The following is a 288358-nucleotide window of genomic DNA, read 5'->3' on the forward strand; positions in this document are numbered from 1 at the left end:
GCATTGTTCAGGTAGTGTAGGCAGGATGTGAAAGAAGAGAAAGAGCGACACGCAAGAATGTTTTATTGATTAGGCTTAAATACAATGTCGCCGCCATTATGCAGTGAAGGTGTCGTAAATTACGGTGTTTGGTACAGACTAACGATTTGGCTCGCATCTAGGGCACACATAGTTACACAGAACGCCCCTTCGCACAGCGCGCTTTGCTGAGCAATGTGCCGCAGTCATAATCCAAAGAGTAATGACCAATGCTGGTGGTAAAAATTGTCGAGATACAGCAGTTATGTCACGACAATGTCAGTGAATGGGGTGGTAAATCATTGACGTGTTCTTCATCGTCAAAAATGATGCATTTGCGTTCAACGTAAAAGCTGTAGGAAGTGTAGAGCATTGATTCGCCTGCCTTTTCGGCAAATGTGGCGTTCACGAACAATGTGAAGCCTGCTCTGCGATCAAAGCGGAAAGCAAACGTTCATTTGTGATGCAGTGGCGCTCCCTTCCTTCCACTTTTACCTCCTCCTCCCCCTTACTCCCCGGTCCAACATTCATTGTTTACTACACTATAGGAGGCTATGCTATGCTTTACCTTCTCCCTTCTCCTTTCCTTCTTTCAGCCTTACATCTCTCCGCCTCACCCTGACTTCCCTTTCACCCCTTGGGACACTGTACTACCCCTCCTCTTCTACGCACGGCTATGCTATACTTCACCTTCCCCTTATTCCTTACATCTATCCTCCTCACCATCATTTCTCACTCGCGCCCCCTGCTATATGTTATTTACTACGCTCCCCTTCCTCCTTTCCCTTCCTCTCACCCTCACATCATTCCTCTCACCCACAATTTCCTCCCTCCTTGCTCCACTGTACTACACATGACTATGCTATGCGATACCCTCCCATTTTCCTGCTCCTCGCCTTCACATCACTCGTCCTCATCCTTGCTATACTTTAGTACACATGGCTATGCATTATTTACCCTACCCTTCCTCCTTTCTTTCCTCACCCTCACATCTCTTCTCGCTCATTACTTCCCTTTCCAACCGTGTGCTATAGTATACCATACGCGGTTGTATGTTTTATCCTCCCCGTCGTCCTTTTCTCCTCACTCTTCCATCACTCCTTCTTACGCTCACTTCCCTTTCCCACCCCTCGCTATACTATACTTCACATGGCTATGCTGTGGTTTACCTTCTCCCCTCCTATTTCCCATCCTCCTCATCCTCGCATTACTTACCCTATCATCAGGATCATCGTCAGCCTGACTGCGCCCACTGCAGGGCAAAGTACTCACCCATGTTCCGCCAATCAGCTCGGTCCTGTTCTTGCTGCGGCCACGTTACACCCGCAAACTGCTTAATCTCATCTGCTCATCTAACTTTCTGTCTCACCCTGGCGCGTTTACCTTCGCGCGTTTACGCCGCATGCAACGAACTCGCGAGAGCAGCACTGATCGGGCATCTTCTTATGTGTGCATTCCGTATGTTCGCAGTGTGTCAGAAGCAGTGCGTAGGGCCTTGAGGCCTTTGGGTGTGCGAACTGTGTTCAAACCCACACGAACACTCGCAAATGTGTGTCCAAAACCTAAGGACCGCACCCCTCCGGACGAACAAAGCGAGTGGTGTACAAGGTCAACTTCATGGACTGTGATGCCAGTTACTTCGGTGAGACGGGGCGACGACGTCGTACTCGCCTCAAGGAGCACGCAAGGGACGTTGCAAAAGCCACACATCCTACACGTGCCAACACAGAATTGGTTGACCACTGTCTGACAAAAGGAAATGTTTTCCATTTTGACAATTTGACGACACTGGCACAGGAAGAACGATGGGGCCCAAGAAAACTTGTAGAATCGTGTTTCATTCGTCGTAATCAATTTGCATGCAATCGTAATCGTGGCCCCCTGCCGGATGTTTACGACAAGATATAAGTGAGATGTATTCTTTCATCGGATGTCATTTGGGTACTGACGATGCGACCCACATAGGTGGCGAAACGTCGATGTTTTGTTATTTTTTTGTAGTTGAGTAAAGCCAGCGATCAAAAACGTTGAGTCGTGAAATCCAGTCTGTTGCTCTTTATAAGACCACCGGTGGCCACAGCAGGTTATACGCTCCTTCACCTGAGAATCATCCCTCCTCCTCCCAACTCCACCTAAAGGAACTTCGTGAAGAGCGGGAAAATCCTCGAGTGACGTGTCGCCAGTGGGCTTGCGTTTGGTACGCGTTAGTTCACTATCGTGTCCATTTTCACAGTAATCGAAGTCTGTGAATGCTAATCTGCCAGCAAGGCCAGCGTCAACTCCATGGCTATTTGGCGCTGCCCGTCTACCTTTCAAAACACTGGCGTCATTGCAAGTTGTTCCACAAGAAGAGAGTCGTCTGCAACTGCGTTCACAACTCACATTACACGGTAAAAAAAGGCCTCCTCCAACTGTTTCCTTTAGGAGGTTGTACTGCGGAAATGCGGGCGAAACAATTATTGTCCTATTCTCGGTTAGTTCACCTTTATTGTCCTAGTCTCAGTTGGTGCGCCTTTGCTGTGACAAGGAACGCAGTAACTTGTCACATATGCTATCATCGGTAAAACGACCTATAGCTTTGTTATTGCTCGGGCAGTAAAGACGACATTACAGCCGGCTTGCTGCACGCTTGCTCTTTCCTGAAACTCCTCCCAGTTGTAGTAGACGTCAGTGGGGTTTGCAGTGGACATGCCCTCACCCAGCTTTCAGAAACACTGGTTGATAAGCGCTCCTAGCGGCCAATGCTCGAAGCTCCCCCGCTTTCAATGGGACAGAGTCATTTTTCGGCGGTAAAAAATAGCGGAGGCGCAACTTCCAAAAGTCCGTAGAAAGGCACATTCTAGGAGCTGTACCGCACCTCACATATGCAGCACTGCTAACATCGGGGCTTCACATATTGTTCCCACAACCAGCATAGCTTAAACAATGTGAACCTATGGAAGCTACCGAAATGACGCCTTGTTTTTCATGGCAAAAATGGGCCGCCTGAAAGAAACTGGACAGAAACCTGCTAATCGCCCGGAGGTGTGAGTAGTACGAAGACATAGATTTAATTTGAGCCTGCCATTTTGTTTCGGCCTAAAGAAAAACACGTTCCAAAGCAACGTTTTCTACAACGCAGTCGCGTGTTGGAGCGTATTATTTTGGTAATACCCATCGGTATCGCAGCGCGGACGGCGTGCGCCGTGACCGAACTGGTTACAGCGGCCGTTCCGGCAATTCGTGCATATTTCTAGCGGCCCGATTTGGAATCCGCAGAAGGGTCTTGTAATTTGTGTGCTTTTTCCTTTGTTTTTTACAGCATCGCTGACATTAGCCGCGGTGGTACAGTGGTTACGGTGTCAAAACATACGGGTTTATACCCGGCCGCGTATCTAGAATTTTCGAAGGAGGCGACAATGCTACAGGCCCGTGTACTTAGATTTAGGTGCACGTTAAAGAACCCCAGGTGGTCAAAATTTCTGGAGCCCTCCACTAGGGCGTGCCTCATAATCATATCGTGGTTTTGGAGTAATGATTACTAGTGCTGTATCGCTGAAGATTTAGGTGGTTGCTTTTCGCTAGAGCGTTGCAAACAAAATCTTTGCTGCAGTCTCGGTCTCGCTTCTGGAAATAGAGCAAGTACACTTCTCACGTTTCATTATTTCTCAACACGCAACGCATTACTTATTGAACGAAGGAAGGGGAACCACGGGGCACCATTTTACATAACTGCAAGCCAACTGAAGACAACTGAAGCCAACACAAAATGAAACCAAGGAAAGCATGAGGGAAATCATTTATATTATATTGAAGCGTTTCACATAAGCACTATACTATTAAATACAGACGCAGAAACGTAACCAGCAAGATTAGAACCAGCACAAACATTGTAGTGCCGAATCGTGGTCTTTCATTAAGAGCAGCGTTCTCTGCTTCTGCAAGTAGTGTCGGTCTTATTCATTACATTTACTTCCGAGCCCTCCCCAAAAGAGCCATCCTGGCGCATTGCAGGCAGAACACCACTGCAAAATAGTGCTTTACCCACTGTGCAGGCTTTAGCAGGTCCAATAATCTCATGCCCTCGGCGTTGTCGATCAGAAGAAGGCTCGAGCGGCTTGACGGCGTAGATCAAGTATGAAGCTTGCTAGACCACACGGTACGGGCCGTGCTACTTCGAAAGCAGTTTCGTTGACCGACCGAGGCTAGCTGAAGGAATTTGGAGCCACACAAGTCACTCATGGGCGTACCACACTAATTGTCTTTAAGACAGCTCGATGATGTCTTTGGCGCTGCTGACATGCAGGGGTGTGAGATAGAGCAATCTGGCGACCCTCTTCAGCGTGTTTAGCAGCCTGGGAAAATGTCATTGTTTCACTCACATAAGCGTGGCAAGGAAGTATTGCGGATAACGTGCATGAGGCTCGTGTTCATACAGCAGGGAGTAACGAGAGAATGCAGTGGTGTCTGCACAGTAGTATTATGGCGTACGTCACAGAGGGAAGGCCATGGTCCCAGTCTAAGTAATGGGAAGTGACGTACATTGCCAGCATATCACCCGATGTTCGATTAAATCCTTCTGTTAAATCATTCGTTTTATGATTGTTAGTCGTGGTGGTCTGGTTAAAGACGTTGCATTCCTCTAGAATCACTTGCCGACCTCCTACAAAAATTCACGTCTTTCATTCGATAAGCGTTTCACGAAGAGCGCCGCGCTGTAGAATGACGTGGTGTGAAATGACAGGCAACGTCACTGGTTGATGCTGATGGCAATGGTGAAGTCTCTGCTAAGCGTGTGAGGTGATCGATGGCAACAAATATCTATCGGTTGGTAGCAGGAGTGGTGGCAAGGGGACCATAAAAATCAACGCTGACGCAGTCCAATGGCCGGGGAGGTCAAGGTAGCGGTTGTTACGCGACGAGGAAATGGCAAGAGGGATTCTTGCGGTGCTGCGTGAAGCAGATGACGACTCGGTACATTCTGCGATGACAGTAGCGGAGCCGGAAGCAATTGCGAGTCTTCAACACTTCGGCATGTGCGCACTGTGAGTCAGCGTGGAAGGTGACGCATATGTCTGAAAGTCAATGGCGCGGAAAAAGAACCGTTTGCGTCCATCAGAGATGTAGTTGCGATGGTGGAGAACCTGTCGCGAAGACTGAAATGGTGTGCTTGACAGCCTATTTCTCGAGGGACGGTAGGTGAGGTTGGCTCACGCAATCGAAAGAGAAAAAGGTTTATTGAGACAGAAAAGCTGAGAGGTTGGCCTGAGTCAATCTTCTGGCCTGCTACTCAGCGTTAGGAAAGGGGAGGGGGTGGGAGGAGAGAGAACGTGTTGATGATGATGACAATGAAGGTGGCGATGAAGCAAAACCTTTGAATGTTCAGAAACTATTTACAGTCTCTTGTCGAGTCCTGTCTTCCGCAGGAACTTGTTCAGCGCTTTCAGAATGTCGCGCTGATGACGAGGTGGTGATCCCAACAGAACGTTTTCTTAAACTTGTGGTGGTGTTCACGACGAGTGAACACCACCCTTAGTCACAATCTGTGTAGTAGGATTGTGCTGCACCTTTTCATGGTTGGCGGTATTCTAACGTGTATGTCTGGATCGAGTTCGCGAAGGCGGCGGTGACGATGACTTGGTGAAAAGCAATATGCTGCAGTATTTTCACGGAGGAGTGTATATACAACGGTGTTTGTATCCGGTCGTGAAAATGGAATAATTTAGCGTTATCGTAAGCCATCTTTGCCTCCGCATCGGCTTGCTCGTTTCCATCGGCTTGCTCGTTTCCATTGGCTTGCCCTGGAATCCACTGATGCCTTATACGATGGCCAGTTTTCAGGGCTATATCGTGTGATTCCGCTACTTCCAGAGCAAGAAGATAATATGGCCCTCGTTATTACTTGAGGCGCTGTTTTGAAATAACAAAATATAGTCCAGTTGCGAGGAGTGTGCTTCGATATATAATGAATTACCTCGCGGATGGCCGCAATCTCTGCCGCCCTTGATGTTGTTCGGCGGTCTAGACGGAATCGTTCGCTGGTCTTCAAACTTGGTATGACGAACGCCGCTGTTGAAGCAGTGGATGACACAGAACCGTCTGTAAACGCTTGTATAGAAGCGGCATATTCTGTCGATACGTACGATAACGGTAATTGTTTTAGGCCACATGTGGGTATACGCGATTTTTTACGCCATCCGGGAATGGATGAGCGCACCTCAGGTCATGATGAGGTCAATGCTGGTACTTCTACAAGGTTCGCAACATAAGTCTGCAAGGTTCACGCAATAAGTTCATAAGGGAAGCAATGCAAGGCTCCTTGGGTCGCTGCAGAAGCATGTTGGTGACGGCGAACGGGAACGCGTAGTAGAAGGACGAGAGGGACGTAGCCAGAATTTTAGATGCGAAGCATCTTATAGCGGAGTTCAAACCGGGGGTGGTGGTGTGCGGCGTGACCACCCTTATTGCGCATGCGCACACCCTCTCGGCACACCTCCTCTCCACTTCTCTTCTCCACTCTTCCTCTCCACTTCCCCTCTCCACTTCCCCTCTCCGATTTCCCCTCTCCTCTCCCCTCCCCATCTCCCCTTTTTCCTCCCCCTCTCCAATTACCCTATTCCCTCCCCCTCTCCAATTCTCCTCTCCCCTCCCCCACTCCACTCTCATCCTCTGAAACGCGGGCTAGACATGCCGAAATTCTCTCCTGCGCAACGCCGCGATGAGCGCCAGCGCATACGCGTCCCCTGTCCCTCTCTCTCCTCTCCTGCGCTGCCCCCTTCTCGCGCGCCTGTCGACCGCGTTCCCCGCTCGCCCTGTGAGAATTAACGGCCAGGCTAGAGGGAAGACAAGACGCGCGTAGCGTTCCTCTTCGCGTTCCACGACGCGAGGTCGGTAGCATGCCCAACGAACGCCAACGCAACGCGATCGTGCAAGTTCTCCGGCTTCGCATCGCCTCATAGTCCCCTTTAGCGGGAAATGGTGTAATTTTTTTTGGCGGGGGGTAGCCGTACTTTAGGTATGTTAGTGCGTGCGTTTGTAATGTGCGTCAATATATTCACATGCAAAACTCAAAATTTTGGGGGAGGGGACTCAACCCCCCTCCCATGGGTACGCTAGTGATGGACACAGAACCAGATAGAAGAGACGAGCGAGACAGAGCGTCTGCATGCGAATGGTTGCATCCAGAGCGGCAACGACGCGAATGTCGTACTCCTGCATGTAGCCGGGGTGCTCAGCCAGAGAGCTGACTGGATGGATCTTTCAAAGAGAAGAGCGAACAAAACGCATTGTGGTCTGTAACCCCATCGAACTGGTGACCATAAAGGCAAGAATGGACATTCCCTATGGTTCATGTGATTGCCAGGCATTTCTTTTCTGTAGCGGGATAGTTGGCTTCGGCTTTGGTAAGCGCACGGCTGGCATAAGCGAAGACTTACTCGTCAAATCCGCGTCTACACTCGGCAAGCACAGCGCCGAGGACGTCACCGGTATAGGGTCCTTGTGAATTTCATTTGAAGCGGCTCTCAGCTTCTCTGTCACAATAAACCTCTCTCTCTCACACACACACACACAGTCATTTGGGGCTAGCGGATCGAATTGCCGCGCGATTGGAGGCGGAGTATTAATGCGTAGGATTTTGCTGAATGTATCGCCACAAGCTGGCGACGGCGCTCAAAAGTCGCGTCTGCTGCGGAGGTCAGTGAAAGCCGCTATAGTTTAGGCGAAGCTGAGAATGAAACAACAAAAATAAAAGCAGAGGCAAAGAAAGGTGCAAATGTATTTCATTGTCAGTTTAGGAAACGCAGAAACGGCACGAAGTTTCGTGGGATCCGGAAGGACGCCATTACGGGAGAAGAGAGGGCCCAGTATAAGCACCTTTCATGCGCCAAAGCAACACTTCTTTAAGTTTAGCAGTAGGCCAGTAGAGCTGAGGCGACTGACAAGAGCTCCGAGGTGTTGTAGATGAGTCCCAAAGTTGTCTGAAAAGATCACAGCACCATCCACATAGCAGAGATGCGTCTGCCACTTGAAGCCGCGAAGGATGTTGTCGGTCATGCGTTCAAGTCTGACAAGCGCGTTGCACAGCCGAAATTACGTCACCATGAATTGATATAATCCATCGGGTCTAACGAAAGCTGATTTGGAGTGGTCAAGTTTGCCATTGGGAGTGCCAATAGCCGGCCCGCAGGTCTAACGAAAAGAAAAATTGTGCTCCTTGCCGGTAGTCTAGGGCGCCGTCTATACGAGGCAAGGGACAGATTTCCTTCCCTGTGATCCTGTTCAGCAAGCCGTAGTCAACGCAGAACCTCGCTAATTTAGCCGTCATTTTTTTTTACAGTACGAACGGTGAGGCCCATCGGCTCTACGAGGTCTGTATGACGCCGCGTTGAACCATTTCAACTTGTTGCGCGCTGTTGCGATGCACTGCTGCTGAAACACGATATGCGCTTTGAGCGTGGAGATTAGTGTCGGACCAATACATTGCGTTCCAATTAATTTCGTGCTTAAGTGCATAAAACGATTATTCTGCTCAGAAAGTAAATGGAACGCCAGCGCATTTCTCCGTAAAGTTCGGGACTTATTATCTCGAAACTACTGTCAATCCGAGAATTCGTGAGAAGTGGATCCACCTAGCCCCTAAAATTTGCAATATCGAAGAAGAATCGACATTTGGGCAAGTTGGATTGCATTAAACATGATGAGTGGTTTTCAGCGCAAACGACGAAACACAGAGAAGAAGGAGGAACACGAACACCAGCGCTGTCGCACAGCTAACTTTATTAGCAACGAAACCACGCAATTTTTTAAAGCACTACCTATCCCACGGGGGCACGCGTCGATGACGCCAGACCAAAGATACAGTACGAAATCAAAGGTGTAACTGTAAACATAATGTATCACGAGGCAAAACAGTTCAAGAAGGCAATCTGTCTGTCATGCAAGGTGATAGACGGTACACTTAAACACATAGGGCCTTTTTTGAAGATATGAAACGCCTCCATAATCTCCCTGGTGGCCTGGTCCGCATGCGCGAAGATACATACGGTGTGTTGAAACGTCGGTGTGCATGCATGTTCTGTGGAATGTTTAGCCAAATGAGAATACGGATTGCCTACTAGTGAGCGCTTATGTTCCATTAGTCTAATATTCAGGGAACGGCCCGTTTGGCCTATATATACGTCACCACATGAGAATGGGATTTGGTAAACAACGCCCACTCTGCATGGGAATACCGGAGATAAGTGTTTCACCAGCGCCTCCTCTATTTTTCTGTGCCTGGGCGAAGGAGCGGAGCGCAATGGGAACCGACCGTCGGCGTTGGTGCGATCTTTAGCCGCCGGGCGCCGCCACCGTAGTAGACCCGCCGACGCGTCGTTGCTCGCGGAAACGAATGCCGCGGCTGCATTCGAAGCTGCTATATGGTTCAATTTTCGGCTGTATTCGCGTTGTTTAAGTATAATTAAAACTTGTAAACTGGAATCATGAAGGACTAGTCGTTCTGGGCAACTAGCCCATTTCGAAAGCATGTGTCTTTCGCGGCTATTTGATCGAAACGCTCGCGCGTCGTCTGCTAGCCCGATACTAAAGAGCGTATGCCAATGATGCGCAGAAAATTGTTTTGTCACCGTTGCGTTCGTTTGACTGAGAGTCGGTTTTTAACTGTCTGAAAGTAGATTTTCGAAAGCAGCATTTGCTAAGAGCTAATACTGAAAGCTTGGGCGCTTAAAGTTTCCCGATGCGTGCTACCTTCTACTGGTGTAGCACACTATGCGCAAGCCTGGAGTTCATGCACTAAATAGCATGGAATGTCACTAGACTGCTTCCGGGGATATACGTGATCTCCCGTTCCCTTCGTAAAGCTTTTGAGAATTGCATTTGTTGCCACCGGGAGAAAGCAATAGCTGGTGCCAGAAAAAAGAGGAACTATGCCAAGTTATTCCACCATTTCTGAGCTTAAACCAGTTAAATCGTGGTGGTACGAAAAACAAACAAAAACAGCTACATATGCCGCGCGCTTCCTGCAACACTGACCGATGTGTGTGAACAGACGTTGTCGTTCAAGTATAAAATCGTAGCGCCGACTCTCAACTTGAGCCAATGTGAAAGGCGTGAAAAATGGCGCGGCCTGTTGTCAGTTGCTTGAGCTCGTCTTTGTATTTGTCGACGGATTGTTGTAGCCTCAGTATCTGGCTCCTCAGGTATCTCGGAGGGAGGCAGGGAATGTTGAATACATTGACTTAAAGAAAAGAAGAAGATGGCTTTTGGCTTTCAGTCGTCTTAGATGAATGTATAAGGGACCCTGTGAGATTTTTTTCTTTAACAATAAAGGGAAATAAAAAAAGATAATCGTGAATTCTTTCAGTTCCATTTGCAGAGAGGAACAAACCAGTATGACATACTAAGGCATTGGGGCGGTTGCAATAGCCTGAAATAGAAAATAAAACGCGAATACTATCAAACTCGAGTGCAAGTATCGAACCGGCAGCACGGCCTGACAGACTGCCTGCGGAATACGTACAGCGGGAATGGAAAGAGACGCGTACATGCGGCATCTGCATCCTTTGCTGTTTCGCATTTATTTTCAAGTGGTTATAGCCTGGATGATTGATGAATAGACGACGTCATCCACGACACACTAAAAGACCATCTAGCACCTTTTTATTGCCACCACGGTTAGAGGGTGATGAAAACAGCGCGCCGCTATGTTCGCGTTTCTTTCCATCCCCCTGTACCTGTGAAAGCTTGCAAGAAGCATAAATGCAATTGAACTCGGATGCAAACACGAATTCGTGAGCTTTATGATACGCGCGGCCATTCAGCGCCAGCTTCCCGTAGTCTACTTGCACAGCGCCACCACGCGACAGCGGCGAGCGGACGCGGAGCGCGCGCTCGACGGCCCGAGGAGAGCGTTCGCCCAGGCACTGAAAAATAGAGGAGGCGCTGGTTTCACCTTGCACGTTTTTTAGATGTGAAGCATCTTATAGTGGAGTTCAATCCCGTGGTGGTGGTGTGCGGCGTGACCACCCTTACTGCGCATGCGCAATCCTTCTCCACTTCCCCTCTCCACTCCCCATCTCCCCTATCCCTCTCCACATCACCTCTCCCCTTCCCTTTCCCCTCTCCTTCCCCCTTCTTCACTTTCCCTCTCCACTCCTCCCCTTTCCCCTCTCTCCTTCCCTCCCCCTCTCCCCTTTCCCCCTCAGCACTCCACCTTTGAAACGCGGGCTCTACATGCCGAAACACTGCTTCGCATCGCCTCATGGTCCCCTTTAGCGGGAGATGGTGTGATTTTTTTTATTATTTGAACCTGTTTTTTTTTCAAGCAAATTCCGATCATTGATTCAACAAATGTTCTTCATTTTGTTCGGGGCTGATAGGAGAACTTTAACGTTGAAACATCCTGCAACGTTTTTTAGACCATGTGACAGTCTGTGAGCCTAAGGTATTACTACACATTTACATTTGTTCGTTGGCGCTAGATTTATTTGTATGGTGCAATATCGGTCATTAGGCGATATCCTAAAAACTGAATTGGTGAACGTGTGATGACTTGGTGAATTGCGGTGAATCGGTGAATTAGTCGATTAGCATTTCAATTTCTTCCGCGAGAAACTTCCGCCACTTCGGGTAGACCAGCTGATGAACTAGAATTGTATTATATGCCACAGGCAGGCTTCAAAAACTTTTGAAAGTTTGCCTGAAATACCTTTTATATCCGTAATATTACTGCTGCACACGTATATCCGACTCCCATCTGAAATGCCAACACTCAACCTCGCAAGTTTGTTGCAGCGGGGTGGAGACGTAAGCAAGCCTCGTGCTCGCGCAGCAAAAGAGTTCTGTTTGTAAATGTATTATAATTGGGAAGGTTAAGACAAATGCATTTGTTTGGCACGTGCTACTTCACAGCGATACGTTAGACGCTAATCATGGCTTAAGAAGTTGAAATACCTCCAGCCACAAATTCTTGGAGGAAACCCGACGTTTCCTCCAAGAATTGGTGCTGCCCGCGCGACAGCGCGGGCAGCACCTGTTCGTGCGGCGCGGGCGCTATAGCATGCGCTCTACGCGACCATCAACGGTGCGTCGATGCCTCCGGGATAGTGAGCGCGAATCTTGGAGGTCTTTAGGAGCCTTCGCGTTTAAGTTACAGATGACGTTGACGTCGCGCTTTTTTTTTCCCCGAAGCGTTGACGCGTGCTCCTGTGCTAGAGGCAGCAGCGGCCTTGTACTGTGTTAACACGTGCCTGCCACATCGATGCAAGCCATGTCCCCGCAATCAGACGCTCTATGAAACAAGTCTGAGACTTGGGCTGCGGGTCCGTCATGAAGTCCTATTAAAGGTGGACGAAGACCCCAAGGGACGAAGCGGACGGTCTTGGCGAATGAGCTTGGCCTCTATCTATCGTGTGCAAAGCGCTTCTTAAATCACTTTCTCCGCAGTACTCTGGTGTCATGCAGAAAAGCGTAGTAAGATTAGGAAGGGGCTACTATAGGACACGGGGCACAACACATCTGGTTCATTGAGTACGCACGCGCGCAAGCACCGTATATTAACGAGTAGAAGAATGATCGTTGACGTCTACAAACTTTACTGGAAATCATTCCGAGCAGTTCATGACTTCGCTGCGGCCCTGAGAAACACTGAATAAAAACGTATGCCAACTTTCTTTTGTCGCATACTAATTTTCCATATTTTCTGGTGACACGAATTTCGGATGATACGAATATTTTTGGTAACCCCGCGAGATTCGTATCACCGAGGTTTTACTGTATCTATCTATCTATCTATCTATCTATCTATCTATCTATCTATCTATCTATCTATCTATCTATCTATCTATCTATCTATCTATCTATCTATCTATCTATCTATCTATCTATCTATCTGTCTGTCTGTCTGTCTGTCTGTCTGTCTGTCTGTCTGTCTGTCTGTCTGTCTGTCTGTCTGTCTGTCTGTCTGTCTGTCTGTTTATCTATCCGCATAAGTCTGGGTGTTCTCATGGTCACAACCTTATACCAAGTTTGGCATGGGACGACGTGAGTGTATGAAGAATCGCGGGATTGAATCTCGGCCGCATTTTCGGCGGAGGCGAAAAACCTTGAGGCCCGTGTACTTACATTTCGGTGCACGTAAATGAACCGCAGGTGGTGGAAATTTGCGCAGCCCTTCACTACGGCGTCACCCATAATCATACCGTTGTTTTGGGACGGAGCCCCAGCAATTGGTATAGTGTATGATGAAAATGACTTACAGGTCATGATGTAAAGATTCGGCAGTCAGCTGCCGGAGTTATGAAACCAGGTACCATTCCTCAAGATCATTTCCCAATTCCCGTTAGGCAATGTTCTGAGCTAAAGTAAGCATTAAGACCCTTCATATAAGGCCAAGAATATAAATGGAGAAAGCATAAAAGTGGGGCTAAAAATGAATATGCTGAAGGAAAAGTGAATGCTCAATAGCCAGGCGAAAAAAATGAGTTCACGATGGAAACAAGCAACTGGAGTCGGTAAAAGCATAGGCGTATCTTAGTCAGTTACTAACAGAAGAGCCCACTCCTCTCCGAAGAATGACGACGGCACGGACTCCCAAAAAATGGATGGACTCCCAAAGAACGATAGGTAGTCTCCCGCTGTCCTTAAACTAATGGTACACAATCACTGCATAATACCACTTTTAACATAAAGAAACGCACTCGAGGAAGGCAGCGAGTTAGGTGGAGTGACAATATGAAAAACTTGAAAAGGAACAGCACGCAAAGACGAACGAATGAAAGGGACAAAGCATTCATCTCCAGAAGCGATCTCACCGGTAGGCACCAATAATCACCCCTTCTGTTTCCGATCTTTTTATTTGCCACCCACCAAACATGGTAGCCAACAAAATGTTTTCCTGCTCGACAACCGGACCTTCCCTTTTTCTTTCGTTCTCTCCCTTGGAGTGACGGGCATCAGTCGTGTATAACCGGCGTAGCTTAATTACAGGTGACGGCAATAGCTTAATCAAGTTTTGTAAAAATATTAGGGGGGTTCTGGCAACTTAAGCCCTCGTTCGCTCTGGTAATTTTTTGACTAAATGGAACGCTAAGGAATATGCTTGTTCTGCGGCACAAATTAAGTCGCAGTTACAGATATGTTCTAGGCAATTTACTGCATAAATGCATGCTGTTATGGTGAAGCTTACTTTCTGATCGACAGTACCTACAACATCACCATTTTTATACACTGTATGCGCACTCTATGTCGTCATCACCACGGTATAATGTGCCCTTTGCAATCCCATCGGGTTTCATACTCTTTCGTAAAAATGCTGTTTCGAAATTAATCGCAAGAGCATCGATTTTCGGGCGAGTTGGTCTTGTATAGCAGAACACTAAAGCGCGCACAAAACAAGGCACAGGGGTATTGTGTTGGCATCACCTCCATCTGTCCTTGTTCGTGCACGCTTAAGTTTTCTGCTATGCTCTACGGGGTGCGAAATACATCATCTCTGTAATTAACGTGGAATCTTAAGCCCGACTGACCGCCTGATATGCTACTCCGGTGCCAGTTGATAAATAGGTCATTCCACGCCAACTGTCCCAGCCTTAGCGCTCGACCATCTGCGATTTCAATGAAAAAAATATCGAGAACTATCTATCCAAAGCCAAAAGCCTTCGGCCAAAAATTTTTTGGCAAAAGAAATTTGCAGTGCCGCAAACCCTATGTGAAGTTTTTCGAAGAAGCTAGAAACTATGGGTCGAAAAATGCGTTTTCAAAAAATCTCTTCTTCATATATTGGGCTAGGACAAATGTTTCCTTACATAACGATCGTAGGCTTCTCACTTAAGTTTCACGAACGTTTACGCTTTCAAGTAGAACTTTTTGCTGGGCTAGTTGGTGCATGTTTAACGAAAGGAATCAGGCGCAAAAGAGACGAACACAAGAAGTGACATGGACGAACGCCTAGCGACATTACTAGCGATATTAGTTGTCTACTGACTCAGAAAGCTGTATCAAATTACTTTTTGTTTTAAGGAAGAAAAAAATTTTTGAAGTTGTGTTCTGCCGATGTCTATTTTTGCTTGTGTTTTCTCCTCGCAGAAACGCGTCCAGAGATTAGTACAACCTACATGGGCGCGAGGTTCGCCACGGAACAGCTAGACAACATAATAATCTCTGCCCGTTCCTATTTTAATGCATTACTAGTGAGTATTGGCCTGAGTCAACGAGAAGTGCGAACCCCGCTAGAGTGACTTTAACCACATGCAGCTGTCCATTGAAGGAACCACATGCAGATGTCCATGCGCTATTTAGCATACTTTTACTAGGACCACCTCAATGTTAAATTTACGACTAAACATGTGCGAAAATTAACTTTATTGCAACTTTGTCGCCAGCTCTGCACACCATTTCACGCCATATACGTCTCAAACTATTTGTGGGCTACAATAAAACTTCTTGGCAATCAGTTAAAATATTACATTTCACGGAATGTCACCTTTCTATGAAACAATCCCCAATATGGGTCATATTGTCAATATTTAGGGCCGCATGAAAAACCTGCGAAAGCGTAAACGTTCGTGAAACTTAAGTGAGAAGCCTACCATTGTTATGTAGGGAAACATTTGTCCTAGCCTAATATATGAAGAAGAGAATTTTTGAAAACCCATTTTCCGAGCCATAGTTTCGAGCTTTCCGAGAAACTTCACATAGGGTATGCGACACTGAAAATTTTTTTTTGCCAGAAATATCTTGGCGGAAGGCTTCTGGCTTTGGAGAGATAGTCCTCGTTTTTTTTTTCATTCAAATCGCAGATGGTCGAGCACCAAGGCTGGGACAGTTGGCGTGGAATGACCCAAATATCACATACAGAGTGATCGCACAAATAAAAGAACAAAACAAGTGGAGCTCGCACTAACAAGTATAGCCGCCTTCTGTGCAGCCACAGAAGCGTGAATATATGTACACCGCGCCAGAAGCACGTTGATGTGACAAGCCAAGTAACCTATTACTCACCATTGCGAAATTCGACGATTAATTCTACGCCAACCCCTTCACGATCTGCCGTCGGCTGAGTCTTTTGACACGGTAAAAAAATAGAATGAGGAAATAAATCAACACCTGGATGCATTTTCAATATCTCCGGTAAAACCGGGCAGCGTGTTTTTTCAACCGTAAAAGGAGTATTTGCCGAAGGATCAGAGGATGAGTAGCCACTTTAACATTACGGGTCGGCGGTCTTATCTTTATCGCCGTTAACACGAACGGCAGCTGAACAAGTGTAGTCGTGGATGTGTTATATGCTGAATTTTTTTTTTTGCTTTTCTTTCTTGCCGTGACACAACTCTCTGCTTCGCGTGAAATTCAGAAAGATAAAGGCCACGGCACTTGATGGAAGTAACCCGAACTAAACGCTGTAGTCCGCGAAGGCTGAATCTGAACCTGTGGCAGTGTGCTGTGCAGGCGGAGCTTGTTTTGGCTTTCTTACATCTGCTTGACACATACGCGTATACGTCGTAATGGAACCCTGTAAGGCGCTTGTACCTCCCAAAACGATCTCCACGAAGGTTTGTCTGGAATTACCGAGGAGAGCAAAAGAGATGTCGAGCTCACCAAGACAGTGCCTCGCTGACTCCACGACTGCGTGGGTTGTCTGGTGAAGAGTACCGTGGGTGTTGTCAATTAGTCTGCGACCGTTGGTATTTACTTCCTCCCATGCATACAGCCAGTCCAGAAAGTCGTAGAGGAAGACAGCACCCACAATCATAGTCGTAGTACCTTAACAAAGCCGTAGTATCCACCACAATGGGGCGCACAGCGGTTCTCTGTCGCCGGCAGTCTGGTGAGGGACGAACGCTAGGTGGCGCAGAGCATACTCGCACGTTTCTTTGGCTCCGTACTTTTTTCACTAATTGCACCAATTCATTGAGTCGCACCCTAAATAAAATGTATCGACTGGATCCATGAAGTTGTGTGGACCACCGAGAATCCAAATTTCGAGGAAGTGGGCCATTTTTTCCGAATTTATAGGACCTTTTTTTGACCCGTTAGGAGCGCCCGCCGCTGTGCTGGACGTCGACTTCGGCCTCGGCCGGGGGAGCGGTAGGCCTAGCCCGAGCTTCGGTGAAGCCGCCAGCGAAATTGCAACTATCGGTGATTACGCCAGCGCGCATTGACTTAAAATTACTACCGCTATGCGTGTATAGGTGGACGGCATAGAAATTATGCCGAACCAGTACACGAGATCGCAAGGCTGAAAAACTGCCGACGAGAGAGTCAGGCACAAAGGCGGTGGCAAGCCAGGTCTAAAGCCTGTACTTCGAACCAGCCAAAATGGCGCCAAGGCCACAGCTGACGTAAACAGCCGGAGCAACAACGTCGGCGACGGCGCTACTGGCAGCTGCCGTGGGAAGGACTGACAAACGCGGCACGGCGCACGAATTACCTACGACGCCCCCCCCCCCCCCCCCCACGGCGCGGTGAAGGGCGTCGTAAGGGGCATCCCGCTCGAGCATACGGCCCAGCAGATTCAGCAGAAAGCTGTACGCGAACATAACCCAACAGCCCTACAGGCAAACCGAATAGGTAAGAGCCGATTGGTCGTCATAGCTTTCGAAGGACAGAAAGTACCCAATTACGTGAGATACGGCAACGTGATAGTGGGGTGACGTTGCACAGAAAACAAATCGACGTATGCTATGCGCGTGGAAGGGTGGGCCACAGAATGCACGTGTGCCTAGATCCGTCGAACAAGATCTGCCGAGGATGTGGAATCTCCAATCCCGCCGAAGACCACGCCTGTGTCCCGAAGCATGACCTGTGCGAAGGCAACCACCTGAGCCTGCAAGGCCCGCTTCAAGACGCCCTACGTTGTCCGCCGGTGACGCTGGGAACGGCACCAAGCGGAGGAAGAAGACGCCGGGAGAAGGCACCGATAAAAGAGAGCACTTGCAGGCGGACACCGCTATACCGCCTAGAAACAACGGGGTCGGTCACAAATACCGGTCCACAGCAGCAACAACACAGGCGGTGAAAGCGGCCGCCAGAGTCGATCCCGATCTAAGTCACGATCCGGAGGCGGCAACAGTGGCGGCAACCACCGCTGGGAGACGCGAATACCCAGGTAGCACACATGGTCTAGAAAACGTTCTTTCTAGAAATAAATGGGAAAAAAACAGATTCTAAACCAATTTCGACGTTATAAAAACGTCGCAGAAAATCCGTATTATATCCGTTTTTGATAACGTCTAGAAAACGCATTTCTTAAGACCATTTTGGCCTGGAACGTATATTTCAAGACGTTTCCTCGATTCTAAACCAATTTCGACGTTTTAAAAACGTCATAGAAAATCTGTATTAAATCCGTTTTTGATGTCTAGTAAACGCATTTTTAAGACCATTTTGGTCTGGAACGTATGTTTCAAGAAGTGTGTTCGATTCTATACCAATTTCGACGTTTTAAAAACGTCTTTTTTGTGACGTCTAGAAGACGCACTTTATAAGACGTTTCCGCGCCCAGCAGCGGATCGCGCACCACTTGGCCCATGCATGCATGGCCATGCATGAACCACCGCGAAGTGAAATTTGAACTCGAGCCTGCGCACGCCATCTCTCATTGCGATAAAGAAAGTAACGCGCAAAAGAAGAAAGGCGTGTGGTGTATACATTGCATCAGCAATAATGAAGACTTCAAGGTTCGTTAACCAGCAAACTTTACGCCATTTACTGAAACTTACTCGCAGCGATAACCGTCTAACTTCCTCATGATGGCCTTAGCCCTAACTGTATCTATCCGCGCCGCTGTTGCTTCTGCAATGTCAGTTAAGCTCGCCGATATCGCATGGGCGGTGCAGCTCAACGGTCATGCACTCGTTTGCTATATTTCGTGCATGTGTCGAGATTCATGGAGGCTATCAACGCAGCTGTGAAGAAACTATATTTCGCTGCGTGTTAAACTTGTGGACCCGAATGCGACTTGTGGAGCGACTGTTACACTGACTGACGGTTAGAGTCCCGTAAGATTCTCTGCGGAAAAATTCACTCATCCGCTTGCGCGCGGGACGCTCTCGCAACATCCTTTCTTCTATGCTCGAGGGACGGGCGTGGTGCCTTTGATGTGCGATTAGTTTTCTGTGGATTTGCGGATACTGTAAACCACGGGCTTCTGTCATTTTTGAAGGTAAGATCGTTTTTATTGCATTTGCGCTCAGTATTTGAGAACTATGACAAATGAAAAAGCGTGTTCCGTTGCATCACGGGCTGCATGTCCGACATATTTCAGCAGTACGTGATTGCGGAATTTATTCAGCGTACATGATAAAGCTGTCGAAACGTGAATGCAGGTCATGGTTTCCGTTCATGTTCGAACGAACATGAGCGAAAACCGTCTTTATATTTGTTAACCCAATTTCAGTACAATGACTATGTTTTTTTTCTTGGCCGCTTGATGAGGTAGTTTCAAGATATACATTAGCTTAAGCTACTTGTGCCGCGTAAGAAGCAGTTTTAAAATGGGGTACTAAAGATAGCGTTCGTTGGGCGCATATCATATATCCGCTACTTAACGTGAGTACGCAAGAGGATGGCGTACGACGCATACGCAGTAGCCAGCTGTACAATGGGATACGCAAAGATAGCGCTTGTTGCCTACGTAGCGGATAACGCATGCGCAATGGCGATGAACGCTAACGCAAAGCTTTGCGCACCCAATTTTAAAACTGCATTGATGGAAGTTATGGCATGTGTCATCTGCTTTATTGTGTCCCTGAAGTTTTTGGATGAGAGAATCTTTGCAGCGACAGCGTACTCGTTCATGGTTTCTTCCTTAGTATTATCTGCATGTAACGAGAGGCTTGGCACGCTTTTCTGTTAGTTGCGAATTTCTGAGTGCATGAGAGCCAATGACGTGTTTCGCGGGGAGGAGTTCGGCATTTTCTCTCAGTGATGTGAATTCTCAGTGCTGCCTTGACTATCGTGATGCGATTTATCTCTCCCTTACTTTGTTAACCTCCTACGTTCTCGGTAAATCCGGCAGCTCTTAGCAGAACCAAAAGGTTCTTTTGCGCGTCTCTTGCGCCTGGTCAAATATATCAGGCTCGCTCTCTGTCGCCGTACGGTGTTATCGAGTTTTCAACTTTCACACCATCCTATTTTAGGTATAACAGCAAATAATGAAACAACCTTTCCTCCTATTTATTGCAGGTGGTCCTTGTCCTAGATGCTTACAAAGTCTACACCAGATGAATTATTACTTTCTTCCTTTTGATGGGCCGGCTGACAGGTCTCAGTATGAAAAAAGATGGATGTCAAGAGATTGACATTTCTCTATTTTCCCTGGGAACTTTAAAAAATCACAGCATATCCACGGAGTGAATGATGATGAGTGGGCGAAGCTGCGGAGGTTCATCGGTAAACCGTGAATCTTCCGTGAATTCTGCCCAGTACATCATCACCGACGTGAGATCGGGCGCGTTTATACTAAAGGTTCGATGAGTTATGACGACTTGCAGCTCACTTTAATTTTACATGTACGCTGTGAATTTTCATTGTTTAGAAAACCATTGCTTTAAAAAAATCTGGCGTCTTTCGTTAAGCAGCTGGCGTCTTTTCGTTTTGCTTTAGAAACATCTGGCGTTCTTTCGTTCTGCTTTTACAAAACATCTGGCGTCTTTCGTTGGTTTATTTCATCAATCAACGGCGTTTTGAACAAAATTTTTATTGTTTAATCACGCACAGGAGAAATCTCACCAGGCACTACCTTGGAGGTAAGCAATGGCTGATAATGGGAATGAGAGACAGAAGAAGTCGGCTTTTAGCTAACACTTACACTTCTACTTCTACTAACGTTTCCTACTGAAACATGCCAATGGCTGCTAATGGGGAATGAGAGACAGAAGAATTCGGCTTTTAGTTAACGCGCACGCTGCGAATTTTTTATTGTTCAACAACGCACAGGAAAAATCTCCCACCGGCACCACCTTGGAGGTCAAAGCCTAAGACTTGTTACGGACTACGACTACTACTACTACTGCTACTACGACGACGACGACTACGAGGGACGAACGGGTGCCGCCTTCAGGAGCTTCGCCCCTTAAAAACAAAAGGTCAGAGTTTGTAAAGTAGTTAACTTTTTTGGAGCCTTTGTGTTTGTCGGCATCTTCAAGAAACCACAGTAGGGCTATTGTGCTAAAATATCTTCGACGTGGAATGCTGCCCAATGCTGCTAATGGCACAAAAATGTTCGTGTGTATGCCATTTTTAGTGTTCTTAGCAGACTTCCGTAAGTGCCTAGTGATTTCCATCAAGTACCTGTTATGAAGCCATGTGTTCAGACTTATTTGCCGCACATTGTGATATTTTGACACTGAGCAATGTGATGTACGAAGTGCAATACCGTGACCTGCCTCTGACAGTCATGAGTTTATAGCTGTGTGCTTATTGAGTAGAAAATGGCGAAGTGTCGCAATTTCTTTCGCTTATGTGTCTTATGGTTATATTTGTTCTTTTAGCCTGACATTTTTTATTGTTGGCCATCATAAAAGAAGGTTGGTTTTTTATCAGGCTAGTATTTTCATATTCCTAAATTTTATTTATTCATTTTAGTAAGTAGCCCATTCATTGTAATTTCTGTGTTCGTTTCCATAAGTTTTCTGTTCATACATTTTGTTTTCGCGCTACAGTTGGTTTAGTTGTACTTTTTGTTATATGTTGCTGTAATTTAGTGTTCATGTTTTCTGCTAGCGATGGCACATTTAAAGTTAACTGTGTGCTCCCTAGGAATGTCAGACCATAATTCCTGTGATAAGTTTTGTACGCTGCATTTCGAAGCCTGAAACCGCTACTTTAGTGGGCGCAGTTGGAAACATGAATGCTGCATCCACAAATATTTTCAGCTAACGTCTGAAATGGTGCCTTTTGTTCCGAACGTCTAGTCTTACTTCTGTAATGTTAATGCCAGAGTTCTTTACCAACATTTTTTCGGTGAGAAATTTCCAAGAGAGGCGTATGTTGTAAGAAAGTTTCTAACTAAAAGTTCTATTTTGTGAGCAATACACTTCAGCCACAGTAATTTGGCAGGCAATTTTCGTACTTTTTTATTACGTATTCTTCGCTGGGTGGGCCAAATACAGTATTTTGCAGTTTTGTTTTTGTATTAGTGATTTCAACACATTGGAGTAGATTTCTACTAACTGTCGTCTTACGTAGCGCTACTGAACGACTATTTTGAAACGAAGGGAGTCACACACCGGATACTTGAAGCATGCCTCCTTTCCTGCTTAGAATGCTGTGTCGGAGCAAGATGGCGATGTTGGTTTACGTTCATCTTTGGAAAGTTAGGTTGAAGCACACTGAAAAAAAACGTGGACAGTTGTAGTGGACAGGAGTAAGCGCTGTGCTGTTTCCTTCGACTATCCACGTCTTTTATTTGCGTTGCTGTGTTGGCTGTGGCTCTGTGTAGCGTCTTCTAACTCATTCACCTATCGGATTCGGAGGGCAGACTAATCAATGTGCGACAGCTGAAACTGTGTAGAGACTATTGATCATCATTTGTGCCGCTGTCCGCAATTTCAAACACATCGCCGGACTCTCCTGGGTGCCAATGTACCTTCAGGAGACTTGATGGTCGGCCTTTTACTGAAGGAAACATCTTGGGAGCCTGTCTTAATAGCACATCAGCCCAAAAAACCACGCGAGCCCTCCTGCAGTACTTCAAGGCAAGAAAATTGAGTGACCGCCTGTGATACGCTCCTCGTGTGTGTGTTGTGAAATGTGTCTCTATTTTTACTCCCTCATTCACCTCCCATGAGTAGGGTAGAAAACTGGACGCTAGTCAACCTCCCTGCCTATCTTCTATCTCTTCTCTCTTTCTCTCCTTCCTACAAGAAAAAAGGTCAGCGGAAGATGAAGCGTTGAGGAAACGTTTCATCATGGACGCTTTCATCATCAGGGCCCTGACGGAAACTAATCCCCTTGTCGAGACGTTGGCTTCAGCGACATTGCTTTTTTGACATTTTTTCTTCACTTCATCCTTGCGTTTCATTCAGTAAAGCTAATTTAGACGACGCTTACTTATTGCAGAATGCTTGTGCCTGATCCTAAATTTTGTCATACTGCATTGTTAGCTGTTGTACAACAATTTTGGTAATGATGAATCGTGCAACATAAAGTGTTCTTGAAGATTGGATACTATATAGCTGGATTTTAATTACCGCGACATTTTGCGCTCTCTTGCCGCTTCTAAATAATGTTATCTAGTCGCATGTATATCTCATTTCGTGGTTTTTACGTTTCTATGCTGTACAGGAATCGTTGCTGTTTTACATATTTATGACAGGACCGCTTTTGTCTGTGAATTTACTGAGCTCTCACTCTGTAATGGTAATTACAGAATTAAGTAACTGTAATTACTATAACAGGGAGGGCTTCCTAAAAACGTGCACTATTATAATTGCATGCATAAAAACAAAACAGCTAAAAGAAAAGATATCCCTCATGACATCTTAAAAACGTTTAGAAAACGTCTTTTGAAAGACATTGCAGTGAGATATTTTAACCCGTTTTGTAAAATGGGATTTTTTGTGACGTTTTTAAAACGTTTTCTAGATGGTCCTAAAAACGTTTTCTAGATCGCCTTTTCTAGAACACAACATGTCACGGCACAGGGTGTGTGCGAGCACACGCTGGTCGACATTCATGCAAGAGAAATTGGCAGCTCGGGCAACCTATTTGTAATGAGCGCGTACTGCCGGCCGTCTCAACGGCACTATGTATTTGACCGCATCGTGAGGCAGGCGAAAGGGTTGGCGGAGACCAGGCCGCTCCTGATCCTCGGAGGCTTTAACGCCCCTCACACAACGTGGGGCTATACGTTCCTGCCCAAGAGAAGAAAATCATTGGCCAAAGCAAGGGAGGATCACGAGATGGCCCTCCTGAGCGAGCCGGACGCAACCACCAGAAGAGCCAACAGTGCCGCGAGGGACACCACACCAGACCTGTCGTGGTTATCTGGTACGCTAGACGTCACCTGGAGAAATGAAGTGGACCTGGAGTCTTTCCACAGCGTGATTTGCATCACGATACGAGGCTCCCGATATCGGGTCGTGCTGGGGACTGCGATGATCACAGAATGGGACAAGATGAAAAAGTTTATGCAAGAACAAGAAGAGGCGTCCGAGGAAGATTTGGAACAAGCTGAAAAAAAAACAGACCTACACCAAATGGGCGAGGGACCAGAAGAAGGCCCTCCAAAAGTTCACACAAGAAATCGCAACTGACACCGTACGTGGATGCCAGACTGGCCCACGGTACTCGTTAACGCGGCGGTGGAAGCGTCAGAGACACAACAGAAAGCTGGCCAAGCGCATAGCAATCTTAACATAACAGATAACAGATCGCCGCATAACAGATCGCCGAACACGCGGCCAAGCAATGCAGGGAAGGGGCTGAGACCTTCGATGGCCTGCAGGGCAAGGTCTCGGCGCGGAAGACGTGGTTTCTCTTGAGGCATCTTATCGACCCGCTGAGTAACGAAACTGCGACTAATCGAAACCTTAACCAAAGGATTGAGCACGTGCAAGGGAGACGGCCGCAGGCACCTGGAAGACCTGAAGGCGATGTACCTAAAGACAGAAAAGGGCCATTACCCGGTGCCCGAGAGCTACAATGGACCGGACAACGATGAGCTGGACCGGCTGTTTACCATGACGGAACTGTGGACAGCGACAGACGAAAGAAACAAGAGAAGTGCACCCGGCCGGGACGTCATAACATACAAACTACTCGGTAACATGAGCGGTGCAGCGGCCCGCGGCCTCCTAGAGCACATCAACGAAGCCTCGAAGAGCTCGCGTATGCCGAAGGAATGGAAGGAAGACGACGTCCGCTTCATTCCAAAGCCCGGCAAGGCCCTCACAATAGACAACATGCGGCCCATATCTTAACGGTCACTGTTCAAACATCACTTACATACGATTCGCTTGTTATAAATATACTCATCACTTATATACAATTGTGTTGGTTCATAAGGCCAACTTATCCGCTGTGTGAAAGCAACTAATCTGTTTCGTTTTCCACATTTAAATCTTTGCAAAGGCAACGGGATGCTGCACGTATCGGTGTCACTTCCCGCTATTGCGTAAGCACACTATGCCGGCCTTCAATGGACAGCTGCATGTGGTTAAATTTACTCTAGCGGGGTTCGCATTTCTTGTTGAGTCAGGCCAATACTCGGTAGTAAAGTATTCAAGTAGCACGGGAAAAGATGATTATGTTTTCTAGCTGTTTTGTGGCCAACCTCGCTCCCACATAAGTAGTACTTACCGCTCGACGCGTTCCTGCGAAGGCAGGAACAGACACCGGGAGAACACAACTTCAAAAATATTTTTCTTGCTTAAAAGAAACAGCAATTCAATAAAACTTTCTCAGCCAGTAGGCAACTAATGTTGCTAGTAAATGCGTCATTTAGCATAACTTCACTAGGATCACCTCAATGTTAAATTTACGACTAATCATGTGCGAAATGATCTTTTTTGCAACTTTGTCGCTTGCTGCACACACCATTTCATGTCATATACGTCTCAAACTATTTTTGAGTTACAGTAAAACTTTCTGGTGATCAGTTAATGCAAAATATTACATTGCACTGAATGTCGCCTTTCTATGAAAACATCTGCAATGTGAACCATATTGTCCATATTTAAGGCCGCATGAAAAACCCACGAAAGCGTAAACCTTCGTGAAACTTATTTTTAGTGAGAAGCCTACGAGCGTTATGTAGGGAAGTATTTGTCCTGGCCTGATTTATGATGAAGAGATTTTTTGAAAACGAATCTTACAAGCCATAGTTTCGAGTTTTCCGAAAAACTTCACATGCGCTTTGCGGCACTGAAACATTTTTTTCGCCAAAAATATTTTGGCGGAAGACTTCTGGCTTTGGATAGATAGTCCTCGATTTTATCATTCAAATCGCAGATGGTCGAGCGCCAAGACTGGGACAGTTGGCGTTGAATGACCCCTCTACATCATACTTTAGTGTACATAGGCCCCTCGTCGCCGCAATACCGGACGGATCTGATGACAACTCTTGTTCTGCTAGTGGTACTGACTGAACACATTGATGGTGCCCAGGTTAACGAATTGTGAACAACGCGCTCCACTCATGGACGCGCATCCCTGACACGTGTGTGCGTTAACCACCTGAACACCGAACTGAACTGAATACTGAAAAACATTTCAGCCTACAACTGCTGGTGCTGGTAGTGCCCACGTTAGTCGTAGCGTCGTTACGCAACCATGAGAACCACTTCTACACCCTTCCGTCGTTTCTAGATAGGCCAGTGCGTATAAAATTTGTAAATATATTTACTGAGTACTACATCCGTCCGCCTGATGCTAACTGGCTATATACATGACAACAAGTGGCTGATGTGGTGATGCTGATACTAAAAGAGCGACATAGAAAACTTCCCTATAGATGCTTCGCATATCATTGATTCCCACGGTATGTTGTATCTGCCAGTTTTTTGCTGTCGCGACAGAGAGAAACAAACAATTGTTGGTGAATTGCTTTATTTCAACGCACAATAACCGTAATCATAAGTTCCAAATGAAGACATTCCTTTATAAGCCAGGTTATTTAATTGTATATTTTATTTATTTATTTACAAATACTGCAGGCCCTACTCGGGCCCAAGCAGGAGTGGGAACAGCATTAACATAAACAATAACAACAATACTGATTACAACAGTCGCTAAATTACCGGTAAAGCAAACGCCAACTACAATCAACATATGCTTCGCAATTCCAAACACACAACATTATAACAGTGATAAAACATGCACATACAACAATTCAACACATGAGGTAAATTCTCTATACATAAAAAAATGAACGTGGGAGTCCACTGCCAACATAGCTGTTCAGCATAACATAGCTTTACATGTCAAACGAAAGGTTATTTAAAAACTGAACAAACGATTCTGTTGTATTAGCGTTAACTACTTCTTCGGGTAATTTATTCCATAGTGATATTGCATGCGGAAAAAGGGAATGCTGGTGTATTTTAAGATTACTAAATGGCTGTTTAACGGTTTTGTTGTGGTTTGTACGACCCGACCGCATGGGGGGCTCAGTTAAGTAACTTTCACGAGGAATTTTATAGTGACCGTGGTACAGCTGATATAAAAATGTCATACATTTCTGCGATGAGCTAGTTTTTTCAATTTTGCCCTGTCGCGAAGAACGGACACGCTTGAAAAACGCGAGTATGTGGTGTATATAAACCTCAAGGCCAGATTTTGCACTCTTTCTAATTTCCCGATTAAGTACTTTTGATGCGGGCTCCATATCAGATCCGCATATTCTAATTTCGGTCTGACGAGAGTCTTGTATGCAGTTAATTTTACGGTTGATGACGTACGACGCAATTTTCGTTTCAAAAATGCGAGCTTTTTTAGCGCGTTGCTGCACACATTTTCTATATGTGTTTGCCAAGTTAAACTGTTTGTAATTGTAACACCTAAATACTTTACTTGATTGGTTTTTTTAATGTAAGCAGTATTAATAGTATAAGAAAATTCCAAGGGTTCTTTTTTGTTGCTAAATGTAATACACGCAGTCTTCGAAGTATTAAGCTTCAATCCCCATGTTTCACACCATACGCTAATTGAGTGCAACGTATCATTGAGTCGAACTTGGTCGGAATGGTCAGTCACATTAGCATATACCACACAATCGTCGGCAAACAGTCGGATCTTCACAGGCGAATGAACAGATAAATAAATGTCATTTATATAAACTAAGAACATTAAGGGGCCGAGTACCGAGCCTTGTGGCACTCCCGAGTGTACATCCAGTGTATCGGAAACACAATCATTGACCGCAACATACTGTTTCCTTGAGGACAAATAACATGCTATCCAACGAATGATATTGGGTTCAATGCTTATAGAATGCAGTTTGGTTACTAAATCAGCATGCGGAACAACATCAAACGCTTTGGAAAAGTCCAAAAATACTGCATCAATTTGACCCCTCATATTTACTACACTTAGAAAATCATCCGTTATCTCAGCCAACTGTGTTATAGTGGATAAACCAGCCCTAAAGCCATGTTGATTTGCATGAAGTAAATTATTATCCTCCAGATGTGTCATAATCGCTTTAAATAAAATATGTTCTAGCAGTTTACAAGCTGTGGATGTTAAAGAAACTGGTCTGTAATTATTTAATTCTAAAGGGGACCCAGACTTGTGAATCGGAACTATTCTTGCAGAGCGCCAGTCATCAGGTATCACACAGGATTCTAACGACTTTTTGTAAATTATATATAAGTACTCTGCTACCCAGATTGCATACCTGTTGAGAAAAACATTCGATATGTTGTCCGGACCTGGTGATTTTTTAATGTCTAAATTACGCAAGAGATTAAAAATGCCGTTCTTGCTTAAATTTACTTCGGACATCGAAGTACGAAGCATGTAAGGTTGTAAGTGTGCATGCGATGCTTTCAAAGTAAAAACAGATTGGAAGAACGCGTTGAATTCATTTGCAATAGTAAAAGGATCGTCAATGGTTATGCCAGACGTTCTGATCTCTGTGATGCCACTCTTATCTTTAGATAAATATCGCCAGAATTTTCTTGGTTGCTCCGACATGAAAGAAGTCAAGGTGCAAGAAAAGAACTGGTCTCTTGCGGCACGCACTTTATCCTGAAAAGTGCGTACTAGGCTTGGAAGTACCTCCCTATCGCCACGTTTTCGAACTCGTTTTATTTTGCGTTTCATATGTATAAGGTTACGATCCATCCACGGGTACTCTCTGTTGATACGCTTTTTTTTTAAAGGAACGTACGTGTTTTCACAATGAATGACAATGTCTTTAAACTTTGACCACAGCTCATTAACATCATTTAACTCAATAAAGGAAGGGAATAAGGATTCCATGTAACCAATGACCCCCTCATCATCCGCATGCGTATAGTCCCTCACTAATGTGTCGGAAGGTTTAACATAGGACCGTAAACTAGTAATAGGACACTCTAGCACAATTAACTGATGATCGGATATGCCATCCCTAACACTGACGGAGCAATCTGGAAGCGAGCCACTTGCAAACACAAGATCAAGTAAAGAAGAACTGGAAATTCTTGTAGCATCGGAAACCAACTGGGTTAAGGAAAACGTAAATGCCGTTTGTAGTAAGGATTCAGCACTTTTGACATCTTTGCCGTCATGAGAAAGGTTGCACCAGTTAATGCCGGGAAGGTTGAAGTCACCTGTTACAAGAATGTTCGAGCGCGAATTCGTATTTTGCAGCAAATAATCATATAATGCATCTAAGTATTCCGGAGGGGCATTTGGAGGACGATAGACACCTCCCAGTAATATAGTTTTACCAAAAAACTTTAGCTTGCACCATATGCTTTCGTGATCACTGATGTCATTTAAGCGAGTGAATTTAACGTTATTTTTAATTGCGATTGCAACTCCGCCACCCCTTGATCCTCTGTCTCTACGTATGAGCGTGTACGATGGAGGCACTATTTCTGAATTTTGAACATCTGAATGCAGCCAGGTTTCAGTGATCACTACGACATGCGGTTGATAAGTCAAAATTATATCTTCAAGGCTCTGTAACTTATTCAGTACACTGCGAGCATTTAGCGAAACAAGCCGGAGCGTCTTGACGGATTCTCGTCATTTTTTATCGCGTTTGCGTGTGTTCGTACGTGTGGAACGATAAGAGGATTGTTCGGGTTGAGAAGGCGCAGTGGACAACGCCACTCTGCAATTGCGCATTGCATCCCATATGTACAGCTTGCCATCTACTCTGAGTTTATCAAAACGAAGAGAAACCTTAGAGCCATTGCTTCTTTCCTCAGCGGCGGAGCGCCATAACTTTGATCGAATGTCCCGAACTTTTTTTGAAAAATCTTCCGATATGGCTATCTCTGTGCCCTTTAATTTGAAGCAGGCTGACATAACCTTAGTTTTGTCTATGTAGTTGAAAAATCTCAAAATAATAGGACGATGTCGCTGTTCGTGTTTTGGTCCTATACGGTGTATACGCTCTATAGAGTTTATTTCAACACCTAGAATTTTTCTGAAAATTTCTTCGTTAACTTTCCGCTCCAGTTCTTTTGAGTCCTCCCCTTGATCTTCCTTTACTCCATAAACTACAACGTTATTGCGACGACTTCTATTTTCGAGGTCATCTACCTTCTCGGCTAGCTCGAGAACTAGTTGGTTCGTGCTACTGCAAGCTTCATCCATTTTCTCCAACTTTTGCTCACACTTTTCAATTCGGCACAGTTCTTTTTCTATATTGGTAATCCTGGTTTGAATATTTTCGACTGCTGTTTCTACCTGTTTTAAATTAGTAGTCAGTGAAGCCAGAGTCTTATTTGTCTTTGTTTGCTCTTTCAAAATTTTCTGAAGCAACTGACTGCTTAACTGTGTCTCAGACTCTGAGTCAGAAGAGGGACCAGGATTCAACTCTGTCACCGGACGTTAATAGTAGTAGCCTAATCACATGCAGACAGTCACACAATAGACCGAGCAAACACTGTGGGCTTGGCAACACCGTCAATGTGACCGAATCATCTCTAATAGAAGAAATTTGATACTTGTCACCAACCTGGACAAAAAGAATCGGGATCAGCATCCGTCTGCAACCGGTGTCACCAAGCCCACTGAAAGAATCTTGCAAGGGGCTCCCGTATTTATGCTTGAAATGGCCGCTATCCGATGATGTCACCGTGCTGATACGCTGGTACGTTTGATCCACTGTGGGGCGTAGTTTCTTGAAGAATCCATGGCGGTGGTATGATGGCCAAGTCAGTCGGCGCATGCTCGTCTGAGGTCCGCTCGAATGTGGGATGAGTTGATCCCACGGCGAAATGCGCCCGCCAGGCGATCTGGACAAAAAGAATCGGGATCAGCATCCGTCTGCAACCGGTGTCACCAAGCCCACTGAAAGAATCTTGCAAGGGGCTCCCGTATTTATGCTTGAAATGGCCGCTATCCGATGATGTCACCGTGCTGATACGCTGGTACGTTTGATCCACGTGGGGCGTAGTTTCTTGAAGAATCCATGGCGGTGGTATGATGGCCAAGTCAGTCGGCGCATGCTCGTCTGATGTCCGCTCGAATGTGGGATGAGTTGATCCCACGGCGAAATGCGCCCGCCAGGCGATCTGGACAAAAAGAATCGGGATCAGCATCCGTCTGCAAACGGTGTCACCAAGCCCACTGAAAGAATCTTGCAAGGGGCTCCCGTATTTATGCTTGAAATGGCCGCTATCCGATGATGTCACCGTGCTGATACGCTGGTACGTTTGATCCACGTGGGGCGTAGTTTCTTGAAGAATCCATGGCGGTGGTATGATGGCCAAGTCAGTCGGCGCATGCTCGTCTGAGGTCCGCTCGAATGACATAAAAAAAGAGCAAGGACACGAGGGTGCACGAGTAAGCCTTCCGCTATTCACACAGTGTTTCAGGGAGTTTCTCATTAGGCTAGATTTTTCGCGAGCCTTAGTAATGCAGATCACAAGAAATGCAATTTTTAATACAAAACATACTATTTTTCTTAAAGATCAATTACTACAACTACCTAACGCTGAACTGCACGGTTTGAGCTTAAATCTGGGTAGTGGAACATCTGACAACATACAAAAAATCAAACGTGCACCGATTCCCTACCTGTAATAGACATTCATTTTTTACGTGCTTACAAGTGAAAATACAGTTCAACCAATCTCAAATGTAGGCGTATTCCAGGCAAAAAATATTTTGCCGTTCCTACTTCACCTCAAGAAATCGCTGCTTATTCTATACGTCAGCAGAAAAGGCAACATTAAATCTGAAGCAACATTATTCCATATTTCTGAGTGATCGCATTTTTTGAAACGTGAGTGCAATGGGTATCTGTGTACGTCGGAATTATTGCAGTATGTTCAATTTCTACCGTAATAATCACCAGTTTTAAAAATAAAATAACCGCATTTAGCCGGAACGAACGAAGCTTAGGCATAATCCATATAATACTCATCGTTTCCATGCTGGCTGAAGCGTCATGCGTTGCAGCTCCTATAGGCAGTAGCGCCAGATTTCCCTCTACTGTGTTATTAAGAAAACCTGTTTACCTAAAGCAGGCCTGGAGTGAGAGTTATGATGGAGCTACGTGTAATGCAGTGTATTGGTATTTTTGTACTATTTCTTGTAGAACCGCGCGTGCAGGCCTTTTATATGTTGTTTTATCTACAGCCGCAATCTCTAATAGCACGAAGGCTGTCGGTTTGTGTGTCTATTCTTCTTTATTGTACGGTTCGGTAAAAAAAAATTATGGAGTCCCAACATGACAAGTTCTCATCTCTATTGTTTATTATTATCATTATTGTATGTTGAGTGCGTTGGCAGTGGAACGTGGAATGCACTTCGGTGTCCGTACATATAAACCGAAGCTAGGCGTGGACACCACGTTGCCCTGTGTGATCACAGGAACGCGTCACACGAAATTGCAAAACTTACTTTAGAATCAGCTATAAGTAGAACCAAAATAATGTCTCTATTTGTGTTGCCAGCTTTTACAGGATATGTTCACGTAAAATTAGAAAAATCATGTGGCCATCTTGCTGATTATCGTTTTCTGTTATTCTTTTCCAGAAAACATAGTCAAGATGCCTAACAGTACCTTCACAGCGATTGACTACGCAGTCCTTATTGGGTCTCTGATGGTACCAGTTAGCATTGGAACGTACTATGCCTGGCTCGACCGCAAAAGGACAACAAACAGAGAGTTTCTGATTGCAAGCCGGCAAATGGGATGGTTTCCGGTCTCGCTTTCGATGGTGGCCAGTTTTCTATCGGCCACATCAATGCTTGGCCTGCCGTCTGAAGTGTTTGTCCGCGGCTCAGTTTTGTGGATCGGTTCCATATGTGCCTGCATTGCGATAGTGGTGGCGGCCTTCGTCTTTCTCCCTGTGTATTACAACATGGACCTCACCAGCATTAATGAGGTAAGCATGAGCACCTAGGTGAGATAAATGTGCCTTAATACATTAGATATAGTTGCACGTAAAAATACGAGCGCAGTGTTACACTATTTTACAATAAAAAAAAGTGGACAGCTCCACTCTATGTGAATGCTGGGGAACTGTAATGCACGCCCTGTCCCTGTGTTTCTCTTTTCGCAGCATTTTCTCGCGCCCGCAGCTCGGGATCGGCTCGATACCGGGTTCCCTTGTGCTCCTCTGGCTGTAACCTTGGGATTTTTCTTTCGTTGCTGCCATTTGGCTGCTATGTCCTGTTTTCCAAAAAAACATGGTTGATCCCTCCGTCATAGGAATCGGAATAACACGAAAGTAAAACGTTTAACTTGGATGCACCCACTTGGACGCTTGGTGGTACATCTCCATGCCGGCGACTAACGTTCACGTTCAATGATTAAAGAAACCCTTGTGGTAGCTGTAGTAGTTAGCGGTGAAAGCGTAATCAGAGAACAAGTTGTGATAGCCAGAAGAGCGTCGCATATTGGACGCAGAACTTGGTCGCCATCCTGCGGCATGTCAAAATGTGAATGAACACCACGGCAGCACTAGAGGGAAACGCAAAGCGCGTCGTGCCGCCCCGGTAGCCCGGCCGCGATTTTTCTCGGAGCGAGCGCGTAGGCGGGGAACGCGGTATTACAGCCAGGTGAGGCGGGCGCGCGTCGCAGAGCTATTTTTGGTTTGATTAGCGTGATGCTATGAGCGAGGCCAACGCTTTTGCGACGCTAGCGTTAAGGTCGCCACCTCGCGGTGTGTTAAGGCGCTTTTATTGAAAACTCGTCGAATGAGACGAACATTTAACGCGTTGCAGGTACTAATCGCTGAAGCCACAGTAATGATGAATTACATTACTTTGCCGCTCCCAGAGGGGAACACCACCCCGCCGACCGGGAGAGTGCTAGATATGTGCCGACCGTGGCGCAGTGGATAGCGCACCCGGCCCCTGTTGTTGCGGACCGAGCGGTCGTGGGTTCGATGCCCGTTGACGGAACCTTTTTTTCTTTGCCATCTGATCGCGTACAATTTTTCGACGTCATTTCCGTGACTGATTTCCGTGACGGAAATACGTCACTGAAGTCTTGGTGGACCCCGGCATAGAACACTTTCGTGTTAAAATGATGTTGAGAAATCGACGTAGTCGTTCCTCATCTGCTGGCTTAGCCCTGACGGCGGGATCCGATCTTCGTCGGTGCTGCCGTTCTCGGGCAAGCGGCTGCTGTCGTTCTCTGTAAGCCTCCTCAGCGGTGTCCCCAGGGGGAAAGACTCTCCGCCAGCCCGCGCCTTCCTACTGGCGGCTGCGTGGGAACACTTTCAGTAGCGAATCATATGTTGGAAATTAGCCGCTGTGTCCATGTCGTTCATCTGCCCTCTGTCTTGTTTAGCTGCGTTAATATAATGAAATATATTGCGAACATGCCCATATTTACGCTCTGTCACGAAATTTAAGCAAAGGTAATGTACATTAAAGCGACGTCCCAGTCATGGTGATCGTCGGAATTGTACATGTCAAGCGTTCCGGTTAGCGTTCGGTTGGTGGATAGTATGTGGTAGCTATTTCTGTTGGGTAGAACAGGACCGGAGCACATCATCGACAATCTTTAACAGACGACCATGATCCGTTAGTAACTGCGAGGGGTAATGTGGTGCAGGATGACGTCGTGGGGTAAGAGGTCGGAGATATCTGTAGCACAGCTGATCGGTATCGGTTCGCGCGATGGCATATCTTGTTGCATATTCTGCTGCCATGGAAATCCACTTCTTTCATTGGGTGAAAATAGGTAAACGGCCAAGGACGTCGAGGCCCACACGGAAGAATGGCTCTGTAGGGACGTTGATCGGCTGAAGCAAACCACCAGGAGACAAGGCAGGCGTATTCCGGCGCTGAGACAAATCACAAAAAAACGACATAACGGCGCACAGAGTGATAAGGACCGGACCACTAAATGTGGCGCCCCTCCCGTTCGTGATTCCAAGTTGTGCCCATGTGTCCAGCGGTAGCAGCGCCGTGAACTTCCTGGAACACGGCCACTCCGAGACGCTTGGAACGCTGCGCCGGTATCAAATTCCATCACCAAGAGTGAACGTCAGGAGAGAAAGATCGGTGGGTGCGTAGCTTAGGCGGTCCATAAGGTTTTGATTAACAGGTTCCTGTCGGTGTTCGTCGCCGGTATGAATAAAAATATTATTATTATCTGTAAATCTACGTCCTAAGACCACGATATGATTATGAGGGACGCCGTAGTGGAGGGCTACGGAAATTTCGACCACCTGGGGTTCATCATCATCATCATCATCATCATCAGCCTGTCTACGCCCACTGCAGGGCAAAGGCCTCTCCCATGTTCCGCCAATCAACCCGGTCCTGTGCTTTCTGCTGCCACGTTATACCTACAAACTTCTTAATCTGATCTACCCACCTAATTTTCTGTCTCCCCCTCACGCGTTTGCCATCTCTTGGAATCTAGTCAGTTACCCTTAATGACCACCGGTTATGCTGCCGACGTGCTACGTGCCCGGCCCATTACCATTTCTTCTTCTTGATTTCAACTATGATATCATTAACCCCCGTTTGTTCCCTGACCCACTCTGCTCTCTTCCTGTCTCTTAAGGTTACACCTATCATTTTCCTTTCCATCGCTCGCTGCGTCGTCCTCAGTTTAAGTTGAACCCTCTTTGTAAGTCTCCAGGTTTCTGCTCCGTAGGTAAGTACCGGTAAGATGCAGCTGTTATATACCTTCCTCTTGAGAGATAGTGGTAGACTACCATTCATGATTTGATAATGCTTGCCGAATGAGCCCCATCCCATCCTTATTCTTCTAGTTATTTCACTCTCATGGTTCGGCTCCGCGGTTACTACCTGTCCTAAGTAGACGTACTCCTTTACAACTTCCAGTGTCTCGCCACCTATCGCAAAGCGCTGTTCTCTGCCAAGATTGTTCCACATTACTTTAGTTTTATGCATATTCATTTTCAGACCTACTCTTCCACTTTCCGTATCCAGTTCAGTAATCATGAGGTGTAATTCGTCTCCCGCGTTACTCATCAATGCAATGTCATCAGCGAATCGCAGGTTGCTGAGATACTCTCCATTACCTCTTATCCCTAATTCTTCCCAATCTAGGGCCCTGAAAACCTCTTGTAAACACTAAGAATCTCTGCTGGGTCCGGACAGGCCGCCATTGGAATCTCAACTTGGCTACGTATAACGCTAGAACTTTATCCAGTGAGGCGAGTCTAGCTGTACTATTCGAGGAATTGGAGGGTGTTAAATGGGATGTAATAGGGCTCAGTGAGGTTAGGAGGCCACATGAGGCTTATACAGTGCTGAGAACGGACACGTTCTATGCTATCGTGGCTTAGCTGACAGAAGAGAACTAGGGGTGGACTTCCCTATTCATAAAAATATAGCTGGCAATATAGAGGAATACTACAGCATTAATGAGAGCGTGATATGCATCGTAATTAGGTTTAATAAGAGGTACAAGATGAAGGTGGTACAGGCCTACGTGCCTACATCCAGCCATGATGATCAACTGGTTGAACGCTTTTACGAAGACGTAGAATCAGCAATGAGTAAGGTAAAGACACAGTATACTGTACTGATGGGCGACTTTAATGCAAAGGTAGACAAGAAGCAGGCTGGAGATCATGCAGTTGGGGAATATGGCATCGGCTCTAGAAATGCCAGAGGGGAGTTACTAGTAGAGTTCGCAGAACGCAATAATTTACGGATCTTGAATACCTTCTACAGAAAACGGACTACTCGTAAGTGGACGTGGAGGAGTCCTAATGGCGAAACTAAAAATGAAATAGACTTCATAATGTGCGACCACCCGGGCATTGTACAGGATGTGGAAGTACTTAACAAGATCCGATGCAGTGACCATAGAATGGTAAGATCTAGAATTCAACTAGACGTTAGGAAGGAACGGCAGAAACTGATACGCAAGAAGCCGATTAATGAACTAGCTCTGCGAGGGAAAGTACAGGAGTTCAGAGTTTCACTTCAGAATAGGTACGCGGCTTTAACCGAGGAAACCGACCTTAGCGTTGATGCAATGAATGATAATCTGACTAGTATCATTAAGGAGTGTGCAGTGGATGTCGGGGGACAGGACACTGGTAAGCTATCCCAAGAGACGAAAAACCTCATTAAGAAACGCCAAGCTATGAAAGCCTCAAATGCAACAGACAAAATAGAGCTGGCGGAGCTTTCGAAGTTAATCAATAGGCGTAAAGTAGCCGACACAAGAAAGTATAATATGGAGAGAATTGAGCATGCTCTAAAGAACGGAAGAAGCCTCAAAGCTACGAAGACAAAACTGTGCATAGGCATAAATCAGATGTATGCATTAAGGGACAAGGAAGGCAAGGTCACAACCAATATGGATAGAATAGTTGAGGTAGCGGGAGAGTTCTACAGAGATCTGTACAGCAGCCGAGACAGTCAGGATGATGACGTAAGAAGCAGTAATATCCCAGAGGAATCTGACATCCCACCAGTATTGAGAGGAGAAGTAAAGAAAGCCCTAAAGGGAATGCAAAGAGGCAAAGCCGCTGGTGAGGATCAGGTAACATCAGATCTGTTGAAAGACGGTGGAGAGATTATGTTAGAAAAACTGGCCACCCTGAATACGAAGTGTCTTTCGACGGGGAGGATACCAGAATCTTGGAAGAATGCCAGATCATCTTGATCCATAAGAAAGGGGACGTCAAGGACCTGAAAAATTACAGGCCCATCAGCTTACTGTCCGTTGTCCACAAGCTATTTACGAAAGTAACTGCTAACAGATTTAATACGACATTAGAGTTCAATCAACCAAGGGACCAGGCAGGATTTCGTACAGGCTTCTCAACAATAGACCATATTCATACTATCAATCAGGTGATAGATAAATGCGCGGAATACAACCAACCCCTATACATAGCCTTCATATATTACGAGAAGGCATTTGATTCGGTGGAGACCTCAGCAGTCATGCAGGCACTGCGGAATCAGGGCATCGACGAAGCCTATATAAACATAATTGAAGAAATCTACACCGCATCCACAGCCACTATAGTCCTCCACAAAGAGAGCGACAGAATCCCAATAAAGAAGGGCGTACGGCAGGGAGACACGATCTCTCCAGTGCTATTCACCGCGGGTTTAGAAGAGGTTTTCAGGGGTTCTTCAACGTACACCTAAATCTAAACACACGGGCCTCAAACATTTTCGCCTCCATCGAAAATGCAGCAGCCGCAGCCGGGAATCGATCCCGCGACCTTCGGGTCAGCAGTCGAGCGCCATAACCACTAGACCACCGTGGCAGGGGCCGATATGAAGAAAGCTGGATAGGGATAGAATATACATGTCCACGTGAGTATCGATGTCATCTGGTTGATCGACCGGATTGCGAGAAAGGCAGTCAGCGTCGTTGTGCAGGCACCCAGATATGTGCACTATGAAGAAATACTCTTGCAGACGCAATGCCCCACGTGCCAGCCGTCTAGTTGGCTCCTTTAAAGAGAGTCAGCAGAATGCGTGGTGATCAGTTACGACGCGGAAGGAGTGACCGAACAAGCACGGTATAAATTTCGCGACCGCTCAAAGGAGCGCAAGGTAGTCTTTCGAGCGAAGGGTGAAGGCGGCTGGCGTAGGCGGTGACACGTGCGTGACCTTGTTGATGCTGAGCGTGGACAGCGCCGACGTCATGAACACTCGCGTCAGTGCGTACACAAGTCGGCACAGAAAGGTCCAAATTCGAGAGAATTCGTGAAGTCGCAAGCCGCTTAAGAAGGGTGGAGAATGATTGCTCTTGCTGGGGTCCCTAGGAGAAAAAGATAATCTTCAGAAGGTCGTGAGAGAACGAGCGATGTTGGCAAATTTTTAACACGAAAGCGTGTTATGCCTGGGTCCACCAAGACTTTCATGACGTATTTCCGTCACGGAAGTACGTCAGTAAAAGAACACCATGAGATGGCAAAGAGAATAAAACTATAAGCAAAAGTTCCATTGACGGTAGTCGAACCCATGACATCTCGGTCCACGACGACGGCTGCGGGCGTTTAGCCCACTGAGCTACCGCCAAACACATAACGGATGCTACATGAACGCGCCTTTTATCTTTCACCCTTTCCTCTCACAGTGCTCTTGGATGGATGGATGGGTGGATGGATGGATGGATGGATGGATGCTATGAGTAGAATGACCTAGAACAGGGGGAGTGTCCAAAGCGCCGGCTCCCGCGTGGGCCTTTTGCGGTGAACTCCCGCGCCGCGCCGCTGCTGCGCCGGACCCGTGGGCTTTCCGCGCTCGGGAAGCGCGTGGAAAGCGAGGGGCGTCTGCTACGCGCTGTAGTTTCTTGCGCCGCGTTTCCACACAGGGCACTTGAAGTCTACTTAACTTTTATAATGCGGTGCGGAATGGAGCTTATTCATCTTTAAGCGTTGTGTTAGTGCTGGGGCGACAACAGAATGCAAAAAATCATTTGTCAAGTGGCATTAGCGTGGCCTAGTTCCGGTCACAGAGTTCGAGAACGTTGGTGCGTGCGTAAAAATGCGCAAAACGGACACGCACAAGCAAAGAACGAAAAAAAAACTTGTTCGCACGAGTAATCCGGCAATGGCATCACGCATGCAAAAATTAGGAGTACTTAAAAAAAGTAAATTACACGCGCAGTCAGCTGAAATACGCGCAGTGACCGCTTCACACTACGAGCTTTTACAGCGAAAGCTGTTATGAGATCATTTCACCGGCCGTTTTTGGTGCCGTAGTTGTCCGCCGCCGCCGCCGCCGCCGGTGTCCGTAACCAGTATCGCTCGAAATAAGAAAAAAAACGAAATAAGAAAAAAATTCCTGGATGGAACGAGGTTCGAACCTGGGCCCTCTGCGTGGGAGCCCAGTATTCAACCTCTGAGCCATGCCGGTGGTTGAGACTGCTCTGCAAAAAGGTCCTATACAGGCTTCATGTCGGGAAGGAACCACATTAGCATATGCAATATAGCGTGGTAGAAGAGTAAAATAAGCACCAAGCGTCGCACAACGCGAATTCTGTAACCAGGCGTCACACAATGCGAATTGCGCAACGAGTAGGTTGTTGAATGCTGCCAACCCATTACAAACGACTCTGCCATATTTCTTCATCGTCATCAGGCACAGCATCAACAAAGTGCGCATAATGCCTTACATGCGTTTAGCAGGTACGAACGCTCTCCGTAGAATGACGAAAAATTGCACAGTGCCTGCTGCCGTACTTCTCAAAAATTACAATGAGTTATAGCGTAGTGGGTTCCTCGCAAATGCACTTGTATTGGTTGCCAAGGAAGCCCATGAGCGCATGATCCATTACATCGGGGTCTCAGTAAACTTCTTCGCCACCCCCCCCCCCCCGTCTCTCTCCCACGTCAACGTATGTTATACAGCATGGCGGGAGAGGGAAATAGCGACCGGGCATCGCCCAATGCAAATTACATAACAGGTGGGCCGTTTAGAGATTCCAACCCATTACAAAGGGCTGAGCCATAATTCTTCATCGTCATCAGTCGTCGCGTCAACAAAGTGCACATAATGCCTTACAGACGTGTAGCTGGTGCCTCGCTTCTCCGCAGAATGACGAATAATGGCTTAGTAGGTGATTCCCAACTTCACAAAAATTGTGATTTATGGCGTAGTGGGTACCTTCCTAGTGTACTTGTATTGTGGCCCCAAGAGAGCTTAACGGGCTTTAGAAACGCCGCTCTTCCAGCTTTCGCTGTGACTGTGCTGCGGTTTCAGCGCAGGCCTGGCGTTTTTTTACTCATGGTCGCCAGTTGTTTGCTAGCCATCTGCACACCGCTTTATTCTACAATTCATTAGCTTCTACTAGAACTTTATTACGGGCAGAGCACACCGGGAAGACGCAAAGGAAACAAAAAAAGAGTATAGAGACGGCCATATGACCGCAACGCCGTTGGCTTGCTTCTGAGGTAGCGTAAAACAAGGCTCATGAACTGTGCGCAAACATTTGAAAAGAAAAGCAATGCCAGGTAAACTAACCTTATTCTACAGGTTTATGCATAAAAGGCGTAATATAGAAAATGTTTTACAAATATTCAGGTATCATGAAATAAAGTTACAAATACTCCCATTCTTGCTGTACGAGTTAAATAGCTGGCTGAACGAAAATGCGGCAAGAAATTGAGAAAGAGAAGTGTAATATCTCAATCAATTCAGAATATTGTTCAAATGCAGAGATCCCTTATGTACCTAGCCTGAACAAATGCAACATGCGACAATATATATATATATATATATATATATATATATATATATATATATATATAGACAGGCATATAATATCGACTAGATATTTCAGAGCCAGCTGTGCTCACTCATGCGTCGGTCTTACAATTTCTATCTACAGGAATCGCTGAACGTCTCTATGAAACGTCGCATTGCTTCAAGCCTTCACCATACGAGATAAAAACAGTTTCAAACAACTCATTCTCAACTTCAGATATGTTCATGGTTCTCGGCGGTTAGCGTTCGCCCAGTTCAGAGACTTTCCAAAAAGATGTGGACGAGTAGTTACATAAAATACAATTGTTTCCGAGGCAATTGAGTGCGCGTCAACAGGGCACCCGACTGCAGTTTCCCGCTTTTTCCTGATGACCTCAATATAGCGTACACCACAATTTCGGGCTGAAGCTCCGTAGTCCTTAAACAGCGTGTCTGGTCATCTCTTGAATAAATATAAAGAGATGACCAGACGGGTAAAGCAAGCATTTTGTCCCGCAGACGCGTGTAATCAGCTGCTCTGAGCTAGGGATGGTCGATAAAAATTTTTAACCGATTAATCGTTGATCATTAATCGATTTAGCCTTTAATCGATTAATTGTTTTAGGTGGAATGTTTTAATCGATTAATCGATTAATCGACATTGTTTATGGGTGCTTTAAATCCGATATCTCCTTGTTTGAGAGGCATCGTTCGTGTTTGATATGGACCCAAATGTCTTTATCAGACGCGCTGACGATCGAAAATTCCTACTTTCTAAAGTGTCGACGACGGGCCCCTTGTGTCCAGTGTGCGAAAATTCCCACTTTCGCGCACTGGACAGAAGGGGCCCGTCGTCGTTGGTTGATGTCGCGGATTCAAGAATCTGTGGCCATCATCCCTGGACTATTCGGCAGCAGGTCGTATTTTCTCGAAGCCTACCTACTCGAGCTCATCGAAACCGGAGGCGCGTTCGGGGACCACACTGGTTGGAAAGTCGCAGCTGAAACATGCAGTGTGGTGGAGGGTGAGGAAATCCCGAGAAATGTAAAAGAGAGACGAGGAGGAATTAAATAAGACGCTCGCTCTCGTAAGCACGGCATCTTTTCTCGGTTTGTCGGTTAGATATTGTGGAAGCCCTACATAATACTATAATTGCGGACTGACGCGATCTTTCTCTTGAGGTCACCCATGCAGAGATTACACAGAAACATACTGGCCTCAAACAGACCATCGGTACAGGTAACTGCGGGAAATAGAGTGACATGAGTTTTTGCCTCCCAGCTAGAATAAACAGCAGCTGCTCCAGTATACTCCGCAGGTTTCATCTGATCGTTGCCTTAAACCGGCGCCACTCGCACCTTTTCAATCGTGCGTACTGCCTGAATTGTGAGCGCTATCTAGTGTATCAGACATTACAACATAAATTTCGCGACTGTCCTTCTTTCCTGTCACAGCAGAAGACGGGGACCTCCAGATGAGAGCTGTATTTCTCCCTAAATATCTGACCATACAGTATTACTAAATGCTACAAGGTCACTTCTTCAGTAGTAATGCACTGGATGCTAGACGTTCGGTAAACCGCCGCGTAAAGTTTAGGATTACATAAAGGGTCTATAAGACCCTTTTCACAATTCGCGAGTGCGTATGCCTGTGCTACATTTTTTCCCAACTAATGGCAGCAACTTTCGTCCTTCAAGTGGAGACGAGGTTGCACGTGCTGTCTATTATGCGTGTTCGTGTCAAGAGAGCCGAGTCTACATTTTCTGCGTCCCAGCGCAAGCCAACCCCGCTTGAACACTGTTTGAAGAAGTGACTAGCTGCCATTAATTGGGCTAACTGCATCGCAGGAAAGCTAGCTGAACAATTATGAAAATGGTATATACCCTATAAGACGGACAGTTGGGCTAGTTGGTATACAGCATAATAAAAGATGGTTACTAGCGTCCTTGTCCTCTTTACGCTAGCAAACATGTCTTATGTATATACGGATTACCTAATCCTCTCCCCATCATCGTATTTCATCACTCTTTCCCCCCGGTGCAGAGTAGCGGGCAGGGGCGTACTGTAGATCAGGCCACCCTCTCTGCCTTATATATTTCCTCTCTCTCTTTCATTGGTAAACAATATTTTATTTGCTAAAGAGTAAAACAGAACGGCACTAAGAACCAGTCAGGAAATAAGCAGCGCATATTACAATGCCACACTTACACAAGAAATGAGTAAAATCTGAGGGTTGAATAAAATACAAAGAAAGTTGCTATTGACACTACAGGCGACGAAAACTACTCGTTTATCAGATGTAAGGAGAGATGCGTTTATGCGGCAACACGGTAAAACAGCGCGGCAAAAAACACGAGCAAAATAAGCAACAAGACGATGCGCTGACACGTATGAAATTTACAAAAAAGAGTAAACTTCTATGTTGAAAGTTGGCGAATCGCCGTGCTGCTTACTTTCTCAACAGTCCCTTTTTGTTTTGTTTCATGGGGTTGCTGCTCCGAACCACATGCTTTTTTCTACTGAGAGAAGAAATATGAGTTGCCCGAGATGCTCGGGCGACAACCGACACCTCATTTGGGTCGCCACACATCCAGCATGCGAAAAAAGGCGCGGTGCGGTCTGCGCCAAACGTTGCTAACAGTCCTTGTGGGTGAAGCCCGAATACATCAAAACAAAGCAGTAAACACGCATGGCAGCAATATCGCTAGTAATATTAACGGTGGTACTACCAGTGGTACTACCGATTGCACTACCGATAGTTTGTCGACAATAGTACTACCGATTGCGCTACCGATAGTTTGTCGACAATAGTATTATCGATTGTTTGTTTACGTTATCGACAGTTTAAAAGAAACTATCGATGCTATCGATAGTCCATTTACCGATAGTTTTGCATCACTGATACTCAGGCGACGCTCAACTAGCTTAAGGGAGAGGAGGTGAAGGCAGTAGCAGCAGTAGACTGTGGGCCAGAGAGAAGCGGGCAAGTTAATTTCTGCCGCGATGGGGTGGAGGCGCCTCCTGCCCGGGCTTGAAGCATTGGGGAGTGCTTGGAGTTGGACGCCGTACGCGACGGAGATCAGGGCGAATTCATATCTTTCTCTATGGGGTATGGCCGCCGCCAGCTCCGGGCTCGTTCTGCTAGCGCAGAAATATGCGCTGTAGTTAAAGAAAGCAGTGAAAGAGAGGCGATGTGCACGGCATCTGCATCTCAGGATAGCGCGCCTCGCAGTCATGCGCTCCGGCCAAGGGGCGAGGTTGGGGGCGGGAGTTGGGGTTGCCGTAATCGATTATACGAATAGTTTTAATCGATTAATTCGATTAATCGAAAGGCGGAAATCGATGACGATTAATCGATTAATTGTGGACCTTTAGCCGATTAATCGATTAATCGTTCATCGATTTTACCATCCCTACTCTGAGCTGAGAATCAAGATTGTTTTCGGGCGATCGCTCGTAACATGAAGTGAGGCATACACGATATTGCACTGTTATCGTTTCATTTACTTTGATTTGTCTTGTTTTTTTAAGGCTAAAGCCTTAGATGACTGATAAAACACAAAAAGTGACCGTCGGCGTCCAGCGTCGCCAACACGAGTGATGCACAAAATCATCACGCGATGACGTCACAATGACGTCACAGAGCAACAAAACTTCTGACGTCACTATGACGTCATTCAACGTGACGTCATATGATGACGTCATCACATGACATGGTCGCTTTGCATTGCCTCCGTGATTGGTGGCCGATCACGGAGGCAATGTAAAAGCAGGCGAGGTGCAGAAAGCTTGCAATGCCTTCGATCCTGTGGGAACTCCGAAACCACGTTATGTGCAGAAAGCTTTGTGAGAGGGGCGGAGGAGGATCAATGCATCGACGGACGAAAATGAAGAAGATGGTTTTCGCTTTCGAGTCGTGTCAGGCGAATTGCATGAGGGACCGTGTCTTTTTTTTTTCATGTAATTTTTTCGCATACATTTTACCTATGCGGTCAGTTCTTCAAAATGTATGGGTAAGTCTTACATGTTGGCATCGATATCGGTGACCACCACGTTTTTTATCACCTGAAGGAAAGAAATCGTCAGACCACACATCGTCAGAATTATTTCTGGCTAAAGAAAGCGGGTTTGCGCGCCACACACCATATTATTATTGTTAGTCGTTACGCAAGTGGCAAGCATATGTCAAGTTAGTGATGCCATGACTTATCGGTTGTGTTAGGCATACATACATTCGTGCCCCTCCGTGCCAATATTTGTGTACACTCTAAGAAAAAATCGAGTATTTGGGGAGTTTTTCTGCCACAAAACAATAATCGTCATCCGGCTTGTTCGCGTTTCCTTTCTTGAAAACCCGGCTCTCGTCACCATCCTATCAAGAATGCTGTGTCCCGCTGATAACGCGCGCGCCGTTCGTGACCGAGAAATGCCGCGACCGCGGTGATAACGCGAGGAAAGCACGCGAGCTGGATGACGATTATTGTTGTGTGGCATAAATACTCCGCGAATAATCGATTTTTCATTAGAGTGTATACCAAGTAAACGAGACGTGAGCTACGCAAGTAATTTTTTACTTTTGGTACCGCGGCCACGCCGACTGACACATTCGGCTTTGCATTAAATGGCTTGAAAGAGCAGAGCGCGGGAGGCAGCCTTGTAAAACATATTGAATGCTCAAAATAAAAGATAGGATATGAAGGGCCCAAACGCGTTAGCATGAGCTAGTTACTACGTGCATATCTGCTACGTTCTCGTGGTTATCTCCAGTTTATTCTCTCATGCAGCGAGTTTACGTTGGTCATTCCACACGAAAGTAGGCTAAGCGCCTTCTCTCACGATGAGGTGCGCGCACGATGCGTTCCTCAAACAGCCGCGGAAGTGTGAGCCAATGCGGTGAAAAACCAGCTGAAAGGATATATACAAAATCCCCAAAACGCGCATCAAGGCACCCTACAAAATCCCCGTTTCACAACACACAAACGCGTTCTCTGTGTAATGAGTCGCTACAGTATTATGTTGCAATGACGCAGTATTAAATATTGCCCAAATTTCCGCAATTTTAGCTAATAGCGGCCAAAATATCAGGCGCGTAGCAGACGCTCGCCGCTTTGACGCGGCTTCCGCCGCGGAGAAAGCCCACGGGTCCGGCACGGCAGCGCCGCGGCGCGGAAGTTCACCGCAAAAGGCCCTCGCTCCTCCCATGTATTTGCGCGGCGCTTTGGACACTCCCCCTATTCTAGGTCACTCTACTATGAGCGTCCCCTATTTAACGTGGCGGTGATATCTGTGCCACCAGGCTCGAAAAAAATACGAAATAAAACCCGCCGTTGGTACGACCGTCCCATTCGGCGCGTTGACAATAAAAGTTTATTTTGTCAACGCCTTAACACACCGTGAGATCGCGACTTTAGCCCAAGCCTCGCTCATAGCATCCGTCCATATCGAAAAAAAGCTCTCCGACTTTCGCCTGGCTGCCGCGTCGCGTTCCCCGCTCACCCTTTGAGAAATAACGGCCAGGCTAGATGAAAGACACGAAGCGCCTAGCGTTTGTCTTCGCATTCGACGGCGCTTTGAAGGAGTGCATATCGAGTGTCACGGATCTCCGACAACAGTCGGCCAGAAAGAGTGGACGAGGCGAGAGCGTTAAACACGCCCATTTTTAATTACACATGAAAGAAAACACACCTTAACCCAAAAACCACTGCAAACATATAAAGCATACCGGCGCTAAGCACAGCTATCATACAGACAACAAACAAGTTATAGAAGTCGCTAAACCATATGAAGCATTCGTCGCTTAACTCACAGCGTTCTGTGCCGATGCGAGATGAGTCGAGGCGTTGCGTTAGTCACTGGAGTCAACGTCGACGTACAAGTCGGTGACCAAGGCGTTCCCTGTTGTGGAACGCGAGCTGGCGTTGTTGTTGAGGCTGCAAGGCCTCATTCATTGACCTGTGCGTCGCAGGTACTTGAGGCTGGCCAGCGTTTCCCGGGAACAGGACCTGGCTCAGGCGAGGTCTACGGAGCGGTGCCGCAGGACGAAGCGCTCGGAACACAAGCCGATGACGCTCCCTGGCCGCTGCGAGTGTTCGTGACGGCCGTCCAGTCCCTAGGACGTGTCCTTGAACCGCCGTAGACTACGGTGCGATGCCATAGAGCGATGGAGCACGAGACTACGGTGCGATGCCGTAGAACAAAAGAGGGCCGGAGCGCCCGGAACAAAAGCCGGCGACGCTGCCCGCCTCACGCGCTCACCTTTGAACACCCTGGGCCCCCCTGCCCACGTCATCTTCCTCTTTTATATGTTCGACGTCGTTTTTTTCTTCTTCTGGCCTTGATGCCCTGCTTCACGTCTTCCTCTTCTTTTCTCCATATTTTCGCTCTACCTCTGAATTTTGACAATGGCCCCCTTCTTCAAGAGTTTTCTCCAGAAGAAAACTGCTCAAAATTTCCAGTGTCTTCAGACGAGTCACAATCCGAACTTTGTACTATCAGTCTCAAGCTGACCCTTAAGCCCCATCACACTCGTCCTCCAGTGCCGTCACTGTCTTGAATGTACTCAGAGCACCTCACTGATCACCATCAACACTCGCAGAACGCTCAGCACAACACAGTTTCAGGAACACTACACAAGGCACTTCATGTACTCACATTTGAAATTGTTGCACATGACTGCTTAACACACTTTGGACTTTCACCGTTAAACTGCTTGCTCTATGCACTACGCATTTTGGTTAATCACAATCTCTTTTCTAGCGCATGACAAGTACCAAATTCCAAATTCGTTTTCTTCTCCTCACGCTGTGCGCCTTTCGCGACTTTCTTCCGCGTCTCTTTACTGTGCATCTTTGCGAACGCTGAATGCAAACGCTGCCTTTATTCCTGCTCCTAACGATCATGGAACGCCTCATCCACACAACTCTTCTATGGTGCTTCCTGACTACGTATCCACGGCTGAGCTTTTCATAACTCTCTTAGCATCCGGGTATCTGCGATCGATTTTCGGGGCGGTTTTCATTGTACTTCGCTTTACCCGAGCAACACCGTGAGTTTCAGCCCAGTCAATGAATCTGCCACTCTCCGGTATCACCTTGCCTTGCGTATGCCGTGTGCTTCTTCCTTCAAGCCGCGTACTTTTCAGCAATGTGAAGCTCTCCATTGCTGCGACGCCTGGCAAAACTGCGATCGTTTGCTCAGGTCGCTCATCAACACTAACGGCGTTCCACTCACTAACAACTTCATTGCTGTGCCTATATGCTGTAGTTGAATTGACTTCTTTGTTATTGGTAACTACTAGTCCCTTTTCTTTAGTACAGCTCCCATGGTCGCTCGACATTCCTTCTACCGAATCACAGCTCTGAACATCAGGCTCTCCAAATTCCCGCAGGAAATCTACCCTTGGAATCCCTATGTCTGGTCTATCGTCTGTGGCCGTTGCCAACCTCACTTTGTGCTCCCAACCTTCACCTAAGACTGGCCGCTCACACCGATGCAAGTATGCCTCCAGGTCATCTGGTCTGTCATCGAAATGAGCCATGAATTTTCTGGCATAGACTCGCGTCGATCTTGGAGGTTCTATCTCTGCTATGGAGCCCCTATCATATGTGCTCCTATCACTACCTCGCTCTAAAGTCCGCTGTTTCCGCAGAATTAACTCCTTCTCGCGCTCAATCCTCCTGATTTCGCATTCCTCCTCTTCGCGCCACTCCTCGCGCCTCTCCTCTCGTGCCTGCGCTCGCTCATCTCTCAGCCTGTTTTCTTCGCGATCATGGAGGCTTATCGCTTCTTCACCCGACAACCCAAGCTTTACTGCTAACTCTAAAATCTTCGTCAAGCCCATCCTCCCTGCCGAACAGAAATCCATGAGATCCACAACAAAAAATAAGAAAAAGAATCCTGGCAGGCTCGCCACTTATTTTTGTCATGGATCTCCGGACAACAGTCGGACAGAAGGAATGGACAAGGCGAGAGCGTTAAACACGCCTATTTTTAATTACACACGAAAGAAAACACACCTTAACCGAAAAACCACTGCAAACATATAAAACATACCGGCGCTAAGCACAGATATCATACAGACAACAAACAAGTTATAGAAGTCACTAAACCGTATGAAGCGTTCGTCGCTTAACTCACAGCCTTCTGTGCCGATGCGAGATGAGTCGAGGCGTTGCGTTGGTCACTGGAGTCGACGTCAACGTACATGTCGGTGACGAAGGCGTTCCCTGTTGTGGAACGCGAGCTGGCGTTGTCGTTAAGGCTGGAAGGCATAGGGTTCATTGACCTGTGCGTCCCAGGTACTTGAGGCTGGCCAGCGTTTCCCGGGAATAGGACCTGGCTCAGGCGAGGTCTACGGAGCGGTGCCGCAGGACGAAGCGCTCGGAACACAAGCCGATGACGCTCCCTGGCCGCTGCGAGTGTTCGTGACGGCCGTCCAGTCCCTAGGACGTGTCCATGGACCGCCGTAGACTACGGTGCGATGCCGTAGAGCGATGGAACACGAGACTACGGTGCGTTGCCGTAGAACAAAAGGGGGCCGGAGCGCCCGTAACGAAAGCCGGCGACGCCTGTGCCCGCCTCACACGCTCACCTGCGAACACCCGGGGCCCCCCTGCCCACGTCATCTTCCTCTTTTATATGTTCGATGTCGTTTTTTTCATCTTCTGGCTTTGATGCCCTGCTTGACGTCTTCCTCTTCTTTTCTCCATACTTTCACTCTACCTCTGGATAATGACAGTGTTTATTATTGTGCTTGTTGATGCCATCTGCGCGGCATTCACCATTTGCGGTGTCCACGTATATGTTACGAACTTCATCTACCGCAAGGGTTAAATCATGATCATGGGCGTTAGTCGTCGGTACGGAGATGTGCCACTAGGCGTCAACGTGACTGCGATGCGTCCACATCAAGCGGTAGGCTATATCTGCCAAACAACAGTGGACATTGTACAAGCTCTCATATACCAATGCACTATAAACAATAACCTACTTCTGTAACGACAGGTTTCACTTTCGTGTTATACCTATGCCTATGATGAAGGAATCAGCCTTCTTTTTTTTTTAATAGCGGAGCTGTTTAGGCTTGCCGTTGCGCCAGATAGTGCGAACGGAAACCATCGTCATCATGAAGCGGCAACGAGCTCGTTTAGCCCTCTTCGTAATCTTCTGCTTCGCTCCCATAACACGCGCGTCGATTTGCCCGATGTCGAATGCAACCTTGATGGGCGAGTTTGTTACGTGAATAAAAATCATGTAATATCGAGTTAAAACAAGTCGCGGGTCCGAAAGCACCTGACGTCACGTAAGACCTAGTCAAGTGACTAAAGATCACGTAACATCACGTACTATTAGTCACGTGAGTAAAATCATGTAACATCGCGTAAAATCAGTCACGTCACTAAATACCACGCCACATCACGTACAACTAATCAAGTGACTAAAAATCACGTAACATCTAATCAGTTGACTAAAATCACGCGACCTCTAGTCACATGACTGAAATCGGGAAACATCACGTAACATGTAGCCACATGACTAAAACTGACGTAACATTACGTAACAACTAGTCAGATGGCTAAATGAATCTAACATCCTGTAACAATTAGTGACGTGACTGAAATAAGGTAACATCACGTAACAGTTAGTCAGGTGACAAGTTCCCGCCAAAACAACGTGTGAGCTAGTCACGTGAGATCACGTAAGATCTAGTCACGTGACTAAAACGACGTAACGATTAGACAAGTCATTAAAAATCGCGTAACATCATGCAACAAGCAGACACCTGACTAAAATCGCGCGACATGTTCCCGTCAAAAAGCGTGTAACAGCTAGTCACATGAATGAAATTGCGACATCGCGTAAACGTAGTCACGTGAGTTGTTCGCACCAAGATCACGAAACAGTTTGTCACGTGACATGCTCCCGCCAACACTACGTACGTAACACGTGCGTAGTATGCGTGACCGACCGAAACCTGAAACGAATAGCCAAGCCTAGCCATACGTAGTACGACTAGCAAAAACTTAGCATCTCCAGCAAAAGCTTGTCATTACTAGGAAAAACACCAGGTCCGCTGCTGGTCCCACCCTTGCGCCACCAGTCCAAGCTGCGCATTTTTTCTTACAATTAAACGAAGATAGGAGTATACGAGTATAAATCATGCAATACTTGACTGTTTGTGGGAATTTTGTGATAACATGCCGGGCTGCGTCACGGCCCTCTGGGATGTTCTGAAAGACACTATTCATTATTGCATTGAAAAGTTGGTCCCTTCCAAATATGTTCGCACTAGGAAACAACCCGTGGATGACAACAGAAATCATTTCTTTACACCGTAGGCTAAAGCGAGCCAAAAAACATAAAACGCCGTTAGTGCGATATCTCAATCAAAACTCAGTCTTGCTTCCAAACTCTCCGACGCAAAAATTAGGCATTTCACTCATTCATTAACTGAATTTTTTACAATAAGCCCTGAAAATTCTGGCGATATTTAGAACAAACGGATGCTACGCCCAGTGAAATAAATGTTGATGGGTCTAGCGTAAATGATGCGTCGATTGTCGCTGATCAGTTTCACAGATACTTCTGCTCCATATTTTTTGCTCCCCAGCATGAATCACCACATTAAAGCCTTCTTCCAGTAATGTCTTCGGAGTTCATAACTTATTTAGGTGTATTTTCTTTGATGCTTAACCTGACAACTAAATCTTCAGCTGGTCCAGATTTTCCTAAGACATTCTTGCGTAGGTATGTCAAACCCGTTGTGCACATTTGAACAAACGTTTTTCGCCTCTCCTTCGAAAATTCTTTCATTCCTGATGAATGGTGCACGGCACGTGTAGTACCTGTATTTAAGAAAAGGGATCGTCTAAACATTGCAAACAACAGGCCTATTTCCTTAACGTGTACGTCATGTAAGCTATTGCAACACATAGTCACACATCAGCACATTTTTTGAAGAAAACAGCCTGCTGTTGCCATTACAGCACGAATTTAGAAAAAAGGTGGTCAACCACAACGCAACTAGTCACAACAATTCATGAGTTCACGTCGCCGCTTGATACGGGGAATCAAATTGATGCTACTTTTTAGATTTCAGTAAAGCCTTCGATCTTGTCACGCACAGCAAACTCATTTCTATATTAGATATTCTAGGCCTACCTGTTAACCTAATTGACATAAATTCGTTCTTACCTTCACAATCGCAAGCAGTATGTTAAAGTAAATGACTGCATGTCTGGTATTCCACCAGTATTCTACCAGAATCGACGCCCGCCGGTAACGCGAGCGCCGTGCCTTCTTGTGCCACTCCCAAGCGCCGTCTTTATTTTCTTCTCTTGAGGTTGCGCGTTCTGCGGTTTTGTTCGCCGCCCAAAGGAAGTGGCTTGCGTTCTTTGGGTCCCCAATTCTAAAAATCTCTAGTGTTTCGCCGGAGTTAGGATGTGCGCCTTCGATTTGTACATTGACATACAGGGCGTGGTCGACCGTGCTCGCGCAACTATCTCTTGAAGGGGAGTTTTGTACGTCTTGTGCTTTTACAGCAAAGTTTGCGTTGAAGCTATATACCACACGAAGGTCACTTTACTCGCTGCAGCGGGCACATTAAGGAAAGGAGTGATCTGCTACCTAGAAGAGTCGAAGTAGGGGTGAGTTGAAGTAAGAACAGCGACAGTTCCCGCTCGTCCTATGTATACCCGTGCGTTTTTTTCGTGTCTCCTTCTTTGTGTTTGAGCAGCGCGCTGCAAGTTTCGAGCTGTGACAGTTGTTAGTTCGCACTGGCCTTGTGTGTTTTCTTTTCCAGCGTCCTTAGTGCTTGAGCAGCGCGCAGCAAGCTTCTAGCTCCTTGCCCTTCTTCCTGCGACATTCTAATTTCTTGCTATCGCATTCATTGCATCGCCCTTCAGGCGAAACTGTGACTTTTTTATCTACAGGCCGGCTTTTTGCCACGCGACCGTTCTCTTCAGAGATAAAAGTCTTCCACCATAATACACAGACATGTAAATAAAAAGTAGGTAAATTTACTAAAATACTTTTAAAAACACCACGTGCGTATCTTCGTAATTCTAATCAAATATCAATAAATATTTTTGCTTAGATCAGTGATCATCAGTGCAAGGAGCAATGAAAAGACTGTTGTGTCGTCATAATATTTTCAATCATCGAAAATAACACCGATCAACGCAGGTGTACCAGTGAACATGGGCGCAACTACGAAAAAAACAGGATGGGGTGAAAGCGAGGTATGGCTGCCCAATAAGCCCCACACTTACCATGTTCTTCAAGGGGTGTGCAGATTCCCGATTATTGCTAATAGGGCTTTAGTGTCATCTGTCCCTTCTGATCATGTTTTCGCCTTATTGCCTGTTTCTGCGGCTGTTAGTAACAACCTTTGTAAGGTTCTGAAGAACCGTCTGCGATTATGGGGATTTTTCATTCGCAACACAAATGTAGGTTTCAAAGGAAATGATTACACGAGTGGGTCTCGGAGTGTGACGACTACGCTTTGGCATGCACAAGTTGCACGCAGCGCAATAAGTAAATTCTCATCCACCTCTGTAGGCTTTTAAACCAGGTAATTGATGAAGAGCATGGAGTTTCGTATAAGTAGCATCACTTATACTAAAAGAGTGCACAAACAAAGAAAACAAAGTTAGCTTTAACGATTGCTGTAGGATCAAAGTTGATTTTGTTCCTTCTGCAGTACTTGGAGAGAAGGTTCAGCTCCACTGCTGTCAGAAACCTGGCATCAGCTTTATTTATTATTCAAACGGTGAGTTTGCGTGACAATTTTATTCCGCCGTTATCTGACATCCTGATAGTTTCCACGCTCTTGTTCTCAGTATTTTAAGTTAGAAGAAATTCTTAGCGAACCATAGGCACTTCGACGTCTCTATCTATCTATCTATCCATCTATCCATCTATCCATCCATCCATCCATCCATCCATCCATCCATCCATCCATCCATCCATCCATCCATCTATCTATCTATCTATCTATCTATCTATCTATCTATCTATCTATCTATCTATCTATCTATCTATCTATCTATCTATCTATCTATCTATCTATCTATCTATCTATCTATCTATCTACGTCTGGGCACTCTCGTGGTCGTCTTAGCTTGGTATATATACAACAATTGGCATAGGATAGCACGAATGTCTGGCTGACACGAATCACAGCTCAAGACAGAACTGGCGTGGCTTGCCTGCCGCGTACGTAATGAAACCCTTTCCACTAGTCACGTGTGGCACATACCTGCGTAACATGGCCCTTTGTATACGGGTATGCGCCACAGGTGATTCACAGTCTTTATCAAATCAGGAACTGCGAGAATAGACGTTGTAAATATTAACGCGATAACGTCACCGAGCCCGTGTTGCAGAAAATCCGGTGGCGGCGTCGACGGCTGTCTATGAGCGAAAACATCTTCATGGAAGCAAAGAATAACAATTACGGCTTCAGGCGGAATTAGACCCAGACATTATGCACAGTAGGAAAGTATTCTACCACAAAGCAATACCAGTGCTTCAAACTGCGTATGAAAAAAAACCATGACCATCATCATCATCATCATCGCCAGCCTTACTACGCCCGCGGCATGGCAAAGGCCTCTCCCATGTTCCGCCAACCAACCCGATCCTATGCTTGCCGCTGCCACGTTATACCTGCAAACCTCTTAATCTCATCTGCCCACCTAACTTTCTGTTTCCCCTTAGCGTGTTTGCCTTCTCTTGGAATCCAGTCTGTTACTCATAATTGCCATTACCAGCGGCAGGCCGTCACCGGGGGGGGGAGAGGCTAGGGGCCCGGGCATCCCCCCCCCAATTTTGAAGTAGGTGTTTTTACCAAAAATAAATAATAAAAATACCTGTTTTTCTCAAATAGTCAAGGTTTTCAGGAAGTGCCCCTCCCGCCCCACCCGAAAAAAAATCCTCGCTACGGCCCTGGCCAGCGGTCAGCTTGCCTATGAGCTACGGGCCCTACTCTTGCCCATTTTGTCTTCTTGATTTCGACTGAGATGCCCTTAACCCCCATTTGTTCCCTGCCCACTCTGCTCTCGTCTTGTCCCTTAAGGTTACACCTATCATTTTCCTTTCCATTGCTCGCTGCGTGGTCCTTAGTTTAAGTTGAACCCTCTTTTTAAGCCTCCAGGTTTCTCCTCCGTAGTTGTGTACCGGTAAGATGCAGCTGTTATATAATGTAAGGTGGCTATTTTGAGAAGTTGGTAAATTTTAATCTTAACACAGCGCGCGCACACACACAGAAGAATAAGGAAAGAACCGGTGACACGAGCGCTGTTCCTATGTGGCATCTAAAAAGCTAATCTCCTTTTCTATAAGGTTAATTGAGGCCTGGCTCGTGTAGTCGGTGCTTTCCTTATTCTTCTGTGTTCGTGTGTGTGCGCTGTTTTAAGATGCTATTATATACCTTCACCTACGTCACACACACACTTCTTTACTGAAACACGCAAGACAACCTAGAGCCCTACGATGTGTATACATACAAATATATATATATATATATATATATATATATATATATATATAGATTATGAAGAGTCTGTCTTCGGTTGCCGTAAAATAATTAGGAAAAAGGTATACGCTTCTAAAAAACTGTTTATTTGTCGACGTTTCGATCGGAGACCGATCTTCATCAGGGTGAAAGTTACCAGGCTTCGATGCGCTTTTATATCATCGTTCTCCGAGCCGAGAGAGAGAGAAAAAGGTTAAGAAAAAGTACTTTTTCTTAACCTTTTTCTCTCTCTCTCGGCTCGGAGAACGATGATATAAAAGCGCATCGAAGCCTGCTAAATTTCATCCTGATGAAGATCGGTCTTCGATCGAAACGTCGACAAATAAACAGTTTTTTAGAAGCCTACACCTTTATCCAATATATATATATATATATATATATATATATATATATATATATATATTATCAAGCAGAAACAACCTTCGAAGACAATACACCCACAACAGATATCTCCCAGGATACACTTCAAAAGAAAAGTTCAATTAACGTGGAATGTCCTAGGGTGATGCGCTCACATTCGTTCACGTCCTCCTCACGTCCCGGGTCTGCAGCACAGCAGGCTGACGGTCGACCGTCTCAGCAGATTGAGGGGACGTAGCGGCGCGGCTAGTTGAACAGCGGGTGAGCGGCGGTGGACCACGCGTTCAGGCAGGCAGGCCGGAACCAGCCAGCGCAGGAAACAGGCAGGTACAGCGCAGGACTCGGACACCTTGGTCACCAGCGTCCGCAGGAGCGCGACCCGTCTGGAGGCTGCCCAGCGGTTGTCCCAGGTAGCCCTCACGAACGTGGCCTCTCGAACGCTGTCCTTCCGTGGCCACTACTGCCAGCTCTCGGCTTCCTCCTTTTCTTTCTTCGCCGCCACCACCACGCGCTCTATTTTTGTCCGCAACGTGTCGCATTCCTCGCTGCTGTCCTCGTCTTCTTCACTATTTCACCACACTACCCCTCACTCAAGAAAGTTGTTTCACTTGAAACAACTTTGCGCTGTAGGCATTCCTTCTGGTCGACGTTTCAGTCCAGCCACGCTATGCGCACCCGAACCAATCTTTTCACGACTAGTACCTTCCGAGTCAGAAACACCGCTGTGTTGTTCGCAGTGGTTGTTTTCTTTCGGTGTTTGGTCAGGCCGTGAAAGAGAACACGAAGTCTCGTTGCGGTCCTTCGTATCTTTGGGAAAGCTTTTCGGATTCTTCCCGTTCCAACCGCTCGCTGTCTTGCTTCCCGTAGACCTAGACAAGCAGTCTGATGGCTTGTGTCCTCGCTTGTTGCATATGAAGCAGTGGGGCTTTCCCTGAGAGCCTGATGGCTCTTTGGCTGGTGTCCCACTCTTCGTATACGCAGTTCCATCTTTACCGCTCGCCAGGTGAGTCAGGCCTTGAGCTTCGAGGTACTGATCGGCTGTTTCGGCCAAACTGTCCAAGTCTTTGCAACCTCGCTCTTTCAGAAATATACGAGCTTCTGGTGACATTGAAGTAAGAATTGCCCCGGGACAATCCGGTTTCGCAAGGCGCCATATGTTCTTTCGGTTTTCGCCATCTCTTGCCAGTGGTCGAAATACCCCAGTAATCTGCCGGCAAATTGACGTCCTGTTTCGCCATTTTCCGGTTTGGCCTCTCGGAACTTGACTCGGTAGCCCTCCTGTGTATACCGGAATCTCTGAAGCAAAGTCGACTTAAGCTTCACAACATCAGTCGCATCTTCAGCGGACATGCCCCGACTACCGACAGAGCTTCCCCCGTTAAGCACAAGCTCAAGGAGAGGCCCCACTTGTCACTCGGCCATCCCTGGTTAGTGGCCACTCGCTCAAACCTTTGAATGTACGCATCGAGCTCGTCACGGGCTTCATTGAACGCCGGAATGAGCTTGTGCGGGCTTCGAAACCCCTGAGTGCTTGCGTCACGATCAGTTGGTTCGGCGAGGACTGCTTGACCAGCTTGTTGTAATTCCTGCACGCGCAGCTGAAGCTCAAGCAGCTGGCGTTCCCCAGCTTGCTGCTGTAACTCTCGTTCATGATCTTCTTTAGCTGCCTCACGCTTTAGCGCGTACTCCTCGCTTTCTCTATCGCGTTCCTTCTCTATCCACTGCTGGAGTGCCTTGCCTGTCAGTCCCAACTCTTTACCTACACCTATCAGTCTTTCGGCATCCATCTTTCAACCACCGCACGTGAACAAAGTGAGGCTCTCAAAAGATGTTAAGAGAACTTAGTCCTGTCTCGCGGACGCCAGAAATGTACAGAGTAAGGTGCGGACCTGTCACTTTGATTCATGTACGGTGTGGTGAAGGAAGGAGCCGTGCACGATAAGGCTGGTAAACAACATATATTATCAAGCAGAAACAACTTTCGAAGACAATACACCCACAACAGATATCTCCCAGGATACACTTCAAAAGAAAAGTTCAATTAACGTGGAATGTCCTAGGGTGATGCGCTCACATTCGTTCACGTCCTCCTCACGTCCCGGGTCTGCAGCACAGCAGGCCGACGGTCGACCGTCTCAGCAGATTGACGGGACGTAGCGGCGCGGCTAGTTGAACAGCGGGTGAGCGGCGGTGGGCCACGCGTTCAGGCAGGCAGGCCGGAACCAGCCAGCGCAGGAAACAGGCAGGTACAGGGCAGGACTCAGACACCTTGGTCACCAGCGCCCGCAGGAGCGCGACCCGTCAGGAGGCTGCCCAGCGGTTGTCCCAGGTAGCCCTCACGAACGTGGCCTCTCGAACGCTGTCCTTCCGTGGCCACTACTGCCAGCTCCCGGCTTCCTCCTTTTCTTTCTTCGCCGCCACCACCACGCGCTCTATTTTTGTCCGAAACGTGTCGAATTCCTCGCTCCTGTCCTCGTCTTCTTCACTATTTCACCACAACATTGTTTCCAAAGAACATTTCATCCACACTGCATCTCCACAAAAATACCATTTTCAAAACACGCCAGACAACAAAACAAGAGACAAAAACAACACTGACCTCGTGCAAAGAGATCAGTCAAATTGAACGGGTGCTTCAAGCTGATTGGTTTCAAAGAGCTACGGAGGTGATCGAAACTACGAGTGTAGGCTATAAAAACTTACAGGAAACCGCTTTGCCATCGTGCAAATAAATCGGCTTCTGATAATAATGCAAGGTTGCCTACAGTAGTACTTTATCAAAAATTCAAGCATTGTTATAGTTCAAGCTCTGTTTCTCAGCACGTGTGACCCGCTGACGACCGCTGCTTATGATACGCACATTATCGCACCGTAGCGTGCACTTCGTTGCCGTAAAATTGGCGGCTCTCATCTAAGGTGAATGCCGACGTTACGTTGGATCGTGAGCTACACTTTATACGCCAGTGTACTCGTCATGCCCGGCAAGTGCCAGGTATGCGCATACCTATACTAAATTTAGACAAATGCATTGATCCACCTCCTTACGTTTGACTCAAAGGGGGAAAAAATACGGCATTACCTGGTACTCGTTGGCTGCTTCGCGTGAAAGTTATTCCCACGTTGTATCAGATCTGCTGGACTTTTTTTCTCATTGCGCACTACAGTTTTTATGCCAACCGGCGGCGGTGGACAACTACACCATCAAACTACGCTGTTGTTATGATTCCATAACGCACTTGCCATTTACTAGACGCGCTGGAATAGGCAAACAAACAAAAATTAACAGTTGCAAAATGTACACATGCAAACTTATCGAAGAAAGGAACATAAGGACAACATGAAAGTAACATCGACTAGAGAAATTTGTTCGGATCTAACCTCAACGCATTTTATGTATGGTGTTTATACTATATAAAACGACCAAAATTAAAATTATGCAAGAAAGCTGTCAATAAAATAAGTTGTTGCTAACAGAGGTAACGAAAGTCAAATAAAACAAGCGTTCGCTGAGAACTGTCTGCTTTTTCACATTACAGCTGCTGTACATGGGCATTGTGCTTTATGGTCCATCACTCGCTCTCGGTTCCGGTAAGTCTACGTGCTCCTATTCTCGACATAATACTATGACTGCACCCAGCAATGTGCAACTGGAGAAAGATAGCAAAGGAGGCGTGTGCTGTATCACTGCGAAACCGTAGGAGGCGTTTGGACGAAAACCGGCAAAATGCAGCCAGAGTCTTCCGCATATGTCGGTCTTACATGCAGGGTGGGCGTTGGTGGCTACGTTGCACCAAATCCGCTACTGCGAGATCCCGTCTGGCGACGAAAATTTCAGGTTTGCTCCATGGCTACTTCCTGGCTACTTTAACTTTGATTGTGTTGTATTTAGTGGATAATTTTCCAAATTTTTGCAGTCAATATACACTACTTTCAAGCGTATCTGTCGTGTCAGCCAATGCGCGCGCATCTCGTCTCCCCGCCACCAGGCTGGTGCGCATCCAGTCATCCCAACACAGCGTACCTTCAAAGACGTAGTGATGAAGTTGCATGCATGCTGGCAAACGCGTGGCTGGCACGCTACTCGCGCTGCCCGCCATCTATTAGGACGATGCGCACCAATTTTTAATGTTGAGGCTCAACGCGTGTTGCCGTGCGCACTTAACAAAAACGGAACATCCGCAGTAGAAACCTCACACTTTCCCTCATGCATCCGCCTCAGTCGACTCGAAGGCGAAAGCCATCTTCTTCTTTTTCTTCTAAGTCGATTTATTGAACCTTCCGCACCCGCCTTTGACCAAGCAGTGGTGTCATGCGATGATGTGAGCATGTGACGCCACAGTTACATCATGATGACATCCAAAATTTTGACGATCTGCAGTGTCATAATGACGTCATATATGATGTCATCACGTGATGATTTTTTCCACCACTCGTGCTGACGCCGCCAACGGGGCACGCCGACGCGGGAGGCGGTTCGATGTGGCATCTATAATGGCACGCTCACGCTAGCGTCACGGCGGCTCGCCGTTTGCCGTGTGCTGTTCTCAGGCTGCCGTGCGTAAGGGCTTCGTTCGCTCACGTCTGCCGTTCTTTGTCGTTCGGGGAAAAGTCCGAGACCAATTTTCGCGCTGTTCTCCGGCTGCCGGAAGGCGACATGGCCAATCAGCGGCGGAGGAGTTAGTGCTTTGCGCGTCGTCTGCCGCGGGACGCTTCGAGCTGCTTGCTTCTTGCTCCGCGGTTTTGACGCTAGAAGTACGGATGTCGTCCGTGCATGTCGTTGCCAGGCATGGCTCCAGCAGTCAATAGAGCGTTTTAGTCTGCCCAGTATTAAAAAAAGCGTAGCGTAAAACCGGATGACGTATCCCCAGCTGGCGCCAGGTCAAGTGGCACCAGCTATGGATGATTAGAAAGAACTAACAAACGCGTAATTTATGTCCTCCGAAATTTCGGAAGCCCTCATCTCGACTCGCTAAGCCTACAGCATCGAATATTTGACTATGGCTCTCGAAAACGGTGCTGAATCGCGACAAATACATTGCTGTCAAAGCTTAAGGACATGAATCCAGGGCTTAAAGTCAGGGGGGGGCAGGAGGGGGGGGGGGCGGTCCTCTCTCCGTGTTTAAAGGAAGCCCCCCACCCTTGCCAGGTCAGCTCTAGCTCTGCAGTACCCATTTGATAAGCGCTGGAGCTTACTTTCTTACTAGTAGTAATGTGTGCTGGGGAATTACACCTCCCCAATTTTCCCAATAATGATTTAATCACGATTATTCGGTTGACGCGGCGTCCGCAAAACACAAAAAACACGTATTGCCGTAGAGCTGAATACGGTTCCCCAAGACACTGCACACCCCAGGTTACCACCCTGTTCGAATAAGCCCTCACCTGAGCATGGACCTACCTCATCTTGAATCAGTGAAGGTTGACCTTGGTCTCAGTACGTTACTAGTCAATTTTCATTCCATTAGTTGTGCATTACGAGCCTGGTATAATGTCAAAGACACATGCATTTCGCCTACATTTTATGCAAGTAGGTGCGTAAGATATATAGTGTTGTCGTGCCTGGAGAGAGAGCGAGAGAGAGACTCTTTATTGGAAAAACAGAGATTTTTGCCGGCGTCAGTATATAACCGCTGGCATGCTACTCCGTGTAGGGATGGGGAAGGGGATTGACAGACTAAAGAATATCTCAATGCAGTGAGTCAACTAATGTATGTTCTGCGTTGCAGCTAGTTATCTGCTTTCTGCTCATATAGGTATGAGTGTCGGCATTTTTTAAAGCGATGAGCACTAGCGAGAGACTATATTAAATACACAGTGATTAAATACCAAAAAAATTATGCACTAACACTAGGGGCACCTCCGTATAACAGGCAGCCATATTAAATCCTGTGGCACAATTTTGTTCATTAAAGTTCATTACACACGTACTAATGTGATAAGGAAGTGTGCTATGTTTCAATGAAAAATATTTATTAGGAAAAAGTTATGACTGTTTGCGTACGGAAAAATGCCCAAAATATAAGTTCTGAGAAAATCCACAAAAAAGAATTCAAAGAGGTGCAGCGCTTACACAAGGTGATCAGGAGCGCTAAAATCCTCGATCTTTGGAGCGAATTCCATTTTGGACCTTGCTCTCGTCTGCCTTTGCTCGAGCGGCACCTCGCATTTTTTTTTAGCTCGCTCTGCAGCATCAGTGTGTGATGGGATGCTTTGGCGATGCGGTGCCAATCATGTGTGAGGGAACCTTTTGCAGTTTAGAGGCCAGGCTCGATATGCTAACTTGCTTCGAAATATGAAATATGCTTCTGTTGTCATTATTGAAATGACACACAGTGTCATACAAAGCATATTTGATTATTGACAGGCACATAATGTGTCCTTGAGCTTAAAGTACTGATGTACGACGGTGCGCGTCCACCTGGTGAGAAGTTTAACTATTTTGTAGGGGTGTGCGAATATTCGAAAGTTTCGAATATTCGTCGAATATTACATTCGAAATATTTGTATTAGATTCGAAAATCGTGGATTCGAAAAGTTTCGAATAGTCAATAACTTCGAATATTTCGAAAAATTTGAATATGCGATTCGATTATCATGCATAAAATAACTCGTCTTCCACATTTCTGCTGCGTTCGTATAGCTAAAAACGTTGCCGAGAGGAGCGATAAACATCGTAAGTACACGGAGGCACGATATCTGCCTACGACGAGCGCCCCAATACGTATGATTTATTGCTGGTGCATCTCCGACGTGCAGCTCTGTTGGCGATCATGTAACCGTACATTTTCAATATTATGCGGCCGTAACGTGCCGCACTACCACTCGTTCACTATGCGGGACCACTTACGAAGAAAGACAGTGACCCACGTGACTGGTGACGGACTGTAGGCACCTTCAGATACCCCAGTCTGGCAAAGCTTTGCCCCAGGTACCTCCCTATGCCAGCCACTTCTGTTCCAAGCGAGCGTGCCTTTTCAGTGGCAGGGGGGGGGGGTGTCTCTGTTAGAAGGGAGCGCCTGCTGCCTGATAATGAGGAGCAACTCATATTTCTTCATGATAACATCTAGTCATTACTTTCATTGTGCCGTGATATTTGCTTGTGTTGTGATGTGCATTGTGCTAGCCTGGACATTGTGTTCTGGAGATAGCAGTGTATGTTATGTTGCCAGTCAGGCTGTTAATGTTTTTTTTTTTCAAATAGCTACATATGAAATAAAATATTGTTACTGTGGAGGTATTTTTTCTTTGACATTCGATATTCGATTCGCTATTCGAAGGTGGATATTCGTATTCGATTCGTATTCGAAAAATTTGATATTCGCACACCCCTACTATTTTGATCAAAAATGATGTGGTGACAATGCCATTAGAGCATTATTACATGTTTGCACTTGATATACGATTGTTAAATAACCAACAAATCATTACGTATCAAGCTAATCTTATGATGCGCACAAAATTGGCACTTTCACTTTCTGTTTCTTCGATGACAGGCAGACTATAACATTTTTGCTTGTGTTTTCTGAAAGAAACTGCGTAATGAGAAACTTTATGCAGCAAAATGAACGGCGATAAATGTTACATCTAACATAACCAAAAACGAAGGAATGAAGTTTTGAGAAAAAAATTAGTTTTTTTCTACTTGGCGTCATACCTTAAACCTTTACATCCCAAGTTATTTTTAAACATCGTATCCCACATGCTAATTTTTTAGTGCTGGACTGCATCGCCACATTTAATAAATGCCGTAAATACGCTAGGAATACTAAAGTTATTTGTATAACCTTCATAAGCGTTTGTTCAGTTCTAGAAACAGTTGACTCCTTCACTTCACTGTCATCCTCCCAGACAAAACATATGTGGCCTGTGAGAATGGCGACTACACACACACACACACACACACACACACACGCACATACACGCACGCACGCACACTCATATATATATATATATATATATATATATATATATATATATATATATATATATTAGAGGCAGGGGAGTGAAATCAGTTGGATATTGCTGGTAGTCACCTCGCGCACTACATAATTATTTTGGTTTTGTAATTAATTAGTTTGGCAATTAGGATTATTTAATAAAATTGCTAATTATTGACTTTAGGCAAGAAACGGGATGTGCAATGTGTCAGAGTGTCTTCACAAACATCCCTTGCATTATTAGCAATAAAGGAAGACTCACGTGCACCACTTTCCAAGCTGCAAAGAAGTTCCTCGAAATACAAAAAAAGAACATACATATATTGTTAAGGTGTTTATTGGACAGCACTTAGCGACATTTCGCAATGGTGACAATGAAGGCAAAAGCATGGGCTCTAAGCGTGAGCGGCATCATTTCAGGAGAAGCCAGAGAGGACGACCCACTAGAAGCCTCTGGAGAGTTCATAATTGATTTTTAAGGCGCAAAGCAGGACATACACAAGAAAGGACACGGGACGGAGCGCCCGTCCCGTGTCCTTTCTTGTGTATGTCCTGCTTTGCGCCTTAAAAATCAATTATGAACGTATACCAACTTGCCCAACAAAAAGTTCTCTTCTGGAGAGCGCAACCCATTAAACATTGCCAAGGCTTCGCCACAATTACCATGAATACGAAAAGGGCGCCGTCCGGTGGCCTAACAGCTCGTCACTATGAGAGGGTCATAGTAGGCCTTGAGGCGCTCCACGTTGACTATGTCGCGCCCTCGACGGCGCATATCCGAAGAAGCTTCAATGGGCTCGATCAGGTAGGTGACCGGGGATGTTCGTTCGACGACACGGTAGGGGCCTTCTTATTTCCGAAGCAGTTTTGTAGGGAGGCCAGTGGCAGTGGTAGGAACCGAGAGCCATACGAGCGCTCCCGGGAGAAATGTGGGCTCAGAAATGGTGGTGTCACATCGAATGCTCTTCCGTCGCTCTTGTTCATGCATTGTAAAGGTCTGGGCAAGCTCGCGACACTCTTCAGCAAGTCTGGCTGTGGTAGAAATAGGCGCACACTCAGATGTATTCGGCTTGCATGGAAGTATCGTGTTGATGGTGTGCGACGGATGCCTTCCGTACAATAGGAATAGTGAAAAACCAGTAGTGCTCAGAGGCGCGGTATTGTATGGGTAGGTAACGAAGAGCAGAATGGCGTCCCAATTTGTGTGATCGCCCGCGACGTACATTGAGAGCATGTCGCCGAGCGTGCGGTTAAAGCGTTCGGTTAGGCCATTCATCTGCGGGTGGTAAGCAGTTTTGCGGTGAACAGCATGGTACTCTTTGAGAATGGCTTCGATGACTTCCGACAAGAAGACACGGCCTCGATCGCTGAGAAGCTCCTGGGGTGGACCGTGACGCGGTATGAATTGGTGTGGCAGGAAGGAGGCAACATCGCACGCTGTAGCCGTTTAGAAGGCGGCGGTTTCGGCGTATCGCGTGAGATGGTCGACAGCGACGATGGCCCAGCGGTTACCAGCCGACGCCAGAGGAAGTGCCACATACAAGTCGATGCCCACGCACCCAAATGGACGGTTAGGGCACGGTAATGGTTATAGACCTGCTGGCGACACGTGCGTTGCAGGCGTTCGCAATCAAGGCACGAGCGAACGAACCTCTGCACGTAACGGAACATCTCTCGCCAGAAGTACCGTTGTCGAATGCGGTGCAAAAAATTGGATACCCCAGAGTGCGCACAATGCGGATCAGAGTGGAATAACTCGCATATTTCAGAAGGCAGACTGCAGGGTATCACTAGTAACCACTGGCGGCCGTCGGCGTTGTAACTCCGTCGGTGCAGTAGGTCGTCACGAAAGGCGAAATGGTGGGCTTGACGACGCAACGCGCGAGTAGATGGTGTTGCCGACGGAACAGTGAGCAAGTCGATCAGGGAGGCGATCCATTTATCCTTGCGTTGTTCGGTAGCGATGGTGTGAACGTCGATGGAAGAAATGGCAATGAAAGTTACTGAGCAGAGGGCGTTGTCGTCAGGCAAACGAGCGGGAAACGGCGTAGGCGTTAGCATGCTGGCGTCCGTTGCTGTACAGCACGCGGATGTCGTAGTCTTGGAGGCGAAGTGGCAGGCGGGCAAGACGGCCTGAGGGATCCTTCAATGACGACAACCAGCATAGTGCATGATGGTCGGTGACGCCATCAACTGGGCGACCATACAAGTAAGTCGAAACTTCGCAAGAGCCCAGATGATCGCCAGGCACTCTTTTTCTTGACGGTGTAATTGGTCTCGGCTCTATTAAGCGTACGACTTGCATATGCGACGACATATTCGGGGAACCCTGGTTTGCGCTGCGCAAGGACATCGCCGAGACCTACAGCGCTGGCGTCCGTGTGTACCTCTGTTGGGACCGTAGGTTCGTAGTGTTGTAGTATGGGAGGAGACGTCAACAAACAACGGAGCTTTGTGAACGCGTCGTTGCACTCATGAATTTAGGGGCCCGTTACTTCCAAGCAGCTTCGTGAACGGCGATATGATGGTGGCAAAGTTCCGTATGAATCGTTGAAAGTACGAACACAGGCCTACGAAACTACGCAGTTCTTTCACGGACGTAGGTTTGGGAAATTCGGCCACGGCCCCAAGCTTGGTTGGATCGGGAAGGATTCCGTCGTTGGACACGACGTAGCCGAGGATTGTCAGCTGCCGTGCTGCAAATCGGCACTTCTTCAGAATGAGTTGAAGGCCGGCGTTGCTCAAACACGTCAAAACATGCCGCAGATGTTGGAGATGCGTGGAGAAGTCCGGAGCGAAAACGACAACGTCGTCCAGGTAACACAAGCACGTGTGCTGTCTCAAGTTGCGCAGAACGGTGTCTATCATGCGCTCGAAGGTCGCGGGCGCATTACACAGACCAAACGGCATGACGTTGAACTCGTAGAAGCCGTCGGGCGTGCCAAAGGCTGTCTTCGGTCGAACGTGATCAGCCATCGGTACTTGCCAGTACCCCGAGCGCAAATCAAGAGATGAAAAGAATTCTGCTCCCTGTAGGCTGTCAATCGCGTCGTCGATTCGTGGCAGCGGATAAAAATCCTTGCGAGTGATCTTGTTGAGCCGTGGGCAGTCCGTACAGAACCGCACAGAGCAGTCCTTCTTCGCAACGAGAACGACAGGAGACGCCCATGTCCGAGGGCCGAATACCATAGCGTCGAAGCATATCGTCGACTTGCTGAATAATTACTCGACGTTCTGCGGGAGATACGCGATATGGACGATGCCGCAGTGGTGGTGGTTGGGCGCCAGTGTCGATGCGATACGTAACAGCGGAGGTGCGGCCAAGAGAAGTTTGTCCGACATCGAAAGAAGAACAAAATTCTTCCGATAGGCACAGAAGCTGAGAACGCTGGACCGATGTGGGGTTGTCAGCAATGGAGGAACCGAACACATCAGCAGGTGACCAATCGCTCGTGGAAACAGCACTGAGCGTATGGGAACTGGGACAGTGCGTGTGATTTGGTGCGTCGATAATTGTGCGTCTTCGAAGTGTGCCGAGACATTCCCCTCGCAGCAACGTAATAATGTACGGGGATGGGTTGGTAACAAAAGTAGCGGTGCTGCCCTGAGTGACTGCCACGGTCGTGAAAGGTACCAGCAAGCCTTTCCTAGTGCAAATGCGGTCGGATGGCGAAATGAGTGCAGTGATGTCGGAGAGACTAGCACAGTCGACTGACACAGCCGTCGACGAGTTTGGAGGCACTCTTGTGTCATCTTTGACGAAGATCTTGCTCGATACCAATGAACTACCTGCTGGCGTCAAATCTGAGAACGGGGAGAGTTTGATTTCGGCTGGTGCGCGATGAATTACGGCGTCGTAACGGGAGAGAAAATCCCATCCTAGGATGACGTCATGGGAGCATGCAGCAATTAGGATGAACTCGACATCGTTGAGAACGTCCTGAATAACGACGCCAGCTGTGCATATTGCCGTAGGATGAATACTCTGGGAGCTAGCTGTGCGGAGGGACATCCCAGAAAGTGGCGTCGTCACTTTTTGTGGCAATCGGCTGAATTTTTTGCCTATAACGGATACGGCGGCTCCACTGTCGACAAGGGCAGGTGCGCAAACACCGTCCACAAACACGTCTATCAGGTTCGATGGGCTTCGCTGAGGGCTTTCGCAGTTCAATAGCGTCGCAGCGCTTGCCTCGCGGACTGCGACGACTAGTTTTCCTGGTCGGGTGCGACCGGACGTGGCCGCATCGGCGACAGTGAATGACGTCGTGGGGACTGAGAGCGCCGAGTAGATGGAGCTTGGCGTAACGTCGGTGACAGCCGACGTTACGCCAAGCCGTTCGAAAATATGCCGTTCGACTGGCTAGCGGCGGGCGACGCCGCTGGAGGCGGCTGCACGCGATTGCAGTAACGTGCCACGTGGCCGGCGTAAGCGCATGCGAAGCATATGCGGCGGTTGTCAGATGTGCGCCATCGGTTCGCTGCAGCAGGGCCCGCCCATTACGCAGGAAGTGATTGACGGAGTGGCAACTGACATCAGGGCATGGTGAGCTGCAGTCGTGGCCTACGCATGACATCGGCGTAAGTAGCCGGCACACCCGCTTCGAAGGACTGAGGTCTCGCGGCGGCTTCGGGGTAACTGTGTGGGGCAGCTGGAGGGATGACTGGGGACGGCTTTGCTATCACATGGGCGTAACTCAGCGGTGCAGGAGCCGGATGGTGCTGGGGTACTCAGGCATGACCTCCGCGATTTCCTGATCAATCTCTCGACGGAGGGGATGGAGAAGAGTGGTTCACGGCTGTGGAACGTACTGCGGGTGAGCAAAGTCCAACAGAGACACCTGGCGCGCAATTTCCTCGCGCACGAACGACTTCACTTCTGCGAGCAACGCGGAGTCGTCAGAAATGGTCGACAAGCCAGCGAGCTCGGCGCCGCGTGATGGAGAGCGACGGGTCATCGACCGCTGCTGGCGCAGCTCCTCATAGTTTTGGCAGAGCGTTATGACCTCTGCCACAGTGTAGGGGTTTTTGGCGAGGAGCATCGTGAAGGCATCGTCGTCGATGTCTTCTATAATGTACCTGATCTTGTCAGATTCAGACATGGTGGCGTCGGCTTTCTTACACAGATCGAGGATATCATCTGTGTAGCTGGTGAAGGATTCACCGGCCTGCTGAGCTCATTCGCGTAAACGCTGTTCGGCCTGCAGCTTACGAACGGCAGGTTGGCTAAACACGTTCATAACGGCGGTCTTGAAGTCGAACCACGTCGCAAAATCTGAGGCGTGGCTGTTGTACCACAGGCCTGCCACACTCGCGATGTAGAAAACCAAGTTATTGAATTTCCCTGCGTCGTCCTATTCACTGGGGACACTCACGCGTTTATAAATCACGAGCCAGTCCTCCACATCGGTCCCATCTGCTCAAGTGAAGATAGGGAGGTCGCCAATACCAAGGACACCGGGACATCAGGTCGGTGCAGGCGGAAGCGTCTGCTGGGCGGCGTCTTGAGGCATGGTAGATGGCAGGGTACGGGATCGAAGCGCCAGGGGCATCGAATGAGGACCGAAGTTGTGACGGCACAGCACTATCCACCAATTTGTTAAGGTGTTTATTGGACAGCACTCAGCGGCAATTTGCAGTGGCGACAGTCAAGGCAAAAGCACGGTCTCCGAGCGCGAGCGGCGTTCAGAAGAGGACGACCCACTAGTAGCCTCTGCACAGCGCAGCCCATTAAACAGTACAAGGCTTCGCCACAACAATATATATATATATATATATATATATATATATATATTATATATATATATATATATATATATATATATATATATTATATATATATATATATATATATATATATATATATATATATATATATATTATATATATATTATATATATATATATATATATATATATATATATATATATTGTGGCATCTTTTACGACCCGAGGGGCCGGCCGTCACACTCCGACGAAGGCCGGTCCCGCGGGACAAATTTTCCTACGTGCTTGACTTTTTTCAAACTATATATATATATATATATATATATATATATATATATATATATATATATATATATATATATATATATATATATATATATATATATATATATATATATATATAGATAGATAGATAAATGAGCCGGCAGGTCCCCCCTTCAATGAAGAGACACTTTGAGGCTTGCATGAATATATCAGTTCGGAGCTTACACGCTACAGAGCGCACGGTGGCTACTTGATAGATTCGAGGTGGACGACAACTGCTTTTGGCAGTGCGGCCATGTTTTTTGGAGGCGCAAATACCTCGCCGGCGAAGCTTGCCGTGCACGTTGGACAGCTCCCGCACGGGCGCCGACGACCGACGTTCTACGGCAGCGCGCCGTTGTGGCAGAGTTGCCGCTAGCGTGAGCGGGCCAGCTAGCGTGAGGGAGCTAGCAGCCAGCTAGCGTGAGCGGCTAGCCTAATGGCCCGCTCACGCTAGCTGGCCCGCTCGCGCTCGCGTCGTCAGTTCTTCCTTCTTCTTTTGTACTTGCGCGTGTGCGCTGTTTTATGATGATGCTGCGTGAAGTCACCAGAATTAGTACAGTAGCCTGACGTCAAGCTAGCGTTGATGTCAGTAGGTGTGCCAGGGTAAGATTGGCTTTACGACCAAAATAAAATATCTTATCAGCATTTCCTGAGCTTCACACTTGCTGAGAGCTGTCTCTGTATACAGGAGATTTGTATGGAACTCACCTTCGAAAAATGGTGTCAGTATACCCCTTTAAGGTTGTGTGAAACAAAGAAACGAGCCCTCAAAAATTCAGTTCATTCATTCATAGCGAGGGTCTTGTTCCGGCAGAGTTCGTGCCTTAAGGTAGTGTGCGAGGGCTTATTGGTTAGCTGTCCACGCATTAAAGGTTCGCGTGCTACGTGGCGTCATCTGGCAAAAAGAAATAGTGTTCCGCACTCGCCGTCATGGCTAAGAGCGGTGATGACTAACACTACTAGGGTTTGCATGCGCATAAGTACCCCGCAAAGTAGACGAGGAAACGACCGCCGGTGTAGCTGAGTTGGTAAGAGCATCGGACGTGTTATCCGAGGGCCACGGACTCGGTCCCTGCCAGCGGCGAGCTCTCTTTTCGTCCACATTACTTTCTTCACATCTATATCACAATTGTTAAAATACACTAAAAACAGTAAAATTAACGTTCCCTATAACTTGGTTGGCTTCATTATCTGCTAGTTTTCATTAAGGTTGTGTAAACCAAGGAACGAGCCTTCCAAAGTTCAAGTTCCCTTCATTTATTCAAAGATTCTAAGCGTTACATATTCTCTGCGTGTAGTAACTTCTAGAAATACGTACACACTTGAAGCAACTGCTTGTCCTAGTCATCACCATTCGAGTTTGCTTACGAGGTGGATCGACGTGTAGTACCTGTGTGCACATCGTGGGCTGACCAAGCACATCGACAACACTGGCGCTTAAAGGGGAAGTTATGGTGCGACGTAACGTCAGCCCTCACGTTAGATTACATACATCAGTATTATCGAAATTAAGTGCGCTTTGTGGTGAAATCACGTGAATATCATGCGTAACTTTCTGTAATGTATTCCTCCGGAGTCCAGTGATGTTTCAATATAGCTTGCTGAATCATAATAATAAAATTTAATGTTTATCAGACTGCTATAAAAGCGGAGCCAGCACCGGAACCACAGACATTATTCTAATATGACGCCAGTATCGTAGGAGTACATATGTAGTGCTTATTGCTTTTTTTTTAATCCCAGCACCACAACCACAATCGACGTTGCACCGACATTACGCCTGCATAGACAGCTTTTACAAACCAGTTTATAGTCCTGGCGTGGCTCTGTGGTAGAATACCTGACTGCCACGCACAATGCTTCGGTTCGATTCCTGCTGTGATCCGTATTTTTACTCTTTCCATTCGTCGGGTCAACGCTGCAAATGTCGGTTTCTCTTAACGCTCTCGCAATTAAATTGCCAATATCTGTTCTCGGCGTTGCTGGGTAGATATAAACTGTGAATCACCTGTGGTGCATACCCGTACACCGTGGCCCGTGGTAAACGGGTATGTGCCACACGTGTCTGGAGGAAAGGGTTTGACGACGTACGCGACAGGATTTTCACGTTCTTCATGTCATGACCCGACAGTCATATTTGTCAAATCCTCTTACCCTCCCATGCCAATTTTGGTCGGCACCAATTTATGGAGACAATCATGAGCGCGCCCAGACGTAGGCGGCTAGATAGATAGATAGATAGATAGATAGATAGATAGATAGATAGATAGATAGATAGATAGATAGATAGATAGATAGATAGATAGATAGATGGAAACGTTCAAAGCTTCGAAGGCTCGCAATAAATCCCTCGCATTTCAAACAAGGCACGACCACGTAAGTCAGTAGAGTGGCAGACTTTCAGAAACATTGAGTTGAGATAGTGGAGAAGTGATATCATCGTATTTAACTGAAAAAAAAGAAAAAAAAGCGCCCAACTCATCCCGTAAAACGCAGCTTTGACGCTCACTCTGATACCCTCAGGCATTCGAACTACCAAATAAAGGCAGCCCGAGGACACCGCTGAAGATTCCACTATACCGCAGAGGCTGTACTGCAGACGGGGGAGAGGGAGGAACAAATTTGAATTCGGAAACAATTTCGCATTGTTTCCGAATTCAATTCAAAGCGCAAAGATAATGAAAATGATAAACTTACCTTAACATGCGGCACGTGTCGGTGGCTAATGGAATCAGCATAACTAGTTAAAGGTTACTGCATATCAAGATGGCCAGGACCATCACTGCAGTTTAGCAGAAAAAAAATTGCCAAGGGGTCTAGCACGCAAGGCGAAGCGTCCCTTTCTCCTGAGAAAATGTTACGAAACTAGTCGTAGCTGCCAGCCAGCGTAACGGCCTCTCCACAGTAACATACTGGAGGCCCATAGTTGTCGAAGTAGCTACTGCACAGCTGCGTTCATAGTCTCCAAGAATCACGGCAATCGCAAAACACTAAGCCGCCTGAATAAAACTATCGACAGTTACATCCTTTTATATTTCTGACACAGTGCTCCAGCAAGCACAGGTGATTAGGTCTATGCGTTTCTATTGGTGGAACAGAGTCACGTGATGGCGTTTGAGCTACCTCGACAAAAACAAGCGCGCGAACGTCTACGCGTTGCAGACCTCTTGTTTTCTCGGTGCCTTTTTTTTATGCGAAGCAGCTATTTGGGTAGCCTGTGTAACGCTGTCCCTCCGTCCGCACAAACGCGAGGCGACGCGCTTCCCTCGGCGCAGCTGTTGGAGCGGTGCCAAGTAGGTCACGCCGCAGCTGGGCGTTGACGTCACGCTCCCCTCGCACGCTTCCGTCGCAGGTGCGCGCGTACGTCACTCTCTCCCTCACCTACCGGAGCGCCCGCAGCTGCCGGCTCTAACGCCCGCTCGCCTCCCGTGTCTGCGTTTCAAACAAACGTTTACACCAGTAAACGCTACACCGAGTTTCGCTTCAAACGAACCTTCCAGCGCTCATCGCGGCACCCGCGTTAGCGCCGTTAAACCCGTGACGCCACCGGTGCGCAACGCTCTTGCTTCGCATCCCATGAGGGTTCCCTCCGGGGAGATGGTCCCATTTTTTTTTCTTTTAGGGGCGAAGCTCCTTAGGGTGTGGGTCTGTCCATCCTTTGTAGTAGTAGTTTGTAGCCACCTGGCCCGATCGGCAACGGGCGAGCGCCGATCGGTCCCCCCTCTCTCGCCTCGCGACGCCGACGTTTCGCGCTCGCTGCGTTGCAGATGGGTGCTCTAGTCCCCCCCCCCCCTCTCTCGCCTCGCGAGGCCGACGCAGGCAGCGTCTGCTAGCGAGTTTCTTGATTGAAAAAAAATTACACCATCTCCCGCTAAAGGGGACCATGAGGCGATGCGAAGCCGGAGCACTTGCACGATCGCGTTCCGTTGGCGTTCGTTGGGCATGCTACCGACCTCGCGTCGTGGAACGCGAAGAGAGACGCTACGCGCGTCGTATCTTCCATCTAGCCTGGCCGTTAATTCTCACAGGGCGAGCGGGGAACGCGGTCGACAGGCGGGCGAGAGGGGGGCAGCGTAGGAGAGGAGAGAGAGGGGGAGGGCACGCTCATGCGCTCGAGCTCATCGCGGCGTTGCGCAGGAGAGAATTTCGGCATGTCTAGCCCGCGTTTCAGAGGAAGAGTGGAAAGGGGGGAGAGGGGTATGGGAGAGGGAGAGTGGAGTGGGGATGTGGAGAGGGAAAGGGTGAGTGGAGAGGGGAAGGGGAGAGGGGTAGATGACCTGGGGCATGGTGATGGGGAGTGGAGAGGAGGTGTGTGGAGAGGGTATGCGCATGCGCAGTAAGGGTGGTCACGCTGCACACCACCACCACCACCACCGCGGATTGAGCTCCGCCTTAAGATACTTCGCATCTAAAACCGACTGCTCGCGCTGCACAACCGTTCACTGACCACCCCGTATATATAGGCACTGGATTTTGACCTCCAAGGTAGTGCCTGTGTGAGATTTCTCCTGTGCGTGATTAAACAATAAAAATTCACAGCGTACATGTAAACTTAAAGTGAGCTGCAAATGGCCATGACTTTCATCGACCCTTTAGTATAAACGCGCCCGATCTCACGGAGTTGATGATGTACTGGGCAGAATTCACGGAAGATTCACATATGGCGCGTGTCATTGGTGGAAGGCAATCGTTCGATTTAGTGCGGCGACGCACGCTAGGGGGACTGTTGTACCTAATAAAATCCGCTCGCTGTTGGCGCGCTTTCACTTCCGCTCGGAGTATTCACGGTTTACCAATGATTCCCTCCGGAGATTTGTCCCACTCATCGTCATTCACCCCGTGGATATGCTGTGAATTTTTAGTTGGGTCGGTGCCATGGCACTTGCTCGTAGCCAACTGTACAGTGCTGCGTGCTTCAATGCGCGCAGCGTCTTTCGCTCAAATTCTAATGCCGCTGTATAGTCGTTATCGAAGTTTGTCCTGCATCGTGCTTCGTTGCAGTCTCAAAAATGCAAGGATGGGGTTGCTTTGCGTCTCGTGGCTTTCACACTACAGCGATTTTGAAGATCTCGTGAATGTAAGCTTGACACACATACGATGAAATTCAAAAAACGGCAAGAAGTGGAAGATGGAACCTTGCGATTAAAAAGTCCGTAAACAGGGGGTGGGTGCTCGAGCCGTCGTTTCGACAAGTGGACTTGTCTTCTTCAAGGCTGGAGCTGATTTCCTTTGCTATCGTGTGTATATGCTTCGTGCCCTCTCCACCACGACTGCCGGAGTGGGGGTGGGGGAGGGGGGAAGAGGCCGCCGTGACGAACGGTGTGAGTCATAAGGAAGGGAGAAAAAGAAAAAAAAAGAAAAGAAAAGCAACAAAAAGCGGGGGGGGGGGTGTTCAGGGGAGGGTGCACGTTTCGCTGAATAATTGTCAGTGGAAGCACGTGGCATTTTAGCAATAGTAGGTTGGAAATTCCTAGAAGTGCTTAACTCTCATTGGTTTTCATTGAGTATGTACCATACCGAATAGATGCAAGAGCCCCCTAAGAAACGTTAATACCTGCTGGCTGGAGTGTACTGAACTTGTGAATAAGGTATGACTCTGTGTATTTCTGTCTCTTGGGGACCGGAAGTTTGACTGAAGTATGTAAAGTTTGAGATCGTCGAAGTTGTGACCTGCTACATTAAAATGCTGTGCCACTGCTTTGGGTAATTTTTCGCCGAGTCCGCGCGATGCCCGTTTAATAAACATGAACAGGTTGTCCCGTTTCGCCAATGTACTGTCTTTGACAATATGAACATTCGATCATGTAGATAACATTTGACATGATAACGTTAGGCTGACGGTCCTCGCACCGGTTGCTTCGCTCGAAGGACATTTGAGAGCGCTGCAACGGTAGGACATGAGAGCAGTCACGTGGTCTTATTTCATATTTCGCGGGCTTTCTTTAAAAGCCGGAAGATATTCTCTACGCAGCATGTACGCCGCCAAAAGAATTTGGATAGGTCGCTTTTAAATACGCTCTACGACGTGACGAAGCGCACTTGGCGCTGCAGTAAATATTAAAAATATTGCATACTTGTCCTTAGTTAATTAAGCAATTAAGAACAAAGCAAAATACCATAACGAGAGCCACATGACGGTAAACCATATGCCGTTGATTAAAATTAGTCGCGGTTAATCACTGTTTTTTTTTTAATATTTGGTTCTACTTACGTGAAACCCCCTGTATAGACGTACTCATTCACTTTGATTGTTTAATACGGATTCGCATTACTATTTCTGTTAGATATATTTCGTCTTCTCTTTTTTAGGTCACTGTAAAGTTTTTGTTACAGTTACAAATGAGTAGGTAAGTAGAGCTAAAAGTTGCAATACAGTGAAGAGCAGTGATATCCTGCGACGCTTTGTGCCGCTACAATACGTGTGAGATATGTCTGGGTGGCACAAGTTCCCTCGCGGAAGAAATAGTAAAATACTGCACCTTAGTGAGTGCGTTGCTAACCAACACTTACGCCAGCAGATAGGTAGCAGAGGAAAAATCATTGCACTTCCACGTCCTCTGTGAATCGTGAGCGGTGACTCTGTATTCATCGTCTTCACACGATGCGTCATAAAAAATATTGCTACCAGTGTTCTTGCAGCTTTACATTTTTCGGGTGATGCGGTATATTACGAAAACGGTAGTACACTTGCGGACAAGGTAAGGCTGCACAGCGATATTTTCATCATCGTGCGGAGGCTACTTCGTGACGTTTTTGCGAGTGAATAGCTAGCTGGTCGCCAAGTATAGTAGCGACACCCAACAATTACCGAAGTGTCAAGCAAGAACCACTGACAGTGCAGGGTATAAAGTGCTGTCATGCTAAGCATCAAAACAAATACCAATAACTTGACGATTGTTATAGCGCGAACTCAGGACAAAAGGCACACGAACAGGAGCGCTAACTTCTGAGTTCCAACTAGGTTTCCAACTAGTTCGCGCTATAACAATCGTCATGACCCACCAACTAGCCCAAGCCGCCACCCAATAACTTGTTTTGGAAAGAAACTAGTATGCATTAAAATTAAACAAAATTGGTCGCAGTAACAAATTTTCAATAAAATAATTTTGTATATAGGCCTTTCCTACTTCATATATAGATCTATAATAGCAAATTTACAAATGTGCCGAAGTATCTTGAGATACAATTGGGAAGTATAGTATCGGATACAATAATTTCGGAAATATCTTGTGCCTGTATCTCAAATACTTCTTGCCCGAGTATCTTGTATCGTATCGCGATACAATTGCAAAGTATCTTTGCCCAGCCCTGCCTAAAGGTCTTAAGCAGTCTGGACATCTCCTGAGTCTGCAGTTTTGAATAAATGGCGGAAGTCGGCTCGTGCCCAGCGGATTTCACTGAGACCCATTAAAGTATAAAATTTACCGCAGTTAACCTTTAAGCGTCTTCCAAGTTTTTGTCTGGTAGGCGCGTCTTGTACATATATGGTTACACTTTCAAAGGGGAGCTGGCCGTGGGTCTGGATAGTTGGTTGCGTTCGATCACGGTGGTCAGCGTTGGTGCCCGTGTAGCCGACCTCTGACTTCGCGCCACGACGTGAGTTACCGCTCGCGCTGTGCAGCCTGCTTGAAGCCTGCCGTTCAAGTTCCTCTGTCTTCGAACACTACAGCTGAGGACGACGTCGGGCCCCGCCACGGTGGTGTAGTGGTTATGGCGCTCCACTGCTGACCCGCAGGTCGCGGGATAGAATCCCGGCAGCAGCGGCTGCATTTTCCATGGAAGCGAAAATACTTGCGGCCCATGTACTTAGATTTAGGTGCACGTTAAAGAACCCCAGGTGGTCGAAATTGCCGGGAGCCCTCCACTACGGCGTCTCTCATAATCATATCGTGGTTTTGGGACGTTAAACCCCAGATATTATTAATAAATGTGAAGCATTTCTTAGCGAACCTTTTGCACTTTGAGCGTTTCTGTCTACGTATCTATGTATCTATCTAGCCGCCTACGTCTGGGTACTCTCATGATCGCCTCCTTAACTTTGTGTAGACCAAAAATAGCATGGGAGGGTAAGAGGATTTGACGAATATGACTGTCGGGTCATGACATGAATAACGCGAAAGTCCTGTCGCGTACGTCGTCAAACACTTTCCTCAATACACGTGTGGCACATACCCGTTTACCATGGGCCACGATGTACGGGTATGCCCCACAGGTGACTAACAGTTTATGTCTACCCAGGAACGGCGAGAACAGACATTAGTAACTTAAATGCGTGAGCGTTAAGAAAAACCGACATCGGCAGCGTCGTCCACACCGAATGGAAAGAATGAAAATTAGGATCTCAGCAGGAATCGAACCCAAGCATTACGCGTGGGAATCGGGTATTCCACCACAGAGCCACGCCAGATCTATAAACTGGTTTGGAATAACAGCCTGTGCAGGCGTAATGCCAGTGCCACGTCAATTGTGGTTGTGGTGGTGCCTATCTAATTTTACAAGAAAGACATAAACACTACATATGACTTGTACGATACAGGCATCATATCAGATTAACGTCTGTGGTTCGAGTGTTGGCACTGCTCTTATAGCAGTCTAATAAACATTACATTTGTACCCTATGATTCAGCAAGCTATGTTGAAGCATTACTCGACCTCAGAGGAATATATTAACAAAAGTTACGTATGATATTCATATCATCGCATCGTAAAGTGCACTTAGTCCGTCAGAACGACACAGTGTCGTCTTTATTTCTTACGAGGCTGGGCGATTGACCTAATGCTGACCGAGGATGATGACAGATTGATTGACAGCCGCTTTGTAGACTAGGCTACGTAGGCCACATACGCCCAGGTAGCCTACGAATACGACAAGCGCTATCCACTAATGTTGGTCTACGTAGCACTATCCAGGCCTATCAGCCTCGAACTCCTATACCTCACCAACGCGAAGGGTGATTTCAGGTTCCGACATGTCGCTGGCGCTATCGACAGACAATTTGTCGACGAAATGACCGAGGCATCCATGATTTCCAATAGCTGCACTATACCTCATACTACACTGCACATGGACCCCTCGTCCCCGGGATCATGATCAGATTCGATAACAAGGCATGACCAGCTGCTGGGGCTCACTGATCACGATGATGATGACCTTGTTCAAGAAATGTCAAGAACCTCTTTCACGCATGCACACGGGTTCGTGAAACGTGCTTGCGTTCTCCATCATAAGGGACAAGTATAAGCACTATACATCAGCTTACCGCTTGTGATGTTGGTATAATACCCACGTTGCCGTTGGCAGTATTACCCAACTGTAAACAAACGGTTATATAACACATATGCTGCTCTTCAACATATATGTGTTCGCATAAAATTTATACAAACCTTTAGCATCATTTTGTAACGTTTCACTCAGTAAAAATATTACGCCACAGTCACCTTCCCGGCGCATGCTTCACATAACATCGACTTCCACGGTACGTGGGATCTGCCGATTTTTTTTTTATTATTAGGACGACGTTGGCGCCTGTGGTTTCTGAATAGTACAGCCATTTGCCATTGTACTGTTTGTGCCGTCTTGGGTCGTATAAACAACAGCGTCCACTTCCGAAACTACGGTGGACCCCAGGGACAGGAATGTAGACAGGAACAGGGCTGGAGGTTTCGCTCTCTGCATGGGTCTACGACATGGTCGTAAGCTACCCGCAGATGCATCGCCTCGCCATGTATTTTTTTTTGCGTGTGTGTTAGCCAAATAATACTGTTGACCCGCAGAACGTCCGCAATGAGACAGTTCAAGGTTGTACGCATTGTGGTTGTTTTAAAGCCAGAGAAATAAAGGCAAAATTCGTTTTGAAGCACCGAAAGACAGGTAAAAAGTGATGCGTGGCTAAACCACATAGATGCCGTTTAGTTGCAAGCGTGTCCACGGAATGGAGGAAGAAAGAAAATAAGTTCAAAACCAAGAACGACGTATTCGAAAGAGTAAATCCGCAACCAGGTATCATCAAAAAGAAAGTGATCGTAACCAATACGCTCAAGTGGATTGGAAAAATCAGAAAAGAAATAAGCTTTGATTTACAAGTTACACAAACACCGCAAAGAGAGGTGCTTGTAAGAAAAAGAAAAAGATAGACCGCGTATCTGCGTGCTCCGCTGCAAATGCCGTGCAAAGACGATAGAGGAGGCGCTGCGTGAGATATGGACGCCATCTGGCAATACGTCGGGAAACATGAGCTTGTGCAGAGGGTTTCCTTCCTCCGTGGCAGAGGGCGTTCGTCGGCGCGAATAGGTATTTTCAGCGCAGCGTAAGAAACTAGGGTCTTTAGAATAATGTATCTATATATTTTCTATTAAAGGAACACATCACCTAATACTTGCCTTGTGATGTTGCGCCTCAGATATGCGTAATATTTACTTTTTGATCGACAACGTTCACAAGTATGAACAGGAACAGCCGTGCCAGTTCAAGATGGGTGGGCGGTAAGCAACTGGTTCAACTTTGGCCGGGTCGCTGGATCGGGTGTTAGACAGACAGACAGACAGACCAAAATTTCTGCGTTTAGGTTCCCCAAGAAAGACTATCGTCTTTAACAAGGGAACAGTTTTTCGAGGACTATGGGTGAAAGTACTGTCTTCATTCTCGTCTTCCGAGTGTTGTAAAGTACGAGTCGTCGTACCTCTGGTGCACAGTTGCAAGATACCGGTCATGTCGACCCACAGTTGCTATTGTGAACTTGCGATGGCGCAAGCGTAGCGTATAATAGTGTGAGCCGCAAGGCCGACGTTGACGAGGTCGTCAGACTTTCGCTTACAAGCAGAGAAGGAGGACAGTCGTTTTGGAAAAAGATAAGTTGATAGCAAGTATACTGATATCGCTGTACCGCGGTGTTAGAATAGGTGCGCTGTATTGTCGGCCACAAAATTTGGCGGGATCTGGAGCGCGTAGCGAAGCGACGGAAAACTGCATTGCTGCACCTCCTGCCGTCACACAGCGTGTGTATCGAGGCTATCGGCCATGGCCTCCGCGATTCGCTCGGTCAACGGCGTGCTCGCAGAGCTAATCGCCGAGGCCATGGCTGATAGCCTCAATACCACGTCGTGGGAAGCTAGGTAGCGTGGCAATGCAATTTTCCGTCGCTCCGCCACGCTCTGCAGATCCCGCAAGCTTTTGCGGCCGGCAGTACATAGCCTGCCAGCTGGACAGAGTCGGGCCGGGCGGCTGCTCTAGCAAGTAGCAAGCACCGCCTAAAATACGTTACATGTATTGTCTCCCGTCCCCGCTAGGGTCGTTAGAACAGTTGACAAATTGGTCTTCGCACCATAAAGTAGGCGGGGGGTTGACAATTCGTCATAACCCAGCACGGCACGGTCGTCTGTCCACCAACGCATTAGACTGCCGCATTGCGCAGCACGGCACGGTCTTCGACCGTGCCGTGCTGCGCAATGCGGCAGTCTAATGCGTTGGTGGAGAGACAAGGGTTGTCCGACAGATTGGAGACAAACCAATTCTTCAATAAAAAGATGGGTTCCGCGTAGGCAGGAGATGCGCGACAATACCACAGGCAACACCAAGTCCGTGTTCTGTTTCACACAACAGAACGCGGACATCAATGGCAAGTGTCGTCGATTCCGATTCCGATTCTTCTTAGTATGCTCAGCACACAAGTCCTAAGGCTTTGTCTGCCCAAACTTCGTCTTTTATTTGGAACAAAGTCGAGAACGACAGTGTTGGCTTAGTCGTACCAATCGCATAGATCGTGACGGAGCATTTCGCGGACTAGCAAAAATACTGTACCACTACGACTTTCTTGTTGACTATTATGTGGTTGTGAAAATATGTCTGATGTTAGAGGAGTTTGAAACAAAGGATAGCCGGCACACAATAATCCTTGTGAGATCTCTAGTCTGAAACTGAAGACAAGCCACGCTAATGGCATCTGTTATATCGAAAGACATTTCAATGCTCTAATATACATACACTGTGTGCCTTGTTCTACAGTGACCGGTTTGCCCGTGTGGAGCGCTATTCTTTTAAATGGATTCGTTTGCACATTCTACACGGCAGCAGTAAGTATCTGTGCGAACTTTAAGTGGGAACACCTGATCTCGCTTTTATTACTCGCGGTACCATGACTGTGATGTCGAATCACAGCCACAGCTCAAGCCGGAACCTGAGAGAAAACACTGGTCTAACAACATTTGCACCAAAGAATGACCACATTATTTCCCTTGGAAGTTGGTTATTCTGTATGCAAAATTCAAATAACAGCCTATTTTTTGTATACTAGGACTGAAGATATGATAATAGTGGCTTTTAATACTGCAAGCGTTATCTTCGTAACGGCGTTGCGCACTTAAGAACGCCACGTTTCACAAAGAGCGCACACGCAGAAATTCTGCTCACGGAATACATGCTAGCCGCGGCGTTCTAACGTGCACAACGTAGTTAAATACGCAACGTGCGCAGTTCTAAAACTTCTAAGTAACAAAACGCGTAGAAAGAAAGGCCATGGTTTATTGTCGGCACCCAACACTTTGCTCAGTGTATACATTCAGTCATTTGTTTTATTTTAATGGTACTGCACGTCAATATGTGTCTACTTGCACCGCATACCTCTTAAACTAGTGGGCAGATGAGCAGTTCTTTTAAAATCGTTTATCACTAAGACTGCTCTCTTTGCCCTTGCACGTCTTATTTATTATGTGCGAACACAGCCTTCTGCTTGCGTCTACATTATATGCTTTCCCGTGTAGGGCGGTATGAAGGCTGTCGTGTGGACGGACACGGTTCAAATGGCCCTCATCTATACGGGATACATCATGGTCATTGCGGCAGTGAGTTCTTATATTATAGCCAATGTTATTTCCGAAATTTCATTTACAATTTAGATGGCCCAAGCACGGAAACTGCGCAGTTTATGTGACAAAGCAATAGTTTCGTTTTTCATGCAGTTGCGCTTTTGGTGATTTTAATTTCGATAGCAATTATACGGACAGTCTCGGCTGGATTTTGCCGTCGCCATCATTCACCGTATATGTATAAGCATGTATATATATATATATATATATATATATATATATATATATATATATATATATATATATATATATATATATATATATATCAAAGTCCCAAAGCAAAATAATTCAGAGAAATGCTTCCGAAGCGCTGAATCGAACCAGCGACCTGTCGTTCCGCAACGCGTGGCACTAACCACTACGCCAGAAAGCGCAGATCCTTCAAGTAGCTAACGGCGAGCGTTATATACACACCGTTTACCGCTGGCAGGACTCAGAGACGGCAGGCGCTTATAAGCGTTTCTTCATTACCAGCGAGATGGCGCGATGAGCGCGAATGGCGGATTGAAAAGTCGTCGGTGAGCTCGCTCGCTTCTTCTTATATTTGCGCAGAGAGAACCTTGACCTTCCGCTGTCTGGTTGCGCGGTTTTCTCGTGGTGAGGGGAAGAGGGATGTTTCGAGCTTTCACCGGGATGTCCGCGCTCATGTTACGGAGCATACGCAAGTCACTCGAGCTCAAGGGACGCCGCTAAATGAACAAACGGAAGATGAGCGCGATCTATCAAGTGTCACAGCTCGACACTTGAAGCACGCTAGTTTCCTTCGCTGCTTCGGCCGCCTTTGCAACAGGAGCGCTGTTCAAACTGAGAGTATCCATTAGCGAGCCTCACTTCGTATAGCATTAGTTTCCTGCTCTCGCATTCATTGCTTCGCCCTTGCGGCGAACCTGTGACTTTTTTAGTTATTTCTGCCGTTTTTTCTCTGCCAAACATTATTTAGTCTTGGATCGCAGAAGGGTGGAATCGCAAGGGATTTTTCACAGCGGAGCATTGCTCCGTGATGCGTGAACAGAAATAATCATCATCATGAACCGGCACGCGCTCTCTTCGTTCTCTTCGTGGTTTCCGCGCCTTTTGCTTTGCTCCCAGAATACGTGCGCCGATTTGGCCAGCGTGGGACGCAATAACTCTGATGGGCAAGAGAACGAGTACAGAAAAAGCGAAAGAAAGCGATAAAAGAAATAGAAAGAAAGAAAGAAAGAAAGAGAAAAAGAGAAACTCTTAGCGAAAAAAATTCTTGGTGAGGCGGGATTCAACCTCACGTACCCTAATCAGGAGGTGAGCGTCCAAACCGCTCGGCTATCCAGGCACGCTAACAGAGCATTGCATAGGCTTTCATAGTATAGTATAGCAAGGAGTGGGTAAGGAAAGTGAGGGTGACGAGAATGGAAATGGGAAGATAGTAAAGCATAGGATAGAAAGAAGGAGAAAGAAATACATAGAAAGAAAAAAGATAAAGGAAGAAATAGAGTGAGAAATAAGTAGAAAGATAAAGCAAGCGAGAAATACAGAGAGAGGGAGAAAGACAGGGAACAAATAGAATGAAAGATAGAAAGAGCAGGAACGAGAATGAAATAGATAGATAGCGGGAGAGAGATACAAACACACACAAACAGACATGAGAAAACTGAAAGAAAAGGGAAAAATAATGAGAGGAAGAAAGAAAGAGAAAAAGAAGGTCGCCCAAAACCACAATTGCTTCACGCTTGGCCCCAATATCGTGAAGCTGCATTAATACTTTCTGAAGTCCACAACGATGACGTGCTTGACAATCACGTCTTAGTTTGGGCGTGCAAAACCTCATATTGCAACTTTAAACGAAGCGCAGTTGACTTGCTAATGCAAGCGTCAGTTACGTGGTATTTACACAGTTACGTAAGTTACGTAGTAGTAACGAGTACGTGGGTGCTTTTCCCGGCGTGGAAAAGGATAATTTAGGAGGAAGGATTGCGCAATTCGATATGGAAAAAAAGGAAGTCACAGTTTCGCCGCATGGGTGCAGCAACGAATGCGATAGCAAGAAATTGAAATGTCGTACGAAGAACACCAACCAGCTCGATACTTGCGGCGCGCCGCTGAAGCGCAAAGGAGGACGCCCGAAAAGAACGCACAGGTATACCCAGGACGAGCGGACGAGCGTGACCTAACAACTGTAATAGTTCTTACGTCTTTGTGCTTGAGCAACACGCTGCAAGTGTCGACGATGTTTGTTTGTTTCCTCAAAATTATGGCACATACCCACTCTGGGGGATTGGCCAAGACTGCGTGTCGACAACAGAAATAATTATTTTTCTTTTAAACTCCGGCGCGTGGAATGACCCCTCTGCGTCTCCTGCCACACGGGGGCGTCTGCCGCAAGGTGTGCCCGATGTTCTTTTCTTTCATTCCACATCACTTGTGGGTACAGAAAGGGGACACTTTGTCGTGCGCGTCTCAAGGGCACTTTTCAAATTGAAAGAAGATGTAGGAGCGTTGCGTGATAGAAAACACGCTCAAGCTCCTTCCAGATCTGCGTACTACCAGCGGTAAATGGTTAACATAAATAGCTCGCCGTTATTTCGCCGGCGCATACATGGCGTGTGGCTGAGTTGTCTAACAAAGCGGGCTGGGGAGCGAGAGGTCGCTGGTTCGAATGCCCGGTCGGGCACTTCAGAGTTCTGCTTTAGTTTTCTTTGCGCCTTTTATATATATATATATATATATATATATATATATATATATATATATATATATATATATATATATACGGGACAGGACGGCGACGGCAAAAATCCGCCGAGAGTGCCCATATAATTGCTATCGCAATAAAAAAAGATAAATACTAGGCCAGGCACGCATGTGCAAAGCATCGTTTTCCCATTTGTGGAAAGGCTCCTAAATTTTTTCTTGATGCCCGCCATGGGCGCCTATCGGCTACCGCGCTCTGTGGCTAAGCGCGAATTTAGCCTCACAGCTTGAATCTTGACAGTGGATACGGCATACATGTCCTTAAGAGCGAAATTATTTAACGACCATGAATTGCATACACGCTAAACAACCTCAGGCCAGCAATATAACGGTGAAGCTTGCCTTATGATCAGGTCTTTCTTGTGGTATGGAAAGCCCCACATTTTATTTTATTTAGTTCGTACGCGAAAAACAAGCCACTACAATCACTTCCTGAAATGCATAGTTTGACGACAACCGGTCTGGCCGGGGTAGTGTATATTGAAGTATCATGAAAGTGCACACCGAACAAGAGAACTCAAAATTTATTGACGTTTCGGCTACCTCAGGCAAGCCTGAAACCAGTGAAACCCATGGAAATACATGAAAGATGCACAGCGTATTTAAGTATAGTTCAGTACGCGAGGCAAGCAGCGCTTCTACGTTGTCAAAAAGGTCATATCACTTCTACTCAGCCTGTGCGCCATGGACTGAATGTGCGAAAATTGTAGATTCAAGCAAGGCGTATGCTTCTTTGTCCTGGCTAAAATACACGCACTTGCCCACTCAATATTGCGGCCTCGAATGGCATTGGTGAATTTGCGCATTCTACATGCCACAATACTAAATGTGGGTGTGCGCGCGTTTCAGCCAAGAAAAACGAGATTACGCCACGCTTGAATCTACCACTTTTGCCCGTTCAGACGATGGAGCATACGCTCAATAGAAATGGTGGGACACTTCCGACGATGCACACTTGCTGCTTGCGTCACGTACTGGAGCATATTTGAATACGCTGTGCATATTTCGTGGATTTTGGTAAATAAATACGTTTAGCTTCTGATGTCGGCGACCTTCAAGTGACCTTGCGAGAAAAGTGAAAAGGCCGTATTCGGGCGCTGAAACAAGAACAACAGGGCATCGCTGCGACAGCGAACACCGCGAATTTTATTTCGCATTGATTACAATGGTTCGCATGGCCGTAGCAGCACGATGCGACAAGAACTGTACAAAGGACACGTATACCTAGACGAAGGCACAGATATCCTCACCGATGGCGAACGAGATGATCGGGGCATTTAGCCTAAAGATTAGTTGATGCGATCTCTGGGTTCGAAACTTTCGTAGTGTTTAGGCAGTAACGACCAGATCACATGAGCTCATAAACAAGTTGCAAACAAGTTGCAAAAAACATTGCTTCAGACTTCTTAATGTTTGTTTACGATATCGCTGGCGCTGTAACTTCCAGTACGCTCAAGTTATCATTGTAATTTCGAGTAGCCACATTCCACTGGCCGATACAGGGCACCATAAATTTGGTCTTCACTTTTCGGCCCTGAGACAAAGTTGTCTGTGGTATTTGCAACGGAAGCGGTCAGTCAGTTTCGCAGCACTGGTAGCGCTGCCTCGTTCGATAGATGGTGCCACGCTGAGTGACCACGCAAGCAGCATCCGGGGCGGCGCGGAAGGTGTTTGGCAGAGACGATACTTCCAATGAGGTGCACTTCAAAGCAGGTTCACACTTCACAGTAAACTCTCAGGTCGGCGTGGCGTCGTGGCCGAGTCTTCCATTCCGGTAGCTTCTTTATGCTTGCATCCACTCTTGAACAGTCATTTCTCTTATTATCAATGCTCGCGTAAGAGGGGCGGGGAGGTCATTAAATTTTCCGTTCTCATTTTGGATGATGTATAGTTTCGTAAATCTTCTACAATCATTTACAAGAAATCGAACACTCCTGCGCACGCAGCGGATTCCAGAAGCATCAAAAAGCAAGAAAGTTCCGCAGCTCTGACAACATCGTTTGTTTTTCGTTTTTATTTTAACATTTTTGAGACAAACAATAATGACATGTTATTTTCACTGAAGCTTAACGATTTAAAACATGCCTTGTAGAGCACACAATGCTGTTCTGCAATTATCACAGAGGCAAATGGTACGTGGAAACTGAGGGTGCTATATTTTTTGCCAAATTTCATGCACATTATTGTGAACGTGAAAATTTTCGATTCCTTGCTAATAATTTTGTGGCGGTTTGTGAGCTGTATTATATGACATGACACTGCATCTCTATGTGAACTTCAATTTTTTGTACTGCACCCTATACAGGGTGTTCACCACAGCGGAGGCTTCAACGCTATCTGGCGGACCGCCCGAGATGGAGGGAGGCTAGTATTCGTCAAGTATGCAGGACTAATTTCGTAATAATGAAGCGGTGTCCTATATGTCAATTTCTTTCTGCACTAGCGAAAAAAAGTTAGGCCGTTGTATTTCCATACTGTTTAGACCATAAAGCCTCAGTTACTTAGGCTAACGCATAGAAGGTCCATCTAGAGAAAAATTCCATTACTGTAGGATCTCGTTGAGCCTCTGAGGTTACATACATATATATATACATATATATATATATATATATATATATATATATATATATATATATATATATATATATATATATATCTGTGTGTGTGTGTGTGTGTGTGTGTGTGTGTGTGTGTATTATAAAGGCGTTTATTGACGGCACTAGTCGACGAAGCACAACGGCGACAGTCAAGACAAAGCGCGGACTCTGAGCGCGAGGAGCGTGCTCTCAGAGAAGAGCCGAAGGGGATGGCCCACTAGAAAGTACTCGAGAGGGCGACCCATTACAGACTTCCAACACTTCGCTACAATTACCCCGGGTACGAAAAAGGAGCCGCCTGGCGACCTAACTGCTTGTCACTATGAGCGGGTCATGGTAGGGCTGCAGGCGCTCCACGTTGACAATGTCGCGCCCTCGACGGCGCATGTCCGAAGATGGTTCAAAGGGTTCGATCAGGTAGTTGACCGGGGATGTGCGTTCGACGACACGGTAGGGGCCGTCGTACTTGGGCAGCAGTTTGGAAGAGAGGCCAGTTGCAGCGGTCGGGACCGAGAGCCACACGAGCGCTCCAGGGAGGAACGTGGACTCAGAAGTGGTGGTGCCACCGCGAATGCTCTTCTGCCGCTCTTGGTCATGCGTAGTAAATGTCTTGGCAAGCTCCCGACACTCCTCAGCAAGTCTTGCTGTGGCAGAAATAGGCACACACTCAGACGGATCCGGCTTGTATGGAAGGATTGTGTCGATGGTGTGCGACGGGAGCCTGCCGTACAATAAGAAAAAGGGTGAGAAACCAGTAGTGCTCTGAGGGGTGGTATTATAGGCGTAGGTGACGAAAGGCGGAATGGCATCCCAATTGGTGTGATCGACGGCGACGTAAGTACATCAATAGCATGTCGCCGAGCGTGCGGTTAAAGCGTTCGGTGAGGCCATTCGTCTGCGGGTGGTAAGCAGTAGTTTTCCGGTGAACAACGTTGCACTCTTTGAGAATGGCTTCGACGACTTCGGACAAGAAGACAGGACCTCGATCGATGAGCAGCTCCTGGGGTCGACCGTGGCGCAGCATGAATCAGTGCAGCAGGAAGGAGGCAACATCGCGCGCTGTAGCGGCTGGGAGGGCGGCAGTTTCGGCGTATCGCGCAAGGTGGTCAACAGCGACGATGGCCAGCAGTTACCAGCCGACGTTAGAGGAAGTGGTCCATACAAGTCTATGCCAACGCGCCCAAACGGCCGGTCAGGGCAAGGTAGAGGTTGCAGACCTGCCGGCGACAGGTGCGTTAAAGTTTTGCGGCGCTGACAATCGATGCAGGAGCGAACGAACTTCTGCACGTAGCGGTACATCCCTCGCCAAAAGTACCGTTGGCGAATGCGGTGGTAGGTTTTCGATACCCCAGAGTGTGCACATTGCGGATTAGAGTGGAACGACTCGCATATGTGAGAACGCAGACTGCGGGGTATTACGAGTAGCCACTGGCGGCCGTCGCCGTAATTGCGTCGGTGGAGGAGGTCGTCGCGAACGACGAAATGGTGGGCTTGACGACGCAACGCGCGAGTGGATGGTGTTGCCGATGGATCAGTCAGCAAGTCTATCAATGAGGCAATCCAGTGATCCTTGCGCTGTTCAGTAGCGATGGTGTGAATGCCGATAGAAGAAACGGCACTGTGAGACACTGAGCTATGGGTATTGTCGTCAGGCAAGGGGGAGCGCGAGAGTGCGTCGGCGTCAGCATGCTGGCGTCCGTTGCGTTAAAGCACGCGGATATCGTAGTCCTGTAGGCGAAGTGCCCAGCGGGCGAGGCAGCCTGAGGGATCCTTCAATGACGACAACCAGCATAGTGCATGATGGTCGGTGATGACATCAAATGGGCGACCATACAAATAAGGTCGGAATTTTGTAAGGGGCCAGGTGATCGCCAGGCATTCCTTTTCGGTGGCGGTGTAATTGGTCTCGGCTTTAGTAAGCGTACGACTTGCATATGTCACGACATAATCAGGGAACCCTGGTTTGCGCTGCGCAAGGACAGCACCAAGGCCAACACCGTTAGCGTCTGTGTGTACCTCTGTAGGAGCCGTAGGGTCGTAGTGGCGTAGTATGGGAGGCGACGTTAACAAACGACGGAGCTTTTCGAAAGCGTCGTCGCACTCTGACGAGCATGAATGGAGGGGCCCGTTACTTCCGAGAAGCTTCGTCAGTGGCGATATGATAGTCACGAAATTTCGAATGAAGCGCCGAAAGTAGGAACACAATCCTACGAAACTGCGCAGTCCTTTGACAGACGTAGGTTTGGGGAACTCGGCCACGGCTCGAAGTTTGGCTGGATTGGGGAGAGTGCCGTTCTTGGACACGACGTAGCCGAGGATTGTCAGCTGCCGTGCTGCAAATCGGCACTTCTTTAGATTCAGTTGCAGACCGGCGTCGCTCAAACGCATCAAAACATGCCGTAGGCGTTGAAGATGGGTGGAGAAGTCCGGAGCAAAAACGACGACGTCGTCGAGGTAGCACAAGCACGTGTGCCATTTCAGGTTGCGCAGAACGGTATCCATTATGCGCTCAAAGGTGGCGGGCGCATTACACAGCCCAAACGGCATGACGTTGAATTCGTACAGGCCGTCGGGCGTGACAAAGGCGGTCTTCGGTCGAGCGTCATCAGCCATAGGTACTTGCCAGTACCCTGAGCGCAATCGAGAGATGAAAAGAATTCCGCGCCTTGCAGGCTGTCAATCGCGTCGTCTATTTGCGGCAGTGGATACACGTCTTTACGAGTGATCTTGTTGAGTCGTCTGTAGTCCACACAGAACGGCACAGAACCGTCCTCCTTCGCAACAAGAACGACAGGAGACACCCAGGGGCTGTTAGAGGGTCGAGTAACATCCCGTCGGAGCATGTCGTAGAATTGCTCGGTGATTACACGGCGTTCTGTGGGAGATACGCGATATGGACGTTGCCGCAGGGGCAGGTGGGCGCCAGTGTCGATGCCGCGCGTAACGGCCGACGTGCGGCCGAGAGAAGTTTGAGCGACATCGAAAGAAGAGGAAGTCCAGAAGCTGGGAACGCTGGACCTGCGTAAGGTTGTCAGCTATGGAGGAACCAAACACGTCAGCGGGTGATGAACCAGACGTCGAAACAGCACTCAGCGTACTGGAACTGCGGCCGTGCGTGTCATCGGGTTCGTCCGTAACTTGTGCGTCTTCGAGGGGTTCCACGCTGCCGAGACCTTCCCCTCGCACCAACGTAACACTGTACGGGGAGGGGTTGATTACAAAAATAGAGGTGCTGCCCTGAGTGACTTGAACGGTCGCGAAAGGCACCAGCAAGCCTTTCCTCGTGCAAACACAGTCATATGGCGAAAGGAGTGCAACGGTGTCGGATAGACTGTCGCAGTAGACTGACACCGCCGTTGACAAGTTTGCAGGCACTTTGTTGTCGTCTCTGACGTGTACCTTGCTCGCAGCCGATGGACTGTCTTCCGGCGTCAAATTAGAGAACGGTGACACCTCTATTTCGGCTGGTGTGCAATGAATGACGGCGTCGTGGCGGGAGAAAAAATCCCATCCGAGGATTACGTCGTGAGAGCATGCAGGAATTATGATCAATTCGATGGCGTACATAGCGTCCTTAATCACGATGCGGGCTGTGCACACCGCTGTAGGTTTAATACGTTGGGCACTGGCTGTACGGAGGGAGAGCCCGGAAAGTGGCGTCGTCACTTTTCGCTGTATTCGGCTAAGCTTTGCGTCCATAACGGATACGGCGGCTCCAGTGTCGATAAGGGCAGATGCGCGAACACCGTCTACAAACACGTCTATCACGTTAGATGGGCTTCGCTGAGGGCTTTCGTAGTTCGATAGCGTCGCAGCCCTTGCCTCGTGGACTGCGACGACTAGTTTCCCTGGTCGCGTGGGGCCAGACGTGGCCGCATCGGGGACAGTGAGCGGCGTCGTGGTGACGGTGCACGGCGGGTAGAGGGCGCTGGGCGAGACGGCGGTGACATAGGCGGCGGTGAATCGTAATACGGGCGGCTTGACTGGCTTGGCATGGTTGAGGCGACTGGAGGTGACTGCACGCGATTGCAATAGCGGGCGACGTGACCGGCGCAACCGCACGCAAAGCAGATGGGGCGGTTGTCGGAAGTGCGCCATCGGTTCGCCGGGGTACGTCCCATCCATGGCCCAAGACGCGGTGGATGGGGCGGCGGCTGATAGGAGTGCATGGTGGGCTGCAGTCGTGGCCTAGGAATGACGTCGGCGTACGCTGCCGGCACACTCGCCTCGAAGGCCTGTGGTCTGGCGACGACTTCGGCGTAAGTATGCGGGGCAGACACAGGGATCGCTGGGGGTGGCCTGGCTACAACTTGCGCGTAACTGAGTGGAGCAAGCGCCGGAGGTGGCTGGTGGTATTCCGGCATGACCTCCGCGATTTCCTGTTGAATAGCGCGGCGTAAAGGAGGCAGCAGTGTGGTCGACGGCTGTACAACGTGCTGCGACTGTGGGAAGGCCAGTAGAGAAAACTGGCGGGAAATTTCCTCGCGCACAAATGACTTGATCTCGGCGAGCAAGGCCGAGTGATCAGAAATGGCCGACAAGCCAGCGAGATCGGCGTCGCGTGATGGTGGCCGACGGGTCAGCAACCGCTGCCGGCGCAGCTCCTCGTAGCTTTGGCGAAGCGTGATCACCTCTGTCACGGTACGAGGGTTCTTGGCGAGCAGCATGGTGAAGGCATCGTTGTCGATGCCTTCACCATGCTGCTCGATGCCTTCACCGATGCCTTCGACGTGGCGGATCTTGTCAGACTCAGACATGGTTACGTCGGCCTTCTTGCACAAGTCGAGGACCTCTTCGATGTAGCTCGTGAATGACTCACCGGTCTGCTGAGCTCGTTCACGTAAACGCTGTTCAGCTTGCAGTTTACGAACGGCAGGTCGGCCAAGCACGTTGGTGATGGCGTTCTTGAAATCAGACCACGTGAGGAAGTCGGTTGCGCGGTTGTTGTACCACTGGCTTGCCACACCCGCTATTAGAAAACCAGGTTGCTCAGTCTTCCTGCCTTGTCTCAATTTCCATCTTCGTAAGAAGCGCAAAACCACACACAGGGACAGCTAAAAATGGATCTTACGAAGATGGATCTATACCAACTAGCCCGTTACACTTGTTTATTAAATTGTCTCATTTGTTGGGTACGCTCACGCGCTCGTACATCGCGAGCCAGTCCTCCACGTCAGTGCCATCCGCGCTAATGAATACAGGAGGGTCGCGGATGCCGGGGGCGCCGGGGCATGGTGTCGGTGCAGGGGGAAGCGTTTGCTGGGCGACGTCTAGAGGCATGGTAGAGGGCACGGTACGGGATCGAAGCGCCAGGGGCATCGAACGGGGACCGAAGCTGGTTAAACGGCGCATTATAAGTTATAAAGGCGTTCATTGACGGCACTAGTCGACGAAGCACAACGGCGACAGTCAAGACAGAGCGCAGACTCTGAGCGGGAGGAGCGTGCTGTCAGAGAAGGGCCGTAGGGGACGACCCACTAGAAAGCGCTCGAGAGGGCGCCCCATTTCAGACTTCCAACGCTCGCTACAATATATATATATGGACATAACAAAAGGAAATCGACGACTTCGGATCTACAAATGTGCTGTTACACGTGATTCAGCAGTGGCGCTAAGGAATCTCCTTTCCAGTACTCTTTTCGAGACATCACGTACGGTGACATTTATACTCGATGCGTGTTCTGTACTTTAGTAGTCGGCGTTCCATACTTAATGTCTGTTAAATTATTTACACGCAAGCGAAAAATGTCCCGATACAGCACGAAATATGAGAAGGAGCAAATCAGTATAATATTGTGAATATTGGTATTCTGTGCGCGTTGTCAGCCCTATGGACGCTTAAACAATGCGCATTAGTTTATTGGTAAATTATTCTTGATATTTGCCGCTACTTTTTTATTATTATATGCGGTACGCGTCGTGCATGACTTCCTAATTTAAGCGTAGTGCTATGTGTATGCTTTATTGTTTTGGCGCAAGGTATTTACAATCATCGAAGCAGCCTTTTCTATTCTTTCGTAACAGTAAAAGCACTCAATTTACTGAGCTTACGGGCAGATTTTTCGTAATACGGCCTTCGATACGCCCTTAGACGCAGCTTCAGCTCGGTGCAGTGATTCGCAAATGCATAGCAACGAAAAAAAAGTCCGCCTTGGTATCCATAACTAATTACGTCATTATTAAACTACCCTTTCTGAAGTTACGAACCATAACTATCTTGGGGTCATTTTTTCACGTGACCTACGATGAGAAGCTCATATTCATTACATCGCATCATCTGCCCTAAAAAGAGTGCTCTTTATAGAAAGGTGATTGCAGCTAGCACCACCAGACAAAATATTATTAGACTCATCCTGGTGTGCGCAAACACTGCCTGGTTCCCGTACACAAAAAGAAACTGAGGAGTTGCGAAGCATGCAGGCAAGGGTGTTTCAGCTATACTAACGTGAAACCTGAGGAGGTGGCAGCAGGCAGTGTTTTGAGAGAGATTTCTTCGATCAGGCACTAGTGGTGCCAAGCCTGCAACCGTGCATGTAAGGAAGGGTGTTTCCGCTCCACTAATGTTGTCGGAAAACTGCTTCGGAGTGAAGGTTACCCTAGGTGCTTCTTCTTCTTCACCCCTCTACTTCTTGTTCTCCTTCTTCTTTCTTTACTTCTTCGTTTTTATCTTCTCCTTCTGTTTTTCTTCTTATTTTCTTCTTTTTTATCTCCTCCGTCTTCTTTTCTACTCCTTCGCTCTTCCCCTTCTTTTCTGCTGCTTCTTTTTTCTTTACTTCTTCTCCTTCTTCTTTCTTTACTTGTTCTTCTGCTCCTCCTTTCTCTTCTTCTTCTTTTCTTCTCCTTCTTCTTCGTCGTCATCTTCTTCTTCTTTCTCTTCTTATTCTCTTCTTCTTCTCCTTCTTCTCTCCTTTCTCTTCTTCTCCTTCTTGTTTCCCTTCTTTTTTTCTCCTTCTTCGTTCTCTTCTTCACCTTCATCTTTTCTTCTGCTCGCCTTTCTTCTTTCTCTTCTGCTTTTTTCTCTTCTTCTCCTTCTTCTTTTCGTCTTCTTGTTTTTCTTCCCTAAGTACCCGGTTTCAATTCCCTACGGCATGTAGGGAAGCGTGTTTTAGCTCCACTGAGGTCGTTGGCTATTTGTTGGGCTAACTGTTGCCTTCATTTTTACTGCAGCGGTGGTCAGTTTTGACACCCAATTTTCGTGCCGCATACCCGCTTTATGATGAACCGTGACTACATGACACACCGTGACGACATTAGACGCCGACAAGGCGAGCCGCTAAGGTGCTTCGCACCTAAAATCTAACCAACAAGTTGGAAGGTGTTCAAAGAAAACCGCTTAGGGTCATTTTCAACAAATTTACCCGAACAGATTCACCTAGGAAAACACTTAAGAATGCTGGATTACTAACCATAAAAAACCGGGCGAAATTGGCACGCTTAAAGGTAATGTACTATCACCTGTGCCATCATCTACCACCGCCATTACGCAATCACCTCAGCATACACAAGTCCCGTTACATAAAGGAATCCGCAGCTAGAAGAACCCGCAGAAACACTCTCATACCTTTCCAGATTTCACGCGGATGATTTCAAATTCTCGTTTTTCCCACTTGCGATCAGAGAATGGAATAACCTGGCCCCCTCCATTAGCAGTAGCACATCCTTAGCACATCCCAGACCGATGACGGCAGAAACCATTCTGGAATGTCGTCCTGAGAGGTCATCGCGGGTGAAGGCGACGAAGGCAGTGCACAACTTCTTGAAGGCATCGGACTTGCACCGGCGGTTATAGACTAACGACGTTAGCACGACCGTGAGATGTGTGTCACTTTATGTGCGTGTGGGCTCTCCTTCTCTCTCTCTCTATCTTTATACCTCCCCATCCCTTCCCCCAGTGTGGGGTAGCATACCGGTCCTTCTAGACTGCTTAACATCCCTGCCTTTCTCTCCTATTCATTCCTTAGCCACTTTCTCCAAACCAATAGAAAGCGAATTGTCAGCCTCGCAATTTTAATACGTTGTTGTGCATTTTGTTTTTGTTCGCATTTAAGTGAAGTGCCGGTATGCTCGTAGCATAAAAAATGTGTTTGTATGTTTTTTTTTCTTTTTTGTTATGTTTGAGTTGTACTAAATCTCTCTCCTTTGTCCACCTTTTTTAATCCCTGTGGGATTGACCAACGTTACTAGAACAAACTCAGTTTCAAAGCTCCGTATCTCTGCCAGCGGTGGAGGGTGGTCCGAACGGCGGTCGCGAGAGCTAGCGGCGCTGCAGTCACGTCTTGCGCCACTATCGGCGCGTCGTCTGCTGCCACAGCGTAACGCGGCGGTCCACCGCGCAGTTGCTCGCGGCAACTTTTCTAATTGTACTAGTGGCAAACTCCAACATTTATCATTCTTCCAGTCAACGTTCGCGCATCTCATTTGCGGACTACTTGGGTGGATATGCATGAGGTCGCCTGTATGCAATGGCCCGGGTGCGTTGCTCATTGATTGGGCAAGAATCGATAATCGGTCTATATTTCAGCTGTCTACATTGCGCTTAACTTCAAAGCATAGGAGTTTCTAAGTGAATGAGGGTTTTCAGCGTAATTTTTATAACTACCACTACAATTTTAGCCGCTGCCTTCTTATCTAGAAAAAAACAACCCAACACGCTTATAAAAGCCTTTACAGTGTACAGTGGCGTAGCCGCGCGGAAGGAGGAGGGGTGGTCGCACCGGGCCCGCGCCCCCGTCCCGAAATTTTAGGGGCGAAGCTCCTTAAGGCGGCACCCGTTCGTCCCTTGTAGTCGTAGTCGTAGTAGTCGTAGTGCGTAACCAGTCTTACGCTTTGGCCTCCAAGGTGGTGCCGGTGGGAGATTTTCCTGTGCGTTGTTGAACAATAAAAAATTCGCAACGTGCGCGTTAACTAAAAGCCGAATTCTTCTGTCTCTCATTCCCCATTAGCAGCCATTGGCATGTTCCAGTAGAAAACGTTAGTAGAAGTAGAAGTGTAAGCGTTAGCTAAAAGCCGACTTCTTCTGTCTCTCATTCCCATTAGCAGCCATTGTTTACCTCCAAGGTAGTGCCTGGTGAGATTTCTCCTGTGCGTGATTAAACAATAAAAATTTTGTTCAAAACGCCGTTGATTGATGAAATAAACCAACGAAAGACGCCAGATGTTTTCTAAAAGCAAAACGAAAGAACGCCAGATGTTTCTAAAGCAAAACGAAAAGACGCCAGCTGCTTAACGAAAGACGCCAGATGTTTTCTACAGCAATGGTTTTCTAAACAATGAAAATTCACAGCGTACATGTAAAATAAAGTGAGCTGCAAGTCGTCATAACTCATCGAACCTTTAGTATAAACGCACCTGATCTCACGTCGGTGATGATGTACTGGGCAGAATTCACGGAAGATTCACGGTTTACCGATGAACCTCCGCAGCTTCGCCCACTCATCATCATTCACTCCGTGGATATGCTGTGATTTTTTTTTCTTCCATGTGTTACAGAGCACGAAATGACACTCGACCACACTTACCTGCCCGGACCCCACGTCAGATCAAGGGCGTGCCCCCCCTCCGCCCGAAAAAAAGCTCTGCCTACGCCGCTGATAGTGTACAAAGAAGGGTACTTACTCGAGATACAAAAACGTTCTAGAAGAACAGTGCTAATGGTGTCTACAATTTATTTTTAAAAAAAACTTTCTCGAAAAACATAATCAATGCTTTTTTACAAGACACGTTTTCGCGACGGTTAAAGGGATACTGACCCAACATCGGAAACTTTTACGAGAACTCTGTAAATGATATCTCAGTGTGCGATTACATTATAGGTATATTTGTTGAACTCGTAAGACTGGCTGAGCTTGATTTCATCAATAACAAGCGTCCCCAACGCTATATTTGGAGGCTGCTTGCTCATTTGCCGTTGTTTCCAAGCACACGACTGAAATCCATATTTACATGGAATGCCCTTCAGTATTTGCGTCAGCCGGCTCATTGTGCCGGCTCATGAGCCGGCTCATCAGCAGCTTTTAGGCTCGCGGGCTGGCGATTAGTACAAGCAGGCAGTTAAGCAATCATTCTGCGTTGTATCCCATCCACGTGGATCCTTTGCCTTGATTTTGCGGAATGCAGTTGCAACCGCAAGCTTTTGAAGCGGTCGAAGACAGTCCAGCTGCTTTTTCAGGCACTCCTCCGAGGTCGTTTCTATCTTTCCTTTCAATTCCACGACTTCTTTCTTCTGCTTCTCGCGAACTGCTGTGGCCCTAAGCAACATTCTTCAAAGGTTCTTAATCTTGAGCTTCTCAGCGGCTACCTTCGCTGGTTTCTGCATTCACATCTTTCTACGGTGCCTTAAACAATTCGGGCAGATCGGCCGTGATGTGAGCACCAAACAGTTCTTCGCACGTACTCTGTCGCTACGCTAGAAGATTCGTCAGTATTGACTGCTTCGCACAACTTCAGTTTTTCAACTTCGCTGAGCAGATGTTCCATGCCCGCAGCACTTCTTGCACTATACGACAGCCGTTTGCGTTGTGTGATGTAGCTGTTCACTACGTATTTAAACTGCTCGTCAAATACAATTGTCTTTTGCACAAGTAGGTCTCCGTTCACGAGACGGCGAGTGTAAAATATTCCGCACATCTTGTTCGATACCTCGTCGTAAAATCTCTCGAAAATCCACTGCTTTGAAGGCAGAGAGACAGTTGGCAACTGATCGAATGTCAGATGCAACTCTCAGTCTCGGTAGCGTAGGTAATCGCCTGCCTTTCGTTTTGCTGTTCTATTTCTGGCGGCTCCTCCAAACTGGGCACTGGGCTTTCGCGGGACGCCGTGCGTTTTTCGAGGGGGATTTGCGCCTTGGTCCCGAACATGTTGGCTTCGAAATGTTTGGTGGAAGTACTGGGAACAAGTGCGGCACGGCACCGGGCGCGAGTTCCAACTTTCCACGTGGGATCAAAACGTCTTGTCTCGCAACAACATGACCATAGTGCTTTACAATGTCGTCACTCTCAAAATGAACGTCACATACCTTGCATTTCGCAGTAAGCTTTCTATCTTTGCGATGAAAACCTTGTTCCCACCTTTTCGGAAGGTCGCGGGAACAAATGCCGGCCGCGGCGGCTGCATTTTCGAGGGAGGCAAAAATGTTTGAGACCCGTGTACTTAGATTTAGGTGCACGTTAAAGAACCCCCGGTGGTAGAAATTTCCGGAGCCCTTCACTACGGCGTTTCTCATAATCATATCCTGGTTTTTTGACGTCAAACCCCAGATATTATTATTATTATTATTATTATTATATTATTATTATTATTATTATTATTATTATTATTATTATTATTATTATTATTATGTTTCCACCATTTGAATTGCGTGGGGTCGTTTGGAGGTCAGAAAAGTGTCGTGAAGCGGAGTCGTCGTTGCGGTGGCCGCTCTTGCAGCCCGGCGCAAAGCAAGTCGGCATAGCGCACCGTGAATCTCTTCGTCCTCGTCACGCTACGTACATCATGCGCGTGTCTTCGTACAAGACGCTAAGCCTGGTCAAGAACAGTCGCAAAAATGACGAGCGAACAAAGCGCAGGACGTCGCTGTAACCCACGTGCGCTCGTACGTCGCCGGCGCCGATCACAACAAGCGCCAGCCGCGGGAGCTAAAGCCATGCTAAAGCTAGACGTGACTGCAGCGCCTCTAGTTCTCACGACCGCCACACGGACCGCCTCTCTGGCGGAGCTTTTGAACTGAGTTTGTTCTAGTAACGTTGGGATTGACAGCATTTGTTGAAAAATAAAATAAACAAAATTGTTCAACTAAATTCTTCTTGCTTTAGCAGCGCTTGTGCCGTTGATAGAATACGGTGCACTTCATATACGCCATGCATCAGAGGAGATGCGGTATCGTTTTTTTTTATGCACAATGCTAGGATATTATGCCTACCTTATACCCAGTGCTGGGCAGTATCGAAGATACATGTATCTTCGATACTATCTTAGATACTCTTTGGGTATCTTGTATCTGTGTCGCGATACGTCTTGAAAAACGAGTATCTGTATCTGTATTTCCGATACATTCAATAATGTATCGTGTATCTTAAGATACAAGATACTGCTATAGAAACACCGCCGTGCGAAACAGTAAACGTCGACCGGAATTCCGGTTCTCAAGCTGATATTGCTGCCATAGAGTTTCATATAGATACACTAGAGGGAACTCTGGCGCTAGTGTCTATGGGAGCTGCAACGCATGGCGCTTCAGCCAGCATGGGAATGGTTGGTAGTACACGGATTTGTCTAGACTTCCTTCTTTCGGCTCCGTTTGGCTCCGCGTCGCCTGCATCCGCTTTGTCGCAAAACTAAGTTCTGCAAAATTCAGCTGTTCCACTTCACCACTTTAACTTTTTTAGGCTCACCAATTCAAATCTGGTCACGAAGTTCACAACGATCCATTCTTTTATCCGAAAGAAAACCAAAACACAGCAGTAAACAAAGCCACAAGTGCGTTCGAAGCCCGCAAGCAGAGTGTCGGAACGGAACGAAAACCGAAAACGAAAAACGAAAAAAACGATATTTTTGACCGGAACGAAAACGTAACCGAAACTTTATCGATTATTTCGTTCCGGAGCAAAACCGAAATTATTTCAATCGTTTTTCGGTTCACGAGAAAACTTCGGAATCCGGAACAACTGAGCTCGTGCAATGTGAGCATATCTCAGGGCATAGTACTAGCGCGTACCTCAGGCAGGAATTCCAAAGCAAATATACGTCCAAATCGTGCGAAAATCGAAAACAGTGGCAACCAGAGATATTTATATTAACGCAAGTGGGCTTTTGCGCGCCTGTCACGCAGGCCAAAGTTAAGAGGGCGTTGTCGGCGCTGAAGTTTGTTACAGTTAAAGCTGTTATGAGACCACAACAGCTGATTTTGGCGCCATAGTTGTCCGCCGGCGCCACTGTCCGTGTCCACTATCGCGTGATATACGAAAAATTAAATGAGAAACAAATTTCTAGGATCGGATGGGAGTTTAACCCGCGCCCTCTGCGTGGCAGTCAGGTCTTCCACCCCAGTGCCAACCTGGTGCTTGTAACTCCTTCGGAAAAATACTCTATACAGGCGTCATGTCGGGCAGTGAATCGTGTTAACATATGTAATATAACGTGGCAGAAGAGTAAAATAACAACCAGCCATCACACAATGCTAATAGCGCAAAGAGTGTGTAGTTTAATGCTTGCCGCCAGTGTTGCGGAGTTGTCCCACCAGAATTGGAATGACTCCGGAATCATTCCACATTTTCGCAACCCCGGGAACGAAATGGGGACAACGCTTGATGCAATGGAATGGGAATGGAATTACGTCTTTTTCCGAAAATAGAGCACGTTTTGGTCTACGCGCTGTTTTTGAAACTTCAAACATTAGTTAGTCAGAGCCTCGAAATTAACAATAAAGCAGCATTGCTAAAATGGCTTGGCTGATTACAAGCACGGTACATTTATAAGCAACGCGCCTGCTACAAACCGATGCATACGTTAGTGTACAAACAAATGCATTATCCCAGCAGATATCGAAGGGAGAAACAAATTACCCCTGCGCGCTGGTTCCCATTGATACTCCCACACGAATGTGGCGAATACTCTATGCACGGCCTGATGTTTATCTCACGAGCAGTTTAGTACCTCACACACGTAAATAACCTTTGCTACAAGGAAGGCATTGCATACCTGCGCACAGGCTAGCACAGAAAGTTCTCCTCACCCCATCCATGCTTGCGAGGCGCGCTTGACAAGCGTGAGTGCTGACGAGCAGTGCGGCCCAGTGTTTTGTATTCGATGCAAAGGCACAAGGTGCCCGAGCGGTGCACTGTTCAAACTAATACCAGCAGATCTAGAGGGTTTTGTTCCCCATTAACCAAATCTTAGTTTCTCCATATTCACGACCGCTCTAGACGTGTGACAAAACTTCGTAGTCTTCTTGAATACTACTTTTGTCAGCATAAAAATACGCTATGTCGTCATTTTTGCATTAACACATTTAAGCTTAAACAATATTGAAACACCACCATTCGTTCGAACATGCTCACCATGCAAATACTATAAGTAGCGGGAGAACTGTCCCTATGGGAATTAGTAGGATGGTTGTACTGCACGAGATATGCCGCCAAGCTACTATCCCTCGACCTTGGTAACTTGTTTTGCGTACTTTTGCAGTTCATAATGCATCTGATGACATCAGCTCTATAGGGTGCTCATTCTTAACTCGATAAAACTATCAAGATGCCTTTCCTACGTTGAAGAATTGCAGGAATGGAATTACACTGCCCGGCCATTCCCAGAGTCCGAATGGGATAAGTTTTTTTTTCATTCCGAGGAATTGAAAGGAATGGAGCTTAATAGTATACGTTGTTGGGCTAGTTGGTTCATAACCTTCAAAATTGGCTCTTCAAAATCTTCAAAAGCGCCTGTCCTGTACATCAGTGTTCCTTCTTAGTCCTTGTCGATTTTCGCGCTAGCCAATTTTGAAGAAAGGAATGGAATTGCGGCAAGTTCTAATTCCCCGGAATAGAATTGGAATGGAATGGAGGCGCCCATTCCGCAACACTGCTTCCCACCCACTGCAAATTGCTCAGCCATAATTCTTCATCATCATCAGCCACAGCACAAAGTGCACATGATGTCTTACAGATGTGTAGCGGGTACCACGATTCTCCGAAGAATGACGAAAAATGGCCTAGCGGGAACTTCGTTACTTCAGAAAAATTGCGATGATTTATGGCGTAGTGTGTACATTGCATGTGTACTTGTATTAGTTGCCCCAAGAGACTCTACAACGGGCTCTACAAAATCCGCTCTTCCTGCTTTCGCTGTGACTGTGATGCGTGTTCCGCGCAGGCCTGGCGATCTTTTTATCAGAACAGCGGTCTCGCACATCAGAGAGAGCTGTCAATTACGTGCTGCTTCTGAGATCGTGCTCACTCTCTTGACACAAAGCATTGAGCCCACTAAACAAATTCATGTTCGTCTTTTGAGAAAGTAAATACTACGACTTTGAAATTAATACTGGTTTGTGCTGGTTGGTAGGAATTCGTGGTACAGTTACTTCCGCTCCTCTGTACAACGTGTTTCGCCCTTGTTCCGCTTTCTAAAAAGGAGGGCAAGTAACTGCATCACAAATCCAATGTTTTTTTATGATTACCTTAACTTCAAATTTTTGCATACAAAAAAAAACCGTTACGAACCGTACGGAACATTTTTTTTCGTTCCGGAATAGAAACGGAACAGAACGTCTTGCGGTGGAACGAAACTAAAACCGAAACGAAAAACATTTCGTTCCGACACCCTGCCCGCAAGTACGAAGACTAGGCAAATCCGTGTACTACCCATCATTCCCATGGTGGCTGAACGATCGCAGCGCCAGAGCCCCATCTAGTTAATTTTAGGAAACTCTATGATTGCTGCCACTAAGCCACCTGAATAAAACTGACGACAGTAACATCCTTGTATATTTCCGCCAGAGCGCTCCAGCGAGCACAGGCGATGATGTTTAGGCGTCCCTATTGGTGGAGCAGGGTCACGTGATGGCGTCTCCGTCACGTGACCGCGCAGCCGTCTCCGCGCAGCCTACCTTTTTTTTCCTAGATGTTTTCTTTCTTTTTAGTTGTGTTGATGTCATGACACTTGTTCATAGACCCTGCAGTCTGCTGCGTACTCCAATGCGTGCAGCATCTTCTGATGCCGCTATACTGTCGCTGTCGAAGTTTGTCTTGCGTGATGCTTCGTTGCAATGTTTCAAGAATGCAAGAATGGGGCTGCTTTGTGTGTCGCGCCTTTCACACATTAGCGATTTGAAAGATCTTGTCGATGCAAGCTTGACTTACACAGTACGATCAGATCGACTTATATGCAAAGGAGATTCTAACAACCGTCCCACTATCGGTGCTGACGTTAGATGCAATAGAACCGGCATTTACGTAACGGGAAATATTCGGACGCACTGTATCTTTGTTCTTCCTGCTAAATTATTCGAGAAATTATTTTAATGATCATTTGATTGTTAGCATAAGCGCTTTCTTTGCCTTCTTCCGTTTGCATGCCATTACCCAGTCCTGTGCGTAGTTTTTCGCCCGTCTGTTTATTGTAATATGTCTTTTGTAACCTGCTGCTAAAATACGTTCTCTGCTTTATTCTTATTTTTTAACTGTCTGCCAACGTGATTTTATTTCATATTTCACGGGCTTTCTCTAAAAGCCCGAAAATATTCACCACGCAGCATGCACGCTGCCAAAAAAATTGGGTCGGCCGTTTTTAAATTCGCTCTACGACGTGTCGAAGCGCAGTTGGCCCTAAAGTGAATATTAAAAATGTCAGAATGTCGCCTAATTGACCTTATTTATTTACCAGTTAAGCTTAGTACAAAACATACCATAACGATTGCCACATGACGGCAAACCAAATACCTTTGGTTTCATTCAGCGGCGGTTAATCACTTGTTTTTTGAATATTGGCTTCTACTTACGTGAAACACCCTGTATTCTTATTCACTTTGATTGTTTAATACGGAACCACCTTGCTATTTAACTTAAATATATTCGTTTTCCTTTTTTAGGCCACCTTAAAGTATTCTTATTGTTACAAATCCGCATGTAAGCAGAGCTAGAAGTGGCAATAGTGTGAATAGCAGTGATAACCTGCGGCGTTTTGTGCCGCTAGAATACGTCTGAGACGTTTAATGGCGGCTCAGGTTCTCTCGGAGAACAAGTGGCAAAAGCTTGCACGTTAGTGAATATGTTGCTAACGAACACTTTACGCCAACACATAAGTAAAATATGAAAAATCACTGCAGGTTTATGTCCTCAATGAATTGTGAGCACCGACTATGTAGTTCATCGTCTTCACACGACGCGTCACAAACAATATCGCTACCAACGTTGTTGGTGCTGTACACCTGTCGGTGTAGGCGGTATTACGAAAACAATACGCTTGCGGACAAGGTATGACTGCACAGCGGTATTTGCGCCTTCATGTGGAGGCACTTGCAAGAAGATGGTCGCCAAGTAGGGCAGCGACACCAATAAACTACAGAAGTGTCAAGCAAAAACGGCTAACAGCGCAGCAGTTAAAGATCTGTCATGTTAAGCAGCCAAACAAATCCAAATAAGTCCTTTAGAAATGATACTAATACGCCTTGAGCAAGAAAGTTTGGATCTTGTGATAGAACAAACAGGTATTTTGTTAAAATTAAACAAAGCTGGTCGCAGTTAAGAAATTTTCAAGTAAACACATTTCTACATAGGCCTCTGGTGCTTCATTATATATATATATATATATATATATATATATATATATATATATATATATATAACAGCAAATTTGCAAATGTATCGAAGTATCCTAAGATACAATTGGGAAGTATCGTATCGGATGCAATTATTCCGCGAGTATCTTGTATCTGTATCTCAAATACTTCTTGCCCGAGTATCTTGTATCGTATCGCGATACAATTTCAAGGTATCTTTGCCCAGCCCTGCTTATACCTATATAGAGCGTTCTTGACGCCGATATCGGGCGATTATTCTAAACTTTGTTCTGTCCTTCCTTTTTACATCGCACTGACCGTTAAACAGCGTACAAATTGCGCCGCGTAATATCAGTTGTGATGAATGGAATAGAAATGTGTCGACGACGACGAAGGTGCGGCGTCAGACGCGTGCAATTTGGAGCCAGCTCTGTGCGTGAGACCAGCCAATCAGCTGATGACCAGTGGGGGTCCATATAGGTGGTGTGTCACGATTGGCCCACTTGTGGAGGATACGTGGCTAAGTGCTTGGTGGCTGGGGACGAGCCGAAGCAGCGGCAGACGCAAGGCAGCGGGCCGAAGCGTCGCACGCCGGCGACCCAGGTTCCAGCCAGGGAACGCTGCTGTCCTTGCTGCGGCCGCCCAGCCACCACCTGTGGCGGCGTTGCCAGCAACACATCTCGGAGCGTGGCCTGGCCTGCTGTTCTGTTCATTGCCGAGAGCATCGCGAATCCCGGCGAGGCGTCTCCACGGTCAGCTGTTCAGCCCAGCATTGAGCGTGGTCTGGCGAATGGACACGGGTGCGCCGAGCATCGCGACTCGAGCGCAAGCTGTACGCTGAGCAGGCTGACCATCCCTGCGCGGAGCATCGCGTCTCTGATGCGGGTTGACTGCTCGTAGTCGGACCCACGCCGTCAAGCTTCATCGTCTACACAGCGACGCACATCGAGACGCACCCCGCTACCCCTCAACTTTCGCCCGCCTCCTGCCCCTGTCCTTCAGCGTCCGCCGTGCCGACCATCGCACCGTGAGGTCCTCGAACTTTGTTTTTTGAACTCGCGTTCACTGTTATTCTAGTGTTGCTTAGACTGTCTCTGTATTCCTCCTTTTACTTAAAGCTTTTTGATACTTGTTCTTTGCTCTGCCATAAACGTCGTGCGTGTTTTACCACGTCGTCCCCGCGTCCATTTCGTCTTCGCACGGCATGCATAACAAGCGTGACGATCGGTCCAACATACTCTTTACATCAGTATATCGCCCTATGACAGCGGGCACTTGTGCAGGCAGCACAGCAACGGCGAGCACGCACTTTAGCAGTCACTGTACCTCTGGTTGCTAACGTTGAACAAATATAATTTAGTTTAGGCAAGGAGTGAAGTCGGAGTAATCTCTATGGAGACACATGGGCTGGTCATTTGTCCTAAAATTCATTACAGTAAGCGGTGGCCACGTACCGTCCATGTTTTTAAGATGAATTATTATTGTGAGACCACTGCAATGGTGCAAGTGATAGCGTGATGCACTATATTATGTGTCCTTGCCATGCTACTTTCCGCAGAATGTTATACCTTTGTTAACAGGACGCTTTAGATGGTCGATATTGCCCGAAAGTTCTTCAAAATGCATTTTTCCTAAGCAATTTACAAAGTCTGTTAGTGTTCCGCTTTCTTTCCAGCTTTAGTGTGAGCCCTTATGAGACATACACAACATGGAACTGCATTATTGCCGGGACTTTGAACTGGCTGGCAATCTACTGCGCCAGCCAAACGCAAATCCAACGTTACTCAAGTATCAGCTCTCTCAAGCACTCCCGATGGTGAGCACCAGTGCTACATGTCACTTCTTCGCTAGCTTTTTTCTTCAAATATATTCAAAAAGTGCACTACTCATAGTATCTTCATAAGTTGATATAAATATCTCCATACGCCCTGTCATGTATCGTATAATGACGAAAAACGCCTTTTCATTGCAATTGATTATAGTTGCAGGGGAAACCTGATTTAACGAAGTGATGACTACGCTTGAATTAATTACGTAAATTGGGATGTTCGTAAAATCGAACAAAAGTCTTCGAAATATTAATTATTAACAAAGTGACACACAGAAGGTTCCGCGTCAATGCATTTGCCATAAACTGACGCCAGAGGGTGTGACAAACTCGCGAGGGTGGTGGCCGGGATATTGAGCCTCCCATTCGCCCGGACATGGGAGGCTCCATATGCGGGTGATGCAGGCTATGATAGACTGCCGATATACAAATGCAGTGATTGTGCGAGCAGGCAGAATAATATAGTTACGAAGAGGCAATCAGTGCCATCTGTCGCATAAATAAGGAAATATCCAGAGCAACCACCATAGTGTTCGTTCGGGAGCGTTTGGTGGAACAGTAAACCAGCGCTGTGTGTGTATGTTATGTGTCTCTTGATCTGTCCCGTCCTGGATGCGCTATAGACCTTTTCATCGGGCGAGGAAGACCTGTGCTGTGCAATATGGCGGCACCCACGAAAAAAAGGTCTATACATCGCATGCTAATAAACCAGCGCCACCCCTAGCGCCATTTGATGCATAGGAGCACTACCAGCTGCCCATTTTTCCTTGCATAGGCATGTCATACAACCTCATCCACGGCCGGACTCGAGAAGCGCGCGCGCTTTCCTTCTTACGGCCTTCGCTATCGCTTCGGCCACAATGGGAGCGCGTCTCCGCGGGTAACGTCACTGCTCGCGACGTGAGGGCACAGCGACCATGCTGTAGTATTTCTGGGAGCTTCTTGCTACTGCCGTCCTGACATTCTCTTTTTATGTCGGGTGTTGCATCGTTCGACAGAGTGGATGCTGCTAGCCAGATACGTCGTGATTTGAGTACCTTTGACTCATAGCTTTTGCATTCTAATGGATATGTCTTGCAATGCGAAGCAGTGAATCGGTTGCTGTGGACCGGCCAGCGAGACCATGGTTTACTGTTGCGCACCGCACTGTAAGTCGCAGTCTAGTAGGACTAAAGCGTTTCCTTTCATCAATTCCCGAGTGATGCAGAACTCGTCGCTAAGTGGCTGAAAAACCTTCAATGGTAAAATTTGGGTGTTAACGATGACTCCGCCTCAGCTGTCGTTTGTAGCCGGCATTTCCTCTCTACTGGCTACGTGCCTGGGTGCCGAATTAGGAAACATCTACCTGGTGTTGTGCCAACAGTGTTCGACGAGTACCCAAGATACCTCGAGCTGAGTGCCAAAAAGCCTCGTAAGGAGCCCGCATCTAGACGTTCTGTCCCTGCTCCAAAACCAAGTAAGCGAAAAGCGGAGCCATAGGGTGCGGTCGACCTTCCTGAATCGCAGGACGATTTCGCTGACGAGAAACGTAGTGTCTGCACTCAAACGGCAAATAAAGACGTCCAGCGAGTAAGTGCGTATGTTTCGCTTATCGGCAGGCTTCGTAAACAAGCCGCGTACCACCGTTCGAAGTGTAGCAAACTCCAGCAGCAGCTTGACGCTAAAAGGACAGCAAACGCTTCCTATCGGGAGAATACGAGGCATGCTTCTGTCAAAGAAGTTGTTGCTGATTCTGGAAAGGGTGAAAAGAAAGTCATCTTTCTCCTTCATCAACTAGACAGCTATGGGCAAAAGCGACCGTGCTACCCAGGGGAGATAATCAGATAGTGTGTCGTGTGGCGCTTTCTTTCGCCTAAGGGTTACGATAATGTTCGGACATCCCAGCTGCTGGCGCTGCCAGCAAAGTGCACGCTGCAGCGGTACACACCAGGTGGCTCGAAGGAAACCCGTGCAAACAGGGTCCTGTGTTTTGTTACGGCATCGTTAGCTCCTACAAAATTCCCTGCTCATACTATTTCACTAAGCCACTTAGCGGGAGGGTCCTCTTTGCATGGAATAAGGAAGTGATCAACGCTGTTGAGTCGTGCGGATTTTTTCTTGTGCGCATTGTGACGGACAATTATTCCGCCAATACTACAATGTTTAAGCTGATGGGAAGTGGCTGCCTATCGACTGTAGTGGAGCATTCATATACCAATCGGGTGATTTTCCCAAGCTTCGACCCATGCCACGTACTAAAAACATTCGGAGTCAATTTCTTGAACGAGAGCTGACAGACGGCGTGGGTGACATCTCTGGCATATTTGTCCAAAAGCTGTACGAGCACCAGAAGGACATGACAGTGAAACTGGCAATAAACCTAACCAATAAACATGTCTACCCTACAAACCTGGAGAAGATGAATGTCCTCCGGGCTTTGCAAATTTTCTCTCCACAAGTAATTCCAGCTATTGAGCGCCTCAAAGAAAACACAGGCGGTGACTCTACCCACTACTTCTTCAGCAAACCAAGCTCAACTATTCACTTTATGAAGACAATCAAACAATGGTTCGATATCCATGATACCACGTATGCCGGCAGCGGTCAAAAGAGCCCGATATCAAATACACACGACCCTCGGCTGCTGTGGCTTGCAAACGAGTTCACCAGCTACATAGAAGGCATCCAGGAAAACTCGAAAGCACGAGGAAAGGATGGTTTCACTTATGAGACATTTGAAGCCTTGCGCTTTACGACGAAGTCTACAGTCGAAACTGCACGTGTCCGTCTGCGGAATGGTGTCAACTGCGTCCTTACGCGGCAGCTGAACAGTGACCCTATTGAGGCCATCTTTGGAAGAATAGGATTCATGTGCGGAGGAAATGACATGCTAGAAGCAAGGCCAGTTACGACTGCGCTTGATCACATCATCAAGTCCGAGGCCTTATATGGCAAGAAGCTCACAATACCTTGTGTTGATGCAGAAGAGCTGGCTGCAGCGCTACCACAGTCTCTGACTTGGGAGTTGAATGACCTTGCGGAATATGCAGCCACCCATCACCCTATGCCATGCACTCTGGTTGAAGCGCGTTTGTACGCGCTTCAATCAGTTTGATTGACAGATGCATGCGGCAAAGATAGAGTCCGCCCACCACATTTGCTCTTGCCGAGGAGCAGTGCTCACGCTGCAACGCCAGTGAGCGGCACGATTCATGTATTACCTTAATCGCAGAGACTATGCACACACGCACGAAGAACTAAAGGCTATATCATCACGTGACTACCATGTCTCGCATTCAATTTCACCTCGCTTACGACGTAACACTCACAGACTAAAACCCCTAGATCTAGAAAGTAGCGACACTTTCCTCCGCGCGCGCGTTTTCCTCCTCAATTCGCCTCGCATTTCTCCCCTCCGCCGGCCGGCGCGGTGCGCACGGCACCGACGGCACACTGAACCCTCCACTGGCTCGCTGTAGCCGCATTAGATCCATTGCGCGCGTTTGTTTAATCGGTCCCTTCAAGCATTATACGAGAATATGTGCCTTAAGAAAGAGTCGTGACGAAAGTAGGCTTCCGATAGAACATTGTGACAGGTATATGTTTTAAGACAATGAGATAAATACAAGCGGAAGCGCTTCGAAAAAATTAGCATACCAACTGCGGCTGAGCGGTTTACCTCTCCGTCACCGCTTCGGCTGTCCGTAACGCGGATGTTTAAGCGCATATAATGTAGGCAGCATACTGTCTAGACGAGAATTTGATAACGGTGGTTTTTGATGACCTCAAGGAAGGTAGCCAATGAGGCCGAAATCAGTGAACTCGAAGCCTTTTTGTACCAGTGTCGCTTTGCGAAATTCATGTTGTGTTGGCGAAAAGCCAGCATAAAAGTTACCGTGCGTGCCTGGCTTCCGTCACGATGAAACGACGAGATATTGCATTCCATTACCTCTGGGACTTACCTCAGTCTGTTAAAAAAAAGCAAAAGCCCAACACTCACAAGAAAGCCTCTAAGACTATGGTACGTTATAATTACAGATTTCAAGGTGTAAAGTTTATCAGAAGAGAGCGAGATTAGGAAAAGCGCGTACGTTGCTGTTCCTTTATATAAGCATACACGTATAATACATACATATACCAGATACGTAACTTTGCTTCCGTGCGTATGGCTATTTGCTTCACGGCTGCTGCCAAGATATCATTGAGCGGTTGTTAATTGACTTTTTAAGGCGAAAGCCTCAGCTGCCTCATCAAACGCGAAAATTTACCTTCGGCGATACGCGTCGGCGGTGTCTCGCGTCCCGTGGCCTCGGGGACTATACGCCTAGTGCGCCCTGACGAAGCGCCATAGGCGGCGAACTCGGTCATTACTCTCGGGAAAGCAAGCAGACGGCCGCCGTGGTTTCCTACGTCGTTGTACGTGCGTTTCCGCGATGTTCACGTTTCCGTAGTGAAATAAGCAACGTTCATCGTATGTGTCGTGGCCGGAACTTCAAGGGATGTCGAATAACAATTGCTGTGGAGTGGAGGGCTAAAATACCTACAAAAACGCGCCCGCAACACGGTTTTACTCTCTTACCGCAGGCGTCCTGAGCAAGAGCGACGGAAGCAATGGATCACCGCTGTTCGTTGTCAAAGGCGAGCCGCTTCGTCATTGAGCGAGTTGTCGCTTCTTGTTCTAACGCTTCCGTTCTGCCATATCAGTGCTCGCTGGATGCACTCGATCATGTTGACACTGGTAGACGACCAAAGTTATCAGCGTGAGCATGTGTTGGTTCGGTTCGAACCGGCGTGCCCCCCAAGGGCACTTCGCTCAAACGTTCTATATTGCAGAAGTGTTGTAGTTCGGGCGAGTTGGTCATCCATGAACTTAGCTTGTACTAGTGCGGTACATGTACCGCGCTATTACAAGCTAAGTTCTATATTTATTATTTACAGAAACAGAAATGCAGCAATGGTTGACTTCAGAAAGAACAAGAAGTGATCGAGACGTCACCTTTGTAAACAAAACAAAGCGGTTGTTCACCACGAGCTGCACCTCATAGCTGGGTCTTGTTACGCTGGTCTGCGCGACGCACCTTTCATATTCACCGGCATGACGATTCACTCCACGCGGGCGTTCGTTCTCCTCCGCAGTCGGTCATCACATGTCTCCTCGGCGACCCTCTTCAAAACTTCTCACTGCTCCCGCGGCATCATCTCTTCATACTTTACTCAGAGCACTAGATCATCAAACAACGCGTCTTCTGCGGTCGACCGAACGATGCTATCACTACAACCACATAACTCCTTCGCTGACTGACTCCTCACTTACTGACTCTCCGTCAGGGTTGCCGTTGGGTAGATTTGAAAAGGAGCCAGAATTCAAGCTAAAAGTAGCCAAAGTAGCCAGGTCTTTTAATCTTATCGCCAAACTTGTAGCCAAATGGCAGAAAAGCGGTATTATGAAAATAGGTTTTATCATTGAACAATATATAATACCATTTTGTGTCAGCAATAAAATAGCATACGAGCACAGTTATTTTCTCCTTCATGCTTGGTCTTCAAGCTGTAAGCAAGTTGCAAATAAATGAACATATTATAAGTTCCGTGCACCTGTACACATTTTATATAGAATAGATATAGTAATTGCCAGAGAGACAGTAAGATTGAAACATTCCAGCCAACCGAATACTAATGGTAGAAGAAGGTTGTGCTTGAAGTCTGCGACTTCAAGCACGACCAGCTTCAAGTAGCGATATCCGCTTGAAGATGACCGGTCCAGCTTCATTTTGTAGCGGATCTCTGTGTCTGTCAAGTTCACCCGAAAACATGCGCCGTGCATCAGCACTACAAAACTGGCTCGTAGCGTCAGCATCGATGGGCAGCGTGAACAGCGTGCTAGGCACGCGTTTGCCAACATGCGCGCAACTTCGTCAGTTTGATCTTAGCCAAAAGGCGTACTTAAATTTCATCTTTAATTTATTTGTAAGTTATATTTCCAATTTCTTAATTTTTATGTAAATTCATAAAACCACCGAATTCATGGCCTATCCCCCATAGTGGGTGTGAGACACTGACTGGGCGAACAAGAACTTCATCATTCCGTCTCGGCAGGCGCACCGCGCGTTGCGTTCAGGTGCCTCGATGAGCACCAGACTCATGGCGGGACTAGGACACGCGCTTACACTGGCTGACGCGTCAGAAAATCTTGGAAACAAAGGGTAGTCGTCAGGCTTGCTTGGTATTTTATCTGCAGATAATGAGAAAAATGGCTAATGAATGCGCTAAAATCGAGATTCAAAGTAGCCAGAAAGTAGCCATGGCGCCAACCTGAAATTTTTGTCGCCAGACTGGGTCGTAAAGTAGCCAATTTGGCGCAAAGTAGCCACCAACGGCAACCCTGCTCTCCGTCGCCGCGCGCTTGCACCGCTTGCATTGCCTGTATCGGCGTCTCGGCGTATCGGCTCGCGCCTGGGTTCGGGAAAGTGCGTATGATTCGTCTGTGCGTTGCACAGCAAAAGCTAGGGGAAGGGCTAGATCTTCTCACCGATTCGTCTGCGGAATCAGACGGCGCCGCTGGCGCTGCTTTCCTTTCTCCAGTATCCCGATCTTTCGCGTGCGTTGGCTGTGTCGGCGGCGTTGCGGCGTCTTCTGCGGAGAGGGTAAGGGCGCGCTTTCGGCGCCTTTTTATACTTGTTTTTTCGATGCGCGCGCTCTGTCGCGCGCGAACCGTCGGCGCCTGGCCAGCCAGGCTTTCAAGCCGTCGTTCGAAATCGGCGACGTGCGCTTAGTTAAGCGCTCGTTTCTGACAAACATCGTGCAGCAGTCCACTTTCGTAGAAGCCCGCGCCTTTCCTGCAGCTGCCAGCGCCGAATTAGCTGTCTGGCGCCCGCACGAAGGGGAAATAGCAGCCCCGAACTTCATCCATCTCCTCACAGCAAAGCTGTGCAAAGCGCTGTCGTCTGCTCGGCTTCCTGCACGTACTGTTGGCGGCGCCCGCTAGGTGGTTATCAGTGGCGCCTCTATAGGCGTTGCACATTATCATCACCTGGTGACGTCACCAAATACGTCACAGATCACCATAATTTGTGACGTGCTTATGACATCACGTAGCATCATATTATAACGTCATCACATCGCGTCGTATCTTGGTCAAATCTGGACCGATCACGGAGGCAATGCAAAACCAGGTGGGATGCCTCCAATTTTGGAGGCACTGCAAAATCACGATAGGTGCAGAAAGCTTTCGAAGGGTGGCGGGGCAGCATCAATACACCTAAGTACAACGGCTGAGAGGAAAAAGATTTTTTTCGCCTTAGAGTCGTCCTAAATGAACGCATAAGGAACCCTATGAGATGTTTTAGCCTAACCAACACATGGTCTTCTATATGCATGAAGGTCGAAGAAGTATATTCGTTTGATTTAATTCAACAAAATAATTCTATGAAAAACGCTACCGGTGTTTCATAACTTACGGCATTTAACTACAAAATGATCAAGGCGGCGCGGAAGGTTCCGAACCGGACTGGTAGGTGGTTGTAAAAGTGTACTACTCTAGCTACGAAGTATTTCTTCTTGACTGAAAAGTTCTTTGTGGTGAATTTCTTGAACACAATTTATCATATTAACTAAATCTTGAGGAATATGTGACTATGATTGCAATAGTAAGGTCGTTTTACTTGCCGTAATCCTCTGCGGCCAGTGAACCAAGAAATTGCGTGTAGGCTCACTGTGCAGTTAGCTGAGAAAGAAAAGAAATTTCAGTAGCAACACCTTTATATTTGCGCAACAATGAAGCAACCGCTCGTTGTAAGGAATTCGAAGAAGCCAAGGCGCATGCTATTTACGCCCAAGATTGGTTACATGAACAGCAAGAGAGCTCTCATAGAGTAAACAGGTCTACCTACATGCATATTGTTCAGAGGTACTGCACATGGTACAAACGTCGTACATACATGATACAACGACGATATCAATCGCATTTGCTGCTGCAGGCGCGCAAAATTGTCAGCGTATGTTTGCCACAGCGACGTGCATGCCCACGCTTTTGCATGCACACTTGCCGTTTGTGGCGAAGACTATTTTAGATGCCTCGTTTCTGACAAAATGTGAATACGCAGTTAGGCATAAACGCCTACAATATCTTTAATGATTTCATGGCATGCAGGGAAACAAGTCAAGATGGATATGCTTCTAGTGACTGCAGCCTGAAGTTCTATTTCGGTCGTAGTGTTTTTATGAGTGCCTCTCTATTGCTTCTGAGTAAGTTCTCCGTCACCTTGAGAACCTCCACGACAGCCGGCGAAGGGTTAAACAACCCAAGGCCCGACTCTGAGAAGTTCTTCAGTAAAATTAATTTTGCTGGTGCCTTATCGCTAACGAGTGCAGCGCGGCAGTTTTCACAGTGCAGCCGTTTCAGCAGTTTTGATACCACATACCCTGCCAAGTATTCTATCGACTGATCTGCCACAGTTGTGAGATCGAGTAGGTCATCCGGAAGTTGCACTTGCTCCTGGCCCTCATTGTTTGGCTGGTGTTAAGGGATACCAGCAGAAACCCTCCATCATCCGAATAACTGGCGTTCTTGCTGGGCCTTAAAAACAGTGCCAACGTAGCACTCCTCAGACTGCAGTTGAATTCATACAGTGTCGGAATGGGCTTTTTCGAGCGCAGTGTTAAAAACAAGTTCTCAAGTGGGTCCTGGATCTGTCTGCTCAAAAAATAAGAAATAGCTGAAGTTATACATGTCAAGCATCGTAGATTGAAGCTCTAATGCAGTCAATGTGGCGACAGTGATGCCGGTCTGTATTGGCTTCCAAGGTGCCTTTGTCGGAGCCCCAATAGAAATCATGGAGGATCAGTCAACAATTTCAGTAAGGAACTTAACAGCTTCACCATAAGCTGCTTGCACTGAATGGCTAAATGCCAATTTACTAGTTCTTGATGTCATTAGCCTGAACCACCGAAAAACGGTCGAAATGAACCAAGCCGTAGTCAGTGCGTCCTTGCTAATCTTACCGTTTTCAACTAACAGGTGCAAGCCAGAAGATGTATCGTTATGAAATAGACTGAATGCGAATTTCACTTTAATGTTGTCATAATGGTTTGGCTCAACACAAGACGAGTTAAGGTGAAGAGCAAGCTTGATCTCACTTTTTTCATCATGGTCAAAAGAGTCTTTCACATAACGAAGATCAACACAATTTGTAGCCAGTTGATTAATTTTCGCAATGTCATCGGGAAGGTAAATAGCCTGGCCTCTTGTCAAGTGATTTATAAGGTTCTTCAAAAGGTGAGGCACATCTGGCATACCACAGTCGCCTTGACTGATCACGGTGGTGAACACAGCCAGTCGACGGCCGGCTACACTTTCCTTCACGAATAGCGAACAGTCGCCATGATGGCACATTTCTGCCACCCATATCAGATACTAGAACATGAATTTTCAATCCGAGCTACTCACAAGCCGTTATTATGTCAATCAATTGGCGTAGCGATGGGCTCCGGAAATTTTGACCATCTGGTATTCTTAAACTTGTACCGAGATCGCACAGTACACGGGCATCTAGCATTTTGCCTCCTTCAAAATTCGACCCGCCACGGCCGGGATCGAACCCGCGACCTTGGAGTCAGCAGCCGCGCACCGTAACCGCTACACCACCGCGGTTTACGCGAGGAAAGCGAGAAAGCTGAAGGCAGAACACCCCTGGAAGACGCTCAACTACCATCCACTCGTCCTCGTGATCCGCAACGTGGACCACGTGGATTACGCAAAAACCGGGATCAGTGCTTTCTATAATAAATCTGCCCAGAGAACCAGGCCTCTCATCATTACCGGTGACTTCAACACCGATTTATGAAGACCCAACAACGCCTGGTTTTTCTACTGTGTCGAAGACGGCTTGGATGTGGACAGTGCGTTAAAAGACGTCGCTGCCACATCCACGACAGGAGGCATCATACATCATTTCATCGTAAGATGCATCCACGATTTCCACCACCTCTACTATACTTCGGACTTCACTGCACTTAGACCCCTCGTAGCCGCGATCACGAACGGAAACGATTACCAAGTCCGGTCCAGCTGCTGGTGGTCACTGATCATGGTGATGTGACCTTGTTCAAAAACTGCCAAGAACCTCTTCCCTGCATCCACATGTGTTCCTGAAACGTGTGCGCGTTCTGCGTCATAACGGATAAGTATAAGCATAATTACTGTAACGCAACTCTAACAACTGCAACTGTGACTGTAACGTACGTGCAGCGCGCCTGCGCGTGCCACTCGGCTGTGTATATATCTAGGGAAACTTTCCTTACTGAAGCTTAGTTGTGAATAACGCCTGTCCTTTGCATCTGTCTTCCTTCTTTGTCTTGTTAGGATTCGCGCTATCCAGCATCGAAGCATATAAACACTACATACCAGCTTACCGCGTCTGCTGTTGGTAAGACCCATTCTGCTGTTGGCATCGTTACGCAACTGTATGTAAACAACTGGTTATATAATACGTATGCGACTCTTCAACATATGAGTGTGCGTATGCCACTTCCACATTTCTCTAGCATCGTTCCGTAACGTCTCGCTCAATGTGAAAAATTACGCCGCAGTCACCATACCGCGCATGCTTCGCATAACATCGATTCCCACGGTACGTGGGATCTGCCGAATTTTTACCTCTAACGTCATCTTGAAGGTGTTTACAAGTCTTACATCTTGGACGAGAACAAGGTGCTATGTGGACAGTAGAATGAGGGTTTACTTTTGCATGCACTAACATGTCCCAAAAATTCCTATAACGGAGATACACGACCTTTTGTACTCCGGGAAACGCTTTTCTAAGGAGCTCGTTGCTTGCCAGTATTGGGTAATACTTGCAGATGATATTATTTATGTTTGTTAGTGCGTTTGAGTATTTGCTTATAAAGGCTGGCGGCTGGTTGGCTGTGCTACGGAGGCCCATTTAGCTAGTAATGATTTCCTATCTAGTTGACATGTTTCGTTGTAGAACTTGTTTAGAGCATCTTGCGTGTAATATCTCGGAACTAATGCACCCTTTAGGTTGCTTAAGTGGTGAACGTAGTCACCGTCGTCGCTACAGATCCTTCTTATACGCCCCACCTGTCCGACAAATGTCCCTTGTTTGCAGTGTCGCGGGTGATGACTAGTGTAAGCTCGGTATTGCTGTCTGTCTGTAGGTTTTCTGTAAAGCGAGGTCTTAGATTTTCCTCTTTGAATAGATACCGTCGTGTCTAGGAAGTTAATTTCACTGGAAGAATGGTGCACGGTAAACTTCATACTGGAGTAAAACTTGTTACAGTGGTCAATGAATGTGCTTAGCTCGCTGACGCCATGTTCCCATATAACAAATATGTCGTATATGTAACGAAGACAGGTAGAAGGCTTTAATGGACAAGATTTCAACAACTCTGATTCTAATTGTCCCACAAAAAACGCCAGGCCTGCGCGGAAAGCGCAGCACAGTCACAGCGAAAGCTGGAAGAGCGGCATTTCTAGAGCCCGTTATAAACTCTCCTGTGGCTACTAATACAGGTACATTAGCAACGTACCCACTACGCCACAAAGCGTAATTTTTGGGAAGTTGGGAAGCACCCAGCACGACATTATTCGTTGTTCTGCGGAGAAGCGAGGTACCATATGTAAGCGATTATGTGCAGTTTGTTGATGCGGCGGTTGATGACGATGAATAATCATGGTTGCGCCCTTTGTAATGGGTTGGAAGCTTTAAACGACCCACTAGTTACGTAATGCATATTGTGTGACGCCCGGTCGTTATTTAACTGTCCCACCACGCTTTATAACACACTTTAACCAGAGAAACGTAGAGCGAGAGAGAGAGAGAATTGACTTTATTGAGACTCTGAGGAAATGGATCATGGGAGCCTTATGGGCTTCTTTGGCAACCAACAGAAGTGCACTTGCGAGGAACCCACTACGCTATAAATCATTGTAATTTTTGAAAGTAGGGCAGTAGGCACTGTGCCATTTTTCGTCATTCTACAGACAGCCGTGGTACCTGCTAAACGCATGTAAGGCATTATGCGCACTTTGTTGATGCTGTGCGTGATGACGATGAAGAATTATGGCAGAGCTCTTTGTAATGGGTTGGAAGCATTCAACAACCTACTCGTTGCGCAATTCGCATTGTGTGACGCCTGGTTACAGAATTCGCGTTGTGCGACGCTTGGTGCTTATTCTACTCTTTTACCACGCTATATTGCATATGCTAATGTGGTTCCTTCCCGACATGAAGCCTGTATAGGACCTTTTTGCAAAGCAGTTTCAAGCACCTGCATGGCTCAGAGGTTGAATACTGGGCTCCCACGCAGAGGGCCCAGGTTCGAACCTCGTTCCATCCTGGAATTTTTTTCTTATTTAGTTTTTTTTTATTTCGTGCGATACTGGTTACGGACACCGGCGGCGGCGGCGGCGGCGGACAACTACGGCACCAAAAACGGCCGGTGAAATGATCTCATAACAGCTTTCGCTGTAAAATGTTGGCGTATGTTGTCGTATGTCGGCGCAAAAGGGGTTCCCATACTAGTGCCGAAAGTCTGCAGGTAGTAGGACGAATTCAATTCAAAATAATTTAGCGTCAGGACTAATTTCAATAAAAAGAGGTAAACTTCAGCACCATGTCTTTGCTTGCTTACTATGAGTGACTTTGAGACCGCTTCAATCCCTTCATTGATAGGTGTGTTCGTAGCAGTATTTGTTGGTGAAAGATTGGTTTGTAGAGTGATAATTCTTAATTACCAAATGCTGAAGAAGAGAATACGACCCTAGGTGGCTCCGTTTTTCTCTGTGTGTTGTACATAGTGCAGTACCAGGTACTCAAATTTTTTAGTCAGACAAGAATCTGTGTATAATGTTATACAAACTGCCCCATATACAACGTAATACATTTCTACAGAGCAGCGGTGTGTACGTAGTCCCACATTTATACACAGTCGAATTTCAAACTTTTCTCCAACAGGGCCCTGCTTATGAACATTCCCGGTGTGGCACTGGTGTATATTCTGTCCGTGCTATCAGGACTGATTCTTTATGTTGTATACCACGATTGTGACCCCCGGCTTACCGGAGACATCTACAAAGCTGACGAGGTCAGCGAATGCGTTTTTAATGCAATATATTTGTTCCCTTATAAAATATTGTTGTTGGTGATACTGACGGTTTTTGTTCTTGTGTCACCCATGTCGGATATCCCCAAAAGGTTTAAAATAAGGCACTCGTTGCACTGAAAAAAAAGTTTGCAAACGTAAACCTGTTCGAGCCTAAGCAACTTTGCTCTCTTTTTCGTAGAGTACGATGTTCTTGTACCCAAGCAATTAAGAAACTTACTATTTTCTGCAGTTACCGTTCACTGTCACCGTACTATGCAACATAGTTGAAGTTCCTGATAATTCACAAAATGTAGCACCACGCATGAAAACAAAAGTAGATTGGAAGCTCAAAAATTAGCATGACTTCATAGAAGTCATAACTGAAGGTTGTATGATTTTTTTATGTTGCACCTTGCAGCCATGCACCGCAATATTAGAGAACTTATCACACCCTGCTTGGTCACGTAGTCAGTTCTGTCCTGAAACAAATTTTATATGCCAGTCATCACCACAACGTGCCACTTCAGCGCGATCGTAGAAGCTGCTATATCCCAGGTAGCTGGAATAAAAGGCCTTCGTGTAGAGAACGTAGCTTATTCAATTATTCTTCGACGGATTTGCACGCAGCGCGATACGAAGTGGTCTGCTGTTCGTGCACCGCCGGCTCTCTAGTTGCGAGTGCATAAGCTCTGCAGGAAAGAGAATGGGGAGAACTGAGATCGTGCGCTGCCACTTAGACGAGTGGAATGAAAGTACGATGACGGACGGCATTGGAGCTAGATTGTTCGTGATATATCGTAGACATACCAATTCTTACGTCCTTCGTTTAGCGCTTGGTAGCTGTCTTAGAGGTGTAACTGCCGCGTCAGCTTTGGTTTGGCAGGCGCCGAGTGTTTGTGGGGCGCGCAGCAGTGCCTGGTTTTCTCCGCCGGAGCCGCTTACGGCATTGGGCCTGTCTGTCCAGGATATATATATATATATATATATATATATATATATATATCAAAACGTTTATTGAGGAAAAAAAGAAAATAAAAAAGTGTTTAGGGAGCGGGTGGGTGGGGCCCCTATTCCAGGGCTCCACTGGCTTGAGCGGCCCGCCGCGCCTGGTCGAGGAGTGCTAGTTGCACCACCCCATCCCCGCTGGCGAGCAAAGTCTCCCACTGCTCCCTTCCGGAAATTTTGCCGGCTATTTGCGGCGAGTTAATTTCGGGTGGCCTGTTCTGGCAATCCCACGTTATGTGGGCGAGAGTGGGCCTGCCTCCGCGCCACGGACAGCTATCGCTGTACATTGTGGGGTGAATGGCATGTTTCAAAGAAAGGTTCGGATATGTATGTGTATGTTGGTGTAAAAACAGCCACACCACTGTAAATTGGCTGGAGGCGGCGGGCTTTTCTATTGTCAGATGGTGGGGGGGGGGGGTAGCTGTAAATGGCCTACATGATTGATGTACAGGCAGGCAGCTGTCTTGTTCACATTCAACAGCCGCGACTTGAGGCTGATGCGTTCCCTGACAATGGGGGGGGGGGGCATACTTGGGTATCTGTCGAATCAGCTGGTCAAGTTCCCGCTGTCTCTGCCAGAGCAGCCGAGCGCACTGAGCGTTTTGCAATTTTTGAACGCTCTTTGAAAGTGGTTCTGGCCCAACTGCCGGGATATGTAATTGCCGCTCACGGAAATTACCGACGCCTGTCCCGTAGCACACTGCATGCTTGTGCTGCTTGAACAGAAAAAAATGAGACTCGGCTTCCCCTCAAAAGCAAAGCAATGAACGCGATAGTGGAATGCGATAGTTTATTGAACGACGTCGAGTAACAGGCAGAAAGCCGGCGCAGTGAAAGACATTCCCACAGGCTCGGCATTAACAGGTCGCGATCACCGCTGGCGCTTCTCACCAAGAAAGCGTCTCACTAGCAAACGCCTTGCTCCTTCAGCACTACAGTAGTAACAAATGCGAATGGTATACGAAGTAAGGCTAGCAGCTAAGTCTTTTAGGATTCGATCTCACGTAACTACAAGACGCTGGTGTATGGGAACACAGCCCCTCCAGTGAGTGAAGCTGTTCTCATGCTCTCAAGGGCGGGCAACGAGATCTTGTTAGAAGGCGGCATTCTTCCCCTCTCCATGCCGCCAGAGAAGTCACAACTTTGCAAAAACGCCACGAAAGCGATAACAGCTGATCGGATTCCCAGAAACACACTCGACCCACAACAAAGGACGGAGAAAAGCGAGAGCCAAGGCCATACTCGCCAAGATTATGCGCAACGAAACGCAAGTCCTCTTTGTTGACGCTGCAAGATATTGGAATCAAAGCGCCTACGCCGTCTCTGTGGTGGACGCCCATGGCTCGCTCGTCAACGTAGCCACGGTAGTTACCAACTTCACCCACGAAGCAGAAGAAATGGCCATTGCGGTGGCCCTTGAAAGCTGCACGGGAGCCTCTATCATTTACTCGGACTCCAGAACAGCTATAAGAACTTTTTCGGCGGCCCTCGTCTCTTCGAAGGCAGCTACAGTCGTCAACAAGCTCTTCTACCAAGACAGGGGCGAAGATAATTTCCCGTCCTCACACATAACATGGTTCCCGGCTCACATAGGAAACATTTCCGGATCTGCTTACTGCAACCCAAGCGAGCGGGCACACCAACTGGCGCGAGAACTCACTTTCCGCGTCTGTGGTCCACCCCCTCGCTTCAATGCAGCCTGCAGGAACCTCGATAACAAAGACCCGCTCGTGTCATACCACGAACTCACCTCTCATCATAGGTTAGGACGTCCAACTTTTCCTCCTCCTCACACAAAGCTCAACAGAGCACAAGCAATCACTTACAGACAGTTGCAGACTCGAGCATACATAACACCGACGACACTGAGCAGGCTCAATCCTGACTTTCCTACTGTATGCTCGCACTGTGGCCATGAATATAACAATTTCGAGCACATGCTCTGGCTGTGCCCTGCCAACGCGGGTACAGACTTTTCTCACCAGCCCTCATGGGACTCAGCGCTTCGAAGCACAGAGCTCATAGCTCTGCTCAAGGCTGTCCAGAGGGCCCGGGCCGTCGCCGAAGGACTCTGTCTACCGGCCCCGACCTGTGTGGAGCCGCCGGATTGATTGGCGGGGCCTTCAACACCGCTTTCTTTCTCCTCAGGACCTGAATAAAGTTCATACTCACTCATGCCCTCTGCTGCGTCAACGTGAGGCAAGCGATGACAGCAGGGCACGTACAAGGGTAAGAGCCATCCACTGAAGTCTGCCGAAATATTGCGCGCCTTTCCATCAAAGGTCGCAATTGCTGCCCGAGCGACGCAGCGCCCCAGCCCACCGAGAGCACTTGATGCTTATTCGCGCCCGAGAGAGCCGGCTGGCGCATTTCTTCTCCCTTTGAGCCTCGCCCGTCTGCAGCTTCTGCAAGCTTTCACTCGCATATGGAGGGTACGATGCGCGGGGCGATGTCATCGATTTGAACTTTTGCGAAATATGATCTCGACGGAAAAATGCGCCTCACGAGGTTTATACAATTAGTATCCCAATAAGATGTGATGCTGAAGTTGCTGTGGAAGAGCGAGTTTGAGCTCTCCAACGTAGCGTTGAAAGCTGTCGTCGGTGCTTGCGCTGTACGGAGCAGACATTACTGCCGTGACTCTGTTGACACTGCAGAATTTCAGAATTTGTGCTCACATGAAACTGGCGTTTCGTGTGCTTCTGCCGCAGCGATCGGGCTGCCACTGCTCCGAAGCGTAGACCCTGGACAGTCCGCTATTGTGATAAACGTGAGGCCTACTGAAGGTTTGTTTGCTTACCTTCAGCTGCTCGTATGCATTTTACGACCAGGATATCGCGCATCCTTCGTCAGCGTATCCAAACAAGGAAGATGTTGAAGGGAAGATGGAAGCTTCATGTCATGAAAAATCCTTGAATATAGGATCGAGCTGGAGGTTTTTTTTTTCTTTCAATAGATAAGTCGCGCGTGGGAAGTTAATTTCACTGAAAGAACGCTGTATGCTAAACTCAATTCTAGGGTGACACTTGTTAAAATAGTCAATGAATGTGTTTAGTGCACTTATGCCATGTTCTCATCCAATAAATATGTTATCCTGGTGCGCGGCAGCATTTTTTCTTGGTGCTTCCACGTGGCTAAAAGCTATTTAGCCTATATCATGCAAAACTTATGAACTACAGAAAACGCTAACTTAATGAGGACGACTAAATGAGCGTGTATTGCATTGATCACTCCGGTAAAGTTTCGCTTGCTACAATTTCAGCTGATGCCACATGCAGTGCAAACAGTGCTTCAGGGCTATCCCGGACTCGCTGGTCTCTTCGTGGCAGCTGTCTTCAGTGGCTCCCTTAGGTGAGCCTCCAGCACAATCGCGCACCGTAAATGTGTAGCATGTGTGCACCATCGCCAGCCAATTATCAGGACATACAACACAGTTATCGTGATATCGCCCCAATATAATTTGATCTGTAGGCGTAAGACAGCGCTCTTTGAGAAGAGCGCGACAACGTAAAGCTTTTTATGCATGTTGTTTTTAGACGCGAAGGATCTTTTAGCGGAGCTCGAACCGGTGGTGGTGTGCGGCGTGACCACCCTTACTGCGCATGCGCAAACCCTCTCCACATACCTCCTCCCCCTCTCCCCTTCCCTCCTCCTCTACCCCTCTCCACTCCCCTCTGAAACGCGGGCGCGACATGCCGAAACGATGCTTCGAATCGCCCCTCTCCTGCGCAACACTGCGATGAGCGCCAGCGCACGCGCGTTCCCTCCCCCTCTCTCTCCTCTTTTACGCCCCCCCCCCTCGCGCGCCTAACGACCGCGTTCCCCGCTCGCCCTGTGAGAATTAACGGCAAGGCTAGAGGGAAGACACGACGCCCGTATCGTTCCTCTTCGCATTCCACGACCCGAGGTCGGTAGCATGCCCAAGGAAAGCCAACGGAACGCGACCGTGCAAGTGCTCTGGCTTTGCATCGCCTTATGGTTCCGTTTAGCGGGAGGTGGTGTAATTTTTTTGTTTTCCTGTTGTGAAGAATCTGTTAATCCTTCAGCTGTACGTGCTAGTGACAACGGCGTGGTGTTCCTTGTTTCTTCATTTAATCTTGCGCTTCAGTACAATCTTCACTTTTGAAAGTCAGCGCCTCTTCTCGTTATTTCTTCTGTCGTTTGTCCTATTTATGAGCTCTGCCTGAAATTTAATCATGGACAAGAAGATAATATGCGTAAACATGTTGCAGTCGATACACTAATTAAGTTGATGCGTAAACGTATGCTGGCTTTTTCAAAGAGATCAACTGCTTTTTTCAAAACAACTTGGGTACGCAATCATCCTGCTAAAGCGGTAGCTGGGTGATCTTTTCACAAGCGTCATGAACGTATGATGCAGAATGAGGTGCCTGTGATAGGCGTCAACGCTATGTGAACTTATGGAGAATGTGTTTTTTTAGTACTTTCAAAATAGACAAAATAGTATGTCACCGATTTATGCAAAGAGAAAACATTCATACACGGAGTACATCTCGTTAGACAGTGTGACCCGGTTTCAAATAAATTACTTTGGAAAGCGTTTTATGTGTCTCTTATATTTTCCCGTGTTTGTATGTTTCTGCGCTAAAAACTATGTCGAACCAACAATATCGCAAGTCAACCTTTGCTATGAGAAAATATCGCATTTCGGTCTTCACTCTGGGATGAGCTCTTTTGGCTAAAGTTGTGCAACTCTGACTAATTCTCCAAATGTTCATGCATAATTTAGGGAACCCTGTAGTTTCCTTGGTTTGCTGATCGTTGGTACTTAAATGTAAGCTCCTGCGAGCACAAATTTCGGTATCACTCATCAACAAACTTTTTATCAATGCCAAAGTTGCAGCTTGTTCTACACCTACTATGCAGCACCCATGTGTTTAACACATGTAAGACGCGCCGTAAGCTCTCAGACATTTTCTTCCAGCATTATTGCTCCGAATAGGGGATGTTTGAAATGTGCAGTACCATTTGTCGACAATGTGGAGAACGCCGTGGGCCATCTTTTCTTGGGTGCGAAAACGAAACTATTCGCAAGTCGCAGAATTTCAGCTGCGAGCTGCTGCTTTCCTTTCGTTCGTTTTGCTATGCATTCCCACTGCTTCGTGGGCTGTGCAGGCATCGAGAGAGCCGTCACAATACTGGCAAAAAGGTAACCCTGGTTTCAATGGCACGTATTGATTATTTTAGCGTGAAAAAGAGAATTTTGTCGAGCACTGCCTTTGTCAGTGAGGTCAGCATTGTCTTCGGTTCGAAACGTCGATTGGCACGCGTAAAAGTGCCCTTCTACCCCGGTTCTCATCTTCTTGTGCATTCGACGTGAACTACCAGCGAGGTAAGCACGACTCACGGAGCAACCAGTGGCAGATATTCGATATGGGCATTTTTTAACACGAAAGTGTTTTATGCCGGGATCCACCAAGATTTTCATGACGTATTTCCGTCACGGAAATACGTCAGCAAAATGAACGCCATCAAATGGCACAGAAAAAAATATTAAGAAAAAGTTCCGTTAACAGGACTCGAACCCATGTCCTCTCGGTCCGCGACGATGGCTGGCGGGCGTTTAGCCCACTGAGCTACCGCCAAACACGTAATGGGGGGGGGGCTACGTGAATGCGCCTTTCATCTTTCACACTTTCCTCTCACAGTGCTTTTGCATGGATGGATGGATCAATGCTATAAGCGTTCCTTTCATAACGGGGCGGTGACATGTGTGCCACCAGGCTCAAAAAACAAAACAAAGAGGTGGTGGCTTCAGCCCAAGGCTCGCTCATAACGTTCATCCATATCGAAAAACAGCTCCCCGATGCTCGCCTGGCTGTCGCACCCCGTTCCCCACTCGCCCTGTGAGAATTAACTGCCAGGATAGAGGGAAGACACAACGCGCGTAGCGTTTCTCTTCACGTTTCACGACACTTTGGAGCAGTATCATTGCTTATGTGCTTGTTGATGCCATCTGCGCGGGATTCGCTATATGCGGTGTCCACGTATATGATAGGAATTTCAGCTACCGCAAGGGTTAAATCATGATCATGGGCGTTAGTCGTCGCTACGAAGATGTGCCACTAGGCGTAGACGTGAGTGCGTCCACATCAGGCGGTGCTACATCAGCCAAACAACAGTAGACATTATAGAAGCTCTGATATACCAATGCACTCAAGCAATCAACTACTTCTGTGACGTACGTTCCACTTTCGTGTAGTACCGATTCCTAAGACAGAGGGTTCAACCATCCTTTTTAGAACAGACCATCCTGGGCGGTAAACATGTGTTCTAGGGTTCGAGACACGTATAATCGCATGAGTCACGCGTTCGCCTCTTCTCCTATTGCGATGAGCGTGATACAGTGTGCGCTGGAGATTAAGACAGGGGGGGGGGGGGATGTCCATGGCTCATGTGCGGCCCAGGCGTTACGCGGTGCTCGTTATAGCCTCGAACACTTCCTCAAGATTATTTGTGCGGTAACCCACTGAACAACGCGAACCAAGCTTTCGAGTGCGCGTGTGCGCAATCTTTATGCCCCTTCCCTCTCCCCTTTACTTTCCTATATTTATTCACGAGTGTGAATAAAACCCTGGCCTTATTTCTGTTGGCATGGTCCGACTGTCTCGTTTACTGCTGCAGCGGCGTGGCTGCCTCCAAATTAACAGTGACGACGAGAATACCCACCGATAAGCATAAGCCGGGCGCCAGCCGCAAGACAGAGACGAAGACACCCATCAGCCCGCCCGCAGCCATGGCCCTCAAGCTTCAGGATTTTGCAGAGGAGACAGATATGTGGCAAGCGTATCTCGTTAAGATCGACGCCTACTTCGAAGCAAACTAAGTGACGGACGACGCGAAGAAAAGGGCCTTGTTGGTGGCAGCTTGAGGATCGAGGACCGTTGAAATCGTTTGCGGCAGAATCGCAACGCGAAAACTTAGCTCGCTGAGGTGTGAAGAAGTTGTTTCAACCTTGAACGAGCACTATGGTCCGTCGCCAAACGGGATATCAGAAAACTTCAAGTACTTTCACAGAAACCAACAACAACGGGAGTACGTGCAGGCGTTTATCGTCGAGATTCGCAAGCTAGCTCATAACTGCAGCTTCTCTTCGATGTTGAGCGAATGCTGAGGGGTCGTGTCGTTTGTGGAGTGCGCTCGAAAAACCTGCAGAAACAACTATTAGCAAAAAAGGACTTCACGCTGGCAGAAGCGGAAGCACTAGCTCTAGCAGCCGAAAGCGCGCAGTTAGGGTCGCAACAGATGAAGGGGCAAAGGTGACACCGTCGGGGTGCTCAACGTGAAGCATAGCAGGCAACCAGAAATCACCAGGAGTGAACGGAGCAGCTTCTCGCAGCACTGCAGCTGCTGTGGCAAACAGGGACATCAAGTCAGGGAATGCTCATTATGACGCCCGGCCACGGTGGCCTAGGGGTTATGGCACTCGGCTACTCACCCGAACGTCGCGGGTTGGAATCCCGGCCGCGGCGGCTGCGTTTTCGATGGAGGCGAAAATGTTTGAGGCCCGTGTACTTACATTGAGGTGCACGTTAAAGAACCCAGGTGGTCGAAATTTCCGGAGCCCTCCACTACGTTGTCTCTCATAATTATATCGTGGTCTTGGGACGTTAAACCCCAGATATTATTATATTATTATTAATGCTCATTATGACGGCGCAGGTGCTACAAATGCGGGCGACAAGGTCACTTGGCGCGAGTATGCACACGGACAGCCACCATCGACAGAAGCTTCGCGATAACAGAGTGTTCAGCGGAAAGAGAAGATAACGGCTGCAACGCATACAAATATGGTCAGTGAAGAGTAATAGAAGCCTCGTTACGCCCCTACACAAACAGGTTACATGGAATGGAGTGCCACTGAATATGATAATCCACACAGGTTCACCTGTCTGTGTAGTTCCTAAAGCGATATAGGAAGCCAATCGTCATTAGTGGCCACCGCTTTGCAAAGCTGCATTAGCTTTGTCATGCTATCTTGGGAAGATACCAGTGCGGGGCGCTGTCAAAATGCAAGCTTCCTACAAGTCTGCAACAGTTGACTACGATCTCCTTGTGTTAGACTGCGAAGCTCCTAGCCTTTGCGGCCGTGACCTGTTACAGGTGCTCGAGACAAAAGAGGCACCGCTCTCATATGACGGGAAGCTGGAGAGTCGGACAGCTGCACCAGTGATGCAAAAGTACGCAGACCTTTTTGCGGAGGGCCTGGGAGTCATCAAGAGACCACCAGTGCGGCTTCGTATAATGGACGGAGCAACCCCAAGGTCCTGTAAGGCAAGCAAAAATCCATTTTCTTTGCTTGACAAATTGTCCGCCTAGCTAGATCGACTCGTGGCCGAAGGCATTATTACTCCAGTTTCCTATTCAGAATTGGCCACTCAGGTGGTGCCAGTGCTGAAACGTAACGAAACAGTCCGCATCTGTGGCGATTTCAAAGTTACTCTAAACCCAGTATGTGAATTGGCAAGTTATCCGCTACCCGTAGTGGACGACATTTTCGCTACGCATCGTGAATGGCAGCAGTTAAGAATCTTGCATCTACGTGATGCCTACAACCAAACATATCTAGACGAAGATTCGCGCAAGCTAGCGGTTATAAGCACTCACAAGGCCCTCTTTTGTTATAATAGGCTACCGTTTGGGATAGCCTCGGCCCCTGCGATTTTTCAAAAAACGCCAGGCCTGCGCTGACACCGCAGCACAGTCACAGCGAAAGCTGGAAGAGCGGCGTTTCTAGAGCCCGTTGTAAGCTAGCTCACTTGGGGCTACAATAGAAGTACACTAGAAAGGTACCCACTACGCAATAAATCACAATTTTTGTGAAGTTGCGAAGCACCTACTAAGCCATTATTCGTCATTCTGCGGAGAAGCGAGGCACCAGCCGCACGTCTGGAAGGCATTATGTGCACTTTGTTGACGCGGCGACTGATGACGATGAAGAATTATGGCTCAGCCCTTTGTAATGGGTTGGAATCGTTAAACGGCCCAGCAGTTATGTAATTTGCAGTGGGTGACGCCCGGTTGCTATTTCCCTCTCCCGTCATGCTGTATAACATACGTTTCCGTGGGAGAGAGAAAGGGTGGGGTGAAGAACTTTACTGAGACCCCAAGTAAATGGATCATGCGCTTATGAGATTCTTTGGCAACCAATGCAAATGCACTTGCGAGGAACCCACTACGCTCTAAATCATTCTAATTTTACTGAGACCCCGAGGAAATGGATCATGCCCTGATGGGCTTCATTGGCAACCAATACAAGTGCACTTGCGAGGAACCCACTACGCTATAAATCATTGTAATGTTTGAGAAGTAGGGCAGCTGGCACTGGGCCATTTTTCGTCATTCTACGAAGAGCCGTGGTACCTGCTAAACGCATGTAAGGCATTATGCGCACTTTGTTGATGCTGTGCCTGACGACGATGAGGAATTATGGCAGAGTCCTTGTAATGGGTTGGAAGCATTCAACAACCTATTCATTGCGCAATTAGCATTGTGTGACGCCTGGTTACAGAATTCGCGTTGTGCGACGCGTTGCGCGACGCTTGGTGCTTATTTTACTCTCTACCACGCTATATTGCATATGCTAAGGTGGTTCCTTCCCGACATGAAGTCTGTATAGGACCTTTTTGCATAGCAGTTCCAAGCACCGGAATGGCTCAGAGGTTGAATACTGGGCTCCCACGCAGAGGGCCCAGGTTCGAACCTCGTTCCGTCCTGGAGTATTTTTCTTATTTCGTTTTTTTTTCTTATTTCGAGCGATACTGGTTACGGACACCGGCGGCGGCGGCGGCGGCGGCGGCGGACAACTACGGCGCCAAAAACGGCCGGTGAAATGATCTCATAACAGCTTTCGCTGTAAAACAATTGAGCAGGTTCTGCAAGGTCTCCCATGGATTCAAACGTACTTAGACGACGTCCCTGATAGCAGATGCGAACAATAAACCAACTGCGAACCTTGAAGCAGACTTGCAGCGGTTCAGGGAATACGGCGTGAAACTCCGCTCGGACAAGTGCCGAGTATCTGAGAGGTCAGTTACGTATCTACGACACAGAATTGACGCGGCAGGGTTTCACCCGTCACAGAAGAACATCGAAGCAATTAGGCTGGCACCGACTCCTCGCAATGGCACGGAGCTGCAGTCTTTTTTGGGCATGCTAACATTCTACAATAAATTCTTGCCTAATCTGTCCACGCGCCTGAGTCGCCTATACCTTCTTCTGGAAAAGAAATCGAAATGATCTTGGGATGAGCGCGAAAACGATGCCTTTCAAAAAGCAAAAGCCGTTTTGTGTTCCACGCCTGTGCTAGCTCACTTCGATCCCGCACGAGATCTATTTCTCGAGTGTGACGCGTCACCCTACGGAGTGCGAGCGACACTATTCTACCGAATTGAAGGGCAGTATCAGCCCCTTGGATTTCACTCCAGGACGATTACTGCCGCAGAAAAGAATTATTCACAGATTGAACGTGAGGCGTTGGCTCTGGTTTATGGCGTCACGTGAATCCGAGATTGTCTGTTGGGCAAGCAGTTCACGCTTCTAACCGACCATCAACCATTGTTGGGTCTCCTAAGAGCGGATAGTCAGACGCCGGCTATGGCCGCTGCGTGCATTCAACGTTGGACCATCATACTTGGGCCCTACCGTTATCGGTTGTAACATCGACCGGGGAAACTCACGTGCAATGCCGCTGCTCTGAGCCGTCTACCGCAACCGTTACAGGAAGAAGTGGACCAGGAGTAAGAATCTCAAGTTGTTCTGACTCTGGACCAGTGGGATCAGCCGGCCCTGCCATTGAAGGAACTCCAGGCACTCGCCGTCGCGGATGAGGTACTTTTCCAGGCGCGCAAGTACACATGGAACGTTTGCCGAAAAACCTCGACATGGAAACTAAAAGAAGTCGCCGATTTTTACAAAACGCGGCATGGGCTGTCTGTTAGCGAAGAACTTCTTTACTGGGGTCATTGCTTGGTAGTGCCAACAGCAGCGCGCGGGAAGTTGCTAAGGCTACTTCATGCAGCCCACCAAGGAATTTCCACCATGAAGGCAAACGCCAGATTGTTATTTTGGTGGCCGGGCGTAGAGAAAGATGTCGAGCGGAGCGCATTGCGGTGACATGCCAAAACTGTGTGCAAGCGTTGCCGATGCCTCAGGCGATAGAACCAGTAAATTAGCCCGACGCGCGAATGGTGGTCGCGTTTACATGTGGACTATGCGGGACCAATAAAGGGAAAATGTTACTCATCATCGTCGACGCTCACACAAGTGGATTCGGGCGCTTCCCGTGTCGCAAGCCAACTCGCATGCACAGTCGAGGCCCTCAAGACGATATTTTGCCGTTTTGGTATAACGCGCACGGTGGTTTTCGACAACGGGACGCCAATCACTGCACCAGAGTTCGAGCAGTTTATGGAGCGCAATGGAATTGCGCATATTGCCCCGCCACGGTGGTCTAGTGGTTATGGCGCTCGACTGCTGACCCGAAGGTCGCGGGATAGAATCGCGGCCGCGGCGGCTGCATTTTCGATGGGGGCGAAAATGTTTGAGGCCCGTGTACTTAGATTTAGGTGCACGTTAAAGAACCCCAGGTGGTCGAAATTTCCGGAGCCCTCCACTACGGCGTCTCTCATAATCATATCGTGGTTTTGGGACGTTAAACCCCAGATATTATTATTATTATTAGGAATTGCGCATATTCAAACACCTCCCTATCATCCCCAGAGTAATGGACTAGCAGAGCGAGCCGTGCGCACTATCAAAGACGGCTGGAAGAAGATAGGAGGCATTTGCCTCATCACCTCACTGGCACGTGTGTAGTGCAATTATCGGAACGCACCACACCAGGAGGGTCCTTCTCCCTCCGTGAGGGCTATTAGGATCCCGTCTGCGCTCTAGACTGGAGATGTCTTTTCCTTCCAGAGTCTATCCGGCCAAAGCTACGAATGACCCAGGATCGAATTTCGCACCGGTAGACTACGTGTACGTGCGAAATTACGGCGCCGGTGACAAGTGGTTCCCAGGCACAGTGGAGGCTACGCGTGGCACTCGCCTCCTGGATGTAAAACTGTGGATGGGCTTGTCCGCCGCCACGTGGATCAAGTTCGTAATGGTGCATTCAGGCGACGGACCGACTCCGGATTTCTCGTGGATGCGGACGACTAATCCGCGGAGAAGTCGCCTGCAGGCGCATCCACACGACGGACGGTGTCCTAGGAGAGGACAGCCGGATTACTCTCGACCGCAGACTCTGCGCTCACCTGCGCCCGCTGGCAGCAGACCGGTTTGAGAGTATTCAACAACATGGAAGCCGATAGAACGCGAAGCTCGCCGAGCTTTGTCGAGTATTGCCGAGGACCGTAATTTGTTTCGGTGAAATCGGTGTTGTTGGCGGAATGGCTGAATGAAAAGAAGAATCTTCGTTACAGAGAGCTGCTGGAGACTGACCTCACTGCTGTCACGCGTGGGGCCCCGTACACGAAGGGAGGATACAGTGATGCGCGAATATCGGCAGCTTTTTTTTCTTCTAGCGGATAGCAGATACCGACAGTGCGCATTGCACTGCTGCACATTGTGTAGTCTTTTCTCGGTTGGCACTTGACCTAAAATAATTGTTCAAACATGGGTCGTGTTCTGACGCAAGCGCTTTCGGCAACAACGCCACTTTGCCTGCCGAAGTACCCTGCGTGTGCAATGCGCGTGTGTGTGCAATTAAAGCGACAACTTAACCGCTGCTCTTGAACCTGCCAATCAGCGCGTATTAAAAAAGATATATATCTCAAAGGTGATCGCCTTAGCATACGGCCCCAGAAATAAACTGAACTACGTGCCAGCAGAGCTGAAATCAACAACGAGGACAGCCGTAGGGCTCGAGCAGAATATAAGTCTTCTGGTTGCCAGCCTGTTGTCAGCTAAAGCTGCGCTGTTCCGCCGCCAGAATCCCGATGTAAAAAACGGGTTGGGGTCATCCGTCCGCGAGCCACGCGGACGAGTCGCGGACGAGGGAATCGCTGATGTGAGGTCACGTGACGCGCCGTCCGACCCACCACATCCGGATTCGTTCCGTCGTCTGAATGCACCATAAGCGGAGGCACAGGTGAAGCGCCAGAAGCCGAGGACATGTGGAGACCACCTACACCGGGTTCCCGGGGCCGGTACGACTAGAAACAACGGCTCCTGCTACCTCCCAGAGTAACCCCAGAAGCACAACCACACGTACTACGTCGCTCCACACGAGCCAAGAAACCGGTCGTCAGTTTTGGCTACTAAGGTTAAAGAAATGCGGTAATCCATTGAACGACGCGACCCAAGCTCTCAAGTGCGCATGTGCGCAATCTTTGTCCCCCTTCCCTCTCGCCTTTACTTTCCTATATTTATCCACGAGTGTGAGTAGAACCCGGCTTTTTTTTCTGCTGGCATGGTCCGAATGCCTCGTTTACTGCTGGAGCGGCGTGGGTCGCCTCCAATCAACCATTGGTTTCACCGTAACCGCTGCTATTCCAGGCTAAGGAAGGGGTAGTGCTGAAATCACGATTAGAGTGCACTAGAACAGGGGAGTGCTCGGAACGGCCGCAGCACCAACGTACAGAAAGTGAAGCCCAAACAGGGTCAATCCACCTGCAGCGCTACGATCGGTAGTCTGCAATGTGTCCGTCGTTTAAGAGTTGCGCGCGGCTCCGGCAAAGTGGCGCAGGGGTAGAATGCCCGCTTCCCACTCAAAAGGCCCGGGTTCGAATCGCAGTTGTAGATGGTGGGGTTTTATTTTTAGTGTCACCCTTTATAGCTGTGTTTTGGACTTTTAATTTCTTTCTTAAAACTAGCTTCTGTTGCTACGTATTGCTACAAAAAGTAACGTAAAATGTGAAATCTCGTTTCGAGTCTCATCTTCGCGAAAATCTCGGAGGCCATACTTTACGTTTTTGTTCAATCACGGGTGGTGGCACTGCAAATAACTGCGCTCGCTCTCAAATTTCTTCTATGTTACTTCACATTTTGCGTTACTTTTTGAACCAGCAAGTAGCAACTTAAGGTAGTTTTAAGAAACAAAGGAAAACCAATACAGCTACAAAAGGTGACGCTAAGAATAAGAACACCACTTGCAGCTGTGATTCGAACCCGGACCTTTTGAGTGGGAAGCGGGCATTCTACAACTGCACCATTTCGGCGGAGCCGCGCGCATCTCTTAAACGACGACACATTGCAGACTACCGATCGCAGCGCAGCAAGCGGATTGACCCTGTTTGGGCTTCACTTTTCGAAGGTCGTTCCGGGCACTCCCCTGTTCTAGTACAGTCTACCACGATTAAATGAGAGCAACGCCATATTTTGAACATTGCCACTTCCTCTCTCCTTCGCATTCCGTCAGCATTTATTCCTAACGTGGGTAAACCATGTCACGTGCTTTCATCTATTTTTGGCGGCATGAGCAAGCACTTCCGGTTCCCCAAATGTCTGGGAAAGGTTTTGTGAAAAGTAAAACTGGTGTGAAACTGATAGTTCTGTTGGAAGTTAAGAATCGCGAAGTGAAACGATGCGCTGATAGATGAACTTAGACGAATGACACATTCGTTCATATATGCAGCGCATCGTTTCACGTCGCAAGGCCATACCGACTAGCCCCAGTAGAAGCACTACTAAACGTTAAGAATCATATTAGATGTGAAGCATGTTATTCGCGATGCGCAGCGCCTATAGGGCGCCACTGAAAGCCGCCTAGCGGCGGCAGTTGGAACCGCTGGTGGGTCGCGTAGCAGACGCCTCATTTGCGCGCGTGCGATTTGCCGCTTGTGTGCGTCCCAGATAAATACTTTGCGGTGATAGTGTGCGCAAAGGAGCCGCACTTTATAATAGTGGACATGTGTCCGATGCCACATGTGTAGGACGACAATGTCACCCTACGCGCCAAGTGTTTGCAACAGACAAGCGTCAACAAGCTTGCCTACAAAGTGGAGCTCATCGCAAGTACACTGCTTTATAACGTCCCGATCACTAATGCCTGCGTGCGTTGACGCGTGAACCAACGTTTTTTCTCGACACAGTAGCTTCGTTTACGTGCCATGTGTTTATATAGTAGATTTTGAGGGAGCGCTATCGCACCGGCGTATAGATTTCACAGGTGCGGCCAGGCGAAGAGTCAGCGTTGGTAAAACTTTAAAACCAGCCCGATAAATATGTAAAAAAAAAAACGATAAACTTTTCACGATCGGTGCAAAAGCGCAAAGCGAACATTCTGCACCGATGATCGCATTCCAGTGCCATCAACAGGTAGAATGCAGCCGATTTCGTGCAGCACACGTGTGATTCCACGGCGCTTTTGTAAAGGAGCCGTCACCTGCTCGACGTTCTCTGGCATTGCGCTTCGCGCCAGTAGTTTTTCAAGAGAGCCCAGGCATCGCATATTATCAGTAATAACAACCTCTTGTGCATTGTAGCGTCTACAATGCAGGCGAGGCGACCAAGTGTAAACGTAGTAGCGTTCCCTGAAGGCATAGCTACATAAATCGAGAAATAAAAACACGGTAATTGTTCTAACACTGCCATAAACAAAGCGCGATTGCTTACCTTCTGCGTCGTACAGCCTTAATCCACGGCCGCTGTCGCTCTCGCTCATAAAAAAGCACCAGAAACCTGTAGAAGTGCGCTCCTGGAGATTGTTTGTGTGTGTTTGAGCAGCCGACAACGCAGCAGTTATTTTTCGACATCTCTGAAGCCCGACAGAGTCGTTAAATCACGATGAAACCAGATACATCCGTGCACTCAAGCACACGCTCGCGGGAACACTGCTCGCCCGGACCCAGCAATGCTTCCGAGCCGTGGCGGCAGATGGCGTCGTCGGCGCTTTGCGCATCGCCTATAGCGGAGTTCAATCCGGTGGTGGTGTGCGGCGTGACCACACTAACAGTGCATGCGCAAACCCTCTCCACTTCCCCTCGACTTTCCCCCTCACCACTCCCCATCTGAAACGCGGGCTCTACATGCCGAAACAATGCTTCGCATCGCCTTATGGTCCCCTTTAGCAAGAGATGGTGTGATTTTAGATGCGAAGCATCTTATGGCGGAGTTCAAACCGGTGGTAGTGGTGGTGTGCGGCGTGACCACCCTTATTGCGCATGCGCATACCCTCTCCACACACCTCCTCTCCACTTCCTCTCTCCCATTCCCCTCTCTCTCCCTCCCCACTCCACTTCCCCTTTCCTCGTCTCCCCTTCACCTCTTCCGTTTCCCCTCTCCACTTCCTCTCTCCCCTACCCCTCTCCAATCGTCCTCTGAAACGCAGGCTAGACATGCCGAAATTCTCTCCTGTGCAACGCCGCGATGAGCACCAGCGCATGCGCGTCCCCTCCCCCTCTTTCTCCTCTCCTACGCTGCCGCCCTCTCGCGCGCCTGTCGACCGTCTTCCTCGCACGCCCTGTGAGAATTGACGGCCAGGCTAGAGGGAAGACAAGACGCGCGTAGCGTTCCTCTTCGCGTTCCACGACGCGAGGTCGGTAGCATGCCCAACTAACGCCAACGGAAGACGATCGTGCAAATGCTCCTGCTTCGCATCGCTTCATGGCGGGAAGTGGGGTAATTTTCTTTATTCATATGACACTAGCACATCAGTTTTGAAAACGAAATATTTCTCAGCGAACCAAAGACACCATGAGCGTTTCTATCTATCTAGCCGCCTACATCTGGCGCTCTCGTGGTCATCTCTTTAACTTCTCACATGCAAAATATGCGTGGCAGGACATTAGTGTATGACGAACACGAAGAACAGGTCAATGAATGAATAGCCTGAGATACTTGTCGCGTAAGTCATGAAACCAATCAGACCTTTCCTGTCTTTTTGTGCTTCTTAGGTGTTTTCGCAGTACGCTACCCGTTCAGTGACTTGTGGCACATACCCGTATACCACGGTCCATGGAATGCAGGTATAAGCCACAGCTGATTCACGGGTTGTATGAAACCAGGAACGGCGATAACACAGTTTCAAAATCTTTACACGATGGTGTGATGGAGCTTGCTTCGCGGAATATGTGGGGCACGCGACGGCAGCGTTGTCGGTGAGGTAAATATCACAGGAACGGAAAGGTTGAAAGTCGCGGTTAGGGCCGCAATCCAACCAAGGCATCCTGCGTGGCAGTCAAACATTTATCCACAGAGCTACGCCAGTGCATGAAACTGCTTGCGAAAAATACGCTATAATGGCGCCATATCGCGGCAACGTAAACTGTGGTTGCATTATTCGCTATCGGCCCTTGTAACAATGTAATAAATATTACATATTAACTCCTATGACTCGCCAAGCTATGGTCAGCCATTGCTCAACCCGGAGGAAAACGGCATAAACCGCTTCTTATGATGCGCATATCATCGCACCGTAGCGTGCAGTTCCTTTCCATAAGATTGACATCTTTGCTCCAAGGTGAGTACCGACCTCACGTCTGCCCATAGGATACCATTTGGGCGTCAATGTCATTGACGCGCCTGGCAAACCCATGATCAATACCATAACAAGGGAGGGGTAGGGAGGCCCTAGGCACCCCCCCCCCTACCCAATAAAAATAAAACAAACAAGACATTGTGGCTTCTTCAAAACGCTCTTTCCTCAAAATAGGCGCTTTCCTCAAATAGTCAAGGCCTTCAGCAAGTGCTCCTCCTATGCCCCCTTTCCTGAAAAAAATTCCTCGCAACGGGCCAGCCCACGATATACCCATCCCCTCAGAATTCACAAAGAAGTTGATCCGACACGCAGCCCTTGACTGAAAGCAATAGAAATATTTGGTATAGGCCCCTAATCGCCTACTGCTCCGCATGACATCGACTCCCAGAATGAGTGAGATTTGGCAATTTTTTTAAAATATGCTTCTATCAGGATATTTTACTTATAAACAACGACTCTGGCAGCGCATTTTCTGCTACACGGTTTATGTTACCTCTTTATTTCGGCCAAAAAAGGAGGACCAGTCCTAAGACAGGTTGTGCTAGCTTAGAGAAGGCAGGCGGGATCGCTTGGAATGCCGCGGCCTGCACCGCGTCCTGGATGAGCCGGTGTTGATCTGCTCGCTCAGAAGCACGTAGGAGGGACTCCCACAGCTCTAACAGCCCCTGTTCTGTCGCATAGAATCCTTAACGCTGTAGCTTTAAGATGTCCAAAGTCTGAGTTCACATAGACTGAGTGACCAGTGGCACACATCCGCATACCACGGGCAGCGGTATGCGAGTATGTGCCACACGTGACTGGTGGAAAGTATTTCTTGACGTACGTGACAGGGAGCGAAGTCACGTTATTCATGTCTTCACCTGTAAATCGTGCTCGTCATACACTGAACGCTTTTTATGCCAAATTTGGTATCTCAAAAGTTGAGGAGACGGCTAACAGCGTCAAGACGTAGTCGGATAGATAGATAGATAGATAGATAGATAGATAGATAGATAGATAGATAGATAGATAGATAGATAGATAGATAGATATAGATAGATAGATAGATATAGATAGATAGATAGATAGATAGATAGATAGATAGATAGATAGTCCTTGTTTCGCTGATAAATGCTTCGCATTTATCAATAATCAGCATTGATCCTACTGCTACAAGTGTATGCCAGCAATCTTAATGGGCGTCTGCATGTTACATTTATGATTTATATTGCTCCATTAAGACGGAAAATATTGGCTGCGGCTTACCTCGGCTAGGCCCCGTTATGCAGGCGAAAGCTTCTTACACTTGGTTATGCTTGTGTACCTTCGTATCCGAAGCACAGTTTTCCAGCCGAACGATATGGCTAGTCGAACGTGCCGTCCTGCGAACACTCAGTACCGTCGTTTCGTCAATTTCCGAAGCCGTCGCCGATGTCGGACGCGAGGCGTCTATTGCGCGCCTGAAGCTCGTCGCTGTCGTCTTTCTGCATCCTTCTCCCGACGCTTCGCTCGCCGAAGTTCCCGTTCATTACTAGTTTCAGCCTGCCTCATTACGACTCATGTTTCCGCTTTATATCTTTGACACCCGAGCGACATGCGCAGGATGGTCTGACGCAGCTTGACTCTTTCGCGGCTGGGACCGCAGAGTCAACTTCGGCACAGATGGACCAGTGCTTGCTCCTTCCTTCTATCGCGTGACCATTGCACTCGCCGGCTGACCCGACGTGGCAGAGAGTGGCGAGGCACGTGGTTAATCACGTGGACACGTCTGAAGAGGCAGCGTTGTCATCCTAGCAGCGGTCGGAGCAGCTGTGGCGAACGCGGCTAGTCACGCGGTATGCATTCTTCGCTTCAAGGTCAAGCGGAGATACACGACGAAACTTGCTCGGCTAGGCCAGTAAAGCTTTCGCTTTAAAGGGATACTGAACAAAAAATTTGAAAAAGCTACGAAAACACTTACATTCGACTCGGACGACACGACTGTTCCTGTACGCAGCGTTTATTTCACGTAATTTCGAGCAGTTGGCCGTATTTTTAGTGGATTGTGAGAGCGCGGCGGCTGCATGCCACTGCGCTTGTCGGCGGACGTGACGTCGAGTTCTCCAGCAAGAGGGAGGCAACCGGCACGCTCTCTCCTGCCCTGCCACTTTCCTTTCTCCACCTCCCTCTCAAGAACCGAGGTTGGCTGGTGTGGCGCTGAGCATAGCTGAGCCTTGTCCTCTTTTCCCCACATAGGAAACAAAATAGCGCTTATTCCTCAAAAACCGCTACAACTACCGAGCGTGTCGCGAGAGCGCAAAGATGCAAGGTGCGAGTGACAGTGGTTCCACGAGCGGTCATTGCGACTCCGAATTCGACGGGCCTCCAAAACGGATGCGCCAAATACAACCATATGCATGTGACCGTTCTGCTGTGTCAAGCGACAGCAAGGACGACGAGCCGACGAGCCGCCGTAGCCCAACGTGGGTCGGCAGCCGGACCACAATTTACACAGTCTCATAGTCGCAAAAACGGCTAACAGCGCAGCAGTTAAAGATCTGTCATGTTAAGCAGCCAAACAAATCCAAATAAGTCCTTTAGAAATGATACTAATACGCCTTGAGCAAGAAAGTTTGGATCTTGTGATAGAACAAACAGGTATTTTGTTAAAATTAAACAAAGCTGGTCGCAGTTAAGAAATTTTCAAGTAAACACATTTCTACATAGGCCTCTGGTGCTTCATTATATATATATATATATATATATATATATTTATATATATATATATATAATAACAGCAAATTTGCAAATGTATCGAAGTATCCTAAGATACAATTGGGAAGTATCGTATCGGATGCAATTATTCCGCGAGTATCTTGTATCTGTATCTCAAATACTTCTTGCCCGAGTATCTTGTATCGTATCGCGATACAATTTCAAGGTATCTTTGCCCAGCCCTGCTTATACCTATATAGAGCGTTCTTGACGCCGATATCGGGCGATTATTCTAAACTTTGTTCTGTCCTTCCTTTTTACATCGCACTGACCGTTAAACAGCGTACAAATTGCGCCGCGTAATATCAGTTGTGATGAATGGAATAGAAATGTGTCGACGACGACGAAGGTGCGGCGTCAGACGCGTGCAATTTGGAGCCAGCTCTGTGCGTGAGACCAGCCAATCAGCTGATGACCAGTGGGGGTCCATATAGGTGGTGTGTCACGATTGGCCCACTTGTGGAGGATACGTGGCTAAGTGCTTGGTGGCTGGGGACGAGCCGAAGCAGCGGCAGACGCAAGGCAGCGGGCCGAAGCGTCGCACGCCGGCGACCCAGGTTCCAGCCAGGGAACGCTGCTGTCCTTGCTGCGGCCGCCCAGCCACCACCTGTGGCGGCGTTGCCAGCAACACATCTCGGAGCGTGGCCTGGCCTGCTGTTCTGTTCATTGCCGAGAGCATCGCGAATCCCGGCGAGGCGTCTCCACGGTCAGCTGTTCAGCCCAGCATTGAGCGTGGTCTGGCGAATGGACACGGGTGCGCCGAGCATCGCGACTCGAGCGCAAGCTGTACGCTGAGCAGGCTGACCATCCCTGCGCGGAGCATCGCGTCTCTGATGCGGGTTGACTGCTCGTAGTCGGACCCACGCCGTCAAGCTTCATCGTCTACACAGCGACGCACATCGAGACGCACCCCGCTACCCCTCAACTTTCGCCCGCCTCCTGCCCCTGTCCTTCAGCGTCCGCCGTGCCGACCATCGCACCGTGAGGTCCTCGAACTTTGTTTTTTGAACTCGCGTTCACTGTTATTCTAGTGTTGCTTAGACTGTCTCTGTATTCCTCCTTTTACTTAAAGCTTTTTGATACTTGTTCTTTGCTCTGCCATAAACGTCGTGCGTGTTTACCACGTCGTCCCCGCGTCCATTTCGTCTTCGCACGGCATGCATAACAAGCGTGACGATCGGTCCAACATACTCTTTACATCAGTATATCGCCCTATGACAGCGGGCACTTGTGCAGGCAGCACAGCAACGGCGAGCACGCACTTTAGCAGTCACTGTACCTCTGGTTGCTAACGTTGAACAAATATAATTTAGTTTAGGCAAGGAGTGAAGTCGGAGTAATCTCTATGGAGACACATGGGCTGGTCATTTGTCCTAAAATTCATTACAGTAAGCGGTGGCCACGTACCGTCCATGTTTTTAAGATGAATTATTATTGTGACCACTGCAATGGTGCAAGTGATAGCGTGATGCACTATATTATGTGTCCTTGCCATGCTACTTTCCGCAGAATGTTATACCTTTGTTAACAGGACGCTTTAGATGGTCGATATTGCCCGAAAGTTCTTCAAAATGCATTTTTCCTAAGCAATTTACAAAGTCTGTTAGTGTTCCGCTTTCTTTCCAGCTTTAGTGTGAGCCCTTATGAGACATACACAACATGGAACTGCATTATTGCCGGGACTTTGAACTGGCTGGCAATCTACTGCGCCAGCCAAACGCAAATCCAACGTTACTCAAGTATCAGCTCTCTCAAGCACTCCCGATGGTGAGCACCAGTGCTACATGTCACTTCTTCGCTAGCTTTTTTCTTCAAATATATTCAAAAAGTGCACTACTCATAGTATCTTCATAAGTTGATATAAATATCTCCATACGCCCTGTCATGTATCGTATAATGACGAAAAACGCATTTTCATTGCAATTGATTATAGTTGCAGGGGAAACCTGATTTAACGAAGTGATGACTACGCTTGAATTAATTACGTAAATTGGGATGTTCGTAAAATCGAACAAAAGTCTTCGAAATATTAATTATTAACAAAGTGACACACAGAAGGTTCCGCGTCAATGCATTTGCCATAAACTGACGCCAGAGGGTGTGACAAACTCGCGAGGGTGGTGGCCGGGATATTGAGCCTCCCATTCGCCCGGACATGGGAGGCTCCATATGCGGGTGATGCAGGCTATGATAGACTGCCGATATACAAATGCAGTGATTGTGCGAGCAGGCAGAATAATATAGTTACGAAGAGGCAATCAGTGCCATCTGTCGCATAAATAAGGAAATATCCAGAGCAACCACCATAGTGTTCGTTCGGGAGCGTTTGGTGGAACAGTAAACCAGCGCTGTGTGTGTATGTTAGTGTCTCTTGATCTGTCCCGTCCTGGATGCGCTATAGACCTTTTCATCGGGCGAGGAAGACCTGTGCTGTGCAATATGGCGGCACCCACGAAAAAAAGGTCTATACATCGCATGCTAATAAACCAGCGCCACCCCTAGCGCCATTTGATGCATAGGAGCACTACCAGCTGCCCATTTTTCCTTGCATAGGCATGTCATACAACCTCATCCACGGCCGGACTCGAGAAGCGCGCGCGCTTTCCTTCTTACGGCCTTCGCTATCGCTTCGGCCACAATGGGAGCGCGTCTCCGCGGGTAACGTCACTGCTCGCGACGTGAGGGCACAGCGACCATGCTGTAGTATTTCTGGGAGCTTCTTGCTACTGCCGTCCTGACATTCTCTTTTTATGTCGGGTGTTGCATCGTTCGACAGAGTGGATGCTGCTAGCCAGATACGTCGTGATTTGAGTACCTTTGACTCATAGCTTTTGCATTCTAATGGATATGTCTTGCAATGCGAAGCAGTGAATCGGTTGCTGTGGACCGGCCAGCGAGACCATGGTTTACTGTTGCGCACCGCACTGTAAGTCGCAGTCTAGTAGGACTAAAGCGTTTCCTTTCATCAATTCCCGAGTGATGCAGAACTCGTCGCTAAGTGGCTGAAAAACCTTCAATGGTAAAATTTGGGTGTTAACGATGACTCCGCCTCAGCTGTCGTTTGTAGCCGGCATTTCCTCTCTACTGGCTACGTGCCTGGGTGCCGAATTAGGAAACATCTACCTGGTGTTGTGCCAACAGTGTTCGACGAGTACCCAAGATACCTCGAGCTGAGTGCCAAAAAGCCTCGTAAGGAGCCCGCATCTAGACGTTCTGTCCCTGCTCCAAAACCAAGTAAGCGAAAAGCGGAGCCATAGGGTGCGGTCGACCTTCCTGAATCGCAGGACGATTTCGCTGACGAGAAAACGTAGTGTCTGCACTCAAACGGCAAATAAAGACGTCCAGCGAGTAAGTGCGTATGTTTCGCTTATCGGCAGGCTTCGTAAACAAGCCGCGTACCACCGTTCGAAGTGTAGCAAACTCCAGCCAGCTTGACGCTAAAAGGACAGCAAACGCTTCCTATCGGGAGAATACGAGGCATGTTTCTGTCAAAGAAGTTGTTGCTGATTCTGGAAAGGGTGAAAAGAAAGTCATCTTTCTCCTTCATCAACTAGACAGCTATGGGCAAAAGCGACCGTGCTACCCAGGGGAGATAATCAGATAGTGTGTCGTGTGGCGCTTTCTTTCGCCTAAGGGTTACGATAATGTTCGGACATCCCAGCTGCTGGCGCTGCCAGCAAAGTGCACGCTGCAGCGGTACACACCAGGTGGCTCGAAGGAAACCCGTGCAAACAGGGTCCTGTGTTTTGTTACGGCATCGTTAGCTCCTACAAAATTCCCTGCTCAACTATTTCACTAAGCCACTTAGCGGGAGGGTCCTCTTTGCATGGAATAAGGAAGTGATCAACGCTGTTGAGTCGTGCGGATTTTTTCTTGTGCGCATTGTGACGGACAATTATTCCGCCAATACTACAATGTTTAAGCTGATGGGAAGTGGCTGCCTATCGACTGTAGTGGAGCATTCATATACCAATCGGGTGATTTTCCCAAGCTTCGACCCATGCCACGTACTAAAAACATTCGGAGTCAATTTCTTGAACGAGAGCTGACAGACGGCGTGGGTGACATCTCTGGCATATTTGTCCAAAAGCTGTACGAGCACCAGAAGGACATGACAGTGAAACTGGCAATAAACCTAACCAATAAACATGTCTACCCTACAAACCTGGAGAAGATGAATGTCCTCCGGGCTTTGCAAATTTCTCTCCACAAGTAATTCCAGCTATTGAGCGCCTCAAAGAAAACACAGGCGGTGACTCTACCCACTACTTCTTCAGCAAACCAAGCTCAACTATTCACTTTATGAAGACAATCAAACAATGGTTCGATATCCATGATACCACGTATGCCGGCAGCGGTCAAAAGAGCCCGATATCAAATACACACGACCCTCGGCTGCTGTGGCTTGCAAACGAGTTCACCAGCTACATAGAAGGCATCCAGGAAAACTCGAAAGCACGAGGAAAGGATGGTTTCACTTATGAGACATTTGAAGCCTTGCGCTTTACGACGAAGTCTACAGTCGAAACTGCACGTGTCCGTCTGCGGAATGGTGTCAACTGCGTCCTTACGCGGCAGCTGAACAGTGACCCTATTGAGGCCATCTTTGGAAGAATAGGATTCATGTGCGGAGGAAATGACATGCTAGAAGCAAGGCCAGTTACGACTGCGCTTGATCACATCATCAAGTCCGAGGCCTTATATGGCAAGAAGCTCACAATACCTTGTGTTGATGCAGAAGAGCTGGCTGCAGCGCTACCACAGTCTCTGACTTGGGAGTTGAATGACCTTGCGGAATATGCAGCCACCCATCACCCTATGCCATGCACTCTTTGAAGCGCGTTTGTACGCGCTTCAATCAGTTTGATTGACAGATGCATGCGGCAAAGATAGAGTCCGCCCCCACATTTGCTCTTGCCGAGGAGCAGTGCTCACGCTGCAACGCCAGTGAGCGGCACGATTCATGTATTACCTTAATCGCAGAGACTATGCACACACGCACGAAGAACTAAAGGCTATATCATCACGTGACTACCATGTCTCGCATTCAATTTCACCTCGCTTACGACGTAACACTCACAGACTAAAACCCCTAGATCTAGAAAGTAGCGACACTTTCCTCCGCGCGCGCGTTTTCCTCCTCAATTCGCCTCGCATTTCTCCCCTCCGCCGGCCGGCGCGGTGCGCACGGCACCGACGGCACACTGAACCCTCCACTGGCTCGCTGTAGCCGCATTAGATCCATTGCGCGCGTTTGTTTAATCGGTCCCTTGAAGCATTATACGAGAATATGTGCCTTAAGAAAGAGTCGTGACGAAAGTAGGCTTCCGATAGAACATTGTGACAGGTATATGTTTTAAGACAATGAGATAAATACAAGCGGAAGCGCTTCGAAAAAATTAGCATACCAACTGCGGCTGAGCGGTTTACCTCTCCGTCACCGCTTCGGCTGTCCGTAACGCGGATGTTTAAGCGCATATAATGTAGGCAGCATACTGTCTAGACGAGAATTTGATAACGGTGGTTTTTGATGACCTCAAGGAAGGTAGCCAATGAGGCCGAAATCAGTGAACTCGAAGCCTTTTTGTACCAGTGTCGCTTTGCGAAATTCATGTTGTGTTGGCGAAAAGCCAGCATAAAAGTTACCGTGCGTGCCTGGCTTCCGTCACGATGAAACGACGAGATATTGCATTCCATTACCTCTGGGACTTACCTCAGTCTGTTAAAAAAAAGCAAAAGCCCAACACTCACAAGAAAGCCTCTAAGACTATGGTACGTTATAATTACAGATTTCAAGGTGTAAAGTTTATCAGAAGAGAGCGAGATTAGGAAAAGCGCGTACGTTGCTGTTCCTTTATATAAGCATACACGTATAATACATACATATACCAGATACGTAACTTTGCTTCCGTGCGTATGGCTATTTGCTTCACGGCTGCTGCCAAGATATCATTGAGCGGTTTTAATTGACTTTTTAAGGCGAAAGCCTCAGCTGCCTCATCAAACGCGAAAATTTACCTTCGGCGATACGCGTCGGCGGTGTCTCGCGTCCCGTGGCCTCGGGGACTATACGCCTAGTGCGCCCTGACGAAGCGCCATAGGCGGCGAACTCGGTCATTACTCTCGGGAAAGCAAGCAGACGGCCGCCGTGGTTTCCTACGTCGTTGTACGTGCGTTTCCGCGATGTTCACGTTTCCGTAGTGAAATAAGCAACGTTCATCGTATGTGTCGTGGCCGGAACTTCAAGGGATGTCGAATAACAATTGCTGTGGAGTGGAGGGCTAAAATACCTACAAAAACGCGCCCGCAACACGGTTTTACTCTCTTACCGCAGGCGTCCTGAGCAAGAGCGACGGAAGCAATGGATCACCGCTGTTCGTTGTCAAAGGCGAGCCGCTTCGTCATTGAGCGAGTTGTCGCTTCTTGTTCTAACGCTTCCGTTCTGCCATATCAGTGCTCGCTGGATGCACTCGATCATGTTGACACTGGTAGACGACCAAAGTTATCAGCGTGAGCATGTGTTGGTTCGGTTCGAACCGGCGTGCCCCCCAAGGGCACTTCGCTCAAACGTTCTATATTGCAGAAGTGTTGTAGTTCGGGCGAGTTGGTCATCCATGAACTTAGCTTGTACTAGTGCGGTACATGTACCGCGCTATTACAAGCTAAGTTCTATATTTATTATTTACAGAAACAGAAATGCAGCAATGGTTGACTTCAGAAAGAACAAGAAGTGATCGAGACGTCACCTTTGTAAACAAACAAAGCGGTTGTTCACCGCGAGCTGCACCTCATAGCTGGGTCTTGTTACGCTGGTCTGCGCGACGCACCTTTCATATTCACCGGCATGACGATTCACTCCACGCGGGCGTTCGTTCTCCTCCGCAGTCGGTCATCACATGTCTCCTCGGCGACCCTCTTCAAAACTTCTCACTGCTCCCGCGGCATCATCTCTTCATACTTTACTCAGAGCACTAGATCATCAAACAACGCGTCTTCTGCGGTCGACCGAACGATGCTATCACTACAACCACATAACTCCTTCGCTGACTGACTCCTCACTTACTGACTCTCCGTCAGGGTTGCCGTTGGGTAGATTTGAAAAGGAGCCAGAATTCAAGCTAAAAGTAGCCAAAGTAGCCAGGTCTTTTAATCTTATCGCCAAACTTGTAGCCAAATGGCAGAAAAGCGGTATTATGAAAATAGGTTTTATCATTGAACAATATATAATACCATTTTGTGTCAGCAATAAAATAGCATACGAGCACAGTTATTTTCTCCTTCATGCTTGGTCTTCAAGCTGTAAGCAAGTTGCAAATAAATGAACATATTATAAGTTCCGTGCACCTGTACACATTTTATATAGAATAGATATAGTAATTGCCAGAGAGACAGTAAGATTGAAACATTCCAGCCAACCGAATACTAATGGTAGAAGAAGGTTGTGCTTGAAGTCTGCGACTTCAAGCACGACCAGCTTCAAGTAGCGATATCCGCTTGAAGATGACCGGTCCAGCTTCATTTGTAGCGGATCTCTGTGTCTGTCAAGTTCACCCGAAAACATGCGCCGTGCATCAGCACTACAAAACTGGCTCGTAGCGTCAGCATCGATGGGCAGCGTGAACAGCGTGCTAGGCACGCGTTTGCCAACATGCGCGCAACTTCGTCAGTTTGATCTTAGCCAAAAGGCGTACTTAAATTTCATCTTTAATTTATTTGTAAGTTATATTTCCAATTTCTTAATTTTTATGTAAATTCATAAAACCACCGAATTCATGGCCTATCCCCCATAGTGGGTGTGAGACACTGACTGGGCGAACAAGAACTTCATCATTCCGTCTCGGCAGGCGCACCGCGCGTTGCGTTCAGGTGCCTCGATGAGCACCAGACTCATGGCGGGACTAGGACACGCGCTTACACTGGCTGACGCGTCAGAAAATCTTGGAAACAAAGGGTAGTCGTCAGGCTTGCTTGGTATTTTATCTGCAGATAATGAGAAAAATGGCTAATGAATGCGCTAAAATCGAGATTCAAAGTAGCCAGAAAGTAGCCATGGCGCCAACCTGAAATTTTTGTCGCCAGACTGGGTCGTAAAGTAGCCAATTTGGCGCAAAGTAGCCACCAACGGCAACCCTGCTCTCCGTCGCCGCGCGCTTGCACCGCTTGCATTGCCTGTATCGGCGTCTCGGCGTATCGGCTCGCGCCTGGGTTCGGGAAAGTGCGTATGATTCGTCTGTGCGTTGCACAGCAAAAGCTAGGGGAAGGGCTAGATCTTCTCACCGATTCGTCTGCGGAATCAGACGGCGCCGCTGGCGCTGCTTTCCTTTCTCCAGTATCCCGATCTTTCGCGTGCGTTGGCTGTGTCGGCGGCGTTGCGGCGTCTTCTGCGGAGAGGGTAAGGGCGCGCTTTCGGCGCCTTTTTATACTTGTTTTTTCGATGCGCGCGCTCTGTCGCGCGCGAACCGTCGGCGCCTGGCCAGCCAGGCTTTCAAGCCGTCGTTCGAAATCGGCGACGTGCGCTTAGTTAAGCGCTCGTTTCTGACAAACATCGTGCAGCAGTCCACTTTCGTAGAAGCCCGCGCCTTTCCTGCAGCTGCCAGCGCCGAATTAGCTGTCTGGCGCCCGCACGAAGGGGAAATAGCAGCCCCGAACTTCATCCATCTCCTCACAGCAAAGCTGTGCAAAGCGCTGTCGTCTGCTCGGCTTCCTGCACGTACTGTTGGCGGCGCCCGCTAGGTGGTTATCAGTGGCGCCTCTATAGGCGTTGCACATTATCATCACCTGGTGACGTCACCAAATACGTCACAGATCACCATAATTTGTGACGTGCTTATGACATCACGTAGCATCATATTATAACGTCATCACATCGCGTCGTATCTTGGTCAAATCTGGACCGATCACGGAGGCAATGCAAAACCAGGTGGGATGCCTCCAATTTTGGAGGCACTGCAAAATCACGATAGGTGCAGAAAGCTTTCGAAGGGTGGCGGGGCAGCATCAATACACCTAAGTACAACGGCTGAGAGGAAAAAGATTTTTTTCGCCTTAGAGTCGTCCTAAATGAACGCATAAGGAACCCTATGAGATGTTTTAGCCTAACCAACACATGGTCTTCTATATGCATGAAGGTCGAAGAAGTATATTCGTTTGATTTAATTCAACAAAATAATTCTATGAAAAACGCTACCGGTGTTTCATAACTTACGGCATTTAACTACAAAGATCAAGGCGGCGCGGAAGGTTCCGAACCGGACTGGTAGGTGGTTGTAAAAGTGTACTACTCTAGCTACGAAGTATTTCTTCTTGACTGAAAAGTTCTTTGTGGTGAATTTCTTGAACACAATTTATCATATTAACTAAATCTTGAGGAATATGTGACTATGATTGCAATAGTAAGGTCGTTTTACTTGCCGTAATCCTCTGCGGCCAGTGAACCAAGAAATTGCGTGTAGGCTCACTGTGCAGTTAGCTGAGAAAGAAAAGAAATTTCAGTAGCAACCCTTTATATTTGCGCAACAATGAAGCAACCGCTCGTTGTAAGGAATTCGAAGAAGCCAAGGCGCATGCTATTTACGCCCAAGATTGGTTACATGAACAGCAAGAGAGCTCTCATAGAGTAAACAGGTCTACCTACATGCATATTGTTCAGAGGTACTGCACATGGTACAAACGTCGTACATACATGATACAACGACGATATCAATCGCATTTGCTGCTGCAGGCGCGCAAAATTCTCAGCGTATGTTTGCCACAGCGACGTGCATGCCCACGCTTTTGCATGCACACTTGCCGTTTGTGGCGAAGACTATTTTAGATGCCTCGTTTCTGACAAAATGTGAATACGCAGTTAGGCATAAACGCCTACAATATCTTTAATGATTTCATGGCATGCAGGGAAACAAGTCAAGATGGATATGCTTCTAGTGACTGCAGCCTGAAGTTCTATTTCGGTCGTAGTGTTTTTATGAGTGCCTCTCTATTGCTTCTGAGTAAGTTCTCCGTCACCTTGAGAACCTCCACGACAGCCGGCGAAGGGTTAAACAACCCAAGGCCCGACTCTGAGAAGTTCTTCAGTAAAATTAATTTTGCTGGTGCCTTATCGCTAACGAGTGCAGCGCGGCAGTTTTCACAGTGCAGCCGTTTCAGCAGTTTTGATACCACATACCCTGCCAAGTATTCTATCGACTGATCTGCCACAGTTGTGAGATCGAGTAGGTCATCCGGAAGTTGCACTTGCTCCTGGCCCTCATTGTTTGGCTGGTGTTAAGGGATACCAGCAGAAACCCTCCATCATCCGAATAACTGGCGTTCTTGCTGGGCCTTAAAAACAGTGCCAACGTAGCACTCCTCAGACTGCAGTTGAATTCATACAGTGTCGGAATGGGCTTTTTCGAGCGCAGTGTTAAAAACAAGTTCTCAAGTGGGTCCTGGATCTGTCTGCTCAAAAAATAAGAAATAGCTGAAGTTATACATGTCAAGCATCGTAGATTGAAGCTCTAATGCAGTCAATGTGGCGACAGTGATGCCGGTCTGTATTGGCTTCCAAGGTGCCTTTGTCGGAGCCCCAATAGAAATCATGGAGGATCAGTCAACAATTTCAGTAAGGAACTTAACAGCTTCACCATAAGCTGCTTGCACTGAATGGCTAAATGCCAATTTACTAGTTCTTGATGTCATTAGCCTGAACCACCGAAAAACGGTCGAAATGAACCAAGCCGTAGTCAGTGCGTCCTTGCTAATCTTACCGTTTTCAACTAACAGGTGCAAGCCAGAAGATGTATCGTTATGAAATAGACTGAATGCGAATTTCACTTTAATGTTGTCATAATGGTTTGGCTCAAACAAGACGAGTTAAGGTGAAGAGCAAGCTTGATCTCACTTTTTTCATCATGGTCAAAAGAGTCTTTCACATAACGAAGATCAACACAATTTGTAGCCAGTTGATTAATTTTCGCAATGTCATCGGGAAGGTAAATAGCCTGGCCTCTTGTCAAGTGATTTATAAGGTTCTTCAAAAGGTGAGGCACATCTGGCATACCACAGTCGCCTTGACTGATCACGGTGGTGAACACAGCCAGTCGACGGCCGGCTACACTTTCCTTCACGAATAGCGAACAGTCGCCATGATGGCACATTTCTGCCACCCATATCAGATACTAGAACATGAATTTTCAATCCGAGCTACTCACAAGCCGTTATTATGTCAATCAATTGGCGTAGCGATGGGCTCCGGAAATTTTGACCATCTGGTATTCTTAAACTTGTACCGAGATCGCACAGTACACGGGCATCTAGCATTTTGCCTCCTTCAAAATTCGACCCGCCACGGCCGGGATCGAACCCGCGACCTTGGAGTCAGCAGCCGCGCACCGTAACCGCTACACCACCGCGGTTTACGCGAGGAAAGCGAGAAAGCTGAAGGCAGAACACCCCTGGAAGACGCTCAACTACCATCCACTCGTCCTCGTGATCCGCAACGTGGACCACGTGGATTACGCAAAAACCGGGATCAGTGCTTTCTATAATAAATCTGCCCAGAGAACCAGGCCTCTCATCATTACCGGTGACTTCAACACCGATTTATGAAGACCCAACAACGCCTGGTTTTTCTACTGTGTCGAAGACGGCTTGGATGTGGACAGTGCGTTAAAAGACGTCGCTGCCACATCCACGACAGGAGGCATCATACATCATTTCATCGTAAGATGCATCCACGATTTCCACCACCTCTACTATACTTCGGACTTCACTGCACTTAGACCCCTCGTAGCCGCGATCACGAACGGAAACGATTACCAAGTCCGGTCCAGCTGCTGGTGGTCACTGATCATGGTGATGTGACCTTGTTCAAAAACTGCCAAGAACCTCTTCCCTGCATCCACATGTGTTCCTGAAACGTGCGCGTTCTGCGTCATAACGGATAAGTATAAGCATAATTACTGTAACGCAACTCTAACAACTGCAACTGTGACTGTAACGTACGTGCAGCGCGCCTGCGCGTGCCACTCGGCTGTGTATATATCTAGGGAAACTTTCCTTACTGAAGCTTAGTTGTGAATAACGCCTGTCCTTTGCATCTGTCTTCCTTCTTTGTCTTGTTAGGATTCGCGCTATCCAGCATCGAAGCATATAAACACTACATACCAGCTTACCGCGTCTGCTGTTGGTAAGACCCATTCTGCTGTTGGCATCGTTACGCAACTGTATGTAAACAACTGGTTATAATACGTATGCGACTCTTCAACATATGAGTGTGCGTATGCCACTTCCACATTTCTCTAGCATCGTTCCGTAACGTCTCGCTCAATGTGAAAAATTACGCCGCAGTCACCATACCGCGCATGTTCGCATAACATCGATTCCCACGGTACGTGGGATCTGCCGAATTTTTACCTCTAACGTCATCTTGAAGGTGTTTACAAGTCTTACATCTTGGACGAGAACAAGGTGCTATGTGGACAGTAGAATGAGGGTTTACTTTTGCATGCACTAACATGTCCCAAAAATTCCTATAACGGAGATACACGACCTTTTGTACTCCGGGAAACGCTTTTCTAAGGAGCTCGTTGCTTGCCAGTATTGGGTAATACTTGCAGATGATATTATTTATGTTTGTTAGTGCGTTTGAGTATTTGCTTATAAAGGCTGGCGGCTGGTTGGCTGTGCTACGGAGGCCCATTTAGCTAGTAATGATTTCCTATCTAGTTGACATGTTTCGTTGTAGAACTTGTTTAGAGCATCTTGCGTGTAATATCTCGGAACTAATGCACCCTTTAGGTTGCTTAAGTGGTGAACGTAGTCACCGTCGTCGCTACAGATCCTTCTTATACGCCCCACCTGTCCGACAAATGTCCCTTGTTTGCAGTGTCGCGGGTGATGACTAGTGTAAGCTCGGTATTGCTGTCTGTCTGTAGGTTTTCTGTAAAGCGAGGTCTTAGATTTTCCTCTTTGAATAGATACCGTCGTGTCTAGGAAGTTAATTTCACTGGAAGAATGGTGCACGGTAAACTTCATACTGGAGTAAAACTTGTTACAGTGGTCAATGAATGTCTTAGCTCGCTGACGCCATGTTCCCATATAACAAATATGTCGTATATGTAACGAAGACAGGTAGAAGGCTTTAATGGACAAGATTTCAACAACTCTGATTCTAATTGTCCCACAAAAACGCCAGGCCTGCGCGGAAAGCGCAGCACAGTCACAGCGAAAGCTGGAAGAGCGGCATTTCTAGAGCCCGTTATAAACTCTCCTGTGGCTACTAATACAGGTACATTAGCAACGTACCCACTACGCCACAAAGCGTAATTTTTGGGAAGTTGGGAAGCACCCAGCACGACATTATTCGTTGTTCTGCGGAGAAGCGAGGTACCATATGTAAGCGATTATGTGCAGTTTGTTGATGCGGCGGTTGATGACGATGAAAATCATGGTTGCGCCCTTTGTAATGGGTTGGAAGCTTTAAACGACCCACTAGTTACGTAATGCATATTGTGTGACGCCCGGTCGTTTAACTGTCCCACCACGCTTTATAACACACTTTAACCAGAGAAACGTAGAGCGAGAGAGAGAGAGAATTGACTTTATTGAGACTCTGAGGAAATGGATCATGGGAGCCTTATGGGCTTCTTTGGCAACCAACAGAAGTGCACTTGCGAGGAACCCACTACGCTATAAATCATTGTAATTTTTGAAAGTAGGGCAGTAGGCACTGTGCCATTTTTCGTCATTCTACAGACAGCCGTGGTACCTGCTAAACGCATGTAAGGCATTATGCGCACTTTGTTGATGCTGTGCGTGATGACGATGAAGAATTATGGCAGAGCTCTTTGTAATGGGTTGGAAGCATTCAACAACCTACTCGTTGCGCAATTCGCATTGTGTGACGCCTGGTTACAGAATTCGCGTTGTGCGACGCTTGGTGCTTATTCTACTCTTTTACCACGCTATATTGCATATGCTAATGTGGTTCCTTCCCGACATGAAGCCTGTATAGGACCTTTTTGCAAAGCAGTTTCAAGCACCTGCATGGCTCAGAGGTTGAATACTGGGCTCCCACGCAGAGGGCCCAGGTTCGAACCTCGTTCCATCCTGGAATTTTTTCTTATTTAGTTTTTTTTATTTCGTGCGATACTGGTTACGGACACCGGCGGCGGCGGCGGCGGCGGACAACTACGGCACCAAAAACGGCCGGTGAAATGATCTCATAACAGCTTTCGCTGTAAAATGTTGGCGTATGTTGTCGTATGTCGGCGCAAAAGGGGTTCCCATACTAGTGCCGAAAGTCTGCAGGTAGTAGGACGAATTCAATTCAAAATAATTTAGCGTCAGGACTAATTTCAATAAAAAGAGGTAAACTTCAGCACCATGTCTTTGCTTGCTTACTATGAGTGACTTTGAGACCGCTTCAATCCCTTCATTGATAGGTGTGTTCGTAGCAGTATTTGTTGGTGAAAGATTGGTTTGTAGAGTGATAATTCTTAATTACCAAATGCTGAAGAAGAGAATACGACCCTAGGTGGCTCCGTTTTTCTCTGTGTGTTGTACATAGTGCAGTACCAGGTACTCAAATTTTTTAGTCAGACAAGAATCTGTGTATAATGTATACAAACTGCCCCATATACAACGTAATACATTTCTACAGAGCAGCGGTGTGTACGTAGTCCCACATTTATACACAGTCGAATTTCAAACTTTCTCCAACAGGGCCCTGCTTATGAACATTCCCGGTGTGGCACTGGTGTATATTCTGTCCGTGCTATCAGGACTGATTCTTATGTTGTATACCACGATTGTGACCCCCGGCTTACCGGAGACATCTACAAAGCTGACGAGGTCAGCGAATGCGTTTTTAATGCAATATATTGTTCCCTTATAAAATATTGTGTTGGTGATACTGACGGTTTTTGTTCTTGTGTCACCCATGTCGGATATCCCCAAAAGGTTTAAAATAAGGCACTCGTTGCACTGAAAAAAAAGTTTGCAAACGTAAACCTGTTCGAGCCTAAGCAACTTTGCTCTCTTTTTCGTAGAGTACGATGTTCTTGTACCCAAGCAATTAAGAAACTTACTATTTTCTGCAGTTACCGTTCACTGTCACCGTACTATGCAACATAGTTGAAGTTCCTGATAATTCACAAAATGTAGCACCACGCATGAAAAAAAGTAGATTGGAAGCTCAAAAATTAGCATGACTTCATAGAAGTCATAACTGAAGGTTGTATGATTTTTTTATGTTGCACCTTGCAGCCATGCACCGCAATATTAGAGAACTTATCACACCCTGCTTGGTCACGTAGTCAGTTCTGTCCTGAAACAAATTTTATATGCCAGTCATCACCACAACGTGCCACTTCAGCGCGATCGTAGAAGCTGCTATATCCCAGGTAGCTGGAATAAAAGGCCTTCGTGTAGAGAACGTAGCTTATTCAATTATTCTTCGACGGATTTGCACGCAGCGCGATACGAAGTGGTCTGCTGTTCGTGCACCGCCGCTCTCTAGTTGCGAGTGCATAAGCTCTGCAGGAAAGAGAATGGGGAGAACTGAGATCGTGCGCTGCCACTTAGACGAGTGGAATGAAAGTACGATGACGGACGGCATTGGAGCTAGATTGTTCGTGATATATCGTAGACATACCAATTCTTACGTCCTTCGTTTAGCGCTTGGTAGCTGTCTTAGAGGTGTAACTGCCGCGTCAGCTTTGGTTTGGCAGGGCCGAGTGTTTGTGGGGCGCGCAGCAGTGCCTGGTTTTCTCCGCCGGAGCCGCTTACGGCATTGGGCCTGTCTGTCCAGGATATATTATTATATATATATATATATATATATATATCAAAACGTTTATTGAGGAAAAAAAGAAAATAAAAAAGTGTTTAGGGAGCGGGTGGGTGGGGCCCCTATTCCAGGGCTCCACTGGCTTGAGCGGCCCGCCGCGCCTGGTCGAGGAGTGCTAGTTGCACCACCCCATCCCCGCTGGCGAGCAAAGTCTCCCACTGCTCCCCTTCCGGAAATTTTGCCGGCTATTTGCGGCGAGTTAATTTCGGGTGGCCTGTTCTGGCAATCCCACGTTATGTGGGCGAGAGTGGGCCTGCCTCCGCGCCACGGACAGCTATCGCTGTACATTGTGGGGTGAATGGCATGTTTCAAGAAAGGTTCGGATATGTATGTGTATGTTGGTGTAAAACAGCCACACCACTGTAAATTGGCTGGAGGCGGCGGGCTTTCTATTGCAGATGGTGGGGGGGGGGGGGGTAGCTGTAAATGGCCTACATGATTGATGTACAGGCAGGCAGCTGTCTTGTTCACATTCAACAGCCGCGACTTGAGGCTGATGCGTTCCCTGACAATGGGGGGGGGGGCATACTTGGTATCTGTCGAATCAGCTGGTTCAAGTTCCCGCTGTCTCTGCCAGAGCAGCCGAGCGCACTGAGCGTTTTGCAATTTTTGAACGCTCTTTGAAAGTGGTTCTGGCCCAACTGCCGGGCTATGTAATTGCCGCTCACGGAAATTACCGACGCCTGTCCCGTAGCACACTGCATGCTTGTGCTGCTTGAACAGAAAAAAATGAGACTCGGCTTCCCCTCAAAAGCAAAGCAATGAACGCGATAGTGGAATGCGATAGTTTATTGAACGACGTCGAGTAACAGGCAGAAAGCCGGCGCAGTGAAGACATTCCCACAGGCTCGGCATTAACAGGTCGCGATCACCGCTGGCGCTTCTCACCAAGAAAGCGTCTCACTAGCAAACGCCTTGCTCCTTCAGCACTACAGTAGTAACAAATGCGAATGGTATACGAAGTAAGGCTAGCAGCTAAGTCTTTTAGGATTCGATCTCACGTAACTACAAGACGCTGGTGTATGGGAACACAGCCCCTCCAGTGAGTGAAGCTGTTCTCATGCTCTCAAGGGCGGGCAACGAGATCTTGTTAGAAGGCGGCATTCTTCCCCTCTCCATGCCGCCAGAGAAGTCACAACTTTGCAAAAACGCCACGAAAGCGATAACAGCTGATCGGATTCCCAGAAACACACTCGACCCACAACAAAGGACGGAAGAAAAGCGAGAGCCAAGGCCATACTCGCCAAGATTATGCGCAACGAAACGCAAGTCCTCTTTGTTGACGCTGCAAGATATTGGAATCAAAGCGCCTACGCCGTCTCTGTGGTGGACGCCCATGGCTCGCTCGTCAACGTAGCCACGGTAGTTACCAACTTCACCCACGAAGCAGAAGAAATGGCCAATTGCGGTGGCCCTTGAAAGCTGCACGGGAGCCTCTATCATTTACTCGGACTCCAGAACAGCTATAAGAACTTTTTCGGCGGCCCCTCGTCTCTTCGAAGGCAGCTACAGTCGTCAACAAGCTCTTCTACCAAGACAGGGGCGAAGATAATTTCCCGTCCTCACACATAACATGGTTCCCGGCTCACATAGGAAACATTTCCGGATCTCCTTACTGCAACCCAAGCGAGCGGGCACACCAACTGGCGCGAGAACTCACTTTCCGCGTCTGTGGTCCACCCCCTCGCTTCAATGCAGCCTGCAGGAACCTCGATAACAAAGACCCGCTCGTGTCATACCACGAACTCACCTCTCATCATAGGTTAGGACGTCCAACTTTTCCTCCTCCTCACACAAAGCTCACAGAGCACAAGCAATCACTTACAGACAGTTGCAGACTCGAGCATACATAACACCGACGACATGAGCAGGCTCAATCCTGACTTTCCTACTGTATGCTCGCACTGTGGCCATGATATAACCATTTCGAGCACATGCTCTGGCTGTGCCCTGCCAACGCGGGTACAGACTTTTCTCACCAGCCCTCATGGGACTCAGCGCTTCGAAGCACAGAGCTCATAGCTCTGCTCAAGGCTGTCCAGAGGGCCCGGGCCGTCGCCGGAAGGACTCTGTCTACCGGCCCCGACCTGTGTGGAGCCGCCGGATTGATTGGCGGGCCTTCAACACCGCTTTCTTTCTCCTCAGGACTGAATAAAGTTCATACTCACTCATGCCCTCTGCTGCGTCAACGTGAGGCAAGCGATGACAGCAGGGCACGTACAAGGGTAAGAGCCATCCACTGAAGTCTGCCGAAATATTGCGCGCCTTTCCATCAAGGTCGCAATTGCTGCCCGAGCGACGCAGCGCCCCAGCCCACCGAGAGCACTGATGCTTATTTCGCGCCCGAGAGAGCCGGCTGGCGCATTTCTTCTCCCTTGAGCCTCGCCCGTCTGCAGCTTCTGCAAGCTTTCACTCGCATATGGAGGGTACGATGCGCGGGGCGATGTCATCGATTTGAACTTTTGCGAAATATGATCTCGACGGAAAAATGCGCCTCACGAGGTTATACAATTAGTATCCCAATAAGATGTGATGCTGAAGTTGCTGTGGAAGAGCGAGTTTGAGCTCTCCAACGTAGCGTTGAAAGCTGTCGTCGGTGCTTGCGCTGTACGGAGCAGACATTACTGCCGTGACTCTGTTGCCACTGCAGAATTTCAGAATTTGTGCTCACATGAAACTGGCGTTTCGTGTGCTTCTGCCGCAGCGATCGGGCTGCCACTGCTCCGAAGCGTAGACCCTGGACAGTCCGCTATTGTGATAAACGTGAGGCCTACTGAAGGTTTGTTTGCTTACCTTCAGCTGCTCGTATGCATTTTACGACAGGGATATCGCGCATCCTTCGTCAGCGTATCCAAACAAGGAAGATTGTTGAAGGGAAGAGGAAGCTTCATGTCATGGAAAAATCCTGATGATATAGGAATCGAGCTGGAGTTTTTTTTTTTCTTTCAATAGATAAGTCGCGCGGGGGAAGTTATTTCACTGAAAGAACGCTGTATTGCTAAACTCACTTCTAGGGTGACACTTTTAAAATAGTCAATGAATGTGTTTAGTGCACTTATGCCATGTTCTCATCCAATAAATATGTTATCCTGGTGCGCGGCAGCATTTTTTCTTGGTGCTTCCATCGTGGCTAAAGCTATTTAGCCTATATCATGCAAAACTTATGAACTACAGAAAACGCTAACTTAATGAGGACGACTAATGAGCGTGTATTGCATTGATCACTCCGGTAAAGTTTCGCTATGCTACAATTTCAGCTGATGCACATGCAGTGCAAACCGGCTTCAGGGCTATCCCGGACTCGCTGGTCTCTTCGTGGCAGCTGTCTTCAGTGGCTCCCTTAGGTGAGCCTCCAGCACAATCGCGCACCGTAAATGTGTAGCATGTGTGCACCATCGCCAGCCAATTATCAGGACATACAACACAGTTATCGTGATATCGCCCAATATAATTTGATCTGTAGGCGTAAGACAGCGCTCTTTGAGAAGAGCGCGACAACGTAAAGCTTTTTATGCATGTTGTTTTAGACGCGAAGGATCTTTTAGCGGAGCTCGAACCGGTGGTGGTGTGCGGCGTGACCACCCTTACTGCGCATGCGCAAACCCTCTCCACATACCTCCTCCCCCTCTCCCCTTCCCTCCTCCTCTACCCCTCTCCACTCCCCTCTGAAAACGCGGGCGCGACATGCCGAAACGATGCTTCGAATCGCCCCTCTCCTGCGCAACACTGCGATGAGCGCCAGCGCACGCGCGTTCCCTCCCCCTCCTCTCTCCTCTTTTACGCCCCCCCCCCTCGCGCGCCTAACGACCGCGTTCCCCGCTCGCCCTGTGAGAATTAACGGCAAGGCTAGAGGGAAGACACGACGCCCGTATCGTTCCTCTTCGCATTCCACGACCCGAGGTCGGTAGCATGCCCAAGGAAAGCCAACGGAACGCGACCGTGCAAGTGCTCTGGCTTTGCATCGCCTTATGGTTCCGTTTAGCGGGAGGTGGTGTAATTTTTTTGTTTTCCTGTTGTGAAGAATCTGTTAATCCTTCAGCTGTACGTGCTAGTGACAACGGCGTGGTGTTCCTTGTTTCTTCATTAATCTTGCGCTTCAGTACAATCTTCACTTTTGAAAGTCAGCGCCTCTTCTCGTTATTTCTTCTGTCGTTTGTCCTATTTATGAGCTCTGCCTGAAATTTAATCATGGACAAGAAGATAATATGCGTAAACATGTTGCAGTCGATACACTAATTAAGTTGATGCGTAAACGTATGCTGGCTTTTTCAAAGAGATCACTGCTTTTTCAAAACAACTTGGGTACGCAATCATCCTGCTAAAGCGGTAGCTGGGTGATCTTTTCACAAGCGTCATGAACGTATGATGCAGAATGAGGTGCCTGTGATAGGCGTCAACGCTATGTGAACTTATGGAGAATGTGTTTTTTTAGTACTTTCAAAATAGACAAAATAGTATGTCACCGATTTATGCAAAGAGAAAACATTCATACACGGAGTACATCTCGTTAGACAGTGTGACCCGGTTTCAAATAAATTACTTTGGAAAGCGTTTTATGTGTCTCTTATATTTTCCCGTGTTTGTATGTTTCTGCGCTAAAAACTATGTCGAACCAACAATATCGCAAGTCAACCTTTGCTATGAGAAAATATCGCATTTCGGTCTTCACTCTGGGATGAGCTCTTTTGGCTAAAGTTGTGCAACTCTGACTAATTCTCCAAATGTTCATGCATAATTTAGGGAACCCTGTAGTTTCCTTGGTTTGCTGATCGTTGGTACTTAAATGTAAGCTCCTGCGAGCACAAATTTCGGTATCACTCATCAACAAACTTTTATCAATGCCAAAGTTGCAGCTTGTTCTACACCTACTATGCAGCACCCATGTGTTTAACACATGTAAGACGCGCCGTAAGCTCTCAGACATTTTCTTCCAGCATTATTGCTCCGAATAGGGGATGTTTGAAATGTGCAGTACCATTTGTCGACAATGTGGAGAACGGCCGTGGGCCATCTTTTCTTGGGTGCGAAAACGAAACTATTCGCAAGTCGCAGAATTTCAGCTGCGAGCTGCTGCTTTCCTTTCGTTCGTTTTGCTATGCATTCCCACTGCTTCGTGGGCTGTGCAGGCATCGAGAGAGCCGTCACAATACTGGCAAAAAGGTAACCCTGGTTTCAATGGCACGTATTGATTATTTTAGCGTGAAAAGAGAATTTTGTCGAGCACTGCCTTTGTCAGTGAGGTCAGCATTGTCTTCGGTTCGAAACGTCGATTGGCACGCGTAAAGTGCCCTTCTACCCCGGTTCTCATCTTCTTGTGCATTCGACGTGAACTACCAGCGAGGTAAGCACGACTCACGGAGCAACCAGTGGCAGATATTCGATATGGGCATTTTTTAACACGAAAGTGTTTTATGCCGGGATCCACCAAGATTTTCATGACGTATTTCCGTCACGGAAATACGTCAGCAAAATGAACGCCATCAAATGGCACAGAAAAAACTATTAAGAAAAAGTTCCGTTAACAGGACTCGAACCCATGTCCTCTCGGTCCGCGACGATGGCTGGCGGGCGTTTAGCCCACTGAGCTACCGCCAAACACGTAATGGGGGGGGGGGGGGGGCTACGTGAATGCGCCTTTCATCTTTCACACTTTCCTCTCACAGTGCTTTTGCATGGATGGATGGATCAATGCTATAAGCGTTCCTTTCATAACGGGGCGGTGACATGTGTGCCACCAGGCTCAAAAAACAAAACAAAGAGGTGGTGGCTTCAGCCCAAGGCTCGCTCATAACGTTCATCCATATCGAAAAACAGCTCCCCGATGCTCGCCTGGCTGTCGCACCCCGTTCCCCACTCGCCCTGTGAGAATTAACTGCCAGGATAGAGGGAAGACACAACGCGCGTAGCGTTTCTCTTCACGTTTCACGACACTTTGGAGCAGTATCATTGCTTATGTGCTTGTTGATGCCATCTGCGCGGGATTCGCTATATGCGGTGTCCACGTATATGATAGGAATTTCAGCTACCGCAAGGGTTAAATCATGATCATGGGCGTTAGTCGTCGCTACGAAGATGTGCCACTAGGCGTAGACGTGAGTGCGTCCACATCAGGCGGTGCTACATCAGCCAAACAACAGTAGACATTATAGAAGCTCTGATATACCAATGCACTCAAGCAATCAACTACTTCTGTGACGTACGTTCCACTTTCGTGTAGTACCGATTCCTAAGACAGAGGGTTCAACCATCCTTTTTAGAACAGACCATCCTGGGCGGTAAACATGTGTTCTAGGGTTCGAGACACGTATAATCGCATGAGTCACGCGTTCGCCTCTTCTCCTATTGCGATGAGCGTGATACAGTGTGCGCTGGAGATTAAGACAGGGGGGGGGGGGGATGTCCATGGCTCATGTGCGGCCCAGGCGTTACGCGGTGCTCGTTATAGCCTCGAACACTTCCTCAAGATTATTTGTGCGGTAACCCACTGAACAACGCGAACCAAGCTTTCGAGTGCGCGTGTGCGCAATCTTTATGCCCCTTCCCTCTCCCCTTTACTTTCCTATATTTATTCACGAGTGTGAATAAAACCCTGGCCTTATTTCTGTTGGCATGGTCCGACTGTCTCGTTTACTGCTGCAGCGGCGTGGCTGCCTCCAAATTAACAGTGACGACGAGAATACCCACCGATAAGCATAAGCCGGGCGCCAGCCGCAAGACAGAGACGAAGACACCCATCAGCCCGCCCGCAGCCATGGCCCTCAAGCTTCAGGATTTTGCAGAGGAGACAGATATGTGGCAAGCGTATCTCGTTAAGATCGACGCCTACTTCGAAGCAAACTAAGTGACGGACGACGCGAAGAAAAGGGCCTTGTTGGTGGCAGCTTGAGGATCGAGGACCGTTGAAATCGTTTGCGGCAGAATCGCAACGCGAAAACTTAGCTCGCTGAGGTGTGAAGAAGTTGTTTCAACCTTGAACGAGCACTATGGTCCGTCGCCAAACGGGATATCAGAAAACTTCAAGTACTTCACAGAAACCAACAACAACGGGAGTACGTGCAGGCGTTTATCGTCGAGATTCGCAAGCTAGCTCATAACTGCAGCTTCTCTTCGATGTTGAGCGAATGCTGAGGGGTCGTGTCGTTTGTGGAGTGCGCTCGAAAAACCTGCAGAAACAACTATTAGCAAAAAAGGACTTCACGCTGGCAGAAGCGGAAGCACTAGCTCTAGCAGCCGAAAGCGCGCAGTTAGGGTCGCAACAGATGAAGGGGCAAAGGTGACACCGTCGGGGTGCTCAACGTGAAGCATAGCAGGCAACCAGAAATCACCAGGAGTGAACGGAGCAGCTTCTCGCAGCACTGCAGCTGCTGTGGCAAACAGGGACATCAAGTCAGGGAATGCTCATTATGACGCCCGGCCACGGTGGCCTAGGGGTTATGGCACTCGGCTACTCACCCGAACGTCGCGGGTTGGAATCCCGGCCGCGGCGGCTGCGTTTTCGATGGAGGCGAAAATGTTTGAGGCCCGTGTACTTACATTGAGGTGCACGTTAAAGAACCCAGGTGGTCGAAATTTCCGGAGCCCTCCACTACGTTGTCTCTCATAATTATATCGTGGTCTTGGGACGTTAAACCCCAGATATTATTATATTATTATTAATGCTCATTATGACGGCGCAGGTGCTACAAATGCGGGCGACAAGGTCACTTGGCGCGAGTATGCACACGGACAGCCACCATCGACAGAAGCTTCGCGATAACAGAGTGTTCAGCGGAAAGAGAAGATAACGGCTGCAACGCATACAAATATGGTCAGTGAAGAGTAATAGAAGCCTCGTTACGCCCCTACACAAACAGGTTACATGGAATGGAGTGCCACTGAATATGATAATCCACACAGGTTCACCTGTCTGTGTAGTTCCTAAAGCGATATAGGAAGCCAATCGTCATTAGTGGCCACCGCTTTGCAAAGCTGCATTAGCTTTGTCATGCTATCTTGGGAAGATACCAGTGCGGGGCGCTGTCAAAATGCAAGCTTCCTACAAGTCTGCAACAGTTGACTACGATCTCCTTGTGTTAGACTGCGAAGCTCCTAGCCTTTGCGGCCGTGACCTGTTACAGGTGCTCGAGACAAAAGAGGCACCGCTCTCATATGACGGGAAGCTGGAGAGTCGGACAGCTGCACCAGTGATGCAAAAGTACGCAGACCTTTTTGCGGAGGGCCTGGGAGTCATCAAGAGACCACCAGTGCGGCTTCGTATAATGGACGGAGCAACCCCAAGGTCCTGTAAGGCAAGCAAAAATCCATTTTCTTTGCTTGACAAATTGTCCGCCTAGCTAGATCGACTCGTGGCCGAAGGCATTATTACTCCAGTTTCCTATTCAGAATTGGCCACTCAGGTGGTGCCAGTGCTGAAACGTAACGAAACAGTCCGCATCTCGTGGCGATTTCAAAGTTACTCTAAACCCAGTATGTGAATTGGCAAGTTATCCGCTACCCGTAGTGGACGACATTTTCGCTACGCATCGTGAATGGCAGCAGTTAAGAATCTTGCATCTACGTGATGCCTACAACCAAACATATCTAGACGAAGATTCGCGCAAGCTAGCGGTTATAAGCACTCACAAGGCCCTCTTTTGTTATAATAGGCTACCGTTTGGGATAGCCTCGGCCCCTGCGATTTTTCAAAAAACGCCAGGCCTGCGCTGACACCGCAGCACAGTCACAGCGAAAGCTGGAAGAGCGGCGTTTCTAGAGCCCGTTGTAAGCTAGCTCACTTGGGGCTACAATAGAAGTACACTAGAAAGGTACCCACTACGCAATAAATCACAATTTTTGTGAAGTTGCGAAGCACCTACTAAGCCATTATTCGTCATTCTGCGGAGAAGCGAGGCACCAGCCGCACGTCTGGAAGGCATTATGTGCACTTTGTTGACGCGGCGACTGATGACGATGAAGAATTATGGCTCAGCCCTTTGTAATGGGTTGGAATCGTTAAACGGCCCAGCAGTTATGTAATTTGCAGTGGGTGACGCCCGGTTGCTATTTCCCTCTCCCGTCATGCTGTATAACATACGTTTCCGTGGGAGAGAGAAAGGGTGGGGTGAAGAACTTTACTGAGACCCCAAGTAAATGGATCATGCGCTTATGAGATTCTTTGGCAACCAATGCAAATGCACTTGCGAGGAACCCACTACGCTCTAAATCATTCTAATTTTACTGAGACCCCGAGGAAATGGATCATGCCCTGATGGGCTTCATTGGCAACCAATACAAGTGCACTTGCGAGGAACCCACTACGCTATAAATCATTGTAATGTTTGAGAAGTAGGGCAGCTGGCACTGGGCCATTTTTCGTCATTCTACGAAGAGCCGTGGTACCTGCTAAACGCATGTAAGGCATTATGCGCACTTTGTTGATGCTGTGCCTGACGACGATGAGGAATTATGGCAGAGTCCTTTGTAATGGGTTGGAAGCATTCAACAACCTATTCATTGCGCAATTAGCATTGTGTGACGCCTGGTTACAGAATTCGCGTTGTGCGACGCGTTGCGCGACGCTTGGTGCTTATTTTACTCTCTACCACGCTATATTGCATATGCTAAGGTGGTTCCTTCCCGACATGAAGTCTGTATAGGACCTTTTTGCATAGCAGTTCCAAGCACCGGAATGGCTCAGAGGTTGAATACTGGGCTCCCACGCAGAGGGCCCAGGTTCGAACCTCGTTCCGTCCTGGAGTATTTTTCTTATTTCGTTTTTTTTTTCTTATTTCGAGCGATACTGGTTACGGACACCGGCGGCGGCGGCGGCGGCGGCGGCGGACAACTACGGCGCCAAAAACGGCCGGTGAAATGATCTCATAACAGCTTTCGCTGTAAAACAATTGAGCAGGTTCTGCAAGGTCTCCCATGGATTCAAACGTACTTAGACGACGTCCCTGATAGCAGATGCGAACAATAAACCAACTGCGAACCTTGAAGCAGACTTGCAGCGGTTCAGGGAATACGGCGTGAAACTCCGCTCGGACAAGTGCCGAGTATCTGAGAGGTCAGTTACGTATCTACGACACAGAATTGACGCGGCAGGGTTTCACCCGTCACAGAAGAACATCGAAGCAATTAGGCTGGCACCGACTCCTCGCAATGGCACGGAGCTGCAGTCTTTTTTGGGCATGCTAACATTCTACAATAAATTCTTGCCTAATCTGTCCACGCGCCTGAGTCGCCTATACCTTCTTCTGGAAAAGAAATCGAAATGATCTTGGGATGAGCGCGAAAACGATGCCTTTCAAAAAGCAAAAGCCGTTTTGTGTTCCACGCCTGTGCTAGCTCACTTCGATCCCGCACGAGATCTATTTCTCGAGTGTGACGCGTCACCCTACGGAGTGCGAGCGACACTATTCTACCGAATTGAAGGGCAGTATCAGCCCCTTGGATTTCACTCCAGGACGATTACTGCCGCAGAAAAGAATTATTCACAGATTGAACGTGAGGCGTTGGCTCTGGTTTATGGCGTCACGTGAATCCGAGATTGTCTGTTGGGCAAGCAGTTCACGCTTCTAACCGACCATCAACCATTGTTGGGTCTCCTAAGAGCGGATAGTCAGACGCCGGCTATGGCCGCTGCGTGCATTCAACGTTGGACCATCATACTTGGGCCCTACCGTTATCGGTTGTAACATCGACCGGGGAAACTCACGTGCAATGCCGCTGCTCTGAGCCGTCTACCGCAACCGTTACAGGAAGAAGTGGACCAGGAGTAAGAATCTCAAGTTGTTCTGACTCTGGACCAGTGGGATCAGCCGGCCCTGCCATTGAAGGAACTCCAGGCACTCGCCGTCGCGGATGAGGTACTTTTCCAGGCGCGCAAGTACACATGGGAACGTTTGCCGAAAAACCTCGACATGGAAACTAAAAGAAGTCGCCGATTTTTACAAAACGCGGCATGGGCTGTCTGTTAGCGAAGAACTTCTTTACTGGGGTCATTGCTTGGTAGTGCCAACAGCAGCGCGCGGGAAGTTGCTAAGGCTACTTCATGCAGCCCACCAAGGAATTTCCACCATGAAGGCAAACGCCAGATTGTTATTTTGGTGGCCGGGCGTAGAGAAAGATGTCGAGCGGAGCGCATTGCGGTGACATGCCAAAACTGTGTGCAAGCGTTGCCGATGCCTCAGGCGATAGAACCAGTAAATTAGCCCGACGCGCGAATGGTGGTCGCGTTTACATGTGGACTATGCGGGACCAATAAAGGGAAAATGTTACTCATCATCGTCGACGCTCACACAAAGTGGATTCGGGCGCTTCCCGTGTCGCAAGCCAACTCGCATGCACAGTCGAGGCCCTCAAGACGATATTTTGCCGTTTTGGTATAACGCGCACGGTGGTTTTCGACAACGGGACGCCAATCACTGCACCAGAGTTCGAGCAGTTTATGGAGCGCAATGGAATTGCGCATATTGCCCCGCCACGGTGGTCTAGTGGTTATGGCGCTCGACTGCTGACCCGAAGGTCGCGGGATAGAATCGCGGCCGCGGCGGCTGCATTTTCGATGGGGGCGAAAATGTTTGAGGCCCGTGTACTTAGATTTAGGTGCACGTTAAAGAACCCCAGGTGGTCGAAATTTCCGGAGCCCTCCACTACGGCGTCTCTCATAATCATATCGTGGTTTTGGGACGTTAAACCCCAGATATTATTATTATTATTAGGAATTGCGCATATTCAAACACCTCCCTATCATCCCCAGAGTAATGGACTAGCAGAGCGAGCCGTGCGCACTATCAAAGACGGCTGGAAGAAGATAGGAGGCATTTGCCTCATCACCTCACTGGCACGTGTGTAGTGCAATTATCGGAACGCACCACACCAGGAGGGTCCTTCTCCCTCCGTGAGGCTATTAGGATCCCGTCTGCGCTCTAGACTGGAGATGTCTTTTCCTTCCAGAGTCTATCCGGCCAAAGCTACGAATGACCCAGGATCGAATTTCGCACCGGTAGACTACGTGTACGTGCGAAATTACGGCGCCGGTGACAAGTGGTTCCCAGGCACAGTGGAGGCTACGCGTGGCACTCGCCTCCTGGATGTAAAACTGTGGATGGGCTTGTCCGCCGCCACGTGGATCAAGTTCGTAATGGTGCATTCAGGCGACGGACCGACTCCGGATTTCTCGTGGATGCGGACGACTAATCCGCGGAGAAGTCGCCTGCAGGCGCATCCACACGACGGACGGTGTCCTAGGAGAGGACAGCCGGATTACTCTCGACCGCAGACTCTGCGCTCACCTGCGCCCGCTGGCAGCAGACCGGTTTGAGAGTATTCAACAACATGGAAGCCGATAGAACGCGAAGCTCGCCGAGCTTTGTCGAGTATTGCCGAGGACCGTAATTTGTTTCGGTGAAATCGGTGTTGTTGGCGGAATGGCTGAATGAAAAGAAGAATCTTCGTTACAGAGAGCTGCTGGAGACTGACCTCACTGCTGTCACGCGTGGGGCCCCGTACACGAAGGGAGGATACAGTGATGCGCGAATATCGGCAGCTTTTTTTTTCTTCTGCGGATAGCAGATACCGACAGTGCGCATTGCACTGCTGCACATTGTGTAGTCTTTTCTCGGTTGGCACTTGACCTTAAAATAATTGTTCAAACATGGGTCGTGTTCTGACGCAAGCGCTTTCGGCAACAACGCCACTTTGCCTGCCGAAGTACCCTGCGTGTGCAATGCGCGTGTGTGTGCAATTAAAGCGACAACTTAACCGCTGCTCTTGAACCTGCCAATCAGCGCGTATTAAAAAAGATATATATCTCAAAGGTGATCGCCTTAGCATACGGCCCCAGAAATAAACTGAACTACGTGCCAGCAGAGCTGAAATCAACAACGAGGACAGCCGTAGGGCTCGAGCAGAATATAAGTCTTCTGGTTGCCAGCCTGTTTGTCAGCTAAAGCTGCGCTGTTCCGCCGCCAGAATCCCGATGTAAAAAACGGGTTGGGGTCATCCGTCCGCGAGCCACGCGGACGAGTCGCGGACGAGGGGAATCGCTGATGTGAGGTCACGTGACGCGCCGTCCGACCCACCACATCCGGATTCGTTCCGTCGTCTGAATGCACCATAAGCGGAGCACAGGTGAAGCGCCAGAAGCCGAGGACATGTGGAGACCACCTACACCGGGTTCCCCGGGGCCGGTACGACTAGAAACAACGGCTCCTGCTACCTCCCAGAGTACCCCAGAAGCACAACCACACGTACTACGTCGCTCCACACGAGCCAAGAAACCGGTCGTCAGTTTTGGCTACTAAGGTTAAAGAAATGCGGTAATCCATTGAACGACGCGACCCAAGCTCTCAAGTGCGCATGTGCGCAATCTTTGTCCCCCTTCCCTCTCGCCTTTACTTTCCTATATTTATCCACGAGTGTGAGTAGAACCCGGGCTTTTTTTCTGCTGGCATGGTCCGAATGCCTCGTTTACTGCTGGAGCGGCGTGGTCGCCTCCAAATCAACCATTGGTTTCACCGTAACCGCTGCTATTCCAGGCTAAGGAAGGGGTAGTGCTGAAATCACGATTAGAGTGCACTAGAACAGGGGAGTGCTCGGAACGGCCGCAGCACCAACGTACAGAAAGTGAAGCCCAAACAGGGTCAATCCACCTGCAGCGCTACGATCGGTAGTCTGCAATGTGTCGTCGTTTAAGAGTTGCGCGCGGCTCCGGCAAAGTGGCGCAGGGGTAGAATGCCCGCTTCCCACTCAAAAGGCCCGGGTTCGAATCGCAGTTGTAGATGGTGGGGTTTTATTTTTAGTGTCACCCTTTATAGCTGTGTTTTGGACTTTTAATTTCTTTCTTAAAACTAGCTTCTGTTGCTACGTATTGCTACAAAAAGTAACGTAAAATGTGAAATCTCGTTTCGAGTCTCATCTTCGCGAAAATCTCGGAGGCCATACTTTACGTTTTTGTTCAATCACGGGTGGTGGCACTGCAAATAACTGCGCTCGCTCTCAAATTTCTTCTATGTTACTTCACATTTTGCGTTACTTTTTGAACCAGCAAGTAGCAACTTAAGGTAGTTTTAAGAAACAAAGGAAAACCAATACAGCTACAAAAGGTGACGCTAAGAATAAGAACACACCACTTGCAGCTGTGATTCGAACCCGGACCTTTTGAGTGGGAAGCGGGCATTCTACAACTGCACCATTTCGGCGGAGCCGCGCGCATCTCTTAAACGACGACACATTGCAGACTACCGATCGCAGCGCAGCAAGCGGATTGACCCTGTTTGGGCTTCACTTTTCGAAGGTCGTTCCGGGCACTCCCCTGTTCTAGTACAGTCTACCACGATTAAATGAGAGCAACGCCATATTTTGAACATTGCCACTTCCTCTCTCCTTCGCATTCCGTCAGCATTTATTCCTAACGTGGGTAAACCATGTCACGTGCTTTCATCTATTTTTGGCGGCATGAGCAAGCACTTCCGGTTCCCCAAATGTCTGGGAAAGGTTTTGTGAAAAGTAAAACTGGTGTGAAACTGATAGTTCTGTTGGAAGTTAAGAATCGCGAAGTGAAACGATGCGCTGATAGATGAACTTAGACGAATGACACATTCGTTCATATATGCAGCGCATCGTTTCACGTCGCAAGGCCATACCGACTAGCCCCAGTAGAAGCACTACTAAACGTTAGGAATCATATTAGATGTGAAGCATGTTATTCGCGATGCGCAGCGCCTATAGGGGCGCCACTGAAAGCCGCCTAGCGGCGGCAGTTGGAACCGCTGGTGGGTCGCGTAGCAGACGCCTCATTTGCGCGTGTGCGATTTGCCGCTTGTGTGCGTCCCAGATAAATACTTTGCGGTGATAGTGTGCGCAAAGGAGCCGCACTTTATAATAGTGGACATGTGTCCGATGCCACAGCTGTGTAGGACGACAATGTCACCCTACGCGCCAAGTGTTTGCAACAGACAAGCGTCAACAAGCTTGCCTACAAAGTGGAGCTCATCGCAAGTACACTGCTTTATAACGTCCCGATCACTAATGCCTGCGTGCGTTGACGCGTGAACCAACGTTTTTTCTCGACACAGTAGCTTCGTTTACGTGCCATGTGTTTATATAGTAGATTTTGAGGGAGCGCTATCGCACCGGCGTATAGATTTCACAGGTGCGGCCAGGCGAAGAGTCAGCGTTGGTAAAACTTTAAAACCAGCCCGATAAATATGTAAAAAAAATAAACGATAAACTTTTCACGATCGGTGCAAAAGCGCAAAGCGAACATTCTGCACCGATGATCGCATTCCAGTGCCATCAACAGGTAGAATGCAGCCGATTTCGTGCAGCACACGTGTGATTCCACGGCGCTTTTGTAAAGGAGCCGTCACCTGCTCGACGTTCTCTGGCATTGCGCTTCGCGCCAGTAGTTTTTCAAGAGAGCCCAGGCATCGCATATTATCAGTAATAACAACCTCTTGTGCATTGTAGCGTCTACAATGCAGGCGAGGCGACCAAGTGTAAACGTAGTAGCGTTCCCTGAAGGCATAGCTACATAAATCGAGAAATAAAAACACGGTAATTGTTCTAACACTGCCATAAACAAAGCGCGATTGCTTACCTTCTGCGTCGTACAGCCTTAATCCACGGCCGCTGTCGCTCTCGCTCATAAAAAAGCACCAGAAACCTGTAGAAGTGCGCTCCTGGAGATTGTTTGTGTGTGTTTGAGCAGCCGACAACGCAGCAGTTATTTTTCGACATCTCTGAAGCCCGACAGAGTCGTTAAATCACGATGAAACCAGATACATCCGTGCACTCAAGCACACGCTCGCGGGAACACTGCTCGCCCGGACCCAGCAATGCTTCCGAGCCGTGGCGGCAGATGGCGTCGTCGGCGCTTTGCGCATCGCCTATAGCGGAGTTCAATCCGGTGGTGGTGTGCGGCGTGACCACACTAACAGTGCATGCGCAAACCCTCTCCACTTCCCCTCTCGACTTTCCCCCTCACCACTCCCCATCTGAAACGCGGGCTCTACATGCCGAAACAATGCTTCGCATCGCCTTATGGTCCCCTTTAGCAAGAGATGGTGTGATTTTAGATGCGAAGCATCTTATGGCGGAGTTCAAACCGGTGGTAGTGGTGGTGTGCGGCGTGACCACCCTTATTGCGCATGCGCATACCCTCTCCACACACCTCCTCTCCACTTCCTCTCTCCCATTCCCCTCTCCTCTCCTCCCCACTCCACTTCCCCTTTCCTCGTCTCCCCTTCACCTCTTCCGTTTCCCCTCTCCACTTCCTCTCTCCCCTACCCCTCTCCAATCGTCCTCTGAAACGCAGGCTAGACATGCCGAAATTCTCTCCTGTGCAACGCCGCGATGAGCACCAGCGCATGCGCGTCCCCTCCCCCTCTTTCTCCTCTCCTACGCTGCCGCCCTCTCGCGCGCCTGTCGACCGTCTTCCTCGCACGCCCTGTGAGAATTGACGGCCAGGCTAGAGGGAAGACAAGACGCGCGTAGCGTTCCTCTTCGCGTTCCACGACGCGAGGTCGGTAGCATGCCCAACTAACGCCAACGGAAGACGATCGTGCAAATGCTCCTGCTTCGCATCGCTTCATGGCGGGAAGTGGGGTAATTTTCTTTATTCATATGACACTAGCACATCAGTTTTGAAAACGAAATATTTCTCAGCGAACCAAAGACACCATGAGCGTTTCTATCTATCTAGCCGCCTACATCTGGCGCTCTCGTGGTCATCTCTTTAACTTCTCACATGCAAAATATGCGTGGCAGGACATTAGTGTATGACGAACACGAAGAACAGGTCAATGAATGAATAGCCTGAGATACTTGTCGCGTAAGTCATGAAACCAATCAGACCTTTCCTGTCTTTTTGTGCTTCTTAGGTGTTTTCGCAGTACGCTACCCGTTCAGTGACTTGTGGCACATACCCGTATACCACGGTCCATGGAATGCAGGTATAAGCCACAGCTGATTCACGGGTTGTATGAAACCAGGAACGGCGATAACACAGTTTCAAAATCTTTACACGATGGTGTGATGGAGCTTGCTTCGCGGAATATGTGGGGCACGCGACGGCAGCGTTGTCGGTGAGGTAAATATCACAGGAACGGAAAGGTTGAAAGTCGCGGTTAGGGCCGCAATCCAACCAAGGCATCCTGCGTGGCAGTCAAACATTTATCCACAGAGCTACGCCAGTGCATGAAACTGCTTGCGAAAAATACGCTATAATGGCGCCATATCGCGGCAACGTAAACTGTGGTTGCATTATTCGCTATCGGCCCTTGTAACAATGTAATAAATATTACATATTAACTCCTATGACTCGCCAAGCTATGGTCAGCCATTGCTCAACCCGGAGGAAAACGGCATAAACCGCTTCTTATGATGCGCATATCATCGCACCGTAGCGTGCAGTTCCTTTCCATAAGATTGACATCTTTGCTCCAAGGTGAGTACCGACCTCACGTCTGCCCATAGGATACCATTTGGGCGTCAATGTCATTGACGCGCCTGGCAAACCCATGATCAATACCATAACAAGGGAGGGGTAGGGAGGCCCTAGGCACCCCCCCCCCCTACCCAATAAAAATAAAACAAACAAGACATTGTGGCTTCTTCAAAACGCTCTTTCCTCAAAATAGGCGCTTTCCTCAAATAGTCAAGGCCTTCAGCAAGTGCTCCTCCTATGCCCCCTTTCCTGAAAAAAATTCCTCGCAACGGGCCAGCCCACGATATACCCATCCCCACTCAGAATTCACAAAGAAGTTGATCCGACACGCAGCCCTTGACTGAAAGCAATAGAAATATTTGGTATAGGCCCCTAATCGCCTACTGCTCCGCATGACATCGACTCCCAGAATGAGTGAGATTTGGCAATTTTTTTAAAATATGCTTCTATCAGGATATTTTACTTATAAACAACGACTCTGGCAGCGCATTTTCTGCTACACGGTTTATGTTACCTCTTTATTTCGGCCAAAAAAGGAGGACCAGTCCTAAGACAGGTTGTGCTAGCTTAGAGAAGGCAGGCGGGGATCGCTTGGAATGCCGCGGCCTGCACCGCGTCCTGGATGAGCCGGTGTTGATCTGCTCGCTCAGAAGCACGTAGGAGGGACTCCCACAGCTCTAACAGCCCCTGTTCTGTCGCATAGAATCCTTAACGCTGTAGCTTTAAGATGTCCAAAGTCTGAGTTCACATAGACTGAGTGACCAGTGGCACACATCCGCATACCACGGGCAGCGGTATGCGAGTATGTGCCACACGTGACTGGTGGAAAGTATTTCTTGACGTACGTGACAGGGAGCGAAGTCACGTTATTCATGTCTTCACCTGTAAATCGTGCTCGTCATACACTGAACGCTTTTTATGCCAAATTTGGTATCTCAAAAGTTGAGGAGACGGCTAACAGAGCGTCAAGACGTAGTCGGATAGATAGATAGATAGATAGATAGATAGATAGATAGATAGATAGATAGATAGATAGATAGATAGATAGATAGATAGATAGATAGATAGATAGATAGATAGATAGATAGATAGATAGATAGATAGATAGATAGATAGATAGTCCTTGTTTCGCTGATAAATGCTTCGCATTTATCAATAATCAGCATTGATCCTACTGCTACAAGTGTATGCCAGCAATCTTAATGGGCGTCTGCATGTTACATTTATGATTTATATTGCTCCATTAAGACGGAAAATATTGGCTGCGGCTTACCTCGGCTAGGCCCCGTTATGCAGGCGAAAGCTTCTTACACTTGGTTATGCTTGTGTACCTTCGTATCCGAAGCACAGTTTTCCAGCCGAACGATATGGCTAGTCGAACGTGCCGTCCTGCGAACACTCAGTACCGTCGTTTCGTCAATTTCCGAAGCCGTCGCCGATGTCGGACGCGAGGCGTCTATTGCGCGCCTGAAGCTCGTCGCTGTCGTCTTTCTGCATCCTTCTCCCGACGCTTCGCTCGCCGAAGTTCCCGTTCATTACTAGTTTCAGCCTGCCTCATTACGACTCATGTTTCCGCTTTATATCTTTGACACCCGAGCGACATGCGCAGGATGGTCTGACGCAGCTTGACTCTTTCGCGGCTGGGACCGCAGAGTCAACTTCGGCACAGATGGACCAGTGCTTGCTCCTTCCTTCTATCGCGTGACCATTGCACTCGCCGGCTGACCCGACGTGGCAGAGAGTGGCGAGGCACGTGGTTAATCACGTGGACACGTCTGAAGAGGCAGCGTTTGTCATCCTAGCAGCGGTCGGAGCAGCTGTGGCGAACGCGGCTAGTCACGCGGTATGCATTCTTCGCTTCAAGGTCAAGCGGAGATACACGACGAAACTTGCTCGGCTAGGCCAGTAAAGCTTTCGCTTTAAAGGGATACTGAACAAAAAATTTGAAAAAGCTACGAAAACACTTACATTCGACTCGGACGACACGACTGTTCCTGTACGCAGCGTTTATTTCACGTAATTTCGAGCAGTTGGCCGTATTTTTAGTGGATTGTGAGAGCGCGGCGGCTGCATGCCACTGCGCTTGTCGGCGGACGTGACGTCGAGTTCTCCAGCAAGAGGGAGGCAACCGGCACGCTCTCTCCTGCCCTGCCACTTTCCTTTCTCCACCTCTCCTCTCAAGAACCGAGGTTGGCTGGTGTGGCGCTGAGCATAGCTGAGCCTTGTCCTCTTTTCCCCACATAGGAAACAAAATAGCGCTTATTCCTCAAAAACCGCTACAACTACCGAGCGTGTCGCGAGAGCGCAAAGATGCAAGGTGCGAGTGACAGTGGTTCCACGAGCGGTCATTGCGACTCCGAATTCGACGGGCCTCCAAAACGGATGCGCCAAATACAACCATATGCATGTGACCGTTCTGCTGTGTCAAGCGACAGCAAGGACGACGAGCCAGACGAGCCGCCGTAGCCCAACGTGGGTCGGCAGCCGGGACCAGCAATTTACACAGTAACTCATAGCCACTATCCTCGAAGTGTTCAGAGCACAAAAAGTCACGCTTTGAAGGTACCCACGTTGGCTGCGATGGGCGCGCAGCGCGAATCCATATCCTTCGAAGCTTCGGCTCTGTTGGAAATGTATGACAGGGCACACCCTAGCGCAGAACAGCGTTGAGGCATTCTGCGTTGTGTCAGGTGCTTCACCGTTCACATTACGTAGCAGCACACAACACAGACGGCAAATTCGTAGACGTGGGCGCAAGCTCCGCTAGAGAAAACAGTCTATTCTAGGGACCGTAATACGGCCGAGAGCGCGGCAATGGCGTCGTTGGCTGCCGGTTGAGAATACGCACGGAGAACACCTTCCCGACCGTGAAAACACGTTTTGGGAGAGACGCGCGGCAGCGGGTGGCGGCTTGCGATGTCGATTGGTAAGCGATTTTGCTGCGAGCACGGTTGGCGAGTCACTATCCGCGGAGTTTCGCATCACTTCCTCTCTAGTTCGCGGCGCGGCCGCTAGACGCGCCAATTCGCGAAAAATGCATTAAATTCATTATTTTCTGCTAGTCTCTGGCTGAAATGAAGGTTGTTTCAACAAATTTCAGCACCCAATCTTTCAATTGAGTCATTTATCTCGGCGGCGAAAATTTTGTTCAGTATCCCTTTAAAGGACCACATATAGGCTAAAACACCTGAGTGAACGTTAGACTTCAGGGACACTGGGGGCACCTGTAATGATTTTGACCATTGCCTGGCGTGCATTCGCTGTACACATGAAATTTCCTCTGCCAGCCATTTTCCCGTGGAGCTGGCAATAGTAGTTGTGATTTAAAGAGAAGCTCCAATAATATTGATTCACGCTAGATGACAGTGGCAAGAAGAAAAGAGCCAAACCAATTTAATTGGTTTTGACTTATCAGTCCATATGTGAAGTAAGAGAATGGCGGTTATCATTTTGTGTCGGAAATACAGGTTGTCCTCAGAATACACTGCTGAAATTATAAACAAATATTAAATTTTTATTTGCCTGCAACATTACAGCACGCTATCATCCGGCTATAGTGCACTCGCGGCTCTGACATGGGACGATTTTGTGCGACCCAGGGTAAACATAAGTGATGTGGCTGCTCTGAGACTCTCAAGGTGCATCGGTGAGTGAGAGGCGCAAAGTTTAATCCCGCCAGAATAATGCTGGTAGCAAATAGGTACACTAAATATTTTATCTTGTTCCAGCTGCTGCATACGGCTTGCTCTCAATTTCTGTCGCTTTTCTTGCTGGAAGCATGGAGTCCATTGTGCATGTGAGTATATAGCCAGATCAACATTTCAGGGCAATTGAGCGAATCACATTTTGCCGACAACAACGTTCTGATAGCAGTTAAAATCTCAACAGCAAGAACTTGTACAACATTCGATGATTTTCTATGAATTTATTGAAATAATCAACGTAGCAGCGTTGACAAAGAACTAAAAAATGCAATGGAGCTATGAAAAAGTCCAGAATGTACTGCTCAATGAGAAGCTTGTATAAAATTTCTGCAGATTCACCTGATGTCGTCATCCTTACTGTGTATGTTCAAAGTATTGTCCCGTCCTGACTTTGACGAGTAGATGGAAACCTCGCTCAAAGAATCAGCTTTTAATCAGCGAAACTGTACAATCAAACGTAAAATACACAATACGCAACAATAGCGGCGATGTCACTCAGAGTTAATGGATGTAACCTGTGGGTCAATTACATTAGTTATTTATGTAATACGTTACCGTTCAGCGGAGCGTAATCGCTGATGCTCGCCTAAATTTGGCAGTGCACACCAGTAGCGCTTCGTTTACCCAACCAGAATAATTCAACGTTGTTGGGCTACAACACTGACGTTAACTAATCGACGGTAAGCGGTGATGGAAATGCAATTCACGGTGCTTGTGTCAGTATTCAACACTCCTAATTCCTATGTGCTAGAAATTTTCGGTAAAATGTATATAGTAGAAGTGAAAGGCTATGTTTTAACAAAATTGATGATAACTGAACTTTGTATTATAAAATTATACCTACGATAATAGCTGCCTTATGCTAACAGATGTTTTGTAAATAGCCCAACGGAATTACCCTTCTCTCATATTCATCGACAGTGAGATCAAACAAAACCACTTTGCAGACACCCTAACCTGGCTGTCTTTCAGACTTCAGTTGGAAATACTCGGCTGGATGCGAAGCGAGCAATTTTTTGAACAAACGAGCGGACGACATATTGTTCTTGTTGCCTATTAAGATTTGCATTTTTCAAGGCAACCACAAGCTCTATGTGCTACTCTATGAAACCTTTATGCAGAAAACACTGCGTGTAATTGAGCATTTTCGCAAGTATATCGTGCTATTTTCACATCCATGAGCTAGGTTGTCATAACGTGAACGCTCTTTTCAAAGTTAGATGAAGACATCTATCGACAAGCTTGCTGTTTGAACGTTGAGGCGCATTTTCAACTCTTTACTGATGCTCAGAAAGAAAAACTGGGAAGACGCTCTCTATTTTTTATATATAATGTCCGTGAGCAAGTGCTAGCTCTACACTGTGGATTATTACGAATATTACGCATTTAGGCTCAACGTAAGACAATTACAAACCGTTCAGACTGGCACATATATAATATAGGATGCCGCCTGTTTTATAAAATACCAGGAAAGCAGTGTATGACAGCGATTATTATTGGGTCATAAAGCAAACTACTCTTTTAACGCGGGTCTGTTCCGTGTCGAGAACACCGGTTGGCAATTCTGAACTTCACAGTATGATTGGCATGACTGAAGCGCACATCGGGAAGGAATGAATGCTGCGGCAGAGTAGAAAAGCTACACGTTAACATAAGGAAACATGATGCGGCCTAAATATCGGAGATTTTAAAAGCGGTTAACTGGTGTATTGTAATATCCGAAGATTGAATGAGAATGAGAAGTTTCGCATAGGATGCGTATTTTCTTATTGTGTGTCGCTCTAAATTTTCGCAACGATGCGTTCCAGATGTGTCATAATAAGCTTCAAAACACAGTCGCTTTATGAAGGCACCTAGTACTGGCCGCTATATTCAGGTCCGTTTACATTAATATACTAAGTATAACGAAACTCAGCAAAAGCACCATTCGCTACTTGCTCGCTCAAAGGCATGACGGAACATTCACAAATACGAAGGGTGTTCATTGTAATCGTATGAATAAAAATCGTTTGCAAGTAATTGTGACTGTGGCAGGCTACTGTATCGCTACAAGGAGCACTGTACGGTCCACTGGTAGCTCTCTTCGCTCTGGGAATGTTTGCTCCGTGCTGCAAGAAAAAGGTGGGTTGGAGCAGAAGCATTGTAATGTTTGTGGCGCAACCTCTTGCATTGGCATAGGAAAAAGGCGGATATTTCACAGCACAGTACTGCTATGCTCTCTAAGTGTCTTGCTTCGTTCTGTCTGCATTTTCAAAGCGCATTAGCGCTATCTATTCGCGACGTGAAGAAATCTGTTAAAAGAGCGTAGTTCTTCGGAGCGTGTGAGTGAATTTCGTGTCATTATCCGTAACCGAGTATACGAATCAAACTGGGCAGGGTGGAGGAGAGCGAATGCCGAGCTCAGCGTAAATATTGTATAAAAGCTTCCCTCTTGCGCGAGACAAAGGCACAGTCACATCCTCGGCTGTAGGAGTAACTTTTAAGAGCTCGTTGCAAACTCCTCTAGCGCGGCCACTGCAAGGAAAAAGCATAGAATGTAGCATTTTACAGTTCAGTTCAGTTCAGTTCAGCTTATTTTCCTTAAAGGCCCCGTTAGGGGTGTTACATAAGGGGTGGGGTACATCATGTGATGGGTAATTCCAAATAAAAACCAATGAACTTTGTAAAAAGAGGAGGAAAAAAGCAAAATGTTGATACACTGTGCAAACGAAAACGAAAAGAAAAACACGCGCTAGGTAATTAATTTGGCAACATTAGGAGAAACAACATAATGTGCTAATTATAACGTAATAACTGTTGAAAAATATTGCACAAAAATAACACTGTACACATAAATACAACATAAAAACAATAAACCGTTGTATAAATAAATGCTCGCGTTAAGTACAATCAATGGCAACTAATTTGGTAAAACAGAAGACACAGCAGCAATGAACATATGGTTGTTATTTGTAGATACAACATGGTGCGGAAGGGCATTCCACTCTGACGCTGTTCGAGAAAAAAATGATGCAGAGAAAGTAGTTGTGCGTGAACGCGGTTTTAAAACCTGTAGCTGGTGACCAGTGCGTTGCGATATTCTTGCTGGTGGGGTGATGTACGGCATGCGGTTAAGTGAACTGTAGAAAAACTTATGAAAAAGACCAAGGCTGGCTATCGTACGACGGTGTAGGAGTGATTGTAATTTAGATTTTTCTTTTAAGGCTGATATGCTTACGTCTTACGAGTAGGATGAATGAATGTATCTCGCTGCGCGATTTTGAAATGACTCAAGTGCGTTGATGAGGTATTTTTGATATGGGTCCCAGATTGGTGAAGCATATTCAACTTTAGGCCTGATTAGTGATATGTACGCTAGTAGTCTCACGTCGCGTGGGGCATGACGTAAGTGGCGCCTCAAAAAGCCTAGTGATTGGTTCGCCGATGATAGAATGCTGTTGATATGTGTGCCCCAGTTAAGATCAGATGAAATTAAGACTCCTAAGTACTTGAATGATGGGACTGTTTCAATGAGGCTATTGGCTATTGTGTAAGAAGAAGGAAAGGGACTGCGACTACGGGTAAATGACATATGTTTACATTTTTTTTGGATTAAGTGTCATTAGCCACTGGGTACACCAAGTCTGTACATGGTTAAGGTTTTGCTGCAATATATCTGCGTCTGTAATATTGTTAATGGTATGATAAATCACGCAGTCATCTGCGAACATACGGATTTTACAAGTTACATGGAGGGGTAAGTCATTGATATATATCAAAAAAAGAAGTGGGCCAAGAACGGACCCCTGGGGGACACCTGAAGTAACCGGAAGTGGGACGGAGGACTGATCACTCAAGCTGACGAATTGCGAGCGGTTGACTAAGAATGCTTCAAGCCATTTTAGTACGTCGGAGTTTAAGTTTAAGAAGGAAAGTTTATGTAACAAGTGTCGGTGAGAAACCTTGTCAAAAGCTTTTTGATAGTCGAGAAAGATAGCGTCAGTTTGTTACAGTCAAGATTCGTATGAAGGTCGTGAATGAAAAGAGCTAGTTGTGTTTCGCAAGAAAGGGCCTTGCGAAATCCATGCTGTGCAGGATGAAAGAATTGATTGGCATCTAAATGGTCCATAATGAGTGAGTAAATGACGTGCTCCATGATTTTACTTGGCAAACTCGTGAGGGAGATGGGGCGATAATTTAGCGCGTGAAGCCGGTTACCTGCTTTGTAGATGGGAATGACTTTCCCCACTTTCCAGTCGTGAGGGATGCAACCTACTGAAAGTGACTGAGCAAACAACAGACACAAAAATGCCGAGGATATATCCTTAGTGTTTTTTAAGAGTTTTGAGTTAATACCATCGATACCGGCACAGGACGAAAGTTTTAGGTTATCAATCACATTTGAAATACCATCTACGCTGAACGTAATGGCCGGCATTCTAGATACTATGTTGCTAGACAGTAATGGCAGAGGCGCACTAGTATCAACTGAGACGAAGGCATTGTTGAAAGTTGTGGCGCAGTCAGTATCAGACACAATGTTCCCCGAATCATCAGCAAGTGTTATGGCGCGAACATGACTTGGGTTTATTACCTGCCAAAATTTCTTCGGGTTTTCTCTAAGAATTTTGGGTAAGTCGTTGTTAAAAAAATCATGCTTGGCACCACGAACAGCAGATAGGTACATTTTTTCGGCAGAATAATATTTTTCCCAAGCGTTAGCATTCGTACTCTGTTTAGCAGCTCGGAAAAGTCTTTTCTTTTTATTTTCTAAACGCTTTAATTGATTAGTGAACCACGGATTCTGCCGATTCTCACGGAAGGTAATTTTCGGTATGTGTTTGTCTGCTAATTGAATCATTTTACTTTTAAAGAGCACCCAATTATCATCAATAGATCGTTCGTGAAATCGAGACTCAAAGTGAGATAGAAAGGCGGTTAACTCGTCATTAATGGCTCGGAAGTTTCCTCTATCGTATAGGCTGATTGTTTTGTTACATGTTGCACGTGGTGGTGCGGAAAATAAAAATGTGGCGTGAAGTACTTTGTGGTCACTGATAGGAGAAAGAAAGGTTAAAGATGATAAGCTGTCTGGATGATTAGTTAGTATAAGGTCTAAGACGTTCGCACAGTCACCCGAAACACGTGTTGGTTCAGTAACAAGCTGTGAAAGATTAAAATTTAAACAGACGTCGATGAAATCTCTAGCTTCAGCGTTAGTTGACGCTCCGGAAGATAGATTACGCCAGTTAATACCAGGGAAGTTAAAGTCGCCGAATAAAAGAATATGAGCATTAGGATGCGCAGCTGTAACCTGGCACAAAACGCTGTTTAACTTTGCAGGAAAATTGGGGCTGTTAACAGGGGGTCGATAACAGACACCCAGCAGGACAGCCTGTGGGAATGAGCGGAGAAGTAGCCAGGCTATCTCGAGGCCAACAGGAGGTGCAATTGTTGTGCAAGGTAATTGCTTGCTGAATGCTATAAAAACTCCCCCACCTCGTGTTCCTAGGCGGTCATGACGATGAACTTCGAAGTTTGGCAAGTCTGATAATACCTCGTTGTCACTGATGGCGCCCGTGAGCCACGTTTCTGTTATGATTAGTAAATTGCTGCTAGATGAAGAAACAAGACTTGATATCTCTTCACGCTTTGGAAGAAAACTACGGGCGTTAGTGAAAATAACAGATAAGGAAAGCTTATTCGTTGTGGCAATAGGGCGAGGGTTTCGTGAGCCTCTGTTGCGCTTTGATTGCTAATGACTCTGTTTAACGGTATTGGATGATTCATCATATTCATAGCGTTTCGATCCTATGACAAGTGTCTTGAAACGTAGTTTGAAGGGCGTTCCTTTACTTTTGCCGAAAGCAGTAAAATGCTTGCGGGCATTTCGAACGGCTGGTGAAAAATCTTCGCCAATTGCGCAATTAGTCCCCTTTAACTTACGACCGCCAGCCAGGACTAATTCTTTAGTTTTGTAGAGCGCAAATTTCACTATGATGGGGCGGTTACGGCCAGGTGAGTGCCGTCCCAGCCGGTGGGCACGCTCAATTTCCTTGTCATCAAGGCTTATGTGCATGTGCTCACGAATGTTATCAATGAATAATTTTTCGGACTGCGTAAAAGTTTCAGAAGGGTTGGAATCAGGAATGCCATACAATATTAAGTTATTTCTACGAGACCGGTTGTCAGCGTCGTCTATGCGGCTCTCGAGGTTAGACACCAGGCGACCAGTTTCGCCAGTAGCAGCATGCACTGCCTCTAATTCGTTTCGTAAGGGCATGAGTGCCTGGTAGTGTTGCTCAAGTTCCGTCATTCGCTTACTTAGGTCCGTAAGTGTTTTATCGGTGCTCATAACTTGATTCTTTAGGCTTTGCACCTCAGTGATTAGCTTGCTTTGCCCGGCTGTCAGCTTCTGTAGCTCAGCGAGAACATCGTTCATACTAGGCCCTGGATTGGTTTCCACATCCCCTGACAGCAACAGCAAAGACTGCATGACATGCACACATTCACCAAACAGAGCAAGGCAGCACTGGGGGCTCGGGAGCTGCACCAAACAATAATCGCTAGATTTCTTATTAAAAAGGCTGTATTTAGCAGTAACCTGCACGGCGAAAACCAGCGTGTTAGAAGTCAGCGTTGTGGCGCAGCCACCGAGCCCACCTGCACACTATATTCTATTTGCTGCCAGGTGCGCTTTGCGATCCGAAAAGTACATTGCCCATTTCGGGCGACATGAAAGCATTATTGTTTGTGAACACCAAAATCCACATGAGCTCATGGCAAGACCACGGAACGATCACGCCAAGTAAGGTTCATGGCAACCTGTTCACTGCTCCAGAGAACATGAAAGCGCCAGTACTAGCCAGACCGTAAAGAATTCTGTGACCCGGCTGCTGCTCCTCATTATGATGGTTACTTGTGACAGAGCCTTTTCATCGATTGGGAAGCTTAAAAAGCTCCATCGTTGATGCGATTCAAATGAAATGACGCATGGAGTTACAGTATGCAAATTGAAGGCAACGTGGCCGATGCTCCTGCTGATAGCCATGTCGGTGAATTGTGGCTGAGGCCCTTTAATAGGAAGGCCGCTTCATGGCATCGATATCTTTTGAATTCACACCGCCACGGCACCTGACGCAGTAATGTGCAGCTGCCATGCAACGTGGTCAACTACGTAGCCTGTTTCATAACCATGCAAGTGCAAAGTTCGCAGCTATGCCGCTTGTTTTAATGATTTCATGCTTAAAAACAGGCTATCATAGCAGTTGCCAGAATAAATTACTGGGATCCACTTAAACCCACGAGCGGATCCCATTTAACGCAAGGAAATAATTGAGGCAGCCATATTACCAGATTAGGTACAAATTGTGTGTGTGCTGTCCATTGCTATGACGGAAAAATAAATTCAATATTTCTTCCGTGTTCTTTTCCTTGTCGTTTACGCACTGTTAGCCTTTGAAAAATCTGATTGTACGTGTAACAACAGGGTGCGCTTACCGGAACCATACTGGCCGTGGGGACATCAGTATGGCTGGTGATGGGTGGCATAGTTTACCCACGTAGGTGGGATGCCTTGCCGACATCTACTGCCGGATGCTCAAATTTCAGCGAGACAGTCACCAGTGGTTACAACGTTTCAGCAATGACACCAAGGTACGCCCTTAATTTTTTACCTTCCCATGAGAATAGCTGCACAACCTATCAAGGAGCGCGGTAAAATTAACCTTATATTCTTTCTGATAAGATTACCTTGTTTTGGTTGTCACTATAAACGTTTTAATAGAGGAGCTGTTTAAGCTTGAGGTTTGACCATGCAGAGTGAACGAAAAAGTATGATCATCACGATCGGCCTTTACCTTCTCCGTAAGTCACTTTTAATTAAGGTTAAGTGTAAATAATGGCTCTCACATTATGAACATACAAAGTAACACTTACTAAATAGGGCCGCTCTAATTAGGAACATATTAATTAAGCGTTCACTTCGCGTAGCCACGACGACACTTCGCCAAGCAATATAATTTTGCGCTCCACATAGCCAAGCCTTGCAATGCCTAGCCAAACCTAGCAACGACTTAGTCGAGCTTGTAGAAGCCGACGGAAGCTAGGTCGGCCACAAGCTCCACTGTTAGTCCAGCGTGTATCACTAGTGCAAGCTGCCAGCGTTTTTTTTTCGGCATTGCGAAGGATAGACTGGTGTATGACTTAAATGGTGCAGATAGCACGCGTTTAATGCCACATTTGAGCGTTGTTATTCAAATGGGACTGCGGAAAGCACTGTGTAAACAAATACATATTACTAAGTGTAAGGCAATTATTTATTCGAAAAGAAGTGAATAACTATATAGGTCACATTGTACGGTACATACACATCGATATGTGTTACACGCATCAACACAATCGACGCAGTATATCAAACTGCGAAATTGCGAGGCCCAAGCTTTTAAAATGCCCCATCAGAACACAGAGGTCATGTTATGGGGAAGCCTATGCAAGCTGTTCGTGGCTGGGGAAGGGAAAGAAAGCGGCAAAACATCACGCACGGACCCGCGGTTGCGTAACCACTGCAGTGCAAAGAACGCGTTGGGTTGAGATATGCAAGAAGGAGCTGTAATACAACATCTTCTCTACAAACTGGGTTGACTTGTGAAATCATGACAGGATTACAATAATGTGACGGCAGAACAGATGTGACAAATCTGAATACGTTTACTAAAGAAACGCTCATTTGCGATTACGTAGAGTAAGTGAATCTGGCAGCGCAATTCTCTACAGATTGCTGTTCGTTGGCTAGGTAATGTTGATGAGGATTCTACAATAGTGAGGCTTATTATAGATTTTTTCTTACCACTGGCGTGTATAGATGTAATTTCTCGAGTGGCGGTACTTAGCGCACCTAATGCTTTAAGAACAAACATTTTTTTCTCGTTTTAAGAAATATGTATTCGCTGTGAAGACGTCTATCATACTCGGGTGCATGGTTTTGCTTGCATATTGCGACACAGCAGAAAAAAAGGTGCAGCTGAATATACGTGCAAGAGAAAATGATTGCGTGCAGACTATAAAAGGATGCAGAAGACACGGACGAGCGCGAACGCTAAATTTACTTTATTTTCTCGTCGCTGTTAATATTAGTGCACATTCACTCACGTGTTCACAACGGTAATCACAGTGTCATGCTCTGCAGATTACAACAGGCCAGGCAGGAGCCTCATTTTAGAATTCATCAAAGAAATGGCCGCTTGACTTGCAAAGACATTCCGACCTCAAGATATATGAAAAGCTTCTATCCGTTCACGGGCAGTGTTATTATGACTTGTGCACAAAATGTTGATCCCTCGGAAAATTCGGAGCACGCGTGCAATGCTGGACGTGCGTAGGCAGATGCGCATTCTCTTTATTGATTATAGACAATTCATGTACCCTTGCACGAGCGAGCGTTAATGCGGCTTCCGGTTTGCCCAAATGAGACTTTCGAATAAAAGCGGAAGCTCGTACACAACGCCAACCGCACACATTACATAAGGCAACTTATGCTTTTTGCCGTACCCTCCAGGTTTATTTTAAATGCGAAGCATTTCTTAGCGAACCTCTGGCACTTTGAGCGTTTCTATCTACGTATCTATCTATCTATCTATCTATCTAGCCGCCTTCGTCTGGGTACTCTCATGATCGCCTCCTTAACTTGGTGTTGACCAAAATTTGCATGGGAGGGTAAGAGAATTTGACGAATATGACTGCCGGGTCATGACATAAATAACGTTAAAATCCTGTCGCGTACGTCGTCAAACCCTTTCCACTAGACACGTGTGGCACATACCCGTTTACCACGGGCCGCGGTGTACGGGTATGCGCCACCGGTGATTGACAGTTTATGTCTATCCAGGAACGGCGAGAACAGACATTGGTAACCTAAATGTTAGAGAGTTAAGTAAAACCAACATCGGCAGCGTTGACACAACGAATGGAAATAATGAAAATTAGGATCCCAGCAGGAATCGAACCTAAGCATTCTGCGTGGCAATCAGGTATTCTACCACTGAGCCACGCAGGTCTATAAATGTGTTTGGAAAAACAACCTACGCAGGCGTAATATCGGTGCAACGTCAATTGTGGTTGTGGTGCTGGCTATCTAATTTTACAAGAAAGCAATAAACACTACATGATACTCCTACGATGTGTACTCCTACGATACGGGCGTCATATCAGATTGACGTCTGTAGTTCCAGTGTTGGCTCCGATTTACGTTTGTATTCATATGATTACGTTATATTCATATGATTACGTGATAACATTACGTTTGTATTCATATGATTCAGCAAGCTATATTGAAGCATTGCTCGACCCCGGAGGAATATATTAACGAAAGTTACATATGATATCCACATCACCGCATCGTAAAGTACACTTCGCCCACCAGAACGATGAAGTGTCCTCTTAATTTCTTACGAGACTGGGCGATGGCCTCATGCTGACCGAGGATGATGTCAGATTGATTGACAGCCATTTGTAGACTCGGCTACGGAGGCCACATACGCCTAGGTAGTCTACGAATAGGACAAACACCATCCACTGATGTTGGTCTACGTAGCACTATCCAGGCCTACCAGCCTCGACGGCCTACGCCTCACGAACGCGAAAGGTGGCTTCAGGTTCTGACATGTCGCCGGCTCTGTCGACAGACAATTTGTCGACGAAATGACCGAGGCATCCACGAATTCCAACAGCTCTACTATACCACATACTTCAATACACATGGACCCCTCTTCACCACGATTACCACCGGATCCTATAAGAAGTCATGACCAGCTGCTGGTGCTCACTGATCACGGTGATGATGCCCTTGTTCAAGAACTGTCAAGAACTTCTTGCACACATGCACACGGGTTCGTGAAACGCGCGTGCGTTCTCGGGACACGTATAAGCACTACATATCAGCTTACCGCTTCTGGTGTTGTAATACCCACGTTTTCATTGGCAGTGTTACCCAACCGTAAACAACTGCTTATATAACACATATGCAGCTCTTGAACATATATATGTGCGTGTATAAAATATATACAAATCCTTAGCGTCATTTTGTAACGGGTCGCTCAGTAAAAAAAGTTACGCCACAGTCACCTACCCGCCGCATGCTTCGCATAACATCGACTCCCACGGTACGTGGGATCTGCCGAATTTTTATCAGAAGATATTTTCGAGCAGAGCCCTGCCAGCTTGCGCAGGGCCGAACACACATTCGGCACATCGTGCCTGCTCGCAACCTTCTTCAAGTTATGAGAGGTGCGATGCATATAGAACAACACGTCAGGGCAGCTTCTAGATGGCGGCCCAGGTTTCACACCGCAGGAAAATCTCTGCGATTGCCGTAACAATCATGCAAGGATACCCTGCATCCATCACTCGCCGAAGTTGCTCACTAAATCTATCCTGCATAGCATGTGGGCACCTTTACCTCAGCGCAGAACCTACACAAAGTTTCACGATCCCTTGCTTGACTGACATTGACTTTGCAGAGACATATGGCAGCAGTGTCTTCTGTGCTCGAGGGCTCTAATACCCACAATCGTGATCGCAAAAAGGAGCCGTAAATCAAAAACTGCAGCGAGTCATGAGAAAGGATTTCATAAGTCAAAGTCACGCCCTTCCACACTACCGAAAAGCGTCAAAAATAAGATCAACAGATTTGTCTAGATTAAAAACACAGTTTTTTTAAGTAATAAATAGTATACAGCCTGTTCTCGAAAACACCAAACATGGGACGACGATAACATTCAAGTAAAGTCATAAAATCAGTGACCGACGTAGCAGCAGAATTCTGAAAACCAATGACCCCACGCACTTCGATACATTTGCGTACGGCAACAAATAACGGCCCACGAAGAACTGCGTAAAATAAATCCTGAACATGAACACAGAACATATACTCAATAGGATTCTCCTCCTGTAGAAATCGCATCGTCGGAAACTCCTTGGTATCAAAGGGATCGTTATCCCATTTAGTTTCTTGAGAAAGAATTGGCTTACTTGGTGCTCCCAAGATCCCCTTTCACTTATTATTCCACGAAACGAGACTTCTGGATTGTGCGTTTCGTAGTGAAGAAAATAATGAGGGAATTACCTTTACGAGCACTAATGTTTCTGGCCACCTTATGGAGCTGAAACAGAGAGTGCCACTTTATACAAAGGAAAGGTGAAAGGGAGATCTTGGAGCTTCTATGGTTGGAGGCCTACGTTCAGGGTTCCACTGGCCTTAGCCGCCCGCCGGACTTGACCTAGGAGCGCGAGCTGCACTCCCGGATCCGAGCTGGCCAGTTGTTCCTCGCACTGCTCTGTACAAGATGTTAGAGGTTCTCCGAGAACACTGGCTAAGTCGCTTGGCTTTGGATCGCAGCCCCACGAGATGTGGTAGAGAGTCGGCCTACCGCCGCACCACGGACACACGCCAGGGTAAAGCGTCGGATGTATCGCGTGTAATTTTATTAGATGCGGGAATAGCCCGTCTGAATTTTTCGAAGGTCGGCGGTATCTTCTCTATTGAGGGATCTGAAAAGCGTCCTACGTTTTTGTCGCTTGAAGAGCTGGTGAGCAAGAATCTCCCTAGGTATCACTGATACGATCAACGAAATAGAGGGATTCTCTGCTCGGTTACAAAATGCTCGAGCTATACTCGCGGACAACTTTTCTTGGCAATGAAGGGAAAGCTACGGGGGCGGAGCGTCTGCACATGTACTGCTACGCGAAGTAGTCCGGTTTGGCGCGCGTCTCGTAACGCCATGGGAAGTGATGGCTAGCGTTGCATTTCGACGCAAACGCTGCTTAGCGTCTAAGGTACGGGTAAAAGGCGCGACTTTTTCACGCACGCAAAAACGCAATGTGACAACGTATAAAGTAAAAGAAATACATATATCTCACTTGTGGGCGCTACGTTTCGTCTCAAAAAGCGACATGTAGAAATCGAAGGAGTATTTTATATATCTCACGCAGAAAATACGGACGCAATTGTGGGACTACATTCATCAGCGGTAGGATACGTGCATTGTGGCTCTGTAGCCTTCGCTTCAATGCCAAGAAAAGTTGTCCGCGAGTATGGAGCGTCCGCCCTTTCGTTGCCTTCGAGCCCTGCGTGTCCCGGGCACCAGGTCAATCGATGGTGGCTAGTGAGCTTGGGACCTAGCAGCCTCAGTGCCATGGCGGGAAGGCGGCCGGTTCAAACGAGCCGACAGGCCACCTGGGAGTCGGATAGAATGATTGACGGCTCTCCTGTACGCTCCTAAATCCATACGGCTAAGGCTGTGGCCGATGTTTCTACCTTTGTGGCCAAGGTCGTGCGCACGGAAGCACTCGTCAGCAGCGTCATGCTGTTGTGAATGGCCGTAATGACATGTCTCTGTCAATGGTAACTGGCCGTATCCACGTACGCGATATTAGAAACTGACCGGAACGGCTTTCGGAACAAGTTTACTCTCGCATTGCGTCGCTCAGCGTGTAGCTGAAAATGTTTACACAAGCTACCTGCCTTTGTGTTCACGCAAACAGTACTGCTTTTGACCTCCAGAAAATTATTAGTAATGGCCTTCCTAGGCTTCTCAGCGAACGTTCTTGCACTTAACCTATATATGCCCAGTGTCCTACATATAGGACGCTTCTTTGGATGGATGGATGGATGGATGGATGCTACGAGCGTCCCCTTTGTAACGGGGCGGTGACATGTCTGCCACCAGGCTCGAAGAAAAAAAAAACAAAAAAAGCTTCCTTGTTTTATGTTGGCCTAATACCTTATTTACATTGATTAAATCTATGTTATTATACCAAAAAATATAAATTCACGGTCTATCTCTCTGCCTCTTAAGGCAGAATGACCCTATTTTGCCCCCATTATTTATTTTTGTTCTTTATCTCTACTTTTCTGCCACCAATACTCTAACCGTCTCTTACTTATTTCTATCGCGGACGTGTTCAGCTTTGTGTTCAGCTTTGATGCACTCTAACATCGCTATTTCTTTAGCTGATGACTAGCGCCACCTACAGCACATCAAGCAGGCCTTATTCTGAACGTGTGCAAGCCTAGACATTGCTTGCTTTTCATGCTGCCAGGTGCCGACCGCTTTCTCCGGGCAAACGCGTGCTTTGTATGAAAGACGTCATGGAGAGGAAGAAGTGCATTGTCGGTGTGCACGGGAAATGTTTCAAGGCTTACCACACCCGCACAGAGCACCCCTAATGCCCAGCGTCCTATATGTATAGGGTGGCTTGAAAAACAGTGTTGCGTTTACCTGGCAGTAATAAAGAAGTTGTGCTTTCTTTTGAAAGTAGAAGTACTTTTTGTGGAAAAAATATTTGTTTTATCATTCTTTCTTTGGGCATATATGGGTTAAAGCCATAAATACACCCTGCTTATCGGCTTAAAGCAAACCGGATGCTATTGTCCCTATTAGGCTTCACGACGAGATCTGTCGGCACCCGGCACTAGCGATAGTCTTTATTGAGTACAGTCCTAGACATTCATCCACACCGACTAAGAGGCACCGTAGGTACTGGTGCTGAGGGGCTGTATTGGCAACACGCCTATTTAACTCCAACAACTCATTAGGCAGTACGACTTGTTCAACGCTAAACTTCGGTCCCTTCGTTAGCAGACTGTCGACTTTATCCGAGAGCTGCACGTACTCTCCTAGGACCAAAACCTCTGACACTCCTTTTTTTTGTCCTCTTTCTTGTACAGCTGGCTACGAAGGCTGGCAAGGTAGGCAGTCCAAAAATATTCGACCATACGAGCAGTAAAGATCCTGGATTAACGTAGCTTCATTTCTGCTTTCCAGAGAGACTGTCTATCAGGGGCGTAGCCAAGGGGGGGGGGGGGGGGTTGGGGGGGTTCAAACCCCCCCCCGAAAAAAATATCTGGCTACGCCCCTGGTGTCTATACTATCACTGAACTCGCAAGTAATGCTGAAGAAGCGTAATCTACCCCAAAGTTCACCACGTAGTAACCGGTACACACGTCTTGCATGTCTCGGCTTCGGCCAGGTAAAGCGAACAGCCCAAGCACTTCTGCAGGTACCTGAACTTTCCGCGAATAAAACGCGAGATATCTTGCTTGGCAGGTTGCCGTCATAATGTAGCTCACCAAAAAGGTTGCAAGTTGACGACGAAGGGGAAGAACTAACATTGAATAAAGGGCCCGCTGTAGAATTATCGATTATTCACGTTCTCTGTTATAGATTATCGGTAATTTATGTTCCCTTTTGCCTCACAGCGCAAACCAGAACGCGCATCAACGTTCGTGCAAGGGAACATCAATTATCGATAATCCATAAAGAGAAAGCGCATTTGCCTGCGCGCCTCCGGCGTTGCACGTGTGCTCCGAATTTCCAAAGGATCAAGATTTTGGGCAAAAGCCATATTCACACTGCCCGTGAACTGATGGAAGGTTTTTATATATCTTTAATCCTGTGGAATAAAAACGTCAATTTCTTTAATGGATTCTGAAATGAGGTCCCTGCGCGGCCTGTTGTCATCTGCAGAGCGTGACCATTTGATTACCGTTGTGAGCAGGTCAGTGAATGCGCGTCTATACTGACAGCGACGAAGAAAAAAAAATTTGTTGAATGTTTGCGCTCCTCCATGTGTTCTGCGTCCTTCTCTACTTTGCACGCTACCATTTTTCCTTGCAAGTATGAACAAACTTGCCCAGCAAAAAGTTTCATCGGGCTTAATATATGCAAACCGCCTGACAAGTTTAGGAAAGACGCTACAGTTCGCTTTCAAACTTTAGCTTCCTTAATCCTCCCTTACCGGTATTTCCACACTTCTGTGCTTCGCGTTGCCCATCTTCACCATGCACAGTTCATAGTGTGAGCCTCGAACCCGCGATAGCGCTGCGCACATTGGTGGCCTGTGTGGCTGGTACAACGCCGTTGACTTCGCGCAATTCACCGGTCGAGGCGAATCTCGTCAAAGCAACGGCGTGGGCGTGAGTGTTGTGAATTTATCACATCGTCTATCGTACTGCTGTGCTACGCAGTTTTCTGAGGAGCTTAACAAAGCAGTATTCTTGTTGGCAACCGTTTTAACGAGCAATAAAGGATGCGTAATAATGGTGGTACATAGTCAGATTGTATTCTGAAGGAAACATGGCGCCATAATGCAATTCCACAAGTGTTAGCATTTAGCATCGAAAATGCCTTGTTCTCAAAAGACGCGTTACTCGCCGCGTTGAAGCCTCAACTGCGTATCGGCGCGGCACTTAGCTGCACCACTTCGTGTGCGCGGCCCGATTCATATCAAGAGCAGGGATGGTGGAATAGCAGTGAGAGAGCATGTATATTACATTCGCACCGAGAAACCTGCCTGCAGTCGTGGTGTCAAGCTGAGAGTCTTTCATGTAAGAAATTTCGAGTTATTTGCGAAGTCCATGGGTGGAAAGCAGCCGCAAACAATAAGCTATCGATCTATGCTCAGACGCCCACTGAACCATACATACCATATATCCAGGACGTGCTAGCTCTTTGTCGCAAAGTCGACAGTAACATGTCAGAGTTAGAAAAGGTTAGTTACGCGCTGAAAGGTATAGTGGACGACGCGTTGAACGAATTACTGTGCCCTAATTGTGTGACCGTCGACGAAATTACTGAGGAATGCCGACGTTTTGAGCAGGCCAAACGCTAGCGTATTCCTAAGGCATTCACTCGGCTGCCAAACACTACTACGACGTCCACAAGCAACGACGGAGTGAGGTCTCGTCTGCAGTCGTCGCCGCCGTCAGAAATAACAGAAATCATCTGTCGGGAAATCAAAGCAAATACTTCTGCATTTCCCAACAACGACCACGGGGATCTTCACGTGCCCTAAATTTTCCTGGTCCAGTCTATTGGGTGGGAGGAACACGGCAATTTGGGCTTAGCTGTCTGCGTCACTGATCACTCTCGGAGAAATGACTTTCCCTCAAGGTCGCCGCGTCGCCCAAGATCGCCGCCCCCGAAGATGCAGCAAAATCATTGCACATAAATCGATTATTATGAGCATCGTTGGTGCCACCTTCGATAAATACAAAGAAGGCCTCCTCTCTCTCACAGATAAAACACACTGTTTAAAGGCCGTGGCAACACTTGTCATCCTTAGTATCCTAAAATATTCAATTAAAAAACTAAAATGCAAATTTTTTAATATTTCCCGCACCTGGGTAGTTATGAATAATTCAAACCCATAGTCGGTCACTAGCTTTTTCAGAAAATAACTTGAGGTATTCTTAGCTGCGCTGAAGGGGGCGTAGTGGCGCTAACAGGGTTAGCTTCCTCTGTGTACAATGTATATGTCCGCCTCGGTGGTACAGTGATTACGGCGCTCGGCTGCTGACCCAAACGTCGCGGGTTCAACCCCGGCGGTCGCATTTCGATGGTGCAGAAATGCTACAGGCCCGTGTACTGTGCGATGCCAGTACATGTTAAAAAGACACGATATGGTTGAAATTTCTAGAGCCCTCCACTACGGCGTCCCTCGTAATCATATCGTGGATTTGGGAAGTAAAACCCCAGATATTAATGTTATTATGTGTGGAATGTACACTTTCGGTAACTTAGACGACTGTATGTGCAAACTTACAAACTGCGTGAACGAACACGGCCCCTTAGAACCTGGTTTTTCAATTTCGTCTCCTCATTGTACGCGAACGGAGCGCAAGCCAGCTTAAACGTGCACCCATCTTACTGGTGCGGAATCTGGGCAAGGCGACTGCTGACGTGTCCAAACGTGTCGGCACTAGCGAGTGCTGAACGAGAGCAGCGGTGGAAGGAGAGGAGGGCGCCATGCGAGCACCATCACGGAAGCACACGGAAAAGCACACGCGACGCGCGTGACGTAAGCGGAGCAGAGTGGGAGCCCAGCATTAGGGCGCGGCGTGCGCACCTGACGTCACTTTCCTATGTCCCCTTACGCCGGACCTATAGTTACTCTTCTGGGCTTTCAGGGTTTCAGTGGCCCTTTGATTAATGTAATAATAAATATGCACGGGGCTAAGTGTGCTCTTTATTCACAACACTTAGTCCTCATTACACAATATATTTTATACAACCGTGAACTGCGCCCTTACCGCATTTTTACAAAGGTTAGTTTCATTTTGCCAGCTTTCGCTTCCCACTTTTTGGCGTTAAACGACGTGTGCACCATTCCGTATAGCCTTCCATCGCTAGCAGCTACCCCCATAGAAAGAATATGTATAAGAAAAGGCTAATCGAGGTAGGTTATGATGCAGTGATTGCTTAATTGTGAGCATAAGTTATTGCCTTGTGCGTTTGATCAATAATTGGTCCTCTTAAATCGTGCAGCGCCATGCAGTAGTCATTCAGAACAACCTTAAATTCCATCGTTCTATCTTCCGTATAAGTCCCATAGGCGCTGTGTTTTCTCTTGTTGTCAATTAAATTACTTCCAACAATTTAAGTGGCGTACGGTGTCCATCGTATAAGAACCAAATTATTTGACTCTTATGCGAAGTTGCCGAACGGACTTTGAGCATATGCTCGACGACATCCCATCCCTGGAGCAGTAGACAGGAAAAAATTACACCATCTCCCACTCAAGGGAACCATGAGGCGATACGAAGCAGCATTGGGGACGCATACCAAGTTTCCTTTACGTTTACTCGGCGTTTCCGTTAGTGTGTGAGGTTTGTATTTGGTGTTTGTGTTATCATTACGTTGTGTTTGTGCGTTGCTTTCTGTTAGCGCTTTCCGACGCTGACGCTTGGCTTCGACGTCGGCGTTCCGGACCTCGGGGTTTGCAGCTCGACGTTGCCGTTTCGCTTGCGCTTCCCTGGCCCAAAGTTCGGGATCACCTTGCCTGCGCAGCCGTTTCCGTTCGGCATCGCGAGCCCTGCGCTGCTGCTCCGCGACGATCTGGAACTCGGCAGAGGTTGGAGTGCTGCTGCAACTGGCGCCGACGTTGACCTTACAACTCATCGAGCGGGAGCGAAGCGAGAATGACGGACGCCGACCGAGCGGACGCGTTTATATACGCATGAAACGAGGGAGGGAGAGAGTGGGTTACAGGCTGCATTTCGCTGCGGCGCGGCTGCATCACGTGAGAGGAGAGTCTGCTCGGCGGCTGCAGCGCTGGGGAGGAGAGGAGGGAAGGCAACCGAACACCTGCGTAAAGGAGGAGAGTGGGAGAGAGAGTAGGCGCATGCGCAGTGGAGCGCGGAAGCCACCACCGGACACATCCGCGAGCAAAATCTGCTTCGCAGCTAAAAATATCAATTGCCGACGCTTCTTATGGCAATATGGTGGGGCGACTTCTCTGAGGCTGTTTTTGGATAACAATGGCAGCGCAGAGAAACGGCACACACAGCCACAAAAAGACACACGCAGCACTGCCTAGAGGACAGCATTTCATGTCACCGTAGAGTGCACCGCTGCCTCTTTCCCTCCCCTCTCACCAATCCTTCGGTCCACCAGTACCACAGAGCAGTGGGAAGCACCGTTAGCGATAGCGTTCTCGAGGTCTGTTGGGCGCTTCTCTGACGGGCTTGGCCTATCCAAGAGGTCATAGGAATCCTGGAATAGGGACCCTCCCCGTTTCAGTGCACTTTATTTATTATTTATTTATTTTTTATGAAACCCTCAGGGTACATTTGTACACTGTAGAGGGGAGGGGCGGAAATGCAGGTCAACAGCAAAGTAAATACAGGATTACTTAACATATTAAAGTGGAGATAACAATACTACATAATAGTAAATATTACACACAAAGAGTATACTTTATTAACAGACAGTGGAAATCAATACACAAAGAATACACTAAAAAGCCAATCTACACCAATACTAGTTACACACGTTGGTTAAAGAAATGTTTTCATCATCATGTTTAGAGCAGTAGATACAGTTGCCTTCTTGTGTCCTGCTTCTTTGCGCAACCATTGTTCTCCAAATATGCCATACCAACAAGCCTGTCTTGCAACTTTAATCTTTTAGGTTGCCCGCTACCACCGTGCGTCATTCACTGTAAATAATTTACGTACGCCCATGACTGCTTGATTATGTGATGCAGCTTGAGGAAATGTTGCAGAGCTTCTTTGTGTAGCGTTAAGACGTTAACTGCGCAATGAAAATTTCTTGCGGAAACGACGTAGGGGCGGGTTTAAAGTACGAGGTGGCCGCAAAAATTTAACGTTGCCAGTTCTGTCCGAATTTCTTTCTGCATTATCTAAACTTACAAAACTGATGCTGGCTAAGAAATATGTTTTGAATGCTTAGCCTATCTGTTTTCTACCTAAAATCGTAATTTTATTTTTTTGTGCGGAACCAAATATCTGCTGTGTGTACAAATTTCATCAAGGTTAAAGCTTGCTTGATTAGGCAGGATAAACCAGGCTAGACACATTTTTTGCTAGTACTGGAGCCAGACATCGATTTACCTTGATTTGGCTGAAGTTGGACAAAGTGTTTCGAAAGTGGCTTGATTACATATATTAGTGGCATGACTGGTGCTTTTTGTGTGCATTATGTTGATTGTACTTACATTAATTAATATGTTATTGCCTATTTGTAAACATCTGTTATTTTTGTATCGCCTTTTTGGTAGTGCGCTCCGATTATTCTGTCACTTGAGAGCAGCGAATTCAATATGTATGAAAAATGAAAATGTGTCACCTGCGATGCAGGGGACTCTTCCGGTTTTACCACATCTCCTTCATGTGGGTCATTCCTGTTGGTTTCCTTGTGCACGTCATCGTTTCGTTGGTCGTCAGCACCATTTTCGGTGAGTTGACGGTGACCAATCTTTAAAAGAAGTTTAGCTCATGCGATGGAGGAGTTACAAAAATTCTTATCTTCGGTGTACATTGAAAATCAGTTCTGCGGAATCCCGCAAGGTGGCGGAAGTGTTAAGATTTCTGAGATTTCTGAGAAATCCGGATCGATTTCCTTGTGGCTTCATGCTACAAATGGGTGGTTGTCTAGTCTCCCTTTCTTAACCCTTCCGCCACCTTGCGGGATTCCGCAGAACTTATTTTCAATGTGCGTCCAGTTGCTTCGAGTCGTCGATGAATTCGCCCTCGCGCTGCCAATTGCTAGCTTCCTGGTTAGCTCAATTGGTAGAGCGACCGCCCCGGAAAGGCGTTGGCCCCGGGTTCGAACCCCGGACCAGGACGAATTTTTCGGCGACTAAGAGGCTTTATTTCTGAGAAATCCGTATGGATTTCCTTGTGCCTTCGTGCTACAAATGGGTGGTTGTTTATTCTCTCTTTCTTATCTTCGGTGTGTTCCTACTTATATACACAGGAAGCGGGAGAGTGTTACGAGCAGCTTAATCTACTTAACCTCCACCGCTTGCCGATCTGTGTCTGTGTGCGTATGTGTGTATGTGCACATGTGCAAGTGGAAAGCAATAATTAATATACGGTACGATTTTTACGCGTTTTTTACTGAAAATAAAAAGATATCTTTCTATGACTGTAAGTGGCTGATTCCTCATTTAAACCGCAGACACTCCATAAAAATAGTCAAAAGTTGCAGATTTGAAAGACGAAGCTTCGAAATTTACAAGCTGCAAGTGCGTATATTGCCAGTGAATGCATGGGTAAACTTGCTAGATTTCATATAAAAAACTGACCTTCCTTGTGGTTCTCACATCTTTCTGACATACACCAAATTTGCGAACGGGTGTCTTGCAGCACATCTCTAAAAATACTGGATTTAACTATCGTTCAACTTGATGAATGAAGCTTGGTTGGTGAACATGCCGAAACGGGCTTATTTAGGGCACACTAATGGGAGGAAAGAAACGGTAAATATTTTTCCTCTGTTTTCTGACCGTCTTTATTCTTTGGTACCTGCAGCAAACCTGCAAGACATTTGCTTATTCTGTGGACACTAGTGTCGCCTTTCTCGTCTAGAGCAAAATATCCTTTCAGCAGTCGGATACTACATTAACCTGTTTTCTCTGCTACCGCTAGCTCATTGGTCGACTTTTCCTTACTAGTATCTTTTGTTGTCCTTAGTATAAGGGCTAATTCACGATGTCACTCAAATTACCCTATGTTCAATGCATTGCACCTTGCATAGTACCTCCACCTCCGGCACGATGCCTCGGTGAGCTAGCAGTATGAAGTCTATTTATCCTAGTCTCACCCTTAAGGCACCTACACGTCCCCTTTCGTTTCTATCGGATTTGGAAGAAGGTACTCATGATCCGTAAATTATTGCGTTCTGCTAATTCTACTAAATGCCCTCCATTATTCCTACAACACATGTGCTGTGCCTTTATTAAAGACGAATGCCTTATATGCCTCGTCAAACGCGAAAATTGACCATAGAGCTCAGCGTTGCGAGGTCTCGGCGTGAAGACGAGTGATGCGAAAGATCATCACACCTGATGACGTCACAATATGACATCGGCGGGACATCACACATCATCAAAATACGGGACGTGATTATGGCGTCACTATGACGTATGCAATGAGTGTTTCTCACGATCTGTTGGACTTGACGTCGTGTGTTCGCCGGTGTCGGGGAAACTTGGAAACCAAAACTAACGGAAGTGCAATGAACTGTACAAGAAGAATAACTGGAGCAGGAAAATTATTCTGATGGGGCAAGGGAAGAGAGGAGGAAGATGAGAGGGTGTGGTTGGTTGTCGGAGAGAAGACGTGTGGCGGCTCGCTGTCCTGAAGGCGGCTGCGCTGCGGACTCAAGCCAGCAGACCCACTGCCGACCCCTTCGACCATCAAGGAAGAGGCCTGATGTACCAGCCTGCAGTGGTGCCGGTCTCGAGTGTGCACTTGCCAGAATCATGAGCATGCACTCGGCTGAATCTACGGTGCCCACTTGCCTCCGGTTTGCCGCTCTAGCGACGCCGACATCACGCAACACTTCACCGCATGATCTCCACGGCATGCGAACGTCCACAGCAATACCGATCTGTGCGATAAACTTTCTTCAGTTTCCGGGGACATTGACTTTTATAGCTCAGTTTAGACCGTTTGATAATCTGCTTTGTAGTCCGCGTTTTCTCTTTAGAATTTTTATCTTTTCTTTGATTTATGTTTTAATAATGACAAAGAATATTTATTCCGCCACATAGTTTCGTTCTGCCACATGTCACTGACGCTGTTTCTCAGCGACATTATTGAACTTTACGAACTTAATACACGACAGATTGGCGTCCGCTACGCCAGGGCGAAACCATGTGGTAAATGGTCATTAACTGAATGTGTTCAGGATGAGAGAGACACAGAGTGAAGACCGTATTAGACTATCAGTCGATGCACGTCAGGAGAAAGTCCACCTGCCACGTCGCCTCTAGCCATTGGCCGGAATCGCTTGAGACATGTTACTAGCAAGGGCTTGATTGATGATGTCCCGCTGGACGCTAAGGGCTGAGGCTGCGGAGTGGAGCCTCCCAGTATTACAGTGCATGCGAACTATCGTACTATATGCCCACACCATGTGGACCAAATTTGCTGCCACATCACAAAATTTGCAGTGTGACCTGACTACTTCTCGGTGCCACTTGCTGTAGAGTACGGGGTTTGAAAGAACCTCCGTCTGTAATTTCGCCACATAACCTCATCTTTCTTACTGAGAGATCAGTCCACTCCCGGGTATACTTGCCAATTTAGCCTGCAGTATGCTGTGATTTCTTGGTATGCGCGCATATCTTCTTCTGTTTGTAATTTCGGTGACTTCGGAGATTCCGGAGGTTGACCGGTAAGTGAGACCTGGGGCGAGCGATTGAGCCTCGTCGTTTCGTCTTAGTCGCTGGTGAGCTGGCTCCCAGACGACCAGGATCATTTCTGGGTCCTCCTACTCTGTCTAATATACGGACGGCAGCCTCGCTCACCCCGATTGATAATTTCTCACAGCCTTTTTGAAGTGACTGAGGACCACCTTGATCCCCATTTGGCTGATGGCCAACGCCATGGCCACTTCCTCGGCCTCTACTGTCTCGACGCCACTCATTGTACAGCACGCCATCGGGGTTCCTTCTTCCCTAGCTGCCACTGCAGTGTGTGTCGCTTTGCTTTCATATTCCGCAGCGTCCGTATATAGACGTCCGGTCGAGCAGTGTACATAGCTTATAATACTTCTGCCCTGCCTTTGCGTCTGCCTGCGTGAAACGCAGGATCCATGTTTCTGTGCAGCGTAAGTATCTATCTTGTCCCTGATCTGTACCGGTATGTCTCTTGAGCGCAGTTCCTCATGCTTGGGCTCGTAGCGCAATCTCTTTAATATTGCTTTCCGCTTTAGATTCGAGTAGCTTTTGGTGCTGCGCTGTAACAGCAGCGTCAAGCAGCTCCGCAATACCCGACCTCCTCGAGCTACTCGAGTAAGGTAGGGGTTATGTCAACCGCGACACTGTTTTCCTTCCTCGGGGGCTGCATTGGGTTGGTTATTAGATCCAGATCATGAGTTCGTATGTCGTTCCACAATTTGCTGCACTTTTTTGAAGCCTGCTATGTCCCCGTGCCGTATGGTGAGCGTTTAAGTCCCCGATGATCAGCAGTGGATTGTTCCTGGTTTTAAGTCGTGCTGTCACGAAGAGATCCGCGAAGTCGCATTTCCTTTGTTTGGGAGAGCTGTATATGTTTATAATAAAGAAGCTACCGTCTTTCGTTCTTCGCAGTATCAGTTGTACGAAAACGTGGATTATTCGTGTATTCGCGGCGTGATGCTGCACCGCCGTGACGTTACGCCTGGTCATGGTGGCCACCTGAATGCTTTTTTGTCCTTGCCGTTAGACAAATGGGCCGCAGCACTCAGCTTGTGTTTCAGTGGTGAGGCCTTAAAGGTTTTTGGTCGTTTGGAGGCCTTACTTCAATGTCTCGGATGTACAATTGAGGGGTCTCGGGGAAAGTTTCGACTAAGTCAACAACAAGATGGGGAGTCCGCGATGTAGTATGCCACGGGGCTTTTAAGCTTCTTCGGCTGTTGGATCGAAATGGCCGAACGAGGAAAGAAGTTTGGAGCGGTACGAGATATAATTGCTGGTGAACAACTGCTTAATACCTGCCGTCGTCGTCGGACGTTGTTTGTTCGAGAGAGAAACTATCCGATGCTTCATGAGATCGCTGCAGCCACAGATCACTTTACGGAGGCACAAGGGCAGAAGAATTTGTTAACGTTCAAGGAAATGCAAGAAGGTGGTGCTACAAGAGAAGGAGAAGGAAGTAGCTCTTTGAACACCCATGTCTGATGCTTTTTTCGTGAAAAATACGTGCGCAAAACATCCCACTGTCGCATGCGGTGGAACCAACGAGACTGCGCGTGTTGCTCGAAGACTGGGCACAATGTGCAAGAGTGCAGACTGCAAGGTCGCAAGCGCAAAAGAAATCGCCGGTTGCTTTTCCTTAAAGGCACACTAAAGGCAACTAACATTTTGTGGAGTGAAAGGTCCATGTCTGAGGACGCCTAAAACGTCAATACTATCAACAGCAGTGCCCTACTAATCGAGAAATTAAGGTAAATGAAGGACACGATACGCACCACGAGTGCGACATTTTGAAAATGATCCCGATGACGTCAAGAGTCCCGAGTACAATTAAGCACCAGTAATCAAACTATTTGTGATAAAAAAGAACCTTCCATGCATCAGAAGACGCATTAAAATGCTACTGGTTCGTTGCTCTTTCATTAATTGAAAAAAGAACCACTTGCCCTTGATGAACGCCGCGAGTGGGTCAAAAGTTTCGTTTTTGCCGAGCAGCGCTTTGCTCACGCGGTCGCGTCTCAGTGGTAGTTTCGGTATCGCGTACTGCTGCGTGTGCTTGGCTCTCGCTATTTTCGCCCTGTCGATACTCTACTTCTGCGGCTGGCCAGGCTAAGCCTCCGTTACAGTGAACTTTACAGTTTCGGAGTGGCCCTTGGTTGCTTCTTGGCAAGGTTGATGGCCGGGGTTGTGCAGGAAAGAGTAGCTTCGGCGGCCGAACAGTAAAGGCTAGGCAACCTTGGGCACGCCAACTGCTACGTCAAAAAGGACCGTTCAGGCGGGTGATTTGAAGTGCGCTAACGCAGTGCGGACCACTAAAACGTGATTTTCTTTCAAAATAAGCATTTTCTTGGCACGAAACAAGCAGTCCGAGGTTTCTGCAACGCTGTTTCAACAATCAACGTCGACTTAATATTTGCCTTTAGTGTCCAGTCATTCATTCAACAGAAGTCAAGACTACAGTCGACGAGATGAAGAACGAGGCGCTTGCCTAACGCAAGTTTGAACAACCATGACATGCCAATCATGCAAGGTGTATGATCTGGGGAGGTTGTATCGGTGCTGCGTAACGCAGGCAGCAACAGCGTTGTTGTACGACTGTTCGTTAGCACCGAATACGGCAATAACGGGCGCAATGATAACCATAGTTTTGGCTGATGGTAGTACCACTGAGGCCCTGAAAGCCGGCGTGTTCATCTGGTCACCATATTTTTCAGGGACCGTTGTTGCAAAATGTCTGGCCAACCCTGTACGATGTCGTCATCGGAAATGTACCAGGAGCGTAAAACGGAACAAGACAGGGTATCTCGAATCAAGGCCCGCAGTGGTTGTGGCAGAGCCCCCCCCCCCCTGGAGAAGATATAAAAATTCACCGACGATTGCGATACTGCCTAATGCGAATTCTGAGCGCAGCTTCGTGTTGGGACAAGGCCAACTGTGTTTTGACTTTGCGCAAGGTATCGACTACGCTATAAATCATAATTTTTGTGAAGTAGGACAGCGCCCCTTACGCCATAATTCGTCTTTCTGCCAATAAACGAGGTACCCGCTACACATCTGTAAGGTATAATGTGCACTTTTTATGCTGCATGTGGACTGATGACGGTAAAATATTATGGCTGAGCACTTTGCAGTGAGTGGCAAGTATTAAAGCACACACTCATAGCGCAATTAGCCTTGTGTGATGACTGGTTGTTATTTTAATCTTCTATCACGCTATACTTACATAGGTTAACGCGATTCCTTGGCCGACATGACGCCTTTATAGGGTCTTTTTGCAAATTGCGTTTTTAAGCACCAGCGTGGTTCTGTAGTAGAATACTCGACTTCCACGCAGGGGGTCCGGGGTGAAATTCCATTCGATTCTGGGTATTTTTTTTTCTCATTTTATTTTTTCACGTCTATAAGTTACTTTTTTATGTCTATCGGTTACGCCACTGACGGCGATGCCGCTCAACGCAGGAACGGGCGCCTAAGAACTGCACTCTAAAACTTGAAGCACGCTTGAGCTTCACCTTAAAAGAGTTATAACGCGAAGCGTAATCGGGCCCCGTGCGCATCCTCTCCTCAACTGATAGCCTGGCTTCGGTTCTTGGTGCGTGCCTCAAGCATGCCGCAAGGAAACGAACGTCTGTGTGCGCAACACTGGCCGTTTCAAACTATTCTAGAACGCCTGTCACCTTGTCCTTGTGAAAACACCAGACAAGTCATGTCGAACACGCATATATTTCACCGCATATCATGACTCTGATATGGATAATGTACTCGTGACAGCAGTAACGTGGGACGAGCATCTGCAGACACTAAAACGTCTCTTCAATAGAATTAGAGCTACAGGCCTCAAAATAAAACCGCAAGAATGCGAGATCGGAGCATCTATAGTCACATATTTGGGATATGGTCTGGGTGAAGAAAGAAGTCAACCGAACAAAGAGACAATCGAAAAAATCCTTCAAGCTCCTAAACCTGAGACTAAGAAACAAGTGCAGTTCGTTCCTCGGTCAAGCAGGTTATTATCGGGACTTTGTTGCACGATACGCTGATAAAGCACACCTTTGGTGGACATGCTCAAGAACGCAGAAGCCATTCGAGTGATTTGGACCTCAAGCAGAGGACCTCGTAGACCTCAAGCATGCGTTGGCACAAAGCCCGTCATAAGAGTGCTGTACCGACGCTGACATGACCGAACGCATCACCGTAGGATCTGCCAATGACATCCCAACATCTAGCGAACTGTGAGACGTGATTTCGTTAATTTCCGGGACACTGTCTTTTATAGTTCAGTTTAGACTCTTCAATAAGTTGTCTCTATAGTCACCGTTGTTTCCCTTCTCATTTATTATATATTTTTGAAATGACACAGTAATATTTTCCCACCACACGGTTTTCTTTACTATGTCACTGAAGCTATTTCTCAGTAACGCTATATAACTTTACGGGCAGGGTTCTGTTTGGTGTCATAAGAAGTCTGGCAACTTGGGGCACACCACGGACGCTGGCAAATACTGAGAAACGCGAAGCGGCTCGTGGGTTACGTGCGCCCCAGTGACACGGGTACGGACGCACGCCTGCCCCGAAGGGGCAGGCGCGCGGGCTAAACAGCGCGTGGCCGCGACAGCGGCCAGTAGCGCGTGACGGAGACCCTGACAATCGGCCATTGAGCGCCAACGAAATGGCCGCACTCGCGAAAGCTAGGGCGAAGCCACGATTAGTTTTCCGCGCCCAAAGTGCTCAAGGGGCCTTCACTGAGCAACAGGGAAAAACTGCCAGGCAACTTTGCACGCGTCCGTGCCAGCGACCGTGGTGTGCCCGTGTCGTATCACTGGGGCGCACTGCCCCAAGTTGCCAGACATCTGTGACACCAAACAGAACCCTGCCACTTTACGAACCTAATATACGACAACGTCACATGATTGCGTCACCACATGACATCATCGCTCAGTGAAAGGTGGGCAGATCACGGAGGCAGTTGAAAACCAGGTGAGTTGCAGAAAGCTTGCAATGGCTCCGATACTGGAGGCTGTGCCAAACCACGTCAGGTGCAGAAAGCTTTCGGAGGTGAGCAAGGGAGGATCACTTCATCAACTGAAGGAAAAAAGTAGAAGATGCCTTTCGCCTTCTAGTCCTTTCAGGTGGAATGCATAAGGAACTATGCGAGTGTTTTTAATTGCCAGATCTAAGTACTAATGGAAGGTCATAACCAGCTGGTCGTCATCGCTAGGTTCAGGCGCGTCCTTCTGGCACCTCTGGTTAAGTTTAATTATAACAATTGCCACCACCTCGCTATTGCTATGTGATTCGTCTATGTTACCTCCGACATTTTTATTGACTGGGTGCCCTTTCGTGCTCGGTCTTTAGCACGACGACAGCCTTATAGTCTCAATGACCCCTATTGCGTGATATATATTTTCTGATAGATCCCATAGCAGCACTTCCGACGTCACTAGGTGACCTTCTAACGTTACACGTCGCCGGGTCCAGATCCTACTGGCACCAGTTCTGAGCCAGAGGTTCTTATCACCTGCCATTGCATCACAGGTGTGGTCGCCGTCCTGGTCAGACACTTCGGAGCCACTGGGGAATGAAGGTGGGGGTTTAATGGGTCAACTGTTTAAAATGTAATGCCGACGTACTGCACCACCGTGGTCAGTCCTATTTTGGCAAGTGAGTGGTAATGCCGGTTCAAAGACAGGGATAAGGTAGCCGACATGGGAACTGTAGTTCCGAGCGTTATGCGTTATGCGACAAGTCAGACAATTTCCCTACCTATATGCATAAAGTACTTACTCTGGCCGAGTAGCTCTAGACAGATCTATACAGCAGACTGGTCAACGAGAGCTATAATGAAGAAGGAAATAGTTATCAGGAATTGACATTCTGCCAGTAAGCACTGAGGATGTAAAGAAAGTCTAGGAAAATATGCAAAGCGGCAAATCACCTGGTAAGGATAAGGTTGCAATGAAGCTGTGGATTGGAGGGCGGACAGGTTATATTTCCAAAAAGGAACGGTCACGCTTTATGCAAATGCTAATTACATCGAGCGTACTGAAATTTCGAAAAAAAATGCTACTATCACGTTAATCCAAAAAAGTGTACATCAATAAATTGTAAATTCGAACCTTATCAGCTTACTCTCGGCCACCAACTAGGTCGGCGAACGCTATTAAAATTAGGAATACCTTAGAAATTTATAGTAATGACCAAGCAGAGTTGTCTAAATGCTTCTCGTGAATGCAGCATATTCATGATATGAAACGTTCGCAAATCACCAACTTCTATATATAGGCTTCACACATTACGAGAAAGCATTTTATCCTGTTGAAACATCGGCGGTCATTCAGGTAGAAAGGAATCAGGGTATAGACGGCCCGTTTGTGAAACAATTATTAGGGGGCTGTAGAGGAGGGCTCCGTAAATTTTGATCATCTGGTGTTCTTTTCCTTGCACTGTGGGAATCGAGCGCGCCCTTCCCTTTGGCGCCTCGTTCCCCAGCTAGCGCGCGTATTAGCCCCGCGCGGCTCGAGCGCCGGGAACCGCCGTTAATCGGCAGACCACGGCGGCAGCGCCAGGCCTCTTTGTCTGGTGCGAGCCATGCGTCAGCTTCCCGGCGCGCGGGCACGCGACCGGGCATGCCTCGACATGCTCACACGCTCACGCCACCAAGCTAGCTTACGTCACTGCGCAACGCCGTTCCTCATTGGCCGCCAGTGACAACCCCCTTTCCCCTTGAGCTCGCTTCTGTCTGGAGCGGGCTTGCCCGGGGGAGATGCTCTCAGGCCTTGATGAGAGGTTGACGCGCTGCTCTAGCAGGCGGCTTCTCGTTCGTGTGCTCGACTGCTGCCCTTTGAGTGATAGTCGTAGCGCCGCTGGCAAGCGTACTCGATCGGTCTTGCGGAGTTCCCTTTACGGCCTGCAAGCCCGTGACTGTCGTACTGTGCTGCATCTTGGGTTAATAAACCCGTGTTGTTTGTTGACCTCCTGCCTCGAGTGCCTTTTCTGCGCCGTGCCGGAGAATCGACGAACCCGGCCGTAACGTCTTTGTTCGCTGCGGCAGTGGAGAACGTCGCGTCCCTTGCCGGTCGCCTCGTAGGGTAAGCGTCTCGCAAACCTACCTCCACATAACTGGCGCCCAACGTGGGGTCCGAACCCACGACCCTGAGATTAAGGCGGCTTCTCGTTTGTGTGCTCGACCGCTGCCCTTTGTGTGGTAGTCGTAGCGCCGCTGGCAAGCGTACTCGATCGGTCTTGCGGAGTTCCCTTTACGGCCTGCAAGCCCGTGACTGTCGTACTGTGCTGCATCTAGGGTTAATAAACCCGTGTTTTTTGTTGACATCCTGCCTCGAGTGCCTTTTCTGCGCCGTGCCGGAGTCGACGAACCCGGCCGTAGCGTCTTCGTTCGCTACGGCAGTGGAGAACGTCGCGTCCCTTCACGGTCGCCTCGTAGGGTAAGCTTTGTGCTAAACCTATCTCCACAGCACCTAAGTCTTAGTACACGGGCCTGTAGCATTTCAACTGCATTGAAAGGCGGCCGCTGCGGCCGGGATTCGATCAGGTGACCATTGGGTCCGCACTCCGCAGTCGAGCACCATAACCACGAGACCAGCGTGAAGGTTGACTGAAGACACGCAAATTGGGCGAGTTGATGAGGTTCCCAAGGTAAAAATATCAAACAGCCCCTTTTTAAATACAAGACGAAGGAAAGAAGAGACACACACGCCGCTGAACTTGCAACTGGTTTAGTGAAAAAACGACATGTACTTTCTCACGCCGAGCGCGCATGCTAATTGTCAAAAATTATTCACTTGTCAAACCTCAAGGCACATCCTCGTGTGAGCTCCCTAGCCACCCCTGTTAACCACGCCCATTTCCTTCGATGATAACGCCAGGGAAGCTTGGTAAATGCAATATCTAGCTTTCCTTAGTATGTGGAATGCCTCAGCCACTTCTCGTGTGTAGCTGTCATTATGTACAAACAAGGTTTTTGTGTCAACAAAAACGGAACACACACTGACACTCAATACAGTGCTTCGAAAGTTAGTTGATTTGTATTGTAATTCATTCTTGCGCTCATGAAGGCTCACATTAATTTACGGGCCTGTTTTCTCTATGTATGAACGGCCGCATGACAAAGGCATCTGGTACACAACAGCGAATTTACACGGAACAAACTTGTTAACATGTTTTAGTAGGCAGCCTGTGCTTCTTCCTGATGTCTCCATCTTCCTTGAACTGCCGCTCCGACCTTGCCCACTTTATAACGAGCAGAAAACAGCACAGTAACACCATACCTGGCCCCTACATTCCGAAACTTGTGGGAAAGTGAATGCACGAAATCATTACGGCTACATTTTAATCACTGTCATCCATATTATTGCGCTGCTCTAGGTCGCCTTTCGACGGTTTCAGTGTTCTCATTAATCTACTCACACACTCTACAAGAACCGAGCACACAGTGTGACCGTGATAAGTCACAGTGCTCTGAAAAAAACGACACTTTTTCTCTTGCAGTGTCACGTTGTAGTCACTAGGCCACTGCATGACTAGTTCCAATGTTTTTGGACAGTCGGCGACGTCTTTTCCTGACACAATTAGGTCGTCTATGCAACATCCCATGTACGGTTTGCCCTTGAGCACCTCATCCATGAAGGACTGAAAAATGGCTGTGGCGCTGGCTACTCCAAATGGTAAGCGCTAGAACTCGAACAGCCCCCCGTGCGTATTAATGGTTAGTAGTGGTCGGAACGCGGCCGTAAGCGGAATCTGTTGATACGCGACCAAAAGATCCAACACACAAAACACTGCCGCCAGCTATTGCTGAGTAGAAATCTTCCGGTCTAGGCAATGGGTAGTGGTCGTTCTCTCACACAGGATTATTGGCGACATTGTAGTCCCCGCAAAACCTCAGTGAGCCATCTTTCTTTTGTATTACGACTACTGGCGTGGCCCAATCGCTCCGATTTACAGGGCATACAACACCGCTTTTCTCTAGCCTTTCTAGCTCGCCTTCCGCTTTATCTGGAAGCGCAAATGGGGCGTTTCTGGCCTCGCTAAAAACATGCGTACAATTCTGCCTTAGAACTATCCTTGCTAAAGGCTTTAAGGCCACTATGAAGTCCTAGACGCTTTCCTGTTCCTCTTGTTCTCGCTTTTTAAATTTGCAACGTTCGCTTCTTTTCCTCTTTGATGGCATTTGCGGTGACGAAGTGCTCAAAACGTTCCAGATATGATTCAAAATTGTGATCCTTCTCGTCGAACTCGTCTAGCTTGTCTAGTCGAGCCACTGTTCAGCAAAGTGCAGTATACTTATCGGGTTGCATTCCCCGACGACTGCGTTGCTTGTGGCCGAAAGTAGTGCCGTCGAGTTCAACCGTCCAGGGCCATGGCTGCCGCTGTTTTCTGGTCCGTGGCTGTCGACTGCCGATCATCCGCAATACTGCTTCGTAGTGAGCTAGCTCCCATCCTCGTCGCCAGTGTAATAACGTGAACAGCTGACAGCCTACCAAGAAGCAACTGAAAAGTTTATTAGAAGGCGCTACATAAATAGGCGCAGAATCACGTGATCAGTCGCAGAGGAATGCGCGCACTGGGTGCTCAGTGATATGTGACGTCACGCTACAACACTCGATTATTCATATAGTGTTTTTTTCCGAAGCACTTTAAAGAAATAGCGTGGCTTTGTGGTAGGACACCTGCTTGCAACGCCTGGGTTCGATTCTCACTCGAACTCGAAGACTTTTATTATTTTATTTGCCTCTTTCTAGATTTTTCGGTCACGGACAGGATGATGTTTTTTCGCTCACAACCAACGATGCCGACGCCGACATCGGAATTTCTGCGACATGAGCTCTTTAACGCTATCGCGTCAAAAATGTCTTGCTCGCTTTAAAGTAGAGAAAGACATAACGTTCCTTATTGACGAAGATTTTAATGCAGCCTAGAAACGTTTACAAGCGTAGCAAACGAGATAACCGTAGCACACAAACGTTGACAACGAACGCTGCTTACACTTCGCTTTGATCAAAGTGACGTCTGTGCTGCCGACGTTACGTCGGGCTGATGGTTCATACTCCAGCGTTGTCGACAAGCCTGGTAGGCCAACGGTAAGCACACAACTTCTCAATTTACACAAACCCATCGTCACACCTTGTAAGTATTTTGTGAAAGCTCGAAAATGGGGCGTACGCAGCTATTCGCCGCCTGCTTTGCATAAAATGGAGTCCCACAATGTGTACGATCTACCGGGAATATTTTATTTTGTTCTGTATTTAGTATTACTAAAGGCGCTGGTTATGGTGGCCACTATCAGTCATGGTGGCCACTATCGCTTTTTCTTTTAGTTCGAAGCTGCTGGCTTTTCGGGTTGACAATAGTCTTTCAGTGGGAAAATGCTGCGTAATATCTCGACCAACAGAGGCTAGCCACTTCGCTGCGAAATGCTCAAACCTTCTACGGTCTAGTAGAAGGTTTGTCTTCTACTGTCTAATATCAAACCTTCTACTGACTATTATTTTGAGTCAGTATTTGAACATACTGAAAATCCTACATTAAGACATCGAATTACCTTCGAACGTAAAATAATGGAATTGAGGTTTGCGACAGTCACTGATTCACGTTAGATTATATAATCCACATAATCGCCTGAACCAGTAAGTAGTAGCAGTGCCAGTAGCGCCTCTTGCTTTATATAAAGAGAAACCTATTTATTTCTGCGAGCCCTGCAAGCCGTGACAATAAGCAACTTTGATACATAAGCGGTCGAATACATAGCAGTGTCCTGCGCGGCTAATTAGCGGTTTTCTCATTGCCCTCTCTCATGAAAAGAAAACAAAACGAAAACTGGAAACTGTAAATTATTGATGGCCGTAATAAAGGGCACGTCTAGACTGGACAAGCGTATGCCCGGTGTATGCCCACCAGGGCCAGCGCTGCCATTCAGCGGCTTCACTTAATTGCTAAGGAGCCGTCTGAATTGTAGATATGTTACGGCGCAAAGAGGGGTCAATTCCACTGTTACTATTTTCAATGCTTCAGTATTTAGCACGCTAGCTGGAGCCCTCAGGAGACCAAAAAAAACATGGTTGATCCCTCCATCTCAGGAATCTGTATAACACAAAAGTGAAGCGTGTCTTCGCAGGAGTAGTTCATTGTTTATTGTACATTGATGTATGAGATCTATCTTGTAGAATGTCTGTTGGTGTTTGTCAGCTATAGCCCACGTTGACGCTTAGTGGCATATCTCCATCCAGATGATTAACGTTCATAGCTCGGTGATAGAATAGGACAGGTGCCAAACGCGCCGCTTCGGCAATGAACCACGTGTGTCACGAAATTGCTCGAGTTGCCGCCACTTCTCCGCAAGGCGGCAGCAGGGCTACTCTGGGCCGATTCATTCGCTCCGGCGTGTTTGAACGTACGTAGCAGGCGTGCGTCGCGAGCATTCAAACTGCATTTTTACCTCTCTGACTTTTCAGAAAGACCTTCGCGGTGTAGTGCTGTATACCAGAGAGGTCTTGAATAACACTGAAGAGTTGCCGTCGCTTAGAACAAGCTTTTCGCGCGAATTCGCGCTTGCACTGTGACTTCAGACACGTCGTTCAATCCTTGATTGTTTATTGTTTCATTTCTTGACTCTGCTGGATACAGACTGGCTCTGAAAGCCTTACGGTGACTAAAGCATCTTTGCACAAGGAATCACATTTGAAACAAAAATATTTTTCATATGTCCACGATAAAGTACATCTGTTTCTTCCCTCTGCAATATGGATAAGAAATTCTTTATTAAATTTACGAATATGCAGGAACAGCACTTCTTTCGAAAACGCACACACACACAAACGCACACACTCATATTAAACAATAGGTGACCGCGCGTAACAGTTCAGAAGATATGATAAATTAACGACGTCCATAAGCCCAGCTCTATATACAATAACGTGAAAACCAGATATGTTTTACTTTGGACATCCGCCGGTAGGAATTTCGATGCTTCCGAAAATAAAAAATAAAAAACAGGCGCGTCCGCTGCGATCGGCACTATGTGCCACTCTTATGAAGACTACCGCGCCGATTAAAAAGTTTTAAGCTCCATGAAGCTTGGTACACATACTTTTGTGGGCGAAGCTGGCAGACAGCCACGACAAGCTATTTAAAACACAAACAACGTTTTAAAGCCACGAAAATAGGTATAGTAACTAGGCCTTTATAGCATAACGAAAGCTTGCAACGCGCGTCTTTCGGCCAATAAACACGTCGCGAACCTAGCGGCGGCCGCGAGCAAGTCTAACAGTCGGGCGCCGCGCTTTCGGCGCTCGTTTGGCCGTTTGTTATGTTTTACCATCGTGGTCCACCTGGAAATTTCTACCAGAAAGTGCGCTCTTCTGGTATTTACGCGCAAACCCTAACTAACTACAGTGTAGCAATCAATGATCAAAGTATACCCTATTGACGATCACACAAGTTTCTGGGCGTCATAATATAGAGATACATATCATAGAGTCCTCACCTCTCGTACCTGAAGGAGCGGTTGACAGGCATTTGTCACCTCTTCAGGCTTTTCGCTGGAAAGACTTCGGGAATGTCGCCCAGTATTAGGGTAACCTACGCCTGTGCTCATGCATATACCACACAGAGTTCCAGGAACGCGAGAGGCAGAGCTCGTAGCTTGAGCCGTGAACGCGGGAAGGTGTTCACGGCTCACGGCTCAACCTAACCGCTGGCATCTCTCGCTGCGCCAAATCACTTCCCTGCACCAATGTCGCTTATTGCAGCAGTTTTACTAGGCGGTGCTATCCCACTCGAAGCAGTAGGCGGCGGAGAAACGCCGTTGGTGCATGTGGAAGCATGCACTACTCTGTCGATGAGTCGTCACGCTAACACGACGCGAAAGGAAAAGCACGTACTGCGTCGCCAACAAATCTACTGATTGCCTACGGTGCATTGCACAGACCGTATAGTTTCCTAAAATAACTACAATAATGCATTGAAAGCCTCCGTTGTGCCTAAACTACAGAAGCGCTCCCTCTCGGCACTCGTTACTGTCATGACGCAGTACTTCACTTCACCACTTCTCATGGCGACACCGCCCCGCAGACGAGCCTGATTGTGAGAGGAAGGTGTGAGTTATAAGGCGCTTCTAAAGCCTCGAGCATGGGCGTCGGTGGCGCAGTGGGTAGAGAACCGGGCACCTGTCGAAGCGGACCGAGAGGTCGTGGGTTCGATTCCCAGGTCATCGAATTTTACGAAACTTTTTTTTTATCATCTGTTCGTATTGTAGGCATCTATTATGCACTTCTTCCTCATCTCTTTATTATTGTAATCATCATCACGCGTTTGCCTTTCATCATCGTCGTCTTCGGGTGTGTGCTCTTGATCATCGTGGCCGTGGCGCTTGTTCACTCTCGACGTCGCGACCAAATAAACCTCGTTACGACTGAGACGTCATAGTATACTGTTACCGACATCACTTCCGTGACCAGGCACGTAGGCAAGGGGGGGGGGGGCCTTCCCCCCATCTGCCGAAATTCGTCCAGCCTTCTATATTCCCGGGCAACTTCTTTTTTCTTTTTGCCATAGAATGTCTTTCGAACAATTAGACCCTGCCCCCCCCCCCCAAAAAAAAAAAAAAAAATTCTGGCTACGTGCCTGTCCGTGACTGCAATGATGTCAGTGCAGTCTTGATGGACCACGGCATAAAACACTTTCGAGTAAAAACTTCCGAGTTAAAAGTTAGTGACGTCACCAAAGCTGCAACTCCGGCTGCTTCGTGGGCTGGTGTTAGCGGACGTCTCGGCGTAACCGTGTTCGACAAGATTACCGCCCGCGAACAGACAGCATTGTATTGGAACACACCATCACTTTCGGGTATCGGTGGCGCCAACCCACTCATGGTCCTCGTTGCAGCCTTAATCATCCCACTGGCCCTTATATGTCCCCGAGAATTTACACAGCGTACATTAATATAATCCCAGCTGCTGTCCTGCCTATATTGCTCGGCGGTAACAAGCGATTGTCGGCAAGATTAAATGTGTAAACAAAAGGGAAAAAAAAGAAATCACCGCACACTCCGAAGGTATGACCAACGAAGCTGCAGCACATCGCACAAGGTTCGACAAAGGCACTTGTATGTAACTTGATTACTTCGTGATGGTAGTGACGATAGCTTTGTAAATATTGTAATTACACTCATCGTTTGGGCTACAACTTTAGACATACTTTCATGTAAGTGTAAACAAAGAAGCGACCGTGGCGGCGCAGTTGAGCGTATTCAATTACTGTGGCACTTCAAACGAAACTTCGTTTGGACAAACTAGGTTAGGAATTTTTGTTTGGCTTTAACTATGTCCGCATTTTAGTTCACAGTAATGAGCACTTGGTTGGTGTCATGACGTCTAAACCATGCAAAGTGCGTTGTCACGAACGTCACTTCCAAATGGGGGGCATATTCTCAAGCATATACGACGTGTATTCTAAAGGCATGAAACATTTTGTCAGCAGGAATAAATTTATTGATTGGAATGCACAAAACTCTATTTCCCTTCAAAGTAGTCTTCCCAGCGCTCCCGCCATTGCTTAAAACATTTCTGGAATGCATATTTTACAAGGGTGATCAGCCTGGCCGTCGCTTTTCGCGCCGCACTGACGCCCGCTGATGTGCGGCCGTCGTTTAAGAAATTTAAGCACTGCTTTATCCGAGTGGTGTTCATGAGATTGTCTCCAAAAGCCTGTTGAATTTCGCAAGTTGTTTCCGCTCCAGTATCGACAAGGTTTTAGCAAAAGTTGAAGCAATATCGCTGGTTCTGCTGTTCCGTAATTTTACTATACTTGCATACGGGAATCTCAGAACTTCTAACTACACATGTTCAATCATGGGCTAGGCTGGTAGCGCCTGGAGCTTTCGGCGGGCGGAAAAAATGTCATGCATGAGCGTGAAGGTCCTTTCTATATCACCACTGAAGGGTGCTTTCCACGCTTCATTTGGTTATGTACGAAAAACGAAATACTCGATACCTTTTAACACATATCATGCACCATAATTTTTGCATTACGCGAGGGTATTATTATTATTATTATTATTATTATTATTATTATTATTATTATTATTATTATTATTATTATTATTATTATTATTATTGTGATGTCGTGATTTTTTTCTGATGGGTACTTTAAGTATGCTTCACGCATGCATCGGTTCGGCCCGCGATTGCATTTTCTTTGGAACAGGCTTCCACCTTTTACTAATAATGCCCAGTGTAGGAGGATAAGGTCTGACATTATATCGTAAATTATACGCAGACCGTCGCTACTTTGGTAGTCATATCAGAGGACAAGACTGATTCATCTTAAGAGCACGGGGACTTGTTTATGGCGCAGTTACTAGTTCTTTAATAGTGTGCCCGTGAGGACGTATAACCGGGCCACATGTCAGGAAGCCAATAACTTTGAATTTACGGCTTCGCCCTCACAAGTAAAACTGTACTACGAAAATAATTAAAGAGTACTTCCTGCTGAAATGTCGCGTAGGCGCAGCAATAATGCGGCGACGGATTACAACCTAAGGTGTATTCGCAGTTCGGCTGGAGACGCCTGTTCTCTCGTTCCTCCGCCGTGAGCGAGCCTGTGACGTTCAGTTTTCGAACTCGCTTTCTCTGTCCATAATTGCGTTGCTGTTGCCACTGCCTCTCAAATTCGTTAGCTTTTTTTTTTCTCCGGCGTGAACGGGCTGAGCCACCTCGGTGTCTGGCGTTCTTGGATTTCTCGCTGTCGTCTACGTCATATGTAGCAGTGCCACCACACTACCGCGAGGCAAGCACCGAGCGCGAGAGCGCGTTCCGGCAGTGGCGCCATCTTCATTTTATTGTTTAATTTTTTTCCGCATTTTTTCTGCGTAGGTTCTCGAGCCTGCCCAAACCCCTCCAGCGGGGAACGTATGACCTAGAGGAAAACAGCTTCCCTTCAAAGAAGTAGAGAGACCGCTGGAACGTAGAGCTTCGCGGTAAAAGAAGTAATGTTTAATCTACACGAGAACCATACCTCGGACCTCGAGCTATATAACTTGAAACTTCATTCAGCGAATGGATGACACCACTCGAATGATTTTCTTAAATCGGGAAGTTCGTAAAATCAAAAAGTGCTTTGTCTGCTTTTAGAGTCCCAAAATTGCGACGTGCGACTCCTGAATAGCATCGCGCTATTTTATTTGCCACTAACACAGGCCTGCGCGTGTGAAAACTTCGCGAGGGCAGCCCGGCTGTAGAGCCTTCCACGTTGTGCGTACCTCCCACGTCCTGGCGACACACGCGAGGTCGGCGGTCACGGCGAAGCTATGAAAACCTGCCAATATTCAAATACGGAGAAAACGAATGCAGTTATTGTGCGAGCAGGCATAGCAGGAATGATGCAGGGAGACGATTAGTGCCATCTCTCGCATGAACCATTAAATAGAGAAAGCAACCTTCCTGCTCCTGTGGGAGCATTTACAGGGACCACAAACTCAGGGTTGCCAGGTCAAAAAGACAAAATATAGCCAGAAAATTCGAAAAACCAGCACGAACGTAGCCAACTTGATAGCAAGGCAGCAACGGTAGCCAAAATTAGCCAGGCGTGCGTGAAAAGAACTTCGACGTTTTTATTTTAATGACTAATTGCAAAAGCAATTCAGTGAAAATGTAGAAGTTTGCAGCAGGAACACTTAAAAATCAGCATTGCTGAGATCCAAGCATAAATTGTTGGCTTTAGAAGTCATTTCGTGTAGGATGACCAAACCATTTCACTCTCTTCACGCGTCTTGGATGAATCTTAAAATGACTAGAAGTAACGGCAATAAAGATAAACATACGGCATGACTGCGCTGATAATCACAATTCCTGGAATTGAAGCACAAATTCTAGCCCCTCTCGCAATAATTTCTTGCGTGATGACGACTTCCGAGCAGTTAATATTCCATAGCACTCCATCGCACATCCGATTTCTAATGTCGATGAGTGCAGACCACCCTGGACGCGGAGCGTTTCCGATTCCGGTTTACTTCCAACTGCGGTTCAAAATCGCGTTCAGCAATAAGTGGTCTACAAAGTGACGCCCCACACAACGGCTTGCACTCAATCACAGCCACATATCCAAATGTATTTTCTGTTGTTTTTGTGCAGCAGGGCCGCTTGACTGACAGGTTATAAGCATTTTATTATCCCCACCATTGACCCTTACCCCCGCTTCGGTCACTGAGCCAGAACACTATTTCGTTGCGCTACAGTTTTTCAAATTTTCCCGTGTTATACTGGAAGACACCACTCCTGTTGCTTCGGCAATGGAAGTGGAGCCTGCAGAGTGCTGACGCGACGTCACAACGTCGGCAGGAGCCGGCGCCAAGAAGAGAAATTGCCCCCAGAGTCAAGCCGGCAGTGAGGACACCGTGCTGTACTCGCGCTCAAGTGGCGACCCTTCTGACGAAGAAGTCTTCGAAAGAGTTTCCCACCGAGAGGCAAAAAGTAGAAAAATCAGCGGACGGTCGTAATCAAGTAAGTAAGCTGTGATGCAAGAACGCAGGCCGTCAGCGCACACTATTCTATTTGTACCTGATACAAGTGCGGGCAATCTCAACCGGCTTAATCTGCAACGCATCTTTATGTCTCTCGAAGCTCTCATTCCAGGAGAGATAAAGGATATTCCAATCAATAAGCGGAAAAATATCCTTGCACTTGGTGTTTACAACCGAAGTGCACTCGACGCTATGATGAAAATGAAAACCCTCGGCGATGTTAACGTCGACTACGTCGTTTCACAGAGCACCGACACCACCGCTGAGGTTGTGTACGACATTGACGCATCAATTATCGACAGCGACTTGCCGATTTTGATCCAGCCAGCGACACATGGCGTTACCATACTACACACTCGACGCGTTGGCAGTTCGAATTGTGTGAGACTCATCTTCAAGGGTGACTCCCTACCATCCCATGTAAAGGTAGGCCTCTTTCGGCATGCGGTACGGCTCTTCATACCCAAGTCTTTGCAATTCAAACGATGTCAGAGGATCGGACACGTCAGCGCGGTATGTCGACATTCAGCAGTATGCCCACGGTGTTCCGAGTCACACGACTCTGACACGTGCCGTGCAACAGAGCTGAAGTGCCCCAATTGTCAGGGTCCTCACGCTGCATCCTCGAAAGAGTGACCGCTGCTAAAGAAGGAGCAGCAGATCTTGAGGAAGATGGTCCGTGACGGATCATCACAGAGATATGCTGCCACCACCATAAGGCGTCGACGTCCCCGTAAACGAAGGTCATCGTCCTGCGTAAGGGAGAGGGCACGTTCTGCAGCGACTTCTTCCACCCATCCGGATCCTCCTCCTCCAACAAACCCAAATATGGACAAGACCATCCGTGTAAAAAGCGCTTATGCCGCCGCGGCTTCGTCAGGTGAGGTATGGCCAGCACTACCGCAGACATGTCAATCATCAGAGCAACAGCAGGGCCCTCTAAACTCAAATGTCGCGGCTGGTGACGAGATGCGAGAGAGACTCACAAGTGATCACCATGCTAAGGTCTCTCACGAATGTCATGCGCCAACTATTGACGAACGTGAACTCTCCGGCTGTTCGCAGCGCTCTACAGGTACTGGACGCTCTGCCCCCAGTGCTTGAGACCATCGTTTGAAGCCATGGCCCACTCATTGGTGTGTTTCCGCAGTGAAGTCAAGAAAGCCTCTCTTTTTCAACGGAATGGCCGAGGCCTTAAACCGAGAATATCTGACTTTAGGGTCCTCGTCTTCAAGAATCAGCTCCCGATTCTCGTAATTGGTGAACCGAACTTTTAGACCATTCTCCGCATATATGGATATGAGTTATTGTCATCGACCTGCGGGGAACGAAGCATGGTTGTTGTATATATTAGATGTGAACTTACATACGTGGAACACCCAGTGCCACCTGACAATGGCAACCAGTACATTTGCTTAATAGTGAAAACGAAGCAGCTTACCTTCACTATTGTTGCTGTATATATTTGTCCTTCAAGTCGCTTTGATTTCAACCGCCTGCATAACGTGTTAACATCAACGCCTGGTCCCTGGATTCTCACTGGAGATCTTAATGCCCATCATCCACTATGGGGCAGCGTAAATATGGATTCTAGGGGAAGAAGATTAGCATTATTTGCGACACAGCACAATCTATGCTGCCTCAACGATGGTAGTCCGACATATCTGCGGGGAACTACATACACCAGCTGCTTGGACTTGACCATGGTCTCTTGACGTCTGGAAAAACACGTCAAATGGTTCGCTGATACCGAATCTCATGGAAGTGACCATCTTCCTACTCATCTGAGAATAAAGGGATTATCCAAGGGCACCTCTACCGCTCTTCGACGAACTACTGACTGGTCGGCGTTCCGGCTGCACATGGAGGAAATCTGTGAAGGTACGATTCCATCAGGTTTTGACAATGAGATTCGCAACGCCATAAAAGAGGCTACGCGCACCTTTCAGCTTTCTTGAATTGCAATGAATTTGAAGCCGAATTACAGCGCCTACGGGTGATTCGCAGGCGCGAGGATAGAAGATACAGACGAACCATATCAATACACGACCTCAGAGAGGCAAGACGGATGCAAAAGAAGATTGAGCGCCGTATTGACGCACTTCAATCTAAAAGATGGAACCTATTCTGTGAGTCCTTGGATCCACGTCAGCGTTTGTCTAAAATATGGAGAACCGTTCGCGCACTTCGTGATCTACCGCATCAGCGTTTCCCTTTCAAGTCTCTCGCTTTGAAGTAGGGTCGAAGAGAGATTGAGGTGGCTGGACAATTCTGCGCGAAACTGATAGGCACTCAGGCTACATGTGCACCTATACAATGCGTCACTCCTCCGTCTCGGGACTTCCGCATGGACCTCATGTACTCATTGGAGGAGCTTGAAGCGGCACTGGCAAGCTGCAAGCGCTCATCATCTCCGGGGCATGACGATGTGACTTATACAGCGCTCGGAAACCTTGGGGAGAAGGCGCGGCACGTGCTTCTAAATATGTACAACGAGTCCCGGAGGAAGGGTTTGGTTTCGACAGAATGGAAGTGCCGCCGCTTGGTTCCGCTTCTTAAACCTGGCAAACCGCCGTTAGATCTGTCATCATACCGACCCATTGTTCTAGCCAGCTGCATTTGGAAGGTTATGGAAAGGTTGGTGCTGACACGCTTGGGGTGGTACCTGGAATGGTACAACGTTTCCTAGACTCTATGGCAGGCTTGCGACGTGGGCGTTCCTCCATTGACAACGTGATTGACTTAGTCACGTTTTTCCAACATCAGAAACGCCTGAAACGCCTCACAGCAGCATTGTTTCTCGATATAAAAGGCGCCTACGACAATGTGACGCATGGCGCAATAATAGACGCGAATGTAGTACTCGAATGTTCGGCCGCCAATTCCGACTTCAGTCGGAATTGGCGGCCGAACGTTCGAGTGGATACGCAGCTATTTGACTACCAGTAGACGTTTTTTCATGGTCACTGAGGAAGATGTCACATCTTGCCATCAAACAGGATGTGAAGCCCGGCACTATTCAACCTCGTGCTCGTTGGCCTCACAAAATGTTTGCCCAATACAGTCCATGTGTCTATATGTGCAGACGACATCTGCATCTGGGCATCTGCAGTGACACGCCTACAAATACGAGCCCGGATACAAAAGGCAGCTACGCTGACCGCGTTGTACTTGAAAAATCAAAGTCTAGAACTGTCACCGGAGAAGTGCTGTCTTGGCGCGTTTATACGCAAGACAATGCGGCAGTACACAATAACGATCAATGAGCAAGAAGTGATCATCGACCGCGATTTATCATGGACGCCACACGTTCTGTACTTGAAGAGACGGCTGACGACCATAGCGCGTCTTCTCAATTTACTGGGTGAAAGGCGTGGGGCACATAGTACGGTCTATGCTGTAAATCTACAATGCCTTATTTCTCGGTTTTGTGAGATACAGTCTTCCTGTGATGGGAAATACCTGCTAAACACATTTGCATGCACTCCAGGGCCTGCAAGCTCAAGCTCGAAGGACATGCCTCGGTCTTCCGAAATGTCGTCATTGTCGAAACAATCGTCATTGCAGGAGACCATCTTGTGTCAACACACGTAACAACTAATACCCTCAGGGCGCATATTCGACGCCTTGCCCGGGTACCTTCGCACCATCTCGCATCTTTACCTGCAAAAAGGCCGCATACAACATTCAGCCACATTATTGCTGCCCATAGTACTTCTTTGCCATCGAACTATGCGCCTGCAGCAAGACCGTCCTCGCCTATATGGTGCTTACATCGACCCGAAGTGCGCCTTAACATACCTGGAGTAACGAAGAAAAGAATAATGTCATCGGTTGCCCTTAAGCAGGCTGCACTACTGTACACACATGAGGTGTACAGTGCTCACACCCATATTCACATTGATGGTTTAGTTATGCCTACTAGCTCAACCGCCGCCGTAATTCTTCCTGCAAGATCTATCACAATACAGATCAAAATCTTTGACGCAAGTCAACTACAGCTGCTGACCTAGTGGCCCTCCGTGCTGCTCTTGAATTTGTCATGGAGCAGACATCTAATTCGTGGTCTATCTTCTGCGATAACAAAGCAGCCTTCCAAAGTGTACCCTCCGCTTTACGTCATGGCTCACATGATCAGCTCGTCGCGGAAATCAGGCAAATCCACCATGAAGCAATAGAAAAAGGGCACCGAATAGTATTACAGTGGCTGTCTAGTCACTGCGGCATTCAGGGAAATGACCAAGTGGACGCAGCTGCCCGATCCGCTCATGACGGTGTCAGCGGTATCACCATTCCCCTGTCAAGATCGGACGCCGCAAGAGAACTTCGTGTGCTCGCTCGTCATATAACGTTGCACTTGTGGAAGTTATCATCGACACATACAATTGCACGGCTGCATGCCTTGGACCCTGATCTTGAATTACGCATGCCGTCCACCTTATCACGACGTGACTCTACCCTGCTGGTCCGTCTATGGCTTGGAGTGGTCTTCTCAAATGCCTATTCGTATATTATTGGAGTGGCTGAGAGCCCGTCATGTGAACTCTGCGGGTGCAGCGACACAGTCGCGCACCTTCTCTGTGAGTGAACCCGCTTTAACTCCGAAAGAGCGGCCCTCTCAGCCGCATTACGCCAGCTGGACAACCGCCCTCTCACGGAGAACAAGTTCCTAGGGTCCTGGCCTACCCGGTCTTCAGCAAGAGCCGCTCTGAAGGCGTTGTTGCGGTTTCTACAAGCAACCGTACTCAATGTGAAACTGTGACTGTTGGCACAAAATATTGCTATGTAGTACTTGGCCTACGGTCATGACTGGTTTTTTGTTGTTGTATTTTGTCGCGTGCTGTCGTCACATCTCTTCTTCTTCTTCTTTTTTACTTTTTATATCCCCTTTCCCCTTCCCACGAGCAGGAAAGCAAACCGGAGAAGTTCTTCTGGTTAACCTCCCTGTCTTTCCTTTCTCTGTCTTCTCCTCTTCAGTCACTAAACCATCCTTTTCATTAGAGTTCACTGTGTTATCAAAGTGCAAAATGCAATTTTCGGAGCTGGAAACACGCTTTGGCTGCCATGTTTCGGCACCACATACTCGAACTACAGCCCCTGTGACGTCAACAGATATCGATAATTTGGGCCCTAACTGAGGGATAGGGAAAGTAGCCAAAAAGTATCCAAGGCGGTTTTTCTGCCGCCACCGGCCTACAAATGTAGCCAAACCTGACAACCCTGATTACAAACCACCGCCGGCCCTCGCCCCATTTTGTACACAAAAACGCCGCTGACTGGTACGTCCGTTGTTCCGTTGCAGTCTCGTCAGAAATAAACTAGGGTGTGAGCATGTCTCACGTTACAGCGCAAGCCCGAAAATAAACCGTGTGCTAAATCGGTCATAATGCCATGATAACTTCGGTAATTTGGGCTCATGGCGACATTAAACCCTGTGGGTACCTGCCGGGTAATAGAAGTTTCTTCGTTAGACTGCTAAATTTGTAAAATCGGGTTTCGGTAGACCGAGCTTTAACTTATATGCAATGAAGCAAGGGGATTGCGTGCAGTGGGAAAAATTATTTCGCAGTGCGGCAAGAATAAAGCAAGAGAACAGATTTTTGGCCTAGTTGGTTTGTTGTGTTCACTGAAGCCACAGCGCTGAAAAGACAAGGACCGAGGAAGAGGACAGGGATGTCCTCTCCTCTTCCGCGGTGCCTGTCTTTTTATCGCTATGGCTTCCATGAAGAATAAAGCATTTGGCGATATTTGAATATCCGGTAGATTTAGGAACCTAACGCTTACTGTGCTTGGATGATGTTGGGGACATCGTGGCTTACTGAGAAAGCGAGGGCACTCTGAATGTATTGGTGACTGCATTACTCCCTCCTTCTTACTCTCCTAGCACCCACCATTGGCGCTCTCGCTGTTGAGAGGGCCGATTGTTGCGTTGGGATTGCTGAGAACTCAATAAATCACCACAAAGCAACAGACCCTAACGGGGTATTTTTCTTGTGCCCAGAGAGGAACACGAGTGAGCATGTCGACCCCAAGTACGTCTGGCCGTTCGTTCGATCATGCATGATGAAGCCCACGCCCCGAATGCCGGGCAAAGAAGACGTGCTCATGGAACCACTTTCAAAGGTGAGTGAGTAAACTAGTAGGTTCCTGGAACTCGGGTATCTACCTCTCCCTATAGGTAAATAAAGCAAGGAGATTATACCACGAACCTGGTTGTAGCAAATACTGTGTCGATTACGACAACGCTTAATTCGAAGTTCAGATGAAGTTAGGCGGCGCAGGCGATACTGGCCGACACTAGACCGCACTATAGGCGCGGGAGTCACACTCTAAGCTTAAATACCTTTTCATTTCCCTAGTTGTCTGAATGAGGCAAGGACAGGTGCTGTTGATGATCCACTCAATGCTAAGCGAATTGTCCACTATTTCTCTCGGCAGGCCTTCGCCGCACCGCTCTTCAATCAGGGGAGCTGGAAATGAGTGTCGTCCTCTCTGCTGCCTGATGATGTTGTGATGAGTAGCGTAAATGAAGAAAAAAAGAAAACATGGTTGATCCCTTCGTCATAGGAATCGGTAAAACACCAAAGTGAAACGTGTTTTCACAAAAGTAGTTGCATGTTTATTATGCATTGATATACGAGAGCTTGCACAATGTCGATTGGTGCTTGGCAGCTACAGCACTGCTTGATGTTGACGCACCCCCGCTGACGCCTTGTGGCACATCTACATCCCGAGGACTTACATCTATGAACATGATTATACCTTTGTGGTAACTGTAGCAGTTAACATACACCTGTGCATAGCATATGGTGAATCCCGCGCACAGATGGCTTCAACATGCACATAAGAAACACTAGCTCGGCATGCACTCTTTCAAAGCGTCGTCATTTGAGCTGAGAAGTGGGAACGTGCGCGCTCCCTAGTAGTCGGTGCCAGTGCACTTGAAGCTGTAGGCAGCAGAGAAACACTGCTAGTGCCTTAGGAAGCGGCCCTACGTTGGCGAGGAGGCGTCACACACCCAGCGTTCGCTCGTTTGCCTTGAAGGTAACGCGGGTTCAGAGGGCTTCAGAAAAAATGCTGTCGTTTGTTTATATAGCAAGGATGCAAACTGGAGGGTTGTTCTTTGAAATTAGCAGCCATTTTCTCGAACAGAAAGAACGTGTTGGCAAGTAAATAAAAAATAGTGCAGTCCATATGAATTTTGCTAGCGAAGAAACAGTCAACAGTGTTACTGCGTTGACAGTTATTCCATTTGTTTTACGTTTATTTAATTTCGGCACCGAAGCCATACCTGGGCTTATATTTGTTTACGCATAGCTCTCAAACGTTAAAACCGTAGTATGAATAATATAAAAATATAAACAAAACAAAAATGCCTGGGTTATTAGGTGGCGATGTTGACTAACCAATATGTCCGAATCTCACAAAAACAGCGATTCCCTATGCACGCCGCGTTGTAAAGCACGGCACGCTTTCCGCGCACATTTGGGAAAATTGCTCCAAGGACCGGTATGGCCACACACACGCTTACGTAATGTCAACCGCACGTAAAATCAAAACGCAACATCGTGTTTTCGAAAAGTACGGTAATGCTGCTGAAGACTGCGTAGCTAGCCTGCGCTTGCGATCCGTTAAACTGGTAAAGTGTTTGGAGCAGGTACATTAAACAGACGCTAAACGGCTGTGTGCTGTAAAACGAGTACTCAACTCACAAGCACGGCAAGTAGTAGTGAGCTCCCAGCAATCTCACTTCACATGAGCGATCCAATGTTTTAAGCAAATTATAAGCGAATTATAAGCAAATGTAATGTACGGTAAAGCGGCGTCCCAGTCACGGTGATCGTCGGAAACGTACATGGCAAGCATGTGAGTTAGAGCGCGGTTCAGGCGTTCGGTGAGCCCATTCGTTTGAGGGTGGTACGCTGTAGCGATCTTGTGTTCGGTAGAACAGGAGTGGAGCAGGTAATCGACGACCTTCGATAAAAAGTAACGGCCTCGATTCATTAGTAACTGGCGAGGGGCGCCGTGGTGTAGGATGACGTCGTTGAGTAAGAAGTCGGCGACATCTGTAGCGCAGCTGGTCGGTATCGCTCGCGCAATGGCGTATCTTGTGGCATAATCTGTTGCGACGGCAATCCACTTGTTTCCTTTGGTAGAAATAGGGAAGGGGCCAAGTAGGTCGAGGCCCACACGGAAGAATGGCTCTGTAAGGATTTCAATAGGCTGAAGCAAACCAGCGGGAGGCAAGGCAGGCGTCTTCCGGCGCTGGCACAGGTCACAAGAAGCAACATAGCGACGCACAGAGCGATAGAGACCGGGCCAGAAGAAGCGGCGCCGCACGCGATCGTAAGTACGAGTGATGTCCATATGTTCAGCCGTAGGAGCGTCGTGAAGTTCCTGGAGCACGGCCAGTCGCAGATGCTTGGGAACGACTAGTAGCAGCTCAGGGCCACGGGAATGAACGTTGTGGCGGTATAAAATTCCATCACGCAAGGCGAACATCTCAAGAGAAGGGTCGATGGGCGCGTAGCTCAGGCGGTCCATAAGGTTCTGAAGAGCAGGGTCCTGTCGTTGCTCGTCGCCGATGTTGAGAAAGCCTGATAGGGATAGAGTGCAGATGTCCACGTCCGGCATCGGTGTCGTCCGGTTGATCGACGGGATTGCGAGAAAGGCAGTCAGCGTCGTTGTGCATGCGTCCAGATTTATGGACTATAGAGAGGTCATACTCTTGCAGACGCAATGCCCAACGTGCAAGTCGTCCAGTTGGGTCCTTCAAAGAGGAGAGCCGACAGAGTGCGTGATGATCAGTTACAAAGCGGAAGGTACGACCAAACAAGTACGGTCGAAATTTCGCGACAGCCCAAACGAGCGCAAGACATTCTCGCTCACTTATCGAGTAATTACGTTCAGCCGTGGATAGAAGGCGGCTCACGTAAGCGATGACACGGTCGTGGCCCTGTTGATGCTGAGCGAGGACAGCGCCGATACCATGACCACTCGCGTCAGTGCGTACTTCAGTGGGCGCGGAAGGGTCAAAGTGCGAGAGAATCGGGGAACTCGTAAGCCGCTCAATAAGGGTACAGAATGCTTGCTCTTGGTGTGGTCCCTAGAAGAAAGAAGTATCCTTCTTAAGAAGGTGGGTCAGAGGACGAGCGATGCCGGCAAATTTTTTTACAAAGCGACGGCAGAGCATAAGCCCAGAAAACTGCGGACATCTTTCGTCGAAGAAGGAATAGGAAAATTTCGCACTGCGCGAACTTTCTCTGGACCGGGTTGGATTCCAGCAGCGTTTACGAGATGTCCGAGCACGGTAATTTCGCGGCGACCGAAATGGCATTTAGACGAATTCAGCTGAAGGCGAGCAGAGAGAAACACAGAGAGGATAGTTCTGAGGCGCTGCAGGTGGCTTTCAAAAGTCGACGAAAAGACGGTCACATCGTCGAGGTAACAGAGGCACGTTCACCACTTCAAACCACGCAAAAGAGAGCCCATCATGCGCTCGAATGTAGCTGGCGCATTGCACAATCCAAAAGGCATGACTTTGAACTGGTATAAACCATCTGGTGTCACGAAGGCGGTTTTTTCGCGGTCCATCTCATCAACACTAATCTGCCAATAGCCTGAACGGAGATCAATGGAAGAAAAATAGTTGGAGCCATGAAGGCAGTCAAGGGCCTCGTCGATGCGGGGCAGTGGATACACATCTTTTTTTGTTATCCGGTTCCAGGAGTTGTCCTTTTTTTTTTACTAAGACAACCGGAGATGCCCACGGTCTACTCGATGGTTCAATTGTGTGCTTGTCCATCATCTTGTCGGCCTCTTTTTGTATGATGGCCCTTTCCGCAGCGGAGACGCGATATGGTCTCCTACGAATGCGGCTCGCGTCACCGGTGTTGATGCGATGGGTGACAACAGATGTCTGTCCGAGAGGGCGGTCGTTCAAGTCAAAGATGTCACGATAAGATGACAGCAGGTGACGAAGAGCTGTTGTTTGTTCTACAGGAAGATTAGGAGCAATCATCTTACAAATGTTGTCCCCAGTCGACGAGGCCGAAGTAATAGGCGACAAAGGTGGGCTGGTACTGGAGAGGGATTCAGGGTCTAAAGAAGAGATCTCACATTCTCCCAAAAGGGTGATATGCGCCATGGCGATGCCATGTGGAAGCACGTGCGTTAAACATCCAAAATTGACGCAAGGGACGCAAGCCCGATTCTCGATTATTTGGATTATGGTGCTTGGCAGGGCAATATTTCCCTTCAAGGCCACGCCGGTGAGCGGCGACACGACATAATCCGCCATCTAAACGGGAGGACAGGGCGTCAGGGAGAACAGCTGTAGCAACTTGTGGGGACAGCCGAACGAACTCTGCAGAAAGTAAACGGGGTGATGCACAATTTGCGGCGTCGCCAGAGAACGGCAGATCCAGCTGTACAACTCCTTCGGAACAGTAAATTTGGGCTCAGTGCTTCGAAAGAAAGTCTATGCCCAGAATGAGGTCTTGCGGGCATTGCTCCAGCACAATAAATAAAACAATGGCGTAGTGGCCACCAACGGTAACACGTGCTGTGCACATTTCAATAACATCTGCAGTGCCCCCATCGGCGACCCGTATTGTGCTCATCGCGGCGGGTGTCAAAACCTTCCTGAGCCTTCGGCGGAGAGCAGAACTCATAACCGAAATCTGCGCCCCCGTGTCGATACGAGATGTGACATGACCACCGTCAACTTTCACGTCAAGTAGGTTTCTGCAGGTAGGCAGGTTTGGTAGAGCATTTGAAGGCCGGGTCTTAGTTGCAGCGTCACCTCCGGGAGCTGCGCCGCCTAGTTTCCCGAACTGAAGCGGCCGGTTGTAGATGGGGACGAGGAGCGGTGAATGAGAGGTGAACGTGAGCGACGACCGTGCGGAGACGGGGAGCGGCTGGACCTTGGCGGGACACTGTCGACGTTGATACTCCGATTCGGCGCGTAGGGCGAGAAAGTATGACTGTCCGACGGCTGGTAACGACTAGGAGACGACCACCGAGGAGGTGACGACAAGCGACTGCGGCAGTGACGGGCAATGTGTCCAATACGAGAACAATTAAAGCAGATAGGTCGATCGTCCACGGTGCGCCACTCGGCTGGGTTGCGGCGAGGAGGAAGAAAACTTTGCGTCTGGCTGCGAGGGGCCGGGTGAACTTGGTAAGTGTTCGTGTGACGGACCGAGCAGAGTGATGGCATGCCCAAACTTGCGATTTCTTCCCGAACGACAGCCTGTATGAGGGAGATGAAGGGCATGTTGTCCCATGAAGGGCATGTTGATGAAGGGCATGTTGACAAATGAAGGGCATGTTGATGAAGGGCATGGCCTCAAGCTCAGGTCGAAGAAGGCGCGTTATTTCTTCAGGTGCTGCCGGTTGGGCGAGCCGTGGTGGGTCTTGGCATGAAGAGATCGCGGCGGTATTCGGCAATCTGTCGTACGCATAAACATCTCCACGTCCCTTTGCCTGTTGAAAGCGACGTCCCTTTGCCGACACTGCTTGATGAGTTCATCCACCGTAGAGCAATCTTTGCAAATTAGGAGGTTAAAGGCATCGTCGGCAATACCTTTTAATGTGTGCCCGATCTTGTCTGCCTCGGTCATGCTGTCGTCAGCTTTGCGGCAGAGAGACAGGACATCTTGTATGTACACGACGTAGGACTCTGTTGACGTCCGAGCACGGCCCGCTAGTTCTTTCTTGGCGGCCAGCTGACGACCGACCGGTCTGCCAAACAGATCTCGCATTTTCTCTTTACACACATCCCAACTCGTTAGGTCAGCTTCATGAGTGTCATACCATGGCCGCGCAGTTTCCTGAAGATAAAATATCAGGTTCGCTAGCATGAGGGTCGGGTCCCACCTGTAGCTGTCACTCAGTCTCTCGTACAGTGTTAGCCACTCCTTGACGTCAGTCTTATCCTTGCCACAAAATGGCCCAGGGTCTCGCGGATGGGTGAGGAAGACTGCCGGCACGGACGTTGACGGTGGGTGTGCCATCGTCGCGGCAGGCAGGTGACGTCCGCTGCAAAGTTCCGTACTGGTACCCCGCACGTCCACCAAATATGTCGCACGAAGAAAGCAGGCACACGAGTGTAGAGATGGTGTATTTACAACAAATATAGCTGGTGCCCAAGCGGCGGTAAGAGGCGTCGTCGTCCTCTAATCTGCGCCAGCTTCCTCGTTCTTTTCACCGCCACAATATATATATACATATTTTTTATTATTTCAAAGTACCTTAGAGGCCCGATGGGGGGCATTGAGTAAGGGGGGCAATACATATATACACTTCAAACAGGAAAAAAGATACAACAGAAACAATTCCAAAATAATAAGTCAAACAACAAGCGTCAACATGTACAAAAGTTCCACATGTACAAAACAGCAAGCATCAACATGTACAAACGTTCAACATGCACTATAGATTCACGCATGGATGTGGCAATCGCAAAAACGGACCAATACGGACCAATGACTTATGATACGGCATCTACTTGCTGAGGTTTTTGAAGTGGCTTGATAGGATATGACGGAATGTGTCAAAGTTTGTCTGGGATGCAATGTCGTCAGGCAAACTGTTCCACAGACGGATAGCACGTGGAAGTGCAGACTAATTGGACGCGTTTGTTGAGCCATATACACGGGAATAGCTAAGATGATTGTGTAGTCTACGTGAAGTGAGATATGGTTTTTGCAGACCAGTAACGGTGATTCGGGACGAATGTGTAATTTTGTGAAAGAATGACAGCAAGGCAATGTCGCGACGAATGTTCAAGAGTGGGAGTGAAAGTTCCTGTTTTATTTGTGATATACTGGAATGCGGACTGTAGTTATTGGCAATGAAGCGGCTTGCTCTATTCTGGATTCTCTCCAATGAATCAATTAAGTATTTTTGATGGGGAGACCAAATCGAGCAGGCAGATTCTAGTTGAGGGCGAACCAGTGTTAAGTACGATATTCCTTCGAACAGACACACACATACATAAAAAGTTGCGACCTCTATTCCAACAAAACTGGGCCCCCCTGCTGTAATGCCATTGGGGCGATGCAGGTATGTCATAAATAGGTAATAAATAGCAAAAAGAACATGAAAGTTCAAGGGCTGAAGGGGTCGTGGGAGCACGAGTGGAAGTTGTGGAAGCGACAAACAATCCCACGTACAGCTTTTAGTCACCGCCACTTTAGCCGCGTACATCGCCTTGGCGTGAACGTAACGGCAATGAATGCAAAGACCACCCAGAGTTAAACACTATGTGCGCGTAGCGCACATGGTGTTTCGTTGAAATAAGACGTCAGACCAAGCCGTGGAGTTTACCTAAAACGCGATGATAAGCACGGCGACTAGAGGCGCAAATGCGGTATTTATCGCAACACACGAGTCAAAATTCACGAAGGCAATCTCAGGCCACTTCGCGATACTTCGCTTTGAGTCACTGTTGTCATAGTTACAGTAGACAGTGAAGAAAACTGGCGGCCTAGGTTTCGTACAAAGAAAAATTACAAACGACCTTATTAAATTCAATTATTGCCCGTTTGTTTTGCGAACTCATAAAAAAAAACAATTCTTTTGTTTTATATTTTACGTTAAATCTGGCATTCATTGTTTTAATATCGTAATAGGTACGGCGCAAAAACGTCACCTTTGAGATTTACATTACTTCACCGTAGACTACGAGATGACCGTGGTGGGGGAGCGATGTAAACAACAAATATATTGTTAAGCTGACGATGAACTCCCTGCCTTCACATTTTTTATCTAGCTTTGCTTTCGTTATAGCAATATCAATGCAGTATTGCAAAATAATGTTTATATACGTGAAAATCATTGCCATTGTTTCGGAACTACATCGTATGTAGCGCGGAGGCGTGCAAATTATGAGCAACGCGGCCTCGTGGCGGAGCCTATGTTTATTCTTAGGCTGTCACCGACTATTGTGCTCCATGGCGCGGAGCAGGTGAGGATACACCGATTAAAGGGGCCCTCTAACACTTTTCAAGACATCATTGTTTTACATTTTTTACTTGCGTGTTTCGTAGACTCAAGGCTGAAGAGCTTAGTGCTGCAAGAATGGTAGCGATAAGGGCAAGCAGTCCGAAGTTATTCAGCCTAGAAAATTCCAAATACAATCAAATGAACGCCTACCCTCAATTTGATCTTCTCGGGGTCACCTGACCACGTTTTACTAGCCCTGTGACGTTTCAGAGCACCCAAATGAAATGAGATGCAAGCTCCTATAGCACGAGAACCTCGTATACCATTTTGCCCATTATTTCCAACCTATTGATGACGCCGTTGCGACAGCATTAAACAATGTGGTGCTTGAAGAGTGAACCGCACGTGCGAAGCGAGGCAGCTCGCGAACGCCTCTGTCATGTTCTGTAGTTTTACTGATCTTTCTTGTTGCGACGTCATCTATATAAACCCTCTTACATTTGTTTTCTCCAATGTTTGAAACACCGGCGCCTGGAGCGCCCCCCGCGCGCTTCCTCCAGCGCCGTGGCGTCCGGCGTATTCGCTGCCCGGCGCTGCAGTTTTCAAGCTGAAACAGTCGAAGAGCATTAGTCTATTCGGCGTTCAGTGACAAAGCACGCTAAAGAAAAACGAAACCCAATAGATTTTTAATGGCATGCCGCGATCACGTGTAACGTTAAATTTATCCAATCAAAGGCGTGGGCTCTACGTCGTCATTTCCGCCCGCAATAGTTCTGGCCAGTGCGAATACGCGTCGGTGGGGTTGACAATGATGTAGGCGCTTTCGAATGTGTTGGAGGGCCGCTTTAAAGGGGCGTTCCAACACTTTTTTTCCAACACATAGATTTCTCGGGCTCGGGAATCTCGGTAACTGCGAACGATTCGCATCTGCTGGCAATCGGGGCTACACCCGCAGCTAGCGCAATGAATTGCCAAGTTGCTGCCAGTCCTCACTCCAAGATTGCAGGCGTGTTCTGTTAGGCGCCCATTCACACCCCGGCCCGTCTGACCGATGTACAATACTCCACAGGACGTCGGGATCTCGTGCACCACTTCTGTTTTGCAGGGAACAAAGCGAGTTCGATGTTTCTTCTGGCACGCGGGCTTCTCATAACTTGTCGAATTCACTCGCTTGCAGAGGGAGCTTAGTTTTACAGGAGCCGAGTAAACCACTCTTACTCCCTCTCGCGCAGCCGCTTTTTTCACCCGGTGGGATACGCCATGCAGCTAGGGCATGACGGAAACATTGGCCTGGTCAATTTGCGGAGGGGTTTCTTTATTTGCGACCTAGATTCGCGTAGCATCACTTCTGCCTGACCTGTCAGGAACTGTTCTGGAAAGCCAGCCCTTGTCAACCTGTCCACTTGAAGGGCAGAACTTGAAGCGACTTGACGGGGACGGGAACGACCTAGGGCATTCCTCATGGCGGTCAATGCGATGACGTGTTTAACGAGCCTCGAATGATGAGATAGAAATGGCAGTAGGTCCTTCTTTCATCGCGAGGTATAAATTCAGCAGGTATGCCTGTCGTCTGGTGAATCGAGAGGTCAAGGAAGCGTAGTCTTTTGCCTTCAGGCAGCTCCTTAGTGAAGGAAAGTCCCAGGAAGTTTGTGCAGAAGCTGCTGTATATCTTGTCTGCCGTCATGCTCGCTTCGTCAGGGTTCGCGTGGAATAAAACAAGGAAGTCATCAGCAGAGCGAAAATCTTCACCCACCGGATTGTCGTTAGGCTCTCCTTCAAGCGTCTGTCGTACCTTGCCAAGAGCAAGTCGCTTATGATGGCGGCAATGCAAGACCCTATGCACACGCCCTCTTTTTGCAGATAGTACCGCGCTTCCTGTATTACGGCCGTGTTGCTGAGGTAAAATAATAGAAGTTCGAAAAACCTGGAAATACTCGTACCGACTGCGTTTTGAAAACGTACTGGACCGTGCTTCTCGATCTCATCTTGTAAGGTATCAGCGAGGGCGGCCTGAGGTAACGAGTAATAAAGGTATTTGATGTCCATCGAGAATGCTTGCAATCCTCGGGGGCATGACTTCTGCAGAAACTTTGACACTTCGGAGGGTCTCCGAACGATGAACGGGTCTTCGACTTTTAACAACAAAAATACCCTTCTGCCGGTACTGACCTAAGGTTCGCTGCCATGTGCCAACTTCAGAGACAATCAGTCGAAAAGGGTGACTCTCTTTGTGCGTTTTCACGGTGAAGAATGCGGACAGGCACTGCTCTTTGTAGCCTTTGAGCGAAGCTGACAACTTGGAGAGGCCAGTATCGTCACACGCTTTAAGAGCATCCTTCTTCGCCTTCGCTGGGTGGAAGTTTTCTGCCAACAGAAAGTTGCTAAGAAGGGCACTGCCAGCCTTCTCGCTGTAGCCGCGAGAGGCCATCACGACGAACCCTCCTTTGTACGTCTGGAGAAGCTTGAAGTTGTCCTTGCGTAGTGAGGCGACCACGCTTGAAAGGTCAGGGCGCCGGATGCCCGTCAGTTTTGCTGGAGTGCTTCAACGCATTCGAGGATGACACGATCGCTTTGCGCTGGGATTGCCTTGTTGGCGGTGCCTCTGACGAGCGAGAGAAGCTCAGCTTTGTCAGGTTTTGGGGGTACCGGAAACTTGGTCCAAGACTAAGCACTCGTGCAACATTTTCCGGGATGTCTGCGCCTCCCAACTTCTGAACTGCTTGCCTTGGTCGATACCCTCGTGTCTTCTTGGGTAGAGTGCTGAGAAGATTCTGCCAAAAGGATTCTGAAGCTTGAGCCAGAACCCTCAACTCTTGAGAAAAGCGCAGGTGTAGACGACCGGGCGACGTTCGTTGTCCGGGCGACATGCTTAATTTGTGTCGCAGGGCCCTTTTAAAGCAACGTCCCGATTGTCCAAAATATATCTTGCCAAACGAGAAGAGAATTTTGTAAACGAAACCGCATGCGCACGCCGCATACTTTTTCGACTTCTCCTCGTGCTTGTTTTTACATGTGTGTTTGTGTCAAGAGTCCTGGTTAACAATAGGGCACATTCTGCTAAGCTTATTTTTGGCAGAAAACACAACTGGACTTAAACAACACAATGCTTCTTTAAAGAATGCTGCTACCGCCAATCTTGCTATGCATTCTAAGTCATGGGGGTGTTACCCGGTTTTCACAAGGTTTAAGATAGTTTATAAGCGTTGTCATCAAATTAACAGCGGGGTGGTAGAGGTTTATGATATTGTTAAAGAAAAGATTCGGCAGATCCTACGTCCTGTGGGAATCGGTTTCATGCGAAGCAGCCGGCCAGTGATTGTCTAGGCTGCATTTTTTGGCTTTGAGCCAAACGTTAGGAGGTGGATCGACGTGTTTTTGTAAGTGTAGTAGTTGTGGGCACATCATGGTTTACCAGGAACGTCGAATACAATGGCGTTTGAAGGCTGCAGTCGAGAGTACAGTAAACGTAGATGATATTGATATTACCATTTTGCCACCAAAACATAAGCAAAATAGAGACGACCAAAAAGGAGACGATGAAAACTCAGGAACTTTCACTGTGAACGAAATGTAGTAAATGTAGGTCGGCTATTCAAAGACTGCAGCAATATTCCGGCAAAATTACTTATGCCCCTACTTCACTGACTTGACCAGGGGACTCAGTTATCTTGAGCGTTTCTCCCTAGAGCGTAGCCATGCTCGGGTTGACCACCTAATAAATTTCCGTACGCGATCAAATAGTAAAACGATGTGTCACGATAGGAGGACAATATGATTCACCGACGAAAATTAGCCCAGTTATCCAGCCATACACGTCTCGAGAAAGGAAGGATGCTAGTCAGCGCCAATTGCAGCCATGGGGCGGCGAGTGTGGAACACTGTTTTTCTGCCTTTTTGGCGTCACGTAGCACGTGATCTTTGTACGAGCTGGCAGCTGACCAATAATCCCTTGCATACTACTTGAAGGCATCAAGTCTGCCAGAACGAGACCCTTGCTATGATCACGTGCCACGTGACGCCGAAAAGGCAGATCACGTGCTACGTGACGCCAAAAAGGCAGAAAAAGAGTGTTCCACACTCGCCGTCACGGCTGCCATCGGCGCTGACTAACACTCCTAGGTCTAAATGCACATATATACCCTTTACCCACTAACGTGGACGGGGAGATGACCGCCGCCGTAGCTCAGTGGTGGAGCATCGGACGCGTTATTCGAAGGTCGCAGGTTCGGTCCCTGCCGGCGGCAGGTTAATTTTTCGTCCACTTTTCTTTCTTCACATTTATATCCAATTATTGCCACTAACATCGCCTATACTTTCTTTGGCATTATTGCCTGTTAGTTCTCATTAATAAAGTGCCCATTATATCAGGCACACCAAAACTTTGACGCGTGTTGCATTCTGTCAGCAAAAGCTGAAGATTTCGATATTCGTTTTTACAACGCCCAGCGTATCTACTAAACACTGTAAAACTAGCAATGCAAATGGGCGACCATAAATGAATAAAACGTGCCTGTAGCCTGTCTGGAGCCGTGAGAGCACCGGCGACGTTCAGTCTAGACGTATGTGGACCACCTCCACCCTCCTCCCTGTCTCTTGCTTCTGCGGTGCGACAGCAGGTAGTTGGAAAGGGAAACTGGGGAAGCCTCGCAGACGAGCGCGAAGCATTGTGCGCTAGGCGAGCGCAGCTTTCACGCCAGACCCGGCTGGCGCTGGCGACGTCGCGAGAAGAAAGCATGCCAAGTGCTGATGCCGAGTTTCGGTCGTCTCGGTTAGCGCTCCAGCGTGCTCTCGACCTTTTTTTTTTGAAAGGGGCTCATGCTGCGGCGTTCGCACGGTTACCTTGCGTGGCTGCCTCGCAGGCGTTGAGCACAGCTGTACATTTCTTTTCATTTCGCTATATCTCGAGACAACGAATGTTACACCGAAAGGGAAATGCACAAACGAAGCAAGCACCGATACCTGCTTTTTGCGACGCTTCTAAACGGGCTACTTTCGTCACCAGCCTTAAATTTAGCTTAAAAAATTATGAACATATCTATTGTGGGCTCAGGTCCAGTAGTTGGCCGGAGCCCTCAGAGAGGACATGAAGGCGACAAGAAAACAGCTTCACTTTATGAAATCCTGGCTGCGACTGATCTGTCTTTAGCGGCAGGGCGAGAGCGAGCACCGAGCGTCATCGCGCCCAGCCCAATAATCGTTCACTTTTTTTATCTCCTTCGCCAGCACCCCCGTATAATGCAGCCGCAAACTTCGTAGTGCCTTTCCAGCACATGCGGATCTCTTGCAGAGGCATCGCAATTCTAAGTGCTCTAATATAGGAGGCGCATATCTGCAGCAAAAAAGCGCATTTGAGAAAAAATAGACCCCAGCGTGCACTTTGCCCTGACATTTCAAAATCAGTGCTGGGTTATAAAAAAGCGCAAAACCATTTTTTGTCTCGCCTCACGCAAGCCGGGCAGCCTTTCCGACCCTCAGTAGCGAGCGCCGCGGTGAGGAGGAGTAGTGGGCCACGCTCACCTCTGAAATAACACTCTTTCCGTGCGACTGGGTCGGCCGGAGAGAAACCTGCCGGCGCGCGCTCTCGGAGGCCATGGTGTACCATTACTATAAACACTGCATATGTACTCCTACGATACAGGCGTCATGTAACGTTAACGCCAGTGGTGGTTCCGGTGTTGGCTCTGTCTAATAAACAATACATTTGTATTCGTATGATTCAGCAAGGTATATTCAAACGTTGCTGTACTCCGGAGGATTACGCTAACGTAAGTTACCTATGATATTCACGGCATCGCGCCTGAAAGTATCCTTAGTTTCGAATATACTCATTATACTGACGTATGTTCTCTAATGTCAGTGGTGACGTTACGTGAGACCAGTAGGTTCTCCTTTAAACGCCAGTGTTGTCGACATGCCTGGTAAGCCCACGATGTGCACACAACTCTTTCCTTTCGTAAGACCTTCGTAACACTTAATTCAAAGATAAAAATGCACTGATGGAACTACTCGTTGACTGCTTTACATGAAACCGATCCCCGCAAAGCGTAAGATCTGTCGAAATTTTTGTTTGATAAGGACTTCGCCTTTCTGCGGCATGTGTTTCCATGATGTTACTATACGTAGACAAGAGAACAGCGGCAATCCATGTCACTTGTGCACGCGTGTTGGCTATATTTTCGTGCAATGTTCAATAAACCGAACAGTTGCGAGTCAGCGCTTGTTTTGTGTGCTGTTCTTCGCCTCTCAGTCAGGTTACTTTGTTCTGCTGCGCTGTTGTACTGAACCTCGTTCAAAAGTTTCTTGAAGGTGATGCTGCGGCCGTTTTCTTGTGCATGTTCAGATACTGCGCTTTTGCGAGATCACTTGTCCTTTTTTTTCTTTTTTCAGATCCGAAAATACCCTAAAAAATTATCTTTGAAATCAATGTTGTCCTTAACAGGCAACATTTTAAGCATAAGATGCTAAGATTATGCATGAAAGTTTGAAATTGTGATAAGGTTTTAGTAGTCACTGTCAGAGGAAACTGTGCTAAGTGTTCCTTACTTAAGGATGGTGACATCAAGTTTGTGACTTGCACGTTCTTATTTGCAAACGTTTCCTGTTGCTCCAATTAGCATTATACACACTCCAAGACTGATGAATTCTCGCTAAATGATTTATTGACTTTATGTCATCATTTATGTGAATGTCTTTCGGTTTCGGTTTCCCGGCGCCAACTTGGACAGAGACATCACTGTGCAGGACGCTTGAACACGTGGGCCCCAAAGCTGTGGCAGACGCAGTGCTGCATCGTCTGCTCTCGTCCACTCGAACGCGTAAACATCCGGACATCTCATGATGGTTAGCGCAAACGGAACACGGACGAAAAGAAGTAAAAACGACGACACAAGCGTCATCTATCAACTGAACGTTTATTGGAAAATTACAAATATATATGTCTAAGCAAGACATGCCTTCAACACACCCCAAAATTCTCTAATATAAAATATTTGGGTGTACGGTAGTTCGGTCTATGCAGAGATCTTTGCGGTGTACCCGTTTACCGGGTAATTCTATCAACATCTTGTGACTCTTCGTGTAACCACATTTATAGGTGCGTTTCTTTGTTTTCGCTCAGTAACCGAGGCGAAAATGTTCAAATAGGCAAAGCATTCGGAACTACGCCACTGCTGAGAAATTACACCTACAGACAGGGCTCAGGCAGTATCGCAATACTCTTATATCGCGATAGTATTTGAGAGATACATTAGAGTATCTGTATTTGTGTATCGAGATACGTTTGAAAAACGTATTTGTATTTCAGTAGTGAAATAATTCTGCAATGTATCGATTGTATCGCGATACTACGCAGGACACGGGTATTTTGTTACTTTTTTATAGGAAATTAGCTAAGTTGTGTTTCCAAGGAGAGAATGGAGTTTTTTTTTTCTTTCTTTTTGTGTGCCCAGACAAGCAAAGGCGCGCCGCCGGTTTTCGACGTATCGAGCGCGGCGATGGTTTCCCCCGAAGCACATAACGGCCCATGTGGTAAACCGCACGGCGCCGCTGCCGGCATAACGGCGGAGGCAGTGTTGTTGGCCTCTGCCAACAAACGTCGATGTCTCTCACGGCCAGTGCAGCAAGCTTAACTTTTTTCGGGCGGCAAGCCATTACATCGTGACCCCTGTGCCGCTACCGCCTTGAAACATAGACTTTGGAACGCTTCGCATTCGGGGAGTTCTCAAAGCGGCGGCACTTCCGAAAGCAGTTCCCGTAGCGGCGGCGGAAGTGACTAGAAAAAGGCTGTCTTTGTCGTGCTTTCAGCCACCCCTCCAGCGTGTCAGGGTGCGTTCTTAATTGATTTACAAGCGCCAAACGGTCTTTTGTGGTGCCAGGCTCCCCCACCGCTGGAGCCGACTTCACCTGTTGCGGCTTGCTGAAATGGGTGCTGATAGCGTCGGTGGTGGTGCCAGCTGTACTGAAAAGTGACCCTTTAGGGCCAGGCGGCAAGTGCTTCCTGTAGTCTCTGACCGGGCGCTCTAAGCAACTGTCCATGTTCTCACGTCTGTTTTGAGAAAGCTAATTTTAGGAAGACTATGTTTCAATTGTGCAGTTTTGACATATTGGGCGCCATTGCGCATAGGTATGTACGGCCAGTCAATATGGGCATAGAATCGCCAGACATCTGGCCCAGCGCCAACCGGCCCAAACTGCTGAGGTTTTCAGAGAGGGACCGAATGTGGCTTCTGAACGGTCAGGACAGAACCACGTGAGCGCGGAAGTGTTTTAGTGCTTAGGTGACCCGAGAAGAGATATCGCCATGCTGCAGGACTGTCAGGCTATGAAGGCGATATTTATTCTCTATAACACGGACTTGTGCTAGTCTGCAGCGGTAGAGAGACTTTTTTCGTTCGCGAACCTTGTGCTGAGGCCGAACTGACGCTGTCCGAAAGACAGCCTATTTGAGAAGCTTCTCAAAGCAACCTCAGCAAAACAGATCTTATTTGCAAAATAAAATCATTATTTTTCTCAATTCATTGGTGTTCGTATAGTGATTCGAGTGATTATGTAACTTATGTAACACCCCCTAGTGGGGTCTTTAAGGTAATAAAATGAAATGAAATGAAATTTGCTTGAACTATGCTATTTCTAGCATAGCTCATTTTGTTGTCACCAAGTGTGTCAATTTTGGTGTCGAATTCTTGTTACGTGTGCCGTGAGAGAGAGACAGACAATGAACTTTATTATGCCGTGAGAGAGTGCAATTTTTTTTGGTCACTGATACCTGTAAATATGCCACTATTACCAATTATGTGCTTTTAATCCCCCTTCACCCCCCCCTTGTAGTAGGGGCTTTTAACTTGTACGTATACTTTTTACGTTACCGTGTTACCGGAATAGCGGATTGCGTTTACCGTGTTACCGGAACGTCTGTTTTAGAAAACTTATAGCTTCTAGTACGTAAACGGTTCGTTCGTACGTAAACGTATACATTTACATTTGCGCAAACCACTAATTGATGATAACAAGTGCATTCAAACTATATTTTATTTACAGAAGATTCACTGACCGGTGCGGCAAAATCTCAATAGAGGTTTTTAGCGTGTACGGCATCCCCGTATACGCAAATGGGTGTAGGAATACCGGGTTACCGAATGATGGTGCCACATCTTGTTACGCTTCGTGGAAACACAATCATGGACGCGTTTGTTTTCGCATAGTGCTTTTATTGGCAAACGTATTAAAAGAGCAACTCACTAGTAATACACCGCTGGAATTTTACACCAGATGTAGAATGCACCACATTTCTACAAGAACAATGTTGTGCTTGCCTGGTACGTCTCGGCCCCGCTAGATGGCACAACCTATCCGACCCCTCAGGGGCTTTAGGCCTCTCACGTTTGCAGCTTCGGTATTCTAGGCTTATTTTGACTCGGCGGCTGGAGTCTCCGACAAGCGGATATCGCGAGTAGCCTTCTAGCATGCGTACAAGCTAGAAGCCCCTAATGTCTTACTGGCGCTGAGGGTGGTGTGCTAATTAAATAAACTGCAAGTTTCAATGCACTTCAACCTTATTTACAACATTATGCTGCACTTAAGAGATGTCTTTGTGGAGTATGCGCATCCCCAAAATAAAAAAAAAGTATTCCAGTATCACTACTGCTGTATTTGTGTTCCTGGAAACTTTTTTTGTCTATTTGCGAAAGTATATATCTGCGAAATATCGCGTTACGTCAAAGACAAATTTATCGCAGTATTTGTATTTTAGGCTTCTAACCTATGTATTTTGATATCTGTATTCCGGAACACTTTTCCGAGTATTTCTGTCCAGCGCTGCCACCAGTGAAGTAGAATACATTAGGTTTCTGCAACAACAATTCTACGATTGCCTGGCTCATTTTAGCGCCGCCAGGTGGCCCCACCTGCCCGGCCTCTCACGTTTACGGCTACGGTAAGCCGGTATGCTAAAACAAAATCTGTGAACAAACTAGATTTCTCTAATATGCCATTCGTAGGTTCGCGCGAAGATGCCAGGCACTTTGCGAAATGCGAGCAAGTTTGGCTACTTGGGCAACACGCTGAGAAAAAAAAAGTGTAGGTTCGCAAGCGATGCTCTCTTGGCTTGCCCGGTGCAGCGGAGCTGTGGGTCGCCGGTGATTACACGTCACTGTAATTTTCTACACAGTGACGTCGGCGTCAGTCGCGCTAGTGATGGGCCTTGATCGCGAGATTAAGCATTTAGGCACACCTTGTAAGCGAATTAAGATATACTTAAACGTTTACTGTGTCCAACCCTCTGTGCTGTGTGTCCTTGCATACAGAGGATGCCTACAGCAGGCATTTTATAACCTCAACGTTTGTTGTCTTTACCCCATTAAGTAAACGAACATTAGTTGGTCGCGGATTAGTCAATAGCCACTGCCACTTTCGCTTATCGGTTATATGGTTTCTCTAAGCTGGCCTCAGTTGCTGTGCTGTCCTGTAGAGACTGTACAGTGTACCTATGGACATTATGGTGTCATATTATATACTTTTTTCTTTCTTCATCTCACAGAATGAAACTCCAGGGACGGACGACGTCACGCTCGAAGATGAACATGCGGTTTAGCCAACTTGCGTGGTTATCCGCTCGGCGTTTGTTGCGTTGTACGTGCTGTCTACAGCTTATTATTTCTTTTGGTTTTGCTGTCGCAACTAGAACGAGACAAAGCAAGAGTAAAGAGTACATGACCAATGCTTTTTTTACAGTACGGAAAATAAACCAGTGCTATATATTATGTGATGTACCAAGCGATTAAATATCCTCTAATTTCAAAGCAAAAGTTCTTGTCACGTTGAGCAGGTTTATTACGAAATGGTGTACACTTGAGCTTATTGGCTTGGCTTCCTGTCACTCTCTCTTGTCTCGTATATCTGCGCTGTTCCCTGCTATGCAGGTTTGTTAGTTTTTGTCATTAATACACAGTGAATGCCTGGTATGCCAAGATTTCTTTGTCTCCGTCGACAGAACAGCCGACGGAAACAAATTCCGTGTATTCATGCGAAAATGTCACTCGCCTATTATGAAACAATGAAAAATTTCCGAGGGAGGAGGGGTAGTCTGCCCATCCGTGGCGACGGCGATGGCACGCCCGCCAGTGTTTTCTGGTCGTCACAGCACAGCAACAGGGGCGAACTGAGCGGCACATGCTAGTTTGAAAATTTTCCCCCTAAAAAGGCGAATCCAGACACCCGAGATTGTCTACTAGGTGCGGCGGAGAACTTCGGGAGCCAGGGACCCCCAGTTTCGATGTTGGCCATCACCACTGGAGGAGCTGTTCGAACACGGGAAAGATCTATTGAGTCGAACGCCGCATGCGTTTCCCATTGAAAGCATGGAATTTCATATAGATACACTATAGGGAACTCTGGCACTAGTGTTTATGGGGGCTGAAACGCACGGCGCTTCAGCCAGCATGGGAATGATGGGTAGTACACGGATTTGCCTAGTCTTCGTTCTTTCGGCTCCGTTTGGCTCCGCGTCGGCTGTATCCGCATTGTCGCAAAACAAAGTTCAGCAAGAGTCACCAGTTACACTTCACCACTTTAAACTTTTTAGGCTCACCATGAAATCTGGTCACGAAGTTCACAACGGTCCATTCTTTTATAAAAAAACCAAAACACAACAATAAACCAAGCCACAAGTGCGTTCGAGGCCCGCAAGCAGGAAGACTGGGCAAATTTGTGTACTACGCATCATTCTCATGGTGGTTGAACGATCGCAGCGCCAGAGTCCCCTCTAGTTAGTTTTCGGAAACTCTATGATTGAAAGTACACATGGACGACACTCGTTCATTATTCGTTTGAATAAGGACAATCACAAGTGTCACAACCACCTGACAGATGAAAGGGAACGACGCGTTTGTAACAAAAAGCAACATAGAAAGCCAAAAACTACAGGAAGCTGTTCCTTGAAACTTTGTTCCTCAAAGCATTGGTTGTTAGTTTGCCCTTTCATAAACCTTCTGCCACCTTGCGATATTTTGCCGAACTCATCTGCGACAGATGAACAGCCGCTTTCGAACGTCTCGAAGCAGGTAGGGTTCGGAGCTTGAGCTCCCTGTGGAGCCTATAAGGTTGCATATGCTGCACTTTCCGACAGTGCACTTTCGCCCGAATTTTTTCTTGTGGCATGTAACAGAGAGCCCAAAATTACATTCGACCTAAGTCACCTACTTGTCCGGACCCCACGTTGTATCAAGGGCGCCCCTGCCCCAAATTTTTGCCAACGCCACTGGTTTCCGGGATACGGCAACTGTAGCATAAGAGCGAGGGTGCAATGTTACACACTTACTAAAAAGTCCTCCGTATCAATTGTTTATTTCAGGTAGAGTATAAATCAATTACTCTAAGCTTCATCAAGTTCCCTATAGGATCAGTTGATAGCTTCCCTGGCCAATCATTTCCACAGCATGGACGAGGGCTCATTTCATTGCCTAATAATCCAGGAACCTTCAAAAGTTTATTTTGTAAAGTGTCAGTTTGTGGAAAGTCGCTACAGAGTACAGCTTGCGCATCAGATAACCGTGCAAACTCGTCGTGCTGTTAGAAGTAAATTTTTACGAGTAGGTCAATAAAGCTTTGTCGGCAATTTTAAGACATGCGTACTTGTAGCACACCAGAGGTTAAAGAAGAATAGTTTGACGATTATAACAGCACGCAGTGTTGCTGTGACAGCGGCGAAACAGTAAGATCGCGTTACGTGTCGATGTATCGATCGCCATAAGCGATTTTGAACACTTCGAGAACACGCGATTAATGTCGCGTGAGAACTGCTTACTTTAAGCTGTATAGCTTATTTCTGAAGTGCGCAGAAAATTATACTGGTTATGGGGACATTTCAAAACTGCCCCTTTGTCACGTAAAAATGTTCATATCATAAAGAAATAAGTGAATAAAAGTTATTTTCTTGGGAAGGCTGGATTTGAACACGGGCTCCCACGCTCTCAATATGAGTCTTAACCACAGGGGCTAAATATCTAAGATTGCAGAAAGTGAATATATCTGAAAGAGACAAAGATATTCTTTATTAGAAAAACAGAGATTTTTGCCGGCGTCTGTAAACCGCTGGCATGCTACTATGTGTAGGGATGGGGCATGGGATTGACAGACTAAAGAAGAGAGGGAAGGAAATGATAATAAAAAGAAAGAACATAGAAATATGAAATGCGCATGTGAAAATGACAAATATTTACAACCAGGGTGTCAGGTAAGTTAAAGCTTTCGTGTGTGATATAGTCTATCATCAAAGCTTTCAGAAAAGGCCAATTTTTGACAAGTAATTAAACAGTGACTGTAAAACCCGTCACTGAAGCCTATTGCTATGTGCGCTCCCTGTCTGTATTTCTGTGTAACTGGCCTGTTACACGTGTAACCATTACGCTACAAAGGCCGCGCCGGAATGCCTGGGAATCTTCCCGGTTATCTCAGACACTTTCTGATATCATTGCGCGCACAAGCCATTCCTCTGTAAATAACGCGGCAACCAACAAAACACTGAAATATTCCCTGTCAAACGTGTAAATGCCGACGCGCCTTACGCACGGATCAGATTACCCTACTGCCGACGAGTGTGATCGCCCCGATCAGCCTACAGGGCGTAGGGCTCGTACTTTGCATTGCCTGGGCACAAGTTCGCCCACTAACGAGTTTCGTGTTTAACTGCGGCCGGCAGAAGACTATCGTCTTTCGACGACATTTACAGCGAAGCACGCAGATACGCGGCCAATGTTTTCGTTCCCCTTTCTTTTTGATCCATATCCAAGTGCATGGATGGGTGTTGTGTCCCTTTTGGGTGGTAATTGCTGACTCGACTTCATTCTCTCCTGTAGTGTTGTATGTATATTTACATTGCTGCATAGCTAGCAACGCGGGAGGCATTTATGCGTGCATATAACATTAACTCAATCTGGGACTATATGCGTAGAGAGATAAGGCCTGACCACGAAGCGTGTGTGGACTAAGTATGGTTGTGTGGACTAAGTTGGTGAGTGGATTAAGTATTTTCCGCGGTCATAGTTAAACGGAACGCGGAGGGCAGCCAACGCCCGAGCCATCACGCAAACGTGAACATAAGAGTGCGCCTACGAATGACACTACGGAACCTCGTACGGACATCTTGTGGACCATTTCATGATGTCAACTGAGAGGCCCACTAGTTAAGCCCGGGCTGCCACAACTTAATTCAACTAGAAGCTCGTGACCGAACTCCGAGATTCTGGCACTTTCAGCGGTGATCCTAACTTTGAGTTTTGCTCGCTCAGTGCGAGCGAACCGGCGAGTGCAGAACTTTTCCGGGAAGCCCATAGAGAGCCTGTGAACTGCCAAGAACGAGCTTTTGGGCCTCGCGAAATCATCAGGTGCACTACAATCAAATGTTATTGTAGCATCTTTCTCAAATAGTTGTACAAACAACCAGGAATACCTACCAGTGAAAACGGCATTGTATGTTCTTAGCCACGGAAAATTGCTTTGGATAACGTATTCTCATTGTTCACAGCAAAGTTCCGCTATATTATGCAGTATCACAGTAAATAATGATTCATTTTCATGCATGTGCAAAAACGTTCGTTAACAAGGTACACGTCAGCAAGAAGAGCATAAGTAAATATTCAGCAGTGCATAGGCCTCATATCTCCTAACTTCACTGAGCCCTATAGAATCCCGTTTAACAGCGTCTAGTTCCTCGAATCACACTGCTAGACCGTCTTAAGGCCCGAACACACGTGCGCGTTGCAGCGCGTCAACGCGTGACTTTTTTACTTTTTGCCCTATGGAGAGGGAAGGCGCGCAGCTTCGCGTAGCCGCGCGCCCTCTCTCCCCTAAGGGAGAGGGCGCGGCGCCGCGTCAAAAAGTCACGCGTTGACGCGCTGCAACGCGTACGTGTGTTCAGGCCTTTACTCTATGACGTTCTAGCGTTAAACGTTGCCAAGTCCAGATTTCAATGGCGGCTTGTCCGGACCCAGATATTTTTAGTACCCTCCGCTGCGTCACAGGTCTCACCGGCGCCATGGTCAGTTGCTTCGCAGCCGTTGGGGACCGAGGGCCAACCGTGTAGGGCTAACCGTACAGTGCCAACCGTGTGGCAGGTGGCGCCCAAGTGCTGCACCAGGGTCGCCAATCACTGAGTTCATACCCGTTGGTATGAGGCCGCACCCGAGGCCCCTTTGGAGCTAAGCTCTTAGGCGCCCGTCGCTGCGTTGAACGCCTTCGCCGTCGGTGGCGTAACCGATTGAGATGAGACAAGAAAATGAGAAAAAAATTCGGCAGATCCCACGCCTTGTGGGAATCGATTTCATGCGAAGCAATCAGCGAGTAGTTGTCTATGCTGCATTTTTTGGCTTTCAGCCAAGCGTTACGGGTGGATCAACGTGTTTTTGTATGCGTAGTAGTTGTGTGCACACAGTGGCCTTCTCAGGCACGTCGACTACACTGGCGTTTAAAGGGTAACTATCGTCTGACGCAACGTCAGCCCTCACTTCAGAGCATAGACGCGAGTGTTATCAAAACGAACTGCACTTAACGGTGCGGTGATGTGAATGGCATACATAACCTTTGTTAGCGTATTTCCCTGTAGTCGAGCAACGCTTGAACTTAGCTTGCTGATTCATAGGAATTCAAATGTCATGCTTACTAGACTTCTATGAAAGCATAGCCAACACTGGAACCACAATTGACGTTAACCCGGCATGACGCCTGTATAATAGGAGTACATAAGTACTGCCTACTGCTTTGGTATAAAATTAGATAGCCAGAAGTTCAACCACAGTTAGCGTTGCACCGACATTACGCCTGAGTAGGGTCTTTTTTCCAAAACAGTTTGAAGAAGTTGCGTGACTTGTTGTGGAATACCTGACCGCAACGCAAAATGTTCGGGTCTGATTCCTGCCGGGATCCTAATTTTTAATAACGACAGTCTTTCTTGGGATACTTGAACGCAGAAATTTTGGTATGTCTGTCTGTCTGTCCGTCTGTCACACGATTCAGCCACCCGGCCAAAGTATAAGCACTTGCTGAACGCCCAGCCATCTTGAACTGGTAGCTGCGTTCATACTTGTGAACATTGTCGATCAGAAAGCAAATATTACGCATATCTGAGGCGCAACATCAATATGTAAGTAGTAGGTGGTGTGTTCCTTTACTAGAAAATACATAGATGCGTAATTCTGAAAATGCGACACTATACACGAAAAAGCCCTCTGCCGACAATATGGTGCTGCCACCTGGCAGTGGCCCAGAGTTCTGCACAAGCTGATGTTTCCCAACGCCACTGTCAGATACCGTGTATATCTCACGCACCGCCTCGTCTATTTTATCAATGCCAGCCAGATGCGGCAGATTCAGAGTACAGGAGGCGCTACCTGAGGCACGGGAAAACATAACTGGCCGCTTGATGAAATATTGTGGCAAAATTGAATCTGTTGAAACAAACCCCCATTGTATTTATCATGCCAGGACGGAAATGGTACGAGAACAGCATCACGGGTGGCCGCGGATGAGACCAGGACTCATGTAGTACGGCCGGTAGAAGACTGTCGTCTTTCGACGACAGTTCGAGCGAAGCACGCAGATACGCCGACAATTCTTGTTCATTGCATTCGTCGGGTCAACGCTGCCAATGTCGGTTATCTTTACGCTCTCGCATTTAAATGACCAAGGTTTGTTCTCGCTGTTCCTAGGAAGATATAAACTTTCAATCCCCTGCATCGCGTACCCGCTTACCGTGGTCCGTTGTATAAGGGTATGTGCCACGCGTGTCTGGACGAAAGGGTTGGACGACGTACCGGACAGGATTTTCACGTTATTCATGTCATCGCCAGATAGTCATATTCGTGAAACCCTCTCACCCTCACTTGCCAATTTCGTAGATGCGCTCAAAGTTCCTCGGATTCGTGAAGAAATGCTTCATATTCAAAAATACCCAAGATGGAATGGGATTTGAACCCGGGCTCTCTGCGTGACTGTCGAGTATTCTACCACAGAACGACGCTGTGTTATTTTTTTCTTACATGGTGTTGGAAGATTATCGACGACAAGAACACAGTTCTCCCTCATGTCATCGAATCACGCGCATCAGCAGCAACCCACGGAGTCGGGCTACGGTTTATTGTGAAAAAATTCCGCCATATCCACGAAGTGAATGACGATCGAGTAGCTGGCTTGGCGATAATCGGGTGAACGGTGAATTTTCCGTACAATTCCTCTACTGTCATATAAACACGTGACACGTTATAATAGTAGCGACTGTGGTCAGGTTGTTGTCGAAACACAAGCGGCCGCAGACCTTGCAGCTTTGGCAGAACGTGTGGTCGAGGAAATCGCTCTGGAAGCGCGCGTCGGCGCCACCATCTTCAGGTAGCGACCGCTTTTGGCACTTGGCCGCTGCATCTCGCGCCCGCACCTCTTCGAGGGTCTCTTGCCGCTGCTTCCGCGCTGCTTCGGATTCGCGGGCTTGTATCTCGGCGTCCGCACGACGCTGACGTCTCTTTGCGGCCTCGCGAGCTCTCGCTGCAGGGTCTTGGCGCCGAGCCCGCGCTGCTGCTGCCTTGCGAGCCCTCCGCTCCGCCGCCTTGTCTGCTTCGTTCATGTTAGTAGTATCGAAGCGCACTGACTGACGACTGTCGCAAGAGAAAGGAAGCGCGCAGTTGTGGCCCTCTGGTGGTCTCCTATCACACTAGAGCACGCGCCGGAGTTGAGCGAGCGCCGCATGCTACAGTTGGCTATGCCATATGTGGCTTTGCCTGCGTTATCATCACCAAGGCGCTCGAAGAACAAGAGGAAGAAGACATCCTCTTGTTCCTATTCCAGCAGCTTCTTTGCATATAAGATAATTTGGTCAGCTTGCACTATTTGAGTAGCTTGAGGAGCTTTGAGGATCACGGACCTTCTTCCAGCTTTTTACGTGGCTCGTCTACTCAGTGTGCTCGGTCTGCTTCAGAGTGAGAACGGCGTCAGTTCTGTTTCCGTTGTGATAGTATTAGCTAGTGATTTTTTAGCGCAAAAAACGACACCACAAGAAAGAAGACAAAACACAGCGCTTTTTAAGCAGAACAGCGAGTTGGGCAAGTTGGTGGATGTTCATCGTAATATAATTGACTTTTTCGAAAAAGAAACAATATATATACAGATCAATGAGTCAAGACCAAGCACAGGTGTAACAACACAAACAGAATAATCATGTCTTGTCTAACAGATACTTGTATTGCTCATCTAGAAGAATGATTGAACAATGACTTATGCACTTGTCGTTGCATCTTTTTTTTTTCGAAAATAAATTTAGTTGTGAGTTCAGCGCTGTGTCCGTTTCTTCTTTCTGTCCGTGTTTAACCCGTTGCGTTCTTGTGGTGTCACTTTTTGCGCTAAAAAAGCACTATGGATGCTCACCAACTAGCCTGCCAACGCATTCTGGCGATGGTAATAATTACCTAGGTCATAATTAACATGATATTGAATTGCTTTTGTCCTAATTGGCAATGCTTTACTAACACGACATTAATTACCCAGACTTCTTTAGAAGTAGTTTAATTAGCATCGAGCAAATGCTGATTAGCATTATTCTAATTAGCACAATCTTAGTGAGTAATATCCTTATTGACGTGTTTTAATGCGTTCCGCAATAATGTCTTGTTAATTAACACTTTAATTAGCCCGGTCTTAGCATTACGCGGCTTCATTAACGTGGTCTTAGCAAGATGTGTCTTAATTAGCCCGGTCTTAGTATGACTTGGGCATAATTACCTTCCGTAGCACGTTTAGACTTAATTAGCTACGTATTCCGCCCAGCCAATTAGCTAATAAGCCGGGCGCACGTGCTAGGGGGGCGAGCAGATGATGAAGAAAAGCACGAAGAGGGCGTGCGCCTGCCGAGCAATGCTCTAGAATGTACAGGCCGACCATGATTATTACATACGGACTCGGCGATTAGCTCCGGGCGGCGAGTTTGTGATATGCAGAGCGCTCAACGCATGGCAACGGCAGTGGCACGCTATTGGCTGCGCGCACACAGCGACGCCGCTGCGGAGTTCCGCCTAACAACGGCCGCCACGACGAGACGACGCGCTGTCCTTCTCGGGGTGCCTTTCGCGGGAATTTGAAACGGTGAACGCGGCCGGCGGGCCCCGTTGAATTTTCGTCGCCGCTTGTGAACTGCTACTGCTCTCGCGTTGAGCGAAGACGCCGTCGTCGCCGTAGGGTTCGACTGTGTTTTGTGCATTTTGTTTTGTTATAATGGTGAACACGTTCGCCCGTGAACATTTGTGTTGTCGCCACTGTCTTTTCTGCCTAGGCGCTGCAGCAAGACGCGATCGGCCGTTGTGTTCTACCGTGCGTTTACGCTTTTTTCTTTTTTTAACAGTGAACACGCTCGCCCTTGAATATCTGTGCTGTCCGCTGTGTCTTTTGAGCCCTTGCGTTGTCGCAAGACATAATCGTTGGTCTGTTGGACTGATTGCTTTTGTTTATTTTTTTAACGCTGAACACACTTTCACGTGAATATATGTGTTGTCGCCAGTATTTTTTGCGATCTCGCGTTGTCGCAAAACGTGATCGCCGTGGGTTCGACTGTGCCTTGTGTTTTTTTTTATTATTCTTTTTTTCGCGGCTGTGTAGAAGACTACGGCTTGAAGACAAACACATCGTGGGTTGTAGACTTCGTGAAGTCAACAGCAAGGTGGGAGACGTAATACAAAAATGGTGTGTCATAACTTCAAAAATAACTTGCGGAATCTTCTGTGGTAATTTAAGTTCATGCTTTGGGGATAATGTCCAATGATGAGCCGTCTCAATTAGGTCGTATTATATGTGCACTTGGCCCTCCTTATACGTGGCGTGCGGTTGGCGAAACAGAATCGAAAAAGTGCCGCAGCCACATAAGTAATTGTGTTCTAGTTATTTTCATATGTTATGGCGTAGGTACCATAGGATGGGAAAATAATGAGAGCAATCAGAGTGCAATGTGAACCAGATCTACATTATGGTTGGATCTCACGAAAGTATTCCGCAAACCTGCACATTTCATTTAGGTCACCAACTTAAACCTAGGAGAAAGATCATACAATTACATCCGATGCTTCCTAACGAATAGGAAGGTTACCTTTAACATGGGGGAACTCGAGCCCGAGGTGAGGGGCATGGACAGTTTAGTTACACCTCAGGGCTCCATGATATCGCTCATGCTCTTAATCTCATTATGACAGGATTGTCAGAAAAACGCGAAGACATCGAAGGAATCAATCGCTCCGTATACAAGGATGATGTTGCCATATGGATCTCGCAACGCAGTGATGGGTAAATAGAACAGAAGTTACAGGGAGTGGTAGATAAAGTGGAAGTGTACCTCAAAGGCACTAGGCTTGAATTTTCACCAGAGAATTCAGAACTCCTTTACAGACCCATACTTAACAGGAGGTGACCCAAGAGATACATGAACGAGAGAGAGTGCGAGGAGATACAGACTTGCCCGAAAACGTGGGGGGGCATCCCCATCATTGAACAAGTTAGGGTCCTTGTACTCAACATTGAGTCGAAGCGAACAGCAGTACTCTTATAAGAATAGTGACTAAGGTCACTAAGGCAACTGGCTGATCAGGAGAATCACAAACAAGTATCACGGAATGAAGGAGGCTAGCATTCTTAGGCTTATATGGAACAAGACAGAAAAGGACAAAATCAATATGTTCGTTAGGAAATGCTTTTAAGCAGGCCCTAGGCTTGCCCGAAAGCACCAGCATAGAGAGATTAACGCACCTGGGCATGCATAACACCTTAGAAAGATTGACTGAAGCTCAGTTGGAAAGAATTCCAGCACCTGGACTGACAGAACATAAATTACAAACAATAACCAGCAAGGACCCAAGGTTGCATCGGCCAGAGATTGGGAGCCAGATTTACATTGCAAATTTACTAAAAAAGAAAGCACAGCTAATACAACATAATTGAGACGGCTCAAGTGCACACATAATACGACCTCATTGAGACGGCTCATCATTGGACATTATCCCCAAAGCATGAAGTTAAATCACCACAGGAGATACCGCGAGTTATTTTTGAAGTTATGAAACACCATTTTTGTATCACCTTTCACACCTTGCTGTTGACTTCACGAAGTCTACAACCCACGATGTGTTTGTCTTCAAGCCGTAATCTTCTACACAGCTGCAGGCGTCTTGTTCATCAGTGATGTTCGCCCGAACCACGTCGCGAGTTTATATGCAGAGCGCTCAACGCATGGCAACGGCAGCGGCACGTCAACGTCAGGCGATGAACTGTCATTGTCTTCAACGCATTCGATCGCGCGGCGCGCCGATGTCTCACATGCGCTCTTTTCCGTGGTCATAGCCGTACAACACCGGCGTTGCAGGGCTGCGAAATGCGTTGGCAAGAACAGCCGCGAATAAAAAAAAAATAAACACAAGGCACACTCGAACCCACGGTGATCACGTCTTGCGACAACGCGAGATCACAAAAAACACTGGCGACAACACATATATTCACGTGAAAGCGTGTTCAGCGTTAAAAAAATAAACAAAAGCAATCAGTCCAACACAACAACGAATATGTCTTGCGATAACGCGAGGGCTCAAAAGACACAGCAGACAGCACAGATATTCAAGGGCGATAGCGTTCACTGTTAAAAAAAGGAAAAAAAGAAACGCACAGTGGAACACAACGCCCGATCGCGTCTTGCTGCAGCGCCAAGGCACAAAAGACAGTGGCGACAACACAAATGTTCATGGGCGAACGGGTTCACCGTTATAACAAAACAAAATGCACAAAGCACAGTTGAACCCTACGGCGACGACGGCGTCTTCGGTCAACGCGAGGGCAGTAGCACTTCACAAGCGGCGACGAAAATTCCACGGGGCCCGGCGGCCGCGTTCACCGTTTAAAATTTCCGCGAAAGGCACCCTGAGAAGGACAGCGCGTCGTTAAGGTGGCCTAGCGTCGTCTCGTCGTGGCGACCGTTGCTAGGCGGAACTACGCAGCGGGGTCCTTGTGTGCGCGCAGCCAACAGCGCGCCGCTGCCGTTGCCATGCGTTGAGCGCTCTGCATATTACAAACTCGCGGTCAAAGGCGCTCAGCCGGAGCTAATCTCAGAGGCCACGGTGCTGATTATTCTAAAAGACACTTAGTGCAGACACTAAACGCTTGATCGTTAATTTAAAGAGCCCGTCCCTCTAAAAAATATTGTTAGTAAATGTTTCTGACACTTTTCTTGCATGGCTGCACTTCTGCACTCAGTGGAACGGCAAACAGATGAAAGAAGATGCCTCTGGTTTGAAGACACCACCCAACTTCGTCGACCGCCCTTGACGTGACGCCGCGTTCCATAGTAACCAATGGAACGCAGAGCGCGCTGAGAGATGGATTTGACCTTTTCGTAGTGTTAGCTCGTTCAAGAGGGGATGTTCCCAGAGCTCGGAAAGATTCCGAGTTTCCTGCACATCCTCCACAGCACCCCTGCTGCATGCACTGCGAGGCCGTACGCAGTATGAAAAACTGCCTACAGTAACATATTTCCGAAGCTACAACACTAGTGTAACCCCATATCTCTCAATGGATACTGCTCATGGTGTCGTTTCGACGACGATTTGCTGAATCTCAAAGACGCCGAACCCCTTGACGGCTGGAAAGACCAAAACGCGGTAAACGTTCAGAGGATAAAGATCAGACGGGACAACACAGAAAAGCCAACCAAGCACATAATAATATTATTTGCATCCAGCGAACTGCCTGAGACCACTGAAACAGGTTACACAAAACTGAAATTCCGGCCATACATACCGAATCCACGCAGATGATTCATGTCAAAGATACGGCAGTAGTTCGCACACTTGTAAAGGACACCCCACCTGGGCCAGGTGTACCTCAAACGATCACAACGCTGAAAACTGTGAAGCCGCACCTCTCTATGTGAGCTGCAACGGGGACCACCCCGCGTATTCAAGATCATATACCGCAGGGAAAAAACAAAAGGATATAGTTTCACTTAAAGTACGAGATAACATCTCATTTAGAGAGGCGCGCAAAAGATGTTCGGTTTTTCATAGCACATCTTATGCTGATGCAGAAGCGTAAGGGGGCAGCGTCGCACCGTCTTCGCCACTACCCCGGCCCACACAGAGTGAGCCGTCGGCTAGGGCGCCTGCCCCCGTGGTGGCAGTGGTTGAGTCTACTCCGCCAACCAATGAACAGAGCTCCGCGACTCCAGGGTCTTCGGGTCTCAAGGCCTCGTCACACAATGACAGTAAATTGGGCTCGTCTCTCCAGGCGAGGCCCGAAGCTCGAACTACCAGCTCACACGTGCGCGCATCCAGTGTATTCCATGAGGCAATGGGCATGACATGGGTACCTCTGGTGCCTACTAAAGACCGGCGCAGTTCTCTTCACCACGCGAAGAAAACAAGAAAGGCCAATAACAGGGCCGAACGATGGTGCTGTTTCCAGAAAGAGAAAACTCTACATGCGAACGCTCAGCACTTTCCTACTGTACAGACAGCAACACTTCATGTTTTATATGGAGCCACTTATATTACAGTGGAACATCAGAGGTCTTCTTAAAAACCTCGAGGAAGTATAGGAGCTTCTCTACAAACTCGGTCCAAAGCTGCTCTGCGTACTGGAAACACACCTAAAATCCAGATATACCAATTTCCTCCGCCATTACGGCATTTTGCAAAAGGACCGCGATGACTGTGGTGTCATCAGCAGGCGTAGCCATTATAGTAGGCAGAAATGTAGCGTGTACACACTTAAAACATCGAACATGCCTCGAGGCAGTTGCAATTCGAACTATTCTTTTAAATATACGTACCAATCACAATTTGTTCTCTGTACATACCTCCACATTCCCAGCTGTATAGACATGAATTTCAGTCCTGAATAGATGCACTACCTGAAGCGTAATTAGTTTTTGGAGATTTCAACGCCTACAGAAGTCTGCGGGGCGACCAATAAACTTTAAGTTTCTTGTCTCTCATTCCCAGAATGATTCTGCTTCTTAGCATGCGCTCCTCCAACTCACCGAATTTACAGCCTTTTGCAAGTACACGCAGCTCAGTTAACCAGTCGTTGAATTACTCGCCTTCTTTCTGATCGCGCTTTCCAAACCGAAATTCATGGCATGCTGGGTATGGCGCTGGTCTATAGAACATCTCCAACTTTCCCTTCAGAACTTCAATGTCGTTTTTTTCTTTTCCCGCGTCATATGCGAAAGTGTTGTGTGTTCAGCACGCATCCTCTCCAATACTGATCAGAAAAGTGGTTGTCTGTACCTTTTCGGGCTGCTAAATCAGGTACGTTGCAGTCTCGAAGAGCTCGAACTCGTGCCTCCATGCCTTCCAGTTTTGCCAAACGTCTCCGTCGTGTGCAGGGCTTTTGGTGTTGGTAGCAGTGCATTGACTGGGGTGGCCGGCTGCAGGCGAGGTTGATGCTCGTTGTTCGCCATGGCTGTGATCCTCTAGAACTCGTAGCCTGTCGGGTTGCCTCGCTGTGCGAGAGCGCTTCGCCCGTCGGTAGCGTTGTTCGACTGCTAACCGGCCACTTCTGGCATCATTTGGATGCGTCTGAGCAGTTATATATATATATATATATATATATATATATATATATATATATATATATATTGTAATGAACGAGACACAGAGACAGCACCCGTTCCTGGGCCGGCTGTTCTATATTCTACACTTCTTCCTCCTTTTCCTTGGTGCTTTCCCAGCTCCTCGCGCAAGCAGCCGAGCCGCATTGCCGTTCTTGCCTTTCACACTCGGCCACGCTGCGGACCTGGCAAACAAAAAGAAACAACAGTTCAGTCCAAGGGACGCACTCGTTTCTTGAAGCGTGACACATGCACTGCGAAGTTGTTCCTTTTCCGCCGATCGAGTTCAAAGCTTGGATTTGAGGTGGTAACGCGCCAGGTATTTGTCCTAACCGTTCGGTGATCGTGAAGGGCCCCTCGAACTTCGGTAGTAACTTCTTGCCCGGGCAGCTGCCGCCCCTTTGCACCCACACTTCGTCTCCAATTTTATATTCCGGTGCAGGGCGCCGGCGGTGGTCATAATAGCGCTTTTGTTTTTCTTGTGCTCGTGCGGCTCTTTTCCTGGCCGCAGCTCTGATCTTCTGACAGGCGTCTGTACGGCTGTCATGGCGTGTGACGCTAACAGGAGCGTCTAGGCTGAGGACCGCTTTCAGCTGGGGCAGCTTTCCGTATACGATTTCGTACGGTGTCGCACCGGTAGACGTCTGCAGCGCCGTGTTAACTGCATAGCCAGCAGCCCGAAGGTGCACGTCCCAATCGGCCTCTCCTTTCTTGTCGACTTTGGTGTACGGAGCGAGTCTTGCCTGAATACTTTGATTAGTACGCTCAGTAAGGCCGTTCGTCTGCGGATGGAACGCTGATGCGTAATGGTGCTGTACACCCGCCTTGGAAAGATACGTTCGCAGTTCCCGGCTACGAAATGTTGTGGCACGGTCAGATATAAGTTTTTTTGGCAAGCCATGCCTCCATTCAAATCTGCGCTGCAAGAAATTGACTAAATGAACGGAGGCAAGAGATGGTACGGCTGCCACTTCTACGTATTTGGACAGATAGTCCACAGCTGCAATGATGTAGCGGTTTCCAGCAGTGGTGGTGGGTAGCGGCCCCATGTAATCGATGCCCACCGTATGAAATATCTGATCGGGTATCTGCACTGGTGTTAACAGTCCAGGCTGACACCCCGGCAGTCGTTTAAACCGTTGACACTCTTCGCAACTGGCTACGTAAGAGCGCACATTACTCTGCATTTTCGGCCACCAGAAGCGTTCTTGCAGCTTGCGAAGCGTGGCTCGTTGTCCAATGTGCCCTCCTTCGGGATCATCATGAATGGCCCGTAGTATTTCGGTACGCAGACATTTCGGAACAGCCAAGAGGTAGCGTTCTTCCGAGAGGTCGTGGTGCCACTGACGACGGCACAGTACATCATTGCGTATTGCAAACAACGGATTTGTTTCCGTGCCCGTTACAGATGCAATGATTGGCGCCAAGTCCTCGTCCTCTTCTTGGGTTTTGCGCACGTTTACTTGGGCAAAATAGATGTGATTTTGCTTGCTTCCTTCAACGCGCATGAGTGGGTTGCGTGACAAGGCATCGGCGATGTTGTTCAAGACCCCAGCGCGATGACGCACGTCAAAGTCATACTCTTGGAGCGTGATAATCCACCGAGAAAACTTATGCTTGAGCTGTTGCTTGGAAAACATCCAAGTCAACGCGGCATTATCGGTTACCACGGTGAACCTGCGTCCGAACAGATAATGGCGGAATTTATCGTCCACGCTCCACACCACTGCCAGACATTCCAGCTCATTGGAGTGATAGTGGCGCTCGGTCTCGGAGAGTTTCCGGCTGGCATAAGCGACGATGTGCTCGACGTCTTCTGGATCACGCTGGACTAGCACTGCCCCTAGACCGACTTGGCTAGCGTCGGTGTGCACTTCAGTGGCCCAGTCATCATTGAAGTGACTCAATACAGGACAGGCAGTGAGCTTTCGCTTTATCGTCCGGAAAGCAGTTTCTTGCGCGGCGCCCCATTCAAACTGGACGTCCTTTTTGAGGAGATCGCTCAGGGGAGCCGCAATCGAAGCGAAGTGGGGAATAAACCTCCGCAGGTAAGATGCCATGCCCATAAACGACTGCACTTGCTTCAAGCTGGCTGGTGTGGGAAATTCCGACACTGCTGCGATGCGCTCCGGGAGTGGCTGTATGCCGTCGGGAGAAATCTGATGTCCAAGGTACGCTATCTTAGACAGACCAAACTGGCACTTCTCTCGGTTTAAGCGGAACCCCGCCTCGTAGAGCTTGTGTAGCACTTCGTTTAAATTGCGAAGGTGTTCATCCTCTGTGGTGCCGACGACGAGGATGTCATCTAAATAGACCACGCAGGCTCGGTTCTTCAGTGAGCCTAGTACGGAATTCATCGCGCGCTGAAATGTGCTAGGGGCCGTTCTGAGCCCAAACGGCATGCGATTGAATTCATATAGGCCTGACGGAGTGCGAAAGGCGGTCTTGCACTTATCCTCTTCTGCGACGCTAATCTGCCAGTAGCCTGCGCGTAAGTCGAGTGAGGAGAAGAATCTGCAGTGGCGAACTGTATCGATGGCGTCGTCGATACGAGGCAATGGGTACGAGTCGGGCGTCGTACACTTGTTGAGCTGCCTGTAGTCTACGCAGAACCGCATGGACCCGTTTTTCTTTCGTACGAGCACGACAGGTGCTGCCCACGGACTTGATGAAGGCCTAATTATGCCTGCGGAGAGCATTTCGCGTACTTGATCTGCGATAACGGCGCGCTCCTTCTCAGCGTATCTTCTCAACGGCACGCATATCGGAGAGTGGTCCCCCGTTGGTATTCGATGCAAAAGCATCTTAGTACCCGGGAGATCTGCCGTAGTGTCGGCGAATATTGCGTTATGCCGAGTCAGTATAGTACTTAAGGTAAGCGGACTCGGCGGCTCACCTCTCGGCGTTGGCAGGGCCGGCGCCGCAGCCTCGGTTGACGAAGGCCGGAGCTCTACATGGCCACGATCGATAGTGATCTGGATGTCGTCCGACAGCAGGAAGTCTGTGCCCAGAATCATGTCGGCAGGTAGATCCTCGAAGACAGGAATGGCTGGCAGAAACTTTGTCCCCGCTGTCGTCCGGACAGAGACGTCGAGCATGCCCACTGGCATCACGCTGCCTCCCAGTCCGCGGAGTGGAGGCTGCGTCCATGGGGAAATGGCGTCGGGAGCGTGACGTCGGTGCAGTGCCGTTCGTTCAGCGCCGGTATCAACAAGCGCTGACAAGTCGCCGATCCCTTCAACATGCACTGGTAACACTGGGGTTTGAAATGCTTGGTACTGAATCCGGGGTTGGGACGATTGGCGGCACTCCTTGGCGTTGTGCCCAATACGTCCGCACAAAAAGCAACCCCGTCGCGCGGAGGTGGGTGGGGACTGTCCGGCCTGCTGTGGCGTGCCGAACGTAAGACGGCGTCGGGTACTCTGCTGCACTTCCGCGGCCTTGTGAGCGAAGACGGTGGGTGAGATCTCAGGCAATTGAGAGGACAGGATGGCCGCATGAGTGGCGTCCCACATTCCGTCGACCACGTACTGGCGCGCAGCTGGAGACTGCCACGTGATGCCACAGTCGTTGAGGAGCTGAAGCTTATCATAAATGTAGGTCGTGACATCTTCAGTGGGACCTTGCCGGCGCGATCGCATTCGCATGAACTGCTCGTCATACGTGGACGAAAGCGGGCGGAAGGCACTCACTAGGGCTGCACTCCATGAGGTCCAAGTGGTGTGGTTATGTCCGTCGTACCGATGCAAGCTTTGGCCGAGTCGCGTAGTCGGTTCTCGGCGAAAGACATTTTGACGTCGTCAGGCCAAGAATGTTGGCGGGCCAAGGCATCGATGGTCTGCAGCCAGATCGTTGGGTTGTCTTGAAATCCTCGAAATTCGGGAAGTTCGGTCAGAGATGGCGGAGGCAGTGTTGTACGTGCCAAGGCTCTTGTAATGCATGCGTTGGTGTCTGCCACGGACTTCATGATGGTAGAGACTGCCTGCGTGAGCACGGTGAAGTCGCTGCAGACCGCATTTGAAGTAGGAGTGTTGACCTCTGGCGTCGATGCGGAGGTCGCATGGGCGGCGGTGTGCGAAATAAAGTCCGAGGGAGCATGGACAGCGTCCCTTGGGACTGAGGAAGCGTCCACCTGCAAGGCAGTGAAGTCGAAGACCGGAGCTATGGTGACGCCTGTAGACGAGTCAGTTGGTCCAGGGGCGGGGTTTGAGCTTGGAGCCCGAAGCCGCTGTAGCGGAAGCCGCTGAACGCGAAACTGTGCGTCCGCTCCGTAGCACTGTGTGCGACTGCAGGTCGTCAAGCAGAGGTCCGTCGGACGGCTGCGCCATTGTAATGAACGAGACACAGAGACAGCACCCGTTCCTGGGCCGGCTGTTCTATATTCTACACTTCTTCCTCCTTTTCCTTGGTGCTTTCCCAGCTCCTCGCGCAAGCAGCCGAGCCGCATTGCCGTTCTTGCCTTTCACAATATATATACATATATATATATATATATATATATATATATATATATATATATATATATATATATATAATATATATACATATATATATATATATATATATATATATATATATATATATATATATATATATATATATATATATATATATATATATATATATATATATATATTGTAAAGAGAGAAACAGGTGACAACGCCCGTTCGTGGGCCGGCTGTTCTATTCTCTCAACTGCCTCCTTCTCTTCTTCGCGGTAGCCCGGCTCGCGCCAACGCCCGAGTTCCGCTCTTGCTTCCTTACACTCGGCCACACTGCGGCATTGCAAGGCGAGCTGCGAAATCGGCTCCGGAAGGCGGCATTGACTGTTGCGTGGCGGCCGGTCTTGGCCACGCAGAGACTTGGTATGAAGAGGTGCCAACGATACCTCTGGCGGCCGGCATTGGCTGTGTTGCGGAGGTCGGTCGTGTGACTGGTGTGGTTGCGATGGTCGCGACTTGAGTGGCCAAGCTGACGAGCATTCTGGGGGCGACATTGGCTTTGTCGAAGTGGTCGTTGACGGCCTCGATCGTGCTGTGGCCTAGCGTGGTGGGCGGCAGCGGACGACGGTAGCATCTGGCACTTTTTAAGCAACCTCGGGACAAGCTTCCGCGCTGCTGAGTCATCAATGTCCCCTACTTTAGCGCCGCACACATGTGAATGCTGTGTTTGCGACAAAACTTCAGGTACTTTGGTCGTAGAAGAGCGACGCTTAGATCGCAGCGGAATGTCTCGGATGTCTGCAGCCATGCTTGCCTCTCCGGCCTTAATCAGAGAGACATCGCTGAAAGGGATGGGAATGCCGCTGCAAGTGCTTTCTGGTGCGCGTCTGCGATATACTCGAACCGTCGAATGAGGAGTCATGGATGTGGCGACTTTGTTGCGGAATCCATTAGTCAGGCCATCGGCGCACGTGGGCTGTACTGGCACGTCTCTTGTTTGGTTCTTGCTCAGCGCTGGTTCTTGCAGTTTGGTTTTGCTCGGCGCAAGGTGACCATCTGTGCATTCGGCCAATGACTGCACTGGACTTCGCGCACGTTGCTCCGGCTTCTGAGCTGGTAGCGTGTTGACAATTAGAGAAGCCGGTGTCTCCACGTGCCGAAGTGGTGATGAGCTTAGGGCTTGCGTCGTCGCCATTTGTGGCGTAGAGGCGGTCTTGGTCTCGGGCATGTAAGCTCGGAAAATGTAAGGTCGTTGTTGCTTGAACGTGGTCGTTGTCTCTGGTGATGATACTGGATTGGGAATGGGAATCGTGGAATGGGAGCGCTGTGGCGGAAAACCCTGCTCGCAGCCGGTGCTGGTGTCTGCCGCGTGGCCTTCTGCGATTCTCTCTGTGCAATAGCTGCATGGCACACCTGTACAGTCGAAGTGGGTTGCATCGCAGCGCCCATCCGCGGTAAATGGTGGGTCAGAGATGATAGGGTCGAATGCATTCGAAAGGGGGCGAAAAAGACTTGTCAATTTGACACACCATTCAGGCCAGGTTTGTTGCCTGATGCCTTCGTAGGCATGCCATGCCTTGGCGGCATCGCGAAGGCGGTCGATGGCTACTAGCCATTTCTGCTGGTCCGTCCAGGCATGGATGATCGCCGAGCGAGTTGATGGTCTTGATCCTACCGGAACGCGTTGTCTTGGAATCCGCGGAACACCGGTAGTTTGCAGGCAGCCGCCGATGGTGGGACGGCAGACGAAAATCCGGAGTGTGCCCACGCCAAGCATCCCAGTTGCTCTGAGAGCCGCGTCAGGGCGCAGCGGAGCTCTCGGCGGTTCTCGGGTGATTTGGCCTCAAGATCTTGCGAGGCGGTCGCAGCCAACACGGCATTGATGGCGCACAGTGTTGGCAGCGCGGCAGGAGGCAGCTTGGAACTCGACGCTGTCAAGGCGTTAGTCGTGATGCGGAGTTGCGTGATGGTACGCAGCAGCTCCGCGGCGCTGTCGGTTGATCCGCATGGAGAGACAGGGCCGGCCTCTGCGGAGGATACAGCGGCTCCGGTACTCACGGCGGTAGGATGCTTATCGGAGAGAGCTTGTACAGCATCCCAAAGCGGCTCATGCGCTGATGGAGTCTTGAGTGAGACGCCGTCGCCACAGGAAGCGTGAACGGCGTTCCCGGGCAACAGTAGGTCGTGCGCTGTCTTGGCGTCGCCGGGATATGCCTGCCCTTGGGCCACCGAGGAGGCCTGGACGCCGTCCTTGAGTGGTGGCATAGGTTCTTCCGGCAGTTGGGACGCGGGCTGCATGATCGTGGGCGTTCCTTCGATGGAAGGCCCGCAGCGTCGATGACCTACGAGGACACGCACTTACGGTTCGTGTTGCGTAGACTGCGCCATTGTAAAGAGGGAAACAGGTGACAACGCCCGTTCGTGGGCCGGCTGTTCTATTCTCTCAACTTCCTCCTTCTCTTCTTCGTGGTAGCCCGGCTCGCGCCAGCGCCCGAGTTCCGCTCTTGCTTCCTTACAATATACACAACAGAGGGGCGGCGGCTCCCGGACGGCTAAGCGCGTGCGCATGATTGTGCACGACGTCACGAAGACTACCGGGGAATGGTCACTTCCGTAAGGGTTTCTAAGTACACTCCATTTAAGACAGGTCAGAAGCGTTGGAGATGCAATACTCAGATCTAAGGCATAGTATGAATTGTTGGCGAGGCTAAAATCAATGGATTTTCTTGGATTCAGGGGACGTGTTACAGAGGAAGAGAAACATTACACCATCTCCAGCTAAAGGGGACCATGAGGCGATGCGAAGCAGCCTTTCGGTATGTAGAGCCCGCGTTTCATCCGTAGCAGTTTCCCGCCGACGTTGCCGTTTGCGCCGGGCTTCCCTAGCCCGGAGCTCGGGGTCCGCTTGCCGACGTTTATGTTGCGCTTCGGGGCGTCGAGCCTTCCGCTGCTCCGCGATCTCGGCAGGCGTTAAAGTATTACTGCAACTGGCGCCGACGTTGACGTTAAAACTCATGACACCGGCGCACCCGGCGCAGTGATTGAGCGTGTGTACGACCTAACGCGAGCCTTTTCTATAAACGAGGAGGGGGAGTGGAGCGGGGAGAGGTGGAGAGGAGGTGTGTGGAGAGGGTTTGCGCATGCGCAGTGAGGGTGGTCACGCCGCACACCACTACCGGATTGAACAACGCCATAAGATGCTTCGCATCTAAAACTGTTGAATAATGTGACCTCGCACATCTAAGGGCGCGGTCACGATCGCTTGCGCGCGCGATATCACAGAAGCCATGAGCTGGCGGCTCGTATGCCCTTTCTACGTGTTCTACGTGCTGCTCTCTCAACGCAAAGGGACTATGCGGAAAGAGCATCATTCTCTGGAGCGTCCGTATTCTCTTACACCAGCGTTTTGTAGTTGCGCGACATCGGACACAAAAGAGTTAGAGTTGAATTTGTTGCTATCGCATTCATTTATTCGCCCTTGCGGAGAAACTGAGAGTTTTTTGCTGCTTTGTGACAATGCTTCTAAACCAGAACTCTTCTGCCCGTCTTCGAAACGGGCGGCGCAAAATCAAGGACAAACGAAAGACTACCCACCACAGAGCGCCATCTCACAACTAACCCTATTATACACTATTTAAACCTTCACCAAGTATCAGGTGCTCTGACATCATTGATAGCCGAAAGGATACATAAATATGTGTTGCTGTAAAGATAAGAAACGGTGACGAAACGATGATCACATGTACACTTTTTCTTTATGTGATGAAACGATTGTGGACACAAATTTCGTCCCCATGCAGTGCTATTGATTGCATGCTTACACAGAGATTGCCTTTTTTGTTAATGTGATGAGCCTGAACAATTTCTCTAGTAACTTGATTGTTATGCCTGAAAAAACATATGGTGTCATGAAAGTTGGGGTGCATCCGTGTTGTGCACAGTGTCAAGCAACGTGCGAGTACGCACTACCGTCCAATGAACGCTTGTGTTCGAACAGCCTTACATTGAGGCAACGACCAGTTTGCCCAATGTAGACATGACCGCAGGAAGAAGGAAGCTGGTATACAACTCCCATTGTGCAAGGCACAAACGGCGACGTATGCCTTACAGTGCAGCCTTTTTTTTTGGTCACACATGAACATTTTCTGCCAGTTCCCTTTCAACTATACTACAAATGCTACTTATTTTTTTAGGGGCGGAATAAACAAGATTTATCTTATTTTGACCAGCTACATTTTTGAGCGCATGCGACAAATTATGTACATACGGAATTACAGGGATGTTTTCTTTTTCTAAGGAATTATTATCTTTCGTGAGCTTTCCTACTTTTACACGTTTTAGGATACACGTTTACACTTTAGGATATTAGGATAATATCCTAATATCATGAAGCTGCAGCTTCATGAGTTCCGTCGGGACTCAGAACTCTCCAGAGCTGGAAGGCGTCGTTGAAGGCGACCAGCACCAATTGATTAACCGCGAGATTTGCGTCGCAAGAGGCACAGCCGAGCTGCGTGAGGGAAAGCAACAGTGATGTTCGCAAATTTCAGCAATGCCTATATGCACATGAACTAAGGCACGACGGCGGCCTACATCGAAGAAATCGTAGAAGCCAGCAACGCTTTCGGCCTCACCGATTTTCCCGAGGCTACTCCGACGAACCCAGCTCCTCAACCAGCTTTCCACATCAACCCCAGCCTTCCGAAGCATAGGCAAGAACAGCTGAAAAGCCTGCTCTTGCAATACAAGGGATGCTTTTCGTCATCGTCAAGACTTCGGCACACCCCGGTCGCAAAACATGGCATAATCACTGAAAAAAGTGCTAGACCACTCTGTCAGAGCCCGTACAGAGCCTCTACGCCAGCACGTGAGCCCCTAAAGAAACAAATCGACGCAATGCTACGCAACCACATCAACCAGCCGTCTAAGAATCCGTGGGCGCCACCCGTGGTGTTAATTAAGAAGGACGGAATCCTACGTTCCCGCGTTGATTATTGTCGCCTGAACAAAATCACAAAGAGGGACGTGTATCCTGCATCCAGCATGGCCGTGTAACAAAACGACGCAGATTACGACGTACAAGTTGGCCTACGGAAGGATACTTGCAACGACGCGCGATGTCATGCTACCGAACGTCACCGACGAAGAAAAGCTCCACGTGACTGTCTACCTTAGCGCACGGAAGAAGCCCGGCAACTCGCCCGCCTAGGCATCAATAATCAGCAGACGACCGACAGCTGCCGTTATAATCTTCGAGGACGCTTCGTGGAATAGCAGCCCGGCAACCATGTTTGGGTCTGGATGCCGATACGCCGACGTATACTTAGTAAAAATTTCTTCGGCGATACTTGGGGCCATACAAAGTGCTTTGACGTCTGGGTGCGTTGGACTGCGGGGTCATCCCGGACGGTATCACGAACTCTCAGCGGTGCCGCGCGCGACCTGAAGTCGCCCATGTCGTACGCCTTAAGACGTTTTATACGCGTTAGCGAACCTTAGCACTCTACTTTTTGCTTTCTATTGTGCTTTATTTTTGTATGCTCTTTTTCCCCCTTCCATGTTTTGTTACAAGCATAAGGATGATGCTTTTTCGGAAGGGCGGAGGGGGGGGGGGGCAATGCCACGTGCGCTTATTTTCTTATTATTTGGAGCTGGCTCGCCAGGTTCTTTAGCTGGGGCAAAGCCCTGTGCAGCACACGTAAGCATAGTTCCCGAGGCGACCGCTACAGGCGCAGCTTGCACGCAAGAGAAGTCTTCTTTCTCATGTTCTTCGAGCGCCTTCATGATGATATTAACGCAGGCAAAACCACATATAGCATAGCCAACTGTACCATGCGCACGCTCGCGCGAAGGAGAAGACTTCTTCCTCTTGTTCTTCGAGAGCCTTGAGGATAATGATAACGCGGGCAAAACCACATATAGCATTACCCGATTATCTCCGAGCCAGCTCCTCAATCATCATTCACTTCGTGGATATGGCGGGGATTTTACGTAACTAGTCCGTTGCACGCGTTGCCGCTGCCTTGCGCAAGCCGCGCCCTAATGTCTGGGAACCTTCCAGATTAATTTCGCAACTGCGCTCCTGGGTCACGTCATGCAGGCAGCAGTAGCCACTGGAGCCCTGGACTTGAGGCCGCACCCATCGAGCTGATGACCTTTTATCCCAACCCTTATGAGTACAGTTGTACTTCTTGTTCTTATAGGCTTGAGCGCGCACAAGCGGACAGTTGAGTATATTCTGGAACTAACGCGGCCACCAGCGATAAGGCTCCAATGTTAGATGCCGCATCTCTAAATGCCGACGCGCCTCACTGTAGATCAGATTATCGAGGGTTAATGCTCTGTTCGCCGCTATCTGTGTAAGCGTGTATCGGAATGTAGTTTGACTACTAGCTTACGGGTCACAGGTTCGCCCAAATAAACAGTTTAGTCTTGAACAAGCCGACTGCTGCATTCGTCGACGTCAAAACACCGTGACAATATTGTCACGTTCAAAAGAAAGGCGAACGTGACATTTTACTGGAGGAGGTGCTGGGTATTCTTAACTTTTACAAGAGACGCCATACAGCAGCACGAAGGTTAGCCAGACACCGGAGCTTACGCCAGTACAGACGGAGAACTCGGGGACGGATATCGGAGTGTGTGCCTGAGATTGTAACTATTACGTCCACAAATATAGAGGATACTACCGTAGCGACCCCTGCAACTACAACTACGACACCTGATCATTGAACGTTGTAAAAACCCCACGCTCAGAAGTGCCTTTCATGGCGGCCTCTAAAGGGCGTTGCACTTTAGGGGCCCGGCTTCTCCTCTATCCACCGTTTCATGTATTATAGTCAAGCAGCGGTCGATACAGGCCTAAAACAAGGCTATCAAGGCTCAAAACCAGTGCAAAATGAACAAGGTCTAACATTACTTAAACTACACATGTACGGAAGGAATAATAGCAATAATTTACTAAAAATTCCGAAAAATGCTTCTGAAACCCGCGGCTGACACCCGCGACACGCAAGATAGGGCGCCACCACCTCAGCAAGCCCGCGATTTACGAGGCAGTGGCCAGTGCCATGGTAATCGCTGGATTGCCCGTGCTACGCACTTCCTCTGGTTTCAGGGTAGTGGAGCTGCGGTAAGCGCAGGATTTAGAACTAAACCGTGTACACTGCCCGTACTGTGTCCTTCCATTCTTGTGTTCTGTCTTGTTTGCGCTCACTTTTTATGATATGAAACAATAAACCAAGACCAACAGATCAACGACATTAACGCAGGATTTCTCTCTTATTTTTTCGTTTCTTTATGTTTTTTTTTTCGTTTCTTTTAAACCGCTCCTTCTCATTGTTCACGCGATGAAACAAAATAAATTGTTGAAAGAATCGAAAACGTTTTAGCATGCTTCCCTGTATAGAAACACGGAAATGCGATCATTTGTACCGGCATCATATGGAAACACGGAGCGCCGTAATTAGGCCGCGCTACAAATGCCTCGAGCAAAGAATACAGGCGATTGAGGCCATCCACTGCCACGGCCGCTGCGTTGCGTGGAACGCGAAATTAGCGTTTCATACTTCCATAGCTTCAAATAAAGCGGTGAAGAAGATTTTTCTCGCTGAAATGAATTTTTCTCGTTCACGTCACTCTTTAGTATGTAGGGCTTTTACGATGAGAACCTTTAAGCAGGCATCAAAACACGAACCGAATTTGGCTGATTGTTTGAAGATGTGGAAGCCTCCTTCGCCGGTTTCGAGCGCGTAGCGGATTTCAATGGGTCAGACGACGAAGCAAATTTCTGAAATGTCTACTTCCGTTTTCTGGAAGGTGGTTGTAACTGGTTCCGGAACCGCGAAGACACCTTAACGCCATGGCGTGTGTTCTGTCAGAGGCGGATTAACCGCGTGGCAATATACTGCATTTGGGAGATAGTTCACACTGTGTGTGTGGCGGCATCAATATTCATACGTAGGCGTACGTGCGCAACTTACAGCAATATTATCGAAACGTGCGATAGTGATTGGTTACGCTGCCGCAAGCGACATAAAAAGGAAAGTTTTCAACTATTGAAGAAAAAGAGGCACAAAATCGTAAACCAGTTGCACTCAGTAAAAGAAAAATCTGTTGCCACTTTATATTCCGTATAAAACGTTGCGCGTGTTTCTCTTGTTAAATAATTTTGGGTTCATTTATCTTGCTGTTATTCTACAATGACCTAACATCTCGTAAGCCGAACAAGTGGGATCAGTAATACGAAAATTTGTTCAGAATTGTGTGCATTTAAAAGCATCCTGCCTTGCTCTAGATGTTGCTTCACCAGCCCCGCGTGATGCATTGCAATTCCTTCAGCCGCGTGTCAAATAAGTCGCATATATATCTGCTGCTTGAAAGCACGTTCCATTATAAGAGTCTCTGATAAATGAGAGACAGGTGTTGTATGCGTTAAGCTTTGCGGCGATATACAATGGGTCATAATCGAATTCACGGCCGTGGTGTAGTAATAACAACTGGAGCACAGATGAGCGTGCCCATAAAGCTCAGCCTTCAGTTAATGCACCTTGGATGCAAGAGTAAGCTTTCCGCGCTACAGTACATATCCTGCATATATAAGAGAAACATTGACAAGACGAAATGGCATTTGCGGAATTAGAACTAGCCTTGACTCGTGAACAGCTCGCCATACGCCAAGAAATTGCTAATGGAAATGGTGTAAACATGTTTTTCCCTGTAAGTAAACATTACGAAGACCAAATTATGAGCTGTTCGCTTGCTGCAAACGTATTTTCATCATAGCGAGAATATTCTTCTTGAAGTGTTAATGTAGTTTTGAAAAGAAACGTTCAAAAGAAGAAGACAATGCTGAGCAGCCTTTCAAGAGAACGAAACTTCACGGTTGGCGACCAGCCCCCAGTAAAACTGATAGTTGAGCGAGTTGGTAGATATTCATGATTAAATTTATAGCGTGCACAGTCGACAGTTACACAAAAAAGATAGAGAAACGAGCGTCTCTTTACGTTGTGTCCCTGTCACCTGTGCGCGCTACAAATTTCACCATGAACCAGCCCATAGAATTAGTGTAATAGTATGTATCCTGCGTGTGTGTATGTGCGTTTCTTTTTTTTTTCTTTTTCCCCCTCCCCTCTCTCCCTCTACAACCCCTTTCTTGCCCATATTTTTTCACCCCAGTGTTCCGTAGCAAACCAGTGCTAATATCTGGTTAACCTCCCGGCCTTCCTTTTTTCATCTCTATCTCTCTTTTATGTAGGCCAGTTACTAAATGGGGCGGCTGCTGGTGTAATAGAAGCTCACAAATGATAAACGATAAGCTGATGCACACACCGCAGGAATTCGCAAACCACGATTGTCGAATAGCGGCTGTCTATTAAGCGGAAAGTCAGCACCGGATAATTTTTCCAGCGTACTTGCTACAATATGGTGTTTGTAAAATACAAGAGAGCTAATATTTTCTAAATTAGAAAAAGTTAGAAAAACTGAATAAAAACATGGCTGATCCCTCCGTCATAGCAAGCGGTATAACACGAAAGTGAAACGTGCCTTGAAAGAACTAGCGCTTGTTGTGTAGTTATATATGAGATCTTGTACAATGTCTATTGGTGCTTGGCAGCTATAGCACCGTTTTGACACGGATGCACCCACGTTGACGCCCAGTGGCACGTCTCCACCAGGGGCGTAGGCCAGGAAGGGGGGTTGGGGGGGTTCAAACCCCCCCGAAATTTTTCAGTTTTGCTTGCGTATCTATACACGCACACATACAAACACACGCACGAACATACATATAGTATGGTTGTACCCCCCCCCCCCCGAAAAAAATTTCTGGCTACGCCCCTGGTCTCCACCGCTACGATTATCGCCAGTGATCGTGATTTAGACGTTGTGGTAGCTGAAGTTGTTAACATGTGCATACCTGGACACAGAGTATCGCGAGTCCCGCGCTAACATGACATAACAAGTACTTAATAAACACTGGTACTCGATATGCACTTCTTCAAAGCGTCGTCAATTAAGGAGAGAAACGGCACGGTGTGCGCTCCCGAATAATAGGATAACCTACGCCTGTGCTCATGGATACGCTACCACACTGCACTTCAGCAACACTGGAGGGATATGTTCGTAGTTTGAGCCGCCAACGCGCGCAGCCGTTCCACATCCCACTGCCCTGTGTCTTGATCCACCAATGCACGAAATTCCCCCGCCGACACCGTTGACTTTCTCCAGCGCTTATTGCAGCAGTTTTGTTAGTCGGTGCTACCACACTCGAAGCACCCGCCGGCAGACAAACACCGTTGGTGCATGTGGAAGCTGCACTACTCCGACAACGAGCCATCACACGCTAACACGAAGCGAAAGGCAAAGAACGTAACTGCGTCTAGGGCGACTGTCCGGTGCCAGACAGGCCATTGTTCCTGGCTGGCATCGAGATGCTTTCACCATGACCTCCGACCTTGCGCGCCATGCTTTAATTGCGTCGCCGCTGAATCGTTTCCTATCGGTGCTACACTCTTAAAAAAAAGAGAGTCAAAAGGGAGTCACGTCTGCTTGACTCTCTTTGTGGCAGCCGATGACCACCTTTTTTTTCTAAGGGGAGTCACAATGCTCTGGTCGACGCTCCTGAATGAAATAGATGACTCCCTTGCTCCAAGGGAGTCAGTGATGGTTCTGCATATACAGGGTGGGTTTTTTTTTTAAAAAGAAAGCTTCACTGGCTGCGACCAAGATACAGTTCGCTGCTTTGGCTTGTGGTATACCGAAAAATTTTGGTTGAGAATATATAACATGGATTCGTAAAATGTGGAATTACGCACGTATTGTGTTATGGCTTCAGTTACGATATTGCTGAAACGGCGCTTCGAAAACGTCTGCAAGTAAACAGGGTTCTTAACAAATCTTGCCCCCAAGCGAAACATTGAGAGTTATGACAATGTTTAACAATGGCAGCGCTCACAAATTTGCGAATCTTCGCACGTTTGCAAGCGAGGTTTGTAGATTCCTACGACAGCATGTATGGCAGAAAACATACGCTTATTAGTGAAATGGACGTGCATGGTGTTGAACGCACTGGCGATCGGGAACACATCTAACTCGACGGCCGTAAAAACATGTGCCGCAAAGCTGGCATGATAACAGCGCAGACCGGTTATCAAGGCGACGCTTTACCGCGTCTCCTAAAGAGCGACAATACTACCAGAATTATAGCTCGCGTGGTCATCATTTCTGCCCGCCACAGCTAAACTATATCTTCATGATAATCCGCGCGGGCCACCAAATCGCTCAGCAAACGTTGAGCACAGCTAGGCACGCACACACGGCCTCACCGCACTCTCCCTAGCCCCTAGAGCAGGGGATGCACGTTCACCTGCGCCCCCTCCCACCGTACAGCCCTTACAGACACAGACAGGGCACGCTTCGCCTCCTCCACCCTGATATTATTCAATAGAGCTTTAACTATGCATGGATGTGTGTTCTATAGCACCAAAACAAAACCGAAACCATTTAGGCGTTCGTGGAGGCTACTTTAATCCAAAGCCGAAGCCATCAATACGAGACAGCCATTTTGGCCTGGCGTCGTTAGACTGGTTAGACGGCATTGTTCGTGATCCGTCTCGTTGTGGTCGTTCTTTAGTCCGCCAGAATAATCTGTGTCGTCAGGCGTGATTGTAAGTGATTGTTTTGCGTGACTTTCTTCGTGCTATGCATTCGTGGCGTAGTATCGTATCGTCGGCTCGCTCTTGCCGTGTCTGGCTGATCGTTTTGCGTGACTTTCCTTCCGTGCTATGCATTCGTGGCGTAGTATCGTGTCGTCGGCTCACGCTTGCCGTGACTGGCTGAAGCAGTGTCACTCAGTGTTTGGGAAAAGCAGCCTCCGGACGGAGAAGTCCCTGCAGTAAGCCTCGTTTCGTCGTGAACTTGCCTGAGCAAGATGGCAGCGCATGACGGATCCCAGTGGCACCGACAGACGAAGCCTGTGGACGACGCTCCTACGGTCGTTATAGATTTCAGGTGAGTTCTGCCGGCTTCTGCCTACAATTCTTTTATTCGCTTCACACGTAGCTTTGCCACTTGTCTTTATGATGTTCCAGTTGCACGGATTTTGCTATCGTGTTTCAATGGCTTGGCAACGACGAAAACCGCACTGGACTATCCAGTAGCGGGTAAAACGGAGTGGTGCGCGCCAATATCGTGTTTCCTTATTCCATACATGCCAGAAAAACATGAAATTGCGAGTTGAAATCTCGGTTGCAAGTCGAGTGTGGTGACACGTAGAGCAACGTTGCACCGATATATATTTGAAGGGTAAGCAAGCTCAGCTGATCAAAATCAATCTAACGCACCCGGCCCCGACATGCCTGATATCCAGATCATGATTTTGGCTCGTGAAACTCTAGAATTTACTGTTTCTTTCCTTTGCTACCCAGACGTTGAAACACGTTTATTACGTATTTATTCGCTGCATATTCGAACTTCTCGCCGTGTTTGTGTGTGTGTGTGTGTGTGTGTGTGTGTGTGTGCGCGCGCGCGCGCGTCCGTGCGTGCGTGCGTGCGTAACTGCTATGAAACTTTGATGCAATAGCTTTTGTAGCACGGTTTCATTTAATTGAAACAGTGGTGACTTGATCTTATGATGCTAAAAATTATCATACAACAAAGGTAAATGTGAGCTCACTTCAAAGTTGTAGTTTTTTTTTTTGTCCACAAACTGCATACGAGCATAACCTCATCCTCCTGTGATACTTGCTTTGTCTAATGTGGTGTGGTGCTAGTACCTAATAGTAAACACAACACCGGCTAGTAATAATGGCAGTAAACATACTGCTCAAACGCTGTGTTTCGTGGATATTGGATGCCTTTGTTATACCAGCCGTGGTTCAGTTCGTTATTATTTTCAACACAAAGATACAGTCTACAGTGATGTTGTGGGCAGTGGACAAAAATCCTTTAAAATGGACTTGGAAGCGTTACGCTGCGAAGCCCAAGGACGCGGGTTCTATTCCTGACCCCGGCAGCTGCATTTAGAAGGGGGCGAGATACAGAAACTCCCATGCCCTCTGATTTGTGCACGTTGAAGAACTCCAGGTAGTTGAAATTAATCCGTGATCTCCCACTATGTAGCACAGCTTAGTCGCATTGTGCTTTTCGCTCATAAATCTCTAGCAATTATTGCTTCGTCATTATACCTCGAAACACTCGCTGTATCCTATTTGAATTCTATTCGCCATAGTCTGCAATGAATATTTAGCACTTTTTACAGCAGGGTACCTCATTTGACATTCTTTTACAATGCACCTTAATTGTCCCAATTTCGTGCCATAATCAGCTGTTGTTTTTAATATGTATATAAGTCACTTCAGCACTGTTCCTTTTGTTTGACCGCTTCTCATCACCTCGATTGTTGAGGTTTGAGGTGATGTTTGTGCTGCACAGTTTGCCCGAGTTTGCTCCCAACCCTCTATACTGGTCAACGCTGGCTGGTGGGTTGTCCTTCCAGACAAACGGAAAAACGAGACCTTTGCCTGTTGATATAGATCTGAAGAAAAAATGGCACATTAGGCCTTAGAATAGCTGCACCTTCGTGCAGCTCTTCTGAAGCCAGGCACTAGAAGGGCACGCTCACAATGATGCGACAGAAAGAAGGCAGTGAAGGCAAGCCTAGTCTTGTCGTACATTCGCCATATTTCGTGTAGCTGTATACACATTTTGCCGTTTTCTTCGTTAAACTAATAATAACATTTGGCGTTTAACATCCCAAAACCACGATATGATTGAGAGACGCCGTAGTAGAGGGCTCTGGAAATTTCGACTACCTGGGGTTCTTTAACGTGCAGCTAAATCTAAGTACACGGGCCTCAAACATTTTCGCCTCCAACGAAAATGCAGCCGCCGAGGCCGGGTCTCGATCCCGCGACCTACAGGTCTTCGTTAAAATACTGCTAGTCTAGTGGTTATGGTGCTCTACTGCTGACCCGCAGGTTGCGGGATCGAATCCTGGCCGCCGCGGCCGCATTTCGATGGAGGCGAAAATGGTTTAGACCCGTGTGCTTAGATTTAGGTGCACGTTAAAGAACTCCAGGTGGTCGAAACTTCCGAAGCCCTCCACTACGGCGTCTCTCATAATCTTATCGTGGTTTTGGGACGTCAAACCCCAACAATTATTATTATTATTAAAATACTGCTGCCATGCTATACAGGGTGATTTTTTTTCAGACAGTACATATCTTTTATAAAAAAACTCTATGATAGTCACGCTCCAGTAGTACTCTAGTTCGAGGCGGAAATATTCTGCCGCAACAAAAAATGCGTTGACGGGACTAATTAACAAAAACCCGTTAACTAATTTTTATTTATTGACTTGAGGGCAGTTGTTTATATTAGAAATTTGTAGTGCGTGCCGCTTTATGGTATACCCATTTTCAGAAATCATGAAAGTTTTACGTAACTCGAGATATTATTGTGAAATTTTAAGGGCTAAATCAAAACTGATCGTGTCCGGCACACTGAAAACGCGGTTTTTCTGTTACGTCAGACCGGAGCTGCCCGCGACAAGGGAGTGACGAAATTTGAATGAAGGCGCGTCGTGGTCGTACCTTTTCGTGAAAACTGGCAAGTCATCTAACTTGTGTCAGCGGATCGCCTTACCTTTGCATGTGGCGTTTGGTGCTCATTTGTTCTTTCGAGATGCGCGCATCCGAAACAGCAGTAATATCAACCTTTTCTTTCTATGTTTACAGATAAGTACCACACATCGCACCCAAATAATAAGCTGTTTACTTGTGTATTTCTGAATGCTGCAGATTTTCCTGATCACATTCTGCTTCGGCCCACCTTCATTAAACTATCATCACCCTTTTTTCACGTGTAGCTCCGAGCTTACGTAACAGAGAAGCGACGTTTCCTGCACGTCAGGCGCTATCAGTTTCGATTCGTCCTTGAAATTCAAGGATGAATATCACGAATTACGTGTAACTTTCGCGATTAAAAAAAATGTGTATGCCATAAATTGGCACGCGATACAACTTTCTAATATAAACAACTACCTCCAGGTCAGGAATTAAAGGTTAATTAATGAGTTTTTGTTAATTAATCTCTTCATTGCCATTTTAGTTGCAGCAAACTATTCCTTCTTGACATAGAGTGTGTGCGCGAAAACATCTTGAGCGTGACTATTATACAATTTTGATAAGAAATATGCGTTCTCTAAAAAAACATCCTTCTAATTGTACGGAGGTCATGCAGCGGAAACAGTTGCAGCTGGCTAAGGGAGTAACAGACCCTCAAAGTACAGCAAAGTTAATGAGTATCCCTGGTTTTGTTCATTGTCATGACACTTCATGGAATCTGGTGTGTGAGCGCTTCCCTTGTCAGATTAAAAGGTGATCGATCTGTCTGCCATCATGTGTTTATTTTTGTGCACTTGACTATTTCAGGTTGCTTCAAGACTGCACATTGAAGCTCTACAGCTGCATTTGACCAGGAAGCCTCCTTGGAAACTTCGTGTCTCGAGGTAGTCAAGACGTGTCCAAGAATTCGGAATAGCCACGCTTAAGGTCTGGCCGTGAGTGGTCTTGAATCAGTGCAACCTGCTGTCCTTTTCGCCAGAATGCCACCTGACCCTGACATGGTCTGGGAACACGACACTGCCAAGCTCATGCACGCAAGCTGTGTCACCTATTGGGGTCCTGTATCTCAGATGACTACATGAGAATCCTGTACTACATGAGAACTACACATGTTGCATGTTTTGCGCTGTATGCCACATAAAATATGTAATGGATGTCGTAAAGAAGTGCTTGATGGCTGGCCATTGATTCCTATTCATAAAAACTGACTGCTGGCTATGCTAATGTCTAGTATATTGCAGCATTTGACAGTAATGAACGATGTTAGCGAAACTATTGCTTTTCATATCTCACTCATTCTGACAGTAATGTGTCTCGCTGTATTTCTGGACGGTGTTTCTGTATTTCGGTTCTGTACAGAACTCTCCATACCACCGCTAAATATATATATTTATATATATCATACCTTATATATATAAGGTACTTGACACACGACGTACGTTTTAGCATTAGCATAGTGCTAAAACGTACGTCGTGTGTCAAATGCCTTCCTACAGTATCAGGACCTTCGTGATCTTTCTGTAGCTCTTATATTTAAGGGTCATTCCATGCCAAGTGTCCCAGACGTGGCGCTCGCACATCGCAGCTTTTGCTGATAAATTTGTGCCTTTTTCCTGTGCCACATGGAGTATTGTGGCAAAACATTCTTGCTCGAAAAAATTTTTGACGGTCCTGGCACCCCCTCGAATTTCGCTTCTATTTATTAAACTGTACCTAATAGAAAAATGTGTATAAAATCTACTTTTGTGTGTTGAGCTTCTAAACTGCGCTTGCGCTATCGCAGAGGTTCTGTTTAGTTGTCCCATTCATTATTTCCGAATTTTTGTGTTTCACTACCAGCTACGTAGCTTCAAAAACTACAAAAATCTTCAAAGTTCGTGAATTTTTCTTGAGCTATCTGGAACTCACCCTAACCAATATTAATAATAGCCTGATTTCCAGGAAAGTGTATTTTAGTACAGAAATGTTTAGGGGTAAATAGACTTCAGATCTTTCCGAAAAAAAATTGTGAAATTAGAGAAAATGTACGATTTGTTGCATGTTTGACCATATTTTTCATACTGATGCGGTCAAAGTAAAAATCCTCGTCATGCGGCGTTTGATAAAAGACTTCATCGTTAAGTAATGAAAAAAGTCTTATCAAATCATTTTTTTCTTTTAAGGAAGAACATAATTTTTCAATTTGGCCCTCCGAACGCGCAGTGCATTTCATTTTGTTGCCACTTCGCCGCAAAGCACGTGGTAGTCCTTGCAGCTGACACTCGTCACAGGCAACGGCCAGATGCGAGATGTATGTCAGTGGCTCGTGAGTGGTCGAAAGTCTTGTCACGTTGATGTCAGGGCGACGAGTAATGAATTCGCGTTACAATGTGAGCTTGCTTGGCGGGCCCAATGGGAAGTATGGACGCCCGAGAGCAGCCTATGGCGTCGTTGGCACATTGTGCTAGAGGCCGTCTGTACAACATGTATACCCTGAGAAAGAAGTGTGTACAGTGTGCATTATTTCTTTCAGTATGTGTATGCTAGTTGTGCAGACGTCCCTCTAGGACATTGTGCCAACGACTCCACATGCTGCTCTCGGGCGTCCATATTTCCCATTGGGCCCGCCTAGCAAATGCTCATTGTAACGCAAATTCATTACTCGTCGCCCTGACAGCGCGACAAGACTTTCGACCACTCACGAGCCGCTGACATGCATCTCGCATCTGACCGCTGCCTGTGACTAGTGTCAGCTGTAAGGGCGACCACGTGCTTTCCGGCGAAGTGGCAGCAAAATGAAATGCACTGTGCGATTGGAGGGCCAAATTCAAAAATTATTTTCTTCCTTAAAACAAAAAAAAATGATTTGATTAGACTTTCTTCGTTACTTAACGATGAAGTCTTCTATCAAACGCCACATGACGAGGATTTTTACTTTGACCGCATCAGTATGAAAAATACGTCAAACATGTGACAAATCGTACATTTCTCAAATATCACAATTTTTTCGGAAAGATTTGAAGTCTATTTTACCCCTAAACATTTCTGTACTAAAATACACTTTCCTGGAAATCAGGCTATGATTAATATTGGTTAGGGTGAGTTGCAAATAGCTCAAGAAAAATTCACGAACATTGAAGATTTTTGTAGTTTTTGAAGCTACATAGCTGGTAGTGAAACACAAAAAAATCGGAAATAATGAATGGGACAACTAAACAGAACCTCTGTGATAGCGCAAGCGCGGTTTCGTAGCTCAACACACAAAAATAGATTTTATACACATTTTTCTATTAGGTACAGTTTAATAAATAGAAGCGAATTTCGAGGGGTGCCATGATTGTCAAAATTTTTTTCGACCAAAAGTGTTTTGCAACAGTACTCCATGTGGCACAGGAAAAAGGCACAAATTTTATCAGCAACATCTGTGATGTGCGAGCGCCACGTCTGGGACACTTGGCATGGAATGACACACACACACACACACACACACACACACACACACACACACACACACACACATATTGAGAGAGCGTAGGCATCGGCAAGTTGGTAATTCATGTTTGACTTTTTGAGCGCGCAAAAGAACAGGGACGAAAAACGACGCAGACACAGCGCTGACTTCCAACATATGCTTTATTTTCTACAGTGGTACATATATATATAGACAACAAAAAGCAACGCACGCAGGCGCATTGTACAGGAAGGCTTCATGTAAAACCACAAATAAGTATGCATGATAAGCAATCAAACAACCTGATACCGGATTTTGTTCTTCTTTAAGAGATCAAGCGGTCATTCCTGACTACCACTATCGTCTAGTCACCCTGTGGGCCTTGCTTAGAAAGTCTAGTTCTTTTGGATAGGTCAATTGAAGGTGCACTAATGCACATGTCTCCCAAACTTGCAATCTTCGCCGCTTCAATTATCTCACGTGTTGTTTGTGCCTGGCTCCTTCCTGTCGCAGTGCACTGCGAATACATGGGATCGCAGCCACACATCCTGCATTGGAAAGCCAAATGTCCCACACCTCCAGTTCGCACGTTATTTGCGTGCTCACGCAGCCTGTCATTGGCACACCGTCCCGTCTGCCCTATGTATTCCTTGCCACAGGACAGCAGTAACTCATAAACGATGTTGTTCTCACATTTAACAAAGCTTTCTTTGTGCTTTTTATGGCACCTGGGTTTTTCAGAACCACTGTAGGAGGCCTTGCACAGATTATAAAGCTTGTTTGGTGCTGAAAGGACGACTCTTACGTTGGCGTTGTTTCCTATCTTTTTCAGCCTATGTGAGACATCGTGAAGGTACGGTATGACGGCGCATTTCTGCTTGACAGGCTCCGTTTCTGGTGAAGCCTGCTCCTCACCCTCGCGAGCATGTTTGACAGTCTTGAGAAGGCCCTCCGCCACAGATGTGACGACATACTGAGGAAACCTCGCCTTTTTCAGGCAGTCAGCTTGTGCCTGGAAACTACACGAACACTTGTGAGGACATGAGCGGCGAAGCGCATTCATTAGGGTTAATTTTGCAATACCCCTTTTAACTAGCTTGGAGTGGCCCGAAGAAAACGGCAGAAGCGGCTTATTGGCCCTAGGCTCGTACGACCAGCAGACCTGGTCTCGCTCGAAGAACATTCGTAAGTCAAGAAAACGCAAGGCGTTGTTTTGCGGCATTTCATGCGTGACTGCGAGCGGTTGCAGGAAACGCGTGAACAGATCAAGTACGTTTGAAGAATCATTGCTAAATTCGCCTGGACTTGATTCTAGAAAGACAACGTAGTCGTCTACATATCTAAACACCTTCTTTACATTTGTGCCTGTTAGCTCTGTTTCTAGTTTCTAGTAACAGGCACAAATGTAAAGAAGGTGTTTAGATATGTAGACGACTACGTTGTCTTTCTAGAATCAAGTCCAGGCGAATTTGGCAATGATTCTTCAAACGTACTTGATCTGTTCACGCGTTTCCTGCAACCGCTCGCAGTCACGCATGAAATGCCGCAAAACAACGCCTTGCGTTTTCTTGACTTACGAATGTTCTTCGAGCGAGACCAGGTCTGCTGGTCGTACGAGCCTAGGGCCAATAAGCCGCTTCTGCCGTTTTCTTCGGGCCACTCCAAGCTAGTTAAAAGGGGTATTGCAAAATTAACCCTAATGAATGCGCTTCGCCGCTCATGTCCTCACAAGTGTTCGTGTAGTTTCCAGGCGCAAGCTGACTGCCTGAAAAAGGCGGGGTTTTCTCAGTATGTCGTCACATCTGTGGCGGAGGGTCTTCTCAAGACTGTCAAACATGCTCGCGAGGGTGAGGAGCAGGCTTCACCAGAAACGGAGCCTGTCAAGCAGAAATGCGCCGTCATACCGTACCTTCACGATGTCTCACATAGGCTGAAAAAGATAGGAAACAACGCCAACGTAAGAGTCGTCCTTTCAGCACCAAAGAAGCTTTATAATCTGTGCAAGGCCTCCTACAGTGGTTCTGAAAAACCCAGGTGCCAAAAAAAGCACAAAGAAAGCTTTGTTAAATGTGAGAACAACATCGTTTATGAGTTACTGCTGTCCTGTGGCAAGAAATACATAGGGCAGACGGGACGGTGTGCCAATGACAGGCTGCGTGAGCACGCAAATAACGTGCGAACTGGAGGTGTGGGACATTTGGCTTTCCACTGCAGGAAGTGTGGGTGCGATCACATGTATTCGCAGTGCACTGCGACAGGAAGGAGCCAGGCACAAACAACACGCGAGATAATTGAAGCGGCGAATATTGCAAGTTTGGGAGACATGTGCTGATGTGCATTAGTGCACCTTCAATTGACCTATCCAAAAAGAACTAGACTTTCTAAGCAAGGCCCACAGGGTGACTAGACGATAGTGGTAGTCAGGAATGACCGCTTGATCTCTTCAAGAAGAAAAAAATCCGGTATCAGGTTGTTTGATTGCTTATCATGCATACTTATTTGTGGTTTTACATGAAGCCTTCCTGTACAATGCACCTGCGTGCGTTGCTTTTTGTTGTCTATATATATATATGTACCACTGTAGAAAATAAAGCATATGTTGGAAGTCAGCGCTGTGTCCGCGTCGTTTTTCGTCCCTGTTCTTTTGCGCGCTCAAAAATGTCAAACACACACACACAGATATATATATATATATATATATATATATATATATATATATATATATAAAATGCTTAACAATTGTGGTGACGTGGCTAAGGACTACGCATTATTCGCAGGATGTTGTGCCTATAGTTTAGGTGCTTACTGATAAAACAGTAGGTTGTCATTACAATGTGAACATGTATGAAATGGCATGAAGTGTTTAAAACCGATTCAAAGAATAATTTTACGAATCGCAGAAATTTCAGTTTGTTTATGGGATGAAGGCATGCAGACGTGAAAGAGAAGACACAGACAAACCAAACGCTAGCGTTTGAGCTGTCCGCATCTCTTCTGTTTCCGTGTTGCATGGCTTACTTTCTTCTAGAATCAACATTTTTTGTTGTTTTACGCGAGCGGAAATTGTTCTGAGACTCATCTATATAAACTTCGAGTAGTATTTTATTTCCCCCAGAGGAATCGAGTGCAGCACTGTAAAGTTGCTACAAAAACTTGTTGCGGCTGTCATGCTTCCACCACAGTGTTCCTGTTTGAGTAAACCCGGTGGAAGTGCCTTGTTGAGTAACAAGAGGTAGCGGCACCAACTTTCGTCGATTGTCAGATAAAAACCCTAATGGTGTTCGCTCTGATTTGAAGTTCTTTTGAAATTCTTGATCAATCTCTATAAAACTTGTTTAGTTTATGTGTATTTGTACGCTGAATTTCAAAATGCAAATATTTTTCTACTATTATATGTCGTGTTAAGTATATCAAACATTTCATGTGCCATGTTAGGCCTGCACGAGTTACAAAGTAAGCATATCACAATAATATGAAATGGGAACTGTATGCAACATAACCAGAATGCATGTCCTAAACCCACTTAACAATAGTCATAGTATGCTGAACATTGACCAGTAAGTGTATGTCTAGCTGGTGATTCGCTCACGAGAGTTCAATATTATGTAACTTTTAACTCAAATGGGTTTAAAACGCGAGTTCGTATGTGGGCTAGTGGGTTCATGAACATTATGCCAGAACAGCGCAGTAAACTCCTTTAAAACTATTGCATACAGTTTTTATCCCCTAACTATAGCGATATGTCGATTTACTTTGTAACTCCAAGTTTGGAAAGGCTTGCTCATCAAGACACATGAAATTTTATGTGTAAAAACTGCGTTTTCTTCCAGATAATTGCATATTTGAAATCGCCACATAAGTAAACCTAAACTCAGCAAGTTTCATCAATATCGACCAAGAAGAAAAATAAACGCATTATTTGTTGCAGAGTGTCTCATTGAGTACCACAAAGTGGTCACACTGACTCTTGCCAGGGGAGTCATGTACACCACTGTCCTTAAGGACAACGGAGTCAAAGGAACGCTCCAGTGGGGGTCAGCGTTACCATTGGCAAAGGGGTCACCCTGACTACCTAGAGGTACTAGCGGGAAATAAAGGTAGTCACGTAGACTCCTGCGTTGGGAGTAACGTAGACTCTCTGCTTGTGAAGAAGGGAGTCGTTGGTCTGAAGAACGAAGGGAGTCGTTTGACACCCCAAAAGGTCATCATATGTGTAGCGAGGCGATTACCACCCAAAGGTAGTCAGTACAGACACCCTTTTTTTTAAGAGTGTAGTGTCATGACTCATAAATGCACCTCACTGCTCACAGATGGCGGCACCGCCCAGGCCCCGCGTAGCTTCACCAACAGGGAGCATCGTGCGATGTGTGAGAAATATAAGGCGCGTTTGTAGAGTGTCGTGCATGTGCCTCGATAGCTTAGGTGGTAGAGCGCCAGGCGCAGTGGGGGCTGTCATGGAACGCGCCCACACTCCCGCGGTCTCCTGGTTAGCGAGGCTGTAGTGCTACGCTGCGTCTGTGGCGGTTAATAAGAAATCGGCTGCACGAAACTGTCCGTGCCAGTCAGTCTACTCACGGCTTTATCTTCCTAATGGAAACCGTGTAACCATATACAAAATAGTCTGAGCCAGTTTTTTTCTGAACACTGAGCAACGCAACTGGTGGATGCGCATCGACTGCCGCTGCTACTGAACGAGCTGCCCGAGCAGAAGCTCAACGCTGCCGACGCCAGAATTCAGATGTGCGCGCCGCCGAAGCAGAAGCAAAGTGCCGTTGCCGGGAAGACCGAAGCATCGCCGAGAAGCAGAAGTGCGCGCTGCCGAAGCTCAAGCTCATCGCCGTCGTCCAGAGGACCCGGAATCGCGCGCCGCCTAGAGGACCCTACTATTCGCACGGCAGAGGCCGAAGCCAAACACAAAGCAAGGCTCGCAAACAGTGAGGGCGCAACAAGGACTTTCCACGGGCACTTTACAGACAATCCGCTTGGGAGTATGTCTTCAGTGTGGGATGGCCTTTGGTTCCAAAACGACCTGAAACCGCTACCGGACAGGTGCCACGAGACCCTCCAGTATGCGTTCCCCAACATGCATCTGTGCCAATTCAGAATATGTTTGACGTGCATGCAGGCTGTGCGGAAGAGGGGCACTCCTAATCTTTCCACAAGCAACGGTTACAAATATTGCTTGAAGCCGGCGCACCTTCCACAACCGAATGCTGTGGTTGAGAGCCTCATATCTCCAAGAATCCAAATTTTTGTAGAACGAATGTTTTGTACATTACTTTTAATTGCGAAGCATTTCTAAGCGAACTTCTGCGACTTTGAGCATATCTATCTATCTATCTATCTATCTATCTATCTATCTATCTATCTATCTATCTATCTATCTATCTATCTATCTATCTATCTATCTATCTATCTATCTATCTATCTATCTATCTATCTAGCTGCCTACAACTTTGTGCTCTCCAGGCCGTTTCGTTAATCGGATGTATACCAAATTTGGTGTGGTTTAACATGACTTTGTTACAAATATAAATGACAGGTCATAACATGAATCTCATGAGATGCGCGTCATAAAGAGCATGATTTACATTCCACTGCCTTGGGGCTCTCGTGGCCGTTCCGTTAATTTCATATATACCAAAATTGGTATGGCGTGACAAGAATTCATGACCAACATAATGAGAGCCTAACGCGCAAATCATGACACGCATGTCATGTGCGGCATGATTTACATGACATGGTCTCGGGGCGCTCGTGGCCGTTTAAAGGAATGGATATTGTCACGTTATTACGAACGGTACAGACAGAGGTTCTGTCTGTACTGTATCTGTACTGTCTGTCTGTATGAAAACTAGTGTGATGAGACATTTCTGTGTGACGAACATAACTGACACGTGGTAACATGAAAATCATAACATCCATGTCATGAATGCCATGGTTTACATGCCACGCTCATGGCGCACTCGCGGCTGTTTCGCTAAATTGATATACACCAAAGTTGGTATTGTGCGATTTGACTGCATGAAGAACATGACTAACAGGTGACAGCATAAAAACCATGACATGCATTTCATGTATGTCATGATTTACATGCCACGCTCATGGTGCATTCGCGGCCGTTTCGCTTGCTTGATACGTACCAAAATTGGTATTGCGCGACACGACTGTATTACGAACGTAAATGAGAGGTGGTAACATGAAAATCATGACATGCAAGTCTTGGACGACATGATTTACATACCACGCTCATGGTGCGCTCGCGGCCGTATCGCTAGCTTGAAACACACCAAAATTGGTATTGCGCGATGTGAATGTATGAAGAACATGAATCACACTTGGTATCATGAAAAGCATGACATGTATGTCATCATTTACATGCCACGCTCATGATGCATTCGCGGCCGCTTCGCTAGCTTGCTATACACCTGAAGTGGTGTGCGCGGCGTGACTGTATGACGAACGTAAATGAGAGGTGGTAACATGAAAACCATGACATGCATGTTATGTATGTCATGATTTGCATGCCATGCTCATGGTACATTCGCGGCCGTTTTGCTAGCTTTACATAAACCAAAATAGGTATTGCGCGATGTGACTGTATGACGACCATAAATGACAGGTGGCAATATGAAAGCCATAATATGCATGTCATGTATGGTATGATTTACCTGCCATACTCCTGGTTCAGTCGCGGCCATTTCGCTCGTTTGATATACACCGAAATTGGTATTGCGCGATGTGACTGCATGACGCACATAAATGACAAGTCTTAACATGCGAATCATGTTATGCGTGTTATGTACGGTATGATTTACGTGACACTGTCATGGTGCGGTTCCGGCCGTTTTGTTAACTGGATATACACCAAAATTGGTATGGCATCACACGAGTGCGTGATGAACATAAAGGACAAGTCATGCATTGTATATACCAGAATGTATACGTTTTATTGGCATAGTATATACCAGATTGTGCATGCATGCGTGCATGGCAAACATGCTATATATGGTGAACTACCCAGGCAGCACGCCGCCATTGGACCGATCTTCGCCCAACGTCGCCAAATGACGGCAGCAATATTGGCCCCACGTCGGCAAATCACGCTCGCGCTACTTTCACCCACATCAGCCCGACGTCGGCTAGCCGCCGTTGGGCCGATGAGGGCTTGCCGGCTTCGGGCCGACGTGGGCTTGCCAGCGTCGGTCCGAGACGGCCCTGCCGTTATTCAGCCAATGATGGCAAGCCATCATTGGGCCTATGTATGTTAGCCGATACTGGCGTGGTGTCGGCCCCGCCGACGTCGGGTATCCGCCGGCGTGACCGTTTAGCACCCGTTATTATATTTTAGCAGTGGTGGCTTACTGTGCGTTAAGTACGGTAGTACTGTACCGTCGTGGTCTGCACGTAGCTAGTTTATATAGGGGACACCGGCGGTAGTTGCTCGATGCGT

At 47.7% G+C, this 288358-nt stretch overlaps 1 protein-coding gene and 1 non-coding gene across 2 annotated transcripts; both read left to right on the forward strand.

Annotated features, from left to right (window-relative positions):
* Window positions 1-32657: 32657 nt before the first annotated feature.
* LOC119382199 (sodium-coupled monocarboxylate transporter 1) lies at window positions 32658-226217 on the forward strand. The gene is made up of 16 exons (XM_037649915.1): window positions 32658-32996; window positions 53966-54034; window positions 59698-59749; window positions 82129-82196; window positions 82884-82964; window positions 88021-88094; window positions 107254-107394; window positions 120360-120489; window positions 124757-124845; window positions 178467-178576; window positions 178659-178726; window positions 180669-180755; window positions 186103-186269; window positions 199270-199367; window positions 225848-225969; window positions 226206-226217. Exons 1-16 carry the CDS (start codon window positions 32658-32660, stop codon window positions 226215-226217), a joined length of 1707 nt encoding a protein of 568 aa, XP_037505843.1.
* Window positions 199684-199757, forward strand: Trnas-gga (transfer RNA serine (anticodon GGA)). The gene has a single exon. It is a non-coding gene; the product is annotated as a tRNA-Ser (tRNA).
* Window positions 226218-288358: the final 62141 nt, after the last annotated feature.

This window comes from Rhipicephalus sanguineus, chromosome 2, assembly GCF_013339695.2.
Source record: "Rhipicephalus sanguineus isolate Rsan-2018 chromosome 2, BIME_Rsan_1.4, whole genome shotgun sequence".
Taxonomy (NCBI): domain Eukaryota; kingdom Metazoa; phylum Arthropoda; class Arachnida; order Ixodida; family Ixodidae; genus Rhipicephalus; species Rhipicephalus sanguineus.

What these genes read in the sequence shown, in the direction of transcription:
- LOC119382199 (XM_037649915.1), top strand. Translation starts at nt 32,658, where the DNA reads ATGCCTAACAGTACCTTCACAGCGATTGACTACGCAGTCCTTATTGGG. An exon ending in GCACATTCTACACGGCAGCA is followed by an intron (nt 82,197 to 82,883) that starts GTAAGTATCTGT and finishes TTTCCCGTGTAG; the next exon opens with GGCGGTATGAAGGCTGTCGT. An exon ending in ACATCTACAAAGCTGACGAG is followed by an intron (nt 120,490 to 124,756) that starts GTCAGCGAATGC and finishes CTACAATTTCAG; the next exon opens with CTGATGCCACATGCAGTGCA.